Raw genomic sequence first — 288,358 nt, 5'->3', positions numbered from 1 at the left:
GCAGGCTCAGTAGTTGTGGCGCACTGGCTTAGTTGCTCCGTGGCATGTGGGATCTTCTCGGACCAGGGCTCGAACCCGTGTCTTCTGCGTTGGCAGGTGGATTCTTAACCACGGTGGCACCAGGGAAGCCCTGGTCCTTGGGTCTTAATGGGTGGTTGTATCTCCCAAGCTGAATAGTGAGCTCTGGATGAGAGGGTATTTTCCTGTATCCCTTCTAATCCCCTACACACCTCTCCACGGAATAAATAGTGATGTGTTGCTGATTAAATACAGGAATTTAAAAAAATTTAAAAATACAGGAATTTAAAAATCCAAAGTTCCTTTGGATTTTTGGACTTGAAGAGGCTGAATTTGTCTCTGCCGGTCAGGAGCTTACGCCAGCTCCACCATCCTGCTGCTTTTCCTGCTCATATTGCCCTGCCTGAGTTTGGGAGGCTCTCTTAATGCTAAAATTTCTGAATGTGTCAGATGAAGCTGAGAACAGTATTTCCCTGCCCTTGTAAGAGGCTCCCCCCACAGCTTCAGAGTTGGCACAGAGCAGTTCCCTAACCTGGTCTCTCCTCTCCTCCTCTCTTGTTTTGCAGGCTGCCTTGATGCAGAAGGAAGAGGAGAGCCAGGCTGGGATCCTGACTTGAGTACTAGTGCCCTGTTAACCTGGTTGACTTGGGGAAAGATTTTCAGTTTTGCTAAGCATGTCTTTTTCTATGTAATGAGACTGAGATAAGCTCATAAATTTTTTGTGACGAACAAAAGAAACTGGAGGGTCTGGATGGTTGGTTATATAGGCCCTTTTCTTGCCCTCTCCAGTTGGGCTTAGCTGCCTTTACCATCCTTCTTTTCCGGTTGTTGAAGGATTGTCCTCCTCCCTATTCAAAGAGCAGTTTTGTGTCTTGGTGTCCATCTTCTCTCATACCCTCAGGACCTCTTGGTCAGTTGTCCCGGCCACATCTTTTATCTCTGTCTGTCAACATGGTCATCTCTCTCTCATGTTTAGACTTTGCCTAGTACAATAGCCCCTCCAGCAACTAGCCTCACTGGCTTTTCTTGGCTTCCCCATCAAGCTTTTGTACAGAGTAACCTGCGCCCACCCCCCCCAGTCTTTACTGCCTCACTCTTTATTCACCTCTTAAATCCTTGAGATCTGACATCATAGGATGCTCTTCCCTCTCACACATTCTGTTCTGAAACTCTTTTTAAAAGCAAATTCATTTTTCCCTATCAAATCTTACAGATGTTTCTTGAGCCTTTCAGGATGTTTGCGTTCCTGCCGAGATGTTCTTATAAGATCTTTGAAAGGTGCAAATTGGATCACCTATTCTGTGAGGCAGTGGTTCTCAAACATTTTCATCTCAAGATTCCTTTATACTCTTAAAATTTTGAGGACGTCAGGAGCCTTCATGCATGTGAATCATATATGTCAATATTTACCCATTAGAAATTTAAACTGAAAATAAATTCATCCATTAGTCATTTAAAAATAACAAATCTATTACATAGTAACAATTGTATTTTCCCAAACAAAAAAAAAAACTGAGAAAAGTAAGCATTTTTCTATATGTTTGTTAACCTTTTTAGTATCTGATTTAATAGAAGCTGGATTTTGTTGCCTGCCTCTGTAATCTGTTGCCATGTGTTGTTTTGGTAGATGTATATGAGGAAAATTTGGTCTCTCATAGACATGTAGTTGGAAGAGGAGAAATATTTTAATAGCCTTTTCAGGTGATTTGGCTATTCCTCTTTGGCGCCAACAAGTGGTAACTTCTTAAAGGTTCCAGTTGTCCTTCCGTATCTATGGGGGATTGGTTCCAGGACCCCCCATGGATACCAAAATCCGGGATGCTCTAGTTCCCTATGTAAAATCACATAGTATTTGTTTATAACCCACGCAATCCTTCCATATACCTCAGATCATCTCTAGATTACTTATAGTACCTAATACTATGTAAGTAATTGTAAATACAACGTAAATGCCAATTAAATAGTTGCCCAGTGCATGGCAAAATCAGCTTTTGCTTTTGGGAACTTTCTGGAATATTTTCCCCTAATATTTTTACCCTGTGGTTAGCTGAATCTGCAGATGAGGAACCCAAGGATATAAAGGTCCAACTGTAGTTGCAACATGAAATCTGAAGCCATATGGATGTACTCTTTGTGCTCTGTTATGTTAAAATGCATTGGTCTGTCTTGCACTTTGGATGTCATCTACCCATGTCTGATTTTGTAACATCATGTTTTAATCATTTGACAAATGTTGGTTCACTGAGTTGTGCAGTATTGCAAATACTGGTTAATAGCACCATCAGTCTCATCAGAAAAGTCTTTTAAAGTATGGAGGAAGGTGTCAAGTTCAAGTGGTGGCAAATACAGTTTTTCCAGAATTCTTATTTTTTTCTTCCAAGTTCAAATTTTATCATTAGCAACAGATACTGACAATGATTTATCTTTTGGAACTTCTGGCTTACTTTGTTTTCAAGAGAATGTTTGCCAAATACCCAAAATTGATAACCATAGTATGTCAGTTGTTTCTTCAAGTATTACAAAAAATATTTCATGGGGGAAAAAAAAGAGGCTAATTATTCTTGGAACTCAATCACAAATACTTAAAAAAATTTTTTAAAAAAAAATTCTTATTATTTGGCTGTGTTGGGTCTTCGTTGCTGCGCGCAGGCTTTCTCTAGATATGGCGAGCCGGGGCTACTCTTTGTCGCGGTGCGTAGGCTTCTCATTGCGGTGGCTTCTCGTTGTGGAGCACGGGCTCTAGGCTCGTGGGCTCTAGAGCGCAGGCTCAGTAGTTGTGGTGCACGGGCTTAGTTACTCCGCGGCATGTGGGATCTTCCTGGACCAGGGCTCGACCCGTGTCCCCTGCATTGGCAGGCGGATTCTTAACCACTGCACCACCAGGGAAGTCCCCTGTGTCAGAGAATATTAAAAGCACGTACTCAAGGGTTGAGATTTAATAAAATTTTTACTGTTTACCTAAGGACATGGTAAATCTGGCTTTTTCTGGGAATTCATACCATAAGGAATACGATAACTTTTGCTATAGTTTATTGGCGTTGCCTTGATTTCTGCTAAGGTGCCAGATTTACCTACTCCTATTGCTTTTGTATCATCAGTGCAAATGTCATCACAGTGAAAACATAAACTGATATCTTAGGATTATGAAAATAGTTTTGACTTCATGGACCTCTGAAAGGGTGGGTGCACAGACCCTGCTTTGAGAACTACTGCCACAGAATAAGGTCAAGTTCCTTAGTTAGTGTATAAAGTCTCTCATGGTCTGACTTCAGCTTAGTGGCCAAGTTTGAGCCCTTACTGGTCTATTCCTTGAACTTTTAAAATATTGGGTAGTAACATACATTCAGTAAAAGGCACTAGGGTTAGTGTATAGTTTGATCAATTTTTACATGTTTATATAGTTTTATGTATTTTTACTTATTTATGTTTATTATTTTTATATATCACAAATCAAGATGCAGAACATTTCCAACTCTCTGTAAGATTCCTTTGTGCCTTTTACACTCTATATCCCTCCCCCTCTACACACACACACACACACACACACAGTTAAATACTGTTCTGATTTCTGTTGTCATCAGTTGGCTTTGCCTGTTTTTGAACTTCTTATAACTGAAGTCATGTAGCATGTACTCTTGAGTTTGGCCTTTCCCCCCCGCCCCCAATTTAGTGTCTGTGAGGTTTCTGTAAGTTGCAGTGTAGTACAGAAGTTTTGTTTTTGCTGTATAGTACTACACTAGAGATGTGAATAATTATTCATCTTACACATTACAGATGTGAACAATTTAGACGTACTTATGCTTATGGGTGTGCAGAAAAGAGTTAACATAGCAGGTCTCACTGCTGTCCTTTGGCTGGTGTCTGGGAACTTGCATTTTGAGTTCCCACCATTCCCAGAACTGGTAAGAATGATTTACTCTACATAAACTATATTAGGTTATAGTAAATCATTAGCTTTAAGTATAGTAATATGGTTTAGGTATAGTAATATGGTTTGTGTTGAACATCTGCTTTCCTCTTGGAGTCTGGAATTTTGGTATATTACAGACAGAGGCTGCCTATGTGACCAGCCCTCAATAAAATCCCTGGGTGCCAAACTTCTTTAGTTGGCAACATTTCACAAGTGTTGTCACAGTTTGTTGCTGGGGGAATTAAGCATGTCCTCTGTGACCCGTTTGGGAGGAAAACCCTTAGAAACTTGCACCTGGTTTCCCCCAGGGTTTGCCCCATGTGCTTCTTCCCTTTACTGGTCTTGCTCTGTATTTTCTGACTGAATATATGCTGAATACGCCTGAATGCTGACTCCTGTGAGTTGTCCTAGTAAATCATTGAACCTGGGGGTGGTCTTGGGGACCACTAATGCAACAAGCATTAATTTTTGTTCTTTTCAGATTTTGAGTATAATAATGAAACTGTTGTGACTGTTCTTGAACGTGCCTTTTTATTCTCCTATGTATTCATTTTTCTTGCATGTAGGAGAATGAGTGCAATTGCTGGGTCATAGGATAGTATCCCTTGCATTTAAAATTCTAGCACTAGTGTACTTCTAGTTGCCTAAAAGTATTCCTCTGTTTCATACCTTTTTGCCTTTGTACATGTTACTCTTTTTGCCTAGAATGCCCTTCCCATCCCTAATAAGCCTGTTTGGCTAAACCTTTTAACCTTTTTACCTACCTACTATCCTTTCTAATTTCTATGCATGTTTATTATTAGGCTTACGATATAGCATATAACTTACTTGTTTATGTGCTTGTGTTCCCATTAGACTAATTCCTTGGGAGCTGGGGCTGTCTTATTTATCCTCTGTCCCCAGAATAGCTCCTGGTGTATGGTGAGAATGTAATCAGTAAATATAATTTTAATCTTTGGGTCCCCAAGCACGAGGTCATATTGTTCATGGGTTCCTTGTTTTTTGTTCATGTGGAATTGTCTCTGCTCCAAACTTAAAATCCCAAATCCTGAAATGACTTTGAGTGGCCAAGAGCTTTGACAGTGAAAACAGATAGAATTGATGAGTGAATATTGGTTTTGTTCTTGTCTTAACAACTAAGAAAGGAGTCACTACAATTTATGGAGGTTGTGATGGAGGTGGTAAAAATACCTATGAAATGAATATAATATGGGTCTGCTTTTCCTGTGGTATCTGTATTGAGTGCCTGCAAATTTAGCAGATATTATGTTGGGTGCTACTTCGATAAAGGCCTTGAAAGATCTTACACTTTATCAAATGCAGAGCTAACTATGCATACAGCAGACAGTTTGACAGGTAAGTGTGGCAAGAGCTACAGTTATAGTGACCATGTGTTTTACGTATTCTTGAGCAGTCTTGGTATTAAATATTCCCTTAATGTTCTCATAAACCTGTCCTGGAAATTGCAGTATTTCCTTTTCCAGACTGAGTTTATAGAGTGAAAAGAATTGGGCATTAAATGCATTCTGTAGAAACTGAAGAATAATCAGAAAAGTAAAGGGAGAGCCAGGAGAAAGTGGTTCCTGAATTAAATGAATGGAGAGTAGCTGAGGATCAGACACCCAAAGATGTCAATCAAGTAAGATAGATTTGAGTATCGGTTGGGTTTGGCAACTCAAGTTATTAATGTAGTTTCTTTTGGGGGGAGAAGGACATGCTGGCAGGATATTATGGGTTGAGAGGAAGGATGAACAGGAGGTTCAGAAGTAAATATGGCATATTTTCTAAAAGATTGGTGGTAGAGCAAAAGGAAGAAGGCAGTGGCTTAACAGCGTGTTTTAAGTCAAGGAAGATGTGGTTTTTTTAAAGATGAGAGAGCCTTGAGCATACTTACAGACTAATGGGAAGGAACCAGTGGAGAAGAGAGAGGGAAGTGAGGTCATGAATGAAGAGGAGGTGGTATCTTGAGTCTTGTATCTGGTCTCTTTCCGCAGATAAGGACCTGCAGCCTTATCTCCTTTATTCCTGGTGAGCCTCCCTGCCCAGTCTTGTTCCTGCACTCCCTTTCCTTGAATTTACTGTGTTCTGTATCCACTCTGTGCTTGTTCTTTGTCTATTGTGTTCTTCTTCAGACTTGCTTATTGAAATTCTGCTTTTTCATTAATCCCTAGCTTAAAAGTCTGAATTGTTAAACCATTCTAGGTACCTTAAATATACTCATCTCTTCTGTAGTATTTTGTACTTACCTTGATCTCCACTTACCTAGCTGGTTTTCTTTCTTTCTCCCACTTACCTCGTTCTCCCTAGGGCATGGATTATGTTTTACATATTTCACTAGTCTCAACATCTGACCTAGCAGGTTTTTAGTATTTACGAAATATTAGACTATGTGACACTGTCATTTTGTTGGTAGAAAAGGTAGGATATTGACAACTTCATATGGATCAACCTAATAAATTTTTATTCCTTACATTCTTGCACAGAAGACTTGAGGTGGAAGTTTAAGAACGGACAAGCAAGGACCAAGGAGAAAGTTAGAGAAGCATTTCTTAACAGCTGTAGAGTCATTGAAATTCAAACAGAAACTGGCTTTGAGTGACCAGGAGACTAAAGCAAACATGGAAACTTGGCTAGATTTACATTTTCCCATAATGTAAGGAAAACATCAATTCCTTAGGGGAAACTGTAACATTTCCTTATCTTGGTCTGAATGACATTTTTCTGAGTGGGTAGTCATACAAGTGCCGTTCACAATTGTGGTAAACAGTATCCTCAAAATCCTGAGTGTACATGCTAAAGAGGTTTTATTCAGCTTTATTATTACTTACTAAAAAATTAAGACCAAATTGCCAAAGTATGTCTCAGAACCACTTTTTTTGGGATATCTAAGTATATTACTTTCTTTTACTGTACAATAGGTAAAAAAAACCAAAATGTTCAAGACCAGTGCTATTAACTAAAAATATCTGATTAATTAGAAAACTTTATTCTCAGAAAAATTTTTAGCATGAACAGTTTTTCAAAGGGAGTCAGTGGATTCCAATCCATGGAACCCCAGGCTTAAAACTCCATCAGGAGGAGTAGATAAACTGTGTCCCATTCAGACAGTCTTCCATAAATCTTTCAGCTGGCTTTTGAGGAATCAGGTAATAGTCTTGAAGTGGTCTGCAATGTAGATATTTTGTTGTTGATTAAAGGCAAACTTAATGAAAACAAACCCAGAAGGTGGTAGAGTTGGCATTCATTTTTAACAAATATCCACAAACCAGGATTCTGACCTAAAGGAATGGTCATTTCACACCATGTTGATCCCGGGTTATATGGTATTTGAAGACAAGGCCAGGGTTTCCAAAATAGGGCAAATCTAGATTTGTTATGGCATACAAATAGGTATAACATTTTAGGATCTTATTCCTGAACTAGCAAACATAGCTGCATGGTGTGGGTTCAGATTTTAAAGAATTATGAGTGGTAGTTTCAAACCATAAAGGCAAAAAACACTCTAGTTATGTGCTGTAAGCTTCTCTGTGAACTTGGTTAGGATAAGTTGAAAGCAAACTTATGAGTAACAGTGTTGGAGTTGGGAGACATTTGTCCCTAATAAGTTATTGAGCGTATCCAAGCACTTTAATTTCTCATTACCACAAAGTCTGCAAAGTAGGTGGTACTCCATTTTCTACCTAAGGCAACCAAGGCTCAAAGAAGATAAACTTAATATTTGTACTCCAAAGCATATAGACCTTCTTTCCAGTCTGCTCTCTTCTCCCATACCTAACGCTCCGCCATGCTGGACCACTTTTGATAATGCTGCTCTGTTCTCTGTGTTCTTCAGACCTTCGTCTTACCCTCACTTCCCAGGCACATTCTCTTCCTCTGAGTTCCCTTGGCTCAGAGGACAGTGTATGTTTACAGCATATTGTAGCTTGTGTTGTGATTGTTCACGACATAATCAGGTCTTAGTTCCCTTTCTAGACTTCAAAAATTTTTTTTGACTGAGTCCCTGTCTAACCTGCCTATCCTTAGAATGCTGCTGTAGATAGCAGGCAATTGGTTAATGGTTATTAGTCAGGGAATGAATGAAGCATGTAGCCTTAAGATCCGCAGATTGATTATAAGTGCTTATTATCTTAGCCCTTGTGAAGTTGCCTTAGTGAAGTTGAAAATCATCTTAGAAATCTACAGTTGTGAAAAGGGCTTTGTGTCAGTGGACTTAACCATTCTCGGTGGGACCTCTCTGGAGGGCTTGGGAAAACAACCTTGCAAGCTCTTTCAAGAGCTTGAAAATGATACGGAACTCAAGTTTGTCCCTTTAAGGCCATCCTGCAGAGTTTATAAAATTGTAAATGTTTTGGTCATTCTCATGCTTATACTTGGATTTTAATAGGTTAAACAAAATAACACCAGGCTTTTAAAATTTTGTTTTGAAGTTATCACCTACAAGATCTTAGGTGCTAGTTTCCTTACTTGGTCTGTTTTTTTCCCCCCAAGGTAATTGGGAATGGTATAACTGATGAGTCAGGCTCCCCTTAGAAGATTCAGTCTGTCAGCCAGTATCTCATTGCTTATATGTCAGGCATTGGATGTGGTGAGTGAGGGAGACTGAAAAGTGAAGAATGGTACCTAGATTTCTGTCTAGGGCACCTGGAGGATGGTGGTGGTATTTGCTGAGACAGAGAATACCAAAAGAATCACTTGGGTGGGGGTTCAGTTCATGTTTATGTATCTGGGAGTGCTTTTTTCATTCAGTAATGTCTTACCTGAGGTGTAAGTACTTTTAATGACCATGTGGAATTGTACAACTTATTTAAACAACTCCCTTTGGGTGGTGTTTGTACCACTCTTGGTCCTGACTGTGTCTTTTCCTGTGATTATATCTTAGATGTAAAAATGGTAGCTACCATATGCCAGCACCATGCTGAGTGCTGTAAACATCTCATCAAAAGGTTGGTAGGTACTCTTCTCCCATTTCACAAATGGGGAAACTGTGGCACAGAGATTAATAACTGCCAGTAAATAGCAGAACCAAACTTTTTAAACAACTGTATTGAGATATGATTTGCATAACCGTAAAGTTCACCTTTCAACTGTAAAGTAGGTGGCACTCCATTTTGTACCTAAGGCAACCAAGGCTCAAAGAAGATACATAGGTGGTAAACTTAGTATTTGTACTCCAAAGTATATACACCGTCTTTCCATACATATATTTACAGTTTTGTAACCATCACCGTAGTCTAATTTTAGAATATTTTCATTATCTCAAAAAGAAATTTTGTACCTATTAGACACGACCCTCTAACCTGCTCCCCACATCCCCAGTTGAAGGCAGCTAATCAACTTTATTTTTTTAATAAATTTATTTATTTTATTTGACTGCATTGGGTCTTTGTTTCTGTGTGCAAGCTTTTCTCCAGTTGTGGCGAGTGGGGGCTACTCTTCGTTGCGGTGCACGGGCTTCTCATTGTGGTGGCTTCTCTTGCTGTGGAGCATGGGCTCTAGGTGCACAGGCTTCAGTAGTTGCAGCACGCAGACTCAGTGGTTGTGGCTTGTGGGCTTTAGAGCGCAATCTCAGTAGTTGTGGCGCACGGGCTTAGTTGCTCCGCAGCATGTGGGATCTTCCTGGACCAGGACTGGAATCTGTGTCCCCTGCATTGGCAGGTGATTTTTTTTTTTTTTTTTTTTTTTTTTTTTTTTTTTTTGCGGTAGCGGGCCTCTCACTGTTGTGGCCTCTCCCGTTGCGGAGCACAGGCTCCGGACGCGCAGGCTCAGCGGCCATGGCTCACGGGCCCAGCCGCTCCGTGGCATGTGGGATCTTCCCGGACCGGGGCACGACCCGTGTCCCCTGCATCGGCAGGCGGACTCTCAACCACTGCGCCACCAGGGAAGCCCTGGCAGGCAATTCTTAACCATTGCACCACCAGGGAAGCCCCAACTAATCTACTTTAGATTTGCCTATTCTGGATGTTTCATATAATTGGGCTCATATAATCTGTGGTCTTGTGTGACTGGCTTCTTTCACTTAATGTTTTTGAGGTTTACTTGTGTTGTAGTATGTATCAGTACTTCATTCTTTTTTATTGCGCAATAATCTATTGGGTAGACAAATTCAAGATTTGAACCAGGTGTGTCTGGTTCTTAACGCTCATGTTGCTGCTACCGTGCCATTCTACTTCCTGTACACGTCCCATTATGTTAGAAGGTTCTTGAGGCAGCATCTTACGTTGCAGTGTTTTTCCCTCTTACGGTTCTCTCAGGGTGCCTTGCTCAGAGTGAAGTAGTTTAATATATAGGCAAGAAACCCAAGTCCTTGTTACTTTAACTTGTGGTGTCGGATTAGAAGAAAGGAGGTGTGAAGTCTCTATATCTAAACATCTTTTTTCTGCGTCTAGGAGGAAGACGCAGGAAGGATAAAAGATTGCTGGGACAATCAGGAAGCACCTGCGCTCTCCACGTGTAGCAATGCCAATATCTTTCGAAGGATAAATGCCATATTGGATAATTCTCTGGATTTCAGTAGAGTCTGCACTACACCTGTAAATCGAGGAATCCATGATCATTTGCCAGGTGACTTAGATTTGAAAACTTGGATGTGCTAGGCATGTGTACACAGCTGTTTCTAGGCAGCTTCCTGGTGACGCCTATGAAGAATGACCTTGAATCTCTGACAACACTTGACCCTTTTGTAGTTTGCCTTGTGGATTGGGTCCCCTTTGGGGTGAAGACTTCCTTCGATTATAATACAGAAATCTTTTTTATGATTCACAAGAAGATTAGGTGAAAAAGGATAGGTCAAAGTGACAGGGCTGTTTATATATACAATTACAGTAGAGTCACGTATGTTAAGATAGATTTTCTTACAGCTGCATTAGGAAAGTTTAAAAAAGTGTAATACTTGATCCAACCCAACATAGTTAAAATATCGTGTCAACACGTAATCAACATAAAAAACTTTTAATGAGATATTCTTTTTGTTAGTACTAAGACTTCAAAATCCAGTGTATATTTTACATTTACAGCACCGGTCAATTTGAATTAGCTTCATTTCAAGTGCTCAGTAGGCACATGTGACTAGTGGCTACTGTATGGGATGGTGCAGCTCTTCAGTATTTTAATTTCTTTCAAAATGAGTGCAAGTCAACAAGCATTTGATTTTTATGATATTTAGTATATTCCACAGAATAGTGGGGGAGAGGGGAGCATGTCCTGAAGATGATTCTTCACAAGGAGGCTTGGGTGTCCTAACAGTGTTTCATAATCTTTTTGTGGGAGTTGCAACATATTATAGGAATGTTGATGGAATATTTTTTGTTTGAATTATTTTAGATGAAAGTGAACATGTTTTTAATTTTTTAAACGGACCTTGAAAATATTTGGTAAAACACAGATTCTCAGAACAAGGACTGGTAATTGTTGTTTTTTAGTTACAAATTCTTTGATTTATTTTTAACTTGGCCTTGGAAATAATTCCCACAAAGATGTAGGAGCATGTGAACATAAAGTAGCTAAATGTTTAAGGGAGAAGTCCATTAGGAAGGAGATGGCCCCATGGAATTTATTTATTAAATTGTGCTGGAAGGGAAATGAGAGAAGAGCATGGGGGCTGGGAGACATGGGTGGGTCTTGTCTCTTCTAACTTCCGAAAGGGTATACATGTAATGTTTTCTGTTAATTGGAGTCAGCTGTGGGCTAACCCTTATTCTTCAGCTTATGCTGAGTTAAAAATTCAGAGAACTTGCTTGGTTCTATGTATGCGTTGTTTTTTTCTTTTCAGAAAGTTGCATGAGTTATATTCCAATAAGAATGACACTCAACAATGACTTAAATTTCACTGGGTTGCTTCAGACATGCTGGAACTTCTATGGTTTAAAGCAAAGTAATTTTCAGCTAATGCTAGGTTGTTGACTTTGTGTGAGGGGAAGGCTCCTGGTCAGTGAGACAGGAGCTTTGAGGAGTGTTATGTTTGCAGTTGGCCAGGGCGCCCAGTGGCCTCACTGGCAAGATGCTAGGTGCTGGTGAAAGTGTTACCATCCCACTCTGCCCAGGTCACTGACTGGCCAGACTGCAAGGTACAGACTTCTTGGCCTTTTCAGGGCCTTCTCAGGGCATGAGTTCAAGAAGAGTACCTTGAAGAAATAGGGAAACCTGGGTTGTAAGTTTGACCTTGGGCAGTGAGATAAAGTAGATAGTTCTTCCAGCTGTAGGGCAGAATGGTACCTCCCCAAATGCCTCACAGAGTTCTCCTGGGGGGCTCAATAAGGAAAGCAGTACTGCAGTTTGAAGGGACCTCACGGGATTGTAGGAGAGGTTCTGGTCAAGGTGTTCTGGGCCGTCCTTCGCACATACCTGGCCCCCACGGTATGGTCAGCTCTTTCCTTGTCCCCACCTGAGATGTTGGTGCAGGACTGTGGGCTCTTGGTCTTGAGGGGTGAGGCAGGGCTGCCTGGCCTAGAGCAGAGAGCAGATTTCCCAGGTTTCCCCAGCAGGAAAACCCACCTGTGGTTAATGAGCAAGTAAACTTGGGCATGTATTTTCCATGAGGAACTTTAACATGAATTTGCAGCTTCTGGTCAGAAGTAATCCTATTACCTAAGGAGGTAATCAGAATTATAAAAACCTAAGAACAAGGGCTTCCCTGGTGGCGCAGTGGTTGGGAGTCTGCCTGCTGATGCAGGGGACGCAGGTTCGTGCCCCGGTCCGGGAAGATCCCACATGCCGCGGAGCGGCTGGGCCCGTGAGCCATGGCCGCTGAGCCTGCGCGTCCGGAGCCTGTGCTCCGCAACGGGAGAGGCCACAACAGTGAGAGGCCTGCGTACTGCAAAAAAAAACCCCAAAACCTAAGAACAAGATTGGTTATCACAGTATTACAACTAGGGACAATTTGATGACAACAAAAGCTGAAGTAACCATGCAGTGGAATGTTCTGCAGTTATTAATATGATGTTTGTAGAAGACTACTTAATGATATAGATAATCACAGTACCTGAAGTGAAAAAGCGAAGTGCAAAACAGTACGGTCTCAGGTATGTATATATGTATAGAAAAAGACTGGAATGACAAGACATAAATGTAGCAGTGAAGATGTAGTGGGTAATTTGTTTTCTGTGTGCTTTCCCCTACTGGTTCTTCTGTGACAAACATGGTTTTTTTAAAATAAATTAATTAATTTATATTTTCTGGCTGCATTGGGTCCTTGTTGCTGCACGTGGGTTTTCTCTCTAGTTGCGGCAAGCAGGGGCTACTCTTCATTGTGGTGTGTGGCCTTCTCATTGTGGTGGCTTCTGTTGTTCCGGAGCACAGGCTGTAGGTGCGTGGGCTTCAGTAGTTGTGGCTCATGGGCTTAGTTGCTCCACGGCATGTGGGATCTTCCCGGACCGGGGCTCGAACCCGTGTCCCCTGCATTGGCAGGCAGATTCTTAACCACTGCGCCACCAGGGAAGTCCCCAAACATGTTTTATAATAAAAACAACTTGTTAAAAATGGTGTATCTTGGCACAGTGTTTCACATTGCTGTTTGAATTTTGCATAGGCGAATTTAATTTTAATTGCACACCTTGTTTCATATAGGTGTACCTAACTTTGCAATAGTTATGTCCCATTTATTTTTTTCATTTGAGCAAATGTTTGCATTGTCATTTGCAAGGCTGTGTGTTAGCTGTGACAAAATTTCATTGCATATAGTAGGCAGTGAGAGTAGTATCAGAAATACACGCTCAGTTGATAAGGTATTATTGGGAAAGTGCTGTGGCAGGGTCAAAGGAAGGAGAGACTGCACTGGTTAGGGAACTAGGAAACACTTTTTGGATGAAGCAGCATTTGAAACACGCCTTGAAGAAGAGAAAGCCATTTCATTGTAACTGGATGTTGAGTAGATTTTTTTTCTTTTCTTTTTTTTTTTTTTTTTTTACTGTCGCTTCAGAATTAGCACTGGGGTCCAGAGCTGAAATTGAAGAGGTGTTAAATGACCTGTGGTACAATGACAGTCCCCAAGAGTTGGAGCCAGATACACCTCACTGGCTTCACAGATACGAAGAGGCCACAGAGCTGTCCCTACTACCACAAACATCATCTCAGCCTTTCCCTGGTCTGTGTAAGAAGACTGCTTAGGGAGGGCAGCATTTGAAGTGATTCCCTCCCCTCTTAGTGGAGCACAGTGGGGTGCAGTGCTGCTTCCGCTGTCAAGCCAAGCGAGGGAAGTGTCTTCCAAGAGAAGCATTTGTATAGATTGAGGGGGCTTCTGAGAAGGAAGGCAAGGTTGAGCCCATTGTTAGGCAGCAGACTTGCTCTCTGTCCTTGACTGAGTAGAGATGAAAGAGAAATTGAGAGAAGATGTGGGGCAGGGAGGGAAGAGGGTGGCTAGAGCTGTCTGATTCCCATCAGTTGACACACAGGGAAGTTGTGACTTCCTGTGGTTCAGGAGAAGTTGCAGAAGGCCTGAGCTTTTGGGCTAGCATCCCACTAAGATGGCCCTTGTTGTTGTGTATGGGGTGGTAGGAGTTGGGATGGGGCTGGAAGGTTAGGCTAGAGCTGGATCCCTTACACAAGCAACTCCTCATGAGAGGGGTGTCTGCTATTTAGAGGGCCCTTTCCCCACTCCCTAGTCCCTTAAACCATAATCTGTCAATATTAAACTCTAAGGAAGGAAGGAAATGGGCTGTAAATGGACATGTGATTAAAGCATAAATGAACTGAGTATTTAGTGTCTTTAAAGTGTGAAAATTGGTAGGATGAGGTTAAGGGACATCTTAACTACTGGATGGGTTGGAGGCAGTGAGGAAAAAGTTTCATGTTAACTCCCTGAGAAAAGGGATAGATTGGTTTAAGTAGTTCACAGTAAGTAAGGTGTGGGACTGAAACACTGATTAAGTTTTTTTATTTAAGTGTAATACACATACAGAAAAGTACATATCATAAGTGAAGAGCTCACACAGTCTCCAACTGAACACAAGCGTGTAACTGGCACCCAGATCTAGATGAACTGCTGACTTTCAATTTAGGACCAAAGAAGTATATAATTGTAGCCAGATGTATTGAATTTCTCACTGAGATGGTTTCCTTTTTTATTCTGGAGTATCATCCCTAAATTGTCTGAAAAGCTATTCTGAAATAAATTTTACTATATTCAGGGACTTCCCTGGTAGCACAGTGGTTGGGAATCTGCCTGCTGGTGTGGGGTACGCGGGTTCGAGCCCTGGTCCAGGAGGATCCCACATGACGCAGAGCGACTGAGCCCGTGTGCCACAACTACTGAGCCTGAGCTCTAGAACCCGCGCACCACAACTACTGGGCCCGCGTGCCACAACTGCTGAAACCCACACGCCTGGAGCCTGTGCTCTGCAACGGGAGAGGCCGCCGTGGTGAGGGGCCCGCACACCGCAGTGGAGAGTGGCCCCTGCTTGCCGCAAGTAGGGAAAGCCCGTGCGCAGCAACAAAGACCCAATGCAGCCAAAAAAAAAAAAATAGTAATTTTACTATATTCAGTCCCAGCTAACAGGAGACAGTTGAAATTACTTTCGGGAAATGTTGTTTCCCACAAAATAAATTTTTTGTAGAACCTTAATGTATGGCTTTAACAGTTAAAAATTTAACTTTTAATCCAAGTATAGCATACATACAGAAAAGTATGTATGATACTTTTACTATGATAAATATGCAAATTCAGTGAATTTTTACATACCAAACACATATTGTATATATCCACTCATATATAGAGGCAATAGACCAGAAGCCCCCAGAAACCCTGCAGTTTCTTAACTAGTTAAGGGTAAACCACCATGCTGACTTTTAGATGCATACATTAGTTCTGCCTGTTTTTAAACTTACATAAATATAATCATAAATATGTACTCTTCAGCTGTGAGATTCATCCATATCACAGCCAGTGGTTGTGGATCATTTGTTCCCATTGCTGTACTGTATTCTGTTGTATGAATATTCATTCTGGCTTAGTCATTCTACTGTTAATAGACATTTGGGGCCATTATGAATAGTACTGCTATGAACATGTCTTTTGGTGAACTTATTTCTTTTGGGTGTACTCCTAGGAGAGTGTTGGCTTATAGGGTATGTGTGATTTCAGCATTAATAGATGCTGCCAGTTTTTCACAGCAAGCGCACTAGTTTACACTTGTGACAATGTCAGATGGTTTGGGTAAGTTTCCCATCCTCACTAACAATTGGTATTGTCTTTTTCACTTTGGTCATTTTGGTGAGTATATAATGGCATCTCTCTTGCGGTTTTAATTTTCATTTCCCTGATGACTCATGAAGTTGAACACCTTTGCATATGTCTGTTGACCTTTGGATATCCTCTTTCCTGAAGTGCCTTTTCAGGTCTTACCCTAATATTTCTTTACCGTTACCTGCCTTTTTCCTGTTTACTTGCTGTTCTTTCCTGTTTACTGTTTATATATTCTGCATATGAGTTCTTTGATATATAGAATAGAAATGTTTTCTCCCAACCTGTAGCTTGTCTTTATACTTTTTTTTTTTTTTTTTTTTTTGCGGTACGCTGGCCTCTCACCGTTGCGGAGCACAGGCTCCAGACGCACAGGCTCAGCGGCCATGGCTCACGGGCCCAGCCGCTCCGTGGCATGTGGGATCTTCCTGGACCGGGGCACGAACCCTCATCCCCTGCATCGGCAGGCAGACTCTCAACCACTGCGCCACCAGGGAAGCCCTCTTTATACTTTTAATTGGTATATTTTGAATAACATAATTTAAGTTTTAATGATGTCCAGTTTATCGACTTTTCAAATATGGTTAATGCTTTGTGTCCTGTTTAAGAAATGTTTCCCTATTCCAAAGTCATGAAGATATTCTGTGTCTTGTTTTAAAAACTGTATTGTTTTACCTTTCACTCTTAGATTTCCAGCCCATCTGGGATTAATTTTGTCCATGGGGTAAGGTGGAAGGTCGAGATGCATTTTTTTCTGCATGGATAGCCAGTTGACCCAGTGCTGTGTTGGAAAAACAATCCCTTCTCATTGCAGTGCTGTCACCTTTCTCATCAATCAAGTATATGTGTTGTATGTGCGTATTGGTCTTCTTCCATTGAGCTGTTGATCTGTCCTTGTCTTAGTTACTACAACTTTATAGTAGATTTTGATATTTGGTAGTGAAGTCCTCTGGCTTTGTCCTTCATGATTCTTGGTTTCTCTTGGATTTTTGCATTTCCACATGGTCATAGATTTAGCTTGTCAGTATCACGTCGTTCCACCCCACCCCCCAACCCCCACCCCCAAACTCTGCTGGAATTTTGATTGAGATTTCATTGAATCTATGAATGAATTTATAGAAAATTGGTATGTTGACGACAAATCTTTGAATTCATAAAGCTAGTGTATCCTTTCATTTATCAGGTCTTTAATTTTTCTCAATGTTTTATAGACATCTTGGACATCCTTTTTTAGGTTTATCTCTAGGTCTGGGTAGGTGTCTGTCTAATGCTACTGTAAATGATTTTTGTGTGTGTCGTTTTCTGTTTGGTTGCTGCTGCCTGATGGTCTTTTCTAATGTGGGCTCTAGAGCTGGATATACATACTGTTGAGTTTCGGAAATTTGAGTCCCTCTTACATGCAAATTTAACTTTATGGTATTCTGTTTTCTAAATATTCTGTAGGTTCAGTCTGTGAGTGGTTTTATTCACTTTTGTTGATCCATGTGGTTTTTGGAGGATATATGGAGAGATTTGGATTTAGGCAGCTGCCCATTTTCCAATAGGAACTAGGAAATCTGATCTTGCTGATCTTTTTTGAAAAAAAATGTGCATGTGTGTGTACATACATATCTTGGCAAAATATACACCAAAATTTTTTATATTAAAATATTAATGATGTACACACCTTTTAGAATGTCTGAAATTAAGAAGACTGACCATGCCAAGAATTGACATGAATGTGGAAGATCTGGAACTTTCATGAACTGCTGGGGGGAATGCAAAATGGTACAACCGTTTGTAAAACAGTTTGGTAGATTCCTAAAAAGTTAAACACTTACCTACCATATGACCCAGCAGTTCCACTCATAGATTTTTTAAAGAAACTTTTGTTTTAGAATAGTTTTTGATTTATAGAAAAATTACAAAAGTAGTGCAAAGAGTTCTTGTATATATTCCCATCCAGTTTCCCCTGTTGTTAACATCTGACATTAGTATAGTGAATTTCTGTCACATTTGTCACAACTAATGAAACAGTATTGACACTATAGTGCATATTTAATTTCGATATTCTTTTTTTTTGTCTAATGTCCTTTTTCTGTACCAAGATCCCATGTTATATTTAGTCCCATGTCTGTTTAGCCTCTTCTAGACTGTGACAGTTTCTCACTTTCCTTATTTTTGATGACCTTGACAGTTTTAGGCAGTACTAGTCACACTCAACAAAAATGAAAGCATGTATCCATAGACAGACTTGTACACAAATGTTTATAACCTCTTTGTTTGTGATAGCCAACAAGTGGACACAACCCAATGTCCATCAGTTGGGAAATGGATAAACAAATGGTGGCATGTCCATACAAAAGAATATTATTTATCAATGTGTGCCACAGCACAGATGAATTTCAGGATAATTATACTCAGTGAAAGAAGCCTGACAAAAAGAGAGAATATACTTAAAATTCCACTTACATAGAATTCTAGAAAATACAAACTAGTCTGTAGTGACAGAAAGCAAATCCGGGGCTTCCCTGGTGGCGCAGTGGTTGAGAGTCTGCCTGCTAATGCAGAGGACACGGGTTCGAGCCCTGGTCTGGGAGGATCCCACATGCCGCGGAGCCACTGGGCCCGTGAGCCACGGCTGCTGGGCCTGCGTGTCTGGAGCCTGTGCTTGGCAACAAGAGAGTGGCCCCCGCTTGCCTCAACTGGAGAAAGCCCTCGCACAGAAACGAAGACCCAACACAGCCAAAAAATAAATAAATTAATTAATAAACTCCTTAAAAAAAAAAAAGAAAGCAAATCCGTAGTTTGCTGGGGAAAGGGGCACAGGGACCGGGAAGGGGAGGGATTACAAAGGGGCATGAGGAAACTTGGGGATGATGGATATATTCATTATCTTGATTGTGGTGGTGGTTCCGTGGAAGTAACATACTGAAACATCAAAATTTGCACTTTAAATATGTGCAGTTTATTATGTCAATTATACCTCAGTAGAGCTGTCAACATTTTTAAAACAGCAGTTATCTCTGAATGGTGGGATTTAAGTGTAGTTGTTTTGCTTTTGTAGAGAATTTTTTACTATTAAATATTTCAAAATAAAGAGTAGAAAATCAATTATCTCTGTGTATCTACCACCCATCTTTAACAAATGTTAAGATTTTGACGTTTGAAACTTTTTGAGGCAACATGAAACATCAAATAAAACTTTGCGTTTGTTGTGTTTGTTTCCCTACTCTCCTTGAGGCCAGCGCCATCTTTTTTTAAAAAAATTTATTTATTTATTTGGCTGCGTCGGGTCTTTAGTTGCAACATGTGGGATCTTCTGTTGCAGTGCAAGGGCTCTTTGTTGTGGTGTGCGGGCTTCTCTCTAGTTGTGGCGTGTAGGCTCCGGAGTGCGTGGGCTTAGTAGTTGCAGCATGCAGGCTCTCTAGTTGGGGCACGTGGGCTCTAGAGTTCACGGGCTTAGTTGCCCCATGGCATGTGGGATCCTGTTTCCCTGAACAGGGATCGAACCCCTGTCCCCTGCTTTGGAAGATGGGTGCTTAACCACTGGACCACCAGGGAAGTCCCCCTACTCTCTCTCCTAGAGGTAACAACTCTCCTAAAGTTGGTGTATTTCCTTTATACTTTTACGTATTTGTCCATAAACATTGCTTTGTGTGTTTTAATTTTTTATGTAAATAGAACATACTTTCAGGAAAGTACATAAGTAAGTATACAATGGGGTGAATTATCACAAAGAAATACACCCATGTAACCGTAGCTCAAATTAAGAAACAGAATGTTACCAGCACCTAAGAAGACCCCTTATACCTCTTCCTAAATGTCGTGCTTTAAAGCAGCGGTCCCCAACCTTTTTGGCACCAGGGACCAGTTTTGTGGAAGACAGTTTTTCCTCGGATGGGGTCAGGGGAGATGGTTCAGGCGGTAATGTGAGCAATGGTTCAGGTTGTAATGCGAGCGATAGGGAGCGGCAAATGAAGCTTCGCTTGCTCTCCTGCCTGCTGCTCATCTCCTGCTGTGTGGCCCGGTTCCTAACAGGCCGCAGACTGGTACCTGTCCGAGGCCTGGGGGTTGGGGACCCCTGCTTTAAAGGTTTACATAAATAGCATAACATATATTGTCTTTCTGGTATATGCTACCCACCCCCGGTGTATCATTATGTTTACAGTGTGTCCATATCGATATTTAAGTCAAACCAGTGCATTTGAATTGCTGTGTATTAGTATTTTACATAAATATATACATTATTTACCTGATCCTCTGCTGGTAGATGTTTAGGTCTCTTCCAATTTTCTCCTGTTGTAAACAGTATTTTGATGAACATCCTTGTTTATATCTCCTTGTGTGCATGTAACAAGAATTTCTTTAGCATATGTGCCTAGATGTGAATTGCAGGGTAATTAGGTATACTATCTTTAAACTTTAAGTTGCTGACTTCTTTTTCGAAGTGAATTTATCAATTTACAATCCAGTCAGGATTTCATGAGAGCTTTTCTCCATATCTTTGCAGACCTTAATTATTGTCACACTTCAAAATTTCAGTCAATCAGGGTATAAAGCTAACTTAATTTTGTTTTTGTTCATATTATAAAATATTTTCTTCAGTTAAAAGAATACATGTAGCATATATGATCTGCTGTCAACCCGGAAAATGTCTCTAGAACTGTGCCCCAGGGTTCTTTTCCTTTATTCTGTCTGGTGCGTTTCTTGAGATTCTTTCATGTATTAGTATATAATTAAAATCACTGAGTTAGATGAAATCATGGAGGGAATGCTATTCTGGTACATAGAAGAATTGTTAAGCAGAATATTTGAGTATTCTCCACCTAGAAAAAAATCCTACCCTTTTTCAAGTTTGGCTTGGTTATCGCCTCTGAACACTTTTCACATTCTCCTGCTTAATGTGTTCCATTGTCTGTCTGATCTTGCTCCATCTAATAGAGCCATTCTTGGTTCTTCCAGATTGTTTGTTAACCCACTATATGGTGGTATAAATGTAAACACGTATTCTGAAGTGGGGAGGTTAAAGTATAGTTTTGAAAAAGCATATTCAGTTTGCCCATTTCATAATAAACCTACACAAAGTAAAGTGCGGGCTCTGGATGCAGGTCACTTTGAGAACAAATCGTGGCTGTGTTACTGATTTGCTCGAACCTTAGAGATTAAATTTCTGTAACACAGGCATAGTAATAGTACCCATTTATAGGATTTTTGTGAAGCTTGAGTAAGATACGTGTATTGAGTACCTAGAATAATGCCTATAACTGCACTTACTAAATGGTGGCAGTGATTATGGTGGTGTGTGTATATGAAGAATGCAGTCATGAGAGCATTGCTGGGGTCATGTTTTGTTTTCTTTTTAATTAATTAATTCATTATTTGTTTTTGGTTGCATTGGGTCTTTGTTGCTGTGCGCGGGCTTCCTCTAGTTGTGGCGAGTGGGGGCTACTCTTCGTTGCGGTGCACAGGCTTCTCATTGCGGTGGCTTCTCATTGTGGAGCATGGGCTCTAGGTGCACGGACTTCAATAGTTGCGGCACATGGGCTCAGTAGTGGCTCACGGGCTCTAGAGTGCAGCTTCAGTAGTTGTGGTGCACGGGCTTAGTTGCTCCGCAGCATGTGAGATCTTCCCAGACCAGGGCGTGAACCCGTGTCTCCTGCATTGGCAGGGCAGGTTCTTTTTTTTTTTTTTTTTTTTTTTAGTTTCTGCTTTATAACAAAGTGACTCAGTCATACATATACATCTGTTCCCACATCCCTTCCCTCTTGCGTCTCCCTCCCTATCCCACCCCTCCAGGCGGTCACAAAGCACCGAGCTGATCTCCCTGTGCTATGCGGCTGCTTCCCACTATCTATCTACCTTACATTTGGTACTGTATATATGTCCATGGGCAGGCAGGTTCTTAACCACTGTGCCACCAGGGAAGCCCTGGGGTCATGTATTTTTAAAAGTTGAACTACTGGGACTTCCCTGGTGGTCCAGGGGTTAAGACTCTGCGCTTCCACTGCAGGGGGCGTGGGTTCAATCCCTGGTTGGGGAACTAAGATCCCTGCCTGCTGTATGGTGCGGCCAAAAAAAAAAAAAAAAAAAAAATTCAAATAAAGTCTGCTCCCACATTCAGTATTTTTTTTTTGACATCTTTATTGGAGTATAATTGCTTTACAATGGTGTGTTACTTTCTGCTTTATAATAAAGTGAATCAGTTATACATATACATCTATTCCCATATCTCTTCCCTCTTGCGTCTCCCTCCTTCCCACCCTCCTTATCCCACCCCTCCAGGCGGTCACAAAGCACGGAGCTGATCTCCCTGTGCTGTGCGGCTGCTTCCCACTAGCTATCTACCTTACGTTTGGTAGTGTATATATGTCCATGCCTCTCTCTCGCTTTGTCACAGCTTACCCTTCCCCCTCCCCATATTCTCAAGTCCATTCTCTAGTAGGTCTGTGTCTTTATTCCTGTCTTACCCCTAGGTTCTTCATGACATGTTTTTTTTTTCTTAAATTCCATATATATATATTAGCATATGGTATTTGTCTTTCTCTTTCTGACTTCACTCTGTATGACAGACTCTAGGTCTATCCACCTCATTACAGATAGCTCAATTTCGTTTCTTTTTATGACTGAGTAGTACTCCATTGTATATATGTGCCACATCTTCTTTATCCATTCATCTGATGATGGACACTTAGGTTGTTTCCATCTCCGGGCTATTGTAAATAGAGCTGCAGTGAACATTTTGGCACATGACTCTTTTTGAATTATGGTTTTCTCAGGGTATATGCCCAGTAGTGGGATTGCTGGGTCATATGGTAGTTCTATTTTTAGTTTTTTAAGGAACCTCCATACCGTTCTCCATAGTGGCTGTACCAATTCACATTCCCACCAGCAGTGCAAGAGTGTTCCCTTTTCTCCACACCCTCTCCAGCATTTATTGTTTCTAGATTTTTTGATGATGGCCATTCTGACTGGTGTGAGATGATATCTCATTGTTGTTTTGATTTGCATTTCTCTAATGATTAAAGATGTGGAGCATTCTTTCATGTGTTTGTTGGCAGTCTGTATATCTTCTTTGGAGAAATGTCTGTTTAGGTCTTCTGCCCATTTTTGGATTGGGTTGTTTGTTTTTTTGTTATTGAGCTGCATGAGCTGCTTAGAAGTTTTGGAGATTAATCCATGTCAGTTGCTTCATTTGCAAATATTTTCTCCCATTCTGAGGGTTGTCTTTTGGTCTTGTTTATGGTTTCCTTTGCTGTGCAAAAGCTTTGAAGTTTCATTAGGTCCTATTTGTTTGTTTTTATTTCCATTTCTCTAGGAGGTGGGTCAAAAAGGATCTTGTTGTGATTTATGTCATAGAGTGTTCTGCTTATGTTTTCCTCTAAGAGTTTGATAGTTTCTGGCCTTACATTTAGGTCTTTAATCCATTTTGAGCTTATTTTTGTGTATGGTGTTAGGGAATGATCTAATCTCATACTTTTACATGTACCTGTCCAGTTTTCCCAGCACCACTTATCGAAGAGGCTGGCCTTTCTCCACTGTACATTCCTGCCTCCTTTATCAAAGATAAGGTGACCATATGGGCATGAGTTTATCTCTAGGCTCCACATTCAGTATTGATAACATCTAAGATTTTTTTCTTTTTTATTGTGGCAAAATAAAATTTACCATCTTCACCATTTTTAAGTGTACAGTTCAGTGATATTAGATACATTCACATAGTTGTGCAAAAGTCACCACCATCCATTCCGCATAACTCTTTTCATCTTGTAAAACAGAAACTGTATACCTATTAAGCAATAACTCCCCATTCTTCCCTACCCCCAGTCCTTGGCAACCCCCATTGTATTTTCTGTCTTTATGGTTTTGACTACTCTACCTCATGTTAGTGGAATCATACAGTGTTTGTTTTTTTGTGACTTATTTCACTCAGGATAATGTCCTCAAGGTTTATCCATGCTAGCATTTAGCAGAATTACTTCCTTTTTCAGGCTGAATAACGTACTCCATTGTACATATGTACTACATTTTGCTTATCCATTCATCTATCTATGGATACTTGGGTTGCTTCCACATTTTATCTATTGTGAATAATGCTGCTGTGAATGAACATGGATGTACAAATATTTTTTTGAGATCCTGCTTTAACTCTTTTGGGTATATACCAAGAGGTGTTATTGCTGGATCACATGGTAATTCTATTTTTAATTTTTTGAGGAATTGTCATACTGTTTTCCACAGAGGCTATACTGTTTTACATCCTTACCAGTAGTGCACAAGGGTTGCAGTTTCTCCACACCCTCACCAACACTTGTTTGCTTTTTTTTTTTTTAAAAACCCCACATTGGTCTGTAGTTTGATTTCACTTGTGATGTCTTTGGTTTTGAAATCAGGGTAATGATGCCTCGTGGAATGAGTTCCTTCCTCCTTTTTTTTTTTTTTTTTATTTTTTATTTTGCAGTACGCGGGCCTCTCACTGTTGTGGCCTCTCCCTTTGCGGATTACAGGCTCCGGACACGCAGGCTCAGCGGCCATGGCTCACGGGACCAGCAGCTCCGCGGCATGTGGGATCCTCCCGGGCCGGGGCACGAACCCGCGTCCCCTGCATAGGCAGGCGGACTCCCAACCACTGCGCCACCAGGGAAGACCCTGCTTTTTTTTTTAATGTGGCCATCCTAATGGGTGTGAGGTGTTATCTTGTAGTATTGATTTTCATTTCTCTAGTGATTAGTGATGTTTAGCATCTTTTCATGTGCTTATTGGCCATTTCTGTATCTTCTTTGTAGAAGTGTCCATCCAAGCCCTTTGTCCACTTTTAAATTGGGTGGTTTGGTTTCTTGTTGAGTTTTAGGAATTCTCTATATATTCTGGATATTAATTCCTTACCAGATGTATGATTTGCAAATATTTTCTCCAGTTCTGTGGGTTGACTTTTTATTCTGTGGTTAGTGTCTCTTGATGTACAATGTTTTTACATTTTCATGAAATCTGATTTGTCTGTTTTTTCTTTTGTTACTTGTACCTGTGGAGTCATATTCAAGAAATCATTGCTAAACCCAATGTCATGAAGGTTTTGTCCTATGTTTTCTTCCAAGAGTTTTATTGTTTTAGGTTTTATATTTTGGTTGTTGATCCACTTAGAGTAAAATGGTGTTGGGTGAGGGTCTAACTTCATTCTTTTGAAGGTGGATATCCAGTTCTCCAAGCACCATTTGTTGAAAAGACTGTACTTTCCCCCATTGAATAATCTTGGCATTCCTGTTAAAAATCATTTGACCATATATGCAAGGGTTTATTTCCAGGCCTTCTATTCCATTGGTCTATATGTCTGTCTTTATGCTAATACTATACTGTTTTGATTACTGTAGCTTTGTAGTAAGTTTTAAAACCAGGAAACATGAGTCTTTGTGTTTTGTTGTTCTTCTTCAAGATTGTTTTGGCTATTCGGGTCTCTTGAGATTCCATATGAATTTTAGGATGGATTTTTCTGTTTCTGCAAAAAAATGTTATTGGGGTTTTGATAGGGATTACACTGAATCTTTAGATCACTTTGGGTAGTACTGACAATTTAACGATGTTAAGTCTTCCAGTTCATGAACATGGGATGTGTTTACATTTACTTATGTCATCTTTAATTTCTTACAGCAGTGTTTTGTAGTTTTCATTGTACAAGTCTTTTATCTTCTTGGCTAAGTTAATTTCTAAGTATTTTATTCTTTTTGATGCTATTATAAATGGAATTGTTTTTGTAATTTCCTTTTCAGATTGTTCGTTATTTGTGTATATAATTGCAACTGGTTTTTTGTGTGTTGGCTTATCTGTTGCTTTGCTGAATTCATTTATTAGTTCTAACAGTATTTTTGTGGAGTCTGGGATTTTCTGCATATAAGAGTGTATTCTCCTCAGAGATAATTTTACTTCTTCCTTTCCAACTTGGATGCCTTTTATTTTTCTTGCCCAATTAATTGCTCTGGCTGGAACTTCCAGTACTATGTTGAGAGAAATGTGAAAGCAGGCATCTTTGCCTTGTTCCTGATCTTAAGAGAAAAAGCTTTCAGTCTTTCACCATTGAATATGATGTTTTCTGTGGGTTTTACATATATGGCATTTATTACGTGGAGGTAATTTCCTTCTATTCCTATTTTGTTGAGTGATCATGAAAAGGTGTTGAATTTTGACAAATGCTTTTCTGCATCAACTGAGTTGATCATGTGTTTTTTTCCCCTTCATTTTGTTGATGTGTATTACACTAGTTTTTTTGTTTTGTCTTTTTTGTGTGTGTGATTTTATTTTTGTATGTTGAATCATCCTTGGCTCTTCAGGAATAAATCCAACTTGGTCATGGTGTATAATTCTTTTAGTGTGCTGTTGAATTCTGTTTGCTAGTATTTTGTTGGGGATTTTTACATCAGTGTTCATGAAGGGTATTGGTCTGTAGTTTTCTAGTAGTGTCTTTTTATGATATCAGGTTTATGCTGGTTTCATAGAATGAATTGGGAAGTGTTCCCTCTTCAGTTTTTTGGAAAAGTTTGAGAAGGGTTAGTATTCTTTAAATGTTTGGTAGAATTCACCAGTGAAACCATCAGGTCCAGAAGTCTTCTTTGTTGGGAGAGTCTTGATTACTGATTCAATCTCCTTACTAGTAATACATAGATTCAGATTGCCTATTTGTTTGTGATTTAGTCTTTGTAAGTTATGTTTCTAGGAGTTTGTCCACTGCATCTAGGTTATCAAATTTTTGGGTATATAGTTGTTCACAGTACTCTTTTAATTCTTTTATTTCTGTGGAATAGGTAGTAACATCCCCACCTTCACTATTGATTTAGAAATTTGAGTCTTCTCTCCAGGTTTTCTTAGTCCATCTAGATAAAGTTTTGTTTCTGTTGATCTTTTCAAAAAACCAACTTATGATTTTATTGACTTCTGTATTGTTTTTCTGTTTTCTATATTGTTTATTTCTGCTGTAATCTTTATTTTCTTCCTTCTCCTAGCTTTGGTTTAGTTTGTTCTTTTTTTAGTTCCTTAAGTTGTAAAGTTAGGTTGTTGATTTGAGTTTTTACTTGTTTTTAATATGATCTTTTATAGATATAAATTTCCTTCACCACTTTTGCTGCATCCCTTAAGTTTTTGTATGTTGTGTTTTTGTTCTCATTTGTCTCTAAATGTTTTCTAATTTCTGTTCTCATTTCTTCTTTGATCCATTGGTTGTTTAAAAGTGTGTTATTCAGTTTCCACAGTTTTGTGGATTTTTCAGTTTTACTTTCGTTATTATTTCTAACTCCATCCTGTTGTTATCAGAGAAGATACTTTGTATGATATCTTTTAAAATCTATTGAGACTTAATTCATGGCCTAACATATGGAAAATGTCCCATATGCACTTGGGAATGTGTATTTGTTGTTGGGTAGAATGTTCCATATAGGTTTCTTAGATCTAGTTGGTTTATTTTGTTGCTGAGGTCCTGTATTTGCTTATTTAAATGTCTTCTGTCTGGTTGTTCTATTCATTATTGTGAGTGAGATATTTAAATCTCCAGCTATTAGCATAGAACCATCTATTTCTCCCTTCAATTATTAGTGTTTGCTTCATATGTTTTGATGGTCTGTCATTAGGTGCATAAATGTTTATAAGTAGTATATATATCATCTAGCTATATTGAGTCTTTTATTAACATAATGTCCTTTTTTGTCTGTTTTAACCTTTTTTGACTTAGTCTATTTCGTCTGACATTAGTATGGCCACCACTGCTCTCTTTTGGTGACTGTTTGCATGGAATATCCTTTTATGTCCTTTCACTTTCATTCTGTTTGTCTCTTTGGATCTTGAGTCTCTTGTACACAGGACATATATGGGTCATATGTTTTTATCCATTCTGCATATCTGTCTTTTGATTGGAGAGTTTAATCCAGTGGTCCCCAACCTTTTTGGCACCAGGGACTGGTTTCGTGGAAGACGATTTTTCCACGGACAGGGCGGGGATGGTTTCGGGATGATTCAAGTGCATTACATTTATTGTGAACTTTATTTCTATTATTATTACATTGTAACATATAATTAAATAATTGTACGACTCACCATAAAGCAGAATCAGCGGCTGTAAATACAGATGAAGCTTCGCTTGCTTGCCCCCCGCTCATCTCCTGCTCTGTGGCCCAGTTCCTAACAGGCCATGGACTGGTACTGGTGGTCTGTAGCCCGGGGGTTGGGGATCCCTGGTTTAATCCATTTACATCATTTAATTGCTGATAAGGAGAAGATTGACATTTGTCATAGTGTTGTTTTTTTCCTCTATGCCTTATAGCCTAAATCATGTAGAAAAAGGATACAGCTACAAACCATGTTACAATCAAACTAGCTTTTATAATTGTCTGTGTATTTACCTTTATTGAGATCTTTTTTCCACCACGCAGCTTCAGGTTCCTGTCCAGTGTCTTTTCATTTCACCTTTGAAGACTCCCTTGAGTATTTCTTGCAGGACAGGTTGGTGGTCCTGAGCTCCCTCAGCTTTTGTTTATCTGGAGCTGTCTTGATTTTTCCCTCACTTTTGAAGGACAGTTATGCTGGATACAGGATTGTCAGTTAACAGTTTTTTTCTTTTAGCAGTTTGAATATATATAAGCCCTCAGTTTTCTGGCATCAAAACCTTCCGATAAGAAATCTGTTGATAATCTTACTGAGGATCCTTGTAAGTGATGATTTACTTCTCTCTGCTCCTTTCAAGGTTCTCTTTGTCTTTGTCTCTTAAAAATTTGATTATAATGCGTCTTGATGTGAGTCTCTGAGTTCCCATCACTTGGAGTATTTTGACCTTCAGTATTTATATTCATTTAAATCAAATCTCAGAAGTTTCCAACCATTATTTCTTCAAATATTCTCTCCACTTCCCTCTCCACCACCCCACTCCTTCTCTTGGGCTTCCCATGATGCATTTGTTAGTCTACTTAATGGTGTCCCACAGGTCCCTGAGGTTCTGTTCACATATCTTAAATCTTCTTTTCTTTCTGATCCTCAGCCTTTATAATTTTCATTGTCCCATCTTCAGGATCACTAATTCTTCTGCCTGCTCAAATATTCTTTTGAATCCCTTTAGTGAAATTTTCATTTCAGTTACTGCATTTTTTTTTTTTTTTTTTTTTGCTGTACGCGGGCCTCTCACTGCTGTGGCCTCCCCCGTTGCGGAGCACAGGCTCCGGACACACAGGCTCCGCGGCCATGGCCCGCGGGCCCAGCCGCTCCGCGGCATGTGGGATCCTCCGGGATCGGGGCACGAACCCGTGTCCCCTGCATCGGCAGGCGGACTCCCAACCACTGCGCCACCAGGGAAGCCCGTCAGTTACTGCATTTTTTCAGCTTCAGAATTTCCTTTTTTTTTTTAGGCTGTCTTTTTTTTTTTTTTTTTTTGGCTGCACTGTGTAGCTTGTGAGATCTTAGTTCCCTGACCAGGGATTGAACCTGGGCCATTGGCAGTGAAAGGGTGGAGTCCTAACCACTGTACTGCCAGGGAATTCCGTAGGTTTTCTGTTTCTTTATTGACATTTCCATTGTTCCATTTCACACATTGTTTTCTTGACTTTTCTCTACATCTTCCTTTAGTTCTTTGAGTATTTTTAAGACCATTGTTTTAAATTCTTTGTCTAGCATATCTGCCATTAGGTCTTTTTCAGGGACAATTTTATTGATTTCTGCTTTTCCTTTGAATGGGCCATTCTATCTTATTTCTTTGTATGCTTTGTGATTTTTCCATTGAACACTGGATGTTTGAGTCTAATAATATGGTAATTCTGGAAAATAATTCTCCTCCTTCCCTCTGGTTTGCTGTTTTTTTGTTACAGTTTTGCTTTTTGTTTTTGATTATTGTAGGTTGCCTCTGTCGAGGATCAGCCTGAGATATAAACTGAGGTGTCTTCTCAGGTGTTTACTGAGCCCTTCCCTGGGCAGGGGCAGTCACATTCTAATTTCGCCCATATATGCAGTTGTTTTAGAATGTCCTCGTCTTTAATATCTGGCTTCCATGAGGAGAAAAAGTGAAAAATAAAGGATGAAAGTGGGAGGAAAAGCCGGGGGAATGGCACCAATCTTTTAAATCTCTGGAAGCCACTTCAACTGGAGGGGGAGGGGCTTGCAAGAATTGGGTTGTGCAAAAACGGGGTGCAAGAATGGCTGCCCACCTCTGTCTGCACCTTTGTGATCAGAAGGAGCAGTCAGTGATCAGAGCACAGATCCCCAATATTTGGAGGACGAAGTACTTTTTGCCCACCGTGACTCCCACAAACTATGTGCAAACGGCTACAGGAACATGTGGACAGCTGGTGGCTGCTGTTGGGAGATAGATGGCTGTTACTATGCTGAGAACTGAGCTGAAATTGACCGAAATTAACAGTAATTTACCTCCAGTCTTCCTCTGGAAGTTGCAAGCCTTCAACAGACTCCAGAGTTCTGAAATAGTTACACAGATTCTGTTAGTACAATACAGTTGTTGTCTAGCTGGGGAGACAGATTCCTGGTGCTTCCTACTCTTCCATCTTCCCAGAATCTTCCTAACATCTAGGATTTTAGTTGCAGTTTTGATGTGTGTGTGTATATGCATACATCACATATTTAGACTTTAATAACTTTCACCGGTTTCTTAGATTATTCTTTTTTGTTTGATTCATTTTTGGACTGGTTTGCTTGACTTTTCTAAATCAAGTGTAGCATATTGCTAAAATCATTGTACACTCTAATAAATTATACAGTAAACACCCACATAACTACTGCCTGCATTACCAGTACCCCCAAAGTTCCCCATGTTTTCCCTAATGATCACATCTCCCTTTCTCCAGATATAACCATTATCTTTCTGTGCTTTTCTTGATATATTTCATCCCCACACATATATCCCTAAGAAGTATTTAAAATTTGAACTTTCTTCCATATTGTATGCTTTTATGGCTGGCTTGTTATGAGACTCATCCATGTTGCATGCAGCTGTAGGTTGTTAACATTGATGGCTGTATACAGTGTCTTGAAATACCTAACAGTTTATCAGTTTTGATGTTCAACGTTTGGATTGTTTCTAGTTTGGGGCTGTTAAACAGTGGTGTAATGAATATTATTGTGCATGAATCCTGGCACACAAGTTCTCTAAGTTTGAGATTCTTCAAAGAGGTCGTACTGTTTTACTTTCCCACCAGCAGGGTATGTTAGTGCCAGCTGCTTTATACCATAATCAAGTACTGGAGTTATAACTTTTTCTGTTCTTGTGGATGGAGTGGTATTGCATTATGGTTTAAACTTTGTATCTTCCTAATGTCTACTGAGATTTTTAGCATTTTCATGTTTTTGTTCGCCATCTCAAATACTGTTCTGCAGTGTGCTTATGCAAGGTCCTTGATGCTGTTTTCAATTGGGTGAATCAGATTTGTAGGCATTATTTATTTATTCTGGAGCAGAGACCTTTGTTGGATATATGCATTGCTAATATTGACCACTTTTGGGGCCTTTCTTTTTTAGTCTTCTGATGTTGTCTTTTGATGAAGGTAAGTTCTTCATTTTAAGATTGTTCCAATTAATAGATTTTTTTAACAGAATTTAACAATATTTTCTGCCATACTTCAGAAATCTTTGTCTTTTTTTGAGAAAATGAGGATATTTCTTGTGTTGTCTTTGCGAAGCTTTCTTTGTTTTTTTTTGGATAATATTGTAAATGGAATTATTTTAAAATTTTTATTTCCTAATTGTTTGCTAGTACATAGAAAATCTTTTTATATATTGCTTTCAGTGACTTTGCTAAATTTGCTTATAAATACTAAGAGTTTACTTATAGATTCTTAGGGATTTTCTATATACACAAACGTGTTGTCTGCAAATTTTGAATATTTTGTTCTTTTCCAGTCCTTCTACTTTTCTCCTCATTACTTATTTCACTGGCTTAGGTTATGCAGTAGAGTGTTGAATAGAAGTGATAATAACAAGCATCTGTGTCTTGTTTCTAGTCTTGGGGAAGGGTTTACAGGAATAGAAGGCTTCAGCATTTCACCATTAACAGTGTTATTAGCTGAAGTTTTTTAGATATTCTTTATTTGATTAAGGAAATTAATTTCTTTTTAGAGTTTGCTGAGAAGGTTTTTTAAAAATGATGATTGGGTGTTCAATGATTTCATGTTTTTCTGCATCTGTTCATTTGACTTCTCTCATTTATTCTAAAAAAAAATATGGGGATAACATTCAGAAAAGAAGACCAGAGTAAAACCAACTTGACATTCCTGGAATAAACCCAACTTGGTCATTAAATATTTTATTTAGTGTATTGCTGGTATTGATTTGCAAATGTTGTCTTTAGGATTTTTGTATTGATGCATATAAGAGATTAGCTTGTAATTTTCCTTCCTTAAAATATACTTGGTATCAAGGTTATACTAGCCTCTGGAAACAAATGGGGAAGTTCCTTTTTTTCCTTTCTTTGGAAGAATTTGTGTAAAAGTTACAGTGCTCTTCCTTAAATTTTGGTAGTATTTACTGGGGAAGCAAACTGGGCCTGGAGTGTTTTTGTTTTGTGTTTTTGAGGGAATGGTTTAAATTATGGGTTCAATTTAATAGATATAAAATTATTTATACTCTTTGTTTCTTTCAGGTTTTGGTAAGTTTAGTTTTTCTAGGAATGTATCCATTTCATTTAAAATTTCAGGTTCACTGGCATAAATTTACATATAATTGCCTCTTAATGTTTTAGAGTTACCAATATTTGTTTTTTCCTTTTACTTGTTGAGGCATAATTGACATATACAACGTTAGAGTCAGGTGTATAACATAATATTTGATATTTGTATATATTGTGAAATGATCACCACAGTAAGTCTGATGAACATGTCACCTACATAATTACAGAATTTTTTTCTTGTGATGACAACTTTTAAGATTTATTTTCTTAGCAACTTTCAAATATGCAGTACAGTATTTTTTTTAACATTGAAATTTTTAAAAATTTATTTATTTTATTTATCTTTGGCTGTGTTGGGTCTTCGTTGCTGCACGTGGGTTTTCTCCAGTTGTGGAGAGCGGGGGCTACTCTTTGTTGTGCATGGGCTTCTCATTGCGGTGGCCTCTCTCGCTGTGGAGCACCGGCTCCAGGTGCACTTCAGCAGTTGCAGCACGTGGGCTCAGTAGTTGTGGCTCACGGGCTCCAGAGCACAGTCTCAGTAGTTGTGGTGCACAGGCTTAGTTGCTCCGCAGCATGTGGGATCTTCCCGGACCAGGGCCCCAACCTGTGTCCCCTGCATTGACAGGCAGATTCTCAACCACTGCATCACCAGGGAAGCCTGCAATACAGTACTATTAACTGTAGTCACCATGCTGTACATTACATCCCTTTGACTTATTTATTTTATAACTGGAAGTTTATACCTTTTGATTTCCTTCACTCACTACCCACTTCCCCCACCCCACCTCTGATGACCACCAATCTATCTCTGTATCTGCGAGCTTGGTGGTAGCTTTTTTTTTTTTCATTTTTAGATTCCACATGTAAGTGAGATCATACAGTATTTGTCTTTCTTTGACTTATTTCACTTAGCATAATGCCCTCCATACATGCTGTCACAAATGGCAAGATTCGTTTTTTTTTCTTTACAGCTGAATAATATTCTTTGTATACACACACACCCCACATTTTATTTACCCATTCATCTGTCCGTGAACACACGTAGGTTGTTTACATTTCTTGGCTCTTGTAAATAATGCCGCAGTGAACATGCTGGTGCATATATCTTTTCAAGTTAGTGTTTTCGTTTACTTCAGATAAATACCCAGAAGTAGAATTGCTGGATCATATGATAATTCTAGATTTAATTTGTTGAGGAACCTCCATACTGTTTCCTGTAGTGGCTACACCAATTTAAATTCTCACCAACAGTGCACAAGGGTTCCCTTTTCTCCACTTTCTCACCAACACTCGTTACTTCTTGTCTTTTTGATAGTAACCATTCTAACAAGTGTGAGGTGATAATCTCATTGTGGTGTTGATTTGCATATCCCTGATGATTAGTGGCATGTAGAGCATCTTTTTATATACCACTTGGCCATCTGTATATCTTCTTTGGAAGATGTGTATTCAGATCCTCTGCTTATTTTTTCATTTAATTCTTTTTTTTTTTTTTTTTGCTATTGAGTTGTATAAATTTTCTATATATTTTGAATATTAACCTCTTATCACATATGTGACTTGCGGGTATTTTCTTCCATTCAGTAGATTGCTGTTTCATTTTGTTGGTGGTAGAATTACCGACATGCTTGACGTTGGTAATTTGTGCTTTTTTTTTCTTTGTCAGGTTTATTAATTGTTTTAAAGATGAACTTCTGGCTTTGAATTTCTTACCCTACTCTCTTACACTTTTATATGGCATTAGTATTTTTCTTTTTTTCCTATTGCTTTCTTTGGGTTTTATTTACTGTTCTTTTTCTAACTTCTTGAAGTGGAGGTGCTTAGAGTATGACATTTTAGATAAAATTCATATAATGTCCACCATTTTTTAAATGTACAATTCAGTGGTTTAGTGTGCTCGCAAAATTCTGAAACTATCACCACTACCTAGTTCCAGAACATTTTAATCACACCGAAAAGAAAACCCCTACCCGTTAAACATCACTCCCATCGCAGTTCCCCCATTGCCTGGCAACCACTAAATTTACTTTTGGTCTCTGTGGATTTGCCTACCCTGTATATTTCATGTATGGAATGATGTAATATGTGGTCTTTCGAGTTTTGCTTCTTTCACTTAGCATAGTATTTTCAAGATCCATCCATGTTGTACCATGAATCAGTACATCATTCCTTTTTCTGGCTGAATAATATTCCATTATATGGACATGTTACATTTTCTTTATCCATTAAGATGATGGGTATTTGGGTTGTTTCTACTTCTGACTATTATGAATAACAAACACTGTTAAGAACATTCATATAGAAGTTTTTGTACGGAAATATGTTTTCAGTTTTCTTAGGTATATACCTAGAGTGAGTTTGTGGATCATGTGTAGTATCTCAGTGTTTAACTTTTTGAGAAACTGCCAAACTGTTTTCCAAAGTAGCTACACCATTTTACATTTCCACCAGCAATGTATGAGGGTTTGAGTTTTTCCATATCCTCATCAGTACTTTTTATTATCTTTTTGATCTTTGTTGTGGTGCTCGGGCTTCTCACTGCAGTGGCTTCTCTTTGTTACAGAGCATGGGCCCTAGAGTGTGTGGGCTTCAGTAGTTGTGGCTCGTGGGCTCTAGAGCGCAGGCTCAGTAGTTACGGCACACGGGCTTAGTTGCTCCAAGGTATGTGGGATCTTCCCAGACCAGGGCTTGAACTCGTGTCCCCTGCATTGGCAGGCGAATTCTTAACCACTGCGCCACCAGTGGAGTCCCCCATTGTTTTTTTGATTTCTCTAATGATGTTGAGCTTATTGGCTCTTTTGTATTTTCTTTGGACAAATATCTCTAAATCCTTAGCTCATTTTATAATGAGGTGTTTTTTTTTTAACTGTTGAGCTATGAGTTCTTTATACATTCTAGATGTTAGACCCTGATGAGATGTATGATTTGCAAATATTTTCTTCATTCCGTGGGTTGTCTCTTTGCTTTCTTGATAGCGTCCTCCTTTGTAGCACAAAAGTTTTTAATTTTAACGAAGCTTTATTCATCTATTTTTGCCCCGCTTGGGTTGCTAGTATTTTTGGTGTCATATCTGAGACACCATTGCCTGATCCAGTGTTGCAAAGATTTATCCCTATGTTTTCTTCTAAAAGTTCTCTAGTTTTAGTTATCACGCTTAGTTTTATGATCCATTTTTTGTTAATTTCTGTATATGGTGTAAGGTAGGCGTCCAACTTCATTCTTTTGCATGTAGATACTCAGTTGTCCAAGAACTGTTTGTTGAAAAGAATATTCTTTCCCCATTGAATGATCTTGGCATCCTTGTAGAAAATCAGTTGACCATAAATACAAGGATTTATTTCTGAACTCGCAGTTCTATCCCATTGATAAAGCCAGTACCACACAGTCTTTATTACTGTAGCTTGGTAGTAAGTTTTGAAATTGGGAAATATGATTCTTCCAACACTGAGATGGTTTTGGGTATTCATGGTTACTTGCATTTCCATGTGCATTTTAAGATCAGCTTGTTAATTTCTGTAGAAAAGACAGTTGCGACTTTGATCTGTAGATCAATTAAGAGACTATTGCTATTTTAATAGTAAGTCTTTCAATGCATAAACATGAGGTAGCTTTAAGTTTAATTTCTTTCAGCAGTGTTTTATAGTTTTCAGTGTGCAAGTCTTGCACTATGTCTTTTTATTCTTTTCGATGCTGTCGTAAATGAAATTTTTTTTCTTAATGTAATTTTCAGATTATTCATTGCTAGTGTATAGAAATAGAATTGATTTTTGTATATTGATGTTGTGCCCTGCCACTTTGCTGAACTCATTTATTAGCTCTAATTGTTTTTTTGTGGATATCTTAGGACCTTCTATATCCAAGATCATGTCATCTGTGAATAGAGTTTTACTTTTTCCTTTCCAATCTAGATGTCTTTTATTTGTTTTTCCTGCCTAATTGCCTTGACTAGAACCTTCAGTACAATTTTGAGTAAAAATTACAAGAGTAGGCATTCTTGTCTTGTTCCAGTGGGGAAAGCTTTCAGTCTTTGACCATTAAATATAATGTTAGATATGGGGTTTTTGTAGAAGCACTTTATCAGGTTGAGGTTGTTCCCTTCTGTTCCTAATTTATTGAATTTCTTAAATCAGGAAAGAATGTTCTGTTTTGTCAAATATAATACTTTTTATGGGTCGGTTGAGATGATTGTGTAATTTTTGTCCTGGTATGGTATATTTTACTGGTTGGTTAACATGTTGAATCAGCCTTGCATTCTTGGGAAAAGTCTCATTTGGTCATGGTGTATAATCCTTTTTATGTACTACTGCATTTGCTTTGTTAGTATTTTGTGAAGGATTTTTGTGTTTATATTCATAAGGGATATAGGTCTTATTTTTCTGGTGATGTCTTTATCTACTTTTGGTGTCAGGATATACTGACCTCATGACTTGAGTTGTAAAGTGTTCGCTCTTCCCTTTTCTGGGAGGAAGATTTTATGAAGAATTGGTGTAATTTCTTTTTAAGCCTTGAAGAATTCACCAGTAAGGCCATTTGGTCCTGGACTTTTCTTTGTGGGAAGTTTTTGATCACTAGTTCAGGCTCTTCGCTTATCATAGGTGTATTCAAATTGCCTGTTTCTTCTTGTGTCAGTTTTGGTAGTTTGTGTGTTTGTAGAAATTTATTTCACATCGGTTTTCTAATTTGACTTAACAGTTATACAATTTTACAAGAGATAGTAATCTCTTTTAGTTTCTGTAGTCCCTTTTTATTTCTGTAAGGTTGGTAGTAATGTCCCCACTTTCATTTCTGATTTTAGTAATAATTTGAGTCTTTGATCTTTTTTCATGATCAGTCTAGCTTAAGGTCTCAATTTTGCAGATGTTTCAGAGAACTAACTTTTGGTTTTGTTGATTTTTCTCTATAGTTTTCTAGTCTTTATTTTATTTCTGCTTTAACCTTTGTTACTTCTTTTCTTCTGCTTGCTTTGTTTAGTTTCGTTGCTTTTTTTCTAGTTCCTTAAGGCATGTCGGGTTATTCAAGATCTTTTTTAATATAGGCACTTAAAACTATAACTTTCCTTGCAAGTACTGCCTTCACTATATGCCATAAATTTTAGTATTTTGTTTTTTTCATTCATTTTGCTTTTTCCCATGTGATTTCTTCTTTCAGCCACTGATTGTTTAATTTCTGTATATTCATGAATTTTCCATTTTTCCTTCTGTTATAGATTTCTAACTCCATTGTGTTCAAAGAACATTCTTTGTATGATTTGAGGCCTTTCAAATTTGTTGAGACTTGCTTTATGGAATTACATATGATCTGTCTTGGAGAATATTCAGTATCAACTTAAAAATATGTATTCTGCTGTTGTTGGATGGAGTGTTTTATAGGTGTCTGTTGGTTCTAGTTGGTTTACAGTGTTCAAATCTTGTGTCCTTGGTGATTTTCTGTCTTCTTGTTCTGTTCGTTGTTGAAATTGTGGTATTGATATTTCCAACTATTACTTTTGAAATATCTATTTATCCTATCAATTCTGTCAGTTTTTACTTCATGTATTTTGGTGCTCTGTTCTTAGATTCACCCGTGTTTATAATTGTTGTATCTTCTTGATGGATTGACCGTTTTATCATTAGAAACTGTCCTTATTTGTCTCTAATAACAATTTTTGTCTTAAGGTTTATTTTGTCTGATATTAGTATAGCCCCTCCAGTGGTCTTTTGATTACTCTTTGGAGGATATATATATTTCCATCTTTTTACTTTTAACCTATTTGTGTGTTTGAATCTAAAGTGTGTCTCTTCTGTACAACATATATTTAGATCATGGTTTTCTAAAATCCATTAAAAAAATCTGACTTATTTATTTATTTTTGGCTGCGTTGGGTCTTCATTGCTGTACGTGGGCTTTCTCTAGTTGTGGCGAGCGGGGGCTGCTCTTTGTTGCAGTGCACGGGCTTCTCATTGTGGTGGCTTCTTCTGTTGCGGAGCACAGGCTCTAGGTGCACAGGCTCCAATAGTTGTGGCACGCGGGCTCAGTAGTTGTGACTCGTGGGCTCTAGAACACAGGTTCAGTAGTTGTGGCACACAGGCTTAGTTGCTCTGCGCCATGTGGGATCTTCCCAGACCAGGGATTGAACCCCTGTTCCCTGCATTGGCAGGCGGATTCTTAACCACTGTGCCACCAGGGAAGTCCCTAAAAATCTGACTTTTTAATTGGACAGTTTAGTCTACCTACATTTAATGTAATTAATGGCAAGGTAGGATATACATCTATCATTTTGCTGTTTGTTTTCCATTTATCGTATGTTTTTTCTTTCTTTATTCCTCATTAACTCTTTTAAGTAGATATTTTCTAGTGTACCACTTTAATTTCCTTGTCTTTTCTTTTATAATATTTTTAGTTATTTTCTTAATGACTGCCCTGGAGATTACAACAAGCATCTTAATTCATAACAGTCTAGTTCAGATTAATACCAATTTAATTTCAGTAGTACAGTTGACCCTGAATGTGGGTTTGAACTGCATGGAACCACTTATATGCAGATATTTTTCAGTAGTATATACTGCGGTATTACACAGTCTGTGGTTGGTTGAATTCTGTCAGTGTGGAGGAACCATGGATATGGAGGGCCGAGTATAAGTTACATAAGGTTAACCTCCACATTGTTCAAGGGTCAACTGTAAAAACTTTGCTCCAGTATTGCTACATTCCCTCTCTCTTTTGTGCTGTTAATGTCATATGAATTACATTACATGCATTGTGTGCCTATCAACACACATGTATAATTACTGCTGTATTCATTTATCTTTTAATAAGATATAAAAATTATGAGTTGCCTTTTTTGGTGTCTTTGTTACTTTGTGTGGATTAAAGTAACTTTCTAGTTTATCTTTTCATTTTAACCTGAAGGACTACCTTTAGTATTTATGTAGGGCAAGTTTGCTAGCAGCAAACTCTCTCAGGTTTTATTTGGGAGTATCTTAATTTATTCATTTTCAAAGGATTGTTTTATTGGCCATAGAATTCTGGGTTGAGTTTGTTCTTTCAGCACTATGAATGTGTCATCTTACTGCCTTCTGGCCTCCATGGTTTCTGATGAGAAATCAGTTGTTAATCTTATTGAGGATATATGATAGGTTGCTTTTCTTTTGCACATTTCAAGATTCTCCTTGTCTCTGGCTTTCAACAGTTTGAGTATGATGTGTCTCATTGTGGCTGTCTTTGAATTTATCCTACTTGAAGTTCATTTAATTTCTTGGATGTGTAGATTGATGGTTTTCATCAAATTTGGGATATTTTCTGTCATTTTTTTCTTCACATATTCTTCTTTCCCCTTTTTTCTCTGTCCTCTCCTTTTGGGACTTCTAGATTGTATCCCAGAGGTATCTGAGATTGCTCATTTTTCTTTATTCCTTTTTCTTTCTCTTTCTCAGACTGGATAATCTCAGTGGACTTATCTCCAGGTTCACTGATTCTGTCTTCTGCCTGTTTAAATCCTGAGACCCTGTAGTGAATTTTTCATTTCAGTTACTGTACTTTGCAGTGCCACAATTTGTAATTGGTTCTTTTTTATAATTTCTCTTTCTTCATTGATATTGTTTGGCATGTCTACCACGAAAAACCGGCTACAAATCAGAGTTTACTTGGAGTCTTAGTAATTGCAATTCAGGAGACACAGACTTAGGTAAAACTGAAAGAGTGTTCAGGGAAGAGCAGCAGTCAGGGGATTATAATGGCAAAAGCCACAAGGGCTACAAGGTTGTCACAATTGTCTGGCAAGAGTTATGATTGGCTCTGATACAAGAAAGATGTTTGCCCTTAAGGGATAGGCTGTCATGAGTTATTTTAGGGTAAGCGTTCAGTAAGGATCTTGAGTTCTTGGAACACTGAGCAGATGTTCTGGATGCCCATGTTAAGACAATGAGTGGTCAAAAGGTCAGGTTCCATCCAGGCTGAGGCATGCATAAGTCACACTTCTCAGTGGTCTCCTGGCTCCATTTTAGAGAGCTCCCTTAGCAATACTGACTTGATTTTGATTTTCCTTTCACAGGTGAGACATTGTTCTTATGCATCCCTTTAGTCTTTTAGACATTTTTTCCTTTGGCTCTTCAAACGTAGTTAAAATAGCTGATTGAAGTCTTGGTCTAGTACTTGAAATGCTTAATCTAAAGTCATTTCTTTTGATTTATTTTTTATTTTTCCCCCTGTGAATGGGTCATATTTTCTTGGGTGTTTTTTTTTTTTCTTTTTTTTTTTGCGGTACGTGTGCCTCTCACTGTTGTGGCCTCTCCCATTGTGGAGCACAGGCTCCGGATGCGCAGGCTCAGCCGCCATGGCTCATGGGCCCAGCCGCTCCGCGGCATGTGGGGTCTTCCCAGACTGGGGCACGAACCCATGTCCCCTGCATTGGCAGGCGGACTCTCAACCACTGCGCCACCAGGGAAGCCCTCTTGGGGTTTTTTTTTCTTTGCATATTTTGTAAATACTTTGTTGAAAAGGGGACACTAAATAGTTAAATATGACAAGTCTGGAAATCAGATTACCCCTTTTCCCCAGAGTTTGTTCTTTCTGTTTGTTGTTGTTTAGTGACTTCTCTCAACTAATTCTGTAAAGTTTTTCTTTTTACTTTTTAAAAAAAATTTTATTGCGGTATAGGTGCTTTAGAGTATTGTGTTGGTTTCTACTGTACAGCAGTGTGAATCAGTTATACATATATGTATATCCCCTCTTTTTTGGATTTCCTTTCCATTTAAGTCACCACAGAGCATTGAGTAGAGTTCCCTGTGCTATACAGTAGACTCTCATTAGTTGTTTATTTTTTTATTTTATTTTTATTTTATTTTTTTCTGGTACACGGGCCACTGTTGTGGCCTTTCCCGTTGCGGAGCACAGGCTCCGGACGTGCAGGCTCAGTGGCCATGGCTCACGGGCTCAGCCGCTCCGCGGCACGTGGGATCTTCCCGGACCGGGGCACGAACCCGTGTCCCCTGCATTGGCAGGCGGACTCTCAACCACTGCGCCACCAGGGAAGCCCTCATTAGTTGTTTATTTTATACATACTATCAATAGTGTATAATCTCTCTTTGGTAATCTTAGTGGTCAGCTAACGATTGGACAGAGGTTTCCTTACATGCCTGGAACCACTAAGTCTTTCGTCCTTTGCCAAGGGGTCCAGCATGCCTTCCATGCTGATCCATACAGCTTATTGAGTAGCCTTCACTTCCCTGCTTGTGCAGAGGCTCATGGTTAATCAGAAGTGAGAACTTAGGGCCTTCCAGTTTCACAGGGATATGTTGAACTTTTTAAAGCCCTCTGTGTGTATCTCATTCCTCAGCTTTTCCTTTTAAGCTTTTTTGGTAGTCTATTGTTTGCCTAAACTGTTACTTACTACCTGAGGTACCAGATGTTTAATGCTTGCCTTTGATTGTTTAACAGACTTCTCCTAGAGAAAGGCTGTTCATACTGGGTGAGCTCCAAAGCAGGACAAAGACAGCCAAGAAAAATGGGAGCTTCCATGGAACGACTGCAAAAGTCAAGTAATGACAGTCTCTGGGGATGGGACTTGACCTCCAATCCTGTTTTGCCCCTTTTGGTGGCTTCCAGGATGCTAATTTTCACTGTGATTGTGGGCTCTTTGTTTTTAAGGTTACTGCAGAGCTAGAGAGAAGATGGGAGTAGTGCAAGTTGAAAGGCCTGACAGTGTACTGTTTTTACCAGTATTCAGCTACTTTGTATTTGTGATTTAAATAAATGTTCCTGATTACTGTAAGCCTTTGTTTAATTTTCAGAGTTCTGAAAAAGTTCAGTCTGACAGTTTTTGCTGGTGTTCTCACTTCTTTTATGGAGGAAAGAATTTTCAAGAGGTCCTTGCTCTGTCATTCCACTGACATCATCCTGATCATTGATTTGTAATCTTTTGAATACATGCACCACAGGCTGTACGTTTCCTTCTAAGCATGGATTTAAGTGCATTCTGTGACCTGTGATGTGTTTTTACTTATCATTCAGTTAAAAATATTTTCTTAATTCCATTGGATTTCTTGTTGATCCCTGAAGAAGTGTGTGGTTTAACTTCAAAACATTTGGGACTTTTTGTTGTCTTTTTATAATAGAGTTTTACCTTAATTCTACTATATTCATAGAAAATTTTCCATGTGGTTTTAGTCTTCAGAATTTGTTGAGACTTTCTTTATGCCCTGCTTTGTTAAAGGTTGTATGTACACTTGTGGAGAAAGTGTGTTGGCCACATGTTCAATGCAGTGTTGTGTTTATGTCAGTTAGGTCAGGTTTGTTAATTTTATGTTTGATCTTCCATATTCTTATTTGTGGTTATCTTATTCTATCAGTTACCAAGAGAAATATGTTAAAATCACTAGCTTTTATTGTAGTCTTGACTATCTCTCATTTGAGGTTTGTTGATTTTTTTTTCTGTTATAGATTTTTATAGACTGTTGAGTTTTAGAATTATCCCTCTAGTGGATTGGTCCCTTTATACTCATGAAATGCCCTTCTTTATCTCTTGCGTTTTTGCCTTAACATTATTTTGTTTGATATTTGTTTAGTTACACCAGCTTTCTTTGGTTAGTTTTGGCATGGCGTATCTTTTCTTATATTTTCCAACCTGTCAGTAACCTTCTGTTTTTAAGACACGACTTTGGTAAGCAGCATATAGTTGAAATTTTGATTTTTAACGAATTCTACCAATATGTGTCTTAATTGCAGTTTCGGTTTTTTAAAAAACATGTAGTTGAACTATTAATATACTTATATTAAGTATATCACCTTTATTGGGTCTTTGTCCTTCATGTTCTGTGTGGCCTTCTTTTGGATTAATCAAGTGTTCCTTATTCAAACTTAGCCTTCCTGTTGTATGATTAAACATTCTTTTACTGTTCTTTTTGTGGGTGCCCTAGGGATTACAGCACACATCTTTGACTTATTAGTATCTCACAAATTAGTGCTTTCATCATCTCTGGAAAATGTGAAGACATTATAGAACTCCAATTACCCTGTCCTCACAGTTTTTATGTTGTCGTTACTAGGCACTTTAATTGTGTGTGTGTATATATATATATTTTTTATTTATTTATTTATTTTTTTATTTTTTTAATTTTTTTTTTGTGGTACGCAGGCCTCTCACTGTTGTGGCCTCTCCCATTGCAGAGCACAGGCTCTGGACGCGCAGGCTCAGCGGCCATGGCTCACGGGCCTAGCTGCTCCGCGGCATGTGGGATCTTCCTGGACCGGGGCACGAACCCATGTCCCCTGCATCGGCAGGTGGACTCTCAACCACTGCGCCACCAGGGAAGCTCTGTATATACATTTTTAAATCCCAGAAGGAATTATTTTATATAATTATTATTTACTTAGTCTTGCTCACATATTTCCTATTTTCATTGTTCTTTTTTTCTGAATTTCTGTGCTTTCATGTGGGTTCATTCTCCTTCTGGCTGAGGAACATCTTTAGTGTGAGTGTACTGGTAATGAGTTCTTTTTTATTTTCCCTGAAAATGTCTTTATTTCATCTTCCTTTCTTAGGCTATATTTGCTGGTTGTAGAATTCTGGCTTGGCATTTATCATTCAGTCTGTATTTGTTGTTTATCTTCAGGCTTTCAAGGTTTTGTTGACAAATCAATCTTTTTTTTGAGATCTCTTGTCTTTGTCTCTTGTTCCGTTTCTTTTAATTTTCCCTGTGTCTTTTCTGCTATTTCACTCTTAGTCTACATGTGATACCTTTTTGGTTTTTGTTTTTTTTTGCTTATGAGTTCTTGGTCTTCTTTTATGTATGGATTAGTATCTTTGGTACTCAATTTACAGCCATTATCTCTTCATACTTTTCCTCTGTTTCATTTTGCTGTTTTCTTTTGCTATGACTCTAATTAAACATTTATTCTACTTTCTCATTCTGTCCTTCTCGCATCCTCTCTTTGGTATTTTCTTTTTTTTTTTTTTGTTTCTCCCCTTCATTTTGAATATTTTGGTGCTATGTTCTAGTTCACTTCTTTTCCCAAACTGTGCCTCATTTGCTGCCAAACTCCACCTTTAAGATTTAAATTTCCAGTGTCTTGGCAGAGGTTTTGGGCCTTGATTTTATTCTGGTTCATTTTTACCCTGAGGTACTCTTGGGGATCTCAGCTCAATAGATACAGTGTCCTATGAGACTCTCTGCTGGGGCATGCTTTGAATCTTCTCTCCCTTTGCCTCTCCAGGCCTTAGAACCAAAACCCAACTTTGCTGAATGGGCAGATTCATTCATAGGATCAGTGATTTTGGTGCTCTGGTAATTTGCTTTCTCTTCTGGATTTTGGCTTTTCTTTTTTTCCCCAGAATTAGACTGGTTTTCCACTATCTTCTAAGATGTAAGATGTCTTTTTTATTAATTCAGGATTTTCTATTTTTAGGAAGATTAATCTGAATAACCTTGTCAGGCATTACTGCAGATGAAACTTGAATGGTTTAAAAATTTTTAAACTCTTATTTTAATTGTCCTCTGGTACTAGTACCTATTGTGAACAGTTGCTATAAAGAGAAGTGAGATAGTACATGTAAAGAGCTTAGGAAGTGTCCAATTGAATGGTATTTTTGCAGTTTTCTTTCATTTTTCAACATATATTGTCCTCCTGCTTAATATAATTCTGGGAAAACTGCTTTGTCTTTCCACCTTACTATTAAGTTTTCAGACTCTATCTTTTCTGTCACATATTGACTTTACTTACATAATCACATTCTAACTTTCAGTGTCTCCAGTGGATCTTCTAGGATCTTTCTGGGAATACAATATTTATTTTAAAGTCTTGTTCTTGGCTTTATTTTCCTTTATTTTGTCAAGTATAGGTTTTATGTTAAGATTGCTGCCTCATTGAATCTGTTGGTTTCCTGAAAATATTTGGTCAGTACTGGTTGTAATTTGTATTTAAAAATGGGCTTTGTATTTGAGAGTGCCTGTAAGCGTGTTTGCATGCACTATATACGTTTACTCCAGCCTGCCCTCAGAATGGGAAGAATACTTCACAGGTGATATTGGGTACTTCTGTAAATTGATCTTAGCAGCTATTGATCATTACTACCTAGTTGCACTAATTTATTAAGGGTTGCCAAATAGCAGTTTTCTAATTCTCATGCCTTCATTTATTAGCTGGTATACTTTTACAGAAGTAAACTTTTCATCAACTGTTTGGTTAACCTGAAAAATAGGACACTTAGAAAAGGGAGATAAACGCTTGATGATTATTCTCTATTTTCTTTCATAATATTGACCTGATTTTCCAGAGTTCTTCAAAGCTGACCAGTAAATTGTTTTTCAGTATCATTGTGGACTCATGGATTTAGCGTGTTTGATGTGTCTTGATCCATTGCAGTCATTCTTTTTTGCTCAGATTATCTAGTCTTTGAACAGTTGAGCTTCTTCACGTCCAGTAGGATGGCTGTAAGAAAAAAAAAAGGTAATAACAGTTATTGAAAAACTAGTACTCTCATACATTGCTAATGTGAAATATTATAGCCGCTTTGGAAAACAGTTCGGCAGTTATTCCAAAGGTTAAACATAGAGTTACTGTATGACTCAGAAATTTGTTCCTGGGAGTAGACTTAAGAGAAATGAAAGCATGTGTCCATACAAGACTTGTACATGAATGTTTACAATATTTTTCATAGTACCCAAAACATGGAGACAATTCAGATGTCAATTGATGAGTGGTATAACAAAATGTGGTATATCCATACAGTGGAATAGTTGGCAGTAAAAAGGAATGAAGACCTGATTCATACTAAAGCATGGATGAACCTTAAACAATATGCTAAAGTGAGAAAAGCTAGTTAAGAAAGATCACATATTATACCATTCCACCTATATGAGTTGACCAGAATAGGCAAATACAGAGATTAATGGGTTGCTTAGGGCTGGGAGAGGTAGGAGGGAATTGAAGTGACTGCTGAAAGGGTATGGGTTTCTTTGTGGGGTGATGGAATGTTCTAAATTTAATTGTGATCATTGCACAACTCTGTGGAAATGTTAAAAACCATTGAATTGTATGCTTTTAATGGGTGAATATGTGATCAAGGAGAAAAGATATTTGTACTACATAACAGAGGGTTAACTTTCTTAAATTAGAGTATTTTTATGAATTTAATGAGACTAACAACCCTGTAAAAAGTTAAAACACACATGAAGAGACAGTTCTTTTAGTCAGCATATAATAAACTGCTTAGATGCTGTGAATACAGTTGTGAACAGATATGTTCCTATAAAAGAGGTGTGAACTATATGTAACTACAGAAGTATGGTGGGGAATAGGAACAAATAATATTTCAGGTTATGCTAAGTAATAGGAAAGAAACTAAACAAGGGGATGTGATAAGGAATGACTGGGGTAGGGGATTAGTGGTTACGTAAATTATTTCTCCACACATTATTGAGGGAAGGCCTCTGTCTGAGGAAGTGACATTTAAGCTGAAGACCTGCATGATGAGCCAGCCATGTAGAGAAACTGGTTTAATACCAGGATAAAACTGTTACAAGCAGAGGGAACAGGAAGGCCTTGGAGTGGGTGGATGGGCCTGAATTTGGTATATTTAAGGGGCGGCAAGGCTTTTAAGGGTGTGGGAAGTGGTAAAGCAGAGAGAACGGTTAGGAGGCTGCTGCAGTAGTCCAGGCGAAGTGTGTTTGGCTTGGACTAGTATGGTAATAATGGAGACAAGGTAAGTGGACAGATTTAGTATGAATTTCAGAAGTAGGTTTAATAAGACTTGCCGATTGTGGGGGGTGAAGGAGAGCAGAATCAAATTTTGTCTGGCAAACTTAAGTGGATCCATTTTTTGAAATGGGAACTATTAGGGGGAAATGGGGACAAATAACAAATGAAAGAATGCTGAATTTTTTAAAAGTAAGTTAAGGAGATATGGTAGACCCTTGTCATTCAGTCTCAGAATCTTATCACAAATTTAAACAATGGGATTTTATTTTTTACCTGTCAGATTCGTAAAAAGTAAAGTTTGGCAAGGGTGTGGAGAAACAGTCCTCATGTGGTTGGAAAAAATTTTTTAATTTATTTATTTTTTGGCTGTGTTGGGTCTTCATTGCTGCATGCGGGCTTTCTCTAATTGCGGCGAGCAGGGGCTACTGTGTTTTGCTGCGTGGGCTTCTCATTGCGGTGGCTTCTCTTGTTGCGGAGCATGGGCTCTAGGCACGCAGGTTCCCGTAGTTGTGGTACACAGGCTCAGTAGTTGTGGCGCATGGGCTTAGTTGCTCCGCGGCATATGGGATCTTCCCAGGCCAGGGCTCGAACCTGTGTCCCCTGCAATGGCAGGCAGATTCTTAACCACTGCGCCACCAGGGAAGTCCCTGTAGTTGGAAATTTAAACTGGTATGACTCTTGGGGCAATTTTGGCCAATGTCTTATTGATTTAAACCTATTGGATCATGAGGTATTTGCACTTATCAAGTATGTTTGCCTGAGAAAGTCAAAAATAAATAGATGTTTATTGCCCTGTTTTTACTTATTTATTTATTTTTTTGAAGAACATGACCAAAGACATATGATTTATTTGATTTGGAGTGGCTATAACGTGACACCAAAATTTGATTTTTCCCAACAACTAGATTTGAGAAATTGGGGTACCATTATTATAAATTCTAATCCCACCTTTGATACATTAAAAATACTCCAGATGATACCTCATTATGCAATTATTTTATTACTTACAATAATTAAATAACTTGCTTCTGTGAGCAAATGGGTTTTACCATACACCTAATCATATTACCAATTTAGTTAATGCAGAAGTCCTGCCCTTAGGGTCTAGTATTTTAAAAGACTGTAAATGGAATTTACAATGTTTCAGGTAGACCAACATGGAGGTAACAAAAGAAACAATTTCCTACATCATCTTGGGTTATCTGCTAACCTCCTGAAGCATAAGATCTTATTACTTCTATCATTATTTTTTGCCCTATTATTTTAGAAGAAGAAATAACAACTACTGGGAACAACCTGAATGTTCATCAATAGAGAATATATTTATTATGTTCATAAAATGGACTACCTGTCACAAAAGAAGAAAGTTGATCTCTATGTACACATCTGGAAAGATATCCAAAATACATCATTTGAAAAAATTGTGAAATAGTATATTTGACTTTTGGTGTATATTTTAAAATCTTTATTTTTTAAACTTTTTTTAGTATTTATTTTCCTTATTTTTTTGGCTGTATTGGGTCTTAGTTGCAGCACACAGGATCTTCGTTGAGGCGTGCGGGATCTTTTGTTATGACGCACGGTCTCTGGCACACGGGCTTTTCTCTAGCTGTGGCGTGTGGGTTTTCTCTCTGGTTGTGGCGCATGGGCTCCAGGGCCTGTGGGCTCTGTAGTTGTGGCACACGGGCTCCAGAGGGTATTGGCTCTGTAGTTTGAGACATGTGGGCTCTCTCGTTGAGGCACGTGAGCTCAGTAGTTGTGGCACTTGGGCTTAGTTGCCCCACGGCCTGTGGGATCTCAGTTTCCCGACCAGGAATCGAACCTGTGTCTCCTGCATTGGAAGGCAGGTTCTTTACCACTGGACCACCAGAGAAGTCCCAGGGTTTTTGTTTTTGTTTTTAAAGAAACTGTGTATTTACATGTTTGTGTGCATGAAAGAATCTTCAAAAGGCACCTTGGGGCTGGGGAATTTGAGGAAGGAGATGATTCTCACTTCAGGTAAGAAAGGAAAATAGGAAGTTGTGCGTGCTATTACCAGTAACTTTAACGTGGCAGTGAACTTCCCTGTAAGTCTTTGTATCTCATTCTCCTAATAGAACCCTAGAAGTACTAGACTACTAACATTTGTTCTGTATATAAACATAAAGAGATGAAGAGCATCCCAGAAGTTTTACCAAATTCTTTTTTTAAAAGAAGACAGTTTGTTTTTATTTAAATGTTCTGTGTGCGGTTTTTGTTTTTGTTTTTACCATATTGTGAGTTCCTTTGTCAGAGAGCCATACCCAGGTTTTAAATTCTTAAAACCATTTTCTGAATTCCTTTTTGTAATTTATATTTGCTGTAGACAATTTGGAAAATTCAAGTACAGATATATCCTACTACATATAGTCTATTTCAGTTGTTTAGATGCTGTTAGAGTGTCTTTCTACATATTTCTGGATATTTTCATGCAGTTGTAATCTCTTTCCCCAACACTTGAGCATTCTCCTTTATCATGTACTGAGATATGAATTTTAATGTATAAGTTCCTACTCCATTATGAGAGAAATAGTTAATCACCATTAATAGCTTTGTGACAAACATCTTTATAGGTAGATATTTCTCTGCACTTATGAGTATTTAATTAGAGATTTTTAGCAGTAAAGTTACTAGGTTGAACAGTTAATATTTTTAACGTTTTTGATGATTTATGGAAATGCTCCCTTTTTATGATCCCTCTAGCAGGTTAGAATGCTTACCTCACCATATATGCAGAGAAGGAAATTATCAAAATGACTGAGCACCGTTGAAGATTTTAGCTTTAATTTTTCTAGTTTGGTAACCAGAATTCTTATTTTAATATCCAATTCTTTTAAAGTGGAATAAAAACTAAAAAAAAAAAAAAAAACCACTACAAGTCCTGTATCTTTTCCTTGTTGAATTTCCTGCTGACCTTTTTTTTTTTTTATGGCCATGCCATGTGGCTTGCAGGGATTCAGGGATTGAACCCGCACCCCTTGCAGGGGATGCGGGGAGTCTTAACCACTGCACTGCCAGGGAAGCCTCCGGACCTTTTTTTAAATTTTTTCTGTTGGGGTGGAAACTCCACAGGCAATCTGAGAAATCAAACTACCTTAAAGACAGTTGTGATTCCTTCCTTTGTAGTGAAGTTAAAAGAAGATATGTAGCTTTTTAATTCATTGTTATATAATTTCTAATGAATAAAATCCCAGAGGGAAAGTGCTTTAAAATGGGTTTAGACTGGCAAATATTCCTTACAGGCAGCTTTAACTCTGAAATGTTAATGATGGCTAGGAATAGTAATCATCTTAAATTCACACCTGTGTAGTTCTATATCTTTGTGTACAAAGGTGTGTGTACAGGGGAGAATCCAAATTTAGGATAGCTGTGAAACCAGTTTGAACATATGTCCTTAGATTCTTTCCCCATAAATACAAAAGTACAAACTAACTTATAAGTGGTACTATTTATTCTTATGTGGATCAGTTTGGTTATTACTAGCAGTGTGGCTATCCTAGACAAAATGTAACTTAATTAACTTTTTGTTCTGACCAAAACCCAGAGAGGGAGAGATCAAATTTATTTAATGTGCCCGTTTTTTGTTTTTTAAAGGGAGGTAATATTTAAAACCAGAGACCTCTACAGACAGTGCCATAGTTTTAAAGTGCTTTAAATCTTACCAAGTGCTTAGAAAAATGTAGTCATAATATTTTTAGAAATTCTTCTTCTTCCTTTTTTTTTTTTTTAATCCTTACAGAGCACAATAATACCAGCTTGCTAATGTAGAGGAAAGGCCACTGGATAAGAACTCATCCTCAAAGAAAAGAGGGCAGAGGAAATGAAATTGATAGCTACTGGCTGTTTTTATTTCTTCTGTTTGGGAAAAAATGCTTCAACTATCTAATAATCAGATGTTGTAAATTAGATTAACAATATATTTGAAAAGCATACTTAAGGAAATCTTAACCAACACTCCCCCATTAGGCCAGGAACCCCCTTAATACTTCAATATCATCATATCTCTTTCCTTCCTAGCTCTTCACTCACATTATAGTTTATATAACGTATGATTATATAAACTATATATGATTATTTAGATTGTCTTTGCCACTAGATTGTCAGTCCATACAGGCAAGAGCTGTAGCTGGTTTTCCTTACTTATCATATTCCTATTGCCTAGCTAGTCCCTGACACGAGACTCTCATTTAATAGGTAAATATTTTTTTTTTTTTTTTTTTTTTTTTTTTTTTGCGGTATGCGGGCCTCTCACTGTTGTGGCCTCCCCCGTTGCGGAGCACAGGCTCCGGACGCGCAGGCTCCGGACGCGCAGGCTCAGCGGCCATGGCTCACGGGCCAAGCCGCTCCGCGGCATATGGGATCCTCCCAGACCGGGGCACGAACCCGTATCCCCTGCATCGGCAGGCGGACTCTCAACCACTTGCGCCACCAGGGAGGCCCGGTAAATATTTTTTAACCTGTTATTTTGGCAGACCTTAAAAGTTGGATATTATCAATGTTGATAAAGGTGTTCATAAATGCATAGAAAATGGTATGAGAAGAATATATATTAAACTGTTAATTCAGAGGAGACTATACGATTGAGGATGGAGGAGTGCTGCAAGAATGTGAAAATGGGGCTTCCCTGGTGGCGTGGTGGTTGAGAGTCCGCTTGCCGATGCAGGGGACGCGGGTTTGTGCCCCGGTCCGGGAGGATCCCACATGCCGCGGAGCGGCTGGGCCCGTGAGCCATGGCCGCTGAGCCTGTGCGTCCGGAGCCTGTGCTCCGCAACGGGAGAGGCCACAGCAGTGAGAGGCCCGCGTACCGCAAGAAAAAAAAAAAAAGAATGTGAAAATGATCTTTTCCTTTTTACTATGTGTGTTGTCTTGATTTTTACCTTTTTTATTCTTTTTTAACACATGAAGTGTACGTCTACACTGAGTGCTAGCTGTGTCATCTTGCTTACATTTGCTTTACTTCTTTTGAGCCTTGGTATCAATACTTGTAAAATGGTTGTAGTGCCTTCTCCATATGGTATTTTAAAATTTTAATAGTATATTTTATTATATTCATTAATTTGGGGTTTTTTTAGATTTCACATAAAGGTGATATCATATGGTATTTATCTTTCTCTGTCTGACTTACTTCACTTGACACAATACCCTCCACGTCCATCCATGTTGTTGCAAGTGGCAAAATTTCATTCTTTTTTATGGCTGAGGAGTATTCCGTTGTTTATATGTACCCATCTTCTTTATCCATTCATCTGTTGATGGACACTTAGGTTACTAATAAAAAAGAAGCAGGCTCACAGATACAGAGAGCAGACTAGTGGTTACCAGCGCAGGGGATGGGGGAGGGAAGGGACAAGATAGGGGTAGGGAATTAAGAGGTATGAACTATTATGTATAAAATAATCTACAAGAATATATTGTACAACACAGAATATAGCCATATTTTGTAATAACTATAAATGGAATATAACCTTTAAAAATTGTGAATTACTGTGTTTGTATACATGTAACTTGTGTAATATTGTACATCAACTGTACTTCAATTGAAAAATATATTTTTTATTTAATATAAAATATTTTAACGTGATTTATATAAAAAAATTATTGAGGTATTTTATGATTTGATTTTTTATACTAAGTCTTCAAAATGCAGAAATTAAAAAAATTTGAGATTATAATTGATGTACAATATTGTATTAGTTTTAGGTGTACAACATAGTGATTGTATACATGTTTATTGTGAAATGATATACAGCTTATTTTCCTGATATGCATTATATTTTATACTCACAGCTCATCTTGATTTGAACTATAAATTTTTTTTTTTTTTTCTTTTTGCGGTATGTGGGCCTCTCACTGTTGTGGCCTCTCCCGTTGCGGAGCACAGGCTCCGGATGCGCAGGCCCAGCGGCCATGGCTCACGGGCCCAGCCGCTCCGCGGCATATGGGATCCTCCCAGACCGGGGCACGAACCCGTATCCCCTGCATCGGCAGGCGGACTCTCAACCACTGCGCCACCAGGGAGGCCCCCTGAACTATAAATTTTCATCTGAAGTAGTTGATATGTATTTAGGTGTCATAATGTTGAAAATGTAGATTCACATATTCAGGTTGTTCTGAACCATACTTAAAAGTTTTCCAGTAACAGACGAGAATTACCAGAATTTTAATTTAAATTTCAATCAGTTAAAATTTAAAATTCATTTCCCACTTGTAACAGCTACTTTTTAAGTGCTCAGTGGCTTCCTGTTGCTAGTGGGTTCTGAATTGGACACGACAATTCCAGAGGAATATGTATTCGATTGACAGGACAGTGAGTGGTGTCCTTTTGTTCTCACTAGGGCTCTTCAATCCAGGTTTGCTCTTGTCCTTGGCTCTCTAAGAGAAATTCCCAGCTACCATATTTACCGTGGGGATGATTTCCATTGCGCCAATGTCCCGACAGACATGGATCAGGAAGCAGAACCACAATGAGTGTTGTGGACTAAGGGATTTATTATAGGACTTAACTCATTACACAGTTGAGGGAGGAGTGGGGTTTGGAAGATCAGGGAAGCTTCACTAACCAGCCGTCCTGAAGCACTGGCATAGGTGGACAGTTGGGGCCCACAGGGCACTCCAGAAAGCCAGGCCCATCCAGCTGCTAGAGTCAGGCCTGAAGGGTTGCTGGTGGAGAGTCTGTAGAAGGCTGTTGCCACTGCACCTGGTGGTGGGCCTGGGCTTGCTTTTGTCTTCAGGGCCTGTTGTAGGGCAGAGGAGTTGGATGTGGAGTGGAGGAGAACAAGCAGAGCTGGAACCTGCCAGCGTCTCAGTGTCTGTTCCTGACTGTGTCAGTGCTGCCGACCTGATGTTCTTGTACTTTCTCAGCCAGTTCCAGGCACAGTCACCTGTGGAGAGTGGGACAGAACAGTACTTGGACTTGAGGGGTACAAGTGTGAAAGAGCTGCAGAGGAAAGTGGAGAGGGGGTGTGTGCAACCTTAAGACTCCAATCCGTGAAAAGAAATAAACCTTGTGCGATTGTTCTAGAGCCTTTTCACAGACTGTGCTCTTTTTCTCACTTTTTGAAGTAGGGAATGTGATGTTTAATTTCCGAAATCCTTGGTCTGCGTAGTACCATCCCCATCTGCTGCAATGTCAGGGCTTTGCCACTAAAAGCTTAAGGCTTGATTATGTCTTGATCACAGGTAAGATTACTCCCACTTTAGTGTGTGCATTCTAGTTTCTGAATGTAGATGTTTTACATCTTTTTGACTGAAAAAGAAGTGAGTACAATTAATGGGGGAAGAGGGAAATGTCAAGGATTAAGGCTTCTGGAATCAATCCAAGAGAGGGTGTTCCTGCTGTGAGATGAGGGGCTTAGACTAAGTAGACTCCAAAGTCTCTTCTATTTTTAATATTCTGTGGTTTATTTTACTTTAATTGAATTTTAATCCTAATTTTATATTGTCATTGAACTCCTAATGTCAAATTTAAAATCTCTCTACATGAACTTTTCTTTGTAGAAATTTTTAATTTTTCAAATTTATTTAGGGGATGTTAAGTCTGAGTTACCCTTCTTAATAACATGTATTTTTTTCTTATTATCATAATATGTTCATTGTAAAAATTTTGAAGAAAACAGATACATTAGAAGGAAAAAAATCATATGTAATCCCACTACCCAGATACAACTACTGTTAACATTTTAGTATATCTCTCCAGTATTTTTCTTACATTTCTTACAGAAAGAGAAAGCTTTCTGAACATACTATGTAGTAATTTGCCTCTTTCTCTTCTTTTATCATTTTGTGTCACTAACTTCCCATGTCTTTTTCAAGGTTACATATCATTTTACTTTGTAAGATTGACGCATCATGGGATTTTTAACCTGAGTCTGTGGATAGAATTTAGGGAGTCGAGTATCTTGGGCACGGAAAAACTTAGATACTTATTCTCACCAGTGTTTAACTGAACTGAAGCATTTCCTTCTAAATGTGGACAAAAAGTCACAATAATATTAGCAGGACCTAATTCTTTGGCAATAATAATAATAATCAGTAGGATGATTAGACATTTCTTGTCTGATTCCTTTATAGTCATTGCACATATCTTGAGGTGTTTACATTCATCACTACAAAATTATGATCACTATTTTATATATTTAACATTATTTTTAGAAGGTATCCATTCATAGGCTTTAGCACATTGCCAAATGGTTCATGGAATGAAAATTCAAGAATTTCAAACTGTTGGAGATAGTTTGCTTAAATAGGTGTCTATTTTCAACACTAGTAGAAGTGCCTGAAGTTAAACTTTTGCTTATATCTGTGATTATTTGGACATAGGATAAATCTCTAAAAGCAAAAATTTTTCATCAGATAAGTACTTTTAAAGCATTTAGTTAGATTGGCTTCCAGAAATGTTGTATTAGTTTACTCTCTTACTATACTATTTGAAAGCACCCAGTTCTTTCTAAATCACTAGCTTTTATATTCTCTAGATCTGTTATGATTGGCACTGTAATGGGTCTCCAATTTGGTGTAATGTTCAAGGAACTTCTGCAGATCCCAAAATTTGAACCAGTATAGCATCAGGCATAGTAACATTTTGTTGTGTTTAGATTATGCTAGTTTTATTTATAACTTGGGGACACCACCTGGACAGCACGTTGTATTCCAGGACTCTGTACCAGAGTCTTCAAAACATTCTGCTTCAGGAACTCCACACCAGAGCCATAGATGAGGTGGAGCTAGACTTGAATCTGCAGTTTTCGTTTTTGTTCTCCATGAGGAAGAAATTGTCACCGTCAAAAACTATATATGTACATGGCAGTGGAATCTTGAAAACACCAGAATGTGAAATTGACATTTTACTGAATAAGTGGGTGTTTAGGGGAAGGATGATAAGAAGGGGGAGGAGCTAGTATTGAGAGTTGAACTCCTGGTAGGATGGGAGAGGTTTAGAACAGAGCTCCATAGGTACCTAACTGGAGAAAATGGAATCCATTAATAATTTACTGATAAAGCAAGCCTGATTTGGGGTATGTATGAGTGTAGACCTGGACCTGAGAAAGTGCCCTGGAGCAGGGGAGGGGCAGGAAAGCAGGTTGGTCCCTGGATTTGGATCCCACTTCTACCACTTAGTAGCTTTCTTGCTTTGGCCCTATCTGATCCTTGTTTGCTCACTAGTTTAAAAAAAAAAAAAAAGATGATTTAACCAGGTGGTCTTTTTAGCTCCTTTGTTGCTTTCCTTTATTGCTGACTCTCTCATCTGGTGCTGGCATTAGGGGCTTTTGTCCAGAGATTCTCATCCTGCTTGTAGTAATTACTTGTTTGGTCAGTCCTTGCTGAAGGGCTTGAATTACACAGAACACTCTTATTTGCAAATGATCAAACACCTAATTAGAATTAACTTTAGCAAAACGTGGGATGTGTTGGAAGGCTGTTGGTATATAGCTCACAGAACAGGAAGAAATTTTGTTGAGGTTCTGTCTCTTTGCTGCCTCTCTCCCAGTGTGAGTTTCATTTTCTTCTTTTGCATAATTTTCTGTTATCTAAGGAAGGGGCTGTGTTCACATCCTCTGGCATCATGAAGTCAGGAAATGATTCTTTCTTTCCAATACCCAGTTAGAAAAATCTTAGGGAAGAAGTCTCAATTAGCTTGGCTTGAGTTATGCCCATACCAGGACTGGTCTCTGTAGTCATAGGGATGAGTTATTATGACCCAGGTTGGGTCAGATGCCCATCTATGGACCATCACTGTAATCAGTGATGCAGAATCCAGCAAGAAGATGGCATTTGCCATTAGGATCACTTGGATGGTATAGAAAGAAAAACAGTTCAACAAAAACCTGGGGTGTGGGAAATTTTAAAAAACATGATCTTGGGGTTTCATGGACTAGGCAGCAGCAGTCTTCAAACATTTGTTTGTATCCAATTTTTAAAAAACAATGTACCCCACAATGAGATCCAGTTCACACCCATTACGATGGTCATTGTCCCCCCCCAAAACAAAAAAAGCCCAAACAAACCAGAAAATAACAAGTGTTGGCAAGGATGTAGAGAAATTGAAACACGCTTTGCAGAATGCAAAATGGTATAGATGCTGTGGTAAATAATACAGTGGTTCCTAAAAAAATATTAAACATAGAATTACTGTATGATCCAGCAGTTCCACTTCTAAGTATATATATGTAAAAGAAGTGAACTCAGGACGGGAACACATATTTGTACACTGATACTCATAGCAGTACTATTCACAGTAGCCAGAAGGTGGAAGGAAATGGCCCAAATGTCCATGGACAGATAAATGGATAAACAAAATGTGGTACATACATCCAGTGGAATATTATTCATCCTTAAAAAGGAAGGAGAATTTGATACATGCTACAGTATGGATAAACCTTGAAGATATTCTGCTAAGTGAAATAAGCCAGACGCAACAGACAAATATTGCATGACTTCACTTCTTGGAGGTACCTGAAATAATGGAATTCAGAGGCAGAAAATGGCTACCAGAGACTGGGGGAAGAGTTAGTGAGGAGTTAGTATTTAATGGGTACAGAGTTTTAATTTGAGATGAAAAAGTTGTGGCAATGGTTAGTGGTAATAGGTGCACAAAAATGTGAATGTACTTAATGCCTCTAAATTGAACACTTTAAAATGGTTATGATGGTAAAATTTTATGTTAGATATATTTTACCGCAATAAAAAACATTAAAAAAAATACAGTGTACTCCTTGCACATTTAACTTGGTATCTAAAATTTCATCGAAAAATGTATCCAGTGGAATCAAAATTTGTAGAGATTTTTATCCATATTATCTGTTTAAAAAACTGTAAATTAGCTCTTTAACAGTGGGAAATTTCTCATTATTCCTTTTCTCCTTTACTTGTATTTCTAGTCTGCTTCTCCCACAGAATATTATACTAATGAAATGTTTTACAGTTTAGTCTTCTGTTGATCACATGTTGTACTTCTCTGCAACAAAAACTACATAAATTGAAATTTTTAATTATTTCCTGTGACTAAAAGGCTGTGTTTTGGATTGCTGTGGCCATTGATTGCTAGGACAATTGATTAAGACTTTATTGTTTATTGGAAATGCTTTTTAATGAGAGAAATGAGGCGTTTTTATAACTCATGTAATTTTGGATGACTCACTTATTGCCAGAATGACTCAGCATTTTCAACACCAAATACATTCCTCTTTTCTGTTTTTATAGATTTGTGCCCTACTGAGTAAACTTGTTCACATAAATAAGTAGATGGGAAATGAAGGTATTGTTAGAGCAGTGTCACTCAGTTGTTTGAACTCCTTCTTGACTTGTATGCAAAAAATCAGTCATCTATCATTATTTTTAGTCATTTACTTGGCGACAGTTCCATTCACTCCTTCATATTTGTTGAAAAGAAGGAACGGGAAACCATCTAAGTTGTGAAAAGATTTGTTACCTGAGGCATCAGTCATTGAGTTTCTCAGTTTTTTTGGAAGTATACCAAGAATGCTTATGGAGATTCCAGATGACTACGTTACTCTTTCACTTAGAGACCTGTTTAACTCATTACCTGAAGGATTGAGAAAATTAAAATGCTGTTAAGTTAAAAAATATGCCCTTATGCATACAGTGTTTTTAAATGCTTTTTTTTTTTTTTTTTTTTTTTTTTTGGCTGTGCCGTGTGGCTTGCAGGATCTTAGTTCCCCGACCAGGGATTGAACCCAGGCCCTCGGCAGTGAAAGTGTGGAGTCCTGACCACTTGACAGCCAGGGAATTCCCTTAAAATACTTTTTATCTTATCACTTGCTTTATGTTTTGTCAAAACCTTGGGTCTGTAGATTTTAACTCGTTCTGCTTATGGAAAATGTCAACCATAAAATCTAATTTAATGAAGTTGGTAGTTGGTTTTTATCATCAAACCAATTACTTCAGGCTTGCTTTTAGTCAGAAAAAGTCTAACTTCATTTTCCCCCAACATTTTATTTTGAACATTTTCAAGCATACAGAAAACATGAATGAATTATAAAGTGAACACCCATAATACCCATCACCTAGACTCTGCAGTCAGCATTTTGTCATATTTGCTTTATCACATAGCCGTTTATATATCCCCCTAACCATTTATCAGTCCATCTCCTTTTATGATGCATTTCAAAGTAATTTGCAGACATGGATATAATTCACCCTTAAATAACTTCAGCATGCATATTAACTCTAATGTTCAGTATTTGTTTAGAGGTTTTTGGAGGTAAAATTAATAAACAGTGAAATGCACAAATCCTGTGTGTATCATTAGATGCATTCTGACAAATGCACATACCCAACTCCCAACAAAATGTAGTACATTGCCATCCCCTCAGAAAGTTCCCTCATCTCCTTCCTAGTCAGCTCCCACTACTACCCCCTGGAGGCAACCACCTGATTTCACTGTATATTAGCTTTGCCTCTTCTAGAACTTCAAGTAAGTGGAATCATATATGCTATGTTACGTGAGGTTTATTTCGCTCAGTGTAATTGAGATTCATCCATGTTGGTGTATGTATCAATAGTCTATTCTTTTTTATTGCTGAGTAATATTCTAGTATATGTATGTATACACCACATTTTATTCTTCTGTTAATGGTCACTTGGATTCATTCCAGGTTTTGGTGATTATGCATAAAGCTGCTATCACCATTCATGTACAGGTCTTTTTGTAGACATACACTTGCATTCCTCTTAGTTGAATACCTAGGAGTAGAATTTCTGGGTCATAGGATAGTATATGTGTAATTGTATAAGAAATTGGCAGAGCTTTTTCAAAAGTGATTGTACCATCATAAAATAATATATGGAAGTTCTGATCAGCAACACCAAATGTTGGCAAACTGTGGAGCAGTCTTTTTAATTTTAGCCATCTGGTGGGTATGTAGTAGTATCTCATTGTGGTTTAATTTGCATTTCTTTAATGACTAATGATATTCAGCATTTTTTCTAGTGCTTATTGTCCAGTTCTGTATTTTTGTGTGAAATGCCTTTTGAAGATTTGTCTGCCCTTTTTTAAAAATTGTTTTTTTCTTTTACTTTTGAGTTGTTAATATTTCTTATATACTCCAGATACTAGCCATTTGTCAGGTATGGTTGCAGATATTTTCTACCATTTTGTAGGTTACTTAATTATTTTCTTAATGGTGTCTTGATGAGCAGACGTTTTTAATTTTGAAAAGTCCAACGTATCAAGACTTTCTCTAATGATCGGTGCTTTCCGTGTCCTCTGTAAGAAACAATGCTATGCATCCCCCCGGCCCCCCCCCCCGCCCCAGGTCAGAAAGATAGTCTGTATTTTCTTAGAGAAGCTTTAAAAAGTTAAAACTTTTACCTTTAGGTCTCTCTGATTAATATTAAATTAATGTTTGTAAATGGTGTGAGATAGGGGGTCAAGGTTCATTCCCCCCCCATATAGGTATTTGGCTGTTCCTGCACCATTTGTTAAAAACGTCCTCACTGGGGCTTCCCTGGTGGCACAGTGGTTGAGAGTCTGCCTGCCGATGCAGGGGACACGGGTTTGTGCCCCGGTCTGGGAAGATCCCACATGCCGCGGAGCGGCTGCGCCCGTGAGCCATGGCCGCTGAGCCTGCGCGTCCAGAGCCTGTGCTCCGCAACGGGAGAGGCCCGTGTACCGCAAAAAAAAAAAATAATAATAATAATAATTAATATTGAATTTTCCAGTATGTAAACATGGTATATGCTATTTTAAAATCTAAACATTGTTAATATTTATTTTCAGAAACATAGAAATTGCTTTGAAATAAATTACAGAATTCATTTGAAGATCATTAATGTGGTTGAGACTAAAATGAGCCAATGATCATATTTTTATGGTGGGAAGTACAAAGTAAACCTAATGTTCTCTCATACCTTAATCTGTAATGTGGTTAAAGTATAGCTGAAATTATAAGGAAGCTTTCTTTGAACATCCTAGGCATCATGCATTCCTTCTCTTCTGAACTACTGTTATTAACACACAGATTAACAGTACATGGTTCTCTTAGAGTGTGAACTTCTAGGGAGTTGTGATTGACTCAGGTTCAGCCTTTAAAGTTTGATGAATAGTGTGAGAGAAAGTTAGTAAGCCTGGAGATTGGCTTTGATCTGAGAGGCTACAGGGAACCGTTGAAGGCACTTGTTTAGGAGAATGAACACCATGAAGAGGGGGTGTTGTGTAAGAATGGGATGAATTACCTGGAAGAGAGAGTCTGGGGTAGGAAGACCATTTTAAACTCTTAATGCTCACAGTGTGCTCAGCAAACCAGTAGTGTAAGATATCACTTGGGAGTAGTTTAGGAATGCAGATTCTGGGACCTGACCCACACCCACTGAGTCAGAGTCAGTGTTGTACAGATTCCCAAGTCACTCCTATGCCCATGAAAGTTTGAGAAGTACTGCTTTAGGGAAACGTTCAGTCCCCCTGGTGTGAGTGGTTAAGGGCCCCAGTGCACACAACAGTTGACATGATCGTGGCAGATGTCTGACTTCTTGCATGTTGGCTCTTTTTCTTTAGATCATCAAAATGGATTTTTAGAATCATTTCTGTTTTCTTGAGTTGGCGGTGTGGGGGCAGGGGAATAGTCTTTTAAACAGTCTTTTTAGAAATACATTCTTAGAAATGCTACTTTATGGGCTGTTTAAAACTTCAGGAACCATAAATCATTGATTTAAGTAGCCTCAACAGACTGTAAGTTCAGGTATTTAAAAGAAATTTAATGGGGACAAGTGATTCAATGTCCTTTCTTTGCTATTCCCAGGGACTGGAATTTGGGGATGAAGTTGAGATTTTGTAAAAGATTTCAAGTGTAGTTGCCGTACAAATTGTAATAGTGTGCTTGTTGAAAGTCTAAAGAGAAAGAAAGGAGAAGACAGCTTTCGTTGTACTGTTTGTGCAATAACTAAAGGACAATAAATCCACTAGCAGCCTGCTACCCTCACACATAAGCTGTTTGTATTTTTCTGTATTCCTTTACCAACATCATCTGTCAACATACAAAATTTTCACATAGTTATATAATCATGATATAGATGCAACTTTGTAGTCTGCTTTATGTCATTTAACATATTACCCTGCTCCCCAACTCCTCCTCTTCCCTCCTTATCCAACTGTTCTGCCGTCGTCTTCCTCCTCTTTCCTCTCATCCCTTACCTCCCTGGCTGGCCTCCCTAGCTCGGATCTCTGGTTCATCTTGGGCCCTCTACCACATTATTTCTTGTTTAAGAGGGTACGAGGTTTTTCACTGCATGCCTGAGCATCAGTTTGATATTCCAGCCTCAGTTCTTCCTGGCTTGGCTAGCCCAAACACACGTTGCTTATTACCTTCTCCCCTATTACCTCCTCCGAACCAGGTCCCTTTCTGCCGAGGATCAGCTCGTGATGCATCTACTGTGTGAAGCCATCTCTGGTTTCCCAGGGGCCTCAACAGACTTCTTGCAGTCACCATCTACCTTTATACAATGGAACCTGACTTAATGGTTTCATAAACGGGGGCCTGAAGTCACTACTCTTTTCTTGTTTCACTTCCCTACTTGGCAGATGCTCAGGAATGATAGCTACAGAGAACCCTGAGCAGCTTCATGCTAAGTTTTGTTGGCAGAGGAGTCATCAGAGGACAGACATGTTCTTATGCTGAGGATGGAAATGATTAGAGTTGAGGCTATACTACTCTGAGCCCTAGAGCCAGAGCCCCTGGGTCACCTCTGCATTTTGAGTCTACCAGGGGCTACTGTATTTTAGACTGTGGCAAACTTTGGACTTTGGGTCAGTTTACTTGTTTCCATGAGTTGTCCAGTTGCTAAGAAGTTTGGGAGATTAACTATAAAGAAGATAACTGATATTTTCAAAGGGAGATGATTTTAAATTTTTGAACCAAATTAAGAAACTTAAATCGGAAACGTTGTGTAGGTATTGATAGAAACTTGTAGGGTTAGGGTTAGGGTTGATGTAGAAAGCATTTAAGCTGAGACATTATTCAAATAGATAGCCTTAGAAGGAGAAGTCTCACTTCATCATGTGCTTGTTCCCAGTTTTTAGTATCTTCGAAGTGTCTAGTTTGTGCTTGGCTAAAGGTTATAAAGAATATCTTCCAATAAAAAGGGTCAAGTTCCTGTCAGCATCAGATGTGAGTTTGAGAAGCAAAGATGGGCTTTACTCAGTAAAATCAGGCTTTGTGTTTCAGACCTTTCAACTTACTGAATGTTAGCCTGTGTTGACAGTTAACTTCTCAAACTTTATGTCAATGTAGATTGAAGAGGTAGAACAGAATGGGCATGTTTGGAGAGCTGGGATCAGGAAGCCATTAGAAAAGAGGCTTTTTTGGGTAAAATGTTTTTGAACGCAAATGGCCGCAGATAAGAGTGATCATGCCTACCATTTCACCTAGGACTGTCTCTGTTCAAGCTTGCTGTCCTGGTATGATTATTAATATCTGCCCCCTTTCTCTCTCAAAAGTGCCTTTGTTTGGATGATAAATTATGTGGTCACCTACTAAAAGCAACATACTGATAAAATACTTTGTGCCAGGCACTGTACCAAATGCTTTATGTAATCCTTGCAAAACACCTGAAAGATAGCTGCTGTTGCTACTTTACAGATGAAAAGATGCTCAGAAAAGTTTAGTAACTTGACCGAGATCACACGGTGGCAGACCTGGTGAGTAAAGCAAGCTCTATCAGACTTTTAAAGCTACTTAATTTTTCCCAGCCTGCCACACCAAGGGGTTAACAGGGTCTTCTATTAGTTTGAGGAACTAGTGAAAGAATCCTACAATGGTAGTGCAAGCCTTTACCTAAAAAAAGCAGTGGAATGGAGAATGTCTGGATAAAGATAAAGGTGATGTCTTAGTGTGAATGCTGTGATTAAAGGGAGAGAGTTACACTGTATGTAGATCTCCAGGCTTCTAGATGCTTGTAGCCATTTGTTTCTAAACGGACTTAAACTGATGTGCTGCTCAGGCCTGGGGTCTTTCTGCTTGGGTTTGGAAGTTCATGGTAGTTGTATAGATTAGTGCTACTCAAACTTTTATGTGCATTAATATCAACTGGGAGTCTTGTTAAATGTAGATCAATTCCATAGGTCTCAAGTGGAGTCTGAGATTCTCTGTTTATAACAAGCTCCTAGTGATGCTGATATTGCTGGTCTGCCACACTATAGTTTGGGTAGCAAGAGTATAGTTGATGATTAGATTCTCTCTGCCTGGGGCATGAGGGTACCCATATCCACAAATGCCCTGATTTTAGATGGGGAAGGGAGGAACGATTGCTTCCAGTTGTAGGTGTGCTCACATTGTGATGGAAGGGACGACATAGATAGTTGGTGTAGGTGGGGAATGGGTACTTAAATATGGATTTTTAAAGGAAGCATTGTGTTTTTATAATTAATACATATGGATTATTTTTAAAGTATATCCTTAGCTTAGGGGAAGGGTGGACAGAGAAGCAGGAGGGAGTGGTCTGGGGTGGGGGCCACACCAGCATGGGTGAGTCCTTGCTCAGCCTGTGCAGTGGTGAAGAAGGCTTTGATAGACACAGACAGGGAGCAAGCAGAGTATCTACAGCCAGACAGGAATAATGTGGATGGATGACACAGCAGCAAAGCTCTTAAAAAAAAAAAAGAAAAAAAAACCCAAGGGGAGGAGTCCCTCCCACAGACTGGCCATTTTCCCCCTCTAGGCTATGCCTGAGTGCCTGTGGACAGAAGGGTATACTCAGGAGGCTCTGGCCAGCTGTTCCTGTGGATAACAGCATTATCCTCCACTCTGCCCACTTCGTAACCCTGTCCTGGGCGGTCCCAGGTGGGCATGCTTCCCGTATCTGGTTACTTCTTCTTGTAACATGGGAAAACAAGCAGGGTGGAGTGCTGCCTACCTGGTCTAGGTGCGAGCAGCCTGCTTGCTGAAGCTGGGACCTTCGCTTTACCCTCCTTTCTGAGGAAGAAGCCTTGTGACTGGAGGGCATGTTGGAAAAGGACTGGTGCAGGAGAGTATGTTGGCAGACAGGAAATGGCAGTTTCCAGAAGCTCTGGGCAGAGCTGGACTTGGTGCTGGAGCTGTGAGTGGTCACTGAAATAGGGCTTTGGTCCTGGGCAGCACCCCTAAGAGGGGGCCTGAGCAGCCAGCGGCATCAGTGATCCTTACAGCTGGCCAGTGTATCCTGAGTGCTCCTGGAAAAGCAAGAGAAACAGTATTGACAGAACCAGGTGATGTGAGCTCCTGTACATGGGGTTTCTGATAAGGCATAATCCTGCTTCTGAGACTGTTTCTCTTATTTTGGTCTGTCAGACACTGTTTTGGGAGTGTTTCCTCAGTCTGTACCTACACTTGCAGGAGGGAGGAGCTGGTCCTGCTGTATCTGCTCGTGATTGATGCCCATCCTTTTGGGGTGCGAGAACTTGGGAACAGGGAGTATCCTAGTCAGGACAGATCTTACTCTGGCCTGTGGGTTGCCCAATGACTCACCCTCCCCCTGTCGAAGCTGACCCCCTTTCTCTGATCAGCTGCTCCTGACAAGCCTGGAGCACCAAGTGTTGTTCCCCAGGGTCCGAGTGTACAGTGTTTTTCTGAAGGTTGTCTCATCCTCAGTGGTAAACACTGCTGTGTCAGGGTACTGCTCAGGGGCCACTTGGAGCACATAGATTTTTGCTAGCAGAATTGTGAAGCTTTGCATCGGGCTGCAAAACCAGGGCTTGAGCAAGCAGCTGGAGAGAGTCCAGGACTAGAGTGTTTTTGGGTTTGGGGGGTGGAGAGCAGAGGGAGGGAAAGGGAGGGGCAGGAGGGCAGAGCTACACAAGCAGGCAGTCTGCTGCTTTGGCTTTGCTGTCGGCAGAGAGGACTTCAGTCGTGCCTGAGGGCCGCTTGCCCACTATTGCTGGAGACCGGAGGGCGCTGCCTTGCAACCCTGACTTACCGGCACTGCACCCGGACTGTTGCAAGTAGCTGTTGTGCTGTCTTTTCCCTGGGAGGCAAGTCTCCTCCCTGTCGTCCCCTCCTGCTCCTCCCCCGTTCTGTGAGGGATGATGCCGCTCTCTATTGCACGGCTCAGCCGGCTGATGTCACTGGCAGCGGGAAGCATCAGCAGCCTGATCACATGCTGGCCCAGTCTGTAATGCAGACGGGATAGGGGTGTGTATGTGGGGAGGGGGGCTGTATGGCAACTGCTCTTGCTCTAATACCCCCAAAAGTGCAGAGGCAGCGGCTGCAGCATCCAGCCAGCTTGGATGTTTGGTCCTTGAGCCTAAGGAAACTATTATTAATATTATTTATTGTTGATAATACTGGGGAAAACAGCCCTTAACTCTGGGGTTCTGCTGTCCTCCTGTCCAAAGCAGACTTCCAGGACTCTGAAGAAACAGTTACAAGCAGGATGCTTTTCCCCACCTCTGCGCAAGATTCTTCCCGTGGCCTCCCAGATGCAAATGACTTGTGCCTTGGCCTGCAGTCCCTCAGTCTCACAGGCTGGGACCGACCCTGGAGCACCCAGGACTCAGATTCTTCAGCCCAGAGCAGCACACACTCAGGTGAGTGCTAGAAAATGAGTTGGCTTTGGGGGCGGTGGTGTATGGGGTAGTGAGTGAAGATATCCACAGCAACAGTTGTTCTGTTCACCTTTGCATCTCCCCCACTCCCCATACAACATGGAGCTGTTTTGCAAAAGATGGAAATGCTGGCTGTGAGTGTGGCAGGACAGATGGTTGCTCGTAAAGGCAGGCATGGCTTTTCCACTTACCCTGATAAATTCCCTGGAGTTGTTAGTCTGTACCTGAGGTGGCCCCGAGAAGGGTCCACAAGGTGACAGTCTTATGCAGAAAAGATCCAGCTAACCCCCTAGTGCCCAGGCCTGTCTTGGAGATGATGAAGCAAAACACTTTTAGGCGGGGGAGGGGACTTAAGGGGCTGATTACTGGATGTCCAGACTCTATTTCTCAGTGGCTCTTAAAACTAGGGAGCTATGTATGAAGGATGGGTGGTCCCTGAATCATGGCAAGGGAAGAATTTTAACCATAAGTGAGGCTGGGTAATACTGGGATATTGGAATTGGCTTAACATAAGGTTAAGAGCATTGATCCTGGAAAGGGGTAAGCAGGGTAAGTGGGGTGGAGTAACTCTCAGCTGCGGAGGCTTTTTTTTTTTTTTTCTTTCTTTGTGTTAAGGATGACCAAGTAGATGAAGGAAGAATCACTCCCCTTTAGGATCCCTTGTCATCTTGGAAGGATTCGATGGGGACAAGTTGAAGGGGCTTCTTGGCAACCCCTTGAACTGCTTCTGCTCAGACCTTCCCATTGCCCGTTTATTTCCCTCTTGTGGTTCGAGGGGGAGGGTTGGCCAGATGCAAGTCTTGGAGTATTCAGGAAGAAATGTGAACTTAAGAAATACTGTAACTATACATAAAAATCTATGTATTTCGCTTTATGTAAATTACACCTTAATAAAAAGAATATTGGCAGCAGGTACTTTAAAAAGGTGGGAGGGGGGGTGGGGGCGGCCATTTGCTGTTGGTGCTGACAGTGGGGTTCACAGAGCCTCCCATCTCCAGAAGCTGGCAGTCATGGCAGCAAGGTACGGTCTTGTTGATTTCTCTGGCCTCCACCCTGTTTGGCGCAGGTCTTTTTTTAGAATGCTTTGCAGAGCCTGGGACTGTTGTGTCTGTTGGCATTTTAATGCCCAGTTTTTTGGTAAATCCCATTTGATTGGGGGTAGAGGGTGGATTATTTTTATTTGGCTGCAGGTGGGGAAGAGCTTCACCTTAAGTAACTACCTCTGAGTTGAGGTAGAATTTCTTGAAGTACCAGGCTTTAGCTGACTCAGGTTCTTCCCTGGGCTGGGAAGTGTGGTGTCACTGTTTGGTGTCCTGTGCCTGGAGATCTTGGCTTGGAGGTAGTGGTAGTTTCTTTTATGTGGTATTCTGAAGCCAGCCGGGGGCCCTGTGAAGCTGACCTTGTCCCCACCCTCACTGCTGTATCTGAGCAAAAGACAGGGGAGCCCACCCAGGAGGCAGGCACCTGTCTGTGGTGATCAGTGTTTGACCAAGACACTGTCTCTCACTGGTATCACGTTGGGTGTGGCCCTTCTTTGGCTCTGGTTTCTCTTAGCTACAGGGGTCCTTCTGAAATGTATTATAACAAATAGAAATGCAGGAGGGGCCAACTTGGGGCTTGGAGAGGGCCTGAAAGTCATTCTGAAATTAGGCTGTTAAAAAAAAAAAAAAAAAAAAAAGCTTGGGCCCAGCCATGATGTCCTCAGTTTCCCCACTACCTGAAAGGCCTGTTTGTAGTTATTTGTCTCTGAAGTGTGGATGGATTTACTTCTCCATGTTCTGTCTCAAGCACTTAGGCAATAAATACTTCATGATTTTTTGGATCAGGGAGGGCCTGTAATCTGTGGCCCTGGCATTAATGGGAACCCAGAGAGTTGCCCCAGAGGTGTGACTTAGCCATGGGCAGGGTTAGTGTGTGTATGTCTTCCTTTCCGAGAGTTGAGGGCACAGCCATCCCTGATCCCCACGTTATCCTTGGGCTTGGGAGCTGTGGTGATGGCCATCTCTCTCCTTTCTCCGAGCCTTCTTGGAAAGCCCACATGTGGGTGCCGCCTCCTGGAGTAGGACGCAGCCTTCCCACCAGCCAGCTGCACCCTTGCCAGCGATGCAGGAACATGCAGCCCACATTCCAGTGCCTACACTGCCTCCCCATCTGAAGACCAACTAGCTCAGTTTATTCAGGGAGGGAGGAGGTATTTCAACAGCTCTGGACAGTCTGGGAGTCATCATTGCAGACAGCCTGGTAGCTTGCTGTGTCTGCGTGGAGCACATGGTGCAAGCTTCTTCTTGGCCCTGCTGGGGGATATATTGCCCCATGTGGCTATGGGTTTACATCTGACCATTTTCCACAACTCTTTAAGTTTTCAGCAATGTGTAGGGGGCAAGGTTGGAGATAGCAGGGCTCTTGCCTGAAAAACCTTGGCTAAATTCATTCAACAAATACTGAGCACTGGCTGTGTGCCAGGTACTGTGTTAGGCACTGAATATACATCAACGAATAAAATTGTTGCGCTTAAAAATCCCCTTAACTATCAAGGGGAAATAGATGAGAACGAATACCAAATGCAGCATGATAGTTGCTGTGCTTGGGGGCTTCCATTTTCTCCCCTAAGGATTTTTTTGGCATTGGGGCAACATTTCATTGGATTCTCAGCATGAGACTGGTACATGGAGACCTGTCTCCAGGGGCTAAGGTCCATCTGCTACATGGATTTCATTGGCCTGGGAGGCCTGCAGGAAGACCCTGGGGTGTAATCTGTTTTTGAGAGTTGTGCCTATAAGGCCAGCATCGGTTTGGGTGTGGTACTCTGTGAGGTCCCTCCCTTCTAGACTCTGCCTACCCCTAAGGCCTCATCTCACGCTGGGAAGGAAGCCTTCCTTCCCATCAGGGCAAGATGAATGTTAGAAGTGACCCCAGTGACATGTGTCTGGGGCTACCTTTGTCCTGCCTCCAGTGTCCTAAGTCCTGTAATGGAACAGGAGGGCTTTGAAAGCTATCCTCAATGTCCTGGGATGGGGGAGAGAGTGACTAATCACCATTTATCGACTACTTCCTATGTGAAGTATATCACATGATTTAATGCTTTCACAGTCCTGTGAAATGGGTACTATTATTGTTCCTATCTGAAAGATGAGGAAATGATGCTCCCAGAGCTCGTGAGGTGCCAAAAGTGAAACAACGACCAGATTTCGAGCCTGGGTTTCTTTGATTCCAAGCCTCTTACGCTTCCTATCACACCTGTGTTCCTGTGGGCAGAACCCTAACATGCTGAGCAAGAACACTTCCGGTAAGGTATCTCTGTATATACAACTCCAGGGCTGTTCAGCCATGACGTTTTCCTTTGCCGAGGGCCCCTCAAGGCTAGGGTACGAGACAGTTCTGACTCCCTCTTCACCCTGAGTCTCAGCTCATCAGCTGTGCCCCCCGATGCATTTGTGTTCCTGCCTTCCCCCAGTGACTCTTTTGCATGCAGCATTACTCAGCAGGAAGTGGGGTGACTGAGAACCTACTTTAGGGGACCTGGAAACAAGGACTCCTAATGAAGGCCTTGTGCAGAAGCCCAGTGGGCAGACCAGACGCTCAGTCTAAGGATGCCAGAGGACATGTCCTGTTTCCTCCCACTCCTTAGAAGTCCCTTGGAGATTAACCTGTTCACCCTCTTTGATTTCTGCCCTAACCGCTAACCAGTGAAGAGTATGTATGTTCCCTGTGCTTTGTCACTTATAGGCTCCCCATTGGTCTGCAGGCTGAATCAGCCTGGGATGAGAGGGGAGTCTTCAGCATTTTGCTTCTGCTGCTGCTCTACTTGCAAATAACCTTTCTGAGGCAAGCGTTCAAAGTAGGGTTGGGTTCCTCCTCTGTGGAACATGGACTTCTGGGCCCAAGCAAGTTCTCCTGCAAATCTACCTCAGCTGTCCAAGTCTTCACTGCTTATATTCCCAGTATGTAGCACAGAGCCTGGCTCCTGTCTTTTTAGTAAGTATTTACTGAGTGAATGATGAGTGCTGAGTTAATTCTGGGTAAGTTTGAACTACAGAGTTCAGAAAAGTCTCTTTCTCTTCTGCTTCCTACTTGTGTTGATCATCTGGACGGACAGATTGTTCAGTGATCAGTATCTCTGAGCCCTCATAGCTTTTAGGGCATGATGATGCATTTACAGAAAGTTTTTTTCATACACCGGAGCATGAATTCTGTCATGGAGTCAGGTAGTCTACTGAGGAGAATAGCTTTTAGTGCAGAGAGGAGGGGAGGGCCTGAGAAGCAGTGTGACAACATGGTACCTCCTAGGTGAGAAGTTGAGGTGGTTGGGTCCTGGGACCGAGTATTGCTGACCTTACATGGGACTTGAGCATGTCATTTCTTCAGGTTAATGAAACTTGTCCAGTGATCAAGATCGGGGAGAAAGGCTATGTCGGGTACCACCTTGGACCTGTGGGAGTTGGTGGAGGGAGTTCAGACTCGCAGGATCACCGCCTGAGTTGGGGTGTGTTGTAGAGTTGCAGGGTTGGGGTCATAGGCAGAGAGCGTTCTGTTATACCTGCAACGAGTGCTCCTCTTATGCCTTTAGGTAGATTTTGAGCAGGCAACCCAGGACCAAGGGTTGGGATAGGGAAGAAGGGTTCCAGGCGCAGCCTTGTGTCTTGGGCTGGAAATAATGGCTCCTGGTCTGGGTTTTTCCCGTGATTACTCCTGTTAGACAGACTATGATGTCTCAGGCCTGGGCTGTCCCTGAGCTGAGCTCAAGCTCAGTGTCTTGCAGTGCAGGCATCCGGTGCCTGGCTCCTGCTGCCATTGCTGCTGCCGCCATCACTCTCGGGTGCCTTTGTACTCTTGGGGAAGGCTTCAGAAAATTCCAACAGTGACTCAGCTGTAAAACCCACAGGAGCTGGCACAGAAGGGTGAAAGTGGAGAAAGTTAACAATCAGTCTAAAAATAGTACTGCTGATTTGGTCTCTTGTACCCTCTGAGGTAGCATTAATGAGCTGGAACCCTCTGCCAGGTCCTCTTCCCCCCGTGACTTCCGTTAGAACCGTCTGTAGCTGATGCGGGTTCCTGCCGGCATGTGAGTGGGGATGGGTGCCTGTGCTCCAGGGAGAGCATACTGTTTTTCTTAGTCACTTTTGGAAGATAAAGATTTGCCGTACACTTGGCCACCTGGGCTGGAGGCACCTGGTACACCTCAGACTTCCTTTGATCCCTGAGTTGTAGAGGTCAAGATAGGAGCGGAGCAGAGAGGTCGGGGCCTTGGCCACCATTGAAAGGGACCATGGGACGTCTCTCCCACACTCTCCCCCCGTTTAGTCCATCTAGGTTAATACTCGACATCTGACTTTGATGATGTTCTGTGCCGAATGATGGGGAGTGTAGTTTGAGATCGGTCACTGGCCTACAGCATAAGGAACCTGTCACTTCCACTGGGATATATGGCTTGGAGAGAGTGTCTTCCCAGGAGGTATACTTTATATTTCAAGTTAGGAAGACGTGATTGCTCCTTCCCTCCTGATTCCCAGCTGGTGGGAATCAGTGCTCCTTACTCAGCAGACGTATATAGGGGAATATAGTCTCATGGGCTTAGCTGGGAGCAAGACAGGCTCTGTCTCTTGAAACGAGGTCCCACCTTCCCAAGAAGCCCACTGTCTCTGCTGCTTTCCTCCCTTTGGTCTGTAGATACTCAAAGAACTACATAGCCAGGTCCTTTGTGAGGTTGGGCTGTATAGAGGGACAGTCAGGTCACTGTAGGGCATCTGACCATGAGTGACAGTTTCCAGAACTTGGCTCCTTCTGTGGGTTGAAGAAACTATCTCAAACCACCTAGAAAATCCTTGGCCTCTTGATACAGGATTTCTTGTCTTCCCTGTATCTTCTAGTCAAACTCCTGTATTCTTGGCCTCTTCCAATTTAATATTTGCAGGAAACTGATGTGGAGGTGCTGATGTGACCCAGGTGTGTTAATTCTGGTGCACTCTGATGTTTCATGTTTGTCTCACAGCACTGCCCCTTTCCCGTTTTCCTGTGTGGTTGGAATAGTGTTCAGTGGATACTCTTCCCTGCTCCTTGTGTTTGAATGTAGAAGTATATTTCAGTGGTTGTGAGGATCCCAGGGGGAGTGACTCTCTTCAGCCTGTATCTATATATGTTTAGTTCTCTTTGAAGAAAGTATTTGAAACTAGTGGAAGGAATATTGTCACAAATTTGATATGGCAAGTAACAGTACTTTCAACCTCTGTTTTGGTGATGGGCTGGGTTGGGATGAACTAAGGTTTTTTCCCTCTAATTCTGAATTGCATCTCAGTCAGCACTGTGTCCTTAAATTGAATAACCTTGATAGAAGGGGAGTAGCCTCAGTGAGCATACTGGCTCCTAGGGATATGATACTCCCTTTCTTTCAGTACTATTCATATTCAGCAAGCGTTGATCACCTGCTTTCTGCCGGGTGTTGAGCTAATTACTGCTGGAGTGGGGTGGTAAGGATGGCCCTTGGTGTGCTTGGTTGAGAAGGCAGAACTTCGTACCTATATGTGTCTGCAAATATCTATGCAAGTGTTTCTGATGCTTTAAAAAGCTTGTTTAAAAGAAGGTGATTTCTCTTATAGGCAGAGACTCCAAAGGTGTACTCAGTTACCATTTTTCCCCCTGGGATTCTAGTCCCTATTAGTTGTGCTTGATTTCTGTTTTCTGGTCAGATCAGTTGCCTTGAGAAAGGTGAAGAAAGTCAAATGGGCATTGACTGGTTTTCCTTCGGTCATAAAAATTTTTTTTTGTTTGGAAATTTCAAACTTACAGAAGTCACAAATACAAAATAAAAATTATACAAAGGTTACTTGTATTTCATTTATCCAGATTCTCCTGTTGTTGACATTTACCTCATTTGGTTTATCATTTGCAGTTCTCTCTCTATATGTATATCTCTATATATAATTTCTTTCTGTACCATAAAGAATAGAGATGTTCTAACGTACATTCATGTACAGCAAAAGCTATGAATTTCAGTCAACGTAAAATTGATATAATACTCTCACTAAACTGTTGTTCATATTCCAGTTTTCTCTGGTGACCCAATAGTGTCCTTAATAGCACTTTTCTCTCCTTTGTCTCTTAGCAGTTGTCTGCCTCAAGCAGTAGGCCCGCTCTCTTTGTATTTGCTTGATATGAGCTTACAGAGTTCTTGTCTTGAATGTTTTTCACAATGTTCAGCTTCTTTCTGGCCGTCATTTTTCCTGAAATTATTATCACAGTCCATTCCAATTTTTTTAATATTCTTTATTTGTTCCTGGTTAGGTTTCTTTCCCTCTCTCCTCTCCTCCAGCACCCCCTCCCCACCCCGGTGGGGGTCGGGGGGGTTGGGGGGCATGTTTCAGAGATCAGACTCTTTGGGAAATGTCCTACATAGCCACCTTGGGTTCTTTTTTCCTCCTGTGTATTAGTTGCCATCGTGCTGTAAGAGCTGTATTTGAATAACAAGGAAGTCAAGGAAATAATTACATACAAAAGGTTCTGGAGTGTGGTAAGGGGACTGATTAGAAGCTTGAAGTAGCAAGCCTCAGATTTTTCTAGATTAGTGCCTCTCAGACTTTAATGTGCACACAAATCTCCCGGGGATCTTGTTAAAATGCAGGTTCTGATTCAGTAGGTCTGGAGTGGGGCCCAAGATACATTTTTAATGAGTTCCTGCAGCAGCAAGGTCCTAGAGAAGTTTTAAGACCTGGATGATTTAGATCCCAGGGTATTGACCTCTGGAACCCGAGATGGCTTGTCTGTAGTTGATGGTCTTACAGGAATTTGAACAAAAGAGAGGTGTCAAGAACATGAAGACAAGAAGATGTAAAGTCCTGAGTATTAAAAAAAAAAAAAAAAAAAAGTAACTAGGGAATGGTGTGTTACAAAGAATAAAGCAAGGAATCAGAAAGAATTGGGTCCCACTCTGTCACTAATTAGCTGACAAACTCACTACAAACACTTGCCCTTTAAGCCTTGGTTTCCTTTTGTTAAGATGGGGTAATAATACCCACTTCTTAGGATGCAGGGAAGATTATTTACCTAAAGTGCTTCTGACACAGTATCTGGCATATACTAGATGTGCAGCATGTGGAAGCTGCTATTAGTGAATGGTCGGAGCTTGACTGCACCTGTTCCAGACTGTAGAACAGATGATTGACCATGAACTCTGAGCACTTAAGGATGTGGAGTTCATTAGTGGCCATTGTGGGTTGTCATGCCATTTTCTTTTTAGACAGGCTTATTATCAGATTAGAGGAGTGTTACAGACATAATCGCTAGCTTTGACACAGGAATTTGACAAAGCCTCAAGATACCTTTGTGGGCATGTCAAAAAAAATTGTAGGTTAGTTGAGGTAGATGGATTTGTGGGTGTTAGAACAGATGTATCAACACAGTCATGAATACAGGTTGTTGTGAATGAGAAAGGTGGTCTACACTGGCACCCATATTGCTTTTTGACTCTTTCAGATACACTATTTTAAAATATTGGGTAAAGACGTAGTTAGTGTGGCCCATATTTATCCTCCTTGATGCCCCCTGACACAAGTCCTTTGGGCCAGCCATCTCCTTGAGCGTTTTTCTACATCCTGCTTAATGCTGTGTTTCCCTGACAACTCTTGGAGCTCTGCTGTGCCACCCTTCCTAGGATTAACAAACTGCCCTTTATCTTGTTTGTCTCTGGCGGACGCTCCTGCCAACTTCTGCCTCCGCTGAAGGTTTTTTCCTTCAGGATGTCACTTTTTCAAGTGGAGGCTGCATGTTCTCCCAGCCTTATCTACCTCAGGGTCATTCTTTTTGTTCTTCTTACCAATTCCCCAGTCCTTACCCTTTTCTGAAGAGCTCAATATGTGTTTTTTGTTTGTTTTAACCCCAGGCCCACTTGTCACTGTGGGTCCCTTTAACGTCCATGTGAATGACCTATCCAGTCTTAGCCTCCACGCAGTCCACCTCAGCCACCTGTGGTCGCACACCCTGGATCGCACCGTCCTCAGGACTTCGGTCTTCACTGTTCCCCTCTTCCTGTTTCTCCTGTCTGCCCCTCCCCTCCTCTGGTAGCTGTCAGCACATGGCCATTGCTGCTTCTCCATTTGCTTCCAGCATCTTGACTCTCTCCTGTCTTTCACCTGTAATGCATGACCCCTTCTTCATCTCTGTTGCTGGTACCATCAACCCTGTTGTCTCATTTCCTCCTTCACACCCTCTTTGGGAACAACCCACAGCGCTGTATGGGTGCAGTGTCCACCCAGGTTCTCGACGCTGCTGGAGAGAGTTGCCCCAGTCTGATTTAATACTCAGTCCCAGCTGGGCATTGGGTACCAGCACTGTCCTCCACAGTGTCCCTGCTCAGCCTCCTTGGCTGTCCCCATGGCAGCTCCCCAGTATCTCCCACTTACCTTCAGGATAAAATCTAAACACCCTAATTTGGTTTTCGAAGCTCTCTGTGATGTGATTGTTACCTCATCATTCACCACCCTAACCTTGTTTCTGTAAAATGTGAAGAAAGATGAGGCCCTCTTAGGGCAGTGGTACCACTTTTAAGACCAATACATGTGATATGTTAGTTTTCACAGTGCTTTTTTTTTTTGGCACGTCTTGCAGCACCAAGGAGGAGCCTGGAATAAATCTTCACACCTCCTGCCCTCTCAGGGCGTGAATTCCAGGGGCTTGGGCTCGGTGTTTCATTGAGGTAGGGGTTTGTCAGGAGTATTTGAGAAATTTGACAAAAGTATTTCTGATGGGTGTCAGAATCCAAGCGTTGAGGGACACTTAGTTTCAGCATACCTGTGCATATTCAGTGCCTGTGCTTGGGAAGCTGCTTTGAAAGTCCTAGTTTTAAAAGAATGTTTCCTTAAGAAAGGAAGTCATAAACTAAGTAATAAATTCCTTGCTGAAGGTGGTAAAGCTCCCCCCTCCCCAGCACACATACATGTTAGACTGGCTAGATTTAAAAACGAACCCTGCTCGGGCCTCCCTGGTGGCGCAGTGGTTGAGAGTCCGCCTGCCGATGCAGGGGATATGGGTTCGTGCCCCGGTCTGGGAGGATCCCATATGCCACGGAGCGGCTGGGCCCGTGAGCCATGGCCGCTGAGCCTGCGTGTCTGGAGCCTGAGCTCCACAATGGGAGAGGCCACAACAGTGAGGGGACCACATACCGCCAAAAAAAAAAAAAAAAAAAAAAAAAAAACGAACCCTGCTGAGTGTTGGCCAGCATGTGGAGGGGCTGAAATTCATCAATGCTGGTGGGAGGGTAAAATGGTACATCTACCTTGGAGAACAGTGGGACAGTTTCTTTAAAAATCAAGGATAGGGCTTCCCTGGGGGCGCAGTGGTTGGGAGTCCGCCTGCCGATGCAGGGGACGCGGGTTCGTGCCCCGGTCTGGGAGGATCCCACGTGCCGTGGAGCGGCTGGGCCGGTGGGCCGTGGCCGCTGAGCCTGCGCGTCCGGAGCCTGTGCTCCGCAACGGGAGGGGCCACAGCAGTGAGAGGCCCGCCTACCGCAAAAAAACCAACCAAACAAACAAACAAAATCAAGGATAAATAAACACAATAAAGTAAACACATGCACACTATTCCCTGCGTTAAAAAAAAAAAAAGAGTTCGCACACCTTCCTTATTTTGAGCTGAGAGGGAAATGGTTGGCCAACGGAGAGCAGGTTGGTCTGATCTTGCACATACCCTCTGTCATGAATACCCTGAAAGAATGCTTTCACTTTGATTTCATGCTTGGAGAGGTTTATTCCTGCCTCAGGAGGCTCACCACAGCCCCAGCCAGACATTCAGGCTGACTTTCAGGCTGACTTGGACCCTGAAAGAAAACCAGCTCTGGTGACCTGTGTCTCAGGTACTAGTGAGTAATTGTGAGGTAGAGCCAGTCACAGCCACTGTTTATTGAGCACTTTCATATGTAAACGCATTATTTTGGTTTCACCTCACAGCCTTTTTGAGGGGGATGTTTTCCCCTTTCTCCAGATGAAAAAACAAAATCAGATTAATATGGCTTCTTTCTTACCTAGCTTTGGTGCCACCATAGCTCCATGGCCAAAGCCCTCTTCCACCCCCTCCTCATGGATAAAAGGGTGTTTTGCTTTGCTTTGGATTCCTTATTTCCCCAAGGTCAAGTGTGGGAAAATGCTGCTCTCCCCTGCTGTCCACTTTACCTCCCTTATCTTTCCTGGCCTCTGCTTCACTCTTTTTTGATGTTTAATATTTAAATATTGTGCACTGGGTACTGCTGTGCTGAGCACTTTCCATCTGTTGTCTTAATTGTTGAACCCTCCTGACAATGTTATGAAATAGTTGGTATTCCACCCAAGATGCCATGAGAAAATGGAGACTCAGAGAGCTTCCCAGAGCACGCAGCCATATAAAGGTGCGTCAGACCCAGGGTTTCACCCCAAGATTGTCGTAAGCCAGAGCCGGCTTAACCACAGCATCACTCTGCTTCCATCCTAAACGTGTGAAGTCCAAGGGTGCATAGAAGAGAATCTGCATATGCTAGAACTTTGCATAAAGGAATCTCTTAGATGAGATGGTATGCTTATGCTCTACTAGACTGCTGGGGTGTGCCGTGAAGTTCTGTATTTTAGCTCTGTAGTGTTAGAAAGGTGGGAGTTCCTCTAATAAACACAGTAAGGAAGGAGTATGGTTTGGGCTTCCTAATTGTGCTGAAGGCATCTCCTATGGCAACACGGGCATGTGTGTCCAGACATTAATAGCAGTTGTGACCAGGGTCCCCAGTGGTACAGGTTCCCAGATGCTGGCCCTGACCTGTAAGCCTGGGTGGCAGAGAGCAGGAGTTTTGCTGCTTCTGTTGCAGCAGGAACTTGGGTCTTCAGAATGCCATCCTGTCCCTTCCACTCATGGACCCCGGGTGTCTGTCTGCTCGTTACACTCTTAACTGCGGCTCTGTCATGCTTTCGGTGGTCGTGGCTTGGTCCATCTTGCTGGGTGGCTGTGGGAGGGAAAGTCAAGGGCTCTTGGCTGGAAAGAAAACTAAGAGGTCATGAGACTTCCTTTTTATTTCCTCCCTTTTTTTTCTGTCTTCCTAGTATTGAGCATGCTCCACAATCCATTGGGCAGTGTCCTGGGGAAACCCCCCTTGAGCTTCCTGCCTCTGGACCCCCTTGGATCTGACTTGGTGGACAAGTTTCCAGCACCCTCCGTTAGAGGATCCCGCCTGGACACCCGGCCCATCCTGGACTCCCGTTCTAGCAGCCCCTCTGACTCAGACACCAGTGGCTTCAGCTCTGGATCAGATCATCTCTCAGATTTGATTGTATGTAACTTGCTGCAGAGTGGGGTGGGGAGAGCACGTGAGCTGGAGGTGGGATGCATGTCCACTAGAATGCAGGCTGCGAGGTGGCATGATGGGAGGTGTGGAGACATGTATAGAACTTGCCATCCTTGACAGAATAGAGGGTGCCTCGTATACCCATTATACGCATTGAGCAGTACATTTCAGGACCTGACCTGAGGACTCTACAGGTTACTCCAAGAGCTGTTGGGAAAGTTAGTTTCAAAAGTAAATATGGGAGTCCTGGCAGTGTTCTGTTTCTTGACCTCCGTGGGTGTTTTCTTAGCCTTTAAACAATATCATTTATGTACCTTTATGTATGATACCTCAAATATTTTAACTGATGATTTTAAGAATCACAAGTTAGTAATCAGTGGGGCTAGGGTTTTAATCCAAATCTGACTCCAACTCTTTTTCAGAGGCCATGACGAATCTATGAAATAATTTCTCAGAGTTAATCTTTGCACCTCCTGCTCTGCATCTACAGGCACGTGTGACATGTGTGGCACTCGTGCTAAAGGGAGTTGGAAAGTGGATTACGATAGATGAGGAATAGGGGATATGAGAAGTAAATATATAGGAATGGCAGGGAGAAATCATCCTAAAGTAAAATGCAATTTAAGGTGCCTCTGAGCCTGCTTCTCTACTACCAAAGCCACTGACCTGACTGTTCAATGAATATAATGGCTATTTTCCTTCCCCCTTCTCTTCCGTATCCAAGACTGGCAATGCTGGTTGTTGCCATGTCCCATTCATAGCATGACCTCTTAGGGCCCACCTTGCCTCCCGCCAGTCTGTCCTAGGATATGAAAGCTGGCATTGGTGTCCCCACTACTCCCTGGTTTTATCTGTTCAGGGTGTGTTTCCAGAAAGGTAACTACAAGCAGGGCTCCTTTGATTCTCTGGGCTGCAGTTTTTATTCCCCTATAAAATGGGATTAGATGGGATGTTTATAATTCTTTTTTTTTTTATAATTCTTTTCATTACTTTATATGGGCCTCAGTCTTGGAAATTTGCCTCATAACCAGCTTTACTATTTTGGGATTTCGTTTAAAGAACTTTTCTCTGATTCCCACCCCAAAGGTTAATTGATGAAGGGGTATGAACAGACAAGTCACAGAAGAGGAAATAGAGGCAGTATTTGAACTTACAGGAAATATTCTATTGAGTAATTATTTTAGTTTATTTTTTGATAATGTGGTATCATTTCTACCCACTTAAATTAGTAGAATTTAGAGCTTTGACGCAAGCTTGTTTTTTTAGAAACTTGTGTTCTCATACATTTCTAATAGAACACAGAACCCTCATAGAAAGCATTTTAGCATTCTACGTCTAGGAATCTGACCAGAGAACACACAAAATATGAAGAAGCTACATTTTATTTAAATGTTTTTAAAATAAAGTTTAAAGTTTTTATTTATAATCCTGAAAACTTGCAAAGGATCTAAATGTTTAACAGTAGGGGAATAGGTCAGTGAAGTGTAGCTTGTTCCCTAAATAGAATATCATAAATTAATTAAAAATGGTTATGAAGACTGGCAACATGGAGAAAAAGACTGAACTGGGGGGAAAAGAATTTGTTTAAATTATGGTATAGGGACAGCTAATCTTAAGAATGCATAGGAAGAAAGTCTAAATGAAAATATATCAAATATTGGTATTTTTCATAATTTCTGTAGTGTGATTATTACTTTTGTAACAACTGTCCTTTAAAAACCTATATCTTCCTTTTTTCTTCCTTAGTCAAGCCTCCGAATTTCTCCTCCCCTGCCCTTCCTGTCTCTGACGGGGGGTGGTCCCAGAGACCCTTTAAAGATGGGGGTTGGGTCCCGGCTGGACCAAGAGCAAGCTGCTCTGGCTGCAGTCACGCCCTCCCCAACCAGCGCATCAAAGAGATGGCCAGGAGCTTCTGTGTGGCCATCCTGGGACCTCCTTGAAGCTCCCAAAGACCCCTTCAGCATAGAGAGAGAGGCCAGGCTACACAGGCAAGCTGCAGGTGAGTGTGGCTGTGGGCCTGCTGGGGGCCTGGGGCCTCGTTCTCAGGCAGTGAGTAAGTGAACTTTGTTCACAGACTGGGGAACTGTCCACAAGAGAACTTGACTGTATGGTGAAGTTTGCTTCTGCACAGAGTGGTCTATTCTGAGGAGTGAGTGCTAATGGGGACACACTCGGTAACTTTTTTGAGGCTGAGCAGAGAGGAACAATAGATAATCTGGCACACCGGGTTGTACCTATTAGGGGTTGGATCCATCTCTGACTTGCTCTTCTGTGGAGATTGTGCACTGCTTTCGCTTTTGGTTCTTTTCACAGGTGCATGTGTTCAAGAGAAACCCTGGAAATGGTGCCTAAAATTTTGTCTACCTCCCCCTTTCTAATTCAAAGAAATGTCAGGCACAACACACACTGGAGCATTCTTCCCCAGGGCTTTCTGATTGGTATACACAGGGATGCACGGGGTGGGGGGTCCATTTGTCAACCTCCAAGGTAAGGGATGTCCCCAGGTGTACTGGTCTCTCAGGAACCCTTAGATTCTGTCGTTTAAGTTACCTTAAATCCATTATTAAATCTGTTCTTCATCTTATACCAGTACTTGGAAGCAAATGAGCTGTATATATCATTGTTTACTAGTGCTTCAGGGAGATGCTCACTGACCACTATTTTAAGGTTCTGGAATTGATTAAATGAATGTTCAGTTTCTCCATTCCCTTTGTTTCCATAGGTTTCAATATGTCTGTCTTTCTACTCACAGAGCTAGACCTGATATTCTCCCCAGCAGTGCTGCTGCCCTATTTTAATGGTTTCGGCAACCTGTGTTTGTACTTTCTCTGTTGCCATTGTTTTCCTGTGAAATGACTTTACTGTGCTTTTGGATGAGGCCATTATATAGACTTCTGTTTTTGTTTGCAAAATATTGCTGATGGTGCCTAATTTCTTGCTCTAGCAACACATTGGGCCTATGCCTTTTAGAGAATGGCCTTCCATGTTATTGTCCTGAATGAAAATGGTGGTTCATTTCATTAGCTATCTGCTCCAGTGCTGGAGGAGGAGAGTAAAATAGGCGAGGACTAGCCAGTTCCCACTAAGGTCAGTCTCTGATCTGGAAGGGCACGGACTGAGTGGGGACAGGATTAAAGACTGATACGATAGAAGGCCCGGTGGTGTCTCTTTAGGTACCATAACGATGGCTTTGGAAATGATGGGGAATTGTTCTGACTTGGAACAGTTGTGACATTCTTATCTTGTTGGGTTGCTGGTGCTGGTTTTTATTGGCAGTGTCCTAACTTCTGTGACTGATGAGTTCAGGGAAACAGTATAATGTTCCTTATTTGAACTTTTGGGGAGAAGGTCCATCTGGACCAACAAGCATTTAGGATGTTGTATGAAAAATTGTCCTGTTTACTTTCAAGTACAGGCATACCTTGTTTTATTGAGCTTCACTTTATTGCACTTCACAAATACTGCATTTTTTAAAAAAATTATTTTATTTTGGAGTGTAGTTGACTTACAATGTTGTATTAGTTTCAGGTGTCCAGCAAAGTGATTCCGTTATACATGCATATGTATCTATTCTTTTTCAAATTCTTTTCCCATTTAGGTTATTACAGAATATTGAGCAGAGTCCCCTGTGCTATACAGTAGGTCCTTGTTGGTTATCTGTTTTAAATAAAGCAGTGTGTACATGTCAATCCCAAACTCCCAATCTATCGATACTGCATTTTGTTTTTTTTTATATACAAATTGGAGGTTTGTGGCAACCCTGTGTTGTCAGATGATGGTTAGCGTTTTTTAGCCATAAAGTATTTTTAAATTAAGGTAGGTACATTGTTTTTTTTAGACATAATGCTATTGCACACTTAATAGACTACAGTATAGTGTAAATGTAACTTTTTCTTTTTTTTTTTTTTTTTTTGCTGTACGCGGGCCTCTCACTGCTGTGGCCTCTCCCGTTGCGGAGCACAGGCTCCGGACACACAGGCTCCGCGGCCATGGCTCGCGGGCCCAGCCGCTCTGCGGCATGTGGGATCTTCCGGGATCGGGGCACGAACCCGTGTCCCCTGCATCGGCAGGCGGACTCTCAACCACTGCGCCACCAGGGAAGCCCTAAATGTAACTTTTATATGCACTGGAAAACCAGAAGATTTGTGTGACTAGCTTTATTGCAACATTCATTTTATTGTGATTTGGAACGAAACCCTGCAGTATCTCTGAGGTGTGCCTATAAATTATAAATTTAAATTAATTAGTATTGTAAGCAATGACTAGATAAAACTGCTTTCTGGTTATATGTTATATGTATGAAAATAGCTTGAGTTGTGATCATTTTTACCCTACACATCTGGTTTGCTATTCCTCTCAGTTTTAGTGGAGACAGAACTAGTGAATTAGGGTTATCATACTGGGCTGACTGGTTTGGTGAGGTGTAAGTTTTCTTGCTTTCAGAGTAGTCAGAGATGTTCTTGCAGGCAGCCAGACTAGGACTGTGGCCTCTCTCCTCCTTCCTGGATAAAAGTTCACCACAGAGAAGGGCAGTGACTTTGTTAATTCTCTGACTCCTGTTTCTCTTTGTCTTCTGCCAAAGCTGTGAATGAAGCCACCTGTACCTGGAGTGGCCAGCTTCCTCCCCGGAACTACAAGAACCCCATCTACTCTTGCAAGGTGTTCCTAGGAGGTGTCCCTTGGGATATTACGGAAGGTGAGCTCTGAGACCTTCTGCTTCAAGTGTTGAAGGTGGGGCATGTCTTTCAGGAACAAGAAACTTGGACTTGAGGCCAAGAACTGAACCTCTGCCTGGGCACAGGGTATTACAGGAGCAACTGTGATGGGAAAGGTGCACTTCATACACTCCTACAGTGCTTCTATGTCTGTTGCATACAGTTGTCACCTGAGACCAAAGGTCAATTCTGAGTTGTCTGTCAAGGAGGATGAGCCCAAGAGAATACTAGTGGTCCTGTGCCTTCCTGGGGAGGATGGTGTCTCAGTTTCTGCCATTCTTTTCCGTCTCTTTGCAGCTGGATTGGTTAACACCTTCCGTGTTTTTGGCTCTTTGAGTGTGGAGTGGCCTGGTAAGGATGGCAAGCACCCCCGGTGTCCTCCCAAAGGTAATATGCCTAAAGGTAATAAAGACATGGTAGGAGCTTTTTTTCCCTCCCTAGTATGTAATTGCACTGAGGGATGCTGGGATGTCACAGCTGCATGATGATAACGAGGTTCGGTCACTCCACAGCACAGAACTTTCAGCTCCTGGCACTCCTTCTCAACCTCACACATCCTTCTGTTTCTTCTAAGCCAATGTTCCATCTGTCCAAACTCACACTGCAGTTGGAGATGCCTGTGAAACTGCCTTGTGCACTTCCCTCCAAACCTGAACCCCGGCCGTTCCTGACCTCTCAAAATGAGGCGTTTGAAAAGCTTTCCTTTACTTGCCTTTCCTTCCCAGTTACGTTGTTGCCTGACCTAATTCTGAGCTCCCTTTGGAGTTAGCAGGAATGAGGACCAAGCATCTGATTTCTCACTGGTCTGAAATGAGATCCCTTCCCTGTAGAAAGGAGCCAGTGCTATTTTCACTCTGCCCCATCTTCACTGAAAGTGTTGCGATGAACTGAACCAGTGGTCTAACTAGGCTTTTAAAGGAATACCTCCATCCCCTGGCCCCAGACCTGTCATCGCTCCTGACCCCAGGAAAGCCAGGCTTGCCGACCTGAACGTGCTTTGTGTTGTGGGATAAAGAGCTATGTGGTAATGATGGGATCCTCTGTCCTACTTTGCCAGTCCCTTCCCTTACTAGGGTGGGAGATGGAGTGCTTCTCCCTCCGTTGGCCTGGTTGTCCAGCATAGCAAATGCTTCCATTCAACAAGACTTTCAGGAGTAGGCAAAAACGTGTCTCACCCATAAGGCATCTTTCTCGGAAGAAACTCCCTGCCGCAAAAGCAAGGCTGAGGAGTAGCCACCTGAGGGATGTTAATGCAATTTCTCCTTCCTTTGGGAATAGGGTATGTATATCTGGTCTTCGAACTAGAGAAGTCTGTCCGGGCCTTGCTTCAGGCTTGCTCTCATGACCCGCTGAGCCCAGATGGCCTGAGTGAATATTACTTCAAGATGTCCAGCCGGAGGATGCGCTGCAAGGAGGTGAGTTAGCACAGCGTCCTTTCTGGATCGGGTGATTGGCATATGAGGCAGTGGATTTCATGGGGTGGGTGGATATACAGGCTGCAGACAAGTATCCCTACTGAGGCAAGAGGGCTGCTCTTCTTGCCCCACGGTGAATACAACAGAACACTCTCAGCTGCATTGTCCCCTCCCCGCACCTTTGGGCCGTAATGGTATGTATGTGCTTCTGCCCATGGAAATTAAACTGTCTCCCAGATCTCCTTCTATTCTAGCCAGTGCTTCTGTCCCAAACCTCTTGTCTTAGAAATGAAATTGAAATTAGCAGCTTTCTCTGCTTGGACTTAACTGAAAAATCTACAGTTGTTTCTCCCTAGTCCTGCTTCAGACTGTGCCTTCTCACCTCCTAATCTGTGGTGGGTAGATCCCTCTTTAGCCCACATCTATCCATGGATGACTTCTTCACTGCCATTCAGGGCTTTATTACTGTGTAGTTTCCTCCATCTGGTTCTCTCTCCTTAGGCCGTCTCTGATATCAACCTTGTGTACCCTCAGCATCGTGAGTCTCTAGCATAGAGCCATCCTGCCTGGGAGCCTCATTGCATATTCTTGGACCCTATCTCAGGCTTACTAAGTCAGTTTCGGTGGAGTTTAAGACTCTCCGCTTTAGGGCTTCCCTGGTGGCGCAGTGGTTGAGAGTCCGCCTGCCGATGCAGGGGACGCGGGTTCGTGCCCCGGGCCGGGAAGAACCCACGTGCCGCGGAGCGGCTGGGCCCGTGAGCCATGGCCGCTGAGCCTGTGCGTCCGGAGCCTGTGCTCTGCAACGGGAGAGGCCACAACAGTGAGAGGCCCGTGTACCGCAGAAAAAAAAAAAAAAAAGAATCTCCACTTTAACCAAGTTCCCCAGTGGTGCTAGTGGGTGGTGTTTGAGAACCGCTTGTCAAAGGAAGTTTCGAACTCAGGAATCAGTGTTGTTTTTAAAAATTTGGTTCCAGAGTACATTACTTTTGTGATATTGGGTGAGATATTTAATATCATGAAACTTCATTTCTTCATCTATAAAATGGAAAATTGAAATGCCTCTTTTAGTAAAAAGATTAGCAGTTGCCAGGGGTTATGAGGGGTAGAGGGGATGAATAGGTGAAGCACAGAGGATTTTGAGGATGGTGAAGATACTCTCTGTGATACTGTAATGGTAGATACGTGCCATTATACATTTGCCAAAAACCCATAGAGTTACAGTAGTAAAACAAACCCACATTACATGTGAACCCTAATGTAAACCATGGATTTTGGACAATACTGATGTGTCAGGGTAGGTTTCCTGATTGCAGCAGGTGTGCTAGTCCCGTGAGGGGTGTTGAGAGTGGGGGAGGCTGTTCGTGTGTGGAGGTGGGGGGTTATACAGGAACCCCACATTTTCAGCTCAGTTTTGCTGTGAACTGGAAGCTGCTCTAGAAAGTAAAGTCTATTAAAATCTGTAGGGTAATGGAGAAAATGCCTGTTTTATTGAGATAGTCACATTGGATTTAAAATAAATGATGCATGTGACAAAGATGGCTCTTTGTTTTACAGTGTTTCCTGGTGTTAGTTCACATTTTGTCCTCTGGCTGCGCACGGTGCCCCACAGCTTCCCTGCCTTCTTTCTTGCTGTGTGGAGCTCATGTAGTTATCACAACTTATGATGCTCTGGGACTTAACAACATGCTCCTTCTTCCCTGTCTCCTGCTTTCACAGTGAGAGGCTGCCATTGCAGCACCACAGGCCCTCACCCTCCTCAGTGCCCTGCAGACACCTTCCTGCTCCTAGTCCCTCCTCATCACCACACCGCACAGTGTTTGAATAGCTTTCTTTGATGCATGGACCGTAGGCAGCTCTGGTTCTCATCTCTCTCTGACCCTCTATTTCCTTTGTGTTTCCCCCTCCATACCAGAGTAGTAGGTATTTGATTCCCCCCTCTCTTCTTCCCCATATCAGACAAGTTACTCACTTGTGTGACTCTGCTCTTACCTTTAGACCCAGACTCACCTCTCTAGTCTCATGTCCTACTTGAGCCCCACCTTCCTGTGGGGCCTTTCTTTGGTATGTCCTATAATTATAAACTCCTAACGTTTAAGAAAGCTTGGAAAGCGTGGTGGCCGTTGGGATGTGGACCAAGATTGTGATACTTTCCCATGGTAATGGAAAAAGCAAGATGGCTTTTGCCTCTTCCAATGAAATTGGCTCCCCCTGGTAACTTCTCCCAGGCTCTCTCGTCTCAAGGTTATCTAGGTCTAGAACCCATCAGACCTGATTCTTGTTTTCCCACCATGCCCAGGCAGTCTGAATTCTGCAGATTCTCCTGTTGAAGAATCTTCTTGATCTTGGCCAGTTCTTTGCCCAGTACCACCAGCCTTCTCCAGGTCTTCATCAGCTGTCCTGTGAACTACTTTTCTGCCTCCTTGCTGGTTTATGCCTCAGATCTCTTCCTGCTTTGAGACCTTTTTTTTTTTTTTTAAAAAAAAAAAAAGATCTTCACTGATTAATCTTCCAAAAACACTTACTGATCATCTGTCAACTCATTTCATTCTGGAGCCTTCTGCCTGCTTATGCCAGATTTTGTTCTAGCCTCAGGATTTGGAAGCAGAGGACATGGTCAATTCCTGCCCTAGTGTCACTCTGCTCTGCAGAACCTCAGTGTTCTCCTGTGTGTGACTTTTCACAGTACCTCTCTCCAGTTACTCCCACTGCTCCTGTCACAAGCCCTCTAATGAGTACATTGGGCCAGTAACCATCTCATACAGATACCTTCAGCATCCCCACCCTCTGTCCTTCAAGCTCCTATCCTGTCGTTCTCTGTGAATCCTTCCTGTCCCAAGGACTCCAGACCATGCTGTCTGTTCATCAGTGTCCATGGTCCTTCATTGGAACCACATGGTTGAAGGTTGTAACAGTGCTAGGTTCCTGGGTATGACAGCTGGGGACTATTTTGCTTACTCTTCAGAATGGGTAGACTACTGCTCTACCATTTTTAAAAAAAACCATTTTGGACTCATGGACTCAGTAAAATTCAAGTCTAGTTGTGTTGGGGTGAGGGTGGCTTGCTGAGTACCTGTGTGCCTGGGACTGTATGGGGCTCAGGTTAGCATCTCCAGAGCATGTGCCTCTCCATACAAGAGCCTTTTTCTGGCTTCCTACCAGGGCTGATATACCTTTGGGTGGTTTTTAGGTACAAGTGATCCCCTGGGTCTTGGCCGACAGCAACTTTGTTCAGAGCCCATCTCAGAGACTTGACCCCAGCAGGACGGTATTTGTCGGTGCTCTGCACGGGATGCTCAATGCCGAGGCCCTGGCAGCCATTCTGAACGACCTATTTGGTGGTGTGGTGTATGCTGGGATTGACACAGATAAGCACAAGTATCCCATTGGTAAGTGTCCCACTTCTGTGTGGGAAAGCTGGGTGGCCCCTGGGATGTAGACCAAGATTGTGATACTTCCCTATGGGAGTGGAGGGGGAGACCTGACTCAGACCTGCAGATCAGCATATACCAGCAGTATAGCATCTTTTTCTAGATAAGCCACCAGTACTGACCCCTCTGTACCCATCCCTCTCCCACCACTTCCCTTGAAGGGGAGAAAAATTGATAGGAGCACTATAGGAGGTGAAAATGAAACAGGAACTTTGGTTAGATGCTCAGAGTTCACAGCCAAACCAGTCTGAGACAGACAACAGGTAATATTTCATTAAAAGGCCAGTACTTTCCTGAACTTGCTTGGTTTCCTTTGTTAAGAGGCCTTGAAAAGCGGCCTTGTCTAGGGTCAGAGACCATATGAGGCTGAAGGAAGACTCTGGGTGACTCAGCCAACAGAGTATGGTCATGGCCTGTGCTGTCCTAGTGTAGGGGAGTCTGGGGGCCTAACCACTGGGTTTTGGTCAGCCCCACTGGGAAAAGAGGGCAGTTTCCCAGTCGTGGTAGAATAATCTTAGTGGTGGGGTTTGGAGGTGGAGCAGAACCTCAACTTCCTGATGAACACATGGCTAATCGACCTTCCCACATGCTTCGTCTGCCCACCCACACAGAATCTGGTCAGGAAGGAGCATCGTGTGCCTTTCAGTGCCGCACCGCAGATTGAGAACAGGGACTTCAGAGGCTGCAGGGGCAGAGGCGGCACTTGGCAGGATGAGGCTGCTTCCGGCTCCCCTGCTAGGCTCTGGAGTACCTCCAGGCCAGCAGGGCCTTGACTGCTGGGCCTGCCTTCAGAGAGGTGTTCTATCTGCATCTTGCTGTCCACTCTGAACCCTTGTAACCGTGCCTGTGCATCTGCCTACACGGAGGAGTCTCTTCCCTCTCCCTGGTGGTCAGCAAGTCCTCCCCCCATTCCTGAGGGGGTTGTGCCGTCATGGTCTACAACTACACTGTCTGATACAGTGCCACCAGCTAAATGCGGCTGAGTGCTTGAAGTGTGCCTAATGCCACATGTTGAAATGATGATATTTTGGATATATTGGGGTAAAGAAAATAAATAAATTAATTCCACTACATTTTTCTTCTTCATTCCACTACATTCATTAAATGCAGCTACTAGAAAACTTAAAATTACATAAGTAGCCCACATTATATTTCTATTGGACAGCATAGCACTGATCTAGGAACAGGGTTTCCTGAGTGTTGACAAGTGGTGTTTGGGAGAATTTGGCTGGAAGGTAAGTTTTCCTGTTTTTCCTAGGGTCTGGTCGCGTGACTTTCAATAACCAACGTAGTTACCTGAAAGCAGTCAGTGCTGCTTTTGTGGAGATCAAAACCACCAAGTTCACCAAGAAGGTGAGTGGGCTGGTCTGTACCCTCACTCTGGGCCATCTGAGAGGGGTCTGGGCCAGCCACTACCCAGGGCAGGCCTGAGACGGAAGCTGTCCCTGTGCTGGATATGCTCTGGGGAATGAGCCAAGCTTCCGAGGTCACACTTGAGGTGAGGTTTGGGTTTGGGAGGGGCCTGGTCTTGGTCGACTTGGGGGGATGGGAGCTTGGGACTGTTGAGCCTCCTCAACTTGTGGGATGCCTTCCTGTGCTGTGTTATTTGGCCAGCTTTGCGAGGCAGCCTGACTTCTATTCTCCAGCCTGACCTGCATTTTCTGATTGCTTATTTGTTGTTGGATGATAGAGTGCCATGGTCCGGTTTGCCGAGAAGACCAGGCAGTAGTGTGTGTGGTTGCACACACTTTGTAGAGCCAGCCTGGCAGCTTCTGCAGTTTGGGCACCTGCCATCAAGGATCTCTGTACTCTCTGCCTATAGTTCTCTCTGGGCCCCCCTTAAAACAGGAAACCCCCTGTATTCATATGGATGGCCCATAACATGCCCTTCTCTTCTGGCCCATTTGGCCTCCTGGTGAGAAGCAGCCACTTCATTATCCTGTTTTGCTTTGTGCAGGTTCAGATTGACCCCTACTTAGAAGATTCTCTGTGTCATATCTGCAGTTCTCAGCCTGGTCCTTTTTTCTGTAGAGATCAGGTGAGTCCCTTGGGCACTTGAGATGTTTATAAAATCCCCGCCTTCAATTAAAGATCGTCGTGTCTCATTTCTCACATGGAATGTTGGAGTTCTCAGGTACCTCACGGCTGTCTTAAGAGCATAGAACAGGCAGCAGTAATGTTTGCTGATGATCAGACCAGAGACACACTTGACCCAAAACCGTTGGGAAAGCTCGTTGAGTCTTGATACTTTGGCCTTCTCCTTGCCTGGGATGTTGGTTTTCAGTGTGGCACTGTTGGTAATGGTGGTTTTTGAGGATGATAGGACCCTGCTGGGCGTGGTCAGCAGTACCTATGCGCCAGGCACTGTTGTTCTAAGGCTAAGGCCTTCTAGATTGATTTTCCCCTATGCATGGAAGCTTGCTTTATTTACTTCTGAACCTCTGGACTGTTTTGATATTTGTACCTGGTTTGTACCCAGTTGTCAGAAGCAGGCAGAAAGCAGTATGGCAGTTTTTGTTGACTGTTTCTGGGTGGTGGAGCACAGATCTGGATGTATTTGGGCAGTGCTTCTCATAGTCTAATGTATATACACATCACCTAAAGATCTTGTGTAAATGCAGATTCTGATTCAGTAGATTTGGAGTGTGGCCTGAGATGCCTTGTTTCTGACAAGTTCCCAAGTAGTGCCAGTGTTGCTGGCAACAAGACGAGTTTGGGACGTGTTCGAGTACTAGCAGTGCATCCGTACTTAGTTACTTTTGCAGTGGTGCTGTCAGTCAGGTTTGGAGTCTCTGGGTGGACAGTAGTTAAACGGAGGCTGCAAAATGAGGATGTGAAGTAAGCTTGGGTTGCTGGGTAAAGCCTGAGAATAAGTGTATCTCTGAATAGCCCCTTCTAGCAGGCTTTTGTGTGTGTGTGTATCTTCCACAGATGATCCCCATTTTTAGATAATTGCTCAGAAGTTAGTGGCTTGCCCGGGCTTACACAGGCAGCGGGAGTGTGGGCCTGGGATTGAGGTAGTGCCCAGTGACCTCTCCTCACTTAGTGTGACGAGGGAGCTGTGCTGCCCAGCATTAGGATCCGGAGTCACTGTCTTTAAATGTTCTCCCATGTTAGCAGGCGTGTGCTACAGCTGCTCCATAGGAGGTGGGAAGGGCAGGGGACTGGAAGAGCAGCTGTGGTGCTAAGAGGAGATGAGGGAAGCTGGCACAGTCTCTCTGCACAATAGGAGCCCAGCATGCTGGATTAAGTCTGGGCACCCATAGAAACAGGCAGTGGATTTGCCATGGTTTGGTCAGGCCTCTGTTGGGGATGAGAGGGATTCCCAGGACCATCTCTTCTAACCCCACAGAGGCCATCGGGAATCCCCCACTCGCTCTCGGGCAGAGCAGGCAGCTCATGCAGCTGCCCCCTGGCTGGTGCTGACACAGGCCTGGCTTCCCTCTGTTTTTCTCCACTCCACCCAGGTGTGCTTCAAGTACTTCTGCCGGAGCTGCTGGCACTGGCGGCACAGCATGGAGGGCCTGCGCCACCACAGCCCCCTGATGCGGAACCAGAAGAACCGAGATTCCAGCTAGAGGAGCTGGCCTTGCCCAGTGGCCTGTGGCGCCTGAGGCTGGCAGGTCAGGCAGTAGCCTGCACCACCCTGCCACTGGCCACCAGGGAGCTGGCTTCCCGAGGACAAGGGAAAATCGTAGTCACCTTTGCACTTGCTGAATCTGTCTTTGTTTCTGCACTAATTAACGCACAATGAGTTTTGTCGGGTTTTGTTTTCAGGGGGTGTGCCAGGGCACGGACCCTCAGGCTCACCCTCCAAGCGACTCTGTAGTTTTCCCAGATTTTAGTTCCTCATTTTGCCGATGAAAAGCAAAAAAGAACTACGTGTCCAGAAGGTGTTGACACGATGCCTACATCTAGGTTTATTTATTAAAAGCGCTTTTTTACATTCCTTGCAATACTGATGGTGATGATGTGCAGGTCTCATTGGTTTCATTCTTGCAGTTGCCATACAGTGCCTTTCCATTTATTTAACCCCCACCTGAACGGCATAAACTGAGTGTTCAGCTGGTGTTTTTTACTGTAAACAACAAGGAGACTTTGCTCTTCATTTAAACCAAAATCATATTTCATATTTTACGCTCGAGGGTTTTTACCGGTTCCTTTTTACACTCCTTAAAACAGTTTTTAAGTCGTTTGGAACAAGAGATTTTTTTTTTCTTTCCTGGCAGCTTTTAACATTATAGCAAATTTGTGTCTGGGGACTGCTGGTCACTGTTTCTCACAGTTGCAAATCAAGGCATTTGCAACCAAGAAAAAAAATTCTTTTTGGATTTGAAACTGGACCGAGTAAACGGTGTTTGAGTGGCTGCTGTATATAGTTTTAAATGGTTTATTGCACCTTCTTAAGTTGCACTTACGTGGGGGGGGAGGGTTGATAGAAGTTTTTAATCACAAAGTCACAGGACTTTTTTCTTTTGTAACTGAGCTAAAAAGGGCTGCTTTTTGGTGGGGGCAGATGAAGGCTCACAGGAGCCCTTTCTCTCAGAGGGGACAAGTACCCTTCCCTTATTTCTTTCATTTGAGAAATGTTTGAAGCAACAGTTGCAGTTGACTGAAGTGCTACTGGAATTTGAAAACTTGACCTTTTCTTTTCTTTTCTTTTTTTTTTTAAAAAAACAAAAAACGACTTGCCCCTCTTTGGGAAGCTGTGTGCCAAAGAACCAGTGTCATACCCCCCCTCCTCCCTCCTGCTGAGCTGACGTTGCATTGTTGCATATCCCAGCTACTCTGTGGGTTTTGTGAAGCTGTGTGTGAAGTCTCTACCTCATTGTAGTATATGCAGGCAAGACTGCACTCTCCTACAGATGTGTGGAGTAAGCTGTGGTGTAGTTTTTTTGGCACATAATAAACACGTTGCAGCAGAGTTCTGGTTTTGTCTCTGTGTCTGAGCTGTGGGAAAAGGGGGGCAGTGGGACACCAAGATTCCAGAGTAAAAACCCACATTTCCTTGGATCTTCTGTGATGAGATTCCAGCCCAGGTTGATAGTGGGGCCATATGGGGACTTGCCCCTCTAAGTCCTTCTTGGTCACTTCCGTGGTCAAATGCACCTCGGAGGTGACTCTGTAGTAAGTGGTTACCTCTAGTCCAGGTATGTAAAAAGCCCTCACAAATAAACTTCTTGGGGCTCTTCTTCTCATAATCCTAGACTCAGCTTGGAGGAACTGGAGGCATAGCTCCCCAGAGATCGGCACGAGCCGCTTGTTCTCAGCTTCTCCTGTAAGCCTCAGAGCTGATTCTTCTTCTTGGCTTCCTATCTCTTGGAGTCAGCTGTGCTGACCTAGCTCTTTACTGAGTGGGAGTAAATTTTTGCTGTTCTTCAGGACTGTCATCTGGACTCTTTCTCACAGGCGGGATCCCAGGATTTGTGAAAGGGTCTGCTGATGATTTTTTCAGGTAAGTTGTTCCTGGGCCCAGCTGCTGGAGTGATCTTTGGAAGATTCCATTTTAGTCTGCGGTGGAGGGAGCCCTGCACACTGAAGCATCCGTTCCGTGAGAGGTGCAAGAAGTCACTATCTTAGGGGGTGGGGAGTCCCTTCAGCCAAGAATGAGAGGCCTCATCTTTCCCTTAAGGCCTGACTGGCAGCAGCATAGTTTGAAGTGTGCTGGTAAAGTAAGCTGCATCTCTCTTGAAGGAGAGTCTGACCCTCCCTTTTGGTGTCCTGGTCCGTCCTATCCTATCCTATTCAGAGAGTCATCTCTTCTCCCCTTTGGTCCCTCTTTTGTCCAGGTGCTACTTTCAGGGCAAGGGCTTCCTGTCCTTCAGCCTTCCATTCTCAGTCAGTTCAGAGACTGACTGGACTGTCCAAGGTGACCAGGAGTTGAGTTGGGGGATGAAGCACAGCTTGGTGCCCCTTAACTCATCCAAACTGGGCAGCCCAGTCTTTCTTTAAGTCAGGCGGGGGCCTGGAACCCACTTCAGCAAAGTTGGAGATAAGGAGCAGGGCACTCCCGAGGCTAATGAGGCCACCTCAGGGTAGCCTGTGCTGGTGGCCTCAGAAGGACCTGGTTTGTGGTTGGGTACAGCAGGAACAGCCTTAAGACGGTGGTGGTTGGAGAGAGTGCCTCAGCTGGGAGCGCTACAGGTGAACTGGGCCCTTCACTTAAACATTTGAGAACTTGTTTTGTGCTGGGCACTGTTCAAGGCAAAACAGCCATACTATCATGGAACTCATCCCTAGCTGAGAAAATTGAGACAAATTACTGTGACGTGCTAAGAAATACTAGAGCAACTTTAAAAGGATAGCAAGGCTAAAAAAAAAATGATAAAAGGATAGCAGTGTTACTTTGTATAAATTGGAGGGAAAGCTCCTCTGATAAGGTGATGTTTGAGCAAAGACTCGGAAGAAGTGAGATAATTCTTTCCCAGTTGTACCTGTGTCTCCACCAGGCTAGACAGTCTGTGACCCATGGATTGGGTGGGGATCCTGTGCACGGCGCCATCCCCTACTTCCTCACTTTTCCGCGCTCCCGCCTTCCCGATGGCTCTTAAGCCTTCATCCCTCTCCCCAGCATGTGTGGGAGAGATGCGCCGCCGTTCTTAATCTAGGGCACTTAATGGGCGACCTAACCACTGAAGAAGGGTCTAGAGAAACGTGCGTAAGACCACCCGGGGCGGGGCGGGGCGGGGCGGGTCAGCCACTCGCCACGCCTACTGGATGGCGATTGGCCATACTTCCGTTCCATTCCGCCCCGCCCCGCTAGGGGTCGCTGTGCTGCGCTTACATTCGGCTCAGCGAATCTCAGACTAGGCGGAAGCGGCTTTCTGGCCTGTGCTTTATAGGCCTCTCTGGTACTTCCTGTTTCCTCTTTTACTAAGGACCCGCCGACATGGTAGGTGTTTTTGTTTCCAAGCTGGTATCCCCCACAATCGTGCTCCATCCGCCGCTTTGCGCGGCCCCCAGCCCGCGAGGAGGGGCGCAGTACCCTGTGAGGCCGGAGCCTCCGTGGGCCGCTGGCTTCCGCGTTGACCCCGCGCTCCAGCTCTGCCCGCCGGCCTTCTCCCCTCCTGGGCTCAGACTCAGCCCACGAACCCCGCTCCGGTCAGGGCATGACACTGCTGTTCCCCGGAGGGGGTTCCTGAGTCGCGAGTGATCCTCTGTTCTCCACCTGCAGGGCCGCGTTCGCACCAAAACCGTGAAGAAGGCGGCCCGGGTCATCATTGAGAAGTACTACACGCGCCTGGGCAACGACTTCCACACCAACAAGCGTGTATGCGAGGAGATCGCCATCATTCCCAGCAAGAAGCTCCGCAACAAGATCGCAGGGTGAGTTCAGTCGGCGCTCGGCCTCCGGGGCCTGCTGGGAGACGGAGAGTCGTGCCCCCGCGGGTGGGTCGTGGGAGCTGGGTTAGCACTAGTCTCCCGCTGCTCCGAGAAGAGCGCTGGAGGTGTGCCTTTGCCGGTTTTCTTGGCGGGGTTGTTTTATGTTCGCGTTGTATTTGGCGGTTTGACTGGCGGTGGCGCTTGGATGAGGTTAGCCACAGTCGACCACTGGAAGACTAACGTTAAGTAAGGGCGTACGTGATTTAATGCTAACTTATGTAAATTGGAATTCGAAGTAAAGAAAATGAAGGCTAGGAGGAGGGGTCGTGAAAGTTTGTTGGGAGTACTTAACAGCTTTGAAAGCGAATTTGAATAGAGAGGATGTGCGACACCAGAGGGACAGGCATGCCTAGGTAAGCGGAGCTGCGTGTGGAGGTTTTGTGTGTGTAGGAGGTTCGGAGTCGGGGCCCCCAAGGTGAATCCTGTCCCTTCTCACTGCGGGAAGAGAACTAAAATACACATCCAGACCTTCTGGGTACCAGTGGGAGTCAGTGTGTGTTCTTGGGCATTTTGTTCTTTGTAGCTATGTCACACATCTGATGAAGCGGATTCAGAGAGGCCCAGTGAGAGGTATCTCCATCAAGCTGCAGGAGGAGGAGAGAGAGAGGAGAGATAATTACGTGCCTGAGGTAAACTTTCTGGGTCTTATTCTGGACCTCTTGTTCATCCTGAAAGATAAAGCAGGTTCCTGAGAACCGTTTCAGGTACCTGGTTTTTCAAAGGTACCTCAGCTGAGTCTCCATATACCCCTTGACCAGCTGTAGGTGCCTATAATTTACCTGCCTGTATGTTAGCTTCTGTTCTGCCTTGTTGGGATCATGTAAGTCCATTCTGTTTTATACATGTGAGCCTTTTAATGATGTTTGTTTGGTGACTTATGTCTTCTGGTTTGATTATTTGCCCTAGCATAGTATTTCTGAAGTATAAACCCCATCTTAAGGTTTTCTAAATACTGAATTCGAGGGATCCTATTGTATTCTCTCTATACCACCCATCCCCATCCCCCACCCCCTTTTTTTGTCCCTCATTTAAGAATCTTGGAGAGAAGGCAGGGAAGGTGAGAGATAACTCATTGCTATTTGGGGCCTGCCTTGTTCCTTCTAGGTCTCAGCCCTGGATCAGGAAATCATTGAAGTAGATCCTGACACTAAGGAAATGCTGAAGCTCTTGGTAAGTGTTTGCTGAATTCCTAAAGGAGGGCTTCCCTGGTCACCAACCATCAGTAGCTTTCTACTATGGGTAATACCTCTAGGTAACACTTACTGAGTCTTTAAAATATATCAGGTAATCTCAACGTTTCTATATGGCGTTTCCCTTTTCCTCAGTATGTCCCATGAGGCACATCCTGTTGTTTACATTTTATAGATGATGAAATGGTAACTTCAAGGTTAGTAGGTGGCAGGGATGGGAATCCATCCACCCTTCCAACCACTAACCTAGACTGCTTCCGAAGTGGGCTTAGCTAGTTACTGAAGGTTCAGTTTGCTCTCCACACGAGGATAACTCCCAAATCCAGTGGCTGTTCTCCCAGGACTTCCAGAACACCCCTTCTCTCAGTTCCTTCTGTTCTCTTCTCAATTTTGTGGCTGGCTTCTCACATTTACCCCCTTGGTTCCACCCCTAGTTCTCTTTTCAGTCTGCCTGCTTACTTCTGTGTCTGTATGCTAACCACTCAAATGAGCTGTGGTCTCATTTCCAGTTGCTAACTGGGCACTACTTGGGTAGTTCAGCTGTCTTCAGTACAATTTGATGTGTCTCTTCTGTGACATATCTTAGTACTTTAGCAGTTCGGGGAAAGCATGAGCTTCAAAGTCCAGGAGGCAGTTGGTGATTTAGAGCAACTTTATTTTTCCTTTTTATGATTATGAAATGTCTAAGATGTTCAAAAAGATAATGAATAGAGTGAACTCCCATATACTACCACCTAGTCTCAGAAAAACATAACCAGTACAGCTAAAGCCTGCTACAGATCATTTTCTCCTGAAATACTACTCTGGAATGCATATTTTTAGTTTCAACTGTAAAATTGGTTTTTGAGGATAAAATGAGGAATTAAATTCTGGTTATATGGTGGGTCCTTGGGTTCTCTCTTTTTTTTTTTTTAACATCTTTATTGGAGTATAATTGCTTTACAGTGGTGTGTTAGTTTCTGCTTTATAACAAAGTGAATCAGCTATACATATGCTCTTGGGTTCTTTGCACTTAGGTTGAGCCACCTTAAAGGCGGGCCCTGACCTTGTCCCACCACTACTCTACCCGGGCCCTTCACAAATGTTGATTGCATAAGTGATGCCTCCTACCTGAGGGCTGGTCTTGGAAATGAAGTGGCACTGTATATGCCTTAAGAGTAGTGATTCTCAAAGAGACAGATTTTGCACCCTCCAGGGAACATTTGGTAATATCTGGACACATTTTTGGTTGTCGCAGCTGGGGGATACTAGCAGACATTAGTGGATAGAGTCCAGGGATGCTGTTAAACGTCTTAAAGTGCACAGGATAGCTCTTTCGTGGCTGACTGGAGGATCCTTCAGATCGCAGGTAGACCCCCTACAGAGTTTATTGCTCTGGGGTGGGGAGGAGAAGGTTCTCTTGGTTTTCTGCAGGGTCCCACCAATCTGACCCCAAGGTTGTTGAGGCTGACAAAAGCATAGACTAACGGTGGTGCCGGGGCTCTGGACACAAATCTCACCAGTACAGCCACACTAAGCCCCTTTTTATTGTTCCAGGACTTTGGCAGTCTGTCCAACCTGCAGGTCACTCAGCCTACAGTTGGGATGAATTTCAAAACACCACGTGGAGCCGTTTGAATCTTTCTGCTGTGCTGTAATATTTTCAATAAACCTCGGACAACAACCGTGCCTGTGTCATCTGTGGGGTTGGGTGCCGGTGGAGCTAAGGGCAGGAATTCTTTCTCGAGGGAGAAATATCCTGAAGAATAGCAGTCTGCAGTGTGACGCATCTGTAAGTGGCCTATGGGCAGCGCCCATACAGATTATGGATGTATTAGGAGGCCTGAGCCTGGACACCTGCATCACTGCTTTGGTTGCCAGCTCTACCCTTGTTGGTCCTTCCAGGCCCTGAGCACACACTCTGGCTTCAGAGAAAAGTCAGGGGATTCCTTTCTCTCCTCACCCTGTATGCCCTGCTTGTTTGCGCTTCAGCCTCTTGTGAGTACATGCAGTTTGGGTTAATGAACCTGCCGGTCTTGAAAGGGTAACTCTCCTCACGTGTGTGAGGGTTGGGCTTTCTGTGGGTGGGTGTGGAGACCAGTACCTGGAGCATAGGAGATTGAATGAGTGTGAATGGATGTGTGGGGGAGGATCAGTGAGACAAGGGGATGTGTCAGTTCAAGGGAGGCCGAGCTCACTAGGTGGATCCCACTGGGTGGATCCCGGGTGGGTGGATCTGAGCTTGGGGAGCTGCTGAGGCTGTGGGTCCAACTCTGTTGTGGAGAGTGCTGGGTTGGGCTGGTCCCTGCTGAGCAGTGGGAGGACAGCTTGCAGCACAGGCTCCTCTGCTTGACTGTCCTGGGCTGAGCTGGGCCTGTTTGTGTACGTGTGCATGTCAAGATCTCTGCAAGGTAGTGGCAGGACCTAGGTCAGTCTGGCTCTCCATTGATCCTTGCACATCTGGTTCTGTCAGGCAGATATGTGCAACAAACATCCTAAAAATGTGTATTGTAGCAATACAAAAATTGTAACAATTTTGATACAATTTCAAACTTGAAAAGTTGCAAGAATATATAGCACAAAGAACTTTAAAATACTCACCCGACCTCAGCTCACATTTTGCCCCAATTGCTTTATATTCTGTCTCTATACACACTTTTTTTTCCTGATCCATTAGGATCAAGTTAGAGATGGGCCCTTTTGTTCCAAATATTTTATTGTCAGTTTGCTAAGAACAAGCATAACTGCAGATCAATGATCATAATCGGGAGATCTAACATTGATAATCATACTGTTACCTAATCCATAGTCCATTGTAAAATCTTGCCAATTTTCCCAATAATATCTTCCATAGTTTTCTTTCCTGGTTCAGAATCCATCCCAGAATTACTACATCTAGTTCTCATGTCCTTCAGCCTTCTTTCCATGTCTGTCTTTGAAAAGTATTGGCTGATTTTGTAGAATGTCCTTCAGTTTGGGTTTGATGTTGGCTCACAATTAGATTTAATTGAGCTTTTTTCTGTAGGAATACAGATGGTCCCTGACTTAAATGGTTTGATTTAAGATTTTTTGACTTTAGGATGGTGTGAAAGTGATATATATTCAGTAGAAACTACTTCAAATACGGAATTTTGGTATTTTCCCAGGCTAGTGATACGTGGCAGGGCTCATGATTCTGGGCAGTGGCAGTGAGCCACAGCCCCATGTCAGCTATGTGATCTCAAAGGTAAACACCCAATACACTTAACTATTTTTTTGTACCCATACAAACATTGTTTCACTTTCAGTACAGTGTTCAATACGTGAGATACCCAGTACTTTATTATAAAATGGGCTTTGTGTTAGATGATTTTGCCTAACTGTAGGCTAATGTGTTAGGACATTAAAAATAGCCTCAGCTAAGCTATGATGTTCAGTAGGTTGTGTATTAAATGTATTTGTGACTTAGGGTATTTTCAATTTACGATGGGTTTATTGCAACATAACCCCATCATGAGCCAAGGAAGATGTGTACCACAGAAGCGATACTGTGTACTTGATGCATCATATTGGGAGGCACAGAATACTTGGTGAGTTTTAGTGATGTTTACTTTGAGCACTTGGATTAAGGGGCATCTGTCAGGTTTCTCCACTGTAAGTTGTAAGGAAGTATTTCAAAGCTAAATATCCTGTTCTTCAACTTTTCACTCACTAGTTATAGCATCTATTAATATTTTATCTCCATTATTACCTTTATATTTATTAGTATTGTACAGTAAGGAAGAGCTTTCTCTTAAAACTTTTTCTTTCCATTTTTTGGTGTGGAGTCGGGCATTTTCAGCAAATACTCTTGCCTTCTAAATACAGCTCCGTATAAAGAAGCCTTTCCTCTTGGTTTTTGGTGTCAGTGATGAGGAAAGGGGTGGGCTTTCTGTATGGGGGAGAAATTAGAGCTGAGTTAAAATTACCAATGGGTAAGAAAATTAACAAAATGCCAAACCAGCAACAAGGCCGTTTGCTGTGATGTTTGCCACACTCGCCCACTAGGAGGCAGTGTCATTGCTATTCCACATCTTCGTGGCTCCTCTACCTCTAAGCCCTGTGCTCTGGATAATTTAGATGAGGGATGGGAAGGGTCGGGGGAGGAGGAGGGAGCCGACTTGGGCACGAAGAAGCTGTTTATCCTCCATCAGAGTCGAGGAGCTTCTCTAGGCCTTAGTTCTTTCATCTGTAAAATAAGACCTGTGCTCATTAGAACTTCCTGTGGAGCTTGTTAAAAGCAGGTGGCCAGGCCCTGCCCCTGATTTGGGCCGTGATTTGTGCTTCAGGAGGTGGGTGGGGCCTGCGCGGGTGTTTTCACAGGTACTTGCTGGCAGTTCCAATCCCAGCTGGGTTTGGAAGCTGCCAGCCTAGCGACTAGCACTGGCTGCCCCTCGGTGCCGTCTCCCATGTTTGGGGTCCGATAATGCTCTTCGCATAAAATAGACAAGAGAGTCTTCTGCCTTCTCTGTCACAGACTCTGCTTCTTCAAGATCTGAAAGTGCCCCAGGAAAGTTTTGGAGGTAATTATCTTTTTTTTTTCTATATTGCCCTTAGTTGTGTTAAAGTATAATTTTCAACAAAGTGAAATGGCTCTCATACAGATGGATATAAAATGAACACATGTTAAGCATTTTTAAAAACTCAGAGAACTGAGATGTTACAGTCAGTTCAAAGGAGAAGTCAAGGACAAATTTGGAGTAAAAGAATGTTGAAATGAATTTATAAATGGACACAAGACTGCTTCCACAGGAGGGAAGTCAGCTGAACCTCTACCCAACAGAATTTATTTATTTGCATTTGTCTATAGATAAGAATTATTTGTATTATCATGTATCTACAACTTACAGAGTTGTAAAATAGCTCCAAGGCAGTGAAAGGTGTAGAGCCTCTCTGTAGAATCCAAATCAAAACCCAGGTTGTTGCTCTTAACAGTTGAAGCACAAATTTTTCCCTCTATCTGTAAATTCATATTCTCTGTATTGCCTATGTTGTTAATATTTTTAACTTTATTAGTATTTAATTACAGTTTTTCTCTCATAATTAGGAAAACTCCCTGTTATTATGTGTCATTTTAAATGTTATGTTTGTCTTCTTTTCTAAATTAAACTTGTCAGATGTTTGATTATTTTATCCATAGTTTCAGAGAACTAGCACTTGGAGGTGTAACTTTCTTTTTACTTTACTTGAGGTTGTCGCTTTTCCTCATTAGATACTGGAAAAAAACAACCGGATTCAATTGTGAGGAATGTGAGTAAAGCTCATTTTCTCTTTTTCAACTGCAGGGGTCAGCAAACTATGCGCAGCTGCCTGTTTGTGGGTAAGCCATGAACTAAGAATGGTTTTCACATTTCTAAATGCTTTAAAACAATAGCAACAACAAGAGGAGAATACTGTGGCCTGTGGAAACTACGAAATTCAGTGTCTACATACAGAGTTTCATTGGGGTGCAGCCACATTCATTTGTTTACAAATTGTAGATGGCTGTTTTCCTGATGCACTGGCTGAATTAAATAGTTGCCACAGAGACAGTACACAGCAGTGTTATCACTTTGCACTACAGGTTGCAGTTATACATTTATAACTCAATCGTGTTTTGAGGGCCATACCTATCACCATATCGTGACATTTAATTTTTAAAAAATTATTAGTGCATACTTAACGTTAAAGAAAAAAGAGAACCCCCTCCGCCCGACCCCGTCTCGGAACGCGCAGGGCAACGGAACGCGCAGGGCAACGGCGGCCGGGGCGGGGGTGCGAGTGTGCCCTGGGCCCGGGCCCCCCAGGAGCCATAATCCTGGAGGGACCCGCTCCCAGGAGTCATGTCCCTGTGCCCCGGCCCCCGGGAGACATAATCCCTGTGCCCCGGCCGGGCCCCTAGGAACCGTGTCCACAAGTCCCGGGGGCCGGCTTGGCAGGCGCCGGGCTCTCTCCGGGAGGGGGAGGGGAGGGCGCTGCAAGCCCCTACCGCAGGGGCGCCTGGGCCGCGGCCGGGCGGCCGGGGAGTGCGGGGGGCGCGGGGGACAGGAGCTCAGTGGACAGAGAGGCCTGGGCGCCGCCGGTCCGTGTTGCTGTTTACGCTGCGGGCGTGCAGTGCCCCCCGCCCGCCCGCTGCTCCCCCGCCCGCTCCAACATGCCCTCAGTGCGCCCTGGGTGCTAGACCGCGCGGCCGCCATGGGGAATGGGATGAACAAGATCCTGCCTGGCCTGTATATCGGCAACTTCAAAGATGCCAGAGATGCAGAGCAATTGAGCAAGAACAAGGTGACACACATTCTGTCTGTGCACGACAGCGCCAGGCCAACATTGGAGGGGGTTAAATACCTGTGCATTCCAGCAGCGGATTCACCATCTCAAAACCTGACAAGACATTTCAAAGAAAGTATTAAATTCATCCACGAGTGCCGCCTGCAAGGTGAGGGCTGCCTTGTTCACTGCCTGGCCGGCGTCTCCAGGAGTGACTCTGGTGGTTGCATACATCATGACGGTCACCGACTTCGACTGGGAAGATGCCCTGTGCAAACCCCAACCTGGGCTTCCAGAGGCAGCTCCAGGAGTTTGAGGAGCACCAGGTCCATCAGTTCTGCCAGTGGCTGAAGGAGTACGGAGAGAGCCCTTTGCTGGATGCGGAAAAAGCCAGAGGCATTCTGGCCACCCCAGGGATTCTGAAGTACTGGGCCTCTCTCAGAAGACTGTAATGTACCTGAAATATTGCAAAGCCAGAGTTTACATGCTGCCCAGAAAAAAAGCAGCCAGAGTTTAGGTGCTGCCCAGAAGAAAAGCAACCAGAGTTCATTTTTCAGTGTCCAGAAGTAATTTGTGAACTCGCCTGTTCTCATTTTAAACAATACATATGCAATTGTGTCATCAAAAAAAAAAGAAAAAGAAACTGCTTTAAATGTTATGTTTTTAAGGTATGAGTAGCCCATTCATTCGGTAGGCAAGGGAAGCTGTTTACCAATGGTGAGTTAATTTCTCTGGAAGAAACGTGTACAGAGTAAGTAAACTTATTTAAAACTATTAGCCTTTGGGTGAGAATGGTTGCTTAAAGGGGTGAGAATGGTTGCTTAAAGAGTTGAGAACATTGGGAGCAATATCAGTAGTCAATTGAAAACAAGGCAAATGATTTTGAATGGTTTTCCTTGGTTCTTGATGAGTCAAAAAATGTTACCAATACTGTTCAGCTGTTTATGCAAGAGTCAGTGCCAACTTTGAAGAGTCTAAAGAACTAGCCTCTAGAATAATCTGCATAGAACAACTACAGGTGAGAATATTTTTAAAGATGAGAAATCACTGATTCAGTATAATCTGAAGTGGGAATTGGCTGAGCTAATGTTACAGCTGATTTTGATAGAAATACGTGCAGAGCAGAAAGGGCTTATTTGGACAGACTTCAAAGCTTGCAGAAATGTAAAGTGTTTAAAACCTGTGCTATTCATTATGTTACTCATTAATACGTATTCTGTAGAAAATATCTAAATCTGTCAATTATTGAACCAGTACTGTTAGCAGTGAATTTTACTCACTCTCATAGAGTTAACCATCATCATCAGTTCCATGAATTTTGGTAGTTGTATTTAACTGTGGTAAAGTTTTTTTTAACATATAATATTTGTTATTTTAACCATTCATAATTGTACAATTAGAGGCAATAAATATGTTTACAGTGTTATGGTAACCATCATCACTATGTCTAAAACTTTTTCTTCATCCCCAACAAAAACCGTGTACTCGGTAAACAATAACTCGTTATTCCCCATATCACATTTTGTTTATCCATTCATATTTTGGTGGACATTTTGGTTGCTTCTGCTTTTTGGTTGTTGTGCAGAATGCTGCTATGAACATGGGTGTACAAATATCTGTTTAAATCCCTTCTTTCAGTTATTTTGAGTATATACCAAGAACTGGGATTGCTAATTCATGTGGTAAACCTATGTTTAATTTTTTGGGGAAATTGCATAGTATTTTCCACAGCAACTGCACTGTTTTACATTCCTACCAGCAGTGTACAAGTTTCTCCACATCCTTGCCAAAACTTGTTACTTTCTGGGGATTTTTTTGGTTTTGATTTTGTTTTTTTGATAATAGCCATCCTCGTGAGTGTGAAGTGGTATCTCATTGTAGTTTTGATTTGCATTTGCATAACGATTAGTGGTGTTGAGCATCTTTTTAGGTGTTTATTGGCCATATGTATATCTTCTATGAAGAAATGTCTGTTCAAGTTCTTTGTCAGTTTTTAAATTGGGTATTACTGAGTTGTAGGAGTTCTTTGTATATTCTGGATATTAATTCTTTATCAGATATGATTTGCAAATATTTTCCCTCATTCTGAGGGTTGTCTTTTCTCTCTGTTGATAATGTCCTTTGATACAGAGAAGTTTTAACTTTTGACGGAGTTCAATGTGTTATTTTTTCTTTTATTGCTTATGCTTTTGGTGTCATATCTAAGAATCCTTTGCCAAATCCACAGGCATGAAGAATTACTCCTATGTTTTCTTTCAAGAATTTTATGGTTTTAGCCCTTATATTTAATCCTTTGATACATTTTGTGTTAATTTTTGTATATGGTATGAGGTAGGGGTCCAACTTCATTCTCTTGCATATGGAAGTCCTGTTGTCCCAGCATCATCTGTTAAAGAGACTATTCCTTTCCCATTGATTGGACTTGAGACCCTTGTCAAAAATCAGCCATAAATGTATGGGTTTGTTTCTGAACTCTCAATTCTATTCCATTGGTCTATAAGTCTGTCCTTCTGTCAGTCCACAGCGTTTTGATTACTGTAGCTTTGTAGTGAGCTTTGTAGTGAGTCCTCCCACTTTGTTCTTTTTTAAGATTTTTTTTTTTTTTGTCTACCTGGGCTGTATAAGTTTGCTAGTGCTACCATAACAAAATACCACAGACTTAAACAGAGATTTATTTTCTTACAGTTCTGGAGGATAGAAGTCCAAGATCAAGATGTAAGCAGGTTTGATTTCTCCCGAGGCCTCTCTTCTTACCTTGGAGCTAGCTGTCTTCTTGCTATGTCCTCACATGCTCTTCTCTATGCATGCATAGCCCTGGTCTCTGTGTATCCAAATTTCCTCATCTAATAAGGACACCGGTCAGATTAGACTAGGGCCCACCCTAACAGACTCATTGTAACATAATTACCTCTTTAAAGGCCCTGTCTGCAAATATAGTCACATTCTGAGGTACTGGAGGTTAAGGCTTCTGCATATGAATTTTGGGGAATACAGTTCAGCCTATTACATGGACTCCATGCACTGAATTTGAGAATCATCTTTTCCATTTCTGCAAAAAAAGCCCACTGGAATTTTAATAGGAGTTGCTCTGAATTTTGTAGATGGCTTTGGGTAGTATTGACATCTCGACAGTATTAAGTCTTCAGTCCATGAGCATGGGATGTCTTTCCACTTATTTAGATCTTCTTTAATTTCTTAGAGGAATATTTTATAATTTTCAGGGAACAAGCCTTTCACTCCTTGCTTAAATTTATTCCCAGGCATTTTATTCTTTTAGATTGTGCTATTGTGGTATAATAAGAAATATATATTTGGTCTTTCTCCCCAGTTCTTGGCATAAAATCTTCTAAAACCCTTGGAATTTCCTGAGCGTTATTCATAATAAGCCCCTTTCAACCATACCTGAGTTTATGCTAATGAGGTGACTCTTGGTGGGCTGTAGATCGCTTCAGGATGGGGGCTAGTTGCTAGAGGACCCAACCATGTGAATAGAGGATTGGAACTTTTTAGCCCCACCCCCTGACCTCTGTGGAGGGGAGGGGGCTGGAAATTGAGTTAATCACCAATAGCCAATGATTTAATTCATCATGTCTACATATTTGAACCTCCATAAAAACTCTTAAGTGATGGGGTTTGGAGAGCTTCCAGGTTGGTGAATGTGTGCTGGGAGGGTGGCACATCCCAAACTCCTTGGGGACAGAAGATCCTGTGCTGAGGATCCTTCCAGACCTCACCCTATGTACCTCTTGGTCTGGCTGTTCATTTGTATCCTTTATAATAAACCAGTAATAGTAAAGTTTTTCTCCGAGTTCTGTGAGCTGTTATAGCAAATTACTGAACCTAAGATGGGGTCATGGGAACCCCCAATTTGTAGCCGAATCAGACAGAAGTATGGGTAACCTGGGGACTCAAAACTTGTGACTAAGCCTCTGAAGTAGGGGGATTGAGATTTTAATCTGTGGGGTCTGCGCTAACTCTGGGTAGTGAGTGTCAGAAGTGAAGTAAGTTGTAGGGCACCCAGTTGGTGTCTACAGAGAACTGGTGAATTGCTTGGTGTGGAAAACCCACACATAGATATTATTGTAAATTGAATTGATTTCTCAGTTTTCTTTTCTAATTATTCATCACTGGTATATAGAAACAACTGATTTTTGCAATTTTGGTGAATTTGTTGATTCGCTCTAGTAACTTTCTTGTACATTCCTTGGGATTTTCCATGTGTAGGATCATGTCACCTACAGATAGAGATAGTTTTACTTCTTCATTCCCAATTTGGATGCCTTTTTTTTCTTTTCTTGTTTAATTGCTCTGCTAGAATTTCTAGTACAGTGTTAAATAGCAGTGGTGACAGCAGGCATTCCTGTCTCATTCATGAAATTACAAGTAAAAAGCTTTCAATCTCTCATCGTGGAGCATAATGTTAGCTGCGGTTTTTTTCATAAATGCCCTTTATCATGTTGAGGAATCTTCCCTCTATTTCTAGTTTTTCTGAGAGTTTATTATGAAAGAGTGTTGGCTTTTGTAAATGCCTTTTCTGTATCAATTGAGATGACAGTATGTTTTTTTTTCTTCTACTACTGTGATATATTACATTCATTTTTCTCTTATGTTGAACCCTTGCATTTCTATTATAAATTCCGCTTTGTCATGGTATGTAATCCTTTTAATGTGCTCAATTTGGTTTGCTAGTATTTTGTTGAGGATCTTTGCATTGATATTCATAACGGATTGATTTGTAATTTTCTTTTTTGTGATGGTCTTAATATGGCTTTGGTATTAGGGAAATGCTGACCCCATAGAATGAGATGGAAAGTGTTCTCCTCGTTTATTTCTTTGAAGAGTTTGAGAAGGACTGGTGTTAATTGTTCTTTAAATTTTTGGTAGAATTTACCAGTGAATCCATGTGGTCCTAGACTTTTCTTTGTTGGGAAATTTTTGATTACTGATTCAATGTTTTTACTTGTTATAGGTCTAGTGAGATTTTCCATTTCTTCAGTTAATTTAGGTAATTTGTGTGTTTCTAGGAATTTGTCCATTTCATCTAGGTTATCCAATTTTAGAACCCAAAGAAGGATTCCAGTTTTGTTGTTGTTGTTTGTTTGTTATATTTATTTTTGGCTGTGTTGGGTCTTCGTTTCTGTGCAAGGGCTTTCTCCAGTTGCGGCGAGCGGGGGCCACTCTTCATCACAGCGCGCGGGCCTCTCACTGTTGCGGCCTCTCCTGTTGCGGAGCACAGGCTTCAGACGCGCAGGCTCAGTAGTTGTGGCTCACGGGCTTAGTTGCTCCGTGGCATGTGGGATCTTCCCAGACCAGGGCTCGAACCTGCGTCCCCTGCATTGGCAGGCAGATTCTTAACCACTGCGCCACCAGGGAAGCCCTCCAGTTTTTTCTTTCGTTAAACCTTGGCTGTTAGGAGCTAGGGAGTGAGAAAATGTGTATGTATGTATGGATAGTTGAATATAAATATATAAAAATATATTTTTATTTATAAAAGTGCAATTTGATTTAGGACTTCAACCTAACAAATTCAGCTAGCAAAGCAAGTTATTTTCCTTCTTAAAAGAAAATGAATTAAAAAAATTTTTAAGATTGTTTTTAATTATTTGAACAGGCAGCATGTCACATGGTTCACAATTCAAAAGATAAAAATGAGCTTACAGTGAGCAATCTCCATCCAACTCATGTCCTCCAGCCTTCTAGTTCCCCCTTTGCACATGGAGCCCTGTTGTCAGTTTCTTTTGTGTCCTAGATATGTTACATGTATATGTGATGGGTTTTAAAGTGTGTCCACACATTATTAAAGCCCCCTCCCTTCAAGAGGTGTAGGTTTCATCCCTCCTCTTGGTTATGGGCTGGACTTAGTGACTCCCTTATAACTAATAGAACATGACAGAAGTGATAGTGTGTAACATCCAAGACTGAGTCATCGATATATTTTGTGACCTCCTCCTTGCTCTTTCTTGGATCAATTGCTCTGCGGCAAGCTAGCTGCCATGTTGCAAAGACACTGAGGAACTGAGGCCTCCTGGTAACAGCAATGTAAGAAACTCATCTTGGAAGTAGACAGACCTCCAGCCCCAGTGAAGCTTTCAGATGACTGCAGCCTGTATAACATCTTTTTAAATTTTATTTTATTTTTAAAGATTTCCCGGGTTTTTATTTTATTTTATTTTTTTGGCCACGCCGTGCAGCTTGTAAGATCTTAGTTTCCCAACCAGGGATCAAACCCGTGCCCCCAGAAGTGGAAGCATGGGGTCCCAACCACTGGACCGCCAGGGAAGTCCCAACATCTTATTTTAAAAAATTGATATATAATTCACATACCATATAATTTTCCCTTTTGAAGTATAAATATAGTGGTTTTTAGTATATTCACAAAATTGTGCAACTCTCACTGCTGTATGACTTCAGAACACATTCAGTACCTCCAAAAGAAGCCTCATACCAATTCACTCCCCATTTCCCCACCCCCAGCCCATGGCAACAACTAATCTACTCTTAATTTCTATGGATTTGCCTGGAAGTTTCATATAAATGGAATTGTATAATATATGGCCTTTTGTGTCTGGCTTCCTTCACTTAGCACAATGTTTTCAGGGTTCATCCATGTTGTACTTCATTCCTTTGTATGGCTGGATAATATTCCAGTGTGTGGATAGTACCACATTTTGTTTATATATTCATCAGTTTATGAACATTTGGGTTGTTTCAATTTTTTAGTTATTGTGAATAATGCTGCTATGAAATGTATGAAAATTTCTGTGTGAACATATGTTTTCATTTCACTTGAGTATATCACCTAGGAGTGCAATTGTTGGGGTCACATGGTAACTTGATGTTTAACTTTTTGAAAAATTGCAAAACTGTTTTCCAAAGTAGCTGCGCCCTTTTACATTCCAACCAGCAACGTATGGGGATTCCAGTTCTTCCACATTCTCACCAAAACTTGTTATTAACTGCCTTTTTTGATGATGCCATCCTAATATGTGTGAAGTGGTATCTTACTGTAGTTTTGTTTTGCATTTCTTTGGTGGTTAAGGATGTTGAGCATCTGCTCATGTGCTTATTGACCATTTGTATATATTCTTTGAAGAAATGTCTATTCAAATCCTTTGCTCATTTAAAAACTGGATTATTTATCTTTTATTGTTGAGTTGTAAGAATTCTTTATATATTCTGATTTCTAGGACCTTATCAGATACATGATTTGCAAATACTTTCTCTCATTCTATGAATTGTTTTTTCACATTTCTGATAGTGTCCTTTGAAGCACAGAGTTCTAAGTTTTGATGAAATCCAATTTATCTGTTTTTTTCTTTGGTTGCTTATGCTTTAAGTATCATATCTAAGAAATCATTGCCTAATCCAAGATCACTATGATTTACAACTATGCTTTCATCTAAAGGTTTTGTAGTTTTAGTTCACATGTTTAGGTTCTTGACCTGTTTTGTGTTAAGTTTTGTATGTTGTGTGAGGTAGTGGGTCCAATTTCATTCTTTTGCATGTAGATATACAGTTATCCCAGCCCCATTTGTTGAAGACTGTTCTTTTCCCCATTGAAAGGTCTTGGCACCCTTGTAGGAAATCAGTTAATCATAAATGTAAGGGTTTATTTCTGGACTCTGAATTCTATTCCATTAACTTATGCCTATCCTTATGCCAGTATTACACAGTCTTGATTACTGTAGCTTTATAGAAAGTTTTAAAATCAGGAACTGTGTGTATTCCAACTTTGTTATTCTTTTTCAAGATTGTTTTGGCTATTCAGGTCTTCAGTATTTCCATATGAATTTTTAAGATCAGCTTGTCAATTACTGCAAAAAAAAAAAAAAGCAGTTGGGCCTTTAAAAGGGATTGCATTGAATCCATAAAGCAATTTGTGGACTTTATTAGTTTCCTAGGGCTGCCATAGTAAAAACCACAAACTGGGTGGCTTAAAACAATAGAAATTTATTGTCTCATAGTTCTGGAAGTTAGAAGTCTGAAATCAAGGTGTCTTCAGCGCCATGCTTCCTTTGAAACCTATAGGTGAATCCTTTCTTGTCTCTTCCTAGCATCTTTTTATAAGGACACCAACCATATTGATTTAGGGGCACACCCTATTCCAGTATGACCTCATCTTAACTAATTACATTTACAAATGACCCTATTACAAATAAGGTCACATTCTGAGGCGCTAGGGTTAAGATGTGAACGTATCGTTTTGGGGAGGACACAGTTCAACCCTTAACAGGGACTACCGTCTGCCTAACAGTATTAAGTCTTCCAATGCATGAACATGGGATATTTTTCAACTTATTTATTTCAGTGATGTTTTGTAGTTTTCAGTATACAAGCCTTGTACTTCTTTATTCCTAAGTAATTTTATTCTTTTTGATGCTATTATAAATGGAATTTTCTTCATTTCATTTTTTTTTTTTTTTTTTTTTGCGGTATGTGGGCCTCTCACTGTTGTGGCCTCTCCCGTTGCGGAGCACAGGCTCCGGATGCACAGGCCCAGCGACCATGGCTCACGGGCCCAGCCACTCCGTGGCATATGGGATCCTCCCAGACCGGGGCACGAACCCGTGTCCCCTGCATCGGCAGGCGGACTCTTAACCACTGCGCCACCAGGGAGGCCCTTCATTTCATTTTTTAAAATTGAAGTATAGGGCTTCCCTGGTGGCGCAGTGGTTGAGGGTACACCTGCTGATGCAGGGGACACGGGTTCGTGCCCCGGTCCAGGAGGATCCCACATGCCGTGGAACAGCTGGGCCCATGGGCCATGGCCGCTGAGCCTGTGCGTCCGGAGCCTGTGCTCCGCAGCGGGAGAGGCCGCGGCAGTGAGAGGCCTGCGTACGGCAAAAAAAAAATAAAAAAATAAAAAAATTGAAGTATAGTTGATTTACAATATTGTATTAGTTTCGGGCATATAGCAAAGTGATTCGGTTATACATATATATGTGTGTATATATATATATATTCTCTTTTTCGATTCTTTCCCATTATAGTTTATTATAAGACATTGAATATAGTTCCTTAACTTCATTTTTTGATTCTATAACAATAGACTTGACTTTTTTTCTTTTTTTTTTTGGCTGCACTAGGTCTTATTTGCAGCATGCAGGATCTTTTAGTTGCAGCATGTGAACTCTTAGTTGCCGCATGTGAGATCTAGTTCCCTGACCAGGGATCGAACCTGGGCCCCCTGCATTGGGAGCACAGAGTCTTAGGCAGTGGACCACCAGGGAAGTCCCTACACTTGATTTTTATATTATTGAAATTGTATCCTGCAACCTTGCTACTGTTGGGGAGAAGGACATTTCCCCCCTACCCCTCTTGAGTTCTTCAGGCTGGTATAATAATTAAATTGACACAAAACAGATTAACAGGAGGAAAAAAAAATTAATTTGTCCACATGGAAGTCTCATAGAAATGGGACCCTCAAAGTGACCAAAGCAGGCTGTTTATATATCATTTTTAAACAAAGAAACAATTATTTGTGAAAATTTAACAAAGGGTCTTGTGCTTGGGATTTCAGAGTAATAAAGAAGTAGCAAAATTTGTTTATATAGCTTTCTTAGCCTTGAATTCTCTAGCTCTGATGATAAGGATGCTTTCTATCTTCCTGGTATAGGGAGGATACTTACACATGGGAGATTTTTTTCCCCCCTTTCAGGGGGAAATAGGGAGGTCAGAGTATTTTTTTTTTTTTTTTTTTTTTTTTTTTTCGGTATGCGGGCCTCTCACTGCTGTGGCCTCCCCCGCTGCGGAGCACAGGCTCCGGACGCGCAGGCTCCGGACGCGCAGGCTCAGCGGCCATGGCCCACGGGCCCAGCCGCTCCGCGGCATATGGGATCCTCCCAGACCGGGGCACGAACCCGTATCCCCTGCATCGGCAGGCGGACTCTCAACCACTTGCGCCACCAGGGAGGCCCCAGAGTATTTTTTTATATCATTTTTTCCGCTAGCTGTTTCTTAAGTAATTTTAATTCAAATTAATCAATATGCCATGGGACATATCTTGGGGTGGCCTGCTCTGAGCCCCAACCCTAGCTCTAATGGGGTTTTGTATGTGTGTATTCCTTAGGATTTTCTATATACAAGATTATATTATCTGCAAATAGACATAATTTTTCCTTTCCAATCTGTAGGCCTTTTATTTCTTTTTTCTTTTTTTGCCTATTTGTCCTAGTGAGTACCTCCAGTACATTGCCTCAGAACAGTGTTTTTTTTTGTTTTTTTTTTTTTTTTTTTTTTTTTTTCCGGTATGCGGGCCTCTCACTGTTGTGGCCTCTCCCGTTGCGGAGCACAGGCTCCGGATGCGCAGGCTCAGCGGCCATGGCTCACGGGCCCAGCCGCTCCGCGGCATATGGGATCCTCCCAGACCGGGGCACGAACCCGTATCCCCTGCATCGGCAGGCGGACTCTCAACCACTGCGCCACCAGGGAGGCCCGGAACAGTGTTGAATAGAAGTAGTGAGAGTAGATATCTTTGATCTTAGGGAGAGAGTTTCCAGTATTTCACCATTAAGCATGATGTCAGCTGTGGGTTTTTTGTGAGGCCCTTTATCAGGTTGAGGAAGTTCCCTTCTATTCCTAGTTTATTAGTGTTCTTATCATAAGAGAGAGTTGAATTTTGTCACATGCTTTTTCTGTGCTTATTGAGACAATCATGTAGTTATTCTTTATTCTATCAATCAAATGTTTTACAATGCTTTTCCTACATTGGACCAATCTTGCTTTCCTGAGATAAATATCACTTTTTTATATGTTGCTGCATTCAGTTTGCTGGCTTTTTGTAGAGGATTTTTTACATTTATATTCATAAATGATACTGGTTTATAGTTCTCTTGTGATATCTTTGTCTGGTTTTGGTATCAGGGTAATACCTCACAAAATGAGTTTGGAAATGTTCCTTCCTCTTCTGTTTCAGAAGAATTTGAGAGGGATTGGTGTTAATTCTTTTTTAGATGTTTGGTAGAATTCAGGGGTGAAGCCATCTGGTCCTGAGTTTTTCTTTGTGGGAAACTTTTTGATCACTCATTCTGTCTCTGCTTATTGTAGGTCTATTCAACTTTTCTATTTCTTACTGAGTCAGTTTCATTAATTTGTGTCTTTCTAGGAATTTGTACATTTCACCTGGTTATCTAATGTGTTGATATATAGTTATTCATAGTATTCTCTTATAAAACTTCTTATTTATGTAAGGTTGGTAGCAGTGTGTCCCCCCATCTTTCATTCATGATTTTAACAGTTTAAGTCTTTTCTCTTTTTTATTTGTCAGTCTAGCCCGAAGTTTTTCAATTTGTTCTTCTTTCAAAGAATCAACTTCTGGTCTTGTTGATTTTTCTCTGTAGTTTTCCTATTTTTATTGCATTTACTTCTGCTATAATTTTTATTATTTCTTTCCTAATGTTTGCTTTGGTTAGTTTGCACTTCTTTTATTGGGTTGGCCAAAAAGTTCATCGGGGTTTTCCCATAACATCCGAATAAACTTTTTGGCCAACCCAAACACTAATGTATTAAGAAGCTATTGATTCCAGTTGTCTTCTTTTTTATTGTATGATTTACAGCTGTAAATTTTTCTGTAAGCACTACTTTCACTCCATTCCATAAATTTTAGCCTCTTATGTTTTCATTTTCATTCATCTCAAAGTATTTTCTAATTTCTCTTGTGACTTATTCATTGATCTATTGGTGATTTAAGATGGTGTTAATTTCTGCATATTTGTGAATTTCCAAATTTTCCTGTTATTGATTTCTAGTTTCATTCCATTTTGGTCAGAGAAAATACTTTGTATGAGTTCAGTTCTTTTAAACTTGTTGAGACTTACATCATGGCCTATCATATGGCATATCCTGAAGAACGTTCTGTGTATAATAGAGAGGAATGTGTATACTTCTGTTGTTGGATGCAGTGTTCTATAGATGCATTCTAAGTGGTTGCCTTATAGTGTTGTTCAAATCGTCTGTTTCCTTGTTGGTCTTCTGTCTACTCATTTTATCCATAATTGAAAGTGGAGTATTGAAGACTCCAACAATTATTGTTAAACTGTCTGATTCTCCCTTCAGTTCTGTCAGTTTTTGCTTCATGTATTTCGGTGTTCTGTTATCGGGTACATATGTTTATAAATGTTACATCTTCTTGAGAGATTGTCCCTTTTTTTTTCTTCTTTTTTTTTTTTGCGGTACGCGGGCCTCTCACTGTTGTGGCCTCTCCCATTGCGGAGCACAGGCTCCGGACGCGCAGGCTCAGCAGCCATGACTCATGGGCCCAGCTGCTCCGCGGCATGTGGGATCTTCCCGGACCGGGGCACGAATCCGTGTCCCCTGCATCGGCAGGTGGACTCTCAACCACTGCGCCACCAGGGAAGCCTGAGATTGTTCCTTTTATCATGATAAAATGTCCTTCTTTGTCCCTAGTAACAATTTTTGTTTTAAAGTGTATTTTGTCTGATATTAGTATAGCCACTTCAGTTCTCTTTCAGTTACTGTCTGAATGGTATATTGTTTTCTCTCCTTTTAGTTTCAACCTATTTGTGTCTGAATCTAAAGTGTGTCTCTTGTAGATAGCGTAAGGTTTGATTGTTTTTTAAAAATCCCTTATGACAATCTCCACCTTAGTTGTAGTGTTTAATCCATTTATATTGAGTGTACTCAATGTAAAGATGAAATTTATGCCTTCCTTTTGGCTATTTGCTTCCTGTATGTCTTATGTCTTTTTTTTTTTTTTTTTGTGGTACGCGGGCCTCTCACTGTTGTGGCCTCTCCCGTCGCGGAGCACAGGCTCCGGACGCACAGGCTCAGTGGCCATGGCGCACGGGCCCAGCCACTCTGCGGCATGTGGGATCCTCCCGAACTGGGGCACGAACCCGTGTCCCCTGCATTGGCAGGCAGACTATCAACCACTGCGCCACCAGGGAAGCCCCTGTCTTAATGTCTTTTTTATTCCTCTATTTCTCCATGACTGCCTTCTTTGTGTTAAGTACATATTCTCTAGTGCACCATTTAATACCTTGTCATTTCTTTCATTATATAATATCTTTTGAGTTATTTTCTTAGTGGTTGTTCTAGATATCTTAATTTATAATTATTCAATAGTTAAGATTAATTTTATTTCAATAATATACAGAATTTTGCTCCTATATAGCTCTATTTCTCCCTTCCTTTGTGTTGTTATTATCATCCACATTTAATCTCTATATATTGGATGCCCATCCACATCTCACTGCCATGTCATGTCACTGCCTTCTGGCTTCCATAGTTTATGATGAGAAATCAGCTGCTAATCTTATTGAGGATGTCTTGCACGTGATATGTGCCATTTCTCTCTGGTGGCCTTTAAGATTCTCTCCTTGTCTCCAGCTTTCAATAGTTTGATTACAATGTGTCTTGGTATGGCTCTCCTTGAGTTTATCCTACTTGGAGTTCATTGAGCTTCTTGGGTCTGTAGGCAAATGTTTTTCATCAAATTTGGGAAATTTTCTGCCATTATTCCTTTCTTTCTGGTCTTTCTTTTCTCCTTCTCGTATTCTCATTATGCATATGTTGGTACACTTGATGCTGTCCCAGAGGTCTCTGAGGCTTTGTTCAGTTTTCTTTAGTTTTTTTCTCCTTTCTATTCCTCAAGACTGGTAAGCCCAATTTACCCATCTTCAAGATCACTGATTCCTTCTTCCACCTGCTGAAATCTGCTGTTGAACACCTCTAGTGAATTTCTCATTTCAGTCATTATACTTTTCAACTCTAGAATTTCTATATGGTTCTTTATTTATAATTTCTATCTCTATTGATATTCTCTTTGGTAATATATTTTTTTAATACTTTAGTTTTTCAGATAGTATTTCCTTTAGTTATTTGAACATAATTTAAATAGCTGATTTAAAGTCTTTAGTCTGGGGAATTCCCTGGAAGTCCAGTGGTTAGGACTCCAGGCTTTCACTGCTGAGGGCCCGGGTTCAATCCCTGGTCGGGGAACTAAGTTCCCCACAAGCCATGTGGTGTGGCCAATAAATAAATAAATAAATAAATAAATAAAGCCAGTCTTTGGTTTTCCTCAGGAACTGTTTCTGTTGATAGCTTTCCCTGCCCAATATGGATCACACTTTTTTTTTTCTTTGCATGTCTTGTAACATTTTGTTGAAAACTGGACATTTAAATTGATATAATGTGGGAACTCTGGAAATCAGGTTCTTCCCTCATCCTCAAAGGTTTTTGTAGTTGCTGGGGTTGTTTGTTTAATGACTTTTCTGAACTATTTTTTTTTTTTTTTTTTTTTTTTGTGGCACGCGGGCCCCCCACTGCTGCGGCCTCCCCCGCCGCAGAGCACAGGCTCCAGACGCGCAGGCCCAGTGGCCATGGCCCACAGCCGCTCCACGTCACACGGGACCCTCCTGGACCGGGGCACGAATCCGCGTCCCCCGCATCGGCAGGCGGACCCCCAACCACCGTGCCACCAGGGAAGCCCTGAACTATTTTTTTAAGGTCTGTATTCTTTTTTGTGTGTGGCCACTGAAGTCTCTGCTCAGTTAGATTAGTGGCCAGCTAATGATTGGTCAGAGATTTCCTTTAATATCTGGAACCAATAAATCACCCAGTCATTGCCAAGGGGTTCTGTATGCTTGTTGTGGCATGCCTTCAACGCTCGGCCAGACACTTGACAACTCTGCCTTAGACTTCACTTGCTCCTTGTAAGAAGCCTCAACATCAGCTAGAGGTGACAGCATTATCAGTTCTTTTCTGAGCATGCACACAATCCTACATATACCTTAACCTTATAGATTCTGAGGAGTATGTCAGATTTTCACAGCCCTTATGGACATCTCCTTCCCTAGATTTTACTTTTAAGCTTTTCGGGTAGCCTGTTGTTTGCCCCAATTGTTATCCACTGCCTACAGCAGTCATAAAATCAAACAATTGCATTGAAATGTTTTTACCGACACCTCCAGGGAAAAGATTTTCACATTGGACAAGCTCCAAGTCTAATCAATAAAGACGGCCTTGCAAGTAGAGTCTTCCAGGGAGCCACCAGACAGGTCATATAATGACAATTCTACAGGAATGTAGCTTTGAAGTAGCTCCAACCCTGATTCACCTCTCCTGTTGTCTGCCAGGCTGCTATTTTTCACTTGTGACTGTTGATTTTCAAGGCTGTCATGGAGCTGGAGAGAGGGGGATGAAAATAGGACAAGTTAAATTGCCACAAAGCTCACTGTTGTTATTGAGATTTAGATACTTTTCTTGATTAAAACTCCTGATTGCTGCAATCTTTTGGTTAACTTCCAGAGTTCTGAAAAATTTGTTCTGACAATTTTTGTCAGTTTTCTTATTGCCTCTATGGAGGTTATAATTTTTGAAGATCCTTACTCCATTTTCACTGGTATCACTCACCAGCCAACATCTTGACTATAACCCCATGAGAGACACCTATTAAGCCACTCCCAAATTCCTGACTCACAGAAACTGAGATAATGAATGTTTGTTCTTTTAAGTTGCTAAGTGTTAGAGTAATTTATTATGTAGCAATGGATCATTAATACCATTTGCAAAAATATATATATATTTCTCTCTTTTTAAATACATTAAAAAAAATGTATTTATTTATTTATTTTTGGCTGCCTTGGGTCTTTGTTGTTGCACGCGGCCTTTCTCTAGTTGCAGTAAGCAGGGGCTACTCTTTGTTATGGTGTGCGGGCTTCTCATTGCAGTGGCTTCTCGTTGCGGAGCACGGGCTCTAGGCATGTGGGCTTCAGTAGTTGTGGCATGCAGGCTCAGTAGTTGTGGTGCATGGGCTTAGTTGCTCTGCGGCATGTGGGATCTTCCTGGACCAGGGCTCGAACCCATGTCCCCTGCATTGGCAGGCGGATTCTTAACCACTGCACCACCAGGGAAGTCCCCATATTTCTTTTTATTTTTTTATTTTAAAAAAATATTTATTTATTTTTAAATTAATAATTTATTTTTGCTGCATCAAGTCTTAGTTGCAGCCTGCGGGATCTTTAGTTGTGGCATGCGTGCAGGATCTAGTTCCCTCACCAGGGATCAAACCTGGGCCACCTGCATTGGAAGCGTGGAGTGTTACCCACTGGACCACCAGGGAAGTCCCTTAAATACATATTAGAGCACACTGTACACAGTGCCCTACACTTTTTTCACTTAGTGATTACTGGTTTCTTTCCCATTCCTTTTTTTTTTTTTAAACATCCTTATTGGAGTATAATTGCTTTATATTGTTGTTAGTTTCTGCTGTATAACAAAGTGAATCAGCTATACGTATACATATATCCCCATATTCCCTTCCTCTTGCATCTCCCTCCCACCCTCCCTATCCCACTCCTCTAGGTGGTCACAAAGCACCAAGCCAATCTCCCTGTGCTATGCGGCTGCTTCCCACTAGCTATCTGTTTTACGTTTGGTAGTGCATATATGTCCATGCCACTCTCTCACTTCGTCCCAGCCTACCCTTCCCCCTCCCTGTGTCCTCAAGTCCATTCTCTACGTCTGCATCTTTATTCCTGTCCTGCCCCTAGGTTCTTCAGAACATGTTTTTTTTTTTTTTAGATTCCATATATATGTGTTAGCATGCAGTATTTTTCTCTTTCTGACTTACTTCCCTCTGTATGACAGACTCTAGGTCCACCCACCTCACTACAAATAACTCAATTTCATTTTTTATGACTGAGTAATATCCCATTGTATATATGTGCCACATCTTCTTTATCCATTCATCTGTCGAGGGACACTTGGGTTGCTTCCATGTCCTGGCTATTGTAAATAGTGCTGCAGTGAACATTGTGGTACATGACTCTTTTTGAATTATGGTTTTCTCAGGGTATATGCCCAGTAGTGGGATTGCTGGGTCGTATGGTAGTTCTATTTTTAGTTTTTTAAGGAACTTCCATACTGTTCTCCATAGTGGCTGTATCAATTTACATTCCCATGAACAGTGCAAAAGGACTCCCTTTTCTCCACACCCTCTCCAGCATTTATTGTTTAGTTTTTGATGATGGCCATTCTGACTGGTGTGAGGTGATGTCTCATTGTAGTTTTGATTTGCATTTCTATAATGATTAGTGATGTTGAGCATCCTCACGTGTTTGTTGGCAATCTGTATATCTTCTTTGGAGAAATGTCTATTTAGGTCTTTGGCCCAGTTTTGGATTGGGTTGTTTGTTTTTTTGATATCGAGCTGCATGAGCTGCTTTGTATATTTTGGGGATTATCCCATTCCTTTTTTATGGCTCTTTGAGATTCCACTGTGCATGCATTTGACTAATGATTTATGATGGGTATCTGTCTCCATCCACTTAATGTTGTATTTTAAGATTATATCCAGTCTTCTGCTCCTTCAGATAATGCTGGGATCAATAGTCTTATTTATGCAAGATTTCTCGTGTGTAGAAAATTCCCATTTCTAATTTTGTATGTGCCCTCTAAAAACGGCTTTTACATTTTGTTTCCATAGAAATGAAAACCCTGAATGAATTTAGTGGAAACAGGATTCATGAACAGGAATGAACAGGATTCATTCATTCATAAGGACAGGCAATTATCTCACTGAACAGGTAGTCTAGAGTTTTGAGGGTTCCGGGACTGGTTGATAAACACTGACCCAGGTTTCTTCCATCCTTCAGCACTGTCGCTGTTGGAGGTGGCTTCATCCTTGGACTGCAGTATGGCTGCAGCAGTCCCAAGTATCACATCCAGACCCAACTGACCTACAGAGAGAGAGGAGATAGTCTTTTCCTGTAGCTCTCTGGTGGGAGTGAGAACTTGATTCAGAATCATCCTTGTAGACTTCTCTTTGTGGCGTATTGGGCAGAATAGGGTCACCTGTCCATTGCTGGAGCAGTCAACGGTAGATAGAGGGTAATCATCTGGTGGGAGAGGTAACCCCAGTGCTGGTGAAGCAGAGATGGTGGCCTTCCTGCAGGCAGTGAGTGTCAACATTAAACCTGAACTTGGAGCTTTGTTCTAAGGTCTTTAAAAAGTGTGTGTGTGTGTGTGTGTGTGTGTGTGTTTTATTGATTGATTGATTGGCTGTGCCAGGTCTTAGTTGTGGCACGCAGGATCTTTGTTGTGGCATTCAGTCTTCTTAGTTGCGGCATGTGAACTCTTAGTTGAGGCATGCATGCAGGATCTAGTTCCCTGACCAGAGATCGAACCTGGGCCCCTTGCAGTGGGAGCAGGGAGTCTTACCCACTGGACCACCAGGGAAGTCCCCTGTTCTAAGGTCTTGATGTCATAGTACAAGTACAGCATTTAGTCAAAAGTACCAGAACTACCTTACAGAGTATCCCATAGGAGAAATTTTCTCAAATTTCTAAGAAAAGACTTCCAGAGTTTCCTGCTTATTGTGTTATTATCAGTTTTGAACTGATCTTGTTCTGTTGTTACTTTGGCTGCTAGGAAACTCCATGCTAAATTTGCTGCTACTTGTAGCAGTTATGAAACATTGTAGCATGTTTTATCCTCCCATTAGCTTGTTTTAATCTTCATTTTTTTTTTTTTTTTTTTTTTTTTTTTTGCGGTATGTGGGCCTCTCACTGTTGTGGCCTCTCCCGTTGCGGAGCACAGGCTCCGGATGCGCATGCCCAGCGGCCATGGCTCACGGGCCCAGCCGCTCCGCGGCATATGGGATCCTCCCAGACCGGGGCACGAACCCGTATCCCCTGCATCGGCAGGCGGACTCTTAACCACTGCGCCACCAGGGAGGCCCGAATCTTCATTTTTAATCTTGTGTGAAATTCTGGAAACTATACATTTTTGGAATGGAGCATACTAAAAAATATTTTTAATTTTCAATTTTTAAAAGTTAATCTTAAGGGAAACTTGAGTCTTTTTATAAAATCATTTCGAATGTAAATCACTTTTTTCCTTCTGAAATCATTTTCTTTTTGAGAGTTCCACCCCGCCTGCAGGCCATGGCCTTAAACCAGGTTTGTGGCCAAATTGCTAGGTACTTTGGGATAATTTGAGCTGAACAATAGAGTGAGAAACCAATGCCTTGTGTGAGGCCAGTCTCTCTGTCTGGAAGGAAACTTATTTTTAATATCTGAAAATCCTCAGATAAATTTTAAACCATTATTTCTATTTTTATAGAAACACTGCCCAGTCCACCCTCCACGTGTAATTTGCACCCGGGCCTCCTTTCTGTCTTAGTAACCAAAACCGCCCAGCTATGCTGCCTTGATCCTCCCCACACCGCCTCTTGCATTGTTCTCTGTCTGCAGTGTTGTTTTTGGCCCCTAAGTTAATGCTATTGCTTCCTGATGGCCGAGTGTGTTTCCTCCTTTTCTAGATTAAATAGGATCTATTCCATGGGACAAGAATGGGGCCTTTCAGCTGGGGTTTGAGGCGCTGGTGAAGTGGGGGTGAGAGGAAGTGGGAAGGGTGGCTTGTGAAAACACCTTGTTGAGGGTGTTTTTCATTTTGCACAGAGAGCATCTGTTAAACCATGCTTTTCAAAATCAGTGTGCTCGGGCCTGAGGGAGGCAGACTGCTGAAATGCAGGTTCTGGGCAGCAGGTCTGTGGGCCCAGAGGGCTGCGTGTCCAGCCAGCTCCTGGTGGCGCCCACAGTGCTGGTGCACTGCCCCCACTGTGAGAAATGAGGGGCTGAGGGCTTTGTATTCTTGCGCATAGGCCTTTGGGAAAGAGTGAAGACATACTTCTTTCTCTCGTGATTTGAGACCGTGTCAGTGGAGTGAAAGGGTGTGTAACTGTACACACGTGATGGTTCTTAACTTTCTGAAATTTCCTCTTTTTATTATAGCAGGATGAGACAAATTGTTCAAAGTTTATTCAGCTTCTTCCTGAGCTTGTTGTGAACTGATGGTTTTAATAATTCCTTTCCCCATTGTTTCTGATCCCAATCCTTGGGGAAAAGGTTTCCTTGTGACTCAGAAGCCAGTTCTTCCACATCAAATTATTTCTTTGAAGAACATGGGGGAGCAAAACTACTTCTTACTTTTCTTTGGCCTTTTCCTCTCCTTTATAGAAAGGTTCAGCTCAAAAAAGGTGGGCCCACAAACCTTTTCCTCCCAGGTTGGTAACTTTTGCTTCACTGCTTGGCCTCTCTCTGCCCCCAAGGACATGCTAGCAGCGCCCACTCGCCACTGTCCTTTCCAGCTGGGAGGTCAGAGTCCTCTGTGAGGTTGCTCAGACAGGAGGTGAAAAATCTGGAACACTGTCATTGCTTTGCCCCTCTCCAGCCTTGGGAGGCCCTGGGGGTTCAGGCCTCATCTGTGGCTGCCCTGTGGACGCTGACTGCAGGGTTTACAGCTGTGCCCTTCAGCTGTCCCCTCCCCACCTTGCGCTTGACTACTTCAAGGCTTGTGTCACGTCCACAGAGCTAAACACGACACAGGCTTCACTACAGAGTCCAGGCCTCACCTCCAGCTGGCTCCCTCCTTGGGTGTCCACAGGCCATCAGAGCAGTTACGTCCAAGTCTGGACTGGCCGTCTCCCCTCTCGAGTCCTAGTTACGTGACTCACACCACCTTCTCAGTCATTCAGATTTCAAACCTTAGGGCCTTCTAACTGTAGAAATAATCACATGTATTAAGTTTGGGGAAACCCGGAAAAGCACAAGGCAGGCAATGAAGCCCCAGTCTCCAGAGGTAACAACCCTTGCAAACATGCCAGTGCATTTCCTTCTAGTCTTTTTTTTTTTTTTCTAATCACGATTATCTTCCCCTCTTCCTCCAAAATGGGTCATTCCATATTCTTCAACGAGTTTTCACTTAATAACACCGCCTTGAGCTTGCCCCATTTCACTGAATAATTTTCTAAATCATGATTTTTTACCGGCTGCAAAGAACTCCAGTTTGGAATCATACCAAACTTTTCTTCTTAATAGTCACCTATTGCTGGGCATTTTGGTTGTTTCCAAACTTATAAACAGCTGTAATGCACACCCATGAGATTTCTGCGTGGTCCCCATGGTCGCTTGAGTTAGTGCCGTGTGCCAACTTCACCATCCCTCTCTGCCCACTGCCGGCCCTGGCCCAGGGGCAGACTGACTTTTCTCTTAAACTCGGGTGAAATTAGCAGGGTTTTGTTGTTTTGTTTTGAAATAAACTCTGGATTTTTTTTAACGTCTTTATTGGAGTATAATTGCTTTACAATGTTGTGTTAGTTTCTGCTGTATAACGAAGTGAATTAAACTCCGGATTTTATATCATGCCTTTTCCACTGTGAGATGATAAAGATATTTTCTTCATGTCTTTTTCTAATACTTCTGTGTTTAATTTTCACTTCTAAAGCATTGGTGCATTAAGAATCAATTTCTCAGATAGCTACGTAGTCGTCCCAACACCATTTATTGAATGAATCCATCTTTCCTCCAGTGATGTGAAGCAGCACCTTTAATATTCTACTAAACTCCTGGGTGTGTTTGGTTATATTTCTGGCTCTATTCAGTTCCATTTACTCATTTGCAGGGGTCAGTGTCTCAGTGGTTTAATCATGGCAGCTTTATGATATGTTTGCGTGTCTTGGGCTAGTCCTCTCTCTTTACTCTTCATTTTCAGAGTTTTCCTTTCCTTCATACAATAGATAAACATTAGAATGACAGCTAGATTAAAAAGATTTTTTTTCAATTGGGAATCATTCTGAATTCATAGAATAATTTAGGGAGAAACTGACATTTTTACAAAATTAACTCATCGTGAAAATAAGGTTTGCGCTTTTTCATTTATTCAAACCTTTTGTATTCCTCAGGAGCACTGTTCAGAATTCACATATGGACATAGAATGAAGAGTCTTCCCCTAGGCTCTGACTGCTAGTCACCACAGGCAATCCATGTCACTTGTTTCTTGTGTGCACATCCAGAGATTTTAAGCTTATTTAGCATTTAAACAAATGCTAGCATATACGTATATCCTGTGTTATGCTTTTTTCTACGTATTAATATATGTTGGCAATCTCTTCATATCAGCACACGAAGAACCTTCTCATTCTTTTTTTTAAAGATATTTATTTGTTTATTTTATTTATTTTTGGCTGCATCGGGTCTTAGTTGCGGCACACAGGATCTTCGTTGAGGCATGCAGGATCTTTTGTTGTGGCACAACTGCTTCTCTAGTTGTGCTTGTGGGTTTTCTCTAATTGTGGCACCCAGGCTTCAGGGCATGTGGGCTCTGTAGCTTGTGGCATGCGGGCTCTCTAGTTGAAGCGTGCGAGCTCAGTAGCTGTGTCGTGTAGGCTTGGTTGCCCCATGGCACATGGGAACTTAGTTCCCTGACCAGGGATCGAACCCGCCTCCCCTGCATTGGAAGGCAGATTCTTAACCACTGGACCACCAGGGAAGTCCCCTTCTCATTCTTTTTCATACCTAAGAAAGCATAGGATTCTATTGTAGGGACACACCATCATTTATTTACGTAATTACTCTTCTTAAATGATAGACATTTAAGCTGTTTCCAATCTTTTACTATTACAAGCACGGCTGTCATAATTCTGTATATGTATCATTTCCCATGTGTGAGTATATCTTTGGAAGATATTTCTGGAAATTGATTTCTGGAAGTAGAGTTGCTAGGCCACAATGCACATATATTTGTGATTTGGCTGGATTTGGCAACATTGCCCTCCATGGAGGTTGTACTAATTTACACTCACCTGCCATGTATGAGCGTGCCTGTGTCCACACATCTTTCTCAACACAGTTATCAAGCTCTTTATTCCTTACTAATCTTAAAAGTGAGAAATATCTCTAATTGGTTCTAATTTGCATTTCAATTACTATTAGATTTAGCATAAACGTTAAGAATCTTTTATACCTTTTTCTATGAACTTTCTGTTCATATCATTTTCCTACTTCTTCCTACTATTTATGTTAAAAGTTTCCAAAAATCAGTATTGTGGACGTAAGCTTTTTGTAAAATGGATTACAAACATTTCCATTTCTTTTATTGTGGTTGGTATCTAGAATATTTTTATTTTATAATTGACTTCATTATTGTTTTTTCATATGGTTTCCCTGTTTTGTATACTACTTAGACTTTGTCAAAGCTAAAATATTCTCCTAGCCATCTTATCACCAGGCATGATCTTCACATTAAAAAAAAGACTGAAATATTTCAGCATTTAGAAAAGTATAGTGATATATTTTTTAAAAACTGATATACGCATCACCAGAATTACTGTTAATATTTTGCTGTGTCTGCCTTAGATTTTTTGCCTTTGAAATCAAAAGGTACAGATAGTTCCCTTTGAACGTCTCCCCAATACCAGTGCCTCCCCTGCCCCTGAGGTAACTGCCTTCGTGAAGTTGGAGTGTGTGTCCTCCTGGTCATGGTCGAGGGCCTTTATTTTGAGACTGGAGAACCCCCTCTGGCTAGTTGAAGTGGAAGGGATTTATCATTGGAAGGGCTAAAGAAACAGACTCGTGACTGAGTTTCCTGGAAAGTCTCCCGAAACCACACTTGAGGGCTGGGACGCCCAGGCAGCTGCTGCAGCATGAGGCTCACTGCTTCTACTGCAGTCAGAGCTGCTGGTGGAAAAAGTTCAAAACCCGATGCCTCTACGTGTGCTCTCCGTTGTTGATGCATTTCTAAATCAGAGCCTTGCATCTGACAGGGGAACCTAAATTAGATACAGAAACCTGGTGCAAGGGAGTGTGGAGGGAAATCTCTTGGTTTTCTAGTTTGTGTGTACACCAGGAGCTTAGTGTCGCACAAGCCAGTTCACAGTATTTGTAAACTTCCTGAACATTTTAATGCTCCTACTATTAATTTTTCCATGAACAATAGTGTATTGTTTTGGGTATTGAAAAAATGGACGCAGATGCTGTCAGAATGCAACTTAGCCTTTTCATTCAATATTGTTATTAAGCCTTTCCCAGTTGACATCTGTAGCTCTGCTTCATTCTTTTTAACTGCTGTGTATCGTATGTGTATTAGTTGTTACCCTGCAACAAATTACCATAAAGTTTACTGGCATAAAACAGCTGTTTACCCTCTCACGGTTTCTGTGGGTAGGAACCCAGGTGTGGTGGAGTTGGGTCCTGTGGCTCAGGGTCTCTCATAAGGTTGTGATCAATGTGTCTGCTGGAGCTGTGGCCTCATCTGAAGACCTCACTGTGGCAGAATCTGCTTCTAACACACTCCTGTGGTTGCTGGCACATGACTCAGTTCCATGGTGGCTGTGGGCTGGAGGCTGCCCTTGCTTCCTTGCCATGTATTAGGTGCAACACAGCAGCTTGCTTCATCAGAGCAAGCAGCTAAGAACAGGAGTGTGTGCACAAGATGGATATCACCATCTGTAATGGGCTGGATAGTGGCCCCCAAAATTCAGATACCCTGGAACCTCAGAATGTGACCCAGTTCTTGCTGTTATTTTTTCCCCCACTCAGTATATACCTGCTTAGTTTTGTCTGGATGTTTACCAATGTCTGTTTACCACTGCTTTCTATACCCTACCTCTTCTTTCTGAACTCATGTTAAAGAAGCATATCTTCCAGCAGTTTTTTCCAGTGTATCGCTCCTTTGTCTTTTGGTCGTTGCACATGAGAAGTCTGATGGCGGTCTAACATTAGTTCCTTTGTAAGCCATCTGTCTTCTCTCACAGCTTTTACTCTTGGAGCTCAATGCTCTGCAGTTTCACTGTGTTGTTTATTCCTCCTCCTTGGGATTTGATGTGCCCTGTAAATATACGGACTTGCATCTGTCAAGTCCTGAGGGACTCTCAGGCTTTCTCTGGATAGTGCTTCTCCCCATTTCTTCTCCCCTCTGGATCACCTAATTTTGAAGCATTTCATTCTATCATCCATATTTTAACTTTGCTTTCACATTTTCCGTTTTTAATCTCTGTGCTGCATGCGGAGTCATTTTCTTAAGTCTTCCAATTTACTAATTCTCTCTTTAGTTATGTCTGATTTTCTGTTAAACCTGTACAGAAGTTTTCCTTTTTAAAAAAAAAACCATTTATTTATTTATTTATTTGGCTGTGTCAGTCTTAGGTGCGGCATGAGGGATCTTTTAGTTGTGGCATGTGGGATCTTTAGTTGTGGCATGTGGATCTTAGTTGCGATATGCATGGGGGATCTAGCTCCCTGATCAGGGATGGAACCCAGGCCCCCTGCATGGGAGAGTGGAGTCTTAGCCACTGGACCACCAGGGAAGTCCCTCCATTTGTTTTGATGACTGTATCCTTCATACCTAGAATGTCTCTTTGGTTCTTTTTCAAATCTTTTTTTTTTTTTCAAAACTCCTTTGGTTTACCTTATGGTTTCTATTGCTTCTTGTACCTCTTCAAACATGTTAAGATACTTATCTTAAAGTCTCCTTCTGATTTTTCTGTCTCTACCTCATGATGGTTGAGTTCCTTGTGGGATCATTTCCTTTTCTTTCCTGGCACCTAGAGGAGCAGAGAGGGCTTTCTTCCCACATCAGGCCACAGTTATCAACTTAGGTCACATGTCTCCACACAGGAAAAAGGGGCCTTTGTTTCTTTAGACAAAGAGACCCCTGAGGGGCTGGCCTTGTCAGATCTCCAGAGTGCCCTGACATCTCTGAATGGGCATCAGGTACCCAGGACCCATCCCTGAGAGCCCCTCCAGGGTGCATGATCTCTCTGAATGGGTGCCAACTGGTGAATTAATTAAGGTATTTCTGAGAATTTGTCAACATAGTCACCTGGCCCTTTGTGACCCTGAAAAAGTCATTTAACCATTCATCTTTTCTGTAAAATAAAGGTATCTTCTTTATTTACAGGGAGAAAAAAAGTATTTTAAGTAGTATAAAACTTCAAAGAAAAGGTGGCACATGTTGTCTTAAAAACAAATAGTTTAATTTCATTTTTATCTGGAACAAAGACATACAAGTTTAAAAGGAAACAGCAAGTGCTTTGACATGTCATCATGTGTCATTTTTTATGGTACTACTTTTCAAAATCTGAAGATACAGAACCTTTATAAATTTCAGGAAGCAAAATGCAGATGAAAACAGATTGGTTATAAAACGTCAATTCAGTAAATACTGCATTTTCTGTTTTTATGGAGAATATTTCATAGAAACACTATAAAATAAGGTAGACGTTTGGAAATTCAATTATAAAATTCTAGGAAAAAAGTGTGAAGTCCTAGTTTCTTTCACTTTGGGGAGTCACCTGCAGAGCCCGTCAGACAACTAGAGCAGTTTCTGAGCTCTGGTTGCTGTACAGGAGCCCTTCTTGTTGAGTGCTTCTAGGATCAGACGCACCCACAAAACAGCTTTTCCCAATTAGTATCAATCAGGAAAGTTTAACATACACAAATATTTCTATAGTGCAGTAAAAATGTCATTTTATATTTTAAATTTGCATTATGAAAATAAGTCTGTACACAAAGTAATATATATTTAATGAATATAAATCATGTAAATTTGGTTATGGCATTTAAAGTTGGCTTTGAAGTATTTTAAAATTCATAGAAAATATTGAACTAATAAAATAAATAAAAAATTTTAATAATTGATATTAATAACTTCAAAATTTCTTTGCATTTTCTGTTCAATTTTAAAAGAGAAGTCATTGCACCTTCTATGATGTGAAAAAAGATCCGATTGCCATTAGCTGTTCTTAAGTGCTGAACATAACTGAGAGAAACTGCAACAAGACACTCTCTGTCACTGGCAGGAAATCCATCACCGTCCTTTGCAGGGGCAGTCCCGAGCTCATGTTTTAACGGACGCGAATGCAAACCATGGTTCTCACGTGACTTTCTGAAGAGCCCCTGCAGCAGGCCCAGGTACCTTGAGTGGACTAAGTCTCACTTTATGGCAATGGCATCAGATGGTGGCTACAGAAGGTTGCTGACGTCCCTGTGTGCTCTTACAGGCTCTGCAGACCAGGGGACGAAAGGACCAAGGAACTCTGACTGCCCTCAGGAATCCCAAGTGACTGGAGGGACACAGCGTCAGGGCCCCAGGCAGTGTCGCCCACTATTCAGGAGGTGGGCGGAGGCTCCGCAGCTTCATTTCATCCAGTCCCTTCCAGTATTTAAAATTGTTGTCAAGATGCTGCATTAACTCAGGCAGGTCTACAAAGGCTGGAGAAAAAAGATTCACAGCCTCAGTAAATTTAGACTTTGAGGCTTTCTAAGGAGAGAGCATTTTACAGAAGAGGGGCGGAGAGGAATAGACAACTGCACAGTGCTCAGCAGACACAGCAAACCCAGCGGCTGGAACGAACTAAAGCCAAGTCCTGTGCTCAGTGCCAGCAGCTCCCCTGTAACCACCTGGTGCGCTGACAACTGGTAGATGAAGCAGAAGGGGGACTCATCTGCATACTCACCATTTGATCAGCGCCTTTGGGCCCAGGGTGCCAGGAGCCAGGCCCTACGCCCTGACTGGCTCTCCTGGGTGTCTCCCTGCCCCCCGCCCCCTTTATACCACCATCTTCCACCTGCAGCACATCCCCTAGGGCATGAGTGAGGAGCAAGTCATTTTACATAAGAAGAAAATGGGGCCAGGAGAGGCCATGAATCTGGACTCAAGGAGCTGCGGAGTCTGCAGTCTGGCCCCAAAGCTGCAGCTCTTTCCACCGTCTGAGTCCTTCTTACCCCACCTCCCAGCACCCTGAGATGGGGGTTCGTCTCCTGCCCATGGATCTGGACAGGGAGTATTAGTGGGGCTCCTTCCCTGAGAGTCCTTTACGTGACAGGCTCCTGCATGCACTTGAGGTTGAAGAAGAGGGACGTGTACCCGTCAGAGACCAGCCTGCTCTCGGGTCGGCTACCACGTGAGGCAGGAGAAGCTGGGGGAGCAGATGGCAAAAGGGCTCCCACAGAACGATGTGGGGTTTGGAGTCAGCGTAAGTGTTTCTGAATCCTGGGCTCTCCACCACCGGCTGTGCAGCCCCAAGTTCAATCCTCTCATCTATGAAACCAGCACAACAACGTCTAGCCCCTGGGGCCAGGGGCAGTTGAGGAGGAAGAGTACAGAGAGCACCCCGCCCCCACGGCCCTCACTGTCAGCTGCTTCTCCTCAGCCCTTCTTCAAAGTCTGAGCCCCCAAACATATTCTACAGTCAAAAACTACACTATGCACTACTTAATAGGCAGTTCCCCGTTACTGAGGGAAAGATGCTCAAAGCGTTCTTACCGTCCCAAGCAGCAAACATGTCTGTGATGAAGTAGTCAATGAAAGAGATTTGGGATTTGGGGATGCTGCAGGTATTTCTGTCAAAAACTGGCATCACCACAGGCAAGTCCTGTCGCTTCTCTTCATCAGTCTGCAAAGCAGAAAATGCCAGAATTACGAGACTCCAGTATCTGGCTCCACTCCCCATCAGGAGCAACCCCTCTGCCAAAAGCCTCTCCTGGCAGCCCAGAGTGCTCGTGGGGAGAAGCCGATTACAGCACCAGCCAACAACCCGGATCTGCCACTACATACCATGTTGTCCCCAATGGGGACTGCTCTATGCCAGGGGCACCAAGGACACCCCAACCCAGCCCACATTTTCAACACCTGGAAACCTCTTGCTGAAGCTCCTGAGGTACGATTGCAAACGGTACCTGCAGTGCATGAGCACACTAGTCAGCTCAGCCATCCTCCCACCCGGCAGGCATTTCAAGGGCCTGATCCAGGGCGGCAATGGTGAGTGAGACGGCCCCCTTCACAGAGAAGGGACAAGTGGCTGCTTCTCATCTTGGGCCAAATTATTTTATTTGAATAAGTTCTGAACACGCTTGAGGTAAAAAAGAGCTCTGGGATGAGTTTTTTATGTACTTTGATAGACGCTTCCAGAACATCTTCAGGATTCCAGAAAGATATGTAAAAAGCTGAAAATATAATTAAGATCCTGGGGGGAAAGGCAAGTATATCTTGAAAGATATAAAGGAGTTTCTTGTTCTTTTTATTCATAAGGTTGCTTTCATCAAAGGGTCCTGGAGAAAAGGATGAGGAGATGCCTGGAGGGTGATGATGAAGCAGGGGGTCTTCCTGGAACGAGGTGGGAACTCAGGGTTTGTGGGTGCGATTAGAATCACCGCGAGGTCCGTGCTGGAGCAGGCAACCAGGGCTGAGAGTTAAGCAGATGGTCACGCGAGGGGGCAGGATGAGGGGGACTGAATGTAGGACCAAGTAAGGCCAGGGCGGGCCTGGCTAGAAGGGCTGGAGCCTTTCTCTGGCTCTGTAAGGCACAGCTGTCCTCAGGGGCACCTGGATCATTGTTCCTGATGGTCCAGGCAGGCTGCCCTGTTGGGCCAGGCATAGTGAGAAGATGACAGAAGGGGTGGCGATCCTGGGACGAGACAAACTGTTGACCAGTGATGGCCTCTGGAGGGCCAGTCAGTGAGAGCAAGGGCTGAGGACAGGAGGTATGTGGTGTGCTCGGCCATCTGCCAGAAGCCTGACTCTGGTGGCTGAGCTCTGTGGGCCATCGGGGGCTGTGGGAGAGTGGAGGACATTTCTTGAGTGGCCAACACTGGGACAAGAATTCAGGTGTTCAGTGGGACCAAAAGAAAACCTACTCTTGAGGTTCGGAGCCTGTCCCTCCAACTCTTACCCCTGGAACTGTTCCCATAGGGCAAACTGGGCCAGTCCCCTTGTTGTTCTTGACAACTGGCCAGGAGCTGCCTCCCCTGTTCCGTTCCACTTCTATTCTGCTGTCTTGGCCGAGGCCTGGCAATCACCAGCAGGGCCACAGGGACTGGTTAGAAGTCACCTTGCCATGCACAAAGGTGGATCCGAGGCCCGAGCCACTGTTAGAACTAGGCCCCACAGCTAACAGCAGGTGACTTTCCCTGGAAGTGACAATGACTCACTACAGCTCTCAACATGGAATCTCCACTTGAGGGCAGCAGGTAACCTTTGGGGGTTTTCCTAGGAGGGACTGTACCTAGCACCATGCTGCAGAGATGTACTTATGCTAGGTGGGTGTTGAGGGTGCTGGGGACAGGGCTAAGAAAGAGGCCTGTGCTCCCTGTGTTCAGGTGGATGGTGCTAGACTATGGGTCAGGGCAGAAGGCAGCAGTAAGAGCCCCTGCTGCTCCAGGCCAGGGAGCCAAGTCGCACACACTTGACTAGGACTGTACAGCCCAGGGAGCCCTGAGAGGCAGGGCAGAGACTATCTACACCAGTTGTCTGGCCAGGAGCAACTCCAGGAGGTGTGGAAGGTAGGGTGAGGGTGCTCTGGGAAGAGACTAGGGAATATTGACAAGTCTTGGCCTCTGCTGGCTGGTGAAGCCTCTGCTGTTAGGCCACAGGCTGGCAGCCCCATCCCCCAGTGCTGTCGCAGAAAATTGCAGGGTTAGCTCTACGCGAGTCTCTGCCCTGGTGTGTATGGGAAGGGGCGGAGGGTGCAGGAATAGCCTCAGGTTCACAGCCCACTGGCCTGTCTGGCTCAGAGAGCAGTACCAGAGGGTGGGTGCTCTCCTGGCACTCCCTCCTGGTCGTGCTGGATAATGAACCAGCTCTCTTGGGAAAGCCATAGCAGAGGCTCACTGAGCTCAGCAGTTCATGGCTCCAGAGGCTTTTCTGTCGGTGTTGCACTCTAGGCCTGCCCTCCCCTCTACATGGAAGCAGCTGACTTGTTGAAGGTCAATGAAAACGCTCATGCTTGTATTACTTCTCTTTGGCCCAATGTGACAGGTACATGGAGCTTCTCAGGCCCTTATTCTCTTTTGAAGACCACTGTTTGCCAATGAGGTCCTCCGTGCCCATGCCCCACTTCTAGGCCACCAATGAGATCTCCATGCCTGGGAGACGGTCAAAGATTCTACAGTAATCACGTGAATCTCCAATCACGAAAAAGTCATACTCACAGTGGTAGGAAGTGTCATGGTATTTGTACTCACCGTTGCCCCACTCCTCCCTAGCATAGTCTTGGTCCAGATGAGACAGCAGCCCAGCTCTCAACTGTTTAAATCGAACTGGAAGGCGTGTAGGGCCGACCTTATCTGCAACATTCCTCCCTGTCTGGAGTGTGTCTAAAGGACTAGCCTCTATTTCAACTAATCCAGCTCTCAGGTGGAAGAGCAATGGTTACTGCCCGGGAAAGCTGCATGGAGATGACAGACACACAGATGCCTGCGGTAAGAGAGTACAGGTGGAGACAAACAAATGCACCATTTAAGGCCCCAAGGAAAAGCCTCTTGGGGAAATTAAGATATTCAAAAGCAGCTGTATATAGAGGGGAAATGTCGCGGGCAAGACATGCTCAGAAAAGACCTGAAGAGACCGTAAGCTTTCATGTTGGCTAATCCCAAGACTCAGAGCATGCCCAGATAATTAGTGAAAGACCTTCCTGGCACAGAGCCAAAGTGCAAAGACGGGGAGAGGTGGCTGTTTTTTCAAATGTCCAATTTTCAACAACAACAAAAAATCACAAGCCCAAAGAAACAGAAAAACATAACCCATTCAAAAGAAGAAAATAAATTGGCAGAAACCATTCCTAAAGAGGTACCTGCAGTGATTTATTAAAGACTTTAAAACAACTATCTTAAATATGCACTAGTGCTAAAAGAAAACATGGATTAAATGCTAAAGGAAATCAGGAAAATGATATATGAACAAAATGAGAGTATCCATAAAGAGAGAAATTATAAAGAGCTGAATAACAATTCTGGAGCTGAAAAACACAAAAAGTGAATTGAAAAATTCACTAGAGGGGTTCAACAGCACATCTGAGCAGGTAGAAGAAAGAATCAATAAAAATTTGAAGATAGGACATTTGAAATTATCAAGTCTGAAGAGGAGAAAGAAAAAGAAATAAAAGTGACAAGACCCTAAGTAATTTACAGGACAACCTCAAACAGACAAATACATGCATTATCAGAGTGTAGGAAAGAGAAAAAAAAAAGGAGCAGAGATTATTTGAAGAAATAATAGCCCACTGGGCATATACCCAGAGAAAACCATAATTCAAAAAAAGACACATGCACCCCAATGTTCACTGAAGCACTATTTACAATAGCCAGGTCACGCCCATTGACAGACGAATGAATAAAGAAGATGTGGTACATATATACAATGGAATATTATTCAGCCATAAAAAGGAATGAAATTGGGTCATTTGCAGAGACATGGATGGGCCTAGAGACTACCATACAGAGTGAAGTAAGTCAGAAAGAGAAAAACAAATATCATATATTAACGCATATATGTGGAATCTAGAAAAATGGTGTAGATGAACCAGTTTGCAAGGCAGAAATAGAGAGACAGATGTAGAGAACAAACGTATGGATACCAAGGGGGGAAAGCAGGGGCATGGATGGTGGTGGTGGGATGAACTGGGAGATTGGTATTGACAATATATACACCAATATGTATAAAACAGATAACTAATAAGAACCTGCTTTATAAAAAAAATAAATTCAAAAAAAGAGGAAGAAATAATAGCCCATAACTGCCATAACTTGAAGAAAAACATAAATTTACAAATCCAAGAAGGTAAACAACTCCAAGTAGGATAAACCCCAAAACAACCATATTGAAACACATTATAACCAAACTGTCAAAAGCCAAGACAAAGTGAGAATCTTGAAAGCAGCAAGAGGAAAGTGACTCATCACATACACACGAGAAGACAGTCTCAATAAGATGATCAGCTGATTTCTCAGCAGAAACCTTGGAGGCCAGTAGACACTGGGATAATTACATAAGGGGCTAAAAGAAAAAAAACCTGTCAACCCATAATTCTATATCTTGGCAGACTGTCCTTCAAAAACGAGGAAGAAATGAAGACATTCCCAGATAAACAAAAGCAAAGAAAATTCATTACCACTAGATCTAGCCTACAAGAAATGATAAAGGGAGTCTTATCAGGTTGAAGTGAAAGGAAGCTAGATGGCAGCTTAAAGTCATAAAGATATAAAGATCTCCAGTAAAGGTAAATACATAGGCACATATGAAAAAGAGTATTATTGCAATTTTGGCTTGAAATTCCACTTTTTATTTTCTACAGGATTTAAAAGACAAGTGCATAAAAGTTACAAATCTGTGTTAATAGGCACACAATATATAAATACATTATTTGTGACATCAAGAACATATTTGTGACATCAAGAACAAAGTGGGGGACTTCCTTGGTGCCGCAGTAGTTAAGAATCCGCCTGCCAACGCAGGGGGCATGGATTCGAGCCCTGGTCTGGGAAGATCCCACATGCCACGGAGCAGCTAAGCCTGTGCGCCACAACTACTGAGCCTGCACTCTAGAGCCCTTGAGCCACAACTACTGAACCCATGTGCCACAACTACTGAAGCCCACGCACCTAGAGCCCATGCTCTGCAACGAGAAGCCACTGCAATGAGAAGACCACGCTTTGCAATGAAGAGTAGCCCCCGCTCACCGCAACTAGAGAAAGCCTGTGCCCAGTGACGAAAACCCAATGCAGCCAAAAAATAAAGAAATTTATTTAAAAAAAAAAAAGAAAGTGGGGTGGAGAAACAGCTGTATAGGAGTTTGTGTATACAACTGAGATATAGGTTGGTATCAACAACTTAAACTGCTAGAACTTCAGGATGTTATAATGTAATTCCTGTGGTAACCATAAAGAAAGTTACCCATAGAATATCTGCAAAGGAAATGAGAAGTGGATCAAACATGGTGCCACAAAAAAAATCAAACACAAAGGCGGTAATGGAAAAAATGAGGGACAAAAAAGCTATAAGACATGCATAAGACAAAGTGGCAAAAGTATGTCCTTCTCTGTCAGTAATTATTTTAAATGTAAATGGATTAAACTCCCCAATCTAAAGGCACAGCTGGCAGAATGGATAAAAACACATGATCCAACTATATTTTGTCTACAAAAACTTACATTAGATACCAGGATATAGGTTGAAAGTGAAAGGATGGAAAAAGATATTCCATGCAGATAACCAAAAGAAAGCTGGGGTGGCTTTGGTAATATCAGACAAAAAAGACTTTAAAGTCAAAAATGGTTCCAAGAGACAAAGAACATTATTAATAAATGGGTCAATTCACCAAGAAGATTTAACAATTATAAGCACATATGGACCAAACAATTGGAGTTCCAAAATATATGAAGAAAATACTGACAGAATTGAAGGGAGAAACAGACACTTCTACAATAATAGTTGGAGACTTCAAAAACACACTTTGAATAATGGATAGAACAGCCAGATCAATAAGGAATTAAGGACTTGAACAACACTGTTAACCAATTGGACCCAATAGACATAGAGAACATTCACCCAAAAACAGAATACATATTTTTCTCAAGTGCAAATGGAACATTCTCCAGGATAGAATATATGTATGTTAGGCCACAAAACAAGTCAATGAATTTTAAAAGATCAAAATCATACAAAGTACCTTTTCCAGTAACAGTGGAATGAAACTGGAAATAACAACAGAAAGTAAACTGAAAGTGGAAATTAAACAATACACTCTCAACCAAAGGGTCAAAGAAGAAATCACAAGGTAAATTTTAAGATACCCAGAGACAAAAATGAAAACACTACGTATGGAAGGGTATGGAATGCAGTAAAAGCAGTGCTAAGACGGAAATTTATAGCTGTAAATGCCTATGTTAAAAAAGAAGAAAGCTCTTAAATCAACAACCTAACTTTAGACCTTAAGGAACTAGAAAAAGAACAAATTAAACCCAAAGCTAGCAAAAGGAAGGAACTAATAGACTAGAGCAGAGATAAGAAAAATGGAGAATAGAAAAACAAATGGAGAAAATCAACAAAACCAAAAGTTGGTTCCTTGAAAAGATCAACAAAATTGAAAAAACTAGCTAGATTGACTAAAAAAAAAAGAGACTCCAATTACTGAAATCAGAAATGGAAGTAGGGACACATTACTATTGATTTTACAAAAATAAAAGGATTATAAGGAAGTGCCATGAGCAACTGTATGCCAACAAACTGGATAACTTAGATGAAATGTACAAATTCCTACCCACACAACCTACTAAGGCTGAATTATGAGGAAACAGAGAATCTCAATAGACCTAAAACTAGTCAGGATATTCAGTTAGTAATAAAAAACCTCCCAGCAAAGAAAAGCTCAGGACCAGATGGCTTCACCTGTGAATTCTACCAAGCTCTTCAATACAATTAACACCAATCCTTCTCAAACACTTCCAAAAATTTGAAGAGAACACTTCCTAACTCAATCAATGAGGCCAGCATTGCTCAGATACCAAAGCCTGACAAAGACACAAGAAAACTACAGACTGATATCCCTTATGAATACTGATGCAAAAACCCTCAACAAAATACTAGCAACAGTAGCATATTAAAGGATCATACACCATGACTAAGTGGGACTTTAGTCCTCCAATATAAGGATGATTCAGCATCTGTAATCAATTGATGTAATATACTACATTAAAAGAATGAAAGAAAAACCAAGATCTAAAATGGTAATTTTGTTTTACCACAGTAAAACAAACAAAACCTCTGATAAACTGCTTCCCAAAGTGACAATGATTTTAAAAAATTGGTATTTTTAATTAGGTGGTTTGGCTTATTATTGAGTTCTTTATATATCCTGAATACAACCCTTTGTCAGATATGATTTGTGTATATTTTCTTCCAGTGTGCCTTCCCTGTTTTCTTAGCTGTGTTTAGATGAGAATAATTTCTGAATTTTGGTTCTCACCAAATTTTCTTTCTATGGTTGCTGTTTTCTGTACCTAAGAAACATCTATCCCATTCCAATTAATTGAGCATATTCTATGTTTTCTCTAAAACTTTTGTATTTAGGTCTATGATCCATTGTGAACTGATATTTCTCCACGGAATGAGGTAGGAGTTGTGGTTCATTTTTTGTTGGATAGAGATATCCAAATATTCCAACACCACTTGCTGAAAAAAATTTTCCTTTCCCCACTGATTGTATAATTGTGGCCTATTTCTGGGATTTCTATGTATTTGTTATCTTTATGCCAGTATCACAGCAGCTTGGTTATTGTAAGTTCTGAAGTCAAATAGTATAAATCGTCCAACTTCTTCAAGTTTGTGTTCTTTATTCAAGGTCCTTCAGCTTTCCATATAAATTTTAGAATCAGTTTGTCAATTTTTACCAAAAAAAACTGCTGGGATTCTGATTGGGACTACATTGAATCTATACATTGATTTGGAAAGAACTGTATCTTAACAGCATTGAGCCTTCCAATCTGTGGACATGGTACACCTCTCCCTTTATTGGAGTGTTCTTTCTCAGCAATGTTTTGTGGTTTTCAGTGTAAAGAACTGGCCTTCTTTTGTTAAATTTATCCTAAGTAATTTTTGTTTTTTATTGCTATTGTAAATGGGATTGGGTTTTTAGTTTCATTTTCCCATTGTTTGCATCTAGTACACCAACTAATACAACTGACTTTGTATAATGAGCTTGTATCCTATAACCTTGCTAAATAATTTCCACTTATTAATGCTAGTAATTGTTTTGTACACTCCTTAGAGTTTTCAACATTAAAAAGAATCATGTCATCTGCAAATAGAAACAAATTTATGTCTTACTTTCTGTTCTTTGTACATCTTTATTTCCCTTGCCTTGTTGCAATGGCTAGGACTGCCAATAAAATGTTGGATAAAAGGAGTCCGAATGGGTACCCTTGCCTTGTTTCCAATCTTAAAGAAAATGTATTTAATATTTCCTTCTAAAGTTTATATGGAATGGTGAAGGACCTTGTATAAACAAAGCAAATTTGAAAAAGTTGAAGTTTATACTATTTGCCTTCAGAAGTTAACAATAATCAAGTCAGTGTGCTTTTGGCATAAAGATAACAAATAAACACTGATGGAACAGAATAGAATGGGTACCCTTCCCTTGTTTCCAATCTTAATAAAAATGTATTTAATATTTCACCATTAAATATAATGATAGTTATAAGTTTTTGAAGATACCCTTTTAAAAATAAGTTCTATTCCTTGTTTGCTAAAAATTTTTACGATGAATGGATGCTGAATTTTGTCAAATGCTTTTTCTCCATCTACTGAAATAATCATATGGTTTTTCTCCTTTAATTAGTATGGTGAATTATAATAATTGATTTTTCTGATATTAAACCAACCTTGCATTTTGGGGGATAACTCTATTTAGTGATATATTAACCCTCTTTATATACTGTTCAATTAAGTACCTCTGCATCTGTGTTCATGAGGATTATGAACTGTAATTTTCTCCTGGTACTGTCTTTGTCAGTTTACATATCAGGATAATAATGGCTTCATAAAATGAGTTGAAAAGTGTTCTCACCTCTATTTTCTCATATAATTTGTAAGACTAGCATTATTTCTTCCTTAAATGTTTGATAGACTTCTTCAATGAAACCATTTAGAGTTTTCTTTGTGAAAAAAATCTTTAAATAAAACATTTTGACAAAGAATTTCTTTACTGTGGGGCTTCTAAGGTTATTGCTTAATCCTGTGTGTTTTGGTAAATTATAATTTTCAAGGAATTCATCCATTTCATTTGTCAAATTTATTCTTGTCAATTTGACAAGAATCTGTTATTTCTTGTCACTGTCAAATGATGATACTTTCATTCCTGATACTGGTAATTTGCATTCCCTCTTTCCTCTTGATTATTCCAGCTAGGTATTCACCAATTTTGTTAATTCTGTCAAAGAATGAACTTTTGGCTTTGTAATTTTTTAAACTATTAATTTTTATTTTATATTGGAATATAGTTGATTTACAATGTTATGTTAGTTTCAGGTATATAGCAAAGTGATTCAGTTATACATATACATATATCCATTCTTTTTCAGGTTCTTTTCCCATATAGGTTATTACAGAATATTGAGTCGAGTTCCCTGTGTTATATACAGGTCCTTGTTGACTATCTATTTTATATATAGTAGTGTGTATCTGTTAATCCCAAACTCCTAATTTATCCCTCCCCACCATGTTTCCCCTTTGGTAACCATAGGTTTGTTTCTTTTTTTTTTTTTTTTCTTTTTGCGGTATGCGGGCCTCTCACTGTTGTGGCCTCTCCCGTTGCGGAGCACAGGCTCCGGACGTGCAGGCCCAGCGGCCATGGCTCACGGGCCCAGCCGCTCCGCGGCATATGGGATCCTCCCAGACCGGGGCACGAACCCGTCTCCCCTGCATCGGCAGGCGGACTCTCAACCACTGCGCCACCAGGGAGGCCCCATAGGTTTGTTTCTGAAGTCTGTGAGCCTGTTTCTGTTTTGTAAATAAGTTCATTTTTATCATTTTTTAAGATTCCACATAGAAGTGATATCATATGGTATTTGTCTTTCTCTGTCTGAGTTACTTCACTTAGTATGATAACCTCTAGGTCCATCCATGTTGCTGCAAATGGCATTATTTCATTGTTTTTTTATCGCTGAGTAATATTCCATTGTATATATGTGCCACATTTTCTTTATCCATCCTCTGTCAATGGACATTTAGGTTGCTTCCATGTCTTGGCTATTGTAAATAGTGCTGCAAGGAACACTGGGGTGCACGTATCCTTTCGGATTATGGTTTTCTTCAGATATATGCCCAGGAGTGGGATTTCGGGATCGTATGGTAGTTCTAGCTTTAGCTTTTTGAGGAACCTCCATACTGTTCTCCATGGTGGCTGTAACAATTTACATTCCCACCAACAGTGCAGGAGGGTTCCCTTTTCTCCACACCCTCTCCAGCATTTAGTTTGTACACTTTTTTAAAAAATATAAATTTATTTTATTTATTTATTTTTGGCTGAGTTGGGTCTTCATTGCTGCGTGTGGGCTTCTTATTGCAGTGGCTTCTCTTGTTGCAGAGCATGTGCTCTAGGTGCACGGGCTTCAGTAGTTGTGGCTCACGGGCTCTAGAGTGCAGGCTCAGTAGCTGTGGTGCATGGGCTAAGTTGCTCTGCTCTTCCTGGATCAGGGCTGAAACCCGTGTCCCCTGCATTGGCAGGCGGATTCCTAACCACTGCACCACCAGGGAAGCCCGTGTTTGTAGACTTTTTTGATGATGGCCGTTCTGACTGGTGTGAGGTAGTACCGCATGGTAGTTATGATTTGCATTTCTCTAACAACTAGTGATGATGAGCATCTTTTCATGTCCTCTTTGGCCATCTGTATGTCTTCTTTGGAGAAATGTCTATTTATATCTTCTGTCTATTCTTTGATTGGGTTGTTTGGTTTTTTGCTATAGAGCTGCATGAGCTGTTTGTATATTTTGGAGATTAATCCCTTGTCGGTTGCTTCGTTTGCAAATATTTTCTCTGATTCTGTGGGTTGTATTTTCGTTTTGTTTATGGATTCCTTTGCTGTGCAAAAGCTTTTAAGTTTAATTAGATCCCATTTGCTTATTTTTGTTTTTATTTTCATTACTCTAGGAGGTGGATCGAAAAAGATATTGCTGCGGGCTTCCCTGATGGCGCAGTGGTTGAACGTCCGCCTGCCGATGCAGGGGACATGGGTTCGTGCCCCGGTCCGGGAAGATCCCACATGCCGCGGAGCAGCTGGGCCCATGAGTCATGGCCGCTGAGCCTGCGTGTCTGGAGCCTGTGCTCCGCAACGGGAGAGGCCCCAACAGTGAGAGGCCCGCATACCGCAAAAAAAAAAAAAAAAAAAAAGGATATTGCTGCAATTTATGTCAAAGAGTGTTCTGCCTATGTTTTCCTCTAAGAGTTTTATAGTATCTGGTCTTACATTTAGGTCTTTAATCCATTTTGAGTTTAGTTTTGTGTATGGGGTTAGAGAATATTTTAATTTCATTCTTTTACATGTAGCTGTCCAGTTTTCACAGCACCACTTATTGAAGAGACTGTCTTCTTCATTGTATATTCTTGCCTCCTTTGTTGTAGATTAAGGACCACAGGTGGGTGGGTTTATTTCTGGCTTTTCTATCCTGTTCCATTGATCTATATTTCTGTTTCTGTGTCCGTACCATACTGCTTTGATGACTGTAGGTTTGTAGTATAGTCTGATGTCAGGGAGCCTGATCCCTCCAGCTCTGTTTTTCCTTCTCAGGATTGCTTTGTCTATTCAGGGTCTTCTGTGTTTCCATACAGATTTCAAAATTTTTTGTTCTAATTCTGTGAAAAATGCCACTGGTAATTTGATACAGATTACAGTGAATCTATAGATTGCCTTGGGCAGTATAGCCATTTTGACAATATTGATTCTTCCAATCCAGGAACATGGTATATCTGTCCATCTGTTTGTGTCATCTTTGATTTCTTTCATCAGTGTCTTATAGTTTTTGGAGTACAGGTATTTTACCCCTCCCCGCTTAGGTAGGTTTATTCCTAGGTATTTTATTCTTTCTGTTGCAGTGGTGAATGGGATTGTTTCCTTAATTTCTCTTTCTGATATTTTGTTGTTAGTGTATAGGAATGCAAGAGATTTCTGTGTGTTAATTTTGTATCCTGCAATTTTACCGAATTCATTGATGAGCCCTAGTAGTTTATGGTAGCATCTTCAGGATTTTCTATGTATAGTAACATGTCATTTGCAAACAGTGACAGTTTTACTTCTTCTTTTCCAATTTGGATTCTTTTCATTTCTTTTTCCTCTCTGCTGTGGCTAGGACTTCCAAAACTACCTTGAGTAAAAGTGGTGAGAGTGCACATCGTTGTCTTGTTCCTGATCTGAGAGGAAATGCTTTCAGCTTTTCACCATTCAGTATGGTGTTAGCTGTGGGTTTGTCATACATGGCCTTTATTATGTTGCAGTAGGTTCCCTCTATGCCCACTTTCTGGAGACTTATTTATCATAAGTGGGTGTTGAATTTTCTCAGCAGCTTTTACTGCCATCTATTGAGATGATCACATGGTTTTTATTCCTCAACTTGTTAATGTGGCGTATCACACTGATTGATTTGCAGATACTGAAGAATCCTTGCATGCCCAGGATAAAACCCACTTGATCATACCCACTTGATCATAGTGTATCATCCTTTTAATGTATTGTTGGATTCGATTTGCTAGTATTTTGTTGAGGATTTTTGCATGTATGTTCATCAGTGATATTGGTCTGTAATTTCCTTTTTTTGTGGTATCTTTGTCTGGTGTCGGTATCAGGGTAAAGGTGGCCTCATAGAATGAGTTTGGGAGTGTTCCTTCCTCTGCAATGTTTTGGAATAGTTTCAGAAGGAGAGGTGTTAACTCTCATCTAAATGTTTGATAGAATTCACCCGTGAAGCCATCTGGTCCTGAACTTTTGTTTGTTGGGAGTTTTTTAATCACAGTTTCAACTTCAGTACTTGTGATTGCTCTGTTCATATTTTCTATTTCTTCCTGGTTCAGTCTTGGAAGGTTGTACCTTTCTAAGAATTTGTCCATTTCTTCTAGGTTGTCCAGTTTATTGGCATATGATTGCCTGTAGTAGTCTCTTATGATCCTTTGTATTTCTGTGTTGTCAGTTGTAACTTCTTTTTCATTTCTAATTTTATCAATTTGAGCCCTCTCCCTTTTTTTCTTGATGAGTGTTATCAAGAAAACGGTTTATCAATTTTGTTTATCTTTTCACAGAACCAGCTTTTAGTGTCATTGATTTTTTTCTGTTTTCTTCATTTCTATTTCATTTATTTCTGCTCTGATCTTTGTGATTTCTTTCCCTTACTAACTTTGGGTTTTGTTTGTTCTTTCTCTAGTTGCTTTAGGTATAAGGTTAGGTTGTTTACTTGAGATTTTTTTTTCTTGTTTCCTGAGGTAAGATTGTATAGCTATAAAATTCCCTCTTAGAACTTCTTTAGCTATGTCCTATAGGCTCTGGATTGTCATGCTTTCATTTTCATTTGTCTCTAGGTATTTTTTGATTTCCTCTTTGATCTCATCAGTGATCCACTGGTTGTTTAGTAACATATTGTTTGGCCTCCACATGTTTGTGTTTTTTAGTTTTTATTTCTTGTAGTTGATTTCTAATCTATAGCCTTGTGGTTGGAAAAGATGCTTGATATGATTTCAGTTTTCTTAAATTTACTGAGGCTTGCTCTACAGCCCAGCATGTGATCTATCCTGCAGAATTTCCATGTGCACTTGAGAAGAATGGGTATTCTGCTGCTGTCGGATGGAATGGTCTATAAATATCGATTAAGTCCATCCGCTCTAATGTGTCGTTTAAGGCCTGTGTTTCCTTACTGATTTTCTGTCTGGATAATCTGTCCAGTGATGTAAGTGGGGTGTTAAAGTCCCTCACTATTATTGTGTTACTGTCGATTTCTCCTTTTATGCTGTTAGCAATTTGCCTTATATATTGAAGTGCTACTATGTTGGGTGCATACGTATTTACAAGTATCATATCTTCTTCTTGGATTGATCCCTTGATCATTTTGTAGTGTCCTTCTTTGTCTCTTATAACAGTCTTTAAAGTCTATTTTGTCTTATATGAGTATTGCTACTCCAGCTTTCTTTTGATTTCCATTTGCATAGAATACCTTTTTCCATCTCCTCACTTTCAGTCTGTATGTGTCCCTAGATCTGAAGTGGGTCTCCTATAGACAGCATATATAGGGGTCTTGTTTTTGTAACCATTCAGCCAGTCTATGTCTTTTGGTTGGAGCATTTAATCCATTTACATTTAAGGTAATTATCGATATGTATGTTAACTGTTTTAGATTTGTTTCCGTAGGTCTTTTTTCTTCCGTACCTCTTTTGTTCTCTTGTGATTTGATGGCCATCTTTAGTATTGTGTTTGGATTGCTTTTTCTTTTTTGTTTATCTATTGTAGTTTTTTGGTTTGCAGTTACCATGATGTTTTGGTACAGCCGTCTATATATATACAAGATTGTTTTAAATTGCTGGTCTCTTAGTTTCAAATGGATTTCCAATATCCTGTGTTTGTACTCTCCTCAAAACCTCTTTGCTGGTCTTGATATCATATTTGTGTGTGGATGATTCCCTACCTTTACTGTATGTTTGCCTTTCCTGGTGAGCTCTCCCATTTGTAATTTTCTTGTTTGTAGTTGTGACTTTTTTTTTCCACATAGAGAAGTTCCTTTAGCATTTGTTGTAAAGCTGGTTTGGTGGTACTGAATTCTCTTAGTTTTTGCTTGTCTGTAAAGCTTTTGATTTCTCCATCAAATCTGAAAGAGAGCATTGCTGGGTAGAGTATTCTTGGTTGTAGGTTCTTCCCTTTCATCACTTTAAATATATCTTGCCTCTCTCTTCTGGCCTGCAGAATTTCTGCTGAAAAATTGGGGATTCCCTTGTATGCTATTTGTTGCTTTTCTCTGTCTTTAATTTTTGTCAATTTTATTAATATGTGTCTCAGTGCATTCATCCTTGGGTTTAACCTGTATGGAACTCTCTGCGCTTCCTGGACTTGAGTGAGTGTTTCCTTTCCTGTGTTAGGGAAGTTTTTGGTTATTATCTCTTCAAATATTTTCTTAGGCCCTTTCTCTCTCTCTTCTCCTTCTGGGACCCCTATAATGTGAATTTTGGGTGCATTTAATGTTGTCCCAGAGGTCTCTGAGACTGTCTTCATTTCTTTTGTTTCTTCTCTTTTCTGTTCTGCAGCAGTGATTTCCACCAACCTGTTTTCCAGCTCCCTTATTTGTTCTACTACTTCATTTATTCTGCTGTTGATTCCTTCGACTGTATTTTTCATTTCAGTTATTGTATTGTTCATCTCTGTTTGTTCTTTAAATCTTCTAGCTTTTCATTAAACATTTCTTGTATCTTCTCAGTCTTGCCTCCATTCTTTTTCCATGATCTTGGATCATCTTTACTATTGTTATTCTGAATTCTTTTTCAGGCAGACTGCCTATCTCCACTTCACTTAGTTGTTCTTCCAGGGTTTTATCTTATTCCGTTGTCTGGAACATATTTCTCTGCCATCCCATTTTGTCTAACTTTCTGTGTTTGTGGGCTCTGTTCCTTGGGCAGCAGGACTGTAGTTCTTCTTGCTTCTGGTGTCTGCCCCCTGGTGGGTGAGGTTGGTCCAGGGGCTTGTGCAGGTTTCTTCATGGGAGGGACTGGTATCTGCCCACTTGTGGGTGGAGCTGGATCTTGTCCCTCTGATGGGCAGGGCCATGTCAAGGGGTGTGTCTAGAGGTGGCTGTGAGCTCAGGACAACTTCAGGCAGCCTGTCTGTTGATGGCTGCGGCTGTGTTCCCACCCTGTTGGTATTTTGGCCTGAGGCATCCCAGCACTGGATCCTGCAGGCTGTTGGGTGGGGCCAGGTCTCAGTGCCAAAATGGCAACCTCCAGGAGAGCTCACACCAAGGAATATCCCGTAGGGGCCTCTGCCACCAGTGTCCTTGCCCCGGCAGTGGGCCATAGATGACCCCCGTCTCCTCAGGAGACCCTCCAAGACCCACAGGTAGGTCTGGCCCAAGCTCATACGGAGTCACTGCTTTGCCCTGGGCTCCAGTGGATGTGAAACCTTGTGTGTGCCCTCCGAGAGTGGAGTCTGTTTCCCCCAGTCCTGTGGAGCTCCTGCACTCAAGCCTCACTGGCCTTCCAAGTCAAATGTTCTGGGGGCTCCTCCTCCTGATGCCAGACCCCCAGGCTGGGGAGGCCTGACATGGGGTTTAGAACTCTCACTCCTGTTGGAGAGCCTCTACAATATATATTTTCCAGTTTGTGGGTCGCCCACCTGGTGGGTATGGGATTTGATTATATTGTGAAAGTGCCCCTCCTACCATCTTGTTGTGGCTTTTTCTTTGTCTTTGGATGTAGGATATCTTTTTTGGTAGGTTCCAGTCTTTTTTTGTTGATGGTTGTTAAGCAGTCAGTTGTGATTTTTGTGTTTTCATAAGAGAAGATGCACTCAAGTCCTTCTACTCCACCATCTTGTCTCCTATAATTTTTTTCTACTGTCTGTTTTCTATTTCCTCATTTTTTGCTCTTATATTTATTATTTCTTTCTTACTTACTTTGGGTTTACTTTGTCTTCTTTTTCTAGTTTCTTAAAGAGAAATCTAAGTCATTAACTTTAGGGCTTTTTCTCTAATTATAAATGTCCCTCTAATCACTTTTAGTTGCATCCCACAATTTTAATATACTTTCATTAACATTTAATTCTATATATTTTCTAATTTCCTTTATCTGACCTATGGATTATTTAGGAATGTGTTGTCAATTTCTGAATATTTGGTGTTTACCTAGATACCTTACTGTAACTGATTTCTGATTTAATTCCACTGTGGCTGGAGAACATATTCTGTAAGATTTCAATTATTTTTCCTCTACAATGCAATGTTATAATTTGTGCTTAAAATAGTTCTATGTATTTAGAGAAATTAAAAGGAGGAAAGAATCTTTTATAGTTACCCAGCTGTTTACCATTTTTTAAAGTGTTTTTGTATTTTTATTTAGTTATAATTGACATATAACACTATATTAGTTTCAGGTGTACAACATGATTCAATATTTGCATATATTGCAAAATGATCACCATAATAAACCTAGTTAATATCTGTCACCATATATAGTTACAGAAATTTTTTCTGGTAATAACTTTTAACATCTACTCTCTTAGCAACCTTCAAATATGTAGTACTGTATTAACTACAGTTGCCATGTTGTACATTATAACCCCATGACTTATTTACTTTATAACTAGGAGTTTGTACCTTTTGAGTCCCTTCACCAGTTTTGCACCCCAGCTCACTCATCTGGCAACCACCAATCTGTTCTCTGTAAGATTCCACATATAAGTAAGATCATATGGTATTTGTCTTTTTTGCTTAGCATAAACCCCTTAAGGTCCATCCATGTTGTCAAAAATGGCAAGAGTTCGTTCTCTTTTAATGGCTAAATAATATTGCGTGTGTGTGTATATATATATATATATATATATATATATATATATATATATACACACACACACACACATCTTCTTACCCACTGACCCATCAGTAGATGTTTAGGTTGTTTCCAAGTTGGCTATTATAAATAATGCTGCAATGAACATGGGGGTGCGTACAGCTTTTGGGGTTTGTTTTCTTTGGATAAACACCCAGAAGTAGAATCGCTGGATTATATGGTAGTTCTATGTTTAATTTTTGAGGAACCTCCATACTGGCTGCACCAATTTACATTGGTACATTGGTACATTGTGCACCAACAATGCACAAGGGCTCTCTTTTCCCCTTATCCTTGACAACACTTGTTATTTCTTATCTTTTTGATAATAGCCATTCTGACAGATATGAGGTGATATTTCATTGTGGTTTTGCTAGTTACCGTTTTTGGTGCTTTTCATTCCTTCCTAAAGATCCAATTTTATATCTAGTATCATTTCCTTTCAGCCTTAAGAACTTCCTTTAGCACTTCTTATATTGCAGGTTTACTGGTGATGAATTCTGTTAGCTTTTCCTTGTCTGACAATGTGTTTCTTTTGCCTTCATTCTTGAAGGGTATTTTCATTGGATACAGAATTCTAGGGTGACAGTTTTCTCCTAACAGCATTTTAAAGATGTTGTTCCACAGTGTCTTCTGGCCTTCATAGTTTCTGACATGAATTTATAAAAGATGAGAATCACTGTTCTCTTTATAAGTAATCTATCATTTTTCTCTGGGTGGTTTCAAAATTTTTTCTGTATCTTTGGCTTGTAGCTGCTTGACTATGACGTGCCTGGGCACGGGTTAGGATTTGTTGGGTTTCTTAAATCTGTATGTATGTACCTTTCACTAAATTTGGAAAAATTTTAGCCACTATATTTTCTAATTTTTTTTCTGCCTCACAAGAAATTTTTCCTACCCAGAGAGACTATGAAGGGCAGACAACAGTGTAATTAACATCTTAAAGTACTATTAGGAGAAAATGTCAAATATCCAGTGAAAATATCTGGCAAGAATGAAGGCAAAATAAAATACATTTTCAGACAAGGGAAAACGAATAGAATTATAACCAGTAAGCCTGTAATACAGGCAGTGTTCTTCAAGGACAGAATTTCATTTAGAACTCTACTTCCTAGTTTTTAAGTCCATTACTTCTTATGGTCCTTATGGTGTTTCTCTCTCTTTTACTTAAGGAATTAAGAAGCTGCATCTTACCTGAGAAAAATATTCTTCTGAGATACGTGCGGCCCACTCAATGCACTGCTCCAGGGGTCGGCAGGGATTGGACACATCAGCACACTTAATCAGCATTCGTTTGATCAAACTGCGGTTGTCTGGAGTTCTGATCATAGTGATGATGGCTTCTTGATTTTTATCAGTTTCCTAAAACATGAGTGGAATTCAAAGCAATCAAAATGGGTCCCCAGGTACCAAGCTGTTTTACTCCTGTGGTCCCACTGTAACCACAATAAGGCACTGCCCAGGATCTCACAAAACAGTGCTGAGGATACTCTGCAGATTGAGCTTGGCCCCTTACTATACAAACGGGAGAACCAAGGCCGAGTGAGGTTCCAGCAGGACCCAGAAGCAGAGGGTAGTGCTGGAGGTTGGCATACCTGCCTTTCCTCTTCTTTTTGGCTCTGCCTCTCACTCTATTTCTCACAGTTACCTTTTCTTTCTGTTCTATTATGTCTATCATGCTCCCTTGGTAAGCACTCAAAGACTGGCTTTATCTTTTATTATATTCACTAAAAAACAGAGTGAACTGAAAAATACAAGATTTCTCTGCCCTCGTAACAAAGCATCTTGTAGTCCACCAGGGGCTCTGCTTCTCACACGCCAATCTCCAATCACCTAGCTCTGTGAGAGGTATGATCTTGGGAACTAGCTGTCCGTGTACCAAGGTTGTGTCAGATATAGTGATACTTCCTAAACGCTGCCCTAACATTTTATGGTGTACAGAGGACTTAGTCATTCTCTTTTGGTCTGCACTCACAAAAAGGTCCTGTGGTAGGCATGAAAATCAGTATTATTTACTATTACATTTTACAGATGAGAACCCTGGGACTCTGAGAGGTGAAGAAACTTATCCAAAGCTACCCAGCTGAGCCAGGATAAGAACCTAAGTTCTACCTTTAGTCCTGGATTCTGCCTATTCACAGTACCACATGCTGTCTGGTTCACGAGGAGCCCCTCTGGATATGGAATCTCAATCCATGGTGTGAGGGACTCTCTGCTTATTGGCCCCCTGAAGCAAATTCAGATTGGAAGAGGGAGTACTGGGACAAAGAACATGGTAAAAGACATGAGCAAGCATCTCCTCATTCTGATTCTGTGCCCATCAGGCAACTTTCCAAAGGAGTCAGTCATGTGATTTCTGTGAGTAGTCACAGTAGTCTAAGAAGGCCTGATGATCCTATCTCAGTGGGGACAGATCTACCACCAAGATGGGCAGGAAGCATCCTAAGCCTAGGCTGCCTAGCCTCCTGGAGAGTGCCAGAGTGGACGGTGGGAGTGTCCACAGTAGTTCTCCTTGTTTCCCACTGCCAACCAGGTTTGTGCTGACCCTTCTCTTTTCAGGTGTGTGACTACAGTACTGCCAGCTGGAAACTATTTTCTTTCATGATACTTTGTCCCTGCTGTGACCCACTGGACACTGATTTCCAGTCTCTCAGCAGTAACTCCAAGTACCGACAACAGAGATGAGAAACGTGACTGTCAAGCGGAATGGAAGACTCAGCTAAGTCTGAGAACTTCCCAGAATAGATGGAGGAAACCAAGTCTACGAGGTATGTGGTTTCTTTCTGTGGGAATGGGGTCAGCCAGGAGCAGTAGCCCAGGCAATAACCAGCCCTCTCCAGGATGGCAGGGCATTAGTCAATAAAAGAGGCTGGTGTGGGTGCCTCTGCTCTGCAAGTCCTTGGAAAGGGAGTGAAGTCAAAGGCAGACTGACAAACTGGAGAACAGGGAAGGGTGAAGGGTAATAAGCTAGAAAGCCAGGGACAGTCAAAAGCCATGGCCTAACACATGAGTTGCAGAGTAGAGTTAGAATTCAAGGAGCTGTCATCCTAGCCTGAGGATAAGTCATCCCTGTGCGTGGTGACAGGCGCTGGGGAGGAGGAATGTGGAAAAGGCTGTGAGCTGATGCTGAGATGTTCAGTGCACATGGGGTAGGTGGTAGGGCAGGCATGTGGGCCTCAAAGGAAGAGGGTTCATGAGACGAACATGTTCTCTAGGTGCTGCTCTCACCAGGAATCTAGTATAACAGATGCCATTTATTAAGTGCCTACCCTGTGCCATGCCCATCAGTCCTATGCCTTGAGATCTATTATGCCCATTCTACAGACAAGGAAATCGTGAAGGAGAACTAGGATGAGAACTTAGCTCAGTCTGCTTCCTCACCTGTGGTCTCCTGCCTGGGGAAAGGTTTAATGTTCTCCTTGCCAGGAAGTTGTTCTGGGCTCCATGCCTCAAATCCAAAAATGAGGAGCAACGATAATGTCACCTTGTGGTCCAAATACAGAATCCTTCCCAACCCCACCCTCCTCTGACACAGACCAACAGAGGACAGCTGCTGCTACCACAGAATATGCACAGCAGGGCGTGGCTGGTGAGAGACCTCATGGGCTCCAACTGACCCCAAAATGCACAAGAAGAGGGGAAGGGGGCAGTTGTTGAGAAAGGGCGCAGGAATGGCCCACCCATCTAAAGGTAGTTTATCTAAAACCTGACCCTCCCTTCAGAGTTTTCTTATCTATTTTTGTATATCCTATTTTTTTTCCTGCCAAGTTTTTGTACTTTAACTTTTTAACCAATGGAAATTAAATTCAGTGAGCCCAATGGGGGTAATGATAACACTCGTGATATCCTAGGCCCATGCTTCCCCACAACACATAGGAATAAGGGCCCCAAACACAGGCTCCCTTTGCAATCAGCTCGCTTACCCCATCTTCCTCTAATGCTGCCAAGGGCTTGTTGATGCTGTTGACAAATTTGTTGACGTGCTCAAAGTGCTTTGTCATTTCTGTGGCTAAGACCATGTCGATAATACTCTGGCGCAGCATCCGGTAGTCATTCCTGTTTCAGACAACAAACGAGAGAGGCTGCTGCCGATTACTGATCCAGACCAGACAGATGCTCCTGAAAACAAGCTATTATCTAGGACACATGTCCACTGTGGCTAAAATTCTAATGCACTGGAAGTCAGTGGCAGGGCATACTTTAAAAGAATGTGGAAGTTAAAGGTTTTACTGCCTAGATTGCTGTTAGCAAGGGGAACCTGAACAGAAGTTAAAATCAGAACTTATGGGTAAGACTATAGACAGAATGTTCAAGGTGTTGTCGTTCTGAAGTAAAAAGCACATAGTTCTTAAGATAAACAAAGATGGAATGCAGGAGGGGTGACCAAAGCCAGCTCTCTGAATGAAGACGGAGGTCTGGGTTATGAAGAATGTACCCTACACAGAGGAACCTTGAGACCCAATAATTTTAGTGCCCAGAAACGTAGAGGGCAGACCTTCTGAAAGCTGAGAGAATCACAGGGCATACTTGATACCTCTTCCTCCAGCCCTTGTTTTTATTTAATTACTTTAAAATTTTTATTTTTTGAGGATGGAAATGATATAATTAAAAATTCAAAAGGTACAAAGAGTATAAACTGCAATCTCCATTCAGCCCCAGCTACCCTGCTCTTTTCCCTGGAGACAACCAAAGTTATCAGGGTCTTGTGAATTTTTCCAGAGGTAACTGATGTATATACAGGCAACTATGAATAAAACCAACTTTAAGTCCACATATGAAATTCTAAAACATGGCAAAAGGGAGTTTTTTAAAAAATCCCTTAAAAGTTTAAAAGCCTTCCTTAAAAATCCAAATTGGTAAGTGTTCCTCATGACAGATCACTTCGTCCACCTAACAGTTATCAGGCCCCACACTAGACCCTGAGGGCACAGTGAGGAAGAGAAGACATATGACACTGTGATCTTAACAGCGCTTAAGAGTCAAACCAGAATCAGGCAAACGAAGCAACCTGAGCCTGAATAATTAATGTGAGGGGTCAGGGAAGGCTTCTGCAAAGAAGGGACGTGTGAACAGAGACAATGACGAGACATCTGCTGGGCAGAGTGGAGTCCTCCAGGCAGAGATGTAAGGTGACAGCTTCTCTGGGTCTCTCGAGGTGTCAGCCTTTGTCGTCTTGGAATGTCAAGACACAATGGAACTGAACCTTGAAAACATCGTGCTAAGTGAAAGAAGCCAGACACTAAAGACACATACTGGGGATGCTTCCATTTATATGAAATGTGCAGAACTGGCAAATCTATGGAGAGGGAAAGTAGACCTAGAGCTGTGGGAGTTGAGGGGGGAATGGGGAGAGACTGCTAATGAGCTCGAGGTTCTTTTGCAGGGTGATGGAAATGTTCTAAATTTCGACTGTAGTGATGGTCACACAACTCCGAATATAAGAAAAACCACTGTACACTTTAAATGGGTGAACTGTAGAGTATATGAATTATATCTTAATAAAATTGTTTTTTAAAAAAAGAGAGAGGAAACATACTTTCCAACTCGTTGTTCTTACCTCTCCATGTTTTTAAAGATGTTGCATTTATCATCACCAGTGGTCAGCTGGAAGGCCAAGGCCGCGTGGTGTCTCTCGAGCACAGCAGTGTCGTTATACAGAATGGCCAGCTCACTCCCCGCATTGCACAGGAAGGAGTTGGTTCTCCCGGGGTGGTCCAGGTCATGGACAGCGGCTGCAATGAGGGCAGTGACCTCATCAAGTGGATCTAAAGTTTGCTGAAAACAAGAGATCATTTAAAAATTGGGGCATGGCATTGAAAGCAAGGTAGCCTTCTGGGTAGTTTTCTTTCTGCCCTATTACTTCAAGGTAAGGATATTTCGGATTTCTGAGAAAAGCATAATGTTGAGCAAACTCAGTTTTCCTATGTCCACTCAGACACAGTTTCATCTTTGCATGTTTATTAGGAAACATTATCTGATTCTCAGTCTCACACAAGTTAAGGACTTACCAAGACAGGGTGTCCTCAACAGACAGGAGTCACCTCCTCAGAAAGTCTGTCTCTAGACCCATCACAAAAAAAGGCCTTTAGTCTGAGATATTGACTTAGACCAACATAAACTAGTATTACTGAATAGAAGAGAGAAATCATTTTTTAAGTTAGCATCACTTACATTAACTGGGGATTGGTCTATAGTTTTCTCCCCCCTTCTGCTGCTAGCTTTGTTAGGTTGATTTCAGGGTTTTGTGACTTTGTAAAATGATCTGGACGTTTTCCATCTTTTTCAAGACTTTGAAATGGTTTATATAACATGGAAAAATTCCTTAAAGGGCTAAAGAACTCACCTGTCCATCTGGGTCAGGAGCCAGGTTTTGAAAAAATTAGTTGATAGTTTAAAAACAACTCCCATGGTACTGACCTCTCTTTTGGTTTTCTACTTCCAGCATTAATTTGATTTAAAACTTTTAAGTACAGAAGTGTATGGTACTTTCTTCTATTAATCTCCATTTCAAATGCGTGTATTTCTGTGTTTACTGTGTTTTTGATTAGTTTGGCTAGAACTTAATTCTCTTGGTTGTTTCAAAGAATCATTCTGGATTATCACTTTGCTCTTCCCATTTTACAGGTTTTGATACATAGGTTTCTCATTTTGTTGTTTTCTAAACTGTTATTTTTGGCTTTATTTCCTTGTTTATCCCTAAATTGTTTGAAATATTTTCTCATTTGTGGTGACTGACATTTTTTATTTAACTTTTAGTTATTAAATTCTAGTTTTTGTTGTGGTTAGAAAATACAGACTATGAAATTTTGAAGTTTATCAAGACAGTAATTGTGTCCTAGTATAAGATCATTTTTGGAAATATTCTATAAACACTTGAAAAGAAGGTGTATATCTAATAAATCAGTCTTGTAAAACTTATTTAAATTGAAATTCAACAGTTTTATCTTTAAATGGGTGAATTTTATGATGTGAATTATATCAATAAATGCTATTAAAAATAAGTTAGCTTTCTGAATATATATTTGTATGTTATCTATAGAGGAGTTCAGAGTCAATAAATTACAGCAAAAGTTAGGTCGTCTTTATATGCTGAACCATCATGACAAAGACATCTCTCCTCTGCCATTTGTCTTCATGCTTTATAAAAACAGCCCTCTCTCGGGACTCTTATTCTGCCTACAGTCTTAGTCATGACCTTTATTAAAACAACAACAAAACCCAAAAAACCAAACTAGAGGGAAAGAGAAAGCGCAAATGAGAGACCCAGCTCTGAGAAGATAAGATTTCAGGGTGAGGAGTGACTCAACATGTCCATGTGCTGGAATCACCCCCGCACGCTGCTCTCCTCCCTACAACTAACTAGTCGCAGGTACAGATGAGGAAGTGGGACCGGGATGCACTGGCCCTCACTCTGCTGACTGCCAGGGCTGGTCCTGGCCACCATGTGGCCTTCCTCAGATGCCAGGACATCAGGCAGTGATGCCTTGCTATCTCATTCCTCACGAGGCCCTGTATTCTTAGGTACAAAACCATCAGTTTGATTCATCTGCTCTCAAGTATACAATACTTCTGAAAGTGAAATGGCCACGCACTAGAGCTCCCTGGACCCTCTGTGTCATTTTATGATGGATGCTGAAGGAGGTACAATCAGGAGGGTGCCCAGGAGGGTGTGGGGACACAGAGGAGGGTGCCCCAGTCCGAGCTGGGTGTGGAGGAGGGTGCCCCAGGGAGGGCTTCCTAAAGGAATGAAGGCTGGTACTGATTCCTGAAGGGCAGGGGGAGATGTGAGGGAAGCCAGCACCAGCAAAGGGAACAGCATGTCAAGGGCAGGAGCGTTAGAAACTAAAGTGGTTCAGCACAGCCCAAACATGGCCTGTGTGTTGCGAGCGGTGCACACCATCTGTGGGGTTTAAAGCTTAAATCCTGTGGGAGATGGGAGGCTGCTCCTGGGACCCACATGGTCAGAGCGAGTTCCCTAGGAGGCCGGGTAGCCAGGAGTTCTTGTTTGGCACCATCTAGACGACAAATGACGGGGCCCTCACCAGGACAGCAGCAGGGGCGTTGCGAGAAGACGATTCTGAGAACACTTAGGGGTTGTAGTCAGCAAGGTCAGATGACCTACCAGGTGCTGGGGGCTGGAGGAGAGGAGAGAACTGAAGATGACCCCAGGCTTCTGACATGGGTATCTGCTTGGATGATGGGACTCTGGGCCAGGCAGGTGACCCTGGGTGGGAGCAGTGCTGGGCAAAGATGATGAACTTGGTCTCAAACCCCACTGACTCTGAGGGATGTGGGGGCCCTAAAGGAGCAATATCCAACCTTGCCTACAGGGTCAGAGTAAGACCCCTCAGAAAAACAGCCTTCTCCTGTTCTTGCTGGCCTCCTCCCCGGGGACCGAACCCTGCTCCTTATTCTTCCAGGAATGGCTGGGGTCATGTCATGAATTCATTATCAACTCCCCAGAGCCACAGCGTGGCCTCCTGCCTGACCCTCCTCTCCTGTGGCTGCCCCCTTCCTGGGCCAGGCTGCACCCGTGTGGGGCCCTCCTGAGCAGTCACACTGCACAGCAGCCGGCCCCACTGCTCCTGCCTGTTAAGCGTGGAGCACAAACCAGCTCACCTTTATCCTCTCTTTGCAGATAAAATAGGCAGTGGCGTGAAGCACATCGGCAGAATGTGTAGAATTGTGGTAGGGGTTAGAAGCATGATAATTGGCTTCGATAATTTGCAACCACGATCTCAGCGTTGTCTCAGAGCATTTTAAGACTTCACAGACTCCAAAGCGAGCAAATATTTTGAGACCAAGATAAATCAAAGGCCTATAGAGAAAAACATCCACAGTGTTAAAACAAAGCAAAGAAACAGGCAAAGTGTTGGATCTATTCAGATCCAACAAGCAAACCCGAGCCAGACTTCAGAGTGTGCAGGGCAGCAAAGTGGAGCCTGTGCAGGTGGCACATGGGTGGCACGCGGGTGGCGCTCTGTTGCCCTCTCTCCTGGTAGCCAGTGCCAACCTTGGGTGGAGCCCAGCTCCAATTCTGGGAGCATTCACCTGGTGCTCCCCACTGGCTGGGGTGAGGTTTGTTCACCCTGCCCCTCCTGATGCAGACTCCTACTGACACTAGTAGAGTCTTCAAATCAACATGCTGCCAGGCTAAACCTGTTCCACCTTAAACCCTATCCTCTCCTTTGGACCTGATGGACCTAAGTCATTGGCCAGATGTCCTGTGTGGGAGAAAACAACAGTTCCTGATGACAGCCTATGAGCCAGATGCTGTCACATGTCATGTGATGGTCTTGACAATCTGGAGGTGGGTGTTACAGTATGAGGTTGTTTCCCCAGAGAAGGTGATGAACTGGCCACCAAATCAGGCCCTTCCTTGAGAAGTCACCTTCATCCAGCATCTGGCCTTTGCTTGGAAGATCAAGAAACTTGGCTCTGCTGAGGCAGTATCCAGAGGTGGTCGGGCTCACAGGACTTGAACAGACCTGCCTTGTCCCAGTTCACATGAATACGACGTACCAGTATGTAAACCAGGTACCCAAAGCTCTGTTTACCACGGGAATATTCTTTTCTGCAGTCCTCGGCTGTGTGGGGTACCTGGACGCAGAATGTTGTAGAAGGTCGACTCACTGTGAGCATGAGTCAAGGGTAGGGCTGGCTTGGGGACCGTCACCCAGACCGGGAGGAGACCTGACGAGTTATCCCGCGGCCAGCAGAGCACACCTCTCCTGCAGTGGCCTTCTGTCTGCCAGAGTCCGGACCTCACCCTCCTGAAGGTTAATGCTGTCTGGCATCAGGTCTGGACACTCTTTCCTGTGTGCCAAGCCGACCACATGCCTTTGGTTGACCGTTGTTCTCCAGCAAAGTACAAAATTGAAGGTAAAATCCCAATCCCACCCTATTCTCGGTGACCACATTCAGATCAGGATGACTGGAGTTTGGGGTGTCCCCATGCCTGTCACCAACACAGCAACCAAGATCTGGGGACAGCTCTCATCAATGTGTATGTCTGTGTATTTCTAAGTTTTAGTTCTAGGCTCTGAGCGGGGCTCTTTGCTGCTATCTCAACATATCACTACTTACAGGAGAAATTAATAACCATATTTTACAGAAAAAAAACCTCTGCTATTTGGAGAGGTTAAATCACTTGCTCAATTTCATGCTTGCTCTCTCTGCAGAAGTCACAACCAGGCAGACTCCCCTTGGCTTCTCACTGATCCCCTCGTCGAGGCCTAGGCCCTGGTGACTCAGGGCACCTGCTGCACTTTCCTGCGCCTCCTCCCTGACCAGGGGCTGGCTCTGTGCAGAAACCATACTCCTTGGGTGACTTTCTCCACACCGGCCCTTGGAATCAAGCTCTCTGTCTGCCAAGCTCCATGTGGACTCACCTTTTATGAGTGGCAGCCTCCAGTTCAAAAATATCAAAGTCCCAGGATTCCTCATTTTCCATGGCCTGAGTTATCTGTGATGGGACGTCGTGAAGGGAGGTGGGGGTGATTACACTGCTGGAAACCTGTTGAAGGTCTGCAAAGTGATGTGATTCGGAGAACAAAATTAATAGGCTTTACAGCATTAACTGTTCCTTAGGGAGAACAGTTCTGCTTCAGGGAACGGTTGCTTTGTTTCTCATTTTTGATGATATACCAAAAAACTTCTTACTGATAAAAAAAATTATCTTAAAACTTATATCTGAAAAATTTATTTTCATCACTTAAGCATGGCTATAATAGTAATAGTGGTCCAAAAAACTAAAAAGGAGAAACTTACTTTTTGTTGAAAGAACATACTCATTCCTGGATGGTCTTCGAAAAACATCCTGATAAAAATCAAGGAAACAAGAGAAAGGAAAGTCACAACTATTCTTTACTCCTTGAAAACCCCAGGACAGCGGGTCCCAGAGGACACTGCGGGCAGCCCTCTCCATCAATGCACGCCGAGGCTTCCCTGTGATCACCTCTGCGGCCAACCCCGAGCTCCGTCACTCACCCAGGAGCACACAGCCTGACGCTGGAAGGACCTGCTCAGCTCCGGGGTAGGGGCATCACCAGGACGGCGAGCTCGGGAGATGCCCCAGAGCCCAGCGTCCTGCTGGCACTCAGGACCAGATGACGCCCCTCTGCCCTCAACCCTTTCCCCCCATTTCCTGCCACCCTCCTCAACGCTCGTGGACACCAGCCTTCCTCAGGAAAACTAGATTCTTCTCTGCTCTCTAAGCACCCTTGCTCCACCCCAAGCCCCTGAGTGGCCCCTCTCCTCAGCCCTGCGGTGCTTTCTCCCCACCCTGCCTCTCTTCACCCCTCACCCCCGGGCACTATCCCAGCCCGCCCCTCATCCTTTCTCCCCACCCCCTCACCTACAGGCTGAAGGAGTCTCTGTCTCAAACAGACAAGACCACAACTAGACATCATCATCGCTGGGAACCCTCTACCCATCTGATTATTGCTTAAAACCTTATTTTTATGAAATCAAGTGACTTTAGAAAGCAGGAATTAGGAGGGGGGATGAATTTTTACTTCTGAATTTTGTCACCAAGACAAAAAAGGTGACAGATGGCAATGGAATGATCTGTCTTCCACAAAGTTGTTCTTCCCCTGTAAGGCCTCTACACTAGATGGGGTGGAGGAGGCACCTAGACCCCTCAAGAGCCCATGGTATAAAGCCTCCTAATGAAATGGTTCCAAGGCCTTCTTTCCCATGAAATCACCAAATCTGTATAGGATGCTCTAGAGGGAAACCACGCCCCATTCACTGGTGCCTTTTTTGGGTGGGGGTGCACACTGTGTGGCTTGTGGGAATCTTAGTTCCTGGACCAGGGATCGAACCCGTGCCCTCTGCAATGGAAGCACGGAGTGCTAACCACTGGACCACCACGGAAGTCCCCTTGGTGCCTCTAGACATATACAGTCATTCTGTTTTGTAATATGGTATGGAATATTTCATAAATTTTTCTTTTCTGCCCGTTTTCAAAACCTTAAAACTAGCTAGCTGTCTAGAATGTGCTCCTCCCTTCTCTGCTTCAAGCTGAGGTCCCCCTGGGCGGTAGGCAGCAGGTGGGTGATGGCTCGGCCAGAGGGCAGCAATGGAGGGCTTAGGCCTTGACTGAGCCCCACACACAAAGAACGCTGTGTAGGCCAGCACATAAACAAATAACCTCTGAGAAAACAAATGAGAACAGCAGGATCTAGCCAGCAGCCTGGTCAAATATACTTACAGACATTAAGCCCCCAACAAGGTCAATGGCATGAGGATCATCGTCCTTAGCATCGAATTGTGGTGAATATAATTCAGTGGTTCTTAGAATTTCCAGCACACGATCTAAGGCTTCTGTCACAGGCATGGGACTGCTTTCCTGGGCAGCACTGATGATATTGATTGCCTATAATATGGAAAGAAAAAGACCTGAGTTTCATAATCTTAAAGACACTGGGAAAGCAATCCAGAGAGTCAGGCTGGCAGTGGGGTTCAACGCTGACTTAAGGCTCGTTAAAGTGCTCATGTCACACATCCTCTCTCTTCAGACGAGGCAGCTCCACACAACTAGGAGAGCATCGTTATTGTTGTGGGTCCCTTCGTGGTTCTTCTTGCTGAAAACAATTAACCAGGAGAACAAGGGGCTTCCATGCTCAATGGAGACCGACCACAAACGGTTTCACCTTGGTGATGGGCGCCTCGATCTTCATGGAGTGTATCCGGGCCATGGAGGAGCGCCGTCTCTGGCTGGAAACTGTGGAGAGATCACGTGACACAGAAATCAGGGTGTGCACAGCCTTGGGTATCTGTCTCCCTTCCTGCCCCAGGCCCCACCCAGCGTGCTCAGCTGCACAATGAAGGGGTAGGACCAGAACTACCTGGTCGCTGAGCTTCCTTCCCATCCTCACAAGCCTGGGATTCTGGCATCACCAGCTCTGCCTCCTTCAGTCCTAGGCACTAGGATGCACGTGCGGCCACAGACTGAAATTCTGAGGTCACAGGCCAGAGAGAAAACAGAGGAGACAATCTAGCAAGTCAAGGCCAAACAGTTAGCCTCTTTTTGGGTTTCTAACAATAAGGCTTTATAATTATTCAGCTTGCTGCTCTCCAGGAGTGAACATGTTCTGAAAGACAATGCCACAGAGGCTCCTTGTTTCATATATGGCGGGAGCAAAAAATACAACTCAATTAACTGAAATACACGAATTTCTGGTTCAATTTTTCAAGGCATCCTTTGGTGCTTTCCACTGTTATGCTTAATCTAGATGGATTAGGTAAATATCTTAAGTGAGGCAGGCAGCAAATCTTAGACTCTAAAGTTTGTTAATTTTTTGTTGCTTCTGTCAAGATCCAGTTCCTCTGGGGTAGGGAGAAGCCTGGGCAGTGAACTGGCAGGAAAAAATATTCACATAGTGTTCTGTGTCTCTCCCTGAAAGCCCCACTGTCAGGCCAAATGCTGTTTACCAAAGGTCTTAAAGGACCACAGACTGTTCCACAGCCTGATGCGTCAGCCTTATTTTACCAAACTGGGGCCCAAGGAGAAACAACCAAGATTAACCAACTCAGGGGCTCTCAAATGCTCTAAATTTCAGAGACCAACAAAACTCCTTAAATCTAATTTTGGTGATCAGCACATGATTGCCGTCTTTCCATTTTACCCAACAACGTCATTAAACCAAAAATAAAAACCACTATTCTATCACTATATCATAAAAAGACCTGTTCTCATTTAAAAATATAATGAAAGTGACATATACTTATAAAGACCAAACAATAGTGTGAATGCAATAAAGTAAGAAAAAGAAATAAAAGGTACAAAGATTGTGATGACTGTGTATGCAGAAAGTCTGAAAGAATCTACAAATGCTACTCTTATAATCAATAAGCTAGTTTATCAAGGTTACTGGGTACAAGGTCAATACACAAAAAGTCAATTATATTTCTATATACTAGCAACAAACAATTGGAAACTGAAATAAAAAACACCATTATGACAGCATCATAAAAATCAATATTTAGGAATAAATCTAATGGAAAGATATGTAAGATTTATACACTGAAAATGCAAAACATTGCTGAGAAAAAATAAAAGACAACCTAAATAAAGACAAAGAGCATGTTTATGTTTTGAAAGACTCAGTATTACCGAGATTTCAATTTTCCCCAAATTGTTCTATAGATTTAAGACACTCCCAAATAAACTCCCAAGAAGCTGTGTGTGTGTAAACTAACAAGCTGATGCTAAATGTTATATGGAAATGCAAAGGACCTAGAATAGCCAAGATAATCTTGAAGAACTTTATACTACCAGATATCAATACTTACCATATGACTGTAGTAATCAATCATGGTATCGGTGCAAGCAAGGACTAACAGAACAATGAAACAGAGTCCAGAAACAGGCCATATATTTATAGTCAACTGGTTTACAATAATGATACTACTGCAAAAGATGGTTTTTCAATATGGTGATGGGCCACCAGCTGGGTTTCCCAGTAGGAGGGGATATTAATCTTTGATCTCTACCTTCACTAGATGTAAAAATTAATTTGAAATGGATCACAGACCCAAAGTGAAAGATAAAACAATAAAGCTTCTAGAAGAAAACATGGGGATATTCTTCATGACCTTGGGATAGAGAAAGATTTCTTAAACAGGACACAAAAAAGCACTAGCTATAACAGAAAACACTGATAAAATGAACTTTAAGATTCATTAAGAACCTCTGTTCATTAAAAGACTATTAAGAGAGTGAAAAAGCAATCCACAGACTAAGAACAGTACATTTGGAATACTTATATCCATATCTAGAATATAAAAAGAATTCCTACAAACCAACAAGAAAAAGATAAACCCAATGATAAAAATGGGCAAAATATTTGAACATCACGTCACAAAAGAAGATATCCAGTGGGCAGTAAGCATATGAAAGCGGTGCTCAACCTCATTAGTCATCAGGAAAATTGAAGTTAAAACCACATCCAGTAGAACAGCTAGAGTTTAGAACACTGGTATAACCAAGTGTGGGAGGATGCAGAGCAACTGGAACTCTCATAGATCAGTGATGGTACATGGTACAACCCACACTGGAGAACTGTTTGCAGCTGCACAAAGGCCCAGCAATTCCACTCCTAGGTAGGAGATGAACACACATGTCCACACACACAAAAAATACTTGCATAAAAATAGTCACAGCAGCCTTACTCTGAACAGCCCCAAAGTGGAAAGATGAACACAAAGGGCCATTAATGAGAGAATGGATAAGCAAACTGTGGCACAGCCATACAATGGAGTACTACCAAGCTATTAAAAAGAACGGTAGCACCTAGCAACAAGGATGAATCTCAAGAACACTAAAATGAGTGAAAGATGCCAGACACACAGAGAGTGCATACTATACGACTCCATTTCTATGAAGCACAAGAAGAGGCCAAATTAACTTATGGTGCAAGAAATCGGTGGATGCCTCTGTGTGGTGAAACATGTGCGCAAGTGCAGGCCTGCATGTGTGTATTTTCTGTATCTATTTTTGGCTGGGTGGTTACAGTCTATACAGTTCAATGTACAGAACTGTCAAAACCTATTGAACTCAACACTTAATATGAATTGTATTATATGTAAATTATAAGTCAATTAAAAAGAACAGTGGTTAAAACCCACAAACATTAAAAGTGTTTAACTCTCAAAAATACAGAAATGGACAAAGTAATCCAAAGGATGAACAGAAGTCAGAGTGTGGCAGTAAAGACAGTTCGGGTCACGAGTGACCTCGCCTCTGCTCTGCTGTGCCCGAGGGCCATGACCATGAGGGCCACAGTGAGGACGGTGACAGCTGCTGCCATGACCCTGGCCAGGCACCACGCTCACTCATTTCATCCTTACGTGGTCCTCTGTGGACAGCATAATGATCCCCATATGATGATGAGGAAATGGAAGCACAAAGGTCTACCCCCAAGGTTGCACAGAAAGTAGATGAAGCTGGGACCTGAATCAAAGCAATGCTGAGGCCGAAGTCCACACTCTTCCCTGTAACACCACTTTGCTCCCTGTCCTTGCAGCAGGGGTGGGATCCGTTTCGTATTTCCAGTGCAAGGGACACACGGCATATCTTCCAGTCCTCACGAGAAACCCATGAGAGAAGTGAGGCACTGGATCTCCACTGTAACATCTGCAAAGTTTTCGCTGTTTATCTAGTAACAATCAGCTCCCTATGCTTCCCAATTCATCTGAGTCAAAGAAAGTACATAGCTAGCAGTAATATTTGCCTCCACACTACCTACAGATAATTGTCATTGCAGTTTTAAAACTCCTAGATCATTCAGGCCACATATCTACATAACCATTAAAAAATCATATTCCACTTAGAACTTAAATAATATTTGCTGATGAAAAGTCTGTCACATCCCCAAATGCAGCTCACTTACTTCCCCACCAAAAGGTAAGCTTCCATGGCAAATTGCAACCCACAATGGAATATATCGTTGTTAACTTCCAAATGCATTACTCATACAATTACAACAGATAAACTGACATCTGCTGTTACAGTTTATAGAAAATCAACTAGAGGACTTCCCTGGTGGCGCAGTGGTTAAGAATCCGCCTGCCAATGCAGGGGACATGGGTTCGATCCCTGGTCTGGGAAGATCCCACATGCTGCAGAGCAACTAAGCCCGTGCGCCACAACTACTGAGCCTGCACTCTACAGTCCACGCGCCACAACTACTGAAGGCCCGGTGTGCCTAGAGCCCGTGCTCCACAACAAGAGAAGCCACTGCAATGAGAAGCCTGCACACCGCAACGAAGAGTAGCCCCCAGTCGCTGCAACCAGAGAAAAGCCCATGCAGAGCAACGAAGACCCAACTCAGCCATACATACATACATACATAAGTGAATGAATGAATGAATGAATGAGTGAATGAGTGAATGAATGAATGAATGTATTTTTTTAAAAGAAAATCAACTAGAGAACAGATGGTAAAATGTATCTTTTTTTTTCTTTATTCCCTGACTCCATCAAAAGGGTCAGAATGGAACCCACTGGCAAAGGAGTTGGGGGTGAGGGAGAAATGGACACAGACTGCTAGAGAGTCCCCTTCCCTCTCCTGAGCTGGAGGGGGGCAGTGACCCAGAGATAAGACTGGGGAGGGAGTGTCGCACGTCTCCATGGGCTCAACACTCACAGGACCGCGCTTTCTCCTCTTGTCTTTGTCACCTACCTTTGCTTGTTCGAGAGGCAGCGGTTCTGACATCTCGTGAGCTTTCTCTCCTGTCGTTATGTCTGCCTGACTGATTATCTGTGGAAACAATTAAATGACAAATTACCTCTGCAAAGGGATTTTAACAACATATTAGGAAACTTACCAATATAAGAGTCTAAAAAAACAAAATTGAAGCATTAGAATACCATTTAGGATGCCACAAAAATCAACGGAGTGCACAGAGGTGAAGACTATGAACAATTACGTTTTAAGGGAGGCTGACCTTCTCAAAATGTCCCACCTGGTACAGTCATAAAGTAGTGCTTTTCAGTTTCCAGATTATGTAATCACAGAGTCCCATGATGCAAAAACTAGCAGAAATGAACTCAAGAGAATTTCACCTATTGTATTTCTATGTAATTGAATAAAGTGGTGGGGAAATTTTGATCTCCATCCACCCTTGCCCCAAAGGAAAAAAAAACTTTTTTGTATTTTTTTCTACAATACAAGCTCTAAAATGTCCCCGGGAAGAATGTGCCTCTCTTTGGGAGGGTAGTACAGGAGCACTAGTCTGGGGTGTACTTCTCGGCCCCCTCTTCCCGTGGATGGCACCACTGCATTTCAAGGCCCAAACAGGGCTTGTCTTCGACTCCTCTCTCCCTCACTCCATGCCAATCAATGACAAGGCAAAGCTGACCTTCCTTCTCGTGCCCTCCTCTGTGCACCTGCCGGGTGTCACACGTGGTGGCAAGCCTCTCCAACCTGTCCCCATTTCACAGACGAGGAAACTGGGAGCCGCTGTGCAGACGAGTGAGCACACAGCTGGTGCTCGAGCTCAGCTCTCCGCACCTGCAGCTTCTTCTGTCTTCTCTGCCTTCTCCCGGCTTCCTCATCTGGATTCCTGCTCACAAACAGGATCCAAAGGCAGGCCCTTGGTACTCTTCCCCACCATCTGGAACCTTCTCCACTTGCTATCTGCTACCTTCTCTTCCATGTGGGCACTAGCAGTGACCTTGTCAAGGTCACTGATGACCTCCCTGTTGCTATATCTGAAGGACACGATTCAGTTCTTACCTGACTTGTGGTACTAGACACAACTGATCTTGCTTCCTGGAGACTCCTGGTTTGCACAAGTCCAACGCTGGCTTTCCTTGCATCTCTTATTGTTCCTTCCTAGTTTCCATCATGATTCATTCTCTCTTCCTCAGCACCCCTGGTGTTCCCAAAGGTTCAGTCCTCTTAGCTCTCCCTCTCAGACAACGCAATCTCCTCAGGAGACCTCATCCTTTTCTATAGCTTTTCCTAATTCCTGTGTTGCTGTCTTAATCCCAGGCCTTTCTCCTGAGCTCCAGACTTACATCTTAACTGGCCACTCGTCACCTCCACCTGGACACCTTCAGGGACTTCACACAGGCTCACTACCCAAGTGAACTCAGTATCTTCTCCTCAATCACTGCTCATCCCAGGTTGCTGAACGGCATCTACCTTTTTGCTTAAGTTGGAGACAAGTCATCCATGACTCCTCCTTGTTTCTTGCCCTCAAGTGGTCAGATAAGTCTACGAATTCGACCTCCTAAACACCTCTTTAATCCACCCCTCTCTGTCCCTGTCCTGGCTCAGACACCTGTCATCCTCCTCTGGATTGTAATGACAGCCTCCCTGATTGGTCCTACCGGCCCCAACCTTGCCCCCTTCGACCCATTCTCCACAGGCAGCCAAGTGATCCTTCTGAAACAAAAATCTGATCAGATCACTCTCCCAATTAAAACATTTTAATGGTTCATCACTGTTTTTAGGATCAGATTTAAATTCCCCAGTGTGGCACCCAGAGTCCTGTGATATCTGGACCTCCTCTCTCTCCAGCCATCACGAACTATTTATGATGTGCTAGTTCACCTCCCAAACCTCTCTGCCTTGGTGCAAACTGCTTACCCCCACCTAGAAATGCACCCCTCCCCTGACGCCTCCTTCACCTGGTTAACTCTCGATCCTCTTTGAAGATGCAGGTAAGATGCGGCTCAGGTATCATCACCTCTGGGAAATCCTGCCCTAATGCCTCACCCCCAACACTGCTGGTAACCGCCTGCTTTACTGACTTGACTGACTTCCTCACCATCTGTGAATGACACGAGGGCACTCAACAAACATTTACTGGGCACCTATCACGTGTCAGGCTCTAAGCCAGGCGCTAGGGGTGTGAGGATGAATATGGTATGGCCCATGCCCTCAAAGGGGGTAGTCCGGAGGGGAACAAACGCGGGTGAACTAAGAGTCAGTCGTGATGCTGGAGAGCAAAAGGAGCCCCAGGAGGAAGGGGCAGGTCTCCTCTGGGAGGGGGGCAGAGAGGAGATGAGCCATGTTTTGCAGCTGGAGGCCGGCAGAGGAGGAAGGTACTTCTTGGAGGAGGGCGCTGCCTGCGCAGACCGGGCGGAGCTGGCTGGAGGGAAGCAAGGAGCAACATGTCCCAAGGCCAGGGATGTGGCAGGAGTGGAGGGAGGCGAAGCAGGCTTGAACCTCTACTCAGCGTTTAAGTGACTCCCCTAAGGCAAGACCAGACCTTCCTGCGACTGCCGTGTTCAGCCCGCTGCTCTTCCTCTGAGTCCCTGAAGAGTTCTGCTGCTGGTTCTTAAAGCGCCTCCACCTGCCGGGCTGCTGCTCCTGCAGGGAGGGCCGAGGGAACCTCGCGGCAGGGTGACCTTGACCTCTCAACCAGCCCGCAGCCTGAAGGAGCCTGCGCACAGGCCCTCCTGCCTCGAGAAGGCTCCACACCCACGACTGATCCGAGGACTGACCCGAGACCTGAGGCAGCCGCGCGCCACAGGAGGGAACGCTCAACAGGCCTCGGCCGCCCACGACTTCACGTGTCTGCGTTCAGCTTCCTGTTCCAGAATATTGCAATCCTTCCGCACTGCCCATCTTTTTAGGAGAGGAAGGTTAGCAGGGTTTCCTTGGCCTGCTGGGCAAATCCAGGAGACCCTGGAGAAGCCGTGAGGAGCAGGAACCATCCTGCAGCCCCGCGAATGGGCAGCCTCCATCCCAACACCAACGCCAACGCCGTGGTCCCCCGGGAGGAGCTCCGTTTCGGGTACGAGGAAGCTGAGAATCAGGTTGCTTGTATGACTTGCCCCAAAGTCACTCTGCTGGGAACAGACTTCCAGAGAACTTTCTCAGACACTCTCAACCGTCCAAGCCTTTGAGGAGGGCCTGCTCTGCACCGGGACACCACCTTCCCCCGCCTCGGGGTCTCATCGACCCCACACTGCCAAGCCTCCAGCCGCGGGCTCCCTGCGGCCTCGCACACGGGGAGCTCCCTCCTCCTGCTCCCGAGAAAGCTCACTTTCTCCAGGTCCAGAGTAACACTCCTTTCAGGTCTGCCCAGCCCCCGCCCTGGCAGCGCACGAGAACACCTGTAAAATACGCTGAAGCCCTGCTCCGCACCACCCGACCCGGAACCTGGCACGTTGCTGGCAAGGCCCTTCCGGACCCCCTCCTCCTCCCCTGTGCTACCCATCCCCCTACTAAGAAGCACAGAAAGCAGGCTTCGCCATGCAGAGACAGTCACTTGGCCTGGCACATGGTGCCCGTGCACTGTTTTGGATGAATTATGCCCTGGCCTGTTTTCTCTCCTCTACACGATGGCAATGCTGGTATTCTCGTCTCTGGTCCCTCCTTCCATGTAATCTGTTACATACAGGCTCTAAAAGCTTCTTAGAGCTCAGGTGTCATTATACTATTCCCTTGCTCAAAAATCCTCAAGCTCCCACTGCCTACCGATGAAAATCCTAATTTCCCACCTAGCATCTAAGGATCCTTCACCATCCCAACTCCATTCCACGCTGACCTTTTTTATACCAGTCAGAATTTTAACCCAGCTCTTGCTCTTTCTAGAACACACTCTGTACTTTCCCTGTTCAGTAACTGTATTTATTTCTGGAATGCTTTTCCTCTCACACCCATCTTCTTACTCAAATCCACCTCTCCCAGTCTGGAACTTCCCTCTCTTCCTCTGCCTTTCTCATCCACTAATGATCACTTCTTATCACTTGCTATGTGTCCCTTCGTGTCAGTAAGTCTCTCCTCTTTTCAGATTAAAGCCTGGTTACTCTTGGGGCGCCCACAAGAACTGTTCCAGCATGTGCTTCAGAGCTTCTGGAGTTGGCCATCTGGACTTGAGTGCCAACTCTACCACTTCCTAGATGGATATCCCTGGGCAAATTATGTAGCCTTTCAGTTAGTTTCTTTATCTGTAACAAGGGAACCTCATCTATTAAGTGTCTACCCCTCTGGGTTATTGCAAGGCTTCAACTAAATACACCGTGAGTTAAGCACTCAGCACAGTGCCTTGTACACAGTAAACACTCAGAAAAACATGTGGGAAACGCTCCTAGAATGAATGAGTGAACTGTGCCGGTACTGCTGAAAGCACATCATCAACAGCTGAAGGTATGGAAGACAAAGTCTTCTCCCTGGAGACTCTTACAGACTAGCTGGGCAACCAGAGCACTGTCTGGGCATGGCAGGGTGCTGTAAAGCGTCCACACAGGCTGGATGGAGAGCCTCTGGCATGGAGCCGGAGAGGACCTGCACCATCACAGGTAAGGGCCAGAGTAGGAAAGTGGCTTGCTGAAGCCATGATATACGCTGGAAGGAAACAGGTGATTCCGGGCCAGGGAAAAACATCTGCAGTCACGTAGACATGGAGTGAGCAGATGGTGTCCAAAGCACATCAAGTCCTCACGAGACGGATACGACGTGAGGCGGGTCTGATGGGGTCCACCTACCTCCCCGTAGACTGGTGGTGAAAGCATCCCTGTTAAAGCACTGTAGTCTGATACCAACACAGTTGCCTCTTCGAGCACAGATCATGCCAACAAACCACACTCCACTCAACACATCTTCACATAAGTTCATGAATTGGAGGTGACCAGTTCTCTCCCCACAGGCTGAGACCCACCCCAGGACACCTGTCAGATTGCCCACCTGTGCTCGGGTCCTCTGACTCATAAACCAGCCTGGGAGTCAGGGAGAGAAATGCTGCCACGGTGCTAGGAAAATACAGTCCCACCTACGCAACAGACAAGCTCGTCAGAGGCAGGACCTGTTTTTATTTTTTTATTTTTTCAAAAGCTCAGTGAACCCTAAGAATGAATATGGGGCACCATACCTGTATGAGTGTCAGACTGAACACATTCAGCTATTTTCGTAGCCTAAAAATGAATTTTAGAAGCCATTAGTTCTGAGTGCCTAGTTATACAGTAAGGGAAATCTTGCTGGGTCCCTGGGGTCCCAAGGGCTCTCCTTACATACCTTATTGTTGCCATTGCACGCTCTGACAATGGACACATAGTGTCTAATTTTTCTGCAAGTAGAAAACAATGTATTATTTCTCTCCTGGCTCTCTATTCTGGTGGATATCTAGCTAATTTTTCATTATGAAAGGAGCATCTCTCTTTCACAATACATACAATGCCTGGAGGAGAGCAGTTCTATTGTGTGTGGCCAAGGCCACCAATAAACAAACAAGAGTCTACAAGCATCCTCTGGTGTCTCTGTAGAAGAGAAGTTGACTCTTCAGTAAAAACAACAAAATCCTTCTGAGTCATCACAACACACAATAAAAAATACCTAGGTTTTAAAAATGTACTACATGTTAACCAACCCAAAGCCTCTAATTCCTTAACATGTTTTCAGTTTCACAGCCCTTTCTACTGATGCTCTTCTTCAAGTTTCAGCAAACAATCTGCTCACAGTCATTCATGGAAACAGCCACAGGCCACACTGGGGCCGAATGTGCGAGTCTAGAACAAAGGAACCGGGGCTTATCTCAGAAGATGCTGACTCTCCTCATTTATTCTTGGTTTTTCAGATTTTCCCTTTGGTAGTCCAATCCCTACAGTTATCCCCCCCAAATTTGGAAAGGCCATAAAAAGGTAGAGAATCAGAACAGAGAGCCCACACAGAGCCGTCTCCCTGAGGCAAATGCCAGCTGGCAGCAGAGCCTGGGGACCAAGCACGTGGGCCACGCGGTCAACGCAGAGGCCTGTAGCCCGGCTCTGCTGAGCACTGGCTGCTGGCGGCTGGCGGCTGGCGGCTGGTGGCCGGACTCTGGGCCAAGCCTCACCTCTCTAAGCCTCAGGTTCCTCATCTGTCAAACAGAGACGGTCACAGTGCCGACATCATGGGGCTGTGGCCAGGATGAAATGAAGTGACATCTACCAGGCACTGAGAGCCTGCCCAGGGAGGGAAGGGCTCACGGACAGCGGCAGTTGTTACAACCATCATCGCTACACATCCTCCTGGTCTTTTTGTCCTTCTTTCATTTTTATGACTGAGAGCATACACTAGGTATGATTTTACATTTTGACTTTTGCATTTATCAAAAACATTTTCCCCTATAATTTAATTTTCTATGATCATCATTTCTAATGGTTGTGTATTTTATCGTTGGGTATTCTACAGTTCACATTCATAATTTTCCACTGTTCGTATTATTTAAGATAGATTCTGAGACAAACCATATGACATTTTCAGGCTCCTGATATACAACGCCTTCCAATCTGTGGTCACATCTGTTTCATATGCGTTTCCATAAATGAGAGTATTTAAAATACTTTTATCTAATTTGATAGTTCTGTGCAGAAATAACACATAGGCTATCAAATTAGATAAAAATCTTTTAAACATAGGGAGTCCACCAGTGAGTGTTCTTAGCACACAGCTCAGTAAAGTGCCATTCAGATTTAAATACTTGAGTCTTTTATGTGCTCACACAGCTTAAGACTGTCGGAGTCTGGCGGCTCTGAGTCACCAGCTGGAGGGTCAGGCTGTGACCATGAGGAAGCCACCCTGGAAGGCCATTCTTTGATGGTACCTGACCTTGTTACAAGTCTTTCTTATAAATTTCTGCATGTAGTTCTCAACTTACTTAAGTATTCAAAGCAAATTTTGCAATAAGCCGAACATGGTATGTTGACTGAAGTACTTTTTTTTTCCACTTACCCTCCCTGTCCAATGACAGGTAGTATCTTCACATTTTGTTGTACATTATCTCCGTTTTTCTCTTTGGCAGAGCAAATTCCTTGCCATTCCTATAAGTGGAATGTAGGCATCATTATACATTGTGTTCAAAACAAAAACCCAAAAGCATTTTCCACCTCAGGTTTCCACTCCTTTACCATGGCCACTAAAGCTATTAGGATAATAAAATCATCCCAACCTCAAAGGCAATTTTGGGTTGACAATTCTTTCTCAACCTCCCAAGTCCATCTCCTCCTAGACTGACAACAAAAGCCAGGTCACCACAGTCTAAATGGTCATATGTTTTCAGTGGCTTTCTGCTGGCAAGAGAGGCCCTGGGCCCATGAATGAGGAGCACTCTTTCTCGTCCAGGTTCCTCCTCTCACAGCTCCTACCTGCCGCGGCGGTGGGGGAAGTGTGGCCTCTGCCCCTGCATTTGGGAGGGGGAGAGTCTCACACTGGGGCAGAGAAGGGGCCACCCTCTGTGTTGTGTACCCTCTGCAGGTAGGGTGGGGATAATGAGGTAACAGCCAGGACTGGGCTCAGGCAGAAAAACCAAGTGAGACCTTAAAAGCAGAGCTGCCATTTCAGAACGGAACTGCAGTGGGAGAGCAGGTATGCCCAGGCCATGACCGCAGTGAGCAAACAGGGGCTACAGGTGGCTCCCCTACTCTGAGGGTGGTGGAGAGAAGCGTGGGACGGAGCTGGGTTTTTTTCCTCTCCCGTTGCGGAGCACAGGCTCCGGACGCGCAGGCTCAGCGGCCATGGCTCACGGGCCCAGCTGCTCCGCGGCATGTGGGATCTTCCCGGACCGGGGCACGAACCTGTGTCCCCTGCATCGGCAGGCGGACTCTCAACCACTGCGCCACCAGGGAAGCCCCGGAGCTGGGTTTTGTGACCACCTAAAACGTTCTGAATTTCTCCAAGAGTCACCAAGGTCCTTAAGCTAGAAAAATCCCTAAAACCCACTGTAGGACCTTGAACTCCTAGGGTGTTTCGTACCCTTCTAGACCTTCCAGAGTCCCACAGGAGCTAAAGCTGACCCAGGTGGGAAGGGGAACACCATGGCAGCCTGGCTCAAGCCTCCTGTCCATATTCTTACACAAAGTCAATTCTGAAATCTATGTTTGGGGCGTGGTGACCTGCATGCAAATGCTAATGGTAAAATCTCATCTTCAGACTCCTCTGGGAAAGTGGATCCAAGAGAAACCAGGACACTGACAGAAGCAAAGGATGGTTACCGAGGCTTCCTGATGTCCTTCTGAAAACAATGGGCGCCAAGAAAGGACTAAATTAAAAAACAGCCCAAGAGCCCAGCTAGGTGCTTACTTGCCCTGGAGCAGAAGGGAGGTGTGGGCCTTCCTCACTACAGTTCTGAGGGGAGAGCGGCCTGTGCCCGAATTGGGCAAGGACTAGACAGGGATCCCTGGGCAGGAATCTGGAGCCTGTCCTCCACACCCACAGCCCCATGCAGCCACCAGAGAAGGCTTCAGCAGACAGGTCTAAGAGTTACTTCTGAAGCTCACTATCAAGAGAAATACGGGAAGCTGACTGAGGTGATATTTGCAAAACTCTGTGAACATACCAACCACCACTGAACTGTATACTTTAAATGGATGGAGTGTATGGCATGTGAATTATCTCTCAACAGAGCTGTTATATAAAAAGAGAGGGAAAATATGGGAGACCAATTCAGTCAGTCAATCAGCACTTCAAAACACATATTCAGGATTTTCTCCTCCAATCCTTTCTGAACAGAGTGGGTGGCTGCCAGCTACCAGGTCAAGGTGTAAGAAGCCATGTCAGCCAGAGCTGGACAGTCCAGCTAATGGAGGACAACTTAGCCAATGACTCTGCTATGACGCTGCTTAGATAACAGAGTTGCCTGTAAGTTTTCCAGTCAACAATGGAAACAAAAAATATTCACTTAACACAGATCATATTTCTTATCAAAAATACATCAAAAATCGAAGTTTCAGTTCCTAAAAATAGTAAAGTCCTACCTAGAATGCTGTTATGAAGATTAAATCTGGTAACACACATAAACTCTTAGCCAAGTCCCGACACACGGCAAATGTCCTGTAAATGGCCTGTTTGGTTTCGCACAGGTGTCTGTCTGTCTCTCTCAGGCTGAGCTCCTCTCAGAACTACACTAAGGCGTGCACCTCCCTTCTACTCTGGGGCAAGCTCAGCACCGAGCTGGACTTCGCTGACTACCGAGACAGTTCCTTCTTGGCGGGTGCCCACTGCCTTAAGAATTAAATCATCACCATCCAGCTGTCCTATCCCAGGGGCCAGCACTGTGCTGACAGGTGGTAAACAGTCAAAGAACACTTGGGGCTTTTGTTTACTGAATGGAAAAGTGAGGCCAAAGTCAGATCACAGAATCCTAGCACCCAGGATAAGGGACTTGAGCTCTACACACAGGGAGTGACATGATCAAAGTGGTGATCTGGTGAGACAAATCTCCAGTAGCGTAGGTTGCACTGGCCAGAAGTGGAGGGTCCTGGGACAGGGAGGCCTAACTGCATTCAGCCACCGCCGTCTCAGGGTGTGGGAAGAGGGCCCTGAACACGGTCAGGCCCAGGCAATGGACCCTCAAAGGCAGGGGTTTAACAGACATCAAGCCTTGGTGATGGATTTGATGGAGGGGACTAAAGGGTAGGGAGAAACCAAAACCATTCCAGGAATCAAAGTCCAGGCAACCGTGTGGATGGTCAACGAGCAGTAGACAGCAGAGGTGGAGGGGGATTGGGCTTTTTGTTAATGGGGGATGAGAGAAAATCACCGTTATACAAGGTGATACCAAAATGACAGCAGGATGTTGAAACAGACCTTGGAAAAGACGCTGGGGCTAAAACTGGGAAGGTGGAAGACATCTACGCAGAGCAGAAAAGGTGCTCAACAACAAAGGGAGCTTTCTGAGGAACCAGCAGGGGACAAAGAGCCCTGGTAAACCTGGGAGGAAAGAGGTGGTGGAAAAGTGGGAGAAGAGGGGAGGCGGCGAGGGAGGAAAGCTCCTGGGGAAGGTAAAAGGTGTGAAGAGCTAAAGGGCTCTGCAACTGCACATCATTATCAGAGGCAGCCAGCCGGGCAGCCGACATTCCTTCAGCACCTGCAAGACAGTTACTGAGGGGAAAAAAATGCAAAATTTCTAAAAGAGAAGAGCCAATATAAGGCTCAGGTATCTGAGAAGACAGGAGGCCAGGGGTTCTAGGGCCCTGACAGATAGGAGGAGAGCCAAGAAGGAAACATAAAGGGAGGAAGCAAGCAGGAGTGTGGGGCTGAAAATCAAGGTGCCTAATAGTATCAGTTTTACCTGAAAGGGGAGCCAGTGGCTGAGAACAGGAGGCAGAGGAGGTTTATAGAGAGTGGTGTGCGCAGTATTTTCTGTTTGAACATCATCAGAATTTCTCCTCTGACTCCAAGGATATCCAACTGGTTGGACACCTAGAATCTGACATTCCAAAGCCCCTCCCGGTCATCTGACCACTTCCAAAGGCTCCATCCTGGCTCCCAGCACATGTCTGAACTCTCTCCACTGACCATGGTACCACTGTTTGCCAAGGGCTGGCTGATTCTCAACAAGCCCTTCTTCTCCTGAGGGAGACTTGATTAGAAAGGTCACATATCTTTCTCCTCAAAAAACTGCCCAGCTAAGTGGTCTGTCCTGCTGCAGTGTTGCCCGTGAACCAGCAGGGTACCAACAAAGGACAAACAGCAGCTTTTGCACTCTCCCCAAGAACTTGCAATCATGCAAAACAAATGCCCTGGTTCCTTTTCTTTTTTTTTAAACATCTTTATTGGAGTATAGCTGCTTTACAATGATGTGTTAGTTTCTGCTGTATAACAAAGTGAATCAGCTATACATATACATATATCCCCACCTGGTTTCTTTTTGAAATAAAGCAGTATAGAGGTTGACAATGCGATAACCTTTCGTGTTCTCTGTTCATAGCAAATACAGATTTTAGAGAACATGTGTCCTGCTGTTGAGGCCCTTTGCACCTGGTGCCCAACGGCACACCTCAGGAGGCAAGACGCTGCTCACAGGGATCTGGGTGAATCCCAGGGCCTACAGCTAATCCACTGGGTGCCCCCACCCCCATCTCAACTTGCTCTCCTCACTGCAAGGGCCGCTACCAGATCAAGGAGCCTGAGAGCCACCATCTGCTTCACACCCTGGTCAACCTCACAACAGAACTGCTGGCTGGACCAAACCGCCAGGACTGGGGAGGCCATGGTAAAGCCCCTCAAAGGTTGCAGGGGTCTGGAATGGCTGCTGTTCTGGAGCTGCCTTCCAAGGACACCCCTCTCGGCCCAGGGAGGGAACACTGGTGGGCCTGAACACCTAAGGGTCTGTCTCTTCATTCATCTCAGCCTTTGTTTCTCTATCCAGAGGGCCTGCCACTCTCTCTAGTAAGAAAATCATCATCCTCAACAGAAAAGCTGAAGGCAAAATAGGATTCAAGCAGTGCCCATTTTTGTGATTCCCCTGAGAGTGCATTACTGGGCCCCGCCGCTGGCCTGTTCTTTCCCTGTTCTCACTGCAAAGCCATCTTGTGTGCTCAGAGCCGCGGGAAGGCAAAGGACACCAACCCACTCACAGTGTATTCCGAGGGGCCCAAGCCAAGTGGGGGTATAAGCTTTGCATAACCCTCCTGCCCCCTCTGGCAGACTGCCCTTGTGTGCTAAGGGACAGGCACGGGCCAAATGCCACAGGGAAAGGGCATCACTTCCACAGGGCCTCCAGATAGCCAGCAAGAGAGCAGGTCACCGATTTTTCAAATGTTCTGAATGATCAGATTCATAGTCCCAACTTCTAAAAGTTAAAAAGAGCCCAGCAGAAAACCCTAAGAATGACTATGGACAGCAGTAGCCTTTTCCTTCCCATCATATTTTAAAACCTAATAACAGTGAGGTGCTGTCAGAAGCCACAGTTCAGAGACAGAAAGAACCTTTCAGACTGAGCCTGCCTTGCTTTGTCTACCCCTTCAGCACCAGGGTGCTGTAACTTCTCACATCACAACGCAATGACTACTTTTATCTGTCTGTTTTGCACCCTGGAATGAGTTCTCTAAGGGATTTTTGTTTTGCCCTTCTTTCTATACCAGAACCTAGCACACCTGGCATTCAAAAAATGCTGAATGAATGAACGAGGCTCAGAGAACTGATGGGCTCCAATGTGTTCTGAGAATGTGTTAACTCACTGGCAATCCTTTACCCAGACCATTTGCCAACAGCTACCACTTAGAAGATCAATTATTAGAAACATCAACTTACTCACTTCTTACAAAAATGAAAACAATGATGTTAAGTGTCAAAGTTACTCTTATTGGCTGGTCAGGTTTTATATACTTTCTTGGCCTCAATTTCCTCATCTGCAAAATGGGCATAACAGAGATAACACTACCTACACTTCCCCAGGCTTCTGGGAAGAGTGAGACTGAGATCACCTGGCTCTAGCAGTGCTCAGTGAGCGCTAGGTCTCCTTCCTTCCCTCTTTGTTATGTGAGAGTAACAAGGGTAGTGACCTCTTACTTACCTTGCCTATCCTGATGCATGAATTTATAGTATCGAGCAAATCAGCCTTTTTTTCATTTACAGGCACTTCTGCTAAATCCTTCCCTATTAATTCACCTGACTCATAGCCCATTGTTGTTTCGAATGCTGGATTTGCATACTGGGGGAAGACAAAGGAAAAAACATCATGTGAATTAAAAGAAATTTTGAAAAGAGGACAATCAAAGATGTTCAACCTAAACCATCATATTTTTCCCCCAGAAAGCCCAGGAGCCTGGCGCTCACTACGACGGTTCTAAAGCCACAAGAGCACAACCCCCGAAAAACCGTGGAGTCTGGAGAAGCCTCTGCTCCGATGACACCGGGCTGGGCTTGCTGCCTTGTCCTCCTGGGGCTGCAGGGAGGGCAGCAGGCCCACTCCACGGAAACACCAGCAGAGGAAAGAAGCTGCACGGAGACAGACCCAGGGCTGCCACAAAAGGGCTGTTGAGATTACGATACAGTGGAAGAAAGCACCAGACTGGGAGTCTGAAAACCCAGGGTCTACTCCCACAAGTCACTTAACCCCTCCAAGTCTCAGTCTGCACATCTGTTTAATGGGAATGAAACACTTATTTCGCCTCTCCCATATGATGCAAATGAATAATGAGTTTGGAAAGCAGGCTATGAACTAGGAAGTGTTTACAAATGCAAGGCTTTATGGTTAAGTTTCAAATAGGACTGTAAGACTAGAAGAAAATGTATGGGAAAGCTGTGCATGTGCTAATAGGAATAACAAATAATGACGATGATAAAACAATCATCATACTGTTTAAGGTTTGTTTTCCTTGCTAGGCACTGTAGTAAAAGCACTTCACACACAGTAACACATTTAATCCTCAGAACATCCTTACAAAAGGTAAGTCGTTGTTAGCATTAATATTATTCCCATTTGTACAGATGAGACAGCAAATTCAGACAGATTAAGTCACCTGCCCGAAGATGCCCAGCTAGGAAGGGGCCGAGGCTGATTGGAAGCCAGGCCTGACTGATACCAAGCCTGTGCCCTCGACCACCAGCCAGTGTCGCCTGTCTGGGCACCATCCTGTATACTAACATCATCAACTCTTTACCAAGAAAGTCACTAGTTAGATTAAAGTGAAGAACTGGAGTGCTCAGAACTAAAATCAAAGTGGGGCTCATTCTCAGACAAAAGGAACATTCCTCTGGCACAACTCTCTCTTTTGCTGTTATATGAAAATACATGTTACCGGTTTGCTGTTATCTGAAAGCCATGTTATCTTCAGTCACTTATATGAAGCCACTTTTCTAATAATGGATAATTTGTGAAGTAATTGCTAGTTTATTTTTGAAAATTTGAGTAGTTTCTAGTAAATTTCTATAGGTGTAAACTATCTTCAAAAGCAGTAGGAAAGGTAAGAGCGTGCAGCCCTTATGGACAGAGCCTCTCCTTGCTGCAGCAGTCTCTCTCTACCCCACTCCACCACAGAAACAATCCTCTGGATAAAAGTCCCTCCTTGCTAAGTAAATAAATATGCAAAAAAGTGAGAAATAATAAATGCTAATGCCATATTTCTACAGAATATTTTCTAGCACGTTAAGCAATTATTGGAACCTTTTCTTACCTATAGGGAACTTATTTTAAATTATATATTTTACAGATTTTGTTCTGATAATCCTCTAAGGAAAAACTGGTCCCTTGAACTTCAAAGAGAGGAAAAAAAAAAAAAACATACTGAAGGGGTTCAATCTTAAAAATGCAAACAAACCAGAAATTCAGAAGGACAAACTTCCAAAACAACAAACCTGTACAATGTGGTCTTCACTTGTAATTTCAATTGCTTCTTGACTTTTTTCTAATGCAGTGAACATTGAGTTACAAGCCCTTTATGAGTAGAAAAGAAAAAGGACTGCTTAATGTAAATATTATAAAATGTAATACAATCTTGGAATATTACATTAACTTATTTAAATGTGTTCTTTGATTATAAAGGTAACTAATGCTAACTCAAGAAAAAGTAGGGGGAAATAGTAAAAAGCATAAGGAAGAAATAAGCGCCTCCTGCAACCTCGGTACTTGGGATCATGACTATACACAATTTGGTGCCTTTCCTTCATTCTAAGGACAAGTGGACCAGGTGGAACACACCCCAGGGTCAGATCACAGCCCTTCGCTGGCTGTGGGACATGACTGAACCTCCCTGGGTCTCAGCCTTCTCACCATCTGAAGGGTCCTCGTGAGGACTCAATGAGAAAATGGAGTCAAGAACCCCACACGAAGCCTGGTAGAAAGGAGGCAGCCCATCATCTGTAGCTATCACTTTCAACAAATTCTTTGCACAAAACTGGGATCATCGGGATCATGAGCTTTGTTCCCTGCTTCCACTTAGCCTTATACTGTGAGCATTCTCCCTTGTCCTCAGTGTTTGAAAACATTTTTAAATTGCACGGGTAACAAAGGTTTATTTTTTAAAAATTAGAAAACAATAATAAATGAGATACTACATCCTACCCACTAGGATATCTACAATCAAAAATAGAGATAAAAACAAGTGTTGGTGAGGAACCCTCATACACTGCTGGTGGGAGTGTAAAATGGTGCAGCTAGCTGCTTTGGAAAACAGTCTGGCAGTTCCTCAGGCTGTTAAACATAGAGTTACCATATGGCCTAGCAATTTTACTCCTAGGTAGATACCCTACAGAAATGAAAACATACGTCCACACAAAAACTTATAGCCCACAGGTGGAAACAACCCTAAAGTCCATCAACTGGTGAATGGATGAATAAAATGTGGTATATCCATACAATGGAATACTATGCAGATATAAAAAGAAATAAAGCCCTGATGCGTGCCAAAATATGGATGAACCTTGAAAAACATCACGCTAAGTTAAAAGGACCACATATTGTATGATTCTATTTATATGAAATGTCCAGAAGAGGCAAATCTATGTATATAGAGAAATTAGATTAGTGGTTATCTAGGGCTGCGGGTAATGAAAATGTTCTAAAATTGTGGCAATGGTTGCACAATTCTGTGAATACATTAAAAGCCACTGAACTGTGTACTTTAAATAGGTGAATTGTATAGAATGTCAATTTTATCTCAATAAATCTGTTTAAAAATAAATGAGATTAAATAATCTGAAATCCCAACACCTACGCATATCAACTGGTGTTCTAGGCAATTTCTTGTGTAAATATACATGTAATACATATACATATAAAAATAGGATCATACTCTACAGTTTTATCATCTGCTTGTACCACTGAACCATATACATTAATATCTTTCCATATCAATAATTAGTTCCTTATCATCACTTTTAATAACTATATAATATTCTATTGTAAAATTATACCATAATTTAGTCAAACAAATTCTCCATGACTGGGGAATGCATTCAGTTTTTTTCTTGTATATGCCTCAGAAGATGAAAAAGAGAAAGCAACTGTCTACTTGTTCATAAAGTGCAGAGATTACATTTATAAAACCAATAATTACAATGCCTTTACTTTATTCCTGGTATTACTACACTGTCTAGCTAAATAAGACAAAGCAGCTTTAGCCAATAAAAATTAGCTCTTCTTTCTTGGCATATAAAAATCAAGAGAATTACCTCAATAAAGCTGTTATTTAAAAAAACAAGAACCAAAAAAACAATGAGAAGTAAGTTCCCACCTCTGATATAACAAGCTTGGAGGAGATGGATCTGTGAGAAGCCCTACTGGGTTTTATCACTCTTTTTTAATTTTTGCAGATCTGGTAAATACAAAATGGTATATCATTTTCATTTCTTTGGTTACTAGTGAAGCTGAATATTTTTTTTCATGTTTATTGGCCATTAATATCTCCTACAAACTGCTTGTTCACAACATGTCCTTTTAAATTTTTTCTACTGGGTGTTTCCATTTTTAAACTTATTCATCAAAGCTCTTTACGTATTCAGGATATTAACCTACCTGTCCTGTATGTTAAGAATGTATTTTTCCCAGTTTGTTATTTGTCTAAATTTTTAACATTATTTAAGGTATACTTACTGAGACAAGCTTAACATTTTTATGTTGTCTAATCTGATTCTCTTCCTTTATAAAATCTGGCTTTCACACCATGCTGAGTTTAAAAAGACTTCATTATCCAAATACATATGTTCACTTACATTTTTAGTACTTATGTGGCCACACTTTTTAACATTATGCACACTGGAATTTATTTTGGGACTGGGTGTGAGATCGGGATATAACTTAATTTTCTTTCCAGTTAATAAGCTGTCACAATTCTATTCATTGAAAAGTCCACCCTTTCCTGTGTGGATTTAAATTGCCATGTTGAACACATATACTTATGTTCTTAATTCTTAAATTCTTAAATACACGCACGTCTATTTCTAGACTTTACATTCTAGTTTACTGATCTAGCAGTAACACAAAGATGCTTGTTATAGCTTTTTAGTGCATTTTAATATCTCTCAGAACAAGTCTTTCTCTATTGCTCCCAATTCTCTAGCCCCACATTTCCCCCTTCCCTTCATTATCAATATTTTCATATCTCCCTTTATAGTGGACATCTCCCTTTGGCTGTCAGCTGGTACACAGAGAACAAAGTAGAGCATGAGGAGAGACAATGAGTGCAGTTTTGAAAATGGGGGTTACAACCTAAAGGACCACCTTTGCCATGTGCTGCGTGCGAGATCTTGGATGTAAATCAGTTAACCTCCCTGGGTCTCTGTTTTTGCATCGTGATTCGTGATTTGATGAAATAAGCTCTAACATCACCCCCTGCTCCACAGTTCCGTTCTCCTCTCAGAGAGGGCAGCAGCCCAGCTCACTGTGGGAGTGCTGCAGCCAGGCTGCGGAAGACCCAGGAATGAGAAGGAGGCAGGCCCAAGGCCAACCATCCATCTCAAGTTTCCCTGAAAACTTTGGCAATAAAAAGGAGCTCTTTTGTAGACCTCACTAGCCCTGAAACATCTCTGCTCAGCAGCACTTCTTTGCTACCTCACACTTCATTTCATTTTGTCTATGAAGTATTTTCTTCTCTGCATGTGATACCCTGTGCTGGTCCCTACCAACGTTAATACCCCAAATTCTAATCCCCTTTTCTCTGCCTTGGGCACATACAAACAGAATGATTTCATTCTCTCTTTGATCCTGGTAAAGGAAATGTTAAAGAATAGTAGACCACCCAAGGAAGAGACCTAGGATGATAAAGAGCTACTGACATTTTTTTCACTTCTGTCAACCTCATATAATTTTACTAATTTTTCTGCTTTTCTCACTCTACAAAGAACAAGGTTTCCACTCATCAGTTAAAAAAAAAAAACTGTTTAGCAAGAGCAAATTACAAAATGCTTATTGTAGAGAAGAAAACATGTCACCTACCAGAGATAATAATGTTAATGGGTTGGGTGTATGTGTATATTAAAAGTAATTTTTTAATTAAAAAACAAAACAGATAATTCAGTATATATACTTTTGCATCCTGCTTTTTCATTTGCTATTATTTTGGTGCCCCATCTTTTTTTTTCTTTTTTTGGCCACGCCATGTGGTTTGTGTTATCCTCCCCGACCAGGGATCAAACCCAGGGCCCCGGCAGTGACAGCGTCAAGTTTTAACCACTGGACCGCCAGGGAAGTCACCACTGGAGCCCCATCTTTAAATGCTGAGTCTCCAATCACTAACATGACCACCTATTAGACATCCAGGCAGACTCTGAAAGCATTTTGTGAGGAGAGATGCCTTCCCACCACCCCATCCCATTTCAGCAGGAGGTCAGTTACAACCAAAATGTAGCCGCCCACAACCGAAGTCCTCACTTGCAACAATGCTCTGTGTGATATGGTCGACTTACCAGAAGCAGCAGAATTACCTGAGTTTCAGCTGTGGGCGCACCAATCCAAACTCCATCTGGAGCAGTTCATTGTAACAGGCCATGGCGCTGGGGTTTTCTACATACCTCTACAAACAGAAAGGGGATTTTGTGGATAAACAAATGTGCACCTTTAAATGATTAAATACATATATAAAAAATAATTCTTTCCAACAGGATTCTCAACTTGGTACCTGAAATCTAAAAAATAATTTATCTTTCATGATTAACAGGAAATAAGAGATGAAAACTTATGGGTACCAAATCAGCTTTTAAAAAATAGTACTTGCACATATCTGAGAATATATTAAGAAACCACTGAGTTGTGCACTTTAAGTGGCTGAATCGATCAACTATACCTCAATAAAGAGAAGAAAAGGCAGAAAGAAAGAAGGAAGGAAGGAAGGAAGGGGGGAGGGAGGGAGGAAGGAAGGAAGGGAAAGAAAGGCAGAAAGGGCAAGGTATTTGCTGGAAAGAGAAAAAAATAAAATAATTTTTAAAATAAATTAATTTAAAAAACTATAGTATACTATAGTATAACCATTTAATGGAACAGCATGCAGCTATTATACACACACTTATATGGAATGATGTACGAGACACACTGTCAAGTAAAATGAGGAAATGGAAAATTGCATTATAATTATTTTACATTTTTATAAAAATATTATGTCAAGTTTAAAATAAATAGCTGAATTACATGGTATATGAATAGTATCTCAATAAAGTAGTAAATAAATGGAATTAGAAAAAAATAGGCCTTCATTCCTGGGCATATATCCAGAGAAAACTATAATTCAAAAAGATACATGCACCCCAACGTTCACAGCAGTACTATTTACAAGAGCCAAGACACGGAAGCAACCTCCTAACAGACCATCGAGAGAGGAATGCATAAAGAAGATGTGTGTGTGGGGGTGTGTGTGTGAGTGTGTGTGTGTGTGTGTGTGTGTAGTATGTACAATGGAATATTACTCAGCCATAAAAAAGAATGAAATAATGCCATTTGCAGCAACATGAATGGACCTAGAGATTATCATACCAAGTGAAGTAAGTCAGACAGAGAAAGGCAAATATCATATGATAACACCTATATGTGGGAATCTAAAAAAAAATACAAATGAACTTATTTACAAAACAGAAATAGACTGACAGACATAGAAAACACACTTATGGTTACCAAAGGGGAAAGGATGGGGAGAGGGATAAATTAGGAGTTTGGGATTAACAGATATACACTACTGTATGTAAAATAGGTAAACAACAAGGTCCTACTGTATATCACAGGAAACTATATTCAATATCTTGTAATAACCTTTAATGGAAAAGAATCTGAAAAAGTATAAATATGTATATATATATACATATGTATATTTGTATATATATATGACTGAATCACTTTGCTGTACACCTGAAACTAACACAATATTTAATTCCACTAAAAAAAAACTTCAAGAAGAAAAAGAGTGCTTAAGAAGGCTTTTCTTTCACTGCCTTGAAGTAAGAGGATTTTTGATGTCTACATGTCACTAGCAGAGCCTAGAATATACAGAAGGAGGAAATTTATTAACTAAAGTCCTGTCTATATTAACTTTCAGAGTCTATTCACTTATTCAAGAGCAATATGTTGTCCTCTTTCGAGCTGAACAAGCTCACGGTAAGCAAAAATATGCTTGCACATCTCTTTGCAGCTGAGTTTCAGAGGTAACTCGCACTCAGGCAACATTCTCCTACAGTCACTTCAAACAGCAGCTCAACTAAGCTGACAAAGGATTACCCTCCACAGCAGAGGTACTGGCAGAGCCATGGCTTTGCCCAGGTCTCTCTTACTGCTGTGGACAGTAACTGTTTTGTATAATAACCTTTACATAATGGAAACATCTCAACGAAGCAAATTTACATGGGAATGGGAAACCTGAGCACCACCAAATTACGTATTTCATGAAGACATCTTACAAGTCGCTACGTTCTGTCACGTAGTTAGATTCAGATGTAAAAAAATATTTGTGAACATTTACTCACCCCTATTTCTGTGAACAGCTCTTGCTTTCACCTGCTCAATACATGGATAATATCTGACTGAGGAGGAAGCTGAGGCTAAGAGGCAGGACATCTGCAGGCCACTATCGACAACCAAAGCCAGACCAATCTAGGGGACAGGGCCCCTTGTGGAGCTCCTTCTACTGCCAGTGAAGGCAGATATCCCTGTTTGAACAGTGCTCAGGGTCTTGTCATTGTGTCAAGAAACCTAAAAATCCAGCCCCAAGTTCATGCCTTAAAAGCTGTATGATTCTCAATGAGGCCCTTAACCTTCCTGAGCCTGCTTCCTCACCTGCAAAACAAGACACCCTGCTCCACCAGACGACCATGAGAAAGCACTCTAACTGTAAACTGTTGCGCAAACATAAAGCGCAGTGACTGCTGTCCCCTGGGAGGGAAGGCAAGGCCTGCTGGCCATGGGCATGATGATTCCCGGGCCTGCAGGCCAAACACAGCCCTTCTTACCCACAGAAGTCTGAGAGAGGTGACATGCCTACCAGCTCCCTGCTGCTGAGAGGGGAGGAGAGTGCTGGCCCTGCTGCTCACTCCTCAGTCAGCCAGGAGCCCTCAGGCACGTCCAGGAACACTGCCCATCTGCAGAGGCGCCCACTGTGGACCAGGCAGGAATAGGGAGGAGAGATTTCCGGGTATAGTGCTTGTGCCACTCCAGTGGACAAGGGGTGGGGGACTTGAGATGGACAGACGTCTCCAGCTGTCCACGCGCTTGCCTGGCTTCGCCTGCTCTGCAGGTGACATCTTGGGACACGGAGCCATGTGTTTTATGTGTCATGGCCTCCCATGCATGCAACCAGAGTTTTCACTGGGTGTGAATGTGCATATCCAAACTTCTTTACCCCAAAGTTAGACATCATGGCTAAAAAACAAGCACATGTGACTAGAAGTACAGCATTTGCTCCTGCTATCTGCCCCTCCCCCTCACTACCTCTGCTTTGTTCTGTGTATCTAAATATCCTGTCTTTCCTGCCCTTCTCCAACTTTCATTCATGTCCCAAGGATTCCACAGGGCATGGAGGGTGGAGAAGGGCAGCAGGTCCAGGGATCTTCAGGCATCAGGCCGCTATTCCCTCTGCTTGAACAGCAGCTGGTCTCCCCTCCCCAACCCATCCCACAAGAGGGGCCGGGGCCACAGTCCTGCAGACTCCTGAGACAACTCAGCCTTGCTTTCTCCAGAGCATACCACGCCCACCTTGCTGGGCCCCACCCAGTGGTTCTCAACCCTTGGCTGCATATTAGAATTCCTTGCAATCTTAAAAAATAATACCAACGTGCAGGCTCCTCCCCACACCAACTGAAACAGGGTCTCCAGGGAAGCCTTTCAGGGGGTTCTAACCCACAACCAGTGTTGAGAGATACCAAACCCTAACCTTCCAGATTTTAGTCAGCAAAAGCTCAGCCGCCAAGTCCAACTGAGGAGGCAAGTAGGTCTCCATCCATCCATCCTGAACTCCTGAACTATGGCCAATCCACAGAATAGCTGACTGCCCCCTGAAGCCCAGAGTTCTCACTGTGGTGATGGCTTTCAGGTCCAGGGCTGGGTTCAAGCACGGGCCCCACTGCCTCCCAGCATGAGACTCTGGAGAATCACCTTCCCTCCAGGTCTGGATGCTCTGCTCGGTCTCCGTGCCCTCTGTCACCTCACTATCCTTTTGTTACCTGAGGGTACAGGACTCTGCATGAGAAGAGTTAGCGCGTGTAGTCTCTGAGGACTGCTCATCGACTTGGATTCGTCACTTATAAAGTGGTGAGGTTGCTGCTATTTCCATACTTCCTAAGTCACAGACCTCTAAAATGATTACTTTAAAACCTTTGTGTTTTTTGCATGGGAGTGTTTTCGCAGAGACATGCACTTAACCGTGGTTCCCAGCAAATGCTTCAGGGGGACACCTTGATTAAGTTGTACGGCTGAGAGGGCAGGCAAAGTGTATATGTCGGTTACTTTTGAATTTTCAAATTAGTTTCATGATAACTCAATTATACTAGGAAAATACAAAGTCCATGGTTAACTAGACTTTCTACCAGGACACGCTTCCTAGTCCACGAAGCTGTGCTGATGGACTTCCTTGCGCAGAATTTCAAACACACAATTTCCAACACTGCATCTATGACCTCGTACAAATAAAAAGCTTAATGACTGCTGGTGGCTGTAGGTAAGCAAACAACCCAAGGCAAGATGAATATTCTATCCCCCAAGTTTCACTAGTTTCACTGCAGAGTGGAAGCATCGAAGGTACTTGTTAAGAATAACCAGTTCTGGCGCAGTGGTTGAGAGTCTGCCTGCCGATTCAGGGGACACAGGTTCGTGCCCCGGTCCAGGAAGATCCCATATGCTGCGGAGTGGCTGGGCCCGTGAGCCATGGCCACTGAGCCTGCGCGTCCGGAGCCTGTGCTCTGCAATGGGAGAGGCCACAACAGTGAGAGGCCCGTGTACCACACACACACAAAAAAAGGACAGCCAGTTCTGCAGCTTAAGAGTAATAATATAAAGATCTTCAAAGTTATCTGGGAAAGTGTTTTGCCCCTTGTGAATGCTTCCCTAAGCAGTTTAAGGAGGGATGACCTAACAATTCCTGGGAATAGGTGATCTACAACTTCCAACCTGGGATTCTTTTTTTTTTTTTTTTTTCTTTTTGCGGTATGTGGGCCTCTCACTGTTGTGGCCTCTCCCGTTGCGGAGCACAGGCTCCGGATGCGCAGGCCCAGCGGCCATGGCTCACGGGCCCAGCCGCTCCGCGGCATATGGGATCCTCCCAGACCGGGGCACGAACCCGTATCCCCTGCATCGGCAGGCGGACTCTCAACCACTGCGCCACCAGGGAGGCCCCAACCTGGGATTCTTAAAGGAATGCTCACCTTCATGCTGGCTGGTGTGGTTTTTCTCATACTAGCTCACATGGATTACTGGAGGTCAGGGAATGGGGACAGGCACTGATAGGTGTGAATGTTGTGGGAGTGTCAAAAAGGGAGAACCAAAAAACTATGTAATAATAATAATCTAAAATTTTTATATAAAATTATGTGTGTATAAAACAAGGTCTTAAGTTCCACCTTATCTGATGTTAATATTGGAATTCCTGTGTTCCTTTTGTCTGCATTTATTTGCTACCTCTTTCTTTATTATTAAGCTCCTTTTATCACTGTCTTATAAACATCATATAATTGTACTTTTATAACCCAATCTAATGGCTTATCCTTTAATGGGAGAATTCAGCCCATTCCCATGCACTTGATTTTACTCTTATCTTACTTTGTGTTTATGATTGCTTTCACACTGTTGTTTCCCCTTCCTTGGATCTGCCAGTTTGATCAAGTTGCTATAAATTCCGTATGGTTTTTTTGTTTGTTTCTTGGCCGTGCTGAGCAGCTTGTGGGATCTTGGTTCCCTGACCAGGGATTGAACTCGGGCCCTTGGCAGTGAAAGCGTGGAGTCCTAACCACTGGATCACCAGGGAATTCCCGCAAATTCCATATTTTGTTAATTTGGAAGTCTACTTAAACTTCTGTATTAATGGTTACTTTCCTTTTCACCGATCTTAAAAGCAGACATAGATTTCTTTACTATTATTTGAAAACAAGATACCAGTTACCTCCAGAACAAAGTATCTCCCACCAGCACATTTCCCATAAAGAAGAAAACTTCAGAATACTTTCACTGCCCACCCCCATTCCCTGTCTGCTAGGTGAGGTCACGAGAACCCTTTTACCTCTACTTCCTCCCCCCAAACCTTGGAGACACCTAGGGTTTGTTCAGATAGTCTAGAATTTAAATACTGAGCTATTATTGGATGTTATGTAATGATAATTATATATAAACATATATATTCTACATTGCACACACATACACACGCAGACACAGAAAGAAGGAGGGCTCGAGAAGGAGGGAGGAGCAGGGGAGCACGTGCGCAGGGCAGGCTCACCTCCTATCACTTCTCTCTACCGCTCTCTCCCTCATCTTAGAATTTCTGTTCCAGTTCATTTGTTCTATGGTTGAAGTCCTTACTCAATCATTTTCCTCAGACAGGGCTACTGGGGAAACACATCTCTGAATTTTATGTATATCCCCCAAAAGGAATATCTCTTTTGCCCTAAAGGGCATGAACAGTAACTTAGCTGGGTGTGTGACTCTCAGGTTACAGTCCTTTTCTCACCGTAATCTCTAATCAGATGAGACATTATTACTGTTTTATACAGTAAACATGTGTTTATAATTACCCCACATTCACATTTTCTTGTTCCTCATTCCTTCCTGCCTTTCAGGCCTCCCACTTGGGACTTATCTTGCTTCTGTTTGAAGTACCTCCTTAAGAATTTCCTTGTGAGAATCTGCTACTTACAAACTGCCTCAATTTTCATATTTCTGAAAGTCTTTATTACACCTTCATTTTGAAAGTATTTAGGCTAGGTGTAACAATCTAGGTTGGCAGTTATTTTCTCTTATCACACTGAAAATATTATTCCACTGTTTTCTATCTTCCGGTTATTGCTGCTGAGAAGCTAGCTGTTAGTCTGCTATTCTTTTGAAGGTTAATCTTTTTCCTCTGGCTGATTTTAAGATCTTGTTTTTGTTTGTTTGTTTTTTCACTATGATATGTCCTCTTTTTATTTACTCTACTTTGGAATTTTGGAATCTGTGGACTAAAGTCTTCCATCATTTCTGGAGAATTCTCTTCAAATATACTGCCCCATTCTCTCTTCTGTCCTTCTGGAACTCCAGTTATATATATGCTAAAATGTACATTCTACCCTCCACATTTCTAAACCTCTCTAACTTATTTTCTATTTTTTTATCTTTGTGCTACATGCTGGATAATTTCTTCTGACCTACTAAGTTTTCAAATTTTCAGTTATTATATGCACACTTCTCAAAATTCGATTACGTTCTACCTAAAATGTGCTGTCACTTTTTATACTTTCTTATTCCTTGCAGATATTTCCAAGCTTGTCTTGTCTTTATTTCTTTACATATAACAGGCATAATTGTTTTACAATTCATATCTGATCATTCTAATTTCTGAGGACTGTGAGGGTCTGTTCCTGCTGTCTTTCTCCCCCTGCTAGTTCTCACTTGCAATGCCTTGTCTCCTGGTGGATTGGTTAATGCTGAGTGCTGCCTGCTGCCCCTGACTGATTATTTGCAGAGATTCTCTGAGGCCAAAGAAGAAGGTGTCTTTCTCTGGGAGGATTTGTAATTTGCTTCTTCCAAATACCTGGGAGTGCTACCATCCAGAATCACCTCATTTATTATTTTTTTAATACATTTATTTATTTTATTTTATTTTTGGCTGCGTTGGGTCTTCATTGCTGCGTGCGGGTTTTTCTCTAGTTGCAGCGAGCGGGGCTACTCTTCATTGCGGTGCACAGGCTTCTCACTGCAGTGGCTTCTCTTGCTGCGGAGCATGGGCTCTAGGTGTGCAGGCTTCAGTAGTTGTGGAGCGCGGGCTCAGTAGTTGTGGCTCACAGGCTCTAGAGTGCAGGCTCATAGTTGTGGTGCACGGGCTTAGCTGCTCTGCGGTGTGTGGGATCTTCCTGGACCAGGGCTCGAACCCATGTCCCCTGCATTGGCAGGCGAATTCTTAACCACTGTGCCACCAGGGAAGCCCCAGAATCACTTTAAACTAAGTTCAAGGCTTGAGGTTTCTGGACTACCTCATTGATAATATTAATTTGGGCTACAAATCTGCCCAACAATCAGCCTTACATAAGCTCTCTCCATCATGATTCCCAAGGCTCATTGGCAGCCAGCTGACCAAAACCTTCAGAAGCTTTTTGGCTTAAGAGAAACCAACAGACTGGAGCCAGTGGTGGAAAGAAAGGGAGCCATGTTGGGGAGGTCTTACTTCCAGAATCCTTGAACTGGCTTTAAAGTTGCATGTAAACATGTAAGCATTGTAACAACACATCCTATGGTATAATTTTTAATGAGTAAGCCATTAAAGGAGATTTTAATATGTTTAGATGACTTTAGCAGGCATAGTTTTGAGAGACTAAGAAAGCAAAGTGTTGTGGATTATTAGATTACCAGATTATAAAGTTAAACCAAACTGTAACACAGCATAAGGACAATTTTTTTTCTTCAAATTAATTCAAAACTATTGCTGGGCTCTAAACTCAGATAAAATAACTTCTCATGCTGAATTATACTTGTATAACAAAAAAGTGGGTACATACCCTTGTAAAGCCAGCCTCAATGAGGGACATTACAGATGACTCTTCTCTAACCGCCCTTCAAAAGAATATAGTAAATGGTTAGAGACAGTTTTTATCAATTACATCTCACATCTTTAACTACTCATTAATTTACATAATATTATAATTGTCATATAATGAGCACTTTTAGATGAATTAGATTAACATACAAATCAAACGTATAAAGTTGAAAACAGTTTTCTGTTTTAGTTTCACACTTGGCTTTTTGGCAGTGTATATTAATGCTTGAAATACAGAGATTACACTAACAGCCAGGATACAGGAGTGACTGTATATCTATTTGATACATAAAAATTTTAATTTAAACTAAATTATTTCTGTTCTTTCCTTACCTCCAATTTTAAAATGAAATATAAGATTTCCCCCAATTATATATAATTCAAATCTTCATAGATATTTGGAGTTTGAAGTCCCTAGGAAATACGCCTGGAAAACATTCGTACTTTAGGAATGGAATTCTCTCGTGTTTGCCTATTTCTAAAGTGAAAGGCAGTCCAAAATCACAAAACCTAGTATGAGAGTACAAACTCCAGCCATGAATTTAACTGCCAAAGTGAAAGAAAATAAGAAAGAGTAAAGAAAAAAAGGCCCAACTAAAAAGGGTGAGGCCTGTCACGGCCCACAAGCTGTTATTTGGGCCTCTGTTAAAAGCAAACATTACACTGACACCTGAATTTCAACATCAAAAAAGAAGGAAAGAAGGAAATATCTTACCTGCGTACTACACCAACAATAACTGTGTTTTCTGAGAGTTCTGATGATCTGATAGACCTTTAAAAAAAAGTTTAAAATAAATTTAAAGCAATTATTTAAAAACTAAATATACCTAAACGATTTTGGTAGAACAATTAAAGCTGGGGGAGAGGGAGAAGGGAGAGCAAAAGATCCCTTCATACGCTGGAGTCACCTTCTTAGCTACTTGATCTTTCTCTCTTTGGAGGACAAACTCCTAACTAGTGGCCTATGGTAACCCTAACAATTATGGAGTGTGAAGATAACAGCTAGTGCAAATGATGTGCCTTCTACTTGTTCTGCTCTTTCTTAACCTAAGCTGTTTCAGGCGGAAAATTTTCCCTACCTGGGGCTTACATGAAAGGGGTTACTCGTCTCTTCCTACCAAAGGAAAATGCAAGTTTATGTATATTACCACTAGCTGGGGTGAAGCAGCCCAAGGGTCAGCTCTCCACTGTATTCTAAGCAGTGCAAAGAAGGGTTCCCAAGTAGAATGCAGGCAAAAACAGTAACAATAAATATTCAAAACTTGGAAATGCAAGATATTCTTATCAGTCAGAAAGAGGAGAATCAACACCTGGCAGGAAAAATTAAGAATGGAAGACTGGTTGAGAAAAGTAGAAGACTTAAATTACCCAAGGAGTGTGAGTCTGCCCACAGGGATTGAATTCAACCTTCCGGAGAAGCAGCTTCCCAGAAAGTCACGGGGAATGAAAATCCAGCCAAAAGACGAGAGAGGGCAGAGATAAATGTTACAGAGAAGAGTAGGAGGAAAAGAAGTTGCTCCACTGGAGATATGCAATGGCTTTGACCCATCCTACCCTGGGGAAGAAAGCAGGCCTATCCAGAGAAGAAGAGCCAGGCCACAGGAAGAGGGAGGAACTCGGCCCCTGGCCTGGAAGGAAGAGGACTCACACCGGAGGGTGACTTCAGATGCAGGAGATGGAGAGGACTGGATCCAGACTGCCCCAGCCAAGTCAGAAGCACGCTGGCCCCTGGACAATGTGTCCGGGATGGGACGGAGAGTAGCCCGGACTTACTGCCTTACTTCAGTTCTGCTGATTCAAGAATCACTTGTGTCACTTCTGAATCACTGAACACGGAAACTGATCTGAGTGACTATTTCTCAATTCTCCCAAGGATGGTTCATAACATAACCATTCCAGATGCATAAGAGAAAAGTCAATTCATCATATACAATGGATGCCTCAGTTTTGGCAAAATTTCTCTGCAAAGGGCCAGATAGTAAATATTTTAGGCTTTTTGGGCCATACAGACTCTGTCACAACTACTCAATTCTGCCATTGTAGCACGAGAGCAGCCACAGACAATACATAAATGAATGGGCCTGACTGTGCTCCCCTTTGCCTATCCCTGCCTCAGGGCACTGAAGCTTAATTTTCTCATGGAGCTCAGGTTGAGAAAGGCTGAAGTCCAACGACAGATGCAGACTAGCTCTGGGGTTGGGAAGTTGCTCAGGGATGGAAAAGCAGCCCTAGGGACCAGCCAGTCTCTCTCATGGACCACGTAGCTCGTAACACTCTCTCTCGCGCGCTCTCTCTCTCTCTGTGTTAACACTTCTGCTTCTCCTAGGGTCCACTGCACTCCTCCAGCTTCTATTTGCCTACCATCTCCAGAGGGAGCCAACCTAAAGGGCACTGGCTACCTGGCTCTACCGGAAGAGCCCTCTCAACAGGTCGCTGAAGGGCTTGCTGACCAGGTGCCAGGCCCTGGTCCAAACATGGTCTACCTGCCTAGAAAATAGCCAAGCTCACCCTCCTGGAGAAGGAGCCATGGGAAGGGCTGTTTCAGCTCGGGAGGATCACTGGCATGGCAGACCCTCACACAACAGACAAGGCCAGGTCACTTTTCTAACCTGTTGGCTAATACTCACCCTAGCACTAATCTTAAACAGGGAATGAAAGACATGGACTCACAAATGGTATTTCCATGACTTCTTAGGACACTGTAGTTGTTCTTACATTTATACTTCTATCATATCACGAAGATTTAGAGGGAGAAAAGGCAATTTAAGTATGCAGCCAGCCATTTCAAACCAGCTCTCATCTTTTTACAAGAAAAACAGAGATCTGAGTGGTATAATAGCAAGTACGCAACCAGGTAGATGATCTCAGTTAAGTAGATTTGGATACAGAGATGAGGGGCACTGGGCTAAGGACAAAGTAGAAGGAAAGACCATGTTTCCTGGAGACAAGCAGGTCCCTGCAAAGGAGATCTAACACGGTATGAAAAGGCAGAGGTGTATTCTTAACTTTCTCTGGTCCATAAGAAGGAAGAACTGGCTAGGAAATAGAAATGTCAGGAACTGGGTTGCAAAATAACACCCTTTACTTTAGAATTCATGAAAACTAAGAAAGAAATGACATGGCGTCATCAAAATATACACCCGGACATTCGGAAGGAAGATTTCAAGAAGTCAGAAAAAAAGATGGGGCGTGAGGGACTTCCCTGGCAGTCCAGTGGCTAAGACTTTGCCTTCCAATGCAGGGGGTGTGGGTTCGATCCCTGGCCAGGGAGCTAAGATCCCACATGCCTCCTGGGCAAAAAATCAAAACATAAAACAGAAGCAATATTGTAACAAATTCAATAAAGACTTAAAAAAAAACTGGTCCACATCAAAAAAAAAAATCTTAAAAAAAGAAAAAAAAAAGAAAGATGGGGCGTGAGTCTACAGCATGAGATTCTGAAAGGCTGCACAAGAATACTGGGAAGCTCTCAGAACCATGCTACCTGGTGAAACATTTGCATTTGATTTGGTTATGCACAACAGAAAACTCCAGAGAAAGTGGCTTAAACAAGACTTGTCTCCCACATGCAAGGTGTGCAGAGGTGAGCAGTCCAAGCTGCAATGGCACTCTGCAGCATCAGGAACTGGGCTCCTTCTGTCTTATGTTTCTCTATTATTGTCTGTACGTGGTTTCTTCCTCATGGTCCAAGACAGATGCTGAGCTCTAGCCATAACATCCACATTCCAGACAGCAGGAAGAACGGCATGCATATTCCCTTCAAGGACACTTTTCAGAAGATGCACATGACACTTCCACTGGTCAGCTGCAAGAAAAGCTAGGGAATGCGGTATATTTTCTAGGTGGTCGTATTCCCACCTAAACACTAGATATTCTGCTATTAAGAAAAGAGTAGAGGGCCTCCCTGGTGGCGCAAGTGGTTGAGAGTCCGCCTGCCGATGCAGGGGATACGGGTTCGTGCCCCGGTCTGGGAGGATCCCATATGCCGCGGAGCGGCTGGGCCCGTGAGCCATGGCCGCTGAGCCTGCGCGTCCGGAGCCTGTGCTCCGCAACGGGGGAGGCCACAACAGTGAGAGGCCCGCATACCGCAAAAAAAAAAAAAAAAAAAAAAAAGAAAAGAGTAGAAATGGATATTGGGGGGCAACTACGAGTCTCCAGATACACTAGGAAACTACAAGTAATGCTGATGATGGTCTTGATACAAAACTGGAAAAAAGGCCACATGCTGGAGGCTTACTGTATGAACATAGCAAAGCTCTTCAATGACTGAAATTTTACAAAACCACAACTCCATTACTTGTACTATGCCACTGTTCCCTCTTGCCACATGGAATGAGTTTCACATTGAAAAGAATGGAATCTACAATAGTAAAAAGGATGTTCAGACCAAGGTAAATCCAGAGATTGTTATGAAAGCACCCAGCACTCTGAGTTCAATCTTGCTTCTGCATTCAACACAGACTTTTTTTTTTAAACATCTTTATTGGAGTATAATTGCTTTACAATGTTGTGTTTCTGCTTTATAAAAAAGTGAATCAGCTCTACATATACATATATCCCCCTATCCCCTCCCTCTTGCATCTCCCTCCCACCCTCCCTATCCCACCCCTCTAGATGGTCACAAAGCACTGAGCTGATCTCCCTGTGCTATGCGGCTGCTTCCCACTAGCTATCTATTTTACACTTGGTAGTGTATATATGTCCATGACACTCTCTCACTTCGTCCCAGCTTACCCTTCCCCCTTCCCGTGTCCTCAAGTCCATTCTCTACACCTGCGTCTTTATTCCTGTCCTGCCCCTAGGTTCATCAGAACCATTTTTTTTTAGATTCCATAAATATGTGTTAGCATATTTGTTTTGTTTGTGCATATAGGTATTTGTTTTTCTCTTTCTGACTTACTTCCCTCTGTATGACAGACTCTAGGTCCATCCACCTCACTACAAATAATTCCATTTCATTTCTTTTTATGGCTGAGTAATATTCCATTGTATATACATGCCACATCTTCTTTATCCATTCATATCTGTCAATGGACACTTAGGTTGCTTCCATGTCCTGGTGATTGTAAACAGTGCTGCAGTGAACACTGTGGTACATGACTCTTTTTGAATTATGGTTTTCTCAGGGTATGTGCCCAGTAGTGGGATTGCTGGGTCACGTGGTAGTTCTATTTTTAGTTTTTTAAGGAACCTCCATACTGTTCTCCATAGTGGCTGTATCAATCTACATTCCCACCAACAGTGCAAGAGGGTTCCCTTTTCTCCACACCCTCTCCAGAATTTATTGTTCGTAGATTTTTTGATGATGGCCATTCTGACTGGTGTGAGGTGATACCTCATTGTAGTTTTGATTTGCATTCCTCTAATGATTAGTGATGTTGAGCATCCTTTCACGTCAACACAGACTTAATTCTGTTAACGTATGTTGGGTTTCTACGCAGTGCTTTACTTCCTCCACCTCCCTTTATAAAAATCTTCCCTTTCATTACAGAGCCCTGGGCTTCCCTGGTGGTGCAGTGGTTGAGAGTCCGCCTGCTGATGCAGGGAATACAGGTTCGTGCCCCGGTCCGGGAAGATCCCACGTGCCGCGGAGCGGCTGTGCCCGTGAGCCATGGCCGTTGAGCCTGCGCGTCTGGAGCCTGTGCTCTGCAACGGGAAAGGCCACAACAGTGAGAGGCCCGCGTACCGCCAAAAAAAAAAAAAAAAAAACACCCAAAAAACATCATTACAGAGCCCTGCTCCTGTTGCACAGAGGACTAGCTCTTCATTTCTTCTGAGTACACTAAGCATATGTCTTCTAAAAGGTTCTTCAGTTTCTTATAGAAAACAATTTTCTTTGTCTTCAGGCTGTTCTTTCCCCTTCCATAATTTGGCAGCTTCTTGGTCCCTTTCTTTATCCTTGAATGGGAGCAACATCAACCCAGGCAGAGTGTCTGCAGCAGAGATGGTCAAAGGAGTCTCCCTTGCACCCCTCTGCTGGACCCTTGGGGTTAGCAGCCGTCCTCCTCTGAGGTCTGGACCTGCAGATCAGGTCAACAGGTGCAAGTTCGTGCTCAGAGAGCGCTGCAAGCAGGCATGCATGGCTCTGCTGCACAGAGGGGACTCCTGGCCTGCTGTCTGCCATCCTCTGGCTAAACTTGACAACTGATGCAGTTTGCTGTTCTGAAACTGCAATGTGTGAAGGAATGTTCCCAGGCTCCTTACGCCTCTGCCCCTTCTTACAACATGGTAGGAAAAACCACATCTTAGTCCATCTCCCTCTGCTCCCTGTCTTGGGTTTCCTAGTGGATGTAGAAAGTAAATCACAGAAGTGATGGTGCCCAGCTCTGGTCAGTGCAACTCCAGCATCCCAGGCTCAGCAGGACACAGTGGGAGTAAAGCAAAGCCTCTTCCCACTTCCTTCCTGCAGGGCCATTGGAATTTCAGCTTCAGAGGCTGAAGTATGCAGAGGACATTCCAGAAATAGGCTTCTTTATTGGTCCCAATAGCACAAGAGATACAGTGAGAATCTCTGTCCTTTTCTGTCTCCCAACTTCCGACATATCTGTCATCTTATCTTTGGTTCGTTCATTGCTGTGGTCAGTCTTTGTCTCTACAGGAAGTTGGGAGGAGGCCCTGACCTCAGCCTCACAGCTGGCTGACAGGCCTCCGCTCCTTCCATCTCCTTCTCCGCTCTCCAGGCGGCAGCCACAGTGCTCTCTCTGGCAGTGCATTCTGGACACTCTCCTGTGCAGAATACGTAGACTACGCCAGGGTCTCAACTGCCTACAGGGCAGACTCCAAAGCCTTTGGCTCAGCACACAAGGCCCTCCAGAGCAGGCTCGTCTGCTGCTCCAGCCTCACCCTGAGCCAGGGCCTGTACCTGGCTGGATCCAGCAGCCACCTGACACCAGGCAGAGGAGCCCTGGAAACCCTGCCCAGTCCTATACATGCTGCTTCCTCCACCCAGAATGTTTTCTCCACCGTCCTTCCTTTCAGAACTCCCGCTTATCCTTTGGGACTCAACTCAAACACCCCCTTGTGAAGCCCTCCTAGACACAGGCACCCGCAGCATACCTCCTCTGTGGGCATCTATGAGCTGTGCTGAAATCGCTCGCTTGCCCCCGCCAACAAAAGCATTTGTTCCTCAGAGGCAAGAACCATGTCTTATTCACCTATGTAGCTCTGGTAACAAGCACAGTGTCCTGAACCAAGAAGATCTGCCAAGTAGGGTTCCCTCAACTGGTGAGTTTGAAAATATCGCAGACACAGAATATCTAACCCCTAGGAAGGCATCTGGTAAGGAGTTTAAGGAGTTCCATGTGTCCCCAGTAGAGAGATCCAGCTGAATGCTAATCATTCAGACAAATCAGCAACTGATGAAAAACCCTTCACAGGGGGTGTTGATCAGGTATCCCCAAAGGAAGCAGAAGGGACAGACGGGGCTCTGCCAGGGCTAAGGTCTCTTAGCGAGCAGTGTAAGTGGAGAGAGAGAGCGAGCAGGCTCAGGAGGGACAGCCTGGAAAGATTCCTTGAAGGAACAGTCCACAGTGGGCAGGCACCCTTAAAAGGGATGATCTTAAGGGAGATAAACCAGGTAAGGGCCAGAACTGAGATGAAACTGACTAGGAAAGTAAATCAGGGCCCACTCTTGCCTCTAGAAAACTCACTCCAAATGCCACAAGGACTCCCCCCACCCCTTGTCCTCCAAATCCTCAGCCAACAAGACAAAAGTGACGTGGTAGAACACAGCTAGCGAGAAAGACTTCAGATTCTTGGCCAGGGCTGTGATACAGCTGTCAGGAAAGGAGCGTGACCGGGGGTGCCTCTGTAGAGGTCTGTTCTCTGGCTAACACAGCGGGGTGACGGCTCTGCTTACTCTATGCTCATCTACCCAAACCTGTGAGCTTTTCGGTTCGGGAGCCACGCCTACGAGAGCTCTTGACTGGAAGAAGGTACTCAGAGGAGGCCTCCTTGATGGGGCTGGAATATGAAACCACACTCTGTGAGGAGCCGCTGACAGCAGTGAGGATGTGCTCCAACCAGAGAAGACCACTCCTGTCCTCAAATGTTGGTAATCTGGGGCCAAATATGGACAGAGCTGGACTCAACATGGAGGAGAACTTATGAAACTCAGAACTCTCCCTTGGGAAACCCTAACCCCCATCAGAGGCTGGATGGAGGGTGGTGGGGACTTGGTAGAAGACATGCACTCATGACAGTCTAAGCTTCTCTAAAACCACACGTTAAGCAACCTAGGTCACTTTCTCTGTTTTAAAACTGTCTAAGTTGTAAATTTATAAATTTGCTGAATGAGTTACCCTATTTGTTTAGAATATTCCCAAAATGTGTAACAACAGTACTTTCTCCTCCTTCAAAAAGTGGAGCATAATTGTATGTTATGTGTATTTTACCACAATAAAAAAAAGCAGGCCATAACTACCGCAACTTAGTTTTTCTTTTATAACACAGGACGGTCTAGCAGAGCCATCTTTATGAGTATGAATGTCATCGTCCAGCACATACCTGTGGCCAGGTTTGGACCTGGACAAGACTGTGAAGGAAGCCAAGGTGTCCTCAGCACCTCACCCCCCTTCACCTTTTCTGTCTGGGCTCTTTTGCTCTCCTTAGATATTTCTCCTGCCTAGCAGCAGTCTACCAAGACTAAAAGCACCACATAACTAAGATATTTTCTTCCCTTCCTCTGAGTGCTATCCATCAAATGCTAGAGAGAGAAAGGATCTTGGAAACCAAGTGTTCCAAATTTACAGCTGAGAAAACACATCCTCAGAGAAGACAGAGAGTTACCCAAAGGCAGCTGGGCAAGGGAAGAGCCGAGCATAGGACCCACGGTCAGAGCTCTCTCCACATCTCCACATCCCTCACGGGTGTGCTGTCAGATAACACATCAAACAAATCTGGGCTACACTGACAATGGCTAACTGCCATCAACCAGACAGAAATAGGAAAGGAACACAGGCAGCATGGCAGGCAACACAGAGCAAGGCCAGAGGGAAGCTTTACTGGAGGCGGATCACACCTGGGTAAAAGCCACCTCATCTGACTACATGAAAGGTGAACTCTCAAGTACATGAAATCACCATGTACCTGTAAACAACCTTCTGATAGGATGTCATTTTCCTGTCAGCTCAGTTTTTAACCCCTGTTATATTTGGTTTTCAATCTTTTCTATCTCCTAAAAGTCAACATTTAAATGTCCTTAAAATTAATACATTATAAAATTTTATATTATATTAAAATTATGATTTGTCTTCCCCAAAATAAAAGTTTTCTTTTAAATAAAATTGATATTTCACTTTTGCCTTGCTTCCATCAGCAGCAAATGACTTTCTTTAGAAAGTGCTTTTCTTAGATTTATGTCTGCTACCCAAATTCTCTCATGATATTGATATTCTGCAATTATGAGAAACAAGGCACATACACCTAACATTAGAAGACAATTTTCGGGCCTCCCTGGTGGCGCAGTGGTTAAGAGTCCGCCTGCCGATGCAGGGGATACGGGTTCGTGCCCCGGTCTGGGAGGATCCCATATGCCGCGGAGCGGCTGGGCCCGTGAGCCATGGCCGCTGGGCCTGCGCATCCGGAGCCTGTGCTCCGCAGCGGGAGAGGCCACAACAGTGAGAGGCCCACATACCGCAAAAAAAAAAAAAAAAAAAAAAGAAGACAATTTTCAAATTTTTCATAACTGTAAAAACATCTAGAAAACTATAATAACTCTTGTTGCAGTACTATGCAGGTGACAGTTGTGGTTAATTACATACAGGATCTCATCTTAACCCTTAACAGTTCACATTCAGATTTTCTTACTGTTTTACGCAAAGCAAAACAAAACAAAAGAGATAGAGATCCCTCCTAGAAATAATAATATTCTAACGTCTTGCTTATTTTACTTGCATGGAAGGCAACTTAAGACACTGAATTTAACCTCATGTATTTGGGGCTGCGTTTACTGTCACAAATGCCAGCGGGACTCTTGAGGCCTGAGTCTCAGGCTTACCTGCACAGCACCTCCCCGTCCAGCTGTTGGGGATTTCTGTGGTCAATGATGATGATGTCATGATGTCTGTCCAGGAAACAGGCAAGGGCCGTCTGAGCCTCCTTGATAACTGTACACTTAAACCCTGCTTTTTCACATGCCCTACAGAATCCATTACACTGCTTATCTTCTTTGGGAAACACTAAAAGTACCTGAATCAAAAAAAGCATGAACACTTTTATAAAAAAAAAAAAAAAAGGTGTCGTTAGAATTGTCATTTCTTAACAAGCCACAGAAAACTCCCAAGTGTTTTCAAGGCAAGTACTCAGATGTGAGCATAACGATCTGTTGAGTAAATCCTTTTCCTACATGTAACTCTGGAACGTTATCACTCAGCTCCCTGAAATGAGTGTTATTCTATCTGTTCTTAGTCTGGAAGTCAGTGCATGGATCATATGCTTATTTCTTTTGCTAATAAGCCCACTGGAAGAACTCAACAAAGACTTGATTAAGTACTTTATCTTAAAACTGAATCAATTAAAAAACACAAATATTGGGCTTCCCTGGTGGCGCAGTGGTTGAGAGTCCTCCTGCCGATGCAAGGGACAGGGGTTCGTGCCCCAGTCCAGGAAGATCCCACATGCCACGGAGCGGCTGGGCCCGTGAGCCATGGCCGTTGAGCCTGCGCGTCCGGAGCCTGTGCTCCAAAACGGGAGAAGCCACAACAGTGAGAGGCCCACGTATAGCAAAAAAAAAAAAACAACCCACAAATATTTATTTTAGTTAACAGTAAGTTAACTAGGTAAGTCCTTAGATGGCAAACACCAATATTGCAGTCAAACTCCCAGAATACTTAATACTTTAAATAATACATTTAAATATTCTGACTCAAGACTTTATGTAATTCCTCCAAGTTAAAAAAAATTACTTTGATTATAAGAGAGGAGACTTAAAGTAGACCACAACATTACAATTCAAAAACTGCCTGCTTAGTGACCCAAGAATAGCACCAGGTGCAAGACACAGCTGGTTGTCCTCGCACCTGGCCTGGATGGGCGATGCCTGTGTCTGATGCCTTTCCCCTGCGCCAAACCTGGGGCAGGAGTGCACTGCTCCATCCCTTCACACTCAGACTGACTAACAGGGGGCAACTGTGGTACGTGGTACAGTCAAGGTGGGACAGCCTAAGGGAAAGAGACTGCAAAGCTGACAGAAACCCCATTCCCCAAGACTCAGTCCCTCTAAACTTACCCAGGTGCACAAATATCACAAGTGCAAAGAGTTAAGAGAGTACATTTCTTCTGTGCTGCGCAGCATGTGGGATCTTACTTCCCTGACCCGGGATCAAACCCAGGCCCCCTGCGTTGGGAGCATGGAGTCTTAACCACTGGACCACCAGGGAAGTCCCAAGAGCACATTTCTGCCAGTCCTTTTCACATTTTAAAAAATGTAACAGTGAGCATGCGTTTGTGTACAGGAAGCATCAAGTAACGCTGGAGCTAAATTTCAATTGGTTATTTTGTTTAATATTTTGGATTAGAAAATTTATATTTTCTCTCTGCTACAGCTGATTCAGTAACATAGAGTAGACCATGCTTTTACTCTCTATATTGGAAAATTTCAAACCTACAGAAAGTCATGAATGACAATAAATGCTAGAACACCATTCTTCTAGTTTCATCAATTGTTAACATTTTGCCACCTTTGCTTTCTCTCTCTCTCCACATACATACTACACATGTACACACACACACAATTATACATATTATTTTATTGCTGAAACTTTTAAAGTAGGTTGCAGACATTTCATCTCTAAATACCTCAATGTGTATTTCTAAGAAAAGTACATTCCCTAATATAACTGTAGTACTGCTATCAAGTTCAGGGAATTCAACATTGATCCAGTATTTTATCTAAAACGGAAGATTATTTTCAATGTATAACTTTAGACCCTCTCCCTCCCCGTCTTTAAAGAAAATCAAGGTGAAAAGTACAGCACGGTATATTTTTACCTGGAGCTGATCTGGATGAAATCTCATGGGGCCAAATTGTATATCAGCTACTGCTACCTGCAAGAAAAAGCTCTGCTTAAAAATGAAAAGAAAAAAAAAAAAGATAAGCTTGCTTAAATTTTTCTCTCATCAGTGCCACAGATGAAAATGAAATTTCTACTCTAGAGAAAAATTACGTAAATACTTATTAGACACAGGGATCTCAGTTATCTCCTTATAAACCCCAGGAAAGGTGGAGAGCAGAGAAGGACACATAAAATGAGTCTGATCCCGGCTTTTCTTTTCCTAGCTGTGTGTGACTCTAAGTGAATTACCCAACCTTCGGCCTCGATTCCTCATGTGTTACAGAGATCAGGTGAGATTACAATATAAAGAGCCCCCAAAGATTAGACACCGAACAAACACTGGTTTCTTCCATGTCTACTCCCATCTTTCCCCTGATGGACAATGAAATCTTACATCTAAAATGGCACACAAAAAAATGAAATCCAGCTATCAGAACCATGGGACCTCAAAGACTCCTTGTTGAGAAACGGTTAACACTTTCATTTTACAGACAAGCACAGTGCTTATCAATAAATGCTTATTGGGAAATTCCCTGGTGGTCCAGTGGTTAGGACTCTGTACTCTCACTGCAGGGGGCCCGGGTTTGATCCCTGTTCGGGGAACTAAGATCCCACAAGCCTTGTGGCGCAGCCAAAAAAAAAAGCTTATCTATTTGAGAACTTAGCACCAACACACAAAGATAAATACAGTGTCATAACCAAACCCCAACAAGTAATAGAATCATAGCGCCAATGGAGGGCTCAGCATATACTGGGCACTGTGCTAAGGGCTGAACATACGTTATCTCGCTGAACCTTTGCAACATGCTGAGAGTTTACATTGGAAAGCTGAGGTTCCAAGTACTTTGTTTAAGGCCACACAGCAGCAAGTGGCAGCTGGGATTCCACTGACCAGTCTGTTTAGTTCTATAAACTGTGCTGCAAACCCAGGGCCACTGGAAGGTTTGGGAAGTCTGTGCACTGAACAAAGGAGCACAAGAGAGGGAGAATGAAGAGCTAAAATCCAGCCCCAAGCCATGAACCCTGGGCCTTGGGTTGCTACCTGGAGGAAGAGACACATTTTGCAATTTTTCCAGAAACACTGTATATATGTGTTGAGGGGATCCCTACCCTACTCCAGGCCTCTGGGTGACAGTGTGATTTCATACCTAAAACACAGCAGCAGCAGAACTAGATCTATAAACCTTCCCACAAGATACTTCCTAACTGCCTGCTACCTCCCATCTCTCCCCTCAGGCAGTGATCTCTCCTACAGTAAACACAGGCAACAAAACCTGCTTAGTGATGGAGGAAGTCCACGTATATTTTTAACTGCTAGAAGCTGATGTCTACTAATTATGGGACACCGGCTCAGTTTCTGATTTGCTTTGTAGTAACTTCATCTCTCAGAAGGTGTAAGAATGAGGGTCGCTACTACTCTAGACCTGAGACTGAGGAGGGCTTTGCAGTAGGGTGGAAGGGTGAGCCCAGACATCCCACAGCACCGTCTATCCTCCAGAGCTGGGCAGTCACAGGCCGGCCTCATCCAGAGGCACAGCTGGATGCCAAAGCCAGAATTTCTGATGGAATATGATCCAGGAGGTCCAAGAGAGTCTTAAAAGAGAGAGATGTGCTCTATCTACATAATCATACTCCCACAGTGCAGTGAGAAGGAAGGCAAGAGGCACCGAGAGAGATCAATCTGAACAATGACTTTGTTGGTTTTTATGAACAAAGTTTAAAGAAATGAATGAAGGAAAGAACAAGAAATGATACAGGCCTACTGCTTGGAGAAGACAGTGAAACTACTCAGGAAAAAGAAAGAGAAGGAAGAAAATGACAGGAAAAAGAAAAAGAAGGGAAATCATTTTGCTGATTTTCTACAGTGTTGGGGGAGGGTGGAGTTGCACAAAAGAAACCAGAAAACCCATCAACAGGAGGGCTGTGCCACTGCCCAGGATGAAGCGGTTGTTGGACAGCACTTGGGTCCTCTGTGTGAAACGGCCGCTGCAGCCTCTCACAGAGGATACTCATGAAATTTGCTATGAAGGATCAAGGAGACAAAAGATAAAGTCTGAACGGAGAGAAAGAAAATATTTATGAATATCGTAAAAACATATACTAGGTCACAAAGAAAACTTTAAAATATATTCCTTGTACAGCTTTTATTTCCAACCATAAGGCAATCAAACCAAAATTAAAAACATAAGTTAAGAAATGCCCCCTCCTTGGAAATTTTTAAACTCATACAACTGCCGGATCAGAGAGGAAAATGCAAACTATGCCTACAGATTGCTTGGAAAATAATAAAAATGAGAATATCATGTAATAAAACCTACAGATACTAGTAAATTTTACTCAGAGGCAAAATTCACAGTCTTAGATCTTTCTGTCCTGAAACAAGAATTAAGTAAATATACTAAGCTTTCAAATCACTAAATTTGAGAAAGTCAACAGTACAAACTTAAGGAAACCAGGAGGAGAAAAATAAGCTAAAGGCTATAATAATTAATAAAACTTTAAAATGTTAACGACTAGCTTGATTTTAAAAAATACATAATATATAGTGTCGGTCACAAGCTGAGGGACAAGATACAAGAATGGACGGCTATATGCTAACACATATATATGTAATCTTAAAAAAAAAAAAAGTGGTTCTGAAGAACCTAGGGGCAGGACAGGAATAAAGTCATAGATGTAGAGAATGGACTTGAGGACACAGGGAGGGGGAAAGGTAAGCTAGGACGAAGTGAGAGAGTGGCATGGACATATATACCCTACCAAATGTAAAACAGATAGCTAGTGGGAAGCAGCTGCATAGCACAGGGAGATCAGCTTGGTGCTTTGTGACCACCTAGAGGGGTGGGATAGAGAGAGTGGGAGGGAGACACAGAGGTAGGGGATATGGGGATATGTGTATACGTATAGCTGATTTACCTTGTTATACAGCAGCAACTAACACAACAACGTAAAGCAATTATACTCCGATGAAGATGTTAAATAAATAAATAAATAATAAAAAGAATGGACAGCTAAGGGCAAAAGTCTCATTCTTCCTGAGAAAACAATTCTGAGTACATGGTCTACACCCAAAGTGGGTGAAATAACTTTTACAAACAAAGGACAGCGTAACTTTATGATCTCAACTTGTAAAAATAACTCACCACCGCATTAATTCTAAGAAATAAAATAAGTTATAGATTAATTTTTTAAAGAGCATGGATTCTACCTCAGTATAATTTTAGCAGCATCATTTTAAAACATTAATGTTTCAGCAATTCTATTTTACCATTGAATACTTTCTTTATTTACTTAACTAGATTGCATTTTAACCTTACATCCTGTCTACGGGGTATATCCGGCTCTCAGGACCTCTGTCAAGCAGTGTCCCAGCAGAGCCGGACAACTGCTTACCACTGCCCCCCCACAAAATAACCACCACCAGGAAATCTGATGACATTACTCAGTGAGCAGACGTCAGCAGTGGGCCCTCAAAGAGTAAACAACTTCCCAACTGCTCTGGATAAGGGGATCGGAACTACTAGAATTCGTGCATTCATCCTTTCTTTGTGTATGAAAATCAGAATCAAACTGACCTAATGCTTCAGGCCATAGCCCTCTTAATAATTATTTATTTTTCACATTAATATTTAGAAGGGAATAGTCATTTTCAAATCAGTTTTAATAATAGCTTTCAGCTTCAAAAGCAACTGATATTTTTAGGTAATACAGGAACAATAATATATTCATGAACTGATATCAGTAATTATACAAGTTGTTGAATTTAGCCTTTTGGGTTTTTAAATATTTATATATTTGTTAAGATTTATTGTTTAAAAAAGACTGTTAAATTGGGATATCAGATAAGGATGATGTCTGTTTGTATTTTATTATTTTAAAGTAATTTTTTGTTAATATAGCTGATGGAAATATGAAATACATTATTATTAGGCACCTTGATGAACCACCTATCAGTTTTCTTTTGTTTGCCTAACTGACCTAACTGCAGGGCAAAGTTACTAAGTTACAAATCTTGATCACCAGTGGGGGTAGGAGAGGAAAGAGATATATAATTCCAACCTGTCTAAATATTCTACTCCCCTGACCCTCCCTTATCCCTTGCCTGCTTTTTTTTTTTTTTCCTGCAGCTTTAGTTACCATTTGCCCCACTACATATTTTATTATCTTCTTATTAAAGGAGTATCTCTCCCATGAGAATTCAAGTTCTACAAAGACAGGGATTATCTGCTTTATTTATTGCTATATTTCCAATACCCAAAACAGTGCCTAGCACATGGCAGACATTCAAAAAATACTTCTGAATGAACGTTTACTCAACAGCTAATCTTTTTGTTATCTCTGTATTAAAATTTTTATTTTATTAAGTCTTTTGAAAATGTAATATATTTATTTTTTAACATCTTTATTGGAGTATAATTGCTTTACAATGAGCTAATCTTTTTGAACCAATCATTTATCTAAAAATCATACTCATACCAGCTTATACATATACACATGTATATAATACAGCATTTCCAGTTTTCAAAGTATTTTCATATATATTTTATATTGTAAAGGAACACAAAGGAAGGAAGCAAAAAGCCTAAGCACTAGGAACCACAAAAGAATCATGTGGTCTATCTTTTTCCTACATCCCTTTATTAGAAACAGAAAGCTATGCTGGGATCGATTTATATTAATTGTTTACAAACCTAGGAACTATAGCAAAGACATAAATCAGATTTTGTCTTGAGCCATACTATCCCTCCAGGCTTTCCCTGTACAGCCAGTGGCCATCTTGTCTCTCTCTGGGCAAAGAGTGGTAAATTGATCAAAGGGGCACAGCCTGGACAAGAGTCAGGAGACACCAGTTCTTAGGTGAGGAGAGTCAAAATTAACCCAGAAATTTGTGGACCACTTACTATGTTACAAGCCAAGCACAGAGGTAGGTACTGGGAGTGCAAAGACCAAATGCCTACACTGTCCTGAGTAGAAGGAGGGGAAAACGTAAATTATGACAACATGGTGCAGATTTAATATAGAAAGAAGGTGTCTAGTATGTGCTAAAGACTTTGCTTCCAATCATATTTAAATCCAATTTAGTCCTTACCCTATGAGTAAGGGAAGCTCATTAACTCCATTTTATTGATGACCAAACTGAAGCTCAGAGCCGTATTATTAAAGCGCTGGTAAGTGGCAATGGTGGGAACTGGGCCCAATTTACAGGAACTTAATTCCTGTGGTCTTTTTTTTTTTTAAATAATAAATTTATTTATTTATTTTTGGCTGCGTTGGGTCTTCGTTGCTGTGCGCAGGCTTTCTTTAGTTGCGGCGAGCGGGGGCTACTCTTCGTTGCAGTGCGCGGGCTTCTCATTGCGGTGGCTTCTCTTGTTGTAGAGCACGGGCTCTAGGCGCGTGCGCTTCAGTAGTTGTGGCTCGCGGGCTCCAGAGCGCAGGCTCAGTAGTTGTGGCACACGGACTTAGTTGCTCCGTGGCATGGGGGATCTTCCCGGACCAGGGCGTGAACCTGTGCCCCCTGCATTGGCAGGCGGATTCTTAACCACTGTGCCACCAGGGAAGCCCCCTGTGGTCTTTTCATCCTTCAATGGGAAAGGCCTAAAGTTACCTGACCCTAACCTGCATCTAGCTGAAATAAGACCAAGAACCTGGAAAGCAGCATCCATCCATTTGACAAATCTTTGTTGAACACTCACTGTGTGTTAGATGGTTTCCTAGGCACTAGGCATTCAACAGAGAACAAGACAGATAATATTGCTACACAGCAGGGAGGGGTTTGACAGAGAGTAACTGGGTTGCTGTTTTGAATCAGAGTCAAGGAAGGCCTCTCTGAGGGGGCACTGTGGAAGGTGAGATCTGAATGACGAGGAGTCAGCCACGCCAGGAGTGGAGGAAGGAGCACCAGGCAGAGCGCAGGACCTAAGGTGGGAACAGGGTGGACATTTGAGGAAAGGAGGGGGAAGAGTGCCGAGATGAGCTCACGGCTAGGCAGGAGCTGTAAGATGCGGAGCTTTCTAAGCCAGAACAAGGAAACTGGGTTTTATTCTAAATTTCATGAAGAGCCACTAGAAAGTTTTATACAAGGGAATGATATGATCTGATTTTTATTTTTTTAAGATCCCTTTGGGGACTTCCCTGGCAGTGCAGTGGTTAAGACTCCACGCTCCCAATGCAGGGGGCCCGGGTTTGACCCCTGGTCGGGGAACTAAGATCCTGCATACCGTGCAGTGCAGCCAATAATAATAATAATAATAAAATAAATGAATGAATGATCCCTTTGGCTACCTGTGGAGAACAGTCAGTGAGAGAGTGAGAGTAGAGGCAAAGAGGCAGTAAGGAAGCTTCTGTAGTAGTCCAAGTGAGAGAGGATGGTAGCCTGGCCTAGCAGTTGCCACGGAGATGAGTAGATGAATCTGGGGTGTGTTTTGCAGGTGGAGTGATCAGGACTTGCTGATGGACAGAACACAACCAAATCCATCGATTCCCAGACCAGAATTCTGATATCTGACTTGAAGTTTTATGTCAGTGTTGTGTGGAAATTTGGGGTTCTGCAGGGCATCCTAGTAGAAGCTGGTGTGGATCTGCTTGGTCCTTTCCAGATCCACCCACAAGATGGCACCAAGATCTACCCTGAGGCAAAGCTCCTTCCTAGCCGCTTCCCCTGGTCCTTCTCCCAGAGCAAGCAAAATACTCCATTATCCATCCTCAATGTCCCAGTCTCTTTTTTCTCCCCTTACCTGGTCTTAATATGCCCTTCAGTCAATTTAAACAGCACATATTTACAAGAAGCCTTTTATATGTTACCTCAATTGGATGCCAAAATCAAGTCACATGCTAGGGTGAAACTGTTCAGGTCCTTTTTTCCCAAACTCACAGTGCAGGGCAAAAAATGGTGTCTGGATTAAATGAACTACTTAAAGAGCTTATCACAATTCCTGACAGTGAGCAAATGCCCAATAAATTCTAAATATCTACAGAAAGGGTTTTCCAAGAAGTTTTTGCTATGAAACTATAATTTTACACACAGAGAGGCATTTTTTTTTTTTTTTCTTTTTGCGGTATGTGGGCCTCTCACTGTTGTGGCCTCTCCCGTTGCGGAGCACAGGCTCCGGATGCGCAGGCCCAGCGGCCATGGCTCACGGGCCCAGCCGCTCCGCGGCATATGGGATCCTCCCAGACCGGGGCACGAACCCGTATCCCCTGCATCGGCAGGCGGACTCTTAACCACTGCGCCACCAGGGAGGCCCAGAGAGGCATTTTTAAAACTATATTTTTCCGGGCTTCCCTGGTAGCGCAGTGGTTGAGAGTCCGCCTGCTAATGCAAGGGACACGGGTTCGTGCCCCGGTCCGGGAAGATCCCATATGCCGTGGAGTGGCTGGGCCCGTGAGCCATGGCCGCTGAGCCTGCGCGTCGGGAGCCTGTGCTCCGCAGTGGGAGAGACCACAACAGTGAGAGGTCCGTGTACCACAAAAAAACAAACAAACAAAAAACAACTGTATTTTTCCAAAGAGCTGTTTCTTTCAGAGCACTTAGGGTAATCTCTAATAAGAACCATTAACATCACAGTACCTTGAAATACTGTACAAAATAGGACCCACTTCTTAAATATTATATTAAATGTAGTTGATACAGGGGACAAATAAAGGTTTTCTAGAAACCTTGCAAGAAGACTGCCTCTGAAGGTGAAAACAGATCAACCCAGAAAAATTGAGGGTAGCCAACTGAAGGATTAACCCAACCCATGAGCCTCTCTTTCACTGTGTCAGTGAAATTTAAGAATCCTCAAATACAACTGCAGAAATCTAGCTATAACATCATGGAGGCAAGACCGAATCTACTTCTTCCCCACCCCCTCCAAAAAGAGAAGACTGACCACTTGGATCTTCCCGTCAGAATGAGGAGGGTAGGGTGTACAGGCAGCCCAGCAGAGGGAAGCCAGAGGTTGGGAACTCAGTGCTATCAATTCAGCTCCCTCCCAGAGAAAAACTGAATCCAGCAGGCATGGATGATCTAGATATCAAAAGGAATATTCCAACTAATAAATTAGCATCCTGCCTCTCTCTGGGACAAGTCTATTTCAGGCGTATTTACATTTATCAGTCATGTTTATCTCACACCCTGCACACTCAGACAGCAGTGAGCCTTATTCAGAAGGCTCCACAGCTGCTTGCCCGCCTACCTGACCACTCCCACCAACACAACTGCAAGCCCCAGCCTAGATTTTACTGGGTTTGCTTAATGGACCTCAATGCTGTCTGAAGGGGATTACACTGAGAATGACAACCCACGCAACACAGTGAATTATCCAGAATCATCCAAACTTCCCTTCACCAGTATTCCTGAGGTGGGACACATAGTGGTTTGAACTCTGACCCCTCTCCCCTAAAAAACTGTAACTTTAGGCAAGTTTCTTCACTTTGCTAAATCTCACCTGGAAATTAGTGACTGTGAAGATGAAATGAGTAACAGATATGCAGCTCTCTGCATGGTGCCTTGCATACAGTTAAGTGCTCCACAGCTAGTAGCCATTATCACTAGTGAAAGGGGATGCATGAGCATTCACGATGCCCCTGGTTTGGTTCTAGAGCAATGAAGAAATCCTTACTAGGTATGGAAGCTAAAAACGTAGGTTTTGACAGAAAGTGGGTTTCCAAACTGAAAGTTGTGGCACGCAGGCCTCAGAGTGTGCAGACTTCAGTAGTTGCAGCACGTGGGCTCAGCAGTTGTGGCTCGCAGGCTCAGTAGCCGTGGCGCATGGGCTTAGTTGCTCTGCGGCATGTGGGATCTTCCCGGACCAGGGCTCGAACCCGTGTCCCCTGCATTGGCAGGCGGATTCTTAACCACTGCACCACCAAGGAAGTCCTAAGGTAAAATCTTGACCAGAAGTTGTCTGGTATTTATATTTTTAAAATGTATATCTACATCCTCCAAACTAAATATATTTTTAAGACTTTTTTCAGAGTAGTTTCAGGTTTACAACAAAATTAAGAGGGAGGTACAAAGATTTCCATTATACCCCCTGCCCCCACACAGGCACAGCCTCTGCCATCATTAACATCACTCACCAGACAATATATTTTTTAACCAAGGATGAACCTACACTGACACATCATAATCACCCCAAATCCATACTCTACCTTAGGGTTCACTCTTGGTGTTGTACATTCTATGGGTTTGGACAAATATACAGTGATGTGTATCCATTATAATATCCTATAGAGAGAGTATTTTCACTGCCCTAAAAATCCTCTGTACTCTACCTGTTCATCTCTCCCCACCCCCTACCACTGGCAACCATTTATCTTCTTATTGTCTCCATAGTTTTTTGCTTTTCTAGACTACCATATAGTTGGAATCATACAAGTATGTAGCCTTTTCATATTGGCATCTTTCACTTAGTAATACGGATTTAAGGTTCCTCCATGTCTTTTTTGTGGCTTGATAGCTCATTTCCTTTTAGTATTGAATAATATTCCACTGTCTGGATGTACCAAAATTTATCCATTCACCTACTGGAGGACATCTTGGTTGCTTCTTAGTTTTGACACTTATGAATAAAGCTGCTATAAACATCCTTGTGCAGGTGTTTGTATAGATATGTTTTCAATTCCTTTGGGTAAATACCAAGGAGAGCAATTGCTAGATCGTATGATAAGAGTATGTTTAGTATTCTAAGAAACTGCCTATCTGTCTTCCAAAGTGGCTATGCCATTTTGCATTCCCCCTAGCACTGTTTGCACCCTCCAACCCCGTTGCTCCACATCCTTGTCAGCATTTGGTGTTGTCAGTGTTCCAGATTTTGGCCATTTAAATAGGTGCAGAGTAGTATCTTACTGTTGTTTTAATCTGCACTTCCCTGACGACACACGATGTTGGGCATCTTTTCATATGCTTATTTGCCATCTGTATATCTTCTTCAGAGGTAGCTGTTAAGGTCTTTGGCCCATTTTTTAATCAGATTGTTCATTTTCTAATTGTTGCATTTTTGAGAGTTCTTTATATATTTTGGACACCAGTCCCTTATCAGACACATCTTTTGCAAATATTTTTCCCAGTCTGTGGCTTGTGTTCTAATTCTTCTGATATTGTCTTTCACAGAGCAGAAGTTTTTAATTTTAATGAAGTCCAGCATATCAATTATTTCTTTCATGGATTACATCTTTGGTGTTGTATCTAAAAAAGCATCACTATAACCAAGGTCATCTAGGTCTTCTTCTATGTTATCTTCTAGGAGTTTTATAATTTTACATTTTACTTTTAGGCCTATGATCCACCTTGAGTTAATTTTTGCGAAGGGTGTGACATCTGTATCTAAATTCATTATTTTGGATATGGCTGTCCAGTTGTTCCAGCACCATTTGTTGAAGTGACTATCTTTGTTCCATTGTATTGCCTTTGCTCCTTTGTCAAAGATCAGTTGGCTATATTTATGTGTGTCTATTTCTGGGCTTCCAACTTTGTTCTTTAATATTGTATAGCTATTCTGGGTCTTTTGCCTCTCCATGTAAATGCTTTAATCAGTTTGTCAATATCCATAAAGTAACTTGCTGAGATTTTGACTGGGATTGCATTGAATCTATAGATCAAGTTGGGAAGAACTGACATCTTGGCAGTATTGAGCCTCCCTACCCACAAGCATGGAATATCTCTCCATTTACTTGGCTCATCTTTGATTTTGTTCAGAAGTTGTTAGTTTTCCTCATATAGATCTTGCACATATTTTGTTAGATTTATACCTAAGTTTTTATTTGTTTTTTGGGTGCTAATGTAAATGGTATTGTGCTTTTATTTTCAAATTCTGCTTGCTCATTGTTAGTATATAGGAAAGCAATTGACTTCTGTATATTAGCTGTGTATCCTGCAACCTTGCTATAATCACTTACTAGTTTCCGGAGTTCTTCTGTCTGTTTTGGATTTTCTATACAGACAATCATGTCATCTGTGAACAATGACAGTTTTATGTCTTCTTTCCCAAGCTGTATACCTTTTATATCCTTTTCTTGACTTTTTGCATTAGCAAGGACTTTCAGTATGATGTTAAAAAGAAGTGGTGAGAGGGGACATCATTACCCTGTACCTGGTCTTAACAGGAAAGCTTCAAGCTTCTCGCCATTTAAGTATGATATGAGCTGTAGGTTTTTTGCAGATATTCTTTATCAAGTTGAGGGAGTTCCCCTCTACTCCTAGTTCGCTGAGCAACTTTTATCATGAATGGGTTTTGGATTCTGTCAAATGCTTTCTCTATCTACTGATATGATCATGTGATTTTTCTTTTTTAGTCAGTTGATGTTGTGGATTAATTTTCTGATGTAGGACCAGTCTTGTTTACCTGGGTCTGTTTATATCTTTTTTATTTGATTTGCTAATATTCTGCTGAAAAATTTTGCATCTATGTTCAGGAGAGATGTTGGTCTACAGTTTTCTTTTCTTGTAATGTCTTTGTCTGGTTTTGGCATGAGGGAAATGCTGACTTCAGAGAATGAGTTAGAAAGTATTCCCTCTCCTTCTATCTTCTGAAAGAGACTGGAGAGAACTGGTATAATTTCTTCCTTAAATGTTTGGTAGAAGTGAGCATATGGTTTTTATTCCTCAGTCTGTTGATGTGGTGTATCACACTGATTGATTTGCGAATACTGAAGAATCTTTGCATCCCTGGGATAAATCCCACTTGATCATGGTGTATGATCCTTTTATAGTATTGTTGGATTCAGACTGCTAGTATTTTGTTGAGGATTTCTGCGTCTATGTTCATCAGTGATATTGGCCTATAATTTTCTTTTTTGTGGTATCTTTGTCTGTTTTTGGTATCAGGGTGATGGTGGCCTCACAGATGAGTTTGGGAGTATTCCTTCCTCTGCAATTTTTTGGAATAGTTTCAGAAGGAGAGGTGTTAACTCTTCTCTAAATGTTGATAGAATTCGCCTGTGAAGCCATTTGGTCCTGGACTTTTGTTTGTTGGGAGGTTTAGGTTTTGGTTTTTGTTTTTCTTTGGCTGTGCTGCTGCACAGCTTGCGGGATCTTAGTTCCCTGACCAGGGACTGAATCTGGGCCCTCGGCAGTGAAAGCACAGTCTTAACCACTGGACTGCCAGGAAATTCCCTTGTTGGGAGTTTTTTTTTTTTTTTTTTGGTTTCGGCGGTATGTGGGCCTCTCACTGTTGTGGCCTCTCCCATTGCGGAGCACAGGCTCCGGACGCACAGGCTAAGCAGCCATGGCTCACGGGCCCAGCTGCTCCGCAGCATGTGGGATCCTCCCAGACCGGGGCACGAACCCGTGTCCCCTGCATCGGCAGGCGGACTTTCAACCACTGCGCCACCAGGGAAGCCCCCTGTTGGGAGTTTTTAAATCACAGTTTCAATGTCAGTACTTGTGATTGGTCAGTTCATATTTTCTATTTCTTCCTGGTTCAGTCTTGGAAGGTTGTACCTTTCTAAGAATTTGTCCATTTCTTCCAGGTTGTCCATTTTATTGGCATATAGTTGCTTGTAGTAGTCTCTAACGATCCTTTGTATTTCTGTGGTGTCCATTGTAACTTCTCCTTTTTCATTTCTTATTTTATTGCTTTGAGCTCTCTCCCTTTTTTTCTTGATGAGTCTGGCTAAAGGTTTATCAATATTGTTTATCTTTTCAAAGAACCAGCTTTTAGTTTCATTAATCTTTTCTATTGTTTTCTTCGTTTCTATTTCATTTATTTCTGCTCTGATCTTTATGATATCTTTCCTTCTACTAACTTTGGGTTTTGTTTCTTCTTCTCTCTCTAGTTGCTTTAGGTGTAAGGTTAGTTTGTTTGTGATTTTTCTTGTTTCCTGAGATAAGATTGTACAGTATTGCTATAAACTTCCCTGTTAGTACTGCTTTTGCTGCGTCCCATAGGTTTTTGGATCATCGTGCTTATGTTTTCATTTGTCTCTAGGTATTTTTTGATTTCCTCTTTGATTTCTTCAGTGATCCATTGGTTGTTTAGTAGCATACTGCTTAGCCTCCATGAGTTTGTGGTTTTTACAGCCTTTTTCTTGTAGTTGATTTCTAATCTCAAAGTGCTGTGGTCAGAAAAGATGGTTGATATGATTTCAATTTTCTTAAGTTTCCTGAGGCTCGTTTTGTGGCCCAACACACGATCAATCCTGAAGAATGTTCCATGTGCACTGGAGAAAAATGTGCATTCTGCTGTTTTTGGATGCAATGCTCTATAAATATCAATTAAGTCCATCTGGTCTAATGTGTAATTTAAGGCCTGTGTTTACTTATTGATTTTCTGTCTGGATGATCTGTCCATTGATGAAAGTAGGGTGTTAAAGTCCCCCACTATAATTGTGTTACTGTTGATTTCTCCTTTTATGACTGTTAATATTTGCCTTATATAGTGAGGTGCTCCTATATTGGGTGCATATATATTTATAATTGTTGTATCTTCTTCTTGAATTGATCCCTTGATCATTATGTAGTGTCCTTCTTTGGAAGAATCAATATTGTCAAAATGACTAAACCACCCAAGGCAATCTACAGATTCAGTGCAATCACTATCAAATTACCAATGGCATTTTTCATAGAACTAGAACAAAAAAATCTTAAAATTTGTATGGAGACACAAAAGATCCCGAATAGCCAAAGCAATCTTCAGAAAGAAAAACAGAGTTAGAGGAATCAGGTGCCCGGCCTTCAGACTATACTACAAAGCTACAGTCATCAAAACGGTATGGTACTGGAACACAAACAGAAATACAGATCAGTGGAACAGGACAGAAAGCCCAGAAATAAACCCACACACACCTATGGTCAATTAATCTACAACAAAGGAGGCAAGGCTATACAATGGAGAAAAGACAGTCTCTTCAATAAATGGTGCTGGGACAACTGGACAGCTACACTTAAAAATAAATGAAATTAGAACATTCTTTAACACCATACACAAAAGTAAACTCAAAATGGATTAAAGACCTAAATTTAAGACCGGATACTATGAAACTCTTAGAGGAAAACATAGGCAGAACAGTCTTTGACAAAAATCGCAGCAATATCTCTTTCAATCCATCTCCTAGAGTAATGGAAATAAAAACAAAATAAACAAATGGGACCTAATTAAACTCAAAGGTTTTTGCACAGCTAAGGAAACCATAAACAAAATGAAAAGACAACCCACAGAATGGGAGAAAATATTTGCAAACAATGTAACCAAGAAGGGATTAGTCTCCAAAATATACAAACAGCTCATGCCGTTTAATATCAAAAAACAAACAACCCAATCAAAAAATGGGCAGAAGACCTGAATAGACATTTCTCTAAATAAGACATACAGATGGCCAAGAGGCACAAGAAAAGATGCTCAACATTGCTAATTATTAGAGGAATGCAAATCAAAACTACAATGAGAGAGCACCTCACACCAGTCAGAATGGCCATCATCAAAAAATCTACAAACAAGAAATGCTGGCGAGGGTGTGGAGAAAAGGGAACTCTCCTACACTGTTGGTGGGAATGTAAACTGGTATACCCACTATGGAGAACAGTATGGAGGTACCTTAAAAAACTAAAAATAGAGCTACCATGTGATCCCACAATCCTACTCCTAGGCATATATCTGGAGGAAACCACAGTTTGAAAGGATACATGCACCCCAATATTCACTGCAGTGCTGTCTACAATAGCCAAAACATGGAAGCAACCTAAATGTCCACTGACAGATGAATGGATAAGAAGATGTGGTACATGGACTTCCCTGGTGGCGCAGTGGTTAAGAATCTGCCTGCCAATGCAGGGGACACAGGTTTGAGCCCTGGTTCGGGAAGATCGCACATGCCGTGGAGCAACTAAGCCCGTGCACCACAACTACGGAGCCTGTACTCTAGAGCCCGTGAGCCACAACTACTGAGACCGTGTGCCACAACTACTGAAGCCCGAGCACCTAGAGCCCGTGCTCCAAAACAAGAGAAGCCACTGCAATGAGAAGCCCACACACTACAACGAAGAGTAGCCCCCTCTTGCCGCAACCAGAGAAAGCCCGCACGCAGCAACAAAGACCCAATGCAGCCAAAAATAAATTAATTAATTTTAAAAAAGAAGAAGAAGATGTGGTACATATATACAATGGAATATTACTCGGCCATTGGAAAGAATGAAATAATGGGACTCCCCTCGTGGCGCAGTGTATAAGACTCCATGCTCCCAATGCAGGGGGCCCAGGTTTGATCCTCCCTGGTGAGGGAACTAGATCCCACGTGCATGACACATCTAAGAGTTCGCATGTCACAACTAAGGAGCCCGCATACTGCAACTAAGGAGGTGGCGAGCTGCAACTAAGGAGCCCACCTGCCACAACTGAGAAGCCCACGTGCTGCAACTAAGTAGCTGGTGAGCTGCAACTAAAGAGCCCACGAGCCGCAACTAAGTAGCCCACCAGCCGCAACTAAGACCCAGTGCAACCAAATAAATAAATAAAAGAATGAAATAATGCCATTTGCAGCAACATGGATGGACCTGGAAATTATCATACTAAGTGAAGTAAGTCAGACAAAGACAAATGTCATATGATATTGCTTATGTGCAGAATCTATTAAAAAAACGATACAAATAAGCTTATTTACAAAACACAGACAGACTCACAGACTTAGAGAACGAACTTATGGTTACCAGGAGGGAACGGTGTAGAGGAGGGATAGACTGGGAGTTTGGGATTGAAATGTACACACTGCTATATTTAAAATAGATAACCAACAAGGACCTATGGTATAGCACAGGGAACTGTGCTCAATATACTGTAATAACCTAAATTGGAAAAGAATTTGAAAAAGAATAGATACATGTATATGTATAACTGAATCACTCTGCTGTACACCTGAAACTAACACAACATTGTTAATCAACTATACTCCAATAGAAAATACAAATTAAAAAAAATGTTTGGTAGAATTCACCAGTGAAACAATACAGGACTGGTGCTTTCTGCTGTGGAAGGTTATTAACTACTGACTCAACTTCTTCAATAGATATAGGTCTATTCAGATTTATTTCTTCTCACGTGAGTTTTGGCAGATAGTGTCTTTAAAGGAATTTGTCCATTTCATCTATGTAATCAAATGTGTGGGCACAGAGCTGGTTCACGGTATTCTTTTACTAACCTTTCAGTTTCCGTGGGCTCTGCAGTCAAGTCTACTCCGTCATTTCTGATATTAGTCATCTGTGTCTTCTCTCTTTTTTAGCCAGCCTTCTATAGAGGCTTATAGATTTTATTGATCTTTTCAAAGAACCATCTTTTGGTTTCAAGGATTTTCTCTACTGATTTCCCTTTTTCAATTTCATTGATTTCTGCTCTAATTCTTATTATTTCTTTTCTTCTGTTTACTTTGGATTTAATTTGCTCTTCCTTTTCCCTAAGTTTTCTAAAGTGAAAGCTTACATTACTGATTTTAGACCTTTCCTCTTTTCCAATATATGTATTCAATGCCACAAATTTTTCTCTAAGCACTGCTTTTGCCGCATCCCACAAATCTTGATAAATTGTGTTATCATTTTCATTTAGTTCAAAATATTTTAAAATTTCTCTTGAGATTTCTTGTTTGACCCATGTGTTATTTAGAAGTGTACGGTTTAATCTCCACATATTTTGGGATTTTCCAGTTACCTTTATATTATTGATTTCTAGTTTAATTCCATTGTGGTCTGAGGACAGGCACTGTATGATTTCTATTCTTTTAAATTTGTTAAGGTGTTGTGGCCCAGAATGTGGTCTATCTTAGTGAGGGTTCCATACGAGCTTAAGAAAAATGTACATTCTGCTGTTGCTGGATAAAGTAGTCAATAGATGTCAATTTTATCCAGTTAACTGATGGTACTGTCGAGTTCAACTATGTTGTTCCATAGTTTTTTGCCTGCTGGATTTGTCCATTTCTGAAAGGGGGTGCTGAAGTTTCCTACTGTGATAGAAGAATCCACTATCTCTCCTTGCAGTTCTATTGGTTTTTGCCTGATGCAGTTTGATGCTCTGTTGTTGGGTGCATATACATCAAGAATCCTTATGTCGTAGGGAAACCTCTCCCAGCAGCCTCAGAAGCAGCGGATTAAAGCTCCACAATCAACTTGATGTACCCTGCATCTGTGGAATACATGAATAGACAACAAATCATCCCAAATTGAGGAGCCAGGAGTCAGTGCTGTGCCTCTGAGGTGGGAGAGCCAACTTCAGGACACTGGTCCACAAGAGACCTCCCAGCTCCACATAATATCAAACGGCGAAAATCTTCCAGAGATCTCCATCTCAACACCAGCACCCAGCTTCACTCAACGACCAGCAAGCTACAGTGCTGGACACCCTATGCCAAACAACTAGCAAGACAGGAACACAACGCCAGCCATTAGCAGAGAGGTGGCCTAAAATCATAAAAAGTCCGCAGACACCCCAAAACACACCACCAGACGTGGACCTGCCCACCAGAAAGACAAGATCCAGCCTCATCCACCAGAACACAGGCAGTAGTCCCCTCCACCAAGAAGCCTACACAACCCACTAAACCAACCTTAGCCACTGGGGACAGACACCAAAAACAACGGGAACTACGAACCTGCAGCCTGCAAAAAGGAGACCCCAAACACAGTAACATAAGCAAAATGAGAAGACAGAAAAACACACAGCAGGAGAAGGAGCAAGATAAAAACCCACCAGACCTAACAAATGAAGAGGTAATAGGCAGTCTACCTGAAAAAGAATTCAGAATAATGATGGTAAAGATGATCCAAAATCTTGGAAATAGAATAGACAAAATGCAAGAAACAGTTAACAAGGACCTAGAAGAACTAAAGATGAATCAAGCATCGATTAAAAACACAATAAATGAAATAAAAAATACTCTACATGGGATCAATAGCAGAATAACTGAGGCAGAAGAACGGATAAGTGAGGTGGAAGATAAAATAGTGGAAATAACTGCTGCAGAGCAAAATAAATAAAAAAGAATGAAAAGAACAGAGGACAGTCTCAGAGACCTCTGGGACAACATTAAACACACCAACATTCGAATTATAGGGGTTCCAGAAGAAGAAGAGAAAAAGAAAGGGACTGAGAAAATATTTGAAGAGATTATAGTTGAAAACTTCCCTAATATGGGAAAGGAAATAGTTAATCAAGTCCAGGAGGCACAGAGAGTCCCATACAGAATAAATCCAAGGAGAAATACGCCAAGACACATATTAATCAAACTGTCAAAAATTAAACACAAAGAAATCATATTAAAAGCAGCAAGGCAAAAACAACAAATAACACAAAAGGGAATCCCCATCAGGATAACAGCTGATCTCTCAGCAGAAACTCTACAAGCCAGAAGGGAGTGGCAGGACATAATTAAAGTGATGAAGGAGAAAAACCTGCAACCAAGATTACTCTACCCAGCAAGGATCTCATTCAGATTTGATGGAGAAATTAAAACGTTTACAGACAAGCAAAAGCTGAGAGAATTCAGCACCACCTAACCAGCTTTACAACAAATGCTAAAGGAACTTCTCTAGGCAAGAAACACAACAGAAGGAAAAGAACTACAATAACGAACCCAAAACAATTAAGAAAATGGGAATAGGAACATACATATCAATAATTACCTTAAATGTAAATGGACTAAATGCTCCCACCAAAAGACACAGATTGGCTGAATGGATACAAAAACAAGACCCATATATATGCTGTCTACAAGAGACCCACTTCAGACCTAGAGACACATACAGACTGAAAGTAAGGGGATGGAAAAAGATATTCTATGCAAATGGAAACCAAAAGAAAGCTGGAGTAGCAATTCTCATATCAGACAAAATAGACTTTAAAATAAAGACTACTAGAAGAGACAAAGAAGGACACTACATAATGATCAAGGGATCGATCCAAGAAGAAGATATAACAATTGTAAATATTTATGCACCAAACATAGGAGCACCCCAATACATAAGGGAAATATTAACAGCCATAAAAGGAGAAATCGACAGTAACACAATCATAGTAGGGGACTTTAACACCCCACTTTCACCAATGGACAGGTCATCCAAAATGAAAATAAATAAGGAAACACAAGCTTTAAATGATACATTAAACAAGATGGACTTAATTGATATTTATAGGACATTCCATCCAAAAACAACAGAATACACATTTTTCTCAAGTGCTCATGGAACATTCTCCAGGATAGATCATATCTTGGGTCACAAATCAAGCCTTGGTAAATTTAAGAAAATTGAAATTGTATCAAGTATCTTTTCCGACCACAATGCTATGAGACTAGATATCAATTACAGGAAAAGAGCTGTAAAACATACAAACACATGGAGGCTAAACAATACACTACTTAATAACGAAGTGATCACTGAAGAAATCAAAGAGGAAATTAAAAAATACCTAGAAACAAATGACAATGGAGACACGACGACCCAAAACCTATGGGATGCAGCAAAAGCAGTTCTAAGAGGGATGTTTATGGCAATACAATCCCACCTTAAGAAACAGGAAACATCTCGAATAAACAACCTAACCTTGCACCTAAAGCAATTAGAGAAAGAAGAACAAAAACATCCCAAAGTTAGCAGAAGGAAAGAAATCATAAAAATCAGATCAGAAATAAATGAAAAAGAAATGAAGGAAACCATAGCAAAGATCAATAAAACTAAAAGCTGGTTCTTTGAGAAGATAAACAAAATTGATAAACCATTAGCCAGACTCATCAAGAAAAAAAGGGAGAAGACTCAAATCAATAGAATTAGAAATGAAAAAGGAGAAGTAACAACTGACACTGCAGAAATACAAAAGATCATGAGAGATTACTATAAGCAACTCTATGCCAATAAAATGGACAACCTGGAAGAAATGGACAAATTCTTAGAAATGCACAACCTGCCAAGACTGAATCAGGAAGAAATAGAAAATATGAACAGACCAATCACAAGCACTGAAATTGAAACTGTGATTAAAAATCTTCCAACAAACAAAAGCCCAGGACCAGATGGCTTCACAGGGGAATTCTATCAAGCATTTAGAGAAGAGCTAACACCTATCCTTCTCAAACTCTTCCAAAATATAGCAGAGGGAGGAACACTCCCAAACTCATTCTATGAGGCCACCATCACCTTGATACCAAAACCAGACAAGGATGTCACAAAGAAAGAAAACTACAGGCCAATATCACTGATGAACATAGATGCAAAAATCCTCAACAAAATACTAGCAAACAGAATCCAACAGCACATTAAAAGGATCATACACCATGATCAAGTGGGGTTTATTCCAGGAATGCAAGGATTCTTCAATATACGCAAATCAATCAATGTGATACACCATATTAACAAACTGAAGGAGAAAAACCATATGATCATCTCAATAGATGCAGAGAAAGCTTTTGACAAAATTCAACACCCATTTATGATAAAAACCCTGCAGAAAGTAGGCATAGAGGGAACTTTCCTCAACATAATAAAGGCCATATATGACAAACCCACAGCCAGCATCGTCCTCAATGGTGAAAAACTGAAACCATTTCCACTAAGATCAGGAACAAGACAAGGTTACCCACTCTCACCACTCTTATTCAACATAGTTTTGGAAGTTTTAGCCACAGCAATCAGAGAAGAAAAGGAAATAAAAGGAATCCAAATGGGAAAAGAAGAAGTAAAGCTGTCACTGTTTGCAGATGACATGATACTATACATAGAGAATCCTAAAGATGCTACCAGAAAACTACTAGAGCTAATCAATGAATTTGGTAAAGTAGCAGGATACAAAATTAATGCACAGAAATCTCTGGCATTCCTATATCCTAATGATGAAAAATCTGAAAGTGAAATCAAGGAAACACTCCCATTTACCATTGCAACAAAAAGAATAAAATATCTAGGAATAAACCTACCTAAGGAGACAAAAGACCTGTATGCAGAAAATTATAAGACACTGATGAAAGAAATTAAAGATGATACAAATAGATGGAGAGATGTACCATGTTCTTGGATTGGAAGAATCAACATTGTGAAAATGACTCTACTACCCAAAGCAATCTACAGATTCAATGCAATCCCTATCAAACTACCAATGGCATTTTTCACAGAACTAGAACAAAAAATTTCACAATTTGTATGGAAACACAAAAGACCCCGAATAGCCAAAGCAATCTTGAGAACGAAAAATGGAGCTGGAGGAATCAGGCTCCCTGACTTCAGACTATACTACAAAGCTACAGTAATCAAGACAGTATGGTACTGGCACAAAAACAGAAATATAGATCAATGGAACAGGATAGAAAGCCCAGAGATAAACCCACGGACATATGGTCACCTTATCTTTGATAAAGGAGGCAGGAATGTACAGTGGAGAAAGGACAGTCTCTTCAATAAGTGGTGCTGGGAAAACTGGACAGGGACATATAAAAGTATGAGATTAGATCACTCCCTAACACCATACACAAAACTAAGCTCAAAATGGATTAAAGACCTAAATGTAAGGCCAGACACTATCAAACTCCTAGAGGAAAACATAGGCAGAACACTCTATGACATAAATCACAGCAAGATCTTTTTTGACCCACCTCCTAGAGAAATGGAAATAAAGACAAAAATAAACACATGGGACCTAATGAAACTTCAAAGCTTTTGCACAGCAAAGGAAACCATAAACAAGACGAAAAGACAACCCTCAGAATGGGAGAAAATATTTGCAAATGAAGCAACTGACAAAGGATTAATCTCCAAAATTTATAAGCAGCTCATGCAGCTCAATAGCAAAAAAACAAACAACCCAATCCAAAAATGGGCAGAAGACCTAAATAGACATTTCTCCACAGAAGATATACAGACTGCCAACAAACACATGAAAGGATGCTCAACATCTTTACTCATTAGAGAAATGCAAATCAAAACTACAATGAGATATCATCTCACACCAGTCAGAATGGCCATCATCAAAAAATCTAGAAACAATAAATGCTGGAGAGGGTGTGGAAAAAAGGGAACACTCTTGCACTGCTGGTGGGAATGTGAATTGGTACAGCCACTATGGAGAACGGTATGGAGGTTCCTTAAAAAACTACAAATAGAACTACCATATGACCCAGCAATCCCACTACTGGGCATATACCCTGAGAAAACCATAATTCAAAAAGAGACATGTACCAAAATGTTCATAGCAGCCCTATTTACAATAGCCCGGAGATGGAAACAACCTAAGTGTCCATCATCGGATGAATGGGTAAAGAAGATGTGGCACATATATACAATGGAATATTACTCAGCCATAAAAAGAAATGATTTTGAGCTATTTGTAATGAGGTGGATGGACCTAGAGTCTGTCATACAGAGTGAAGTAAGTCAGAAAGAGAAAGACAAATACTGTATGCTGACACATATATATGGAATTTAAGAAAAAAAATGTCATGAAGAACATAGGGGTAAGACAGGAATAAAGACACAGACCTACTAGAGCATGGACTTGAGGATATGGGGAGGGGGAAGGGTAAGCTGTGACAAAGTGAAAGAGCGGCATGGACATATATACACTACCAAACGTAAGGTAGATAGCTAGTGGGAAGCAGCCGCATAGCACAGGGAGATCAGCTCGGTTCTTTGTGACCGCCTGGAGGGGTGGGATAGGGAGGGTGGGAGGGAGACGCAAAAGGGAGGGGATATGGGAACATATGTATATGTATAACTGATTAAATTTGTAAAATAAAAATAAAAATAAATAAAAATAAAAAGAATCCTTATGTCTTCTTCGAGAGTTGACCTCTTTGTCATATGTAGTACCCTTCTTTATCCCTGATAACTTTCCTTACTTTGATGTCTGCCCTGTCCGAAATTAATGTAGCTAGTCTGCTTGCTTTTGATTAGTGTTAGCATGGTACATCTTTCTCTAACCACTTTACTTTTAATGTATATGCGCTTTTATATTTAAAGTGGATTTCTTGCAGCTAACATTTTTTTCTGCTATTTACTGTGGAAATCTGGTCAAGTTCCTGCGGGTAAATCTCACAATGTTGTGGGGGCCGCCATGCCACGGTTCCCCTGGAGATTTTAACTCTGAGTTACCTGCACTGAGCTGCCAGTAATTCACCAGTCACAGTTCAGGTTTTCCTACCTGGCACTGTTTGGTGTGGAGGTTTCTCCGCATGAGTCTCTGGTAAGCAGTGACTCCCTGTATTTGCCTAGTTATCCAATCTCGGGGGCAATAGTTTACCCTGTGTCTTCCCCTCTATTATGGATTTAAGAACAGTTAATTTTTCAGTCTGTTGAACTTTAATTGTTGTTAGGACAGAGTGTTGACTTCCAAGCTCCTTATGTACAGAACTGGAAACCAGACGTCTAATACATTTTGAACAAAATTCTGTGCAGGAAGTCTCAATTTACAATCCGAATATACTTGTTAGATCATAGTCATAAATGCATAAGCGTGCTGGAAAGCAGGGAGTGTCAAAGGGAATGTCATCTCTGAAACTGGTGCAGAGAGGGCATCCCAGCACCATCCTCCCTGAGACCGCTCTCTGCTTCCTTTGACAGGTTATGGGGGAGGGGAGGGAAGGGGGGCAGGCAAATTGACCTTATTAGTGCCTTCAAAGCAACCACTTGTTAATAACTATTGGTGATTAGAAAGTGTTATTTTAAGCATTTTACATTCTAATATGCTAGACTGTTATTCATGTACAGTGGTTTAGTAAGTTACAGTTATGCTTTAGGAAATAAGTTCAGGGTTTTGAGTTGACTTATAATGAACTGTAATTTTTTCCACTCAAAACAGTTAGAAATGACTCCTAGTTGAAATTTTCACTTAGAGTATGTGATGTTCAGGAACCAATCACTAAGGTTAAGCCAAAACTGCCTATGCATACCCTATGTCCCAGAAGTGAGAATTTTGGGTCTATTCACATAGATCTTTAAGGGGACATGCACAAAGATGCCTATCCAGGGTTATGCGTAGTGGCAGGGAATTGCAAGCAATATGGGTATGTCTACCTGGGGGACAGTAATATAGTAGATCCTTTCTTTTCTTTCTTTTTTTTTTTTTTTTTTTTTTTGGCCACGCTGTGTGGCATGCAGGATCTTAACTCCCCGGCCAGGGATTGAACCCCTGCCCCCTACAGTGGAAGCTCAGAGTCCTAACCACTGGACCACCAGGGAATTCCAATATGGTAGATCTTAAAAGCATATGTTAAGTGAAAAAAGTAAGAAAACAGAATGGGATCTGTAATACAATACCACTTACATAAATTAAAATACATAAGCACATTAACTGTACATACTTTATAAGAACACATAAAAACAAAATGACATACATTAAACACATGAGAATGGTGGGCACGGAGGGAGTGGAGAACCAGATAGAAATAAACCAAACAACAAAAAAAGAGAGGAACCTTGGGAAGTAGGCAAGGATTTTTAAACACAAAAAGCAATAACCATAAAGGAAAAGAGTGATAAACTAGATTTTTAAATTAAGAACTTTGTTCATCAAAAGACCCTAGTCAGGGACTAAAAGGGTAAGTCACAGAATGGGAGAACGTATTTGCAAAACATATAACTGACAAAGGACTCATACCCATAATATATAATGAATGCCTGAAGATCAGTGAGACAAAACTAGACAACCCAACTGGAGAGAGCCTTGCACACAGGCAGGTGATGTTAATATGCTAAGGACTAAGAAGGCTAATTCAATCCTCTGCGTCAGAATTTCAATCAGGAAAAGAAAGTGAGCTCATCAACAATTTTTAAGTCTTAACAATTTTACAAAAATGCATGTAAGCAGGAAATCTGAACAGTTATCTTAAACTTTATATAAAGTTTAAAGTTATATAAAACATATAAACAAGTGTCATTGGCTAAAGTCTCTTCTATTTTAAGAGAGTTCTTGACAGAATGGAAAAAGCATATGCATCTACAATTTGTGTATCTACCAGGGGAAATGAGTTATTTATGCAATTACTACACAGTAGAAAGCTTTGTTTCCATAGCGATTATGACACAACTGATTTGGGCCTTAAATTAGAATATTCTGATTTGAATTGAGAAATGATCCTTCTGTCTAAATGAATAGTGTATTCAGTGCAAATAAAAGCTCCACACATCTGCTGATATCATTTCCTCTTCACTTCAGTAATAATTAATAATGAGAATACATCCACACAAGTCCTAAAAAGGAATTCATACCCCTAAAGTTTCACAAGTACCTGAAAACATATAGGGAATGACATATTTTTACAGGATGTACAAAAATACATAAAGAACTAACACAAAACATTTCAAAATATCTTTCTGCTCATTTCACATCTATTACACTTAAACAGTCTCTTGTACTAACGGTGTGAACAGCAAGACAAAAAAGTCAGTTCTATCTTCCTTCTGTCATCACTACCTGAATTTAACAGATAAACTGTATACTGTTGGTGTTGGGAGGGGGTGAGGAATGCATGTTAATCCAAAGCAGAAAAACATCAGAATGCTACGTTTCAAAAGGAGTGAAATATATGACCCATAAATATAGTTACATGTAAAATCCTTCAGGGGCTCCACATTGCCCTACATAAAGCCTGGACTCTGATATGGCATTCAAGGCTCCTGTAGTGCTTGAAGCCTAAGCTTCAGCTGCCCCAACCACTTAGAACTCATTGAAAGCCCATTTCGCTTGCCGTGGCCATGTCACTCATTCAGTGTGGCACACTCCTGCTTTCTTCCTCTTCTCCTCTAATTCCTCCTCATCTTTCTAAACCCAATCACGGAGAAACTCTACCTATGCCTCTGGCCCCAACCCTTATCTGGATGAGCTGCCACACCTATGTGTTTCCAAGGCATCCTGGGTTTATCTTCATCACAGTGGGATCATATGCACTTGTCTCCCCTACCAGACTGGCTTCTGAGTTCTATTCACTTTCATAAAACTGGAACCTAAGAAAGTACAGTGCTCAGTAACTGCTGAATGAATTACTGAATTCTGAATTCAATTACTAAATAACTATAATCCCCAACATTTCCCCGTGTTTTCATAATAAATGTTCCTAAAGGAAATACCTAAGGAAAAAAAGAAAAGAATAAATCCCAGTTGTTGGAGTAAAATCAAGATTGACTAGGTTTCCTGATAGGCTTATATTATATCATTCTGTTCTCTTTCCAATTTCACTGTGAGATCTTTCCTGAAGATAGCTGAATAGCTTTCCTGAAGATAGCTGAATAGCTGAATGGCTATTCTACCTCTCTCTCAAAGGTCTCCAAAGAAATGATCCAATCTTTAATTTTGTTACAGTTGAGTGTCTTCTCAATTAGCCAAATACTCAAGAGAAGTTCTGCTTGATTAGATTCTTGTCTTGTTGCTACTCTGGGTATTTTGGCTCCCCAGGTCAACTGCTACTGTCAACATTTTGTTTAGATATCATAGAAAGTGCCTGACCTCCTTTTGAAAAATTGTTTGCCATTAAATTATAACATATAATAAGTGAAAAACAGCACTGGTTTTGAGCACACGTAATTGAATCTCAAAAGAAAGCATGATATACAAAAAACTGGAAGTAAGCCTTCTCTAGTTCATTCAAAGGCACAATTCTCATATAAAAATGTTAGGATGTGGGCTTCCCTGGTGGTGCAGTGGTTGAGAGTCCGCCTGCCGATGCAGGGGACATGGGTTCGTGCCCCAGTCCGAAAGGATACCACATGCCGCGGAGCGGCTAGGCCCGTGAGCCATGGCCGCTGAGCCTGCGCATCCGGAGCCTGTGCTCCACAACAGAAGAGGCCACAACAGTGAGAGGCCCGCGTACCGCAAAAAAAAAAAAAAAAAAAAAAAAAGGTTAGGATGTGACGTGATTTTGTAGAAAAATTTGTAAGACCAGTAACAAATAACAGCAAAACTATTTTGGAGATTAATAATAAATTTTGAATGTATATCTATATATACTCAAAATATCTTTATGTATCAAGCTAAATGAAACTTGAATTTTACCATGCTGATTTAAAATTTTCCCAGTAAAAAGAGTTATTAGAGGGCTTCCCTGGTGGCACAGTGGTTAAGAATCTGCCTGCCAATGCAGGGGTCACGAGTTCGAGCCCTGGTCCGGGAAGAACCCACATGCTGCGGAGCAACTAAGCCCATGCGCCACAACTACTGAGCCTGCGTTCTAGAGCCCGTGAGCCACAACTACTGAGCCCACATGCCACAACTACTGAAGCCCACACACCTTGAGCCTATGCTCTGCAACGAGAGGCCACTGCAATGAGAAGCCTGCGCACCGCAAAGGAAGAGGAGCCCCCGCTCGCTGCAACTAGAGAAAGCCCGTGTGCAGCAACGAAGACCCAAAGCAGCCCAAAAATTAATTAATTAATTAATTAATTTTAAAAGAGTTATTAGAAAAAGTATTAGATAAGGTATCAAACATACATGGCAGTGATAAGGAATAAATCTAAAACATGAAGCTATATTCATGAATTACCCTCAGAAATGAAATTAGGGCAGACGACTTCTATAAGTAGCTAGTTTCACCAATTATATGTTAATTTTTCCTAAATAGTTTTCAGTAAACAGGTAGCTGAGGACTTGAGGAAACATACAGATTCCTAGCACACTGAATACTTTTCAAGAGAATGACACTGTGGGGCAGATCCATGGATAGAGCTGGCTTAACCCACCATACCATAGGTGGTCTGAAGGAAGACTTTTAACAGGAGAGAACGAAAAGTTTGAATACGTGGTTTTGTTTTTACGGCCTTTTTTTTTAACTTGGATTAGCTTTATGTACTGCATGGCAGAGAGGGCATGTGAACTTGGGGGCTTGTGACCTGTGGTGGGTCTGAGGACAGGGCCCCATCAGGAATCCCTGAAGAACTTCTCACAGAACCCACTTCCAGAGGTGAATGTGCTTGGGAACATGGGACTCAGAATAAAGAGCTTGGTAGTGAATGCAATGCATGAAATAAATCTGGGGAAAGTCTTATCTCCACTGCCCTTCCTGGAAGGTGACATTTGAGAGTCTGGTATTCCAGTAAGCCAATAGTTTGCTTCTATAATTGGTACATTGAATATGCAAGGCTCTTGCAGGGTAAACAAAAGTGTCTGTAAGTCATTTTCCGGCTTTAAACCTGTTTAATGGAAGTAGTGCTTCCTCCACTCCTAAAATGAGGACAAGTCTCATAAATTTTCTGCCCTCTCTTTCTTAATACTAAGTCCTAGAGTTGCATTTTATGAGTTTCCTAAGGCTGCTGTAACAAATTACCACAAACTAGGTAGTTTAAAACAATAGAAAGTTATTCTATCACAGTTCAGGAGGCCAGAAGTCCAAAATCAAGGTGTAGGCAGGGTTGCTTCCTTCTGTAGGATCTGAGGGAGAAGCTATTTCACGCCTGTCTCCCAGCTTCTGGTGGTTGCCAGGAATGCTTGGCTTTCCTTGGCTTGTAGCTGCATCACTCCCATCTCTGCCTCTGCCATGGCATGAACTTCTTATAAGGACAACAGTCACTGGACTTAGGGCCCAGCCTAATCCAGTATGACCTTGTCTTAACTAATTACATCTGCAAAGACTATTTCCAAATAAGTCACATTCTGAGGTTCCAGTGGACATTAATTTTGAGAGGACACTATTCAACCCAGTACACTCATTAAGTCACAAATACAGCCTCAATTTAGTAATTAAAAGTGATCAGTCTACTTCATTTACATAAAGTTCAAATCAGGCAAAACTATCTACAGTATATTTTGGCGGGGGTGGGGGTAGCCTAGTAGGTGACTGAAAGAGAATATCAGGAAGCCTTATAGGTTCCTGGAATATTCTACTTCTTGATCTGGATGCTGGTTACATGTACAAGAATTCATCGAGGGGGCTTCCCTGGTGGCGCAGTGGTTGAGAGTCCGCCTGCCGATGCAGGGGACACGGGTTCGTGCCCTGGTCCGGGAAGATTCTACGTGCCGCGGAGCGGCTGGGCCCGTGAGCCATGGCCGCTGAGCCTGCATGTCCGGAGACTGTGCTCCGCAATGGGAGAGGCCACAACAGTGAGAGGCCCGCGTACCGCAAAAAAAAAAAAAAAAAAAAAAGAATTCATCGAGTTGTACACTGATGAGTTATGCATTAACTGCATTAACTTTCAAAAAGAGTTTAGGTACTTTAAAAAGAAAACGATCAGTCCAGTAGCTTAACAGCGCTTCAGTTTTCATCTGAAGAAGATTGCCTCTCCACCAGCAGGGCCAGTTGCAGGGCAGCACGCGTTTGGGGAAGCAGGTGCTGCTTCTCTCCCCCTCACTTCCTCCCCTACCTGCCAGCTGCTGTTTCTGAGGCAGGGAGCATAAGAAAGGACCAGAGAGAAGGTCTCATGTGACTGGTTCTATTAGATGATTTCTCACTCTAGGAGCCTGATGGATTTTTAAAGCTTTTTCTCTTATGGAGGGAGCATTTTTGTGGTTTCTCTGGAGTATCCTGCTGTGTCCCTCCCACTGCAGTGCCTCTTCTGTTAGGGAACCATATTAGTAGAGTATGTGATTCGACTTCCTGATGACCAAGCTGATGACCTCCAATTTCCATTTATATTTACTGATATGACAGATAGTGGCCTTAGTTCTATCAATTATTTTTGTTATCCTTTGTAGAGACTGTTCATTTTCCTTTGTGTGTATATTTTGATATTTAAGATGGTTTATTTTTTAATCTATTGGTTACTTTTATTAATATCTGAAAGCCTTTATTTCTTTAGACAGTATCTATTTAATCCCCCATGAGAAAAGATAAAATTAAGATATTTTCTTCTCTTGCACCATCCCTCCACTGTCCTATTTTAGTCCATCATACTACATCCTGTTTAACTTTGTACTCTTAAATATACCTAAACCTCCAGTAGTTTGTCTGTTAGCTTTAAATGATACCCTTTGAACCCTACTTATTAAAGATGAGGAAAGAATATTCTAAATTTACCACCATTTTCTTTCCTCTTCTCCTCTCAAATTCGGTTAGATAATTTCATATTGTCAGGTCATATAACCGTCACATTCTGTTCTATTGCACTAATCTCCAAATTTGTTTTAACCTACAGGTAAACAGACTTGATCAATGCTTGTAACAGTTCTTTTGCTGGAGTTTTTCCAGTTACCGCTTGGTGGACTAAAGTTTGTCTTTCACTAGATTCCTCAAGAAGAGTTCATGGAGATATTCTTTCTCAAGTTCTTATATTTAAAAACTAGTTTTTAAAAAAAAATACAATTTCAATTAATATAAAATCCTTGGGTCAATCTTACTCTTCTTAAGGATTTTGTCAGTCTTCTCCCATGTTGATTGATGATAAGGAACAGCCAAATTTTCCCCTTTTATAAGTTAGTTGAACTTTTGGTCTGGCCATCCAAATAATTCTTTACATTTTAAGTCCAATAACTTTACTGGGATACACTGCAATGCTGACGGTTCTATGTTAATTTTTCCTGGGTATACAGTGCGTCCTTTCAAACTGTAGATTCAAATTCTCCTTTCTGGAAACCTTTAAATTTTTATTTTGTCTATTATTTGTTTCCTTCTTCAGGGAATTTTTGTACTTTTCATTCATATGTCTAAACTATTTCTGTTTTCACTTCGCTCACTCCTTTTCTGTTTTCTATACACTGTCTTGGTTAACTTTTAACTTGCCTTCATTTCTTTGATGGGTTTTATTTTTCCCTTCACTTTCTTTCTTGAACTTATTTTTTTTTGCCTACTGACTTGCCATTTCTTCCCTGAGCTCCTGTATTTCTGATTTGTGCTCCAGCTCTTTGCAGCAGTAAATTGACTTTTTTCTTTAATTTGTGAAATATTTTGTCATAATTTTCACTTGTTCTGTGCCAGTGTTTTTCTAGTGAGGGCTGGTCATCATCATCTTTCTGTTTTTTTCATGTTTCTTCATCCTCTTTTAAGTAATTATGTTTGACTAGATCCTGAACTGGTCCATTTTTGATTACTCATTTTTGAAGGCGGTTTATTCTAGACCAGTTATTTGAAGAAGACTCACTTGGGAGAAGAGCCAGAGCCATGTTCAGGGGAACGGGAGTGTTCTTTCCTTTTCTGGCAGGATGGTATACGTGGACACACAGAGTGGGGGAAGGTATTCCTGAGCTTCTCTCTCTCTCCAGCCAAAGAGACAGGCAGCTGTGAGGGCTGTTCACAGCGCAGAGTCCTCTCCTTCCTGTCACCACAGCTCAGCCTGCTCCCCACAAATGTTACTTGCGATAAGTCCTCCTTCAGTCCATGCTCCTCTGCATCTTGGTATCAAACTGGATCCGGTGAAGCATCTGCCACCAGCCTGTGCACTCATTTCCACCATTTCAAACCAAACATTTTGGTTTTGAACCCCAGGGTGCATCCCTCACCTTGGAAAGTACTATTTGCTACTTGAGTTTTCTTTTCCTAAGGTCTGCAGCTGCAAGTGTCTTCTGTCTACTTCCTCTCATACTCCTGGTCCAATCTTTCAAAAACCCTTTCCACTTATTTTCTGGTTTGGGGTTTCAGACATCTCCTAACTTCTTCAAAGACAGAGTTTTCATTTCTGCGTTTTTCTTCCCCCTCCTAGTTGCTTGGGGTAATTTTCCAGGGGAGGATGGAGAAAGGCTTACTTCACAAACTGTAACAGTAAGAATGCTTAATAAAAAATTAACTTTGTTCTGCTGAATGCTTCAAAAATCGCGTTTCTGATACTATTTTCTAATTACATATGCTTCAAGTACAACATGCATGCTAATAAACGTGGACCTCAAATACATGTGCAATGAAGCAAAGCTGATGTTCCAGATTACATTTTAATAGTCCCAAACAAAATGGAAAACTGCAACTGCATGCCTGTGCAAAGCTGACAGAGGGAAAACGCCACACGGTGGTAGGGTCCAGTACCCCGGCTTCACAGTGAAAGCCGACCTTCCCTTTCCACCACGAGAACCAAAAGAACAAAGTTCACACTGATTTAACGTTCAGGGTCGCGCCAGAATATCTTGGGGGGGGGGTGTTCCTCTGTACCCGCTGTTTGGGAGGTAATGGATTCAAGCGCCTGGGTCAAGTTCACAGCGGTCCCTCCTGCTCGACACGTCGGGTCGGATGTGTCCCAGGAACCGACGTCGCGGCTCGGAAAGCGTCCTAAGCACAACTCTACTAAGCACGGTCCCCAGAACCAGGGTTGGTACGCCTCCGGTCGCTGCCCTGGCAAGACGGTCCGCTGGCATCCGACAAAGTCATCCAAAGCCGGGCGACAGTGCACCGCGGCCGGGAGGGAGCCCCACCCGTCCCTGCGGGAAAGCTGCCGCATCGCAGGGCCCGAGTTTCACCGCGGACCGCAGCCTCGGAGCCCCCACCCGCCGGCACCCTTTACCGTGTTGCCGTTGCCGCTTGGCTCGGACTCCACGAGGCTGGAGCCGCAGGACCGGGCGGAGGCGGCCGTCGTCTGACCGGCTGGGAGGCGCGGACCGCCGGGCTGTAACAGCGGCGGCGCGGGGCCCGGCGCGTCCTCGGCCTCGTTGCCGCTGTGGTACACCGCCCGGCTCTCGGAAGCGTGGATGCTCTGGGCACAGCCCATGCTGGCGGCGGCGCCGCCGACACGCTGGAGGGTAGCCACGAAACAATCAGTAAAGGGCCAGCCCGGCGCCTCGCGGCTGCCGCGAGCGCCGTATCATCGCCACGCGGGGGGGCAGCGGCGAGCACGAGTCTCGCGCCAGGAAGTGCGGCCGCCCCTTTTATCGCGGTGCGGGCGCAGCAGCTGCGGCGGTGGGGAGGGGGCGGTGGGGCGGGCACCGCACCGCGGCCGCCCCTCCGAACATGCCCTTCCTGAAGTGGGAGCCGCTGGCCGCCTCCCTCACATCGCCGCGCTCGCCTCAGCCGCACCGCGCTTCCGGGGAATTTCGGGGGAGGAGATTTGAGCTCTCCCGACCCGAGAGCAGGCGAGTCCCCCGTGGGAGGTGAGCTCCCTGCTGCGCCCGCTCACGGCCCCGTTCCCGCTCGGCGGCGCTGCAGCCGCCGACTCTCGAGGCTCGGGCACCCACGCCGCTCCGCCTGCCGCCACGCGAATAAATGCTCCTGGTCCGAGGGCTGGTGGCGGAGAAAGCTAGCCTAGATCTCTCGCCGTTGAGGGGTAGGGGCCGGAGAAAGCCGGTCGGGGCGGCGAGGCCGCGTCCGCCCGGGTAGGGAAGGAGAGACCTCCTCGGCTCCAGTCGGATCTGAAGCCGTGCCGTCGAGAAGCGCTGAAGCAGCGGCGCTCACCGGGGAGCTGCGGGCGGAGCGGCTCCGGCTCCGTTTCCCGGGCCGGGTCTACCAGGCAGCTCGCCGCGCCCAGCCCCCAGCTGTGACCTCCAGCGGGTGCCAGCGTCAATGCAAAGCAGCTGGGGCGCCCGCCGCCTCCTCCCCGCCCCTCCCGCCACTGAGCATGCGCGGCCACGACGGGAGGGGCGCGCTGCCCGGCTGCGGGGAGAAACACTTGCCCAAGGCCACACACTGCCACCCCGGGCCGGCGGGCTCTGACCTCCGGCCTGCGGCCACCAAAGCCCAGACCAATGGGTTCGAATGCCGGCTCCGTAACTTAGAAGCTGCATAACTAATAGATAATTAGAGATAACGGTCACTATCTCTGAGCCATTAATGAGGCCGGTGGAAGGACCTATGGTTCGGGTGGTCGGAGGCAGGTGGGGTCCGGGCGTCATTGTCGGGGGCCGCAGTCCTTGTGCGTTCCCTCTCGCGCCAAGACCTGGAGCACCATGCCCGCCTACACAGGCGACTGGGAGGCTGTGATGCTAAGAAGCTACATTTAGGGGCAAGCTGGGGACGCCGTCCTACTCTCCTCTTAACCAAAGGATGGGGCGCCCAAGGCCCCAAAGCCTCCTTGCTTGCGGGAGCAGAACCAGGCGTCCGCCGTGCCGGGCGAGGCCTGTGATGACGCGAGACGCGTTGGCAGAACTACACCCCACACATATCGCCAGCGGCTCGCTGTGTGACCTTGAGCGAATCACCTAGCCTCTCTGTGCCTGGGTCCCCTCCCACGATCAACTAGAGGGTGGCACTCCTGGGCGTGCATCAAGTACCCCGAGCAGCCCACCTCGGACCCGCCCTTTCTCCCGCCCTCGCTGCGGCTCCCGGTCAGCCGACACCCCGGCGCGACGGGTCCCTTTCCTCTCCCGCCGTCCACACCTTTCCTAGCGCGGCCCTGGAACGACCCCGAGGTGCCACGGCTCCCGCCTCCAGCCCAGCTACTGTAAAGACCCGGACGCGTGCTCCGGGCTGGAGTCCCTGCTGCAGCGCTGAGACTGCCAGACGGGCTCAGGCGGTGGGTTCCCTACGGCGGGTCGGGCTTCAAGAAGAGCCTAAGATCCACAGCCCTGGCGCCCCTCGAGCCGGGATATTCCGGGCCGGAGGTGCGCACCGCTTAGTTTCCTCAGGGCAGCAGAGCTGAAAGGCCGGGTAACCCGAGGGCAGTTTTGTGCTGTTGGCCCTCTATACTAGCCGATCGGGCCCAAACCACTGGCACGTGACTTACACTATCAACTTTAAGCACATTTAGCAATAATCTTATGTGTGCCTCCCTGCCTTATAAAAGTACCAGCGGCTCAAAGAAGATGTCTTGAAAGACACAGAAAAAGGTTTTTACCATCAATTATAGTGTTTTCTGCCTCTGTTTTGCTGGTTTTCGAACGTAACTTTTCCAGGCAGAATCTGCACTGCTCTAAATAAAGAGTAATTGGTGAAGAAAACGCTTTGAACCTTCAGAGTGCTTGAAAGTCTATCTCACGCCCTCTGTCCTCCCCTCCCCGCCTCACTGAGAAGCCTGCCCTTGATGACTCCCAGCACTGACCTTGCCTCCTCCGGGGGCTTCAGGCTGCCCTCTTGGCTCCCCTTCGCAGGCAGGACCTCGGTGTCCTGGGCTCACCTTGGAAATCCTTGAGCCCTGCTCTAATTCGGGGTGGGGACCCTTATCCCCAGCCCCGCCTCGCTGGCCTCCTGCGCTGCCCTTTGCTGTCCCGAGCTGGACTCTTGCCCTCTCTGCTGCCAGAGACCTGTTGGATAGCAGCGTTAACTGATTTCCAGCTCTGCAATTTGGAGACCCTAGACTTAGAAAGCTAAGGCTGAGAACAAAGCAGGAGCAGACAGGAACGGTATGAGTCCTCTGCCCACTGCTGGGGTCACAAGGGACAACCGCCCACTCACTTTCATCCATACTCTGGAACTCAGCCTGGGACACTCCAGGAAGTCACAGTCTCTCCGGCCACCCCCCATCTCAACTTCAACTACCTGACATCGGTTCCACCCCACCCCTCCTTCCCTGGCCATAATCTGCACCTTGAGGTCCCTGAACACTTCTCTACCCAGTTTCCCCACACCTCAGTAACAGGGGACACAAAAGGGGGTCACAATGACAGAACTAACCCAAACCTCACTGGCATGTGCCACCCACTGGCTCACCCAGGACTCCTGAGCCCCTATAAAGAATCCCAGCCTGTGGGGTATGTAGGGGGCTCACGAGCAATCCCACTCCTGCTGCAGGAGAGGCACCCCCAGCCATGTGGGTACCCGGAAGTTCCATGGCACGCAGGAGAACATACTCCTCCACCACCCCCAATCCATTCCCCCAAGCAGAGTTGCTTGACGCCCACCAGGCTCAGAATTGTAGTTGAAGGTCAACTTCAGTTTGGTTTTTTTTTTAAGATTTTTTTTTTAATGTGGACCATTTTTAAAGTCTTTATTGAATTTGCTACAATATTGCTTCTGTTTTGTGTTTTGGCTCCTTGGCCGGAGGCAAGTGGGATACCAGCTCCCCAACCAGGGATCCAACAGGCACCCCACCCCACCCCCATAGCCCTGCACTGGAAGGCGAAGTCTCAACCACTGGATCGCCAGGGAAGTCCCCTCGACCAGTTCTTACCCTGAGGTCTCAGGCATGAGGTCAGTGGGGCCGGGAAAGAAGTCACCCAAGGGACAGAGGCCAGCCTGGACCCCCACTCACACACTAGCACAGGCCATTCCCAAAAGACTCCTCAGTCCTCATGGCCGCTTCACCAGTTCATGAGAGACATGAAGATGCAGGGTCCCACACAGCTTTATTCTATCTAAAACCCAAACCGACTCCGATTCCACACCTCTTACACCTAAGCTGATCCTTTTTACCACCTATGCTCCCTCCTGGCTTTATTTCCTCCTCCACCTAGGAGTCAGCGTTCAAAGACTGCTATTGGCACTCAGTTTTCTACTCCTCTCCTTGCCTTCCCCATTGAACTGGACTTGAAGCAGCCACAAGTGGGAGAGATCCTGCACCCTGAGGTGTGAACCCCTACCCTGCCATACATCCTCTCTCCAAGCTGCTTTCCTCTACTGTAAATCTAGGATTAAGGATATCTACCTCTCAGGAATTAAATGGGCTAACTGACATCAGATGCCTAGAATAATTACTGAGCGCCTGCGTCTTAGCTCACCACCTTCTCCTGGGTTCTTTCAACACCACCTTCCTCCAGGCCTCCCCCCAGACTGCCAGAAACTGCTGGAGGAAATGAAATGACCCCGAGGTTGAATACCCCTACAAATTTGTGGCATCAGACGTCACCAGGTTCACTTCTCTAGCTTTCAAAATTTTGTACAATGTAATTTTTTTATGTCTTTTTTGGAGTGTAATTGCTTTACAATGTTGGTTAGTTTCTGCTGTATAACAAAGTGAATCAGCTGTACATATACATATATCCCCCATCCCCTCCCTCTTGCGTCTCCCTCCCACCCTCCCTATCCCAACCCTCTAAGTGATCACAAAGCAGGGAGCTCATCTCCCCATGCGAAGCAGCTGCTTCCCACTAGCTATCAGTCTTACATTTGGTAGTGTATGTAGGTCAATTCTATTCTCTCACTTCGCCCCAGCTTACCATTCCCACTCCCCGTGTCCTCAAGTCCATTCTCTACATCTGCGTCTTTATTCTTGTCCTGCCCCTAGGTTTGTACAATGTAATTTTAAAATTGTTTTAAAATTACACATTTTATAATTTACACATGAATACGTGCTAGAAAAATAGTAAAAAAACAAAAAATCAAACAGCAGTAGTATATGAAGTGTGCAGAAGCAAAGGAGAGGCTCTCTTCCTTCCCCACTCCCTTCCTTCCGTAGAGGTAACTACTGTTAATAGTTTGGACCATATGCTTCCAGACCTGTTTCTATGTTAAATATCACACACACACACACACACACACACAGACACACACAGCTATTAGGATATCACAAACAGGGCTGCCGTGAACATCCTTGAATGTATCTTTTTCCGTAAGGTTGACTCCTAAAAGTTGAATTGCTTGGTGAAAAAGTTATGTACCCCTCAGCCCACCCCAGCTCCAGAAGGGATGAGGGGAAATGAAACCATGGAGCCTGTCTGAGCTGAGGGATTGAGAAGGGGGAGCTCTTTGGACATGCCCTCTGCTCCTGGATAAGGGGGATCCAGCCACCCCCAGATGCAAGGCCTCTGTTGATCATCCTCTCCAGGCCCCTGGCCTCCTTATCTTTATTTCTGTCTGTACTCCCAAGCCTTTAGTAAAGTGTTTGAATGTTCCAGCCTTTCTCAGATAAGGGAGGGACTGGATGATCCGCCCCTAGGCCAGAACTGTAAGGAGGGAGAAGCCCTTCCTATAGGTGAGAACAGTAGAGAGAAGCCCCCAGATGCTGTCCTCTCACTCCAGAATTCAGACGTACACCTGCATTGCTCTCCTCTATTTGGCTCCAGACCTTGGTACTCGTGGTTCTCCTGGAGCTCAGGATTGACAACCTAATGTGGACCCCCTCCCTCAAAATGCCCTTATTAGCTCCTGCCGTCTCAGACTCCTACACTCCCAACAAGGAGCTCTGCCCCCAGTGCCAGCTCCCTGGCTCCACCCACACTTTCCCACCAGACCACAGGGTCATATCCTCTCCCACCTACTGGAGAAAGTCCCAAATTCCTAACATTGCTGTATTTGGTTGTAAAGGTCAGAGCCCAACTCCACTAGTTCAGCCAGGGTAGGTACTTACTGCTTCATTTCCCAAGAATACAGGAAGGGAAGAATACAGGGACCCAGATGCCACTAGGACCGTCTCGCAGTCCTGACACCTCAGCTCTCCAGATGCAGTTTGCTGTGATGCTGAAACCATGGCCTTTGGGAGCCCCAGTCTCTACCTCCACAGCCCCACAGCAACACCATTGCTTTCCACACCACAGGAAGTTCCTTGTCCAAGTTCCTAATTTGGAATGTCCCTAATCCCAAGCCCCCATCACAAGGCCCCATGCTTACAAGGGTCCCAATCTCGGTTTAATGCTCAGCTGTGACCATCTTAAAATTCTTAATAAGTGCTGAAAAGGAGCCCCATATTTTCATGTCGCACTGGATCCCACAAATTCTATGGCCGGTTCTGCCTACCTCCTCTGGAAAGTGCACTGTCCAGGTGTGTGCAGGGGAGAGAAGCATGGGGCAGTGCGGGGGAGGAATTTGGTATCTTGGGGGAAATTCACAGGGTCTGCCCTGCAGGTCATGTTGTTATTTAATAACAACAGTCCATGCCTCCCTCTACCCTGGACCCAGTGCCCCAGCCCTGGCTCCGTCCCTGGCCTCACTCCACCTCCCGGGTAGGTCCCGGGTAGGTGGGACCGGCCTCAGGTTTCCTCAGGAATGGCCTTCTCAAGAAGCAGGTCACAGGGGGTCAAGTGACACGCCAAGGTCACACAGCTGGATGGGGCGCAGCCTGGACCCATGAAGTCCTCCAGCTCTTGTTCTTTCCCTGGGGGCTCATCCCAACCCACCCAGCCTCCCAACCGCCCAGCCTGTGGCTCTCAGCCAAATTCCACCTAAAAGGAGAACTTGGTTTCTGGGGGCCAGGATCGCTGTTGACTGCCCCTCCTTCAGGGCAGGAGCAGGGGAGCAACACAGGGTCTCCTGGCCTGGAGGAGGACAGCAGTGTGTCCAGACAGCCCTGAGATGGGACCTGTGACGGCGATGACACCGGCCAGCCTGACTGTGCTAGGCTCTGTGACAAGCACTTCACGCGTGTGAGCTCACGTATTCCTCAAAACGGCCCCAGGAAGTGGTTACTACTGCTCCCCTCACTCCCCTACCCCTGCCCCCATTTTTCAGATGAAGACACAGGTTTTTTAGAACGACGGCTGATGCAGGTCTTTAATAACCCAATACCCACCCTTTATAAAGGCTCTTCAAAACAGAAGATGCTTGTTTAATACAATCAAGCATATTTATTTCCAGCTAAGAGCTTTCAAGATATTTAATAGTGAAGCACTAGAACACTCCCCAGGGCCGGGACTCAGCGGGTCTACTCGAAAGAGTGCCCCAAGACCAAGAAGCACTTGGCTAGAGCATAATTAATGGATTCAGAAATAAAACGAAAGGCAACAACCATCGCTGCTATTAGCCAATGTTATCTAGATGGTCTGAAAAGTGCAACGAGACGAGGCTTAGAAATTAGAGCACAGATGTTGGAACTGGAGATAAAATTGATCATTAATGGCAAGTAATGTAGCTTTATATCCAAGATACTCAGAAATCAATTCAAGAGTTATTAACATGAAAGGTTTCTCTACAGTGACCAGATTAAAAGTAAAAAAGTAGTACTCTACACTATCAATGGCACATTAGAAAATAATGACAAAAATCACACTAAGTGCCAGGTTCTGGCTTGGCCCTTATATGGAACCCATGTTTCCCCAGACCTCACCTTGGTCACCATGGTGGTAATAACCCACGTTTTGCTGGCTCTTTCCCCCTCTACTAAGGCAGGCCTCCAGACTCCTGCAACGTTTCAGCCAGTTACTTCTGGGAGTATCTGAGGGGGGCTCTGAGGTGGGGTAGTGAGATCAACCCCATTCTCTCTTTTGCTGGCACCCCACACCGTGTTAACAGCTGGGCCCTGGCACTGGCTCCTGATGCTGTGAAAGCTGAGGCCCTGGAGTCCTCAGGGTGCTGAAGCTCCTCTGGGCTCCAGGCACAAGTCGAGGAAAAGACACACTTACAGGGTCAACAACCGTGTCTCAGTTTGCCCAAGACTCTCCTCTCCAGGTTTTAACACTGAAAGTCCTGCACCCTGGGAAACCCCTCAGTCCCAGGCAAACCAGGCCGATTGGTCACCCTACACCTTCATACACACGCGTGTGTGCACACACACTTGCACACACACACAGTGTCTCCTAGGCCCTGAAGGCATGCTGTTTGTGCCCTGTGTCTTGCAGAGTTTATATCTGGGCAAAGAGCCCTTCCAGCATCAGTTCACAGATTCTCTACTGGGGACTCAGACTCACGCCCACCCCTGGGTACACCAGGGAGACCCCAGAGCCCTGCAGCTTCCCCATTCTCCTCCCTCGCCTGACGCACATGCTCCTTCCCACCCCTTCCATCCACCTGCCACAGCTTTGGTTAAACCTGGAATTTGCACTACAAAGAAGCATCTCCTCCCCATCTAAATATCCCCAAAGCCCTGTGAGGTCGATGTTGTCATCTTTACGCTATTGGAGAGAACATGGAGGCTCCGGGAGGTTAAGTAACTTGTCCTAGGTCACACAGAGAGCCGATGGCAGAACCAGGCTGCACACTGTGCCCTAACTGACGCCAAAGCCCAACCTGTCTCTACTGGGCAAGCACTTCCATGAAAATAAGTTTTGGCGATAGTAAGTTACATACGGGAAACTGAGGAGCCAAACATCACGGATGCTTGAGAAGCAGAAAGTGAAATATGATACACCCCAGGGCAACTGAGGGCTGCTTCATTCCCAGGAGAAATGGGAGGCAAAATGCAAAGCAGCACACTGTTTACCAAAAATATTTGGAGCTTTTTAAATGTCAGCCACAACGATCATGAATCACTCCTCTTAAAGCTCTTAATCCAAAGTAACCCTCCTTTTTCCTCTGGCCTCTCTCCTGATTCATCAAGTTGCTTCTGATGGCCTGAATCAGCCGCCCTGAGTTCTGGGTCTCAGGCCTCCCACGTCCCATGGGAAAATGGTCATTCTCTTCTCTCGGGAGGGGTGTCCTGTATAAGTGTGCCCAAGCCTGCCTGCAGGGCAGAGAAGACTTTGGAGGGGAAAGACTCCAGCCTAAGAAGCAGTGCAGCTGGAAAAAGTCACAGTAACAGGCTGGGCCTCATAATAACCGGGGTCCCAGATTCATCCCTTCATGTACAGACTCTGTTGAGCGTCTAGCATGTGTAGGCACTGGGCTGGATACTGAGGTTACAGTGATGGCCAAATAGCCCCTGCCTATCAATGGAGATCATAATCTGGGGCGGAAGGCAGGCTCCTTCATTCAACTCCATCAGAGTATAATTATAAGCTGATGAATGCTGTGACGTACAAGGAGCTCTGATTGTGTATCACAGTGGGAAATGACTTAACCTTGAACAGAGGAGAGTGAGCACCAGGATGTTTTCCCTGAGCTGAAATATGAATGGATAGCTGTTTTTCCTGTCCAGCACCCATTCATCCTTATAGCTACCTAATTTTCCTCTGGGAAACCACAGGCACCCCTAGTATCAACTCAAATTATTTGGATGGAATGTTTAGTATGTACCACAGCCCCAGCCACAGAAATTGATTTCAAGATAGGCACATGATCCAATCCAGAGTTAATGTGTGTTGATGTTATTGCTTGAACCCCTGATCAAGCCATACCTGAAGTCAGAACTATGCTGGGACTTTTTGGCCTTAACAACTTCTGCTTTTGATTAAGCCTCTTCGGTTCTAAATTTTGGTCTCTTGCAACTAAAAATGTCCTATCTGGGCTACAAAGTCATAACATTAAAAAATATATAGGAAGGAACATTCCAGGCAGAGGTAAGAGAAAGCACAGAGTACAAAGGCCCAGAAGTGAGAGGCAGGAGCAGGGTCGGTTCAGGAACTAGCCCCTTCTAAGCTGTTGGCCACTGGTCTGAAGCTCCTTATGATCACTTCCTTTTGAGCCTTCACAAGAACTCTGAGATGAGTATTAGCATTCCTATTTTATAGATGAGGAAACTAAAACTCACACAGGGGAGGTGACCTGCTCCAGGTCACAGAATAAGGACACCAACCCAGGCCTCTCTGACTCTGAGATCTATGCTGTTGACCTTCATCTTACGTGTTTCTGTCCCACATATGATCTAACGGGACCTTCGTCCCTTCTTTTCCATCCCACTCCTCTGACCAGCTGGTTTCTAGTTGGGTTCAACCCATGGAGGCACAGAAGAGGTTAGAATGCAGGAGGAAGGGAAAAGCCAGTCTGCCTCTGGCAGCATCATGGCAGTGGCTGCAGCTGGGTTGGTGGCAACAGTAGCTGGCGGTGAGCATAGGGGCGGCACCTCTAGCAGCTCAGCAGCAAGGTGTGTGTCCTCCTGGGGCCTGGCAGCTTCCTGATCCCTTTGGAAACACCCTTGTCATGCTTCTGTGTCTCCAGCTCTTCCAACACCTTTTAGCCAATTCCTCTCATCAACACTGCTTTGCCTGAGATATCTCGAGTGGTTTGTATTTTACTGGCTGGCCATGGATCGATGTAATCATTGATGGGGTGACTGTTACCAACAGTCTCACTGGCAGACGGTGTTACTGCCAGCTGCTGCCGGGGTAGTCCGCTGGGCTCAACAAATAGCGCATAAGGCAGGGATGTCAGGGATGGGGTCTGATCTTGCTCTGCCTGCCTTCAGATCTCTTAACTACCGTGCCACAGCAACTTCTCATTAAGGCAGGGAAGCCTGTCTGCCTCCTACTGAGCCAACTTCAAGGGCTTGAGTTAACTCTGGAGAATTATGTCCCAGGCTGGCCATGGACTTAAGGTGACTCTAGAGAGAAAAGTTTTCACAGAGAATCAGATTTTTAGTTCCAGACTCGAGATCACCTAGGCCAGAACCAACAGGTTGTGATGAAATAGCCTGCCCAAGAGTCAGAACTGCATTCACCCCTGACTGCCACCCGCTCCAGTGTGACTTGACTTGAGAAAGTCCCCCTCCCCCTCCAGTCCCCACCTATGAAAGGAGGAGTTGAGCCATGGCAGACACGGTGTGTTCCCTCCCCAACACACCGTGAAGGGCCTGGGAAGCCGTTCTCCTCTCACCTGCTTCCCAGGCCCTTCCCAGCCCGTGGGGTGATGCTTGGTTGGTTCCAGGCAATCGCAGTCACTCCTTTCCTCAAGTCAGGGATTGGTTTAGTCATGAGCACGCAACACACCCCTGGTCAATGGGATGCAGGGGGTCTCTGGGGGATGGTGTGGAGAGGGGTTTCTGGAAGGTTTTCCTCACTCTGAAAATAGAGACACGAGAGAGACATCTGACTGCTTTCTGCCTACAGAATGGCTGGGCAACAAAGGGATGCCTGGCGCTGTTTCAGCAACCTGACCACTATGAGGGAGAGCTGCCAACACCTGAGGGCGGCAGAGTGGAAAGACGGACAGAAGCTGTGTCCTCGCTGTCCTGAATGTAATCCCATAACCGCCCAACATCTGAACTCCTTGTTAGGTGGTGTAAAACAGTTTTGTTGTGTAAGCTATTTTTAGCCGGGCCTTCTGTTATCTGCAGCCCAAAGCCTTCTACCTGACATACGAGGCCACCAGATGAACTTCCCTGTCCTTTTTAGATCTAACATTTTGCGATTCAGCTTCTCTCTTCAAAGAAGGAAGCAGGCTTGGCAAGAGGGGACTTGTCCAAGGCCACGCGATGCGTGTGGTGGAGCCCGGACCCCAAGCCGCTGCATTCTCTCCCACCATACCCCTTCACCCCTTTGCGCGAGCCTTTCACGCAGTGATGGACGTCAGTTCTTGTTTCTAAGAAATGCTTCATTGTGTCACTCACAACTTCTCTGAGTTGAAGGGGAGTATGCGGTTGGATAAAGGTGACCCTAGAGGACTTCCCTGGTGGCGCAGTGGTTAAGAATCCGACTGCCAACTCAGGGGACACGGGTTCGAGCCCTGGTCCGGGAAGATCCCACATGCCGCGGAGCAACTAAGCCCCTGCGCCACAACTACCGAAACCTGCATGCCTAGAGCCTGTGCTCTGCAACAAGAGAAGCCACCGCAATGAGAAGCCCGCGCACTACAACAAAGAGTTGCCCCCACTCGCTGCAACTAGAGAGCGCCCGCGCGCAGCAACAAAGACCCAGCGCAGCCAAAAATAAATAAATACATACATACATACATAAATTTATTAAAAAAGAAAAAAAGATGACCCTATATAATTTCTCACCCTGCAGCCTGCCCCTCTGCATGGGTGCCCTTGGGACCCAGCAGAATACAGAAATCTGGGCGGGGTCTGACTCTTTCCCAGCACATAATTAGTAAGCTTGGCAGTGATGGTGCTGCCAGCGTCCATGGGCCACCCAACTACCGTGCTCCCAGCTGCAGGTGATCCAGAAGGTCAGAGAGGGTGAGCTCAAAAAGGCTCCTCTTCCTTCTGAAATGTGAAAGCTTGCCAGTGCCCACATGAAGGCTACAGAGAGCTCAGAGAATCCTGATTTCTGGCCTCCCTTTGGTAGGAGACCAGACTTGTGTAAACTTATGTTCTCCTGGCCCACGGTGGCAACTTTGTGAGATCCTCCTGGTTGCTGGCCACCCAAGGGACAGAACCTGGGAATCTCTGCTGGAATCAGCCCCATCCCAAAGGTAAACAGGGAATCTCAGCCAGGGGAGAAAGAAGGAGAAGGAGTCCATCCCTCCACAGAGACTCAGCCACAGAGCTAGCTGGAGAATCAGGCAGAAGCAAAGTCGTGTCATTGCAGCAAGGATTGTTCTTTAGTATTTTAATCTAACTATGACGATTTAGGCATGTAAAAGCCAGGTTTTCTCTCCCCTCACAGTGGTTATTCTTAGACCCTGGACAAGCAGGTCAGATTTGTGAGGTTTGGAGTGACAGTCACAGAGGATGCCTGCAGCCCAAGAGCCCACCTTTCCCTCTTCCCTGAAGAGGGCTGATGGTCTAGACTTACTCTCTGGTATCAGTCAAGGACTTTAGTTTGTAAGTCACAGAATCCAACTCTGGCTATTTTAAGCAAAAAAAAAAAAGGACTTTTGGGGAAGGGCTATCAGGATGCTTTGGGCTGTAAGCAGCACAATAACAATAGGACTTCTTATGTCACATGACAAGAAGTCAGGCAACAGGTGCTCCAGGACTGGTTCAGCGGTTGTGTGGTCACGTGGTCCCAGCCCACAACAGAGCCTGACGAGCCCCACCTCCTGGTACTCGCACCCTTGTGTAGCCCCTGCCCTGTTAAATAGCGCTGTGGGGACTTCCGTGGTGGTCTGGAGGTTAAGACTCTGCGCTTCCACTGCAGGGGGCGCGGGTTCCATCTCTGGTTGGAGAACTAAGACCCCGCATGCTGCGCGGTGCGGAAAAAAAAAAAAGATACTAAAAACCAAAAAATAGCGCTGGGCTGTAGGACACCGCAGAAATGATGGCATGTTACTTCAAGGCTGGCTACATAGTAAAAGTCACTGTGGTTTCCACGTCATTCTGTCCCTTGGATCACTTGCTCTGGAGGAAGCCAGCTGCTGTGGGGTGAAGACACTCAGGCAGCTGTAGGAGAGGCCCATGTAGAGAGGAACTGAGGCCTCTTACCAACAGCCTCGTGGGTGAGCCATCTTAGAAGTGGGTCCTCCAGCCCCAATCAGGCCTTCAACGGTCTGCAGCCCCAACCAACAGTTTGACCACAACCTTGTGAGAGAACCGGGCCAGAGCCACCGGCTTAGCCACACCAAGCTAGGCCTTGGACTGAGTTTTTGCACGTCACCCTCACCACGTGCATGCAGTTGGCATTATTATTTTCCTCATGCTGCAGAGCAGGAAACGGCACAACCAGGAGGCAGCTGAGATAGGATAAGACAAAGCCCTCCCTTTAGGGGTCAGGCTGGGAGAGCTGCCCCATCTCCTGCTTAACTGTAGCACGTCAGGGACCCCTGTTCTAGGCCACTTGCCCCGGGTGTCTTGGACCCCACTTATCCCTCCAGTATAGGGCTCTACTAGTACCTCCCAAACTGCCGAGCTTTCTGGTGGGGCCAGTGGGAAATCTTTACTCCCAGGTTCGCTAAATCCATGTCTGCACTTATCCCTGCCTTGGGCATCCCACAGCTGACAACTCACCCTCAGCCTTATCCACAAACCCAGACAGTTCCTGGGTTGCACAGGTGCTCCTGAAGGCAGTACATCCAGGAACAGCGATGCTTTGTTAGAAACAAGCCCACCTGAGGCAGGATGCAGCACCCCCAGGAGTAGATTTCACCCCAAAGTGGCCCTCGGGGAGGTCCCTGCAACAGCAAGTCCCATACAGGGCTGCTGCCAGCGACACCGTCTGGTGCCAGGTCTCTCCTGGGGGTTTAGGCTTATGCAACTCTTTCTAGGATTTAATTTCCGTTTTTTTTTTTTTTTTTTGGTCTCTATGTTCGTTATTATGCCTGTGTCTCAATGAGTTTTGTGCAAGTACTATGTAAGTGGGTGAGAAGTAGCTAAACAGCCGGGAGCGGTAGGGTCAGAGCAGGACAGTGGGTCAGGCTGTCACCATTCATTTGAGAACCAGTGGCTTTCAAATTGCTTCTTAGGAAGGGAACAATTTTGTCAAAGGAAATAAGAGCAGGAAGCACTGAAGCCTTTGGCGAGACGGGAGTAGAAACGTGACCTCTCATCAGTCCCTCACTCCCCGGGCAGCCCCCGAGACAGCTCTGCGGAGAACAGTGAGCACTCTCAGGACTGCCCCCCAAGCCCCCATCCCCTGCACAACTGGCAGCGTAACAAACCAGCGTCTGTCAAGGCTTTAGTCCTGTTTCCCTACCATTAGGATTAGGTGCAGCTTCATGGGCCAGAAAAGCCTAAATAACAGACGCTTTTACAGCACAGACGTTTATTTTTCTCACTGGTAAACAAAGCCCAAAGGGAGTAATCAGAGATGCAGGCTCAGGTGATTCAGACTCAGGACCATCTGAGTGGCCTGAACTCACTGTGCAGACACCAGTCTAGCAGCCCAGGTTTCTCGATCCCCAGCACGTGGCTGCACCTCATGGTTCCAGGCCAGTTTCTCTCACATTCACATGCTGGCCAGAAGGAGGTAACTGACTCCCCTGGTTTGCCCAGGACAGAGGGATGGCCCAGGAAGTGGCACTTTCTGGCTAAAACCAGGAGAGTCTCAGGCAAACCAGGACAAGTGGGTCACCCTAGACGAAGGGCATGGACCCTCCCTTCAGGACACTTTGTGGAAGTCATACAACATGTTTCTTCTATCTCCTTGGCCAAAACTTAATCATGTGGCCCCGTTTGGCTGCAAGGGAGGCCAGGAAATGGCGATTTTATTCTGGGTGGCCATATATTCAGTTAAATACTTAATATAAGAAAAGGGGGGAAAACAGATATTGGGATCACCAAGCAGTCCCTGCTGGTTTCCCTCCTTCATCCCAACCCGCCCTCTGAGCACGTCCTGCTGCTGCACCTCAAACAGATGCAGGCTTTCCCCTTGGCTCTGACGTTTACTTTTCTGCTTGGCTGCAGTTAAAATTTCCCCCCAGCAATGTGGCTTCCAGCTGCCCTGGGTATCGTCACCCCAGCCTGTGCTAAATCCAGGCCGGAGACTGGACTGCTGGAGTCACAGCCTCCTGAACCACCTCAACTAACCTGCCATCCAGGCCGGATGCTAGGCTTCCTTATTGAAGAGCTTCAAAGGCAAGGAAGTCTCAAGGTTCGTGGGCAAGGCAAGAAGGGCACAAACAGCCTTCCCTTTCCTCCCCTCCCCTCCCTTCTCTTTCTCTTCCTTCCCTTTCCCTTTCCATCCTCCTTATCAGACATCAGGTACTAAAGGTACCATGATAAATGAAACAGACACAGTTCCTGCATCCAAGAGATTACACAAGAGCCTATGGAACAGACAGTGAAACAATCTGGTATAACAGGTATGACAAGGACCAAGATAGAAAACCAGTGCTGTGGGATGCCTAGAACAGATCCTCAATCCAGATTTGGGGGTTCGGAGGGTTTCCTAGAACAGAAGACCAAATTTGGTCCTGAGGGATAAGTAGGGGCTGAGTCCTGAGGGATGAGTAGGAGTTGGGTCCTGAGGGATGAGTAGGAGTTGGGTCCTAAAGGATGAGTAGGAGTTGGGTCCTGAGGGATGAGTAGAATGAGCTAAGTGGGAGGAGGGAGTGTTCCAGTACATGAAGCAGCCTGTAGAAAAGCCATAAGGCAGGAGAGAATGTGGTCCCTTCAAGGCACTGGAAGCAGCTCAGGGAGGTTGGAACTAGGAGAAGGGAGGGGCTGTGCTGGGAAGTGGCTAGAGATGAAATGAGGGCGGTCATCAGGGGCTGGATCACAACCATCCTCATGAGCCATGATGAGAAGTTGGCACTTTGCCTGAAAGGATCACCTGGGCCATCTGCCTCTTAACCACCCAGTTGCCCTTGTACTCTCAGCTGTCATCCAGGGCTTGTCCTGGGTCAATCCCATCATGAACTTGCCTGGTGGGCAGTGGCTGATAGGAGAAGACAAGAGTGTAGCTGGATCCCTAGGAAGGTATCCTGCCTGGTCAGGACACAGCTGAAGATGAGCCAGCCCTGCCCACTGCCACGCTGTGGGGTGACAGATGTCCCACCCTGTGCCCCATGCCCACCATAGGGTGGTTTAGCCTCTCCCCTGCTCCCAGACCTGGGCCCTGCTTTCCCACCTCCCTCTGCTCAGGAAATGTTCTGACAGCCCATTTCTAGCAGGACCTCAAGATGGAGGATTTGGGGGCCCCCCTCCCAGGGACATGCAATTGGTCGGCCTCCACTCCTGGGGGGAGGGTTGCAAGGAGCTTCCCATCTGGTAGCCACTTGCTTGCTGGCGGGCATGGGAGCGAGCGGTGGGCTAGGGACTGCCTGAGGGATTGCAAAGTTGCAGTGGTCTGGCATGCTTCTTTATTTTTTCTAATTCAGTTTAAAGCTGACTCTAAGTCACTATCCCACTGAGCTGGTAAGAAATTCAATCTCAGGCACATCATTGAGCTTTCCTCCCCCAACTCCAATGTTTTGTCAAGGTGCCGGGGTCTTAGACAGTACCAAAGCCTTGGGGCGACCCCTCTGGTCATACCAGTGGCTGCAGGACTGTCCCCTATCCCAGACCTTTTACCCCCTCAGGTGTGGGGACTCAGCTGATCTGGGGTGCCCCTCGGGGTGTGGGAATTGCAGGGAAGAGGTGTGTACTCTGCGTCTAACGTACCCTCCCTGAGTGTACCTGGCAGCCTTTCCCTCCAAGGCCTTGTCACCTCCTGCACACTGCCTAGAATCAGGACGTGGGAACTTCCCTACCCTTCCCTGCCCTAATCACACTCCCCCTTTCCCGACTTGGCTAGAAATCTCTCTCTCTCCCTCCTTTTAGCTCTTAAAAGCCCACCCTTTCTTCCTCTTCTAGGATGTGTCACAGAATCTCCATAGACCCAAGGTTATTACAAAAGAGAGCCATCGACTTCCGGAAGCTTCTGTGCTCTGACCACCAAAAATACCCAAAGCAAGGAAATACCAAGGGATTGGCTCCCTGCTTGAAAGAGCCAGGGGAGGGAGGAATACAAAGTTAATATCTCAACAAATCATCTGGCCTCTTCTGCGTGTGGAAGGGCATGTCCCTTATTGTCACAGGTACTGCTGTTGTCAATCTCACACACTTCCTGGCTCTGTCATCTGCCAGTCTTACCTGGTGACTTTGCCTGGTTGGAGCTTCCCTCACCCAACATCATCCTGGGGTACTCGGACCCCCTTAGGCTGCTGCTGTATTAGTCAGCTTTCATTACGTTATGCTGCAGTAACAGGCAAACTCAGAATCTTAGTGGTTTACAACCATATAATGTTAGCATACTATGCTTCCAGCCTTGCAATGAAATAATGCAGTTTTTTTCATTTTCGATGTGATAAAAATCAACTCTGTTATGAAATTAAATGACTCCTAATGGACTGCAATCACAAAACATATGTAAATGTAACTTTGCAACTTGAATTAAAGAAAACAAACATCCATTTGAATGTAGAAGTATACCTAATCTGTCAGAGGATAAAGATTAAGGTAGCTTAATGATTATTGACTGTACTTTGTGTCACCCACTGAGTCAAAAATGCTAACTGAAAACATTTTTATTTTATTTTTTTAATGTAATATTTTATGTTATTTATTTATTTAGGCTGCGCCGGGTTTTAATTGCAACATGCGGGATCTTTTTTTTTTTAGCTGCGGCATGCATGCAGCATCTAGTTCCCTGATCTTGGATTCGGGCAGACAGTCAAGTGAGGGCAGGGAGTCACGGTCGGGTGGTAGGACCTCATCCTTGGGGCCTACAGTCAAAAAAGGGGGATGGCCAAATGCAAAGGAGGCCTCAGCTGTGGGTAAGCCAGGGCACTGGCAGGGAACTCAGAATATAAGAGAAAGACCCATACCCGGCAGTGGAATTAAAGATGGCAGTGTGTCCGCAGCAACAAGGGCCAGTTACTAGAAATGAGACTCTCCCAGAGCGTGGAACTAGGATGACTTTAATTTCCTGCAACTAAATTTGGGGGTGGGGGGGAGTTACACGGTGAGGAGGAGCGGTCTGTCTGGTGGGGCAAAACAAATCTAGCCAAGGTCCAAGGAGAAAGGCAGTGACAGGGAGCCAGGCAGACCATCACAGGTATCAGCCGACTGAGAACGGAATTCGGAAAATACACTGGAGCAGATGTAATTAACCTATATTTCACTGTCACAACACAGCAAATGTCACCTGGCTTCTGACACCTCTCTGTGCCACTAACTATGCAACAGAGAGACTGCTGGGAAAGCCCTGGAATAAAACCCCGCAAAGCCCACAGCTGCCCTCCTCCAGACCACTGTCAGAGGGAGGCTGCTCTTTTTTTTTTTTTTTTTTTGCGGTATGCGGGCCTCTCACTGTTGTGGCCTCCCCCGTTGCGGAGCACAGGCTCCGGACGCGCAGGCTCCGGACGCGCAGGCTCAGCGGCCATGGCTCACGGGCCCAGCCGCTCCGCGGCATATGGGATCCTCCCAGACCGGGGCGCGAACCCGTATCCCCTGCATCGGCAGGCGGACTCTCAACCACTTGCGCCACCAGGGAGGCCCAGGAGGCTGCTCTTGATGCCCCCACTGTCACTCCCAGACAGCCACCCCAGCTCTGACCCTCTGAGACTCACATCACCCCACGAGGCCACAGGCTACTCACACTCACTAAGGGCCTTGGGACTCGACATCAGTCTTCTCCACCTCAAGTCCTAGGCAAGGTCAAGGTTCACGTGGCGACGCCACCACACGACAGTTCCTTCCGTTTAATTCTGACCGACCCCCGGTCTGGTCCACCCAACCCCACTCAGGCACCACTGCATGGCCACACTCAGGACATCATCTGACAGAATGCCCACTAGTTTTCTCTGACCACAACTTCCCAGTTTATCAGTTCTCTCTCGTACCTCTTCGCTTTATCATAGCAATACCCATTATTAACCAAAATAACTAATAATAGGGAGTGTTTACTATTTGCTAGGCACTATTCAGAGCGCTTGACATGTATTGAGTCATTGAATCCTCATAGCACGCCTAGGGTATAAGTGCTATTATTATCCTCATTTTACATGATTTGAAATCTGAGGCACAGAGAGATTCAGTAATTTTCCCAAGGTCCCACAGCTATAAAGTAGCTATAAAGAGCTGGGATTTGAAAACGGGTGGTCTGGCACCGAAGTGTGCACTCGCTCTTTCATTTCTTTACATTTTATTGAACACAGAGAAAAGTACATATATCATAAGTGTACAGATGAATTTTCACAAACTGAACACCCCTGTATAACCAGCACCCAGATGGAGAAGCAACACTACCAGCATACTGGAAGCTCCTCGGGCGCCCCTTCCAGTGCCACCCTGTGCCCTCCAACAGCAGGATTTGTTTACCTGTCTTTGGGCCTCTGTGGCTGGCCTCTTCTGTTGTCCTCACTGCTCACCTCCAGCGCACGCTGCTGGGAGACTTAGTGGTACTGGGCAGTTCTATACAGCAGGCGCTGTGCTGAGCACGAGGCTTGTGTGCCTTTCACTGAGACTATCAGGCCTTAGCTCACCTGTTATCCTAAACTCCCAGACCTTTTCTTGGGTCAGCTACTTCTGTCAAACCCAAACTCACAGCCCTTACTCTTGCTCTCTTGTGTGCCCTGTCAATAGCTAGTGGACATTCTGAGAAATGCAAAACTCCCATTCCAGATCAGCCCCACCGGCCAGCTCATGCCCACATACACAAGAGTGGCAGAGCCCTGCTGAATAGTAACACGACCTTGCAGAATGGAATGTAAATGCGTGACGTCCAAAGGCAGCTGGGTGCCACGTGCTGCCCAGGGTGCTTTCTCCACGCCCCCGACCACACCTTCTCCCCTCCTTAGAGAGGCTATTCCAAATGTTCCCCCTTCTCAGGCCAGCTTCCCTAACCCTATCCTCCCACTCCCAGCACAACTGCTTATCCCATTTCACTAAGCAATCCTAGAAACATTTGCCATAAGCAAATTTAAAAGGCAAACTAGGAAAAAAAAAAAGTTATTAACCGTAAGTGGCAAATGGACTAATAACAGTCTTAACTTTTAAAAAAATTACATACAGATTGAAAAAAAAAACCTCTAGTTCTCCAATAGGAAATCGCCAAAGTAACAGACAATACACAAAAGAGAAATTACAAATCGTTGATAAACATTTGGAAAAAGACTGATCTTCACTTCTAATCAAATAAATGTAAATAAAATTGGCCAAGATTAAAAATTGATAACGTCACATTCTCCCAGACAAACTAAATTTTAATTCCTGAATCCAATTAGCAGGGTGCCTGGGTCCAATTGCTCTGGCCTGATCTGGAGTCCACAAGTATCATGCCCTCAGCTTGCACTGAGGGACACTCACCACCATATTTAGTATGGGAACATTGTTGAGAGCCTTGATCCTTAAAAAGGGACAGTGATTTCTTCAGGCCTAGGCTCAGAAACTACACTTCTCCTGAGTCACTAGCTTCTGTTAAATCTCAGGAACTCTGGGACTGCTTTCCTATCTGTTGAGGCTGTAGAAGCTCAGAGCCAAATGTGTGACCCAACCCCCTGGCAATCATGCAAGTCTCTGTGGCATGCATTGCCACATACGACCTGATACCTGACTCAACTGAGTAGTCTACCCCTGTGTTCCCTTGGCCCCAATTCTCTTTATCTGTTTGCTTTTTAATCCTACAGTAAGTATTCTTTACCTCAGTCTTTTCTGAATAAGCAAAGGAGGGCAGTTCTAATGAGGAGGTCGTCAGCCCTCTGCTGTTCTCCATACTCTGAATGAGTCAGGTTGGACCTTCAGGTTCACATTTGTCACCACAGCAGTATGAAGTGTCTGTGCACTGAGCTAACGGCTTCTGGCTGTGCAAATTAGTTTCTTGAACAACAATTCCTAAATACTTAACAGGTTATTTTCAACTGCCTTATTGAATATTATATAATTTTCTCAAAATGTTCTTTCAGGAACATCATGTGGCATTCTTTTTCAAGATGAGGTGCTATAAAATCAACAAATTTGATAAACTGTTCAAATTTCAAAAGGGCTTGGAACATTTCAACTCAAGAAATAAAGAAGGCCTATATAATACAGAGATAATACCCAGCTATATAAACCAAATGTCTTCTGCAATGTGTACATTTATTCTATATATTTTCTTTATGAAAAGGCAAACTTTAGAGAAGTTGCTGAAATAAAACATGGGAAAAGAAAGCATATGAACTGTGCCCTGTTCACTTTGGTAGAAGACAAATAAAATGTCCAAATTTATCCTTCAGTGAAACTGTCATTCAATCCAGAGAGAAATTATTGTTTAAAGGTAGAAAAAAGAAGAATGTTAAAAAATAGTTATCTCAGCTGTAATTCCAGGGAACTCAGAAGTCAAATTAGGATAACATCCATTCGGACCCTGCTTGGGTGTTCAAGTATTTGGAGAAACATCACAGACGTGGTAGCAACGAGCCAAAGCAGAACTTAGACATCCAGACTCTATCCTTTCTCTCTCCCTGATCCCCTTCCCTTTCTTAAGTTCTATCAGTCAGGATACTTCTGGCTGCAAGTAAGGAAAATTAACCTCAAATTATTGTGTGATAAAGTGGATTTATCGACTCATGCAAACACGAAGTGCAGAGTGAGATCCTTCGAGCCTCAGGAGAGGTTCGGTAGGGACTCTGGCTCTGGGACTCTGCAGTTCTCCGAGCTTGTTCTTGCCCAGGAGCTGGCGTTGTCCTCACTGGGGGTTGGGGTGGGGTGGGGACATCTATCCCTCAACCACTCCAGTCCAATTGAGACAGTTTATATCACATGCCTGCCTCTGAACTAGTGACTGGGACCAGAGGACTTCATGTCCTGTCTGACTTAGGCCTGGGTTATGCATCTACTACTGAACAAATAACTGTGGCAGTAAGGACATTAGGGACCGCTCTGGCGCTGGGGGTGGGCTCCATCCCACCCAAACTGCACAACTGCTAAGCATGGGAGAGGGGAAAAGGAGAAGAATTACAAAAGTTACCAAAGAGGTGTGGTAGAGACTGGCTGGCTGTTCAAAGCCAGCTCCTCTCCTTCCTGGGCACAAACAGATATAGATGGATCACAGTTCCCAGCCTCCAGGGCAGTCAGGTGTGGCCAAGTGGCCAATGGAACAGACATGGACTATTTCCAGATCTGGTCCCTAAAAACCTCTCACCCACAGTCCTTCATGCTCTTTCCCCTTCTGCAAGCTGTCCGTGCAGATGTGCACAATGATCTTGGGGAGCCACGTGTTGAAGATGGCAGAGCCACAAGATGGAAGGAGCCTTGGTCCCTGAACCACCACGTAGAGAAGAGTCCTCCACTGATCAGGAACACCTATTTTAAACTTGACGTGATTGAGCAACTTCTTTCAAGTTGAGACTTTTGTATATTTGGGGGTTTGTTACAACAATCAGCCTATCCTAACAGGTGAAGGAATTAAGGTCCACAAGGTTGGATGACTTGCCCAAGATGCAGTTAACGGACGAAACAAACACAAAAACACAGAATGCAGTGATCTTGCCACTGGAATGCAAAAACAGAATAGAAAGTAAGTAATAGTTATGAAACCACATGATAAAAAGAGAAGTAATGAGCAATACAGCATCACTAAGTATCTTTTAGGCAGAATGCACAAGTAAGGAAGCGGGTCAACTGGAAAGCCCTTTCTATGTCAAAACTTGGGGAAATTTTCCCACAAGTTATCTCTTACAAGTTAGCCATTCTCCTCTTAGCAAACAGAATTACTGGAAAGTTTCTCTGATAACTGAGAATGCAAACTGCCTCAGAGTCAGAATTAGGAATAATAAACTGTCATTACACATAAAAAGCAGTATTCATTCTCAAGCTGAAAAGCATTTATGGGCTTGAGCTGAACCCCAGTGCAGGGGCAGCTACCATCTGTCTGACCAGCACCCTCCCTTCCTCTGAGAGCTGCTCCCCATCCAACTACCTACTTCTGTGAAAGCTGTTGCCCATCACAGAAGCCACCAGTGGCCGCTGCACAGGCAGGTGTTCCAAGCCAGGCTGTCCTAGTTCTTCCCGGAGACTCTCAAATTGGAATCAAAGGAAGAGGCTCAGTCCCTCCCCATTAATGAAGCTGTGAAACATGAGGCCAGGAGCTATTGGTGGGCACCGTTTCTTGCTGAGCAGAAAGAAGCAGTCCAAGAAAATGAAGATGAGACCACATGAAAGGGAAAGATGGAGAAGAGTCCTGGTTTCATGTGGCCCAGAGGCTGGCACACTCCTGTCCTTCCCATGGTTTGGTTATGTAAGCCAGGCTATGGTGGCCCACAAATTTCACTTTGGGCCTCAGCTTGTTTAGATCAGGTTGATGTAACTTGCAATCAAAAGAATCCTGACCAATAGAATCAGGAAAATTGCCTCAAAAAACAGATAAACAAAGAAGTTCATAATATTTCACAGATCTCCAAAAGTAAAATGAAAAGTACAGGAGTATCAATGTCGAGTATGGACTCAGAAATCAGTGTACTGGGATTGAATCCAAGTGTTGCCAGTTTCTAGCCAGGAAACCTTGGGGAAATTGTTAAACCTCCCACTTGCCTCAGTTTTCTTACTCTTAAAGGTGAACCTTTAGGGTGACACCAAGCCCACTGGGTTTTCTTAAAGATTAAATTAGTTAATACACATAAAGTACTTAGAACAATACCTGGTATGTAGTAAACATTCAATACATGATGGTTTTATTGTTACATTTGATCAATCTTAGTTGATTTTCAGGTTAGTGTCCCGTATTTTCAGTAAGTCAAGGTGGAACCAGCCAGGTGAAAATAGGTGCTGACCAGAGAAAAAAGCATGTTTGTCCCACACAACCTGACCCTCAGCAGTGCACCATCCCATCCAGATGCTCTTTCATTTGTAATGAAGGGACAACTTCTTCAGGGGCCCACCAAGGAAAGGCCAGTTCAGCAGTCTCAGACCCCTCGAGGAGGTGAGCAAGGATACGCTGTATCAGCCGCCAGCACGCTCCTAGGACATCCATTCTCTCCGACCTCCTTCAACTCCCTGGGCCCTCAGGGCCACAGTGAAACAGGCAGGAGGGTAAATGCTGTCCCAGCGCAGCCTATAGGGACCTCTCCATCTTCTGAGCATGCATGACCTTGACAGTTTGAACCCTTCATCCCATCTTAGGCTTGTCTTTTTTCTTTTTTTTTTTAAGTAATGGAATTTCACAAACACAAAAATTTGAGGGCATTTTTTCCAGACACAAGATACTTCCTACAGCAATCACCTACTTCCTTCACAGAGCTCTACCTTCGCCAAAGTTCTTCTGCTATTTCTGCTGATTAAGTTGGGGAGAAAGTCTCAGCAGAGCACTTTCGTGGAAACTGCACAGTCAAAAGCCCAGAGGTCTTTAAGTGCCTAGAAGAATAAGTAAGCATTTGAAGCATTCAGTCTGTAAAGGCATGGGATAAAGCTAGAGAAGGGGGCAGAAGGTACATCAGGCTGGGCTTTGAGGTCATGGAAAGGAGTCTGAATGTGGCAGTGGGAAGCCACAGAGGGTTTGAAGCAGGGAATGGCATAATCAGGTCTGCACCTGATCACCCTGCACCTTCTCTGAACCTCTGCTTGCAGGGTAGCAGATGTCCCAGACGTCTGCATGTGGGATCAGCTTATCTGGGAACCAGAGAAATAAGGTCTGAAGACATGTTTTTCAGAAGAATAGCTTAGGTAGGGTAGAAATTCCAGAAATTTTCCTCATGACGGAGAAGAAGAAGGTAGATCATTTTAGCAACCTGGCTCCAGAGTAGTAGAGAAGGCTGAGAATACTGGGAGCGGGGCAAAGCCCTCATGCCACCGATTAGAAACCACTGACTCCAAAGCAACCTGGTGAGGAAGAGCCAGGGCCCAGAGAAAGTGTCATGCTCACAGGGCTTTCTAGAGCCTGGCAATGGGACAGGCATGCTGCTCCGATTGGCCAGAGACTGCCCACTGGAAGAACAAGTTCAATTCCTACTAGCCCTAACCAGAGACCTTCTCCAGCCAGCCTATGTTATTTTACTCCAGCAGAAAACTGAGCACAGTAAGCAAACTTTACATTGTAGCAAAGCTAGCCTTGTAAACAAGCGAACCCAAACCAAAACTGTGCGATTACCAGAGAGATTCATGTGGGATCTGAAGCTGTCCTACATTGCAGAAATATTCTTGGCCTCAAGACAAACATAGCTTTTGGCACTGAAAACTGTTTTTTGGTTTACAGGCCAGAAAACCACTGCACCCCTGTTTATTTTTCCATTATCAGTATATTCAGCAGCACTGAAAGGATTTAACAGAGCTTCCTTCTCTCCTGACCTACTAGTGAGAAAACACAATTCTGATCAATAAGCAAAGAGAAACCAGAAAAATCTGTCATGTTTATGGTGCATGACAGGTATCTTCTCACACCTTCTCTCACACGCTTATTTTTTTTTTTGGCTGCGTTGGGTCTTTGTTGCTGTGCGCGGTCTTTCTCCAGTTGCAGCAAGTGGGGTCTGCTCTTTGTTGTGGTGTGCGGGCTTCTCACTGTGGTGGCTTCTCTTATTGTGGAGTACAGGCTCTAGGCATGCAGGCTTCAGTAGTTGTGGCTTGCAGGCTTAGTTGCTCCGCGGCATGTGGGATCTTCCCGGTCTAGGGCTCGAACCCATGTCCCCTGCATTGGCAGGCAGATTCTTAACCACTGCACCACCAGGGAAGTCCCCATATGCTCATTTTATATACAAGGAACTGTGGCTCACAGACGAGTTCCATGACTTGCCCCAGCTCACAGGTGAGTAAGTACCAAAGCCAGAATTCAAATCCAAGTCTGATGCTAATTCTCCTGCCCTCCTTTTTTTTTTTTTTTTTTTTTGGCGGTACGCGGGCGTCTCACTGTTGTGGCCTCTCCTGTTGCGGAGCACAGGCTCCGGACGCGCAGGCCCAGCAGCCATGGCTCACAGGCCCAGCCGCTCTGCGGCATGTGGGATCTACCCGGACCGGGGCACGAACCCGTGTCCCCTGCATCAGCAGGCGGACTCTCAACCACTGCACCACCAGGTAAGCCCATCTCCTGCCCTCTTTGTATCACAGCAATGGTATATTCAGATTTCTGAACAAGCACTGGAGAATCAGGGGTCAGGGAGACACATACAAATAGAGGCAAGCCTATTCCCTAACAAGTGTATCATCTAAAAGGGGAGGCTACATCACTCATCTCACATTACCTGCAAATGCCTAGTGCAGTTCCTAGTGCACAGTAAGCTCTAAATAAATGTGGCTTGAATGAATGAAGGAAGATTTTGTTGTGATCCAATACTTTGTTGTCTAATAAAGAATCGGTGACTATCACGCAAACTTACCAAACCAGAGTTCTCTGTGTAGATGCAAAGTTGATGCGTGAATTCCTATAATGGGGGAGAAGTGAGACTAGAAGGCCTCTAAAACACTTTCTAACTCAGTCTCTGAAAACTAATCTCACTGTAGGGATGAGTGTCTAATAGAAGTACTGACTGATTTTTGTCAGTATTAAAAACAAGTATATGTTGGCTCATACCGTTGACTATCAGTTACCCCCATAATGGTGTTCTGAGCTTTTGATCATACTGCTGGACTGCAGTGCCAGGCCGACCTCATGCCTGCCTTCATCCCAGGCAAGGCTTTATTGCAATAAAGCCTCACCTCACTTGGAATCTTTGGCTTCTCAGGACCCTAGTGTTAGGACCCTTAACACTAGAATAACAAAAAAAATATGGCATAAATGCTTCGGGAGGCAAAAGGAACAAGACTTCCTGCTTTTATCTAAAAATGTTAGGGGGGCTTCCCTGGTGGCGCAGTGGTTAAGAATCCGCCTGCCAATGCAGGGACACGGACTCGAGCCCTGGTCCGAGAAGATCCCACATGCCACGGAGCAACTAAGCCCGTGCCCCACAACTACTGAGCCTGTGTGCCACAACTACGGAAGCCCAAGTGCCTACAGCCCGTGCTCCGCTACAAGAGAAGCCACCGCAGTGAGGAGCTCGCACACTGCAAAGAAGAGTAGTCCCCGCTCATTGCAACTAGAGAAAGCCCGCAGGCAGCAACGAAGACCCAACACCAGCAATAAATAAATAAATATTCATTTATTTATTTATTTTTTAAAAATAAAAAATAAAAACGTTAGGGCAGTAAAGGAAGCCAGTCAAATATGTAGTGAATGACTACATAAATACTACATAACTCCAACTCCAAATGTATGGGTTACAAACCTAGAAGAAAATAGGTATCTGTATATGACTTTAAAATGAAAAAAGAACCATTTTGCAATAATTAAGCAACTTCACTAATGATATCCAAATTCTGATACCCAAATGATACCAGAAATTTCAAGTGTTCAATTTCTTTATTGCTTCTGATACAATAAAACCGCTAGACAGGAGAATACTTTGCCCTTTCCTCCTGCATAAAATGAGGAACTTGGGTATGGTAAAGTTAAAAGTCTCATTAAGTAATAAAATTCTAACAAAATGGAAGATTTCAATATGTAACTTATCTGGCCAAGTTCATAAATAAAATTTTAAATAAAACATACTGCTTTTTCATTATAGACTGCCCAAAATGTTTTAAAACTTGCTGTAACAGAACTGTTTTTCAATCAAGACTTAAAAATAATAGATTCTCCCTCTAAAAATAAATCCTAAGAAAATGATCACAGATATGCATAAAGACTTAAGTAAGAAGATGTACATGGCAACATTAGTACTGCCATATAAATTATGTTTTGAAGAAATTTTAATGACATGGGAAAATACAGTTGGCGCTCTGTATCTGCAGATGCAGAACCCTCAGATACGGAGGGCCCACTGTACTATACCATTTTATATAAGGGACTGGGGCATCCACAGATTTTGGCATCCACTGGGGGTCCTGGAACCAATCTCCTGCAGATACCAAGGATCGACTATAGCTGCAATTTATTATTAAATTTAAAAGTCAGGATATAATACTATACAAAGTATCCATTTAAAATTTACATTTTAAAATTTTGATTTAACAGATACACACTACTATATATAAAATTATAAACAATAAGGACCCATTGTATAGCACAGGGAACTATATTCAATATCTTGTAATAACCTATAATGAAAAAGAATCTGGGGCTTCTCTGGTGGCGCAGTGGTTGAGAGTCCGCCCACCGATGGAGGGGACACGGGTTCATGCCCCGGTCCAGGAAGATCCCACATGCCGCGGAGTGGCTGGGCCCATGAGCCATGGCCACTGAGCCTGTGCATCCAGAGCCTGTGCTCCACAATGGGAGAGGGCACAACAGTGAGAGGCCCGCGTACCGCAAAAAAAAAAAAAAAAAAAAAAAAGAATCTGGAAAAGAATATATATATAACTGAATCACTCTGCTGTACACCTGAAACATTATAAACCAACTATACTTCAATTTTTAAAAATACATTATGGCAAAAACAATTTTTTTAATTTAAAATTTCTTATGCATGCATATTGTCTTAAAACCAAAGGCCAATATCACACCTAAGGGTGAAGAACTGGACACATTACCATTAAAATCAGGATGAAACAAAGATGCACACTAACACCATTATTATTTAACAATGTTTTGAAACTCCAAAGCAATCCAATAAGAAAACAAAGATTAAGAAGTATTACTGATACTTTTGGAAAGAAAACCCCCAAACCATCAGTCAGCTAATAATGGAAACATTTATCTCAAATCCAAGACACTCTACACTTAAAATCTATCTATTTCACAATAATAAAAAAAGACAATCAACTGAGAAACTATAATGATACTTATTAAATTCAGCAACATCAATATATTTTATCTAATTGAAATAATTGGTTAAAAGATTTAATGCAGAAAAGATTCTGGCTACAACAGAATTATCCTAAAAAGAAATGAGGGCCTCCCTGGTGGCGCAGTGGTTGAGAGTCCGCCTGCCGATGCAGGGGATGCGGGTTCGTGCCCCGGTCTGGGAGGATCCCATATGCCGCGGAGCGGCTGGGCCCGTGAGCCATGGCCGCTGGGCCTGCGCATCCGGAGCCTACGGGAGAGGCCACAGCAGTGAGAGGCCCGCATACCGCAAAAAGAAAAAAAAAAAGAAATGAGACCCATATGAAAATACATAAAATAAGATAAACAATAAATTCATCCATACAGACAGAAGAATCCTATAAAGCTATCAATTCTCCCCAAATTACAGTGGATTTAACTCCAATACAAGGAAAATCTCCCCAAAATTTGAGGGTAGAACAAAATTAACATAGAAGAATAGACAAGAATGGGTTAAGGAAATTTTTTTTAATGGAGCATAATGAGAAGGATTAACCTTATCAGACACTATTAAAACATATAAAGCTATAAAAAATGAAATCAGTGCAGTAACAGTACAAGCAAGAATAGATAACCAAAAACAGACAATGCAGGGACTTCCCTGGCGGTCCGGTGGTTAAGACTCTGTGCCTCCACTGCAGAGGGCATGGGTTCAATCCCTGGTTGGGCAACTAAATATCCCGCATGCCATGTAGCACAGCCAAATAAAAAAAGACAGTGCAAAGATATGATAAAGGTGAAAGTATAAATCAATTGGGAATAAAAATAATTATTCACATAAAAGATGCTGGAATAATAACTAGCTATTTTGGAGAGTTATCTCACATTATATAACCAAAATAAATGTCATATTTTAAAAACTAAATGTTGGAATTAAATAATCAAAATGAAAAATTCAAAAACAAATGAATGAATACTGTATTATATACCTGGATGGATAAGGACTTAAGCTTAAAATAAAGGAAGAAAAAATAAAAATTATCTGGGCTTCCCTGGTGGCACAGTGGTTGAGAGTCCGCCTGCCGATGCAGGGGACCCGGGTTCGTGCCCAGGTCTGGGAAGATCCCACATGCCGTGGAGCGGCTGGGCCCGTGAGCCATGGCTGCTGAGCCTGCACGTCTGGAGCCTGTGCTCCGCAACGGGAGAGGTCACAACAGTGAGAGGCCCACTTACCGCAAAAAAAAGAAAAAGAAAAAAATTATCAGAAATGGAAATGTGCAGGTTATTGGCTGTAAAAAGTCCATTGCAAAACAGTATGTATTTATGTTGGTTCCTCAAAAAATTAAAAATAGAATTACCATATGATCCATCAAGTCCACTCCTGGGTGTATATATCCCCAAAAGAATTGAAAGCAGGAATTCAAAGATATGCACACCTATGTTCATATGCAGTATTGTTCACAATAACCAAGAGGCAGAAGCCATCAAAGTGTCCATCAATGGATGAATGGATAAACAAAATGTAGTATATGCATACAATGGAATATTATTCAGCCTTAAAAAGGAATGAAACTCTGATATATGTTACAACATGGATGAAACCTGAAGACATTACATTAAGTGAAATCAGGCAATGACAAAAGTACAAGTACTACATGATTCCACTTATATGAAGTACCTAGAGTAGTCAAAAGGGAATGGTGGTTGCCAGGGGCTGGGGGAGGAGGGATTAAGGAGTTTAATGGGTGTGAAGTTTTAGCTTTGGAAGATGAAAAGGTTCTGGAGATGGATGGTGGTGGCGGTTGCAGAACGAAGTGAATGTGCTTAATGCCACTGAACCGAACACTTAAAAATGATTAGAATGGTACATTCTCCCAGTCTTCCAGTCTTCTGGAAGACCTCCCAGTCTTCTTAGCCCAGGCCAAACCCCTCCCTCCCTTCCTCCCTCTGCACCTTCTGACCAATCCAGACCAAGCTCCTGCCAGTTCTCTGAACACCCACTCCATCCCTCAGGCATCATCCTCACTTCCAGGTCAGAGGCCTGCCCCACACGTCCAGAGAGGACTCCTTCTGCCCTGAGGGCAGGGCCTCCTGCTTGGCTCCTGTATCTTCTGTACTAGGCACTCAAATTAACCTGCTAATCATTTTAGTCTGTAAAATAAACTTTCTCTGCCTAACTGAATTTTATTGTAATTATTTCTTTAGTTTTCTTTATAGTTTTAATATCTATATGTACATCACATATATTCCTATATAACATACTGTTTTGCTATTAAACTTTAAATAAAAAGAATTATACTTTATAAATTCTTCTATAAGTTCTTTCTTTCAACATTGTTTTTGAGATTGATCTATGTTCATCTGTACCTATAAGCCATTCATTTTCAAAGCAGAAAAGCATTCCTTTGCATATCACAATTTATTCATCCATTATGTTGCTGAGGGATATTTGAGTTTTATCAGAACGTTTGCTATTAAAAGCAATGCTCCTATGAACATTCTTATGCATGTTTCAATACACATATGTGTCTCTAGGACTGAAATTGCTAGGTCATAGGATCACATGTTTAACTCTACTTGGTAATGACAATGGTTTTCCAACCGATTTATGCTTTTACTTACAGTGTTGAAGAATTCCTCAAAAATACTGTCAGGCTTTTAAACATTTGCCCATTTGGTGGGTGTAAAATGTTATTTCATTGTGGTTTTAATTTGCATTTCCCCAGTGAGGCTGACATCTTTTCACACATGTATTGGCCATTTGGTTTCCTCTTTGATAAGCTCCCTAAGTCTTTGCGTATTTTTCAACTGGGCTGTCCTTTTCTTATCTACTGTAAGAGTTCTATATTTATTCCGGATACCAATCCTTCATTGGTGTTATGTGTTGCAAATATCTTCTTCCAGTTTATGGTTTCCTTCCTCTTCACTCTCTTTTGATGAGAAGTTCTTTATTTTAACGTAGTTGAATTTATTAAGCTTTTCCTTTATGGTAACTGCTTTGTGTAACTTGTTTAATAAGTCCTTCCCTACCCAGAGGTCATGAAAATATTTATATTTCCTTTTAATAAAAAACTGTTAAAATAAAAACTTCAAAAAGGAAGTTATATAAACAATCAATTAGCACATGAAAACATACTCAAAATTATTAACCATCAAGGAAATGCAAATCATAACCACAAGGAGATACCACTACACACCCACCAGAATGGCTAAAATTAAAAGACTGATAACACCAAACGGTGGCAAGGACGTTGACCAACGGCATTTTTATTATATACTGTTGGCAGGAGTGTGGAATTGTATAACCCTGGAGAAAGGTCAAGCAGTTTCTTAAAAAGCTAAATATAATAGCTATCCTATGACCCAGCAATTCTACTTCTTGGTAGTTACCCAAGAAAAATGAAAGCATATGCCCACATTATAATTTATACTAGAATACTCATAGCAGCTGTATTCTTTTTTTTTTTTTTTTTTTTTTGCGGTATGCGGGCCTCTCACTGTTGTGGCCTCCCCCGTTGCGGAGCACAGGCTCCGGACGCGCAGGCTCCGGACGCGCAGGCTCAGCGGCCATGGCTCACGGGCCCAGCCGCTCCGCGGCACATGGGATCCTCCCAGACCGGGGCACGAACCCGCATCCCCTGCATCGGCAGGCGGACTCCCAACCACTTGCGCCACCACGGAGGCCCAGCAGCTGTATTCTTAATAGCCAAAAGTTAAGAGCAGCCCTACCATCCCTCAAGAAGAGAATGAATAAGTGAATTGTGATCTAGTCACACAACAGAATACTACTCAGCAAGAAAAAAGAGCAACATAGATGAATCTCAAAAATACTATGCTGAATGAAAAAAGCCTTACACAAAAGAATACATTATTTTTATAAGATTCTATCTATATGACACCTAGAACAGGCAAAAATAATTTACAAGGGGAAAAAAAAACCTGTGGTTGTTAGTGGGTGGGGTTAGGAATGGAAGGGGAACACAGAGAACTCTCTGGGGTGATGGTAATAGTCTGTATCCTGACAGAGATTTGCATTACACAAGCATATACATTTATACAAAAAAAAAAAGGTAACAAATTTTTAATTCTAGGTGATATGCATACTGAAGTGTTCAGGAGTCACGTATACTGATATGTGAAACTTACTTGGAAATGACTCCAAAAATAAAATGGATTTCTGGGTGGATAAAGGGATAGAGAGAAGTGGTAAAGCAAATAAAAGAAAGTGTTAACAGCAGAATCTAGGTGGTAGGTATACACACGGTAGTTCTTTCAACTTTGCTGTATGTTTGAAAATTTTCACATTAAAATATTAGGGAAAAGACAAAAATATATTTTAAAAAGGAAGAGATGTGCTTTAAAAAATAAGCAGATAGGGACTTCCCTGGTGGTCCAGTGGTTAAGACTTTGCCTTCCAAAGCAAGGGGTGTGGATTTGATCCCTGGTCGGGGAGCTAAGATCCCACATGCCTCGCGGTCCAAAAACCAAAACATAAAACAGAAGCGATGCTGCAATAAATTCAATAAAGACTTTAAAAATGGTCCACATCAAAAAAAAATCTTCAAAAAAGTTATCAAAAAACCAAAAAAAGCAGATATACTTGAGCAAAGTTTGCCTTTGAAAAAGGTAACTGAAAGAAAAAGATCAATCCTTACACATACTGGTGCTTTGGAGTTTACAAAACACTTTCACACAGATTATTTTAAGTGATCCTCACCAAAACCCAGGTATTCTAGTCTCATTTTATGTTTGAGAAAACTTAGGATCAGAACTTGCCAAATATTACACAGCCGTTACCTCACAGTGCTGGACTTAAAAACAAACACCTCTGGCTCCTCCACCTCCGTTCTTTCAAATACACCTCACTAGGGACCTGCCGGCAACCGCAAACATTTGAAGACCACGTGGAAACTGCTGATGTGCCACCAGCCCTTTGCTTGTCCCATGAGCAGAGTGACAAGGCTGAAGCAGCTGTTGTACTTACACTAGCAGGACATGAAAGGGAGAGGCACGCAGACAGTAAATGAGCATGAACTCAACAGATCGAAGGTGTGTTTCCAATCCACACAGAATAAAAGAACTGGCCAGCCACCCTCGCTGAGTTCTTTGAGGCCATCCCCAAAGTCTGGGGAAATCTGTGATATCCTTCCTGTCTATATAGATGGGCAAACTGCATATGAGGCCTGTAGCTAAGAAACTGCAACACAAAAGTTGTCAAAACAGCTCTCTGACAAGATATTCCACCACTCTTCTTACCAGAGCAGAACAAAAGTAGAACAGAACGAGACCCAGGAACACTGCTCAAGCCTGACACGACCAAAATGAGAGGCAAAAGTTTTACTAATCACTCCACAGATTAATCACTGGCTTCAGGGTATTTTGGCTTTTTATTAAAACATATAACAACACACTCCAGTAATTTTGGTTAAATTTAAACAGGTGAGATAGACCCGTGGAATATGAATAAAAGCCCTTTCAGCCTTAGAGACTGGTGTATTTATCCAAACATTTACTTAGTGTGCCAAACACTCTGGGAACTGTAATGAAACTAGGACACAGTCCTTGCCCTCAAGTGGCCTATAATCCAGCCGGAGGCTCAAAAAAGGAAACCGAGCCCACAAGGGCTATAGGAGAAAGTCCCAAGAGCAGAGGAAAGAGAGTGCAAGTATAACCAGGGCCTCAAGAAAGATTTCAGCTGGGCCTAAGTCTGGGAGCATATGTATGTGCAGAACTGTGGGCAGAAGAAGGGGGCGAGGGGCTGCACTCCAGGCTGGCTCCTACGGAGGTCCTGGCTAAGGAAGGCTACCTGCAGCCCGAGCACGAGGGAGAGGAAAAAGTACCCCTGAGGGGTGCCTGCCAACTCATTTTAGAGAGTGAAGAGGACAGATCAGAGGGCCTCACAAAATGCCTGACTTGAGGAATTAACTGGGACAGGGCTGAATATGGCTGCGACTTCCACAAACATGGGAACCTAAGGTAGGGCTGGAACCAACTGCCCCAGTAAGTCAAGACTTAACAAAATCTTAATAACACAGATTCAGGATGGCTGCTTAAAACCCAGGTGGACCTGCGATGTCTGTCACCTAGCAGAAGGCCACAGAATGGTAGATGTAATAAGAGACAGGTGGTTCTCAGAGCAACAAGCCAGGAGATAAGCACCAGGAACAATGGCTTTGAATCCCAGCTTAATGTATGGCCTTGGGTGAGTTTCTAACCTCTGGTGCCTTATCTGCAAAAGGGAAATGACACTAGCCACCTCACAGGGTTGAAATGAGATTATATCTGAAAGGCATCCAGCACAGTGCCTACCACGTAGGAGGCATCAAGGAAAGGGGGATATTACTCATATGAACAGTCTGCTAAGAACTTCAGAGTCCTTTGCCTCCTACCATCCCACTGTGTCGAGAAACCAGGCTGAAGCCACTGACTTTGGATACCACCAAGGGCTTACTCATGTCCTAAGCAACGTCTCCTTCGGTTCTTTGATTTCTTTGTATGTTAATTTTTAAAAATCCTCTGCCCGTGAAGGCATTTTAGGTTATTCTGAGATGTCTGCCTCACCCTGCGGCCTCACATCACAAACCTTCCCCTACTGAAGAACCCAACCCAAACAGGCAAGCCGTCCAAGGGAAAACCAGTGTCATAAGCCACTTCACAGGGAACAGTTGTGCCAGAAGGGACCACAGGCCCCATCCCAACACTCACTTCAGCAAGGACAGGGTCAAGGCCAGCCCAGGGCAGGTCTGAGCCGATAGAGCTGTGACATTCATGACGTCACTCTTAGGAACCAAACTTAAAGTGATGGTGGCAATGATATTAAGCACTAAAAATATATACGTAATACAAAGCATTTTATGTATATAATAGGCATTCAAGAAAAATTTTAAAAGCAGTTACCTTTATAGCTAGGCCTGGCAAGATAATGAGATTCTATACACCAAAAGGCATAAGAACACAATGATGACAGAACTCACAGCCCATGAGCTCAAGATAAAATTATAGTCACTATTTCAGGAACAGAAAGTTGGGTCTCATTTCCTCAACCACACTTCCACAGGGAAACTTTCAGTAACTCCAGATAATCTACCAAGGGCCGGTGACCCCTAGTTGCAGGGGTGGGGGTCACTCAGGTCACACACCAAGAAAAATTCACTTTCTTTTAGGAAAATATAAAAATTTGATTAATCCACGCTGTATGTTAAGAGCAGGCAACAAATTTTATTCCATAGCTAGGAAACACCAAGAAACCACTAAACTTTGGTGGACTAGGGTGGGTAATTTCACCAGTTGTGTGGAGGATGGTGGGCTGGCAGGGAAAAGGAAGGAGGAAGACTAGGAAGAAGGGGAAGGTGGTGAAAAATAAGAGAAAACTAGGTGGGTGAAAAGAAATGACACAAGCAGATACTAGAGAGAGACAAATGGAGAATCGGTCTGAGAGCCGAAGGCAGTAACCCCTGGTTAGAGGTTAGCGTGTGGCCACGCCATCATCTGTCACCTGTTGTGTTCTGCCCACCCAGCTGCACTAATCCTTAAATCTCTATAGGGAAATCTACTGGGCTTACGAGGGTGGAAATTTATTATTCCCTGAGCACAAATGCTCTGAAAGAGCAGTACCAGAGACTTCCAAAAACCAAATCTAAATTCCACAGCCTCCACTCTACTTAAAACTGGTTTCTATTTCTCCTTTATATGGGCTGGCTGGATCTTCCACTTCTACAGCCTAGTCCACACAATTCTCCAATTCAACCAATGTTTGTGGAAGGCTTACTTTGTGGGGGGACACAGCAGGGAACAAAACAGACGTGACTGCCCCTCACAGAGCTGATCAGTGACACACGGTGGGGAGGGCATCCATCTTTAGCACTGCACTGGGTGTTCGCAAAAAGGGAGGGAGGGTGAGCGTAGGGTCTCCTCGGACACTCACACAAATCTTTCAAGGGCAACTCAAAGTCCTAGCTAAGGAAAGGGAAAACGGAGTAAATCTAAAGACTGACAGGAAAATATTAAATGTTACAGTTAAAGTGCACCCTGATACAAAACAAAACTGTAAGTGTTCAAACTGAACACAGCATTCATTATCTGTAACCACATAGACTATAACTCCTGAAATGGATAAACAGCCAGAGTATTTTTAGTAATACTTAAATAAGTTCATAAAGATGACCCAGCCTAATGTATTACAAGATCCTAAAGTACCTTTGGAATCATTAAGAAGCAGATCATGTTTACTGAGTTTTACTGTTAAGTATATTTCTTGTACTTTGAATATCGGTATCTCATGTTAGGAATTGTGTCTTAACATGTGGCCTGTCTAAGATATACCTCAACAAATGGGCTCCATAATCAAACACATTTGGGAAATGTTGCACACTCTAAACACCACTTGGAGATTCAGAGTGTATTTTAGGAAATTAGGCTTTCTGACAAATCCTGTATGAAAGAAATCTGCCAAACTTAGTCTGAGCCAGTATTTCCCAAACTAATTTGACCACGGACACTTTATTCATTTAATACTTATTAACAGTCCACAAACTGCTTCATGGAACACATGTGGGATACGCTACAGGTGTAGGGGATGATTAATCCAAAAATGCAATTGATTATCAATCTCCCAAGCATTCTGATGAACTGGTGTTTACTATATGCTATAGAAATACAAAAACTTCCTCAATGAATTTCTGACTGGAATTCACTCAACAATAAGCTGACTTACTATATTTTTAAGAAAAATATTTTTAATGAACTAAAATTGGACCTTGATATGTTAATATAAAGGAATTCAAATACATTATACAAAAATTTGACTTTGCTAAATTGCTGAAAACTTATCTTCCCTAAACATGGGTTTTTAAATTTCCAGAGTATATTGAATATCTTAATTTCAAAAGATTCATTTCCTTAAAGAAAAAATACTGAACTAAAAAAATGCTGATATCTACCTCTGCCTATTACCTGATATGCCTAATTACAAATACCTGTAACTGAGATGCGGTATCAACATATATAGTTCATGAATAACAAGCATGGGACTATTATTTCTATGGTCGTGGGGTTATTTATAATTTGACTCCTCCTCCTGAAAAACCTAACCTTAAAGCCTACATTGGAGGTTTCATGGAATCCAATTCCAGTGACTGAAAAAGTTTCACCATTCAGTTAACAACAAAAATAAAACTCAACAAACATTTATTTAGCACCTACTATATGCATGCCAGTGGATTAAGCACTGTAATGATGAATGTATTTTTCTGGACCCCAACTCAAGACAATGGTCTGACAATGGGCAGAATACTTGAGACTCTTAGAAACTCAGGGGACCTCTAGGCAATGTGGATGGCAGAAGAGCAAGCTGCTACACTGAAAATGCTTACAAGACACCTGGGTGAATTCAGGACCACTGCCTCAAAAAGACCAATAAGGCACAGGGCCTCTTTCTTAAAAAGCTACGTTAGTGACTAAAAGTTTAATATTACTTAATGCAAGATAACCAATATCAGATTTGGGTCAAACACTTGAAAGCTGTTATAGCTTCCATATTCAACTTCACCTGTGACGTCTTTTTTTTTTTAAGCCAGTTAGGTAGCTTAACGTACAAGCGTTACAGTGACATTAAGAGCAGCTTAGGTTAATAGTTTTAAACTATCACAGGTTTCTACAAAGACTGTAGGAGAAGTAATCCAAATCTGATCATCAGAATGAATTTGAATTTTCAGATAGCGCAAGACAGGGGGAGAAATCACTTCATCTATGTTATGCAACACTGAAAAAGACTTTTCACTTTTATAGAAAAGGCATGATGACTGTTAGAAATTTAAGACAGAAAGTGAACCAAGTTCTATCCCTCTAATTTGGGAGGTCTAGCAGTACTCAATAAGCAAGAAAATCGAGACAGTTTCGCAAATGACTCTTTTAAAACACAGCAGCAACCAGAAGGATGATCCTCAACAATCTGCAGCCATACATACAGGAATATTTTCCCCTAGTTTAATAACACATAAACAAACGCGTGAATTCCTGCTCTAAAATTTCAAATCAGAGAACCCGAAAGCTGCCGCAGTCTGCCTTCATGAACATTTTTTTTCCTTTTTTTAAAAAGGAAAAATACCTTCCCTTTAGAAAACCTTAACAAAGACTAAGCCCAGAAACTCTGACAAAACATAGCCAAGGCAATAGGCGCTGGAGAAGACACGCAATTTAAAAACACAGTCACAAACTGTCCCAGTAAGACTGCTTAATAAAAAATTAACTTTGTTCTGTTGAATGCTTCAAAAATCGCGTTTCTGATACTATTTTCTAATTACATATGCTTCAAGTACAACATGCATGCTAATAAACGTGGACCTCAAATACATGTGCAACGAAGCAAAGCTGATGTTCCAGATTACATTTTAATAGTCCCAAACAAAATGGAAAACTGCAACTGCATGCCTGTGCAAAGCTGACAGAGGGAAAACGCCACACGGTGGTAGGGTCCAGTACCCCGGCTTCACAGTGAAAGCCGACCTTCCCTTTCCACCACGAGAACCAAAAGAACAAAGTTCACACTGATTTAACGTTCAGGGTCGCGCCAGAATATCTTGGCGGGGGGGGGGGGGGTTCCTCTGTACCCGCTGTTTGGGAGGTAATGGATTCAAGCGCCTGGGTCAAGTTCACAGCGGTCCCTCCTGCTCGACACGTCGGGTCGGATGTGTCCCAGGAACCGACGCCGCGGCTCAGAAAGCGTCCTAAGCACAACTCTACTAAGCACAGTCCCCAGAACTAGGGTTGGTACGCCTCCGGCCGCTGCCCTGGGAAGACGGTCCGCTGGCGTCCGTCAAAGTCATCCAAAGGCGGGCGACAGGGCACCGCGAGCCGGGAGGGAGCCCCGCCCGGCCCTACGGGAAAGCTGTCGCGCCACGGAGCCCGAATTTCACCGCGGACCGCAGCCTCGGAGCCCCCGCCCGCCCGGCACCCCTTACCGTGTTGCCGTTGCCGCTGCCGCCGCTTGGCTCGGACTCCACGAGGCTGGAGCCACAGGACCGGGCCGAGGCGGCCGTCGTCTGGCCGGATGGGAGGCGCGGACCGCCGGGCTGCAACGGCGGCGCCACGGGGCCCGGCGCGTCCTCGGCCTCGTTGCCGCTGTGGTACACCGCCCGGCTCTCGGAAGCGTGGATGCTCTGGGCACAGCCCATGCTGGAGGCGGCGTCGCCGACACGCTGGCGGGCAGCCGCGAAACGTTCAGTAAAGGACCAGCCCGGCGCCTCGCGGCCCGCGGCGAGCACTGGTCTCGCGCCAGGAAGTGCGGCCGCCCCTTTTATCGCGGTGCGGGCGCAGCAGCTGCGGCGGTGGGGAGGGGGCGGTGGGGCGGGCACCGCACCGCGGCCGCCCCTCCGAACATGCCCTTCCTGAAGTGGGAGCCGCTGGCCGCCTCCCTCACATCGCCGCGCTCGCCTCGGCCGCACCGCGCTTCCGGGGAATTTCGGGGGAGGAGATTTGAGCTCTCCCGACCCGAGAGCAGGCGAGTCCCCCGAGGGAGGTGAGCTCCCTGCTGCGCCCGCTCACGGTCCCGTTCCCGCTCGGCGGCGCTGCAGCCGCCGACTCTCGAGGCTCGGGCACCCACGCCGCTCCGCCTGCCGCCACGCGAATAAATGCTCCTGGTCCGAGGGCTGGTGGCGGAGAAAGCTAGCCTAGATCTCTCGCCGTTGAGGGGTAGGGGCCGGAGGAAGCCGGTCGGGGCGGCGAGGCCGCGTCCGCCCGGGTAGGGAAGGAGAGACCTCCTCGGCTCCAGTCGGATCTGAAGCCGTGCCGTCGAGAAGCGCTGAAGCAGCGGCGCTCACCGGGGAGCTGCGGGCGGAGCGGCTCCGGCTCCGTTTCCCGGGCCGGGTCTACCAGGCAGCTCGCCGCGCCCAGCCCCCAGCTGTGACCTCCAGCGGGTGCCAGCGTCAATGCAAAGCAGCTGGGGCGCCCGCCGCCTCCTCCCCGCCCCTCCCGCCACTGAGCATGCGCGGCCACGACGGGAGGGGCGCGCTGCCCGGCTGCGGGGAGAAACACTTGCCCAAGGCCACACACTGCCACCCCGGGCCGGCGGGCTCTGACCTCCGGCCTGCGGCCACCAAAGCCCAGACCAATGGGTTCGAATGCCGGCTCCGTAACTTAGAAGCTGCATAACTAATAGATAATTAGAGATAACGGTCACTATCTCTGAGCCATTAATGAGGCCGGTGGAAGGACCTATGGTTCGGGTGGTCGGAGGCAGGTGGGGTCCGGGCGTCATTGTCGGGGGCCGCAGTCCTTGTGCGTTCCCTCTCGCGCCAAGACCTGGAGCACCATGCCCGCCTACACAGGCGACTGGGAGGCTGTGATGCTAAGAAGCTACATTTAGGGGCAAGCTGGGGACGCCGTCCTACTCTCCTCTTAACCAAAGGATGGGGCGCCCAAGGCCCCAAAGCCTCCTTGCTTGCGGGAGCAGAACCAGGCGTCCGCCGTGCCGGGCGAGGCCTGTGATGACGCGAGACGCGTTGGCAGAACTACACCCCACACATATCGCCAGCGGCTCGCTGTGTGACCTTGAGCGAATCACCTAGCCTCTCTGTGCCTGGGTCCCCTCCCACGATCAACTAGAGGGTGGCACTCCTGGGCGTGCATCAAGTACCCCGAGCAGCCCACCTCGGACCCGCCCTTTCTCCCGCCCTCGCTGCGGCTCCCGGTCAGCCGACACCCCGGCGCGACGGGTCCCTTTCCTCTCCCGCCGTCCACACCTTTCCTAGCGCGGCCCTGGAACGACCCCGAGGTGCCACGGCTCCCGCCTCCAGCCCAGCTACTGTAAAGACCCGGACGCGTGCTCCGGGCTGGAGTCCCTGCTGCAGCGCTGAGACTGCCAGACGGGCTCAGGCGGTGGGTTCCCTACGGCGGGTCGGGCTTCAAGAAGAGCCTAAGATCCACAGCCCTGGCGCCCCTCGAGCCGGGATATTCCGGGCCGGAGGTGCGCACCGCTTAGTTTCCTCAGGGCAGCAGAGCTGAAAGGCCGGGTAACCCGAGGGCAGTTTTGTGCTGTTGGCCCTCTATACTAGCCGATCGGGCCCAAACCACTGGCACGTGACTTACACTATCGAGTTTAAGCACATTTAGCAATAATCTTATGTGTGCCTCCCTGCCTTATAAAAGTACCAGCGGCTCAAAGAAGATGTCTTGAAAGACACAGAAAAAGGTTTTTACCATCAATTATAGTGTTTTCTGCCTCTGTTTTGCTGGTTTTCGAACGTAACTTTTCCAGGCAGAATCTGCACTCCTCTAAATAAAGAGTAATTGGTGAAGAAAACGCTTTGAACCTTCAGAGTGCTTGAAAGTCTATCTCACGCCCTCTGTCCTCCCCTCCCCGCCTCACTGAGAAGCCTGCCCTTGATGACTCCCAGCACTGACCTTGCCTCCTCCGGGGGCTTCAGGCTGCCCTCTTGGCTCCCCTTCGCAGGCAGGACCTCGGTGTCCTGGGCTCACCTTGGAAATCCTTGAGCCCTGCTCTAATTCGGGGTGGGGACCCTTATCCCCAGCCCCGCCTCGCTGGCCTCCTGCGCTGCCCTTTGCTGTCCCGAGCTGGACTCTTGCCCTCTCTGCTGCCAGAGACCTGTTGGATAGCAGCGTTAACTGATTTCCAGCTCTGCAATTTGGAGACCCTAGACTTAGAAAGCTAAGGCTGAGAACAAAGCAGGAGCAGACAGGAACGGTATGAGTCCTCTGCCCACTGCTGGGGTCACAAGGGACAACCGCCCACTCACTTTCATCCATACTCTGGAACTCAGCCTGGGACACTCCAGGAAGTCACAGTCTCTCCGGCCACCCCCCATCTCAACTTCAACTACCTGACATCGGTTCCACCCCACCCCTCCTTCCCTGGCCATAATCTGCACCTTGAGGTCCCTGAACACTTCTCTACCCAGTTTCCCCACACCTCAGTAACAGGGGACACAAAAGGGGGTCACAATGACAGAACTAACCCAAACCTCACTGGCATGTGCCACCCACTGGCTCACCCAGGACTCCTGAGCCCCTATAAAGAATCCCAGCCTGTGGGGTATGTAGGGGGCTCACGAGCAATCCCACTCCTGCTGCAGGAGAGGCACCCCCAGCCATGTGGGTACCCGGAAGTTCCATGGCACGCAGGAGAACATACTCCTCCACCACCCCCAATCCATTCCCCCAAGCAGAGTTGCTTGACGCCCACCAGGCTCAGAATTGTAGTTGAAGGTCAACTTCAGTTTGGTTTTTTTTTTAAGATTTTTTTTTTAATGTGGACCATTTTTAAAGTCTTTATTGAATTTGCTACAATATTGCTTCTGTTTTGTGTTTTGGCTCCTTGGCCGGAGGCAAGTGGGATACCAGCTCCCCAACCAGGGATCCAACAGGCACCCCACCCCACCCCCATAGCCCTGCACTGGAAGGCGAAGTCTCAACCACTGGATCGCCAGGGAAGTCCCCTCGACCAGTTCTTACCCTGAGGTCTCAGGCATGAGGTCAGTGGGGCCGGGAAAGAAGTCACCCAAGGGACAGAGGCCAGCCTGGACCCCCACTCACACACTAGCACAGGCCATTCCCAAAAGACTCCTCAGTCCTCATGGCCGCTTCACCAGTTCATGAGAGACATGAAGATGCAGGGTCCCACACAGCTTTATTCTATCTAAAACCCAAACCGACTCCGATTCCACACCTCTTACACCTAAGCTGATCCTTTTTACCACCTATGCTCCCTCCTGGCTTTATTTCCTCCTCCACCTAGGAGTCAGCGTTCAAAGACTGCTATTGGCACTCAGTTTTCTACTCCTCTCCTTGCCTTCCCCATTGAACTGGACTTGAAGCAGCCACAAGTGGGAGAGATCCTGCACCCTGAGGTGTGAACCCCTACCCTGCCATACATCCTCTCTCCAAGCTGCTTTCCTCTACTGTAAATCTAGGATTAAGGATATCTACCTCTCAGGAATTAAATGGGCTAACTGACATCAGATGCCTAGAATAATTACTGAGCGCCTGCGTCTTAGCTCACCACCTTCTCCTGGGTTCTTTCAACACCACCTTCCTCCAGGCCTCCCCCCAGACTGCCAGAAACTGCTGGAGGAAATGAAATGACCCCGAGGTTGAATACCCCTACAAATTTGTGGCATCAGACGTCACCAGGTTCACTTCTCTAGCTTTCAAAATTTTGTACAATGTAATTTTTTTATGTCTTTTTTGGAGTGTAATTGCTTTACAATGTTGGTTAGTTTCTGCTGTATAACAAAGTGAATCAGCTGTACATATACATATATCCCCCATCCCCTCCCTCTTGCGTCTCCCTCCCACCCTCCCTATCCCAACCCTCTAAGTGATCACAAAGCAGGGAGCTCATCTCCCCATGCGAAGCAGCTGCTTCCCACTAGCTATCAGTCTTACATTTGGTAGTGTATGTAGGTCAATTCTATTCTCTCACTTCGCCCCAGCTTACCATTCCCACTCCCCGTGTCCTCAAGTCCATTCTCTACATCTGCGTCTTTATTCTTGTCCTGCCCCTAGGTTTGTACAATGTAATTTTAAAATTGTTTTAAAATTACACATTTTATAATTTACACATGAATACGTGCTAGAAAAATAGTAAAAAAACAAAAAATCAAACAGCAGTAGTATATGAAGTGTGCAGAAGCAAAGGAGAGGCTCTCTTCCTTCCCCACTCCCTTCCTTCCGTAGAGGTAACTACTGTTAATAGTTTGGACCATATGCTTCCAGACCTGTTTCTATGTTAAATATCACACACACACACACACACACACACAGACACACACAGCTATTAGGATATCACAAACAGGGCTGCCGTGAACATCCTTGAATGTATCTTTTTCCGTAAGGTTGACTCCTAAAAGTTGAATTGCTTGGTGAAAAAGTTATGTACCCCTCAGCCCACCCCAGCTCCAGAAGGGATGAGGGGAAATGAAACCATGGAGCCTGTCTGAGCTGAGGGATTGAGAAGGGGGAGCTCTTTGGACATGCCCTCTGCTCCTGGATAAGGGGGATCCAGCCACCCCCAGATGCAAGGCCTCTGTTGATCATCCTCTCCAGGCCCCTGGCCTCCTTATCTTTATTTCTGTCTGTACTCCCAAGCCTTTAGTAAAGTGTTTGAATGTTCCAGCCTTTCTCAGATAAGGGAGGGACTGGATGATCCGCCCCTAGGCCAGAACTGTAAGGAGGGAGAAGCCCTTCCTATAGGTGAGAACAGTAGAGAGAAGCCCCCAGATGCTGTCCTCTCACTCCAGAATTCAGACGTACACCTGCATTGCTCTCCTCTATTTGGCTCCAGACCTTGGTACTCGTGGTTCTCCTGGAGCTCAGGATTGACAACCTAATGTGGACCCCCTCCCTCAAAATGCCCTTATTAGCTCCTGCCGTCTCAGACTCCTACACTCCCAACAAGGAGCTCTGCCCCCAGTGCCAGCTCCCTGGCTCCACCCACACTTTCCCACCAGACCACAGGGTCATATCCTCTCCCACCTACTGGAGAAAGTCCCAAATTCCTAACATTGCTGTATTTGGTTGTAAAGGTCAGAGCCCAACTCCACTAGTTCAGCCAGGGTAGGTACTTACTGCTTCATTTCCCAAGAATACAGGAAGGGAAGAATACAGGGACCCAGATGCCACTAGGACCGTCTCGCAGTCCTGACACCTCAGCTCTCCAGATGCAGTTTGCTGTGATGCTGAAACCATGGCCTTTGGGAGCCCCAGTCTCTACCTCCACAGCCCCACAGCAACACCATTGCTTTCCACACCACAGGAAGTTCCTTGTCCAAGTTCCTAATTTGGAATGTCCCTAATCCCAAGCCCCCATCACAAGGCCCCATGCTTACAAGGGTCCCAATCTCGGTTTAATGCTCAGCTGTGACCATCTTAAAATTCTTAATAAGTGCTGAAAAGGAGCCCCATATTTTCATGTCGCACTGGATCCCACAAATTCTATGGCCGGTTCTGCCTACCTCCTCTGGAAAGTGCACTGTCCAGGTGTGTGCAGGGGAGAGAAGCATGGGGCAGTGCGGGGGAGGAATTTGGTATCTTGGGGGAAATTCACAGGGTCTGCCCTGCAGGTCATGTTGTTATTTAATAACAACAGTCCATGCCTCCCTCTACCCTGGACCCAGTGCCCCAGCCCTGGCTCCGTCCCTGGCCTCACTCCACCTCCCGGGTAGGTCCCGGGTAGGTGGGACCGGCCTCAGGTTTCCTCAGGAATGGCCTTCTCAAGAAGCAGGTCACAGGGGGTCAAGTGACACGCCAAGGTCACACAGCTGGATGGGGCGCAGCCTGGACCCATGAAGTCCTCCAGCTCTTGTTCTTTCCCTGGGGGCTCATCCCAACCCACCCAGCCTCCCAACCGCCCAGCCTGTGGCTCTCAGCCAAATTCCACCTAAAAGGAGAACTTGGTTTCTGGGGGCCAGGATCGCTGTTGACTGCCCCTCCTTCAGGGCAGGAGCAGGGGAGCAACACAGGGTCTCCTGGCCTGGAGGAGGACAGCAGTGTGTCCAGACAGCCCTGAGATGGGACCTGTGACGGCGATGACACCGGCCAGCCTGACTGTGCTGGGCTCTGTGACAAGCACTTCACGCGTGTGAGCTCACGTATTCCTCAAAACGGCCCCAGGAAGTGGTTACTACTGCTCCCCTCACTCCCCTACCCCTGCCCCCATTTTACAGATGAAGACACAGGTTTTTTAGAACGACGGCTGATGCAGGTCTTTAATAACCCAATACCCACCCTTTATAAAGGCTCTTCAAAACAGAAGATGCTTGTTTAATACAATCAAGCATATTTATTTCCAGCTAAGAGCTTTCAAGATATTTAATAGTGAAGCACTAGAACACTCCCCAGGGCCGGGACTCAGCGGGTCTACTCGAAAGAGTGCCCCAAGACCAAGAAGCACTTGGCTAGAGCATAATTAATGGATTCAGAAATAAAACGAAAGGCAACAACCATCGCTGCTATTAGCCAATGTTATCTAGATGGTCTGAAAAGTGCAACGAGACGAGGCTTAGAAATTAGAGCACAGATGTTGGAACTGGAGATAAAATTGATCATTAATGGCAAGTAATGTAGCTTTATATCCAAGATACTCAGAAATCAATTCAAGAGTTATTAACATGAAAGGTTTCTCTACAGTGACCAGATTAAAAGTAAAAAAGTAGTACTCTACACTATCAATGGCACATTAGAAAATAATGACAAAAATCACACTAAGTGCCAGGTTCTGGCTTGGCCCTTATATGGAACCCATGTTTCCCCAGACCTCACCTTGGTCACCATGGTGGTAATAACCCACGTTTTGCTGGCTCTTTCCCCCTCTACTAAGGCAGGCCTCCAGACTCCTGCAACGTTTCAGCCAGTTACTTCTGGGAGTATCTGAGGGGGGCTCTGAGGTGGGGTAGTGAGATCAACCCCATTCTCTCTTTTGCTGGCACCCCACACCGTGTTAACAGCTGGGCCCTGGCACTGGCTCCTGATGCTGTGAAAGCTGAGGCCCTGGAGTCCTCAGGGTGCTGAAGCTCCTCTGGGCTCCAGGCACAAGTCGAGGAAAAGACACACTTACAGGGTCAACAACCGTGTCTCAGTTTGCCCAAGACTCTCCTCTCCAGGTTTTAACACTGAAAGTCCTGCACCCTGGGAAACCCCTCAGTCCCAGGCAAACCAGGCCGATTGGTCACCCTACACCTTCATAGACACGCGTGTGTGCACACACACTTGCACACACACACAGTGTCTCCTAGGCCCTGAAGGCATGCTGTTTGTGCCCTGTGTCTTGCAGAGTTTATATCTGGGCAAAGAGCCCTTCCAGCATCAGTTCACAGATTCTCTACTGGGGACTCAGACTCACGCCCACCCCTGGGTACACCAGGGAGACCCCAGAGCCCTGCAGCTTCCCCATTCTCCTCCCTCGCCTGACGCACATGCTCCTTCCCACCCCTTCCATCCACCTGCCACAGCTTTGGTTAAACCTGGAATTTGCACTACAAAGAAGCATCTCCTCCCCATCTAAATATCCCCAAAGCCCTGTGAGGTCGATGTTGTCATCTTTACGCTATTGGAGAGAACATGGAGGCTCCGGGAGGTTAAGTAACTTGTCCTAGGTCACACAGAGAGCCGATGGCAGAACCAGGCTGCACACTGTGCCCTAACTGACGCCAAAGCCCAACCTGTCTCTACTGGGCAAGCACTTCCATGAAAATAAGTTTTGGCGATAGTAAGTTACATACGGGAAACTGAGGAGCCAAACATCACGGATGCTTGAGAAGCAGAAAGTGAAATATGATACACCCCAGGGCAACTGAAGGCTGCTTCATTCCCAGGAGAAATCCAGGAGAAATAGGAGGCAAAATGCAAAGCAGCACACTGTTTACCAAAAATATTTGGAGCTTTTTAAATGTCAGCCACAACGATCATGAATCACTCCTCTTAAAGCTCTTAATCCAAAGTAACCCTCCTTTTTCCTCTGGCCTCTCTCCTGATTCATCAAGTTGCTTCTGATGGCCTGAATCAGCCGCCCTGAGTTCTGGGTCTCAGGCCTCCCACGTCCCATGGGAAAATGGTCATTCTCTTCTCTCGGGAGGGGTGTCCTGTATAAGTGTGCCCAAGCCTGCCTGCAGGGCAGAGAAGACTTTGGAGGGGAAAGACTCCAGCCTAAGAAGCAGTGCAGCTGGAAAAAGTCACAGTAACAGGCTGGGCCTCATAATAACCGGGGTCCCAGATTCATCCCTTCATGTACAGACTCTGTTGAGCGTCTAGCATGTGTAGGCACTGGGCTGGATACTGAGGTTACAGTGATGGCCAAATAGCCCCTGCCTATCAATGGAGATCATAATCTGGGGCGGAAGGCAGGCTCCTTCATTCAACTCCATCAGAGTATAATTATAAGCTGATGAATGCTGTGACGTACAAGGAGCTCTGATTGTGTATCACAGTGGGAAATGACTTAACCTTGAACAGAGGAGAGTGAGCACCAGGATGTTTTCCCTGAGCTGAAATATGAATGGATAGCTGTTTTTCCTGTCCAGCACCCATTCATCCTTATAGCTACCTAATTTTCCTCTGGGAAACCACAGGCACCCCTAGTATCAACTCAAATTATTTGGATGGAATGTATGTACCACAGCCCCAGCCACAGAAATTGATTTCGAGATAGGCACATGATCCAATCCAGAGTTAATGTGTGTTGATGTTATTGCTTGAACCCCTGATCAAGCCATACCTGAAGTCAGAACTATGCTGGGACTTTTTGGCCTTAACAACTTCTGCTTTTGATTAAGCCTCTTCGGTTCTAAATTTTGGTCTCTTGCAACTAAAAATGTCCTATCTGGGCTACAAAGTCATAACATTAAAAAATATATAGGAAGGAACATTCCAGGCAGAGGTAAGAGAAAGCACAGAGTACAAAGGCCCAGAAGTGAGAGGCAGGAGCAGGGTCGGTTCAGGAACTAGCCCCTTCTAAGCTGTTGGCCACTGGTCTGAAGCTCCTTATGATCACTTCCTTTTGAGCCTTCACAAGAACTCTGAGATGAGTATTAGCATTCCTATTTTATAGATGAGGAAACTAAAACTCACACAGGGGAGGTGACCTGCTCCAGGTCACAGAATAAGGACACCAACCCAGGCCTCTCTGACTCTGAGATCTATGCTGTTGACCTTCATCTTACGTGTTTCTGTCCCACATATGATCTAACGGGACCTTCGTCCCTTCTTTTCCATCCCACTCCTCTGACCAGCTGGTTTCTAGTTGGGTTCAACCCATGGAGGCACAGAAGAGGTTAGAATGCAGGAGGAAGGGAAAAGCCAGTCTGCCTCTGGCAGCATCATGGCAGTGGCTGCAGCTGGGTTGGTGGCAACAGTAGCTGGCGGTGAGCATAGGGGCGGCACCTCTAGCAGCTCAGCAGCAAGGTGTGTGTCCTCCTGGGGCCTGGCAGCTTCCTGATCCCTTTGGAAACACCCTTGTCATGCTTCTGTGTCTCCAGCTCTTCCAACACCTTTTAGCCAATTCCTCTCATCAACACTGCTTTGCCTGAGATATCTCGAGTGGTTTGTATTTTACTGGCTGGCCATGGATCGATGTAATCATTGATGGGGTGACTGTTACCAACAGTCTCACTGGCAGACGGTGTTACTGCCAGCTGCTGCCGGGGTAGTCCGCTGGGCTCAACAAATAGCGCATAAGGCAGGGATGTCAGGGATGGGGTCTGATCTTGCTCTGCCTGCCTTCAGATCTCTTAACTACCGTGCCACAGCAACTTCTCATTAAGGCAGGGAAGCCTGTCTGCCTCCTACTGAGCCAACTTCAAGGGCTTGAGTTAACTCTGGAGAATTATGTCCCAGGCTGGCCATGGACTTAAGGTGACTCTAGAGAGAAAAGTTTTCACAGAGAATCAGATTTTTAGTTCCAGACTCGAGATCACCTAGGCCAGAACCAACAGGTTGTGATGAAATAGCCTGCCCAAGAGTCAGAACTGCATTCACCCCTGACTGCCACCCGCTCCAGTGTGACTTGACTTGAGAAAGTCCCCCTCCCCCTCCAGTCCCCACCTATGAAAGGAGGAGCTGAGCCGTGAGAGAACCGGGCCAGAGCCACCGGCTTAGCCACACCAAGCTAGGCCTTGGACTGAGTTTTTGCACGTCACCCTCACCACGTGCATGCAGTTGGCATTATTATTTTCCTCATGCTGCAGAGCAGGAAACGGCACAACCAGGAGGCAGCTGAGATAGGATAAGACAAAGCCCTCCCTTTAGGGGTCAGGCTGGGAGAGCTGCCCCATCTCCTGCTTAACTGTAGCACGTCAGGGACCCCTGTTCTAGGCCACTTGCCCCGGGTGTCTTGGACCCCACTTATCCCTCCAGTATAGGGCTCTACTAGTACCTCCCAAACTGCCGAGCTTTCTGGTGGGGCCAGTGGGAAATCTTTACTCCCAGGTTCGCTAAATCCATGTCTGCACTTATCCCTGCCTTGGGCATCCCACAGCTGACAACTCACCCTCAACCTTATCCACAAACCCAGACAGTTCCTGGGTTGCACAGGT

At 43.3% G+C, this 288,358-nt stretch overlaps 3 protein-coding genes and 1 pseudogene across 12 annotated transcripts; 3 read left to right on the top strand and 1 right to left on the bottom strand.

Moving 5' to 3' along the window:
* The first annotated feature begins 65,539 nt into the window (after positions 1-65,539).
* On the top strand, positions 65,540-93,682 carry CPEB1 (cytoplasmic polyadenylation element binding protein 1). Of its 5 annotated transcripts, none has more exons than XM_060095340.1 (11): positions 65,540-65,605; positions 66,734-66,922; positions 78,988-79,214; positions 80,976-81,228; positions 83,812-83,925; positions 84,242-84,346; positions 85,223-85,359; positions 88,547-88,745; positions 90,046-90,140; positions 90,745-90,825; positions 92,255-93,682. In XM_060095340.1, exons 2-11 carry the CDS (start codon positions 66,769-66,771, stop codon positions 92,363-92,365), a joined length of 1,476 nt encoding a protein of 491 aa, XP_059951323.1. In that variant the 5' UTR covers positions 65,540-65,605; positions 66,734-66,768; the 3' UTR covers positions 92,366-93,682. The 5 variants fall into 5 exon arrangements, with proteins under 5 accessions (XP_059951323.1, XP_059951322.1, XP_059951321.1 ...); XM_060095339.1 differs by lacking the exon at positions 65,540-65,605 and adding an exon at positions 66,191-66,367 and having other exon boundaries at positions 84,242-84,331; XM_060095338.1 differs by lacking the exon at positions 65,540-65,605 and adding an exon at positions 66,191-66,367.
* Positions 93,683-95,583: 1,901 nt separating this feature from the next.
* On the top strand, positions 95,584-99,023 carry RPS17 (ribosomal protein S17). The gene is made up of 5 exons (XM_060095334.1): positions 95,584-95,679; positions 95,962-96,113; positions 96,694-96,799; positions 97,275-97,340; positions 98,897-99,023. The coding sequence occupies exons 1-5, from the start codon at positions 95,677-95,679 to the stop codon at positions 98,975-98,977; spliced, it is 408 nt and encodes a 135-aa protein (XP_059951317.1). The 5' UTR covers positions 95,584-95,676; the 3' UTR covers positions 98,978-99,023.
* A 4,484-nt stretch (positions 99,024-103,507) lies between these two features.
* Positions 103,508-104,089, top strand: LOC132487602 (dual specificity protein phosphatase 22-like; annotated as a pseudogene).
* A 25,308-nt stretch (positions 104,090-129,397) lies between these two features.
* Positions 129,398-278,222, bottom strand: PDE8A (phosphodiesterase 8A). 6 transcript variants are annotated; one of them, XM_060097460.1, is made up of 22 exons: positions 277,277-278,222; positions 205,076-205,132; positions 203,085-203,275; positions 193,803-193,859; positions 193,050-193,104; positions 184,824-184,912; positions 180,759-180,837; positions 178,975-179,112; positions 173,412-173,500; positions 171,720-171,771; positions 171,577-171,619; positions 166,431-166,508; positions 161,883-161,968; positions 161,456-161,620; positions 160,012-160,060; positions 159,633-159,768; positions 157,861-158,059; positions 154,799-155,016; positions 153,165-153,297; positions 150,436-150,603; positions 131,670-131,799; positions 129,398-130,615 (listed from the first exon to the last, which is right to left on the bottom strand). In XM_060097460.1, exons 1-22 carry the CDS (start codon positions 277,487-277,489, stop codon positions 130,509-130,511), a joined length of 2,532 nt encoding a protein of 843 aa, XP_059953443.1. In that variant the 5' UTR covers positions 277,490-278,222; the 3' UTR covers positions 129,398-130,508. The 6 variants fall into 6 exon arrangements, with proteins under 6 accessions (XP_059953443.1, XP_059953445.1, XP_059953444.1 ...); XM_060097462.1 differs by having other exon boundaries at positions 161,898-161,968; XM_060097461.1 differs by lacking the exon at positions 277,277-278,222 and adding an exon at positions 237,431-238,404.
* Between the last annotated feature and the right edge of the window lie 10,136 nt (positions 278,223-288,358).

Source organism: Mesoplodon densirostris, chromosome 4, assembly GCF_025265405.1.
Source record: "Mesoplodon densirostris isolate mMesDen1 chromosome 4, mMesDen1 primary haplotype, whole genome shotgun sequence".
NCBI classification, from domain to species: Eukaryota; Metazoa; Chordata; class Mammalia; order Artiodactyla; family Ziphiidae; genus Mesoplodon; species Mesoplodon densirostris.
Note: the sequence above shows the minus strand (reverse complement) of the source record. Positions and strands in the feature narration are given on the sequence as shown.

Coding starts and splice junctions, on each gene's coding strand:
- CPEB1 (XM_060095340.1), top strand. CDS start 66,769: ATGCTTTTCCCCACCTCTGCGCAAGATTCTTCCCGTGGCCTCCCAGAT. Junction 79,215..80,975: donor ATCATCTCTCAGATTTGATT/GTATGTAACTTG, acceptor TTTCTTCCTTAG/TCAAGCCTCCGAATTTCTCC. Junction 83,926..84,241: donor CCCTTGGGATATTACGGAAG/GTGAGCTCTGAG, acceptor GTCTCTTTGCAG/CTGGATTGGTTAACACCTTC.
- RPS17 (XM_060095334.1), top strand. Junction 96,114..96,693: donor CTCCGCAACAAGATCGCAGG/GTGAGTTCAGTC, acceptor TGTTCTTTGTAG/CTATGTCACACATCTGATGA. Junction 97,341..98,896: donor AGGAAATGCTGAAGCTCTTG/GTAAGTGTTTGC, acceptor TTATTGTTCCAG/GACTTTGGCAGTCTGTCCAA.
- PDE8A (XM_060097460.1), bottom strand. CDS start 277,489: ATGGGCTGTGCCCAGAGCATCCACGCTTCCGAGAGCCGGGCGGTGTAC. Junction 131,800..150,435: donor CAGAAGAATATTTTTCTCAG/GTAAGATGCAGC, acceptor TCTGCTTTGCAG/ACTGATGAAGAGAAGCGACA. Junction 130,616..131,669: donor CATGTTTGCTGCTTGGGACG/GTAAGAACGCTT, acceptor TTTTTTCTCCAG/CCTTTGTAGACCTGCCTGAG.